This window comes from Miscanthus floridulus, chromosome 8 (genome assembly GCF_019320115.1).
Source record: "Miscanthus floridulus cultivar M001 chromosome 8, ASM1932011v1, whole genome shotgun sequence".
NCBI classification, from domain to species: Eukaryota; Viridiplantae; Streptophyta; class Magnoliopsida; order Poales; family Poaceae; genus Miscanthus; species Miscanthus floridulus.
In genome coordinates, this window is record NC_089587.1 from 204059481 (window position 1) to 204347838 (window position 288358).

The 288358-nt window shown below is 44.3% G+C and overlaps 13 protein-coding genes, 1 long non-coding RNA gene, 1 other non-coding gene and 2 pseudogenes across 24 annotated transcripts; 10 read left to right on the forward strand and 7 right to left on the reverse strand.

Annotated features, from left to right (window-relative positions):
* The first annotated feature begins 34689 nt into the window (after positions 1-34689).
* Positions 34690-48350, forward strand: LOC136477965 (histone-lysine N-methyltransferase SUVR5-like). 4 transcript variants are annotated; one of them, XM_066476263.1, is made up of 13 exons: positions 34862-35001; positions 36065-36354; positions 36442-36999; positions 37766-38068; positions 38140-38250; positions 40005-40115; positions 41970-44717; positions 44870-45031; positions 46655-46771; positions 46867-46970; positions 47358-47498; positions 47593-47680; positions 47755-48350. In XM_066476263.1, exons 2-13 carry the CDS (start codon positions 36184-36186, stop codon positions 47860-47862), a joined length of 4722 nt encoding a protein of 1573 aa, XP_066332360.1. In that variant the 5' UTR covers positions 34862-35001; positions 36065-36183; the 3' UTR covers positions 47863-48350. The 4 variants fall into 4 exon arrangements, with proteins under 4 accessions (XP_066332361.1, XP_066332362.1, XP_066332360.1 ...); XM_066476264.1 differs by lacking the exon at positions 36065-36354 and having other exon boundaries at positions 34690-35001; positions 36559-36999; positions 47755-48348; XM_066476262.1 differs by having other exon boundaries at positions 36065-36999.
* Positions 48351-51644: 3294 nt separating this feature from the next.
* LOC136474646 (histone H2B.5-like) lies at positions 51645-52388 on the forward strand. The gene has a single exon (XM_066472212.1). It carries the CDS (start codon positions 51738-51740, stop codon positions 52200-52202), a length of 465 nt encoding a protein of 154 aa, XP_066328309.1. The 5' UTR covers positions 51645-51737; the 3' UTR covers positions 52203-52388.
* Positions 52389-60292: 7904 nt separating this feature from the next.
* On the forward strand, positions 60293-60855 carry LOC136474647 (uncharacterized). Its single transcript, XR_010762983.1, has 2 exons — positions 60293-60341; positions 60597-60855. It is a non-coding gene; the product is annotated as an uncharacterized lncRNA (long non-coding RNA).
* A 12575-nt stretch (positions 60856-73430) lies between these two features.
* Positions 73431-78969, forward strand: LOC136477968 (RNA exonuclease 4-like). 3 transcript variants are annotated; one of them, XM_066476269.1, is made up of 10 exons: positions 73431-73467; positions 73552-73635; positions 73817-73967; positions 74957-76675; positions 77086-77237; positions 77359-77489; positions 77659-77831; positions 78066-78275; positions 78421-78501; positions 78600-78969. In XM_066476269.1, the coding sequence occupies exons 4-10, from the start codon at positions 76641-76643 to the stop codon at positions 78826-78828; spliced, it is 1011 nt and encodes a 336-aa protein (XP_066332366.1). In that variant the 5' UTR covers positions 73431-73467; positions 73552-73635; positions 73817-73967; positions 74957-76640; the 3' UTR covers positions 78829-78969. The 3 variants fall into 3 exon arrangements, with proteins under 3 accessions (XP_066332366.1, XP_066332368.1, XP_066332367.1); XM_066476271.1 differs by lacking the exons at positions 73817-73967; positions 74957-76675; XM_066476270.1 differs by lacking the exons at positions 73431-73467; positions 73552-73635; positions 73817-73967 and having other exon boundaries at positions 77662-77831.
* A 94-nt stretch (positions 78970-79063) lies between these two features.
* Positions 79064-81574, reverse strand: LOC136477969 (uncharacterized). The gene is made up of 2 exons (XM_066476272.1): positions 80667-81574; positions 79064-79629 (listed from the first exon to the last, which is right to left on the reverse strand). The coding sequence occupies exons 1-2, from the start codon at positions 81286-81288 to the stop codon at positions 79241-79243; spliced, it is 1011 nt and encodes a 336-aa protein (XP_066332369.1). The 5' UTR covers positions 81289-81574; the 3' UTR covers positions 79064-79240.
* Positions 81575-82392: 818 nt separating this feature from the next.
* Positions 82393-84366, forward strand: LOC136477967 (formate dehydrogenase 2, mitochondrial-like). Its single transcript, XM_066476268.1, has 6 exons — positions 82393-82687; positions 82792-82963; positions 83069-83609; positions 83718-83842; positions 83962-84074; positions 84181-84366. The coding sequence occupies exons 1-6, from the start codon at positions 82595-82597 to the stop codon at positions 84292-84294; spliced, it is 1158 nt and encodes a 385-aa protein (XP_066332365.1). The 5' UTR covers positions 82393-82594; the 3' UTR covers positions 84295-84366.
* A 143-nt stretch (positions 84367-84509) lies between these two features.
* LOC136477966 (histidinol-phosphate aminotransferase, chloroplastic-like) lies at positions 84510-87934 on the reverse strand. The gene is made up of 9 exons (XM_066476267.1): positions 87254-87934; positions 87002-87085; positions 86587-86741; positions 86397-86494; positions 86137-86245; positions 85884-86041; positions 85429-85571; positions 85197-85337; positions 84510-84978 (listed from the first exon to the last, which is right to left on the reverse strand). The coding sequence occupies exons 1-9, from the start codon at positions 87917-87919 to the stop codon at positions 84844-84846; spliced, it is 1689 nt and encodes a 562-aa protein (XP_066332364.1). The 5' UTR covers positions 87920-87934; the 3' UTR covers positions 84510-84843.
* Positions 87935-88217: 283 nt separating this feature from the next.
* LOC136477970 (uncharacterized) lies at positions 88218-89052 on the reverse strand. Its single transcript, XM_066476273.1, has one exon. It carries the CDS (start codon positions 88979-88981, stop codon positions 88427-88429), a length of 555 nt encoding a protein of 184 aa, XP_066332370.1. The 5' UTR covers positions 88982-89052; the 3' UTR covers positions 88218-88426.
* A 1113-nt stretch (positions 89053-90165) lies between these two features.
* On the reverse strand, positions 90166-94143 carry LOC136474648 (ATP synthase subunit O, mitochondrial-like). The gene is made up of 6 exons (XM_066472213.1): positions 93930-94143; positions 93682-93735; positions 92872-93115; positions 91484-91596; positions 90630-90716; positions 90166-90553 (listed from the first exon to the last, which is right to left on the reverse strand). Exons 1-6 carry the CDS (start codon positions 94011-94013, stop codon positions 90434-90436), a joined length of 702 nt encoding a protein of 233 aa, XP_066328310.1. The 5' UTR covers positions 94014-94143; the 3' UTR covers positions 90166-90433.
* Positions 90906-91033, reverse strand: LOC136478818 (small nucleolar RNA snoR86). The gene has a single exon (XR_010764501.1). It is a non-coding gene; the product is annotated as a small nucleolar RNA snoR86 (small nucleolar RNA).
* A 1305-nt stretch (positions 94144-95448) lies between the features above and the next one.
* Positions 95449-96533, forward strand: LOC136474649 (uncharacterized). Its single transcript, XM_066472214.1, has one exon. It carries the CDS (start codon positions 95545-95547, stop codon positions 96007-96009), a length of 465 nt encoding a protein of 154 aa, XP_066328311.1. The 5' UTR covers positions 95449-95544; the 3' UTR covers positions 96010-96533.
* A 3136-nt stretch (positions 96534-99669) lies between these two features.
* LOC136474650 (protein MIZU-KUSSEI 1-like) lies at positions 99670-101279 on the forward strand. The gene is made up of 2 exons (XM_066472215.1): positions 99670-100638; positions 100781-101279. Exons 1-2 carry the CDS (start codon positions 100116-100118, stop codon positions 101098-101100), a joined length of 843 nt encoding a protein of 280 aa, XP_066328312.1. The 5' UTR covers positions 99670-100115; the 3' UTR covers positions 101101-101279.
* Positions 101280-108081: 6802 nt separating this feature from the next.
* On the reverse strand, positions 108082-119479 carry LOC136477971 (uncharacterized). Of its 2 annotated transcripts, none has more exons than XM_066476275.1 (15): positions 119221-119479; positions 118644-118793; positions 118099-118165; positions 117886-117993; positions 117587-117671; positions 117121-117175; positions 116489-116866; positions 115833-115892; positions 113116-113214; positions 112922-113032; positions 112459-112530; positions 112258-112374; positions 111024-111173; positions 109528-109628; positions 108082-108617 (listed from the first exon to the last, which is right to left on the reverse strand). In XM_066476275.1, the coding sequence occupies exons 1-15, from the start codon at positions 119341-119343 to the stop codon at positions 108290-108292; spliced, it is 2004 nt and encodes a 667-aa protein (XP_066332372.1). In that variant the 5' UTR covers positions 119344-119479; the 3' UTR covers positions 108082-108289. The 2 variants fall into 2 exon arrangements, with proteins under 2 accessions (XP_066332372.1, XP_066332371.1); XM_066476274.1 differs by having other exon boundaries at positions 118644-118802; positions 119221-119478.
* A 1535-nt stretch (positions 119480-121014) lies between these two features.
* On the reverse strand, positions 121015-127439 carry LOC136477973 (nuclear matrix constituent protein 1a-like). 4 transcript variants are annotated; one of them, XM_066476276.1, is made up of 9 exons: positions 127278-127439; positions 126778-126977; positions 125849-126058; positions 125133-125386; positions 124766-125036; positions 124576-124659; positions 122047-124157; positions 121748-121940; positions 121015-121551 (listed from the first exon to the last, which is right to left on the reverse strand). In XM_066476276.1, the coding sequence occupies exons 2-9, from the start codon at positions 126913-126915 to the stop codon at positions 121345-121347; spliced, it is 3468 nt and encodes a 1155-aa protein (XP_066332373.1). In that variant the 5' UTR covers positions 126916-126977; positions 127278-127439; the 3' UTR covers positions 121015-121344. The 4 variants fall into 4 exon arrangements, with proteins under 4 accessions (XP_066332373.1, XP_066332375.1, XP_066332374.1 ...); XM_066476278.1 differs by having other exon boundaries at positions 126778-126983; XM_066476277.1 differs by having other exon boundaries at positions 126778-127023.
* A 5334-nt stretch (positions 127440-132773) lies between these two features.
* On the forward strand, positions 132774-133774 carry LOC136470514 (uncharacterized). Its single transcript, XM_066468340.1, has 3 exons — positions 132774-132951; positions 133096-133254; positions 133332-133774. Exons 1-3 carry the CDS (start codon positions 132774-132776, stop codon positions 133772-133774), a joined length of 780 nt encoding a protein of 259 aa, XP_066324437.1.
* A 106433-nt stretch (positions 133775-240207) lies between these two features.
* On the forward strand, positions 240208-241702 carry LOC136474651 (putative transcription factor bHLH086; annotated as a pseudogene).
* A 32160-nt stretch (positions 241703-273862) lies between these two features.
* On the forward strand, positions 273863-282442 carry LOC136470515 (uncharacterized; annotated as a pseudogene).
* The last annotated feature ends 5916 nt before the right edge of the window (positions 282443-288358 follow it).

Sequence of the window (288358 nt, forward strand, 5' to 3'; positions counted from 1 at the left end):
CGGTCGTAGGATCGGACGGGCAGGGAAATTTCGGGCGACGTGGCTAGCCTGGCTGGCGGCCAAAGCTCGCCGGCTTAATGATAGTAAATGCGCTCTACCACTCCGGGTTCTAGACACCGAAATGCCATTTCTTCATGTGATCATGTCTGAATAAATAGGGTAAAGTATACTTTTCAACCTCCAACTCGCATTGAAGTTCGATTTTCAACCTTCAACTATACAACCGGATAATAGACACCCTCCAACTGTCAGAACTGAACAAATTTGGTCATTCCCTGGTTTCAAAAGCGGTTTTCTATTTTTCTAATAATAATAAAATCTGGTTCGATTCCTAGAAATTGTCTAATCAATTAATTTTAAATTATAAAATGAAGAAGGGATTAAAGAAAATAATAAACTAGTTCATGTTTTCTTCTAAAAATGTTATATATATGTTGATGCTATATTTAGAATTGTTTTAAATTTTGCACGAAATTAAATTGTTCGCTTTCTGTTCTTTTACACGACAGTTCCCTGCCTTTGTCTCAGCGCACACCGGGTGCCAAGCCTTGCTTTTGGCCGAAAACAACTCGAGAGGCAGACCGCGAGCACCAAGCCCTGTATTAATGTATATAGTAGCATTGCTATCCCTCGCTAGCATTTATTTTAGATGAAACTAGTACTTTTTAAAAAAAATGTTCTCTACTTGTTTATTGTTTTAGAATTGTTTATTTATGTTCCTATTGCTTTATTGCTCATTGTCATGTTTGTTATTATATTTAAAACAAGTAAGATCTAAACAATTTTAAAGAGGTAAATGCATCATAGGTCCTTGAACTTGTCTTAGGGTGCCACTTAGGTCCACAAACTCTCAAATCGTACTTCTGACACCCTAATATTGTTTAAGTATGCCACTTAGGTCCATAACTCATCAGAACAAGGTTTTGGCTGACATGGCGTGGACAACGTGGTGCAAGCGAACATGAGCCACGCGTGAGCTTGGTTTGGGGCGTGCAAATAAGTAGAGAGCCCCCCATTTCTTTTCTTATCCTTCATTTCCCCTCCTCTTACTTTTTCCTTCTCTGTTTGGCTCTCTGCCCGAACTCCAAGCCGCCTTGTCGATCTACTCCATGGCACCACCAGGGAGCACGTCGTGCTCCAATAGGCGTGCGGGCGGCCTTCCCCTCATCCTGTGCACCGAATGCGGCAGTTGAATGGTGGTGAGGCACGTTTCCATGCAGCCATGGAGTGGAGGGAAGGTATTCTACTGTTGCCCAGATCAAAAGGTGAGTTAGGGTTTGATGATTCAAATCTTTGGCACTTGAATTGTTGTGTCCTTGTTGCAATTGAGTTGGATTTGGTTATTTTGGTAGAGGGATGGCAGCGGGTGTCCATTTTTCTACTGGGAAGCAGACTACATCAAGCACATCTTAAAGATGTTGAAGGAAGGTGGCAATGGCACATGTGAAGCCTAGTCCAAAGGAGAATCAAACCTACGTCCCTATGCTGGCCTGATGGACAATGCAGTGGCCAACAAAGCTCAAAGAAATCAAGGGAAGGACCAAGACGTAGTTCGTTTGCTGAATGTGATATGTGTTCTCTGTGTGTATAGTGTTGGCACTTGTGTTAGTTGTGGTTGTTCAGTTGTGCAAATAAACTTAGTCACAACTGTGTAAGAGTACTCATTGTGTAATATGAACATCAGAAGCAAAGGAAACCATCCTTTTTATTTCAATTTTTCATCTATTTCATAGTTCACCTGATAGCAGTAATAGCATCCATGTGCACATACACTGTTTTGGTCAGTGATTCATGTGATGATCTAAACAAAAGACTATTGCCCACCATCTCAAACATTGTTTTGGGGCCATGATAAGCTTTACAAAATATTTTACAGCACAATCTAAAGCCTTACGCTGGTGCTGAATAAAAGCATAGGACTACACAAAAGCACAAAAGGACTTGTCATCTTCTACTGCTTGTCTGTAGACTTTGGAGATGAGGTCTTCTTCTTCTTAGGGTCTCCTCCCTTCTTCTGCTGACCTTTGGACTTGTCACCCTGCTTTGGCACTTCTCTTAGATGATATTGACCTCCCCAACTTTGATGCAGTTGTAGGTGACAGTGGTCTTATGGTTGGTAGGTTTGTTCCAATGAATGCGAGGCTGGCATGGGTTCCTATTGCCTCACCATGCTGCTGGTCTATGAAGACTAAGAAAACAAGTGTATGCAGTCATCTTCGATGATGGGCAGGCCAACCTCAGCAATTGGAAAAGACAGTTCAAGGAGGATCTTGACCATGTTTGTACAAAGGCCAAGCCAAGTAGATAGGTTGCGCTAATTAACCGGAATGATAATTTCACTTAGTTTTTTTGTTTCTTTTCTCCTTTGGGCATTATGGCCTTGTACTTTTTCTTCTTTTGTTGCTCTTATGTATAGAACTTTCTTTCTTTTAATTGAAATCCAAAAAAATATCAGGTAGGGGCTTTCCCTACTGAATAGATAAAAAAGTGTTTGTTAAATGTGATAATAGTAGTTGTTAAAGCATAGTGTCATACCTCTTCTTCTAGCTATGAAATCATAGTGTTTGTTAACTGTGATAGTAGTGGTGTGTTGGTTTCTAGAAAATGAATGGCAACCTACAAGCATAGACAGTTAGATGTGCAAGCACAGTGTAAAATTGGTGTATTATGAGTAAAATATTTGGTTAGTCCATACTACCTATGTAATCACTGGTTCTTCATCTAAGTTGTCATCCATTTGTTGTGTAGGGTCCTCTTCTTTTGGTTCTTCCATAGTTTTCCTCATAGGCTGCAGTTTGGGCCTTATTCCTAACTTCCTTAACTGACAGCCTGCTCTGTTGTGGCCTTGATCCCCATAGTAGCTACAAGTCATTTGCATTCCATGCTTTGACATTTTTGTTCCACTAGTTCCTTCTAATTCCACGGGTTCTTTCCTTCTATTCTTAGGAGGTCTGCCCACTTTCTTTTTGTACAGAGGAGGAAGCATAACAGGAAGTCCTTGGACCTTCTCCCAAATGGACTTGTCAGCACATGGATAGATCTTGGGACCATATGCAATCAGAAATCTTGCTGAAGTATAGTAGTCATGGACCATTATTTTAGTGGGTATCCTTTCATGCCTTAGGCAAGAAATGGCATGTGAACAAGGTATACCAGTGAGATCCCACCTTCTACAGTCATATTGTGTCGGTGCAGAAAGTGACCAACTAGTAAATATTTGTAGTTTTGTTATATGTTGTGATTGGAGGTGGCCTAGCACTCAATGACACAAGATTTATACTGGTTCAGGCAACATGCCCTACGTCTAGTCAGGGTCGGTCGGTGACTTTATTCCTGAGCCTAGGTGCTCGAAGTTTGCAGTGGGGTTACAAACGAGAAGGAGAAAGATGGGATGTACAAGAGGTCCGGTCAGCTCCGGTCGGAAGGGCCGAGAGTGATAGGAACTTCGCTATGAGCTAAGTGTTCAAGCGGGTGCTTGAGGTCTGAACCTAGCGGTTCTATGGTTGAGAGCTATTGATCTAAGGAACTCTGATCAACTAGAACCGGTCTTTTTTGTTGGAGGAAGCGCACCCCCTTTTATAGATGAAGGGGATGGCTTTACAAGTGAGAGGGTGAGAGTACGTATGCTGCCGAACCTTGTTGCCCATGCCTACCGAGCCTTGTTGCCCACACCGATGGGTACAGGATAGTGGTAGGCGCCTACAACACTGTTGCTATCACTATAGAATGTTAGATGCACATGGGAGGTCGTGCTACCTTTTTCAAGGATAGTGGACATCGGTACCTACAAATACTGTTTGATGCCTAGAGGCATGTGAGGAGTCTCGCTATGTTCACTCGGTATGGTAAATCCTGGCGCCCATACCGCTATCGATGCCTAGAGGCACATAGAGGGTCTTACCGTATGGGAGTTTTAGTGTCCCCTACAATACTATAGAGGGAGATGTCGGTGTCTACAATACTGTTTGTGTCAGGTGGCTATAGAGTACTGTTCCGTGCAGGGTATGATCCCTGGTATAGTGGTTTTGACTTGTGAGCCTTGCGTTGCCTTTCTCCGCACGTCTTCTAGTTCCTACCGAGCAGGTGTTCCCGGTCAGATGGCTCCAGTCAGCTCAGAGTGCGCTGATCAGAGAAGAGCAGTGAGCAGGGTTCCTACGAGCCCTAGTCGGAGGGACGTGGGGTCAGAGTTGGGAGTAGTGCTTTGGGCCAGGCCTTCTGATCGGAGAGGGCATCCGGAGGTGGCTGGAGGCCGAAGCGAGTGCTCCGATCGGAGTGGTGGGCCTAAGGGGTCGACGAGCGGGCACCACTCCTTTTGGTCTAGACCTTCTGGTCGGCGACTGGGCCATCCTTTCTGGCCTGTTGTATTTAGACTCTTGGGTTGAGCCTTGGCGCGGAAGCCAGTCCCTGAGGGACCCCAGGTTTATGAACCTGACAGAAGCCCCTGAGCCCCTGGGTGATTCAGGTTGAATCGTTCAGGGGATTTTTGTTTTGCCGACGGGTGTGCGCGAGTGCACCCACGGGTGTAGCCCCTGAGCCCCCGGGTGAAAGCTCTAGTTTGGTTTTGGTTAATTGATGAAACCCTAAGTGTTAACCTAGTCTATCACAGTGATTATGAGATAGGTAGCACTACTGCAAGTGATGAAGCAATGGCGAAGATCATGACGATGGTGATGACATGGTGATGATCAAATGCTTAAACTTGGAAAAGAAGAAAGAGAAAAACAAAAGGCTCAAGGCAAAGGTAAAATTGTAGGAGCCATTTTGTTTCGGTGATCAAGACACTTAGCGAGTGTGATCACATTTAGGATTGATAGCCGTACTATTAAGAGGGGTGAAACTCATATTGGAATACGGTTATCAAATTCCCACTAGATGCTCTAACTCATTGTATATGCATTTAGGATCTAGTGGAGTGCTAACACCCTTTAAAATGTTTGTGAAAATATGCTAACACATGTGCACAAGGTGATACACTTGGTGGTTGGCACATTTGAGCAAGGGTGAAGAAGATAGAGTTAAAAAGGAGTTAGTCGCGCTGGTTATAGAGTGACCGGACGCGTCCGGTATGATGACCGGACACGTCTGGTATTCAGTGACAAACTTAGTGACCGGACGCATCTGGTCGCCACACCAGACATGTTCGGTGTGAATCAACAAACGCAGTGCTCGGTAGTTCAGTTGATCAGACACTAGCAGCGTCCAGTCCGGTGTGATCGGACGTGTCCGATCGTCCGTGGGTGCTTACTGTACTCGATCAGAAGCTGAGGCTCAGCGTCCGGTCAGTTTTTAACTGACACATCCGATTGGCCCTAGAGGCTTACTAGACTTGACCGGACATAGCAGCTCAGCGTCCGGTCATTCATGTTTTTGCGTTCGATCATCGACAAAATGGGCAGCAACGGCTAGGCTAGTTTGAACTAGATACGTGGCAGTCTAGGAGCTACCAAACATGTCGGTATGCTGACCAGACGCGTCCGGTATTCATGGCCAGAGCATTCAGTGCTGCGTCTGGTGCATTCTGACTGGAGCGTCCGGTCGATGCGCAGTCAGCAAAATATTTGAGCCAACGGCTCTATTTCGTGGAGGCTTTTATTTAAGCCTCATGGCTGACTTAAGCTCACTCTCTTGCACATTTTCATTAACATAGCAACCTTGTGAGCTTAGCCAAAGCCCTCCCACTCATCTCCATCATTGATCCATCATCTTTGTGAGATTGGGAGAGAATCCAAGTGCATTGTGTAGACACAAAATGTGACACACTGTGCCTCACATACAGCAAGCCGGAAAGCATGGCTTCAATCGGGTTCCCGGATGCTTCGTGATCCGGAAGCGTGCCAGTCAGTTTGACCTAAAAACTAACAAGGGATAAAATAATTAAATGCCAAAACGGAACATGTCGGGTAAGACCGGACAGTTCCACATATAAGGCCCTGAAGCCACTTACAACGACATACAGCTATATAGAGCTGTCTGCCAACAAGTTTATAAACCATTCAGCTAATCGTAAGATGAATGCCCGTAAAGACCTGATTGTCGAATGCATGTGCATGGGAAGACATGTTTGAATAAGTGAAATTAATTATGAGTTAATGCACGACCAAGCTCAGCAATACAGCCGAGTTGGGTTCCATGAAGAAGGAACATGCAAATAAACATGATTAAACTAATCTAAAACCTGCATCTGCCGCACGACACCTGGTTTCGTTAAAGCTTAAACATAATTAACATACATGAACCCGCGACATGTGACAATCTAGATTAAAATCATTCAGCCATTATGGGCATGTTATCTATTTGCAAAGGTAATATGAAAAGCAATTGTTGTTAAAACACGAATAAAACCATAAGAGAGAGAGAGCCGAACAATATCAATCTAGATTGGGCAGAAGTGTGTTACAAATATATAAAATATTTAAAAACATGCAACACTAGATAACTTAATGAATCTATTTAGATTTGCCATATCTAATAGAGCCGATAACTATCTTGCTTTCACTAAGCATATTGAGCAAACGCCTGCCGCATGGTATCTACTCATAAACAAAGCATAAGCAAAGACTTCTTGGTTGTCAAGCAAAGATCCGCCGCACGACCATTGAAAACAAACAAGACTACTTGCATCACGTCTAAATCCACCGCATGATACTAAATATGATAACAAGGTTGTCGGAACTTACGGAGGTCGACGGATCGATGACTCCTCTCGAAGAACTCGACGACATGACAAAAGGACTCGAAAGTTGGCACGGGGCCGGTTGTATTGATTTGGTTGTGAACCCCTATTACAATGGTCGAGGGTCAATATTTATACCCTAGACAAAACACGAGTCCTAGAAGACTATGATTTACAAAGGAACTTTTAAACAAACTTGGAAACTTACGATTACTTGCCCTAAACTCTCAGAGTCCTTTATTATTACAACTTTCATCTTTTCGATCGGCTTCGCCTACCATCTTCTGTTTTCCCGAATGGAGTCACCGCCTTCTGGAGTAACCGACCGCACAAGTATTTAGCCGACTGCTTGTTTTGTTTGCCGAATACCCTTCTTCCCGCATGCGGGTCCACCTGTCATCCTCCAGAATCGACCAAAATCCAGTGTTAACACATGCCCCCTCAATTTCGGGATAAAAGTTGTTTTATTCTGAAATTGACCACAAGCTCCTTCTTCCTCCTAGGTCAGCACCGTTCAACACCGCCTCCGCTGCCCAAAAATTCAAGCTTTCAGCACAACCTCGGACCTACTTCAAATCTTCAATGGCGACCCAGGATGAAATCCCAGAGGTAAACTTTACTTATATTCGGCAATTTTCATTTGATCCTCCCGTTCCTCCTTTGGCTTATTCCTCTTTGATTTCAATCACCTTCTAAAGGAATACAAGAATCAGATTTTGATCCCCTACGCTGCCAACCTCGATTTCTATTTCCTCGGCCCAATGGGAAATCCTGATCCTGCTAAAATTATTGAGAAGGAAACCCAAAGAATCCCTTTTAAATCTAGGATCACCTCGCCAAACCGATGGCCAAACATGTTCAAGAATTGGCCATTTCCCCCAATCGCTGGATGGCGGAACTGGTACAGGAGAATGCTAGAGAAAAGCAGCAGCCACTGGGAAAGCCAAGACATCAGTCATTGTCTGGAATTATCCTTAGCAGAAACACCCAGAAACGACTCCCTTTTGATAGCAGCTTCCCATTTTTGGTCTGACACCATTAATGCCTTCATCTTTGGTCATGGTATGATGACCATCACTCTAGCCGACGTGTTCATGATGACTAGCTTGAACGTGTCACTACCAGTATACCCCTATAAGTACAAGAGCAAAAGCAACCAAAGAGCTGTCAGCTCTGGAGGTGGATGGGTCAAGCACATCTAGAACTACATGAATGCATCTGGCACCATCTCTGACAAAGAGTTAAAAGCCTTCATGAATATGTGGCTATGCATATTCATCTTCTGTGGAAAATCCAATGAACCAACCCTGAATCACATGGTGATGGTTGAAGACTTAGTTGCAGGCACTCAGATCCCACTAGGCAAATATCTCTTAGGGTCTGTTTATCATATGATGCATCAAGTTACTCTTCAGATGCGCCAAGGTGGAGAAATCTCTTGTGTGAATGGTCCCTGGTGGCTAATTCAAATGTGGCTCCAGCTATACATGCATCAGATAACCTCTGTGAGCCTTTTCAATCTGAGTTTTCCTTCGGTCAACTATGCTAAAGGTAGCACAGCAAAGGTTAAGGCTTGTCAGACTTATGGGGAAGCAGCATCATCTATCAGTATTGACATAGATATCGGTCATTTCTTCAAGCTATTTTTTAAAGGATTCGGTAATGTGCTCTGGTTCCCTTATAGAGAAAATGAAAATTTGACTCTACCCTACAAGTTTAGCTATGAAATTGGTTGTTCAGGTCAAGAATCTACGAATATCTTCAACTCCTTTATCAAACCTTGCACTCTGCCAGCCGAATTTCATCATGGGAGATTAGTGCAGTCCACCTATGAATTTTACTATCCAAATACGGTGGCTAGACAATTAGGATGTGGCCAGCTACCTCCAAGATTCCTCTTCTCAACAATCATAAAGTCAAGGGAAGTAATAACAGAAAGAATGGAAGCCAAGAAAATCTTTGAATTAGGATGGGAATTGCCAACATACGAACCATCTCCATTTGGGCTAATAGATGTTGCTCATCCCTTCTTTGTTTCTTGGTGGCAAGAATGGCATGCTCATATCTTCAATATATCAGTTCATTCTTTATGCAAAAACTTGCAACCCGATTTTGCTTCTGATAGTGAGGTAATTTCATTATGCTCATTATTTCTTGCTCTTGAATCCACTTCTTATTTTAACATCTGGTCATGCACAGGATCTTGAGTTTACTCTCCCAGCCAAAGCAATCCAGTACTACTCGGCTGGTCCTAAGCCTGCTCTGGGGTTTGATGCCCTAAAATTAAAGGAATTCATAAAAACTCTTGTGACTTTGGATTCAGTACCTTTAAAAGTACTCATGAGAGCTCCTGCTGCTTCAGCTGCTGCATCTTCAAGAGGAAAAGGCAAAAGGAAAACACCTAACTATTTTCTCCTACCTAAGAAACCAAGGACCAAGAAAGCCAAATTATCTCTTAAGGTATGAACCTTTTATTCTCTATCAGATTACCAACCTCACTTAGCAGTAAACCTGACCACCTCTACATTCATTACTTCCATTGCAGCCACAAGTCGAAATTTCCACACTAGGCAATACCTTAGCACCTGTAGAACCAACCCCTGAAGTTTCTACTGAAGATGAAGAAATCCATGATAGCGAAACTTCAGAGACTCATGAAACTAAAGGTTGAAAGGCTCATAAATCTGATGAGACTATAGGTAACATTGTTTAACCAATTCTCTTTTTCTCCTTTCTCTTTTTTTTTTCTTTTTAATAACATCTATCTCTTATGCTCATTATTATTTACTTTATTGAGAATAGATGAAATCTTAGATGAACTGGCAAGGGAGACTTCTCCTGATCAAGCTCCAAACTCGTCCCTTCTGAACCTTCAACCAAGTTCTCCAGCAAGCCGGGGTATAACCCATCCTGATGATCAATCAGCTCAGCAGGTAATGCCTTGTCTTACACTATATTTTAGCAAAATTACCCAATCAGCTAACACCTCCTTTCCTCTCTTTTCATTAGAAGAACATCACTAAACCGACCACCAGTTACTCCTTCTCCATTGAGGACTACATCATTGAGAAAGGTGAAGAGATCACTTCTCATCAAACCTTATCATTGGAAAATCAAGCTCGGCTAGAAGGGGTGATCATTCTGCTGAACATGGATACCATTAGTCTGGTTTAGGATGCAGACCAGATAAAAGACCTCCTTGAACTCATTGATCAAGATATCCCCTCTACTCTCAAGGCCCCCCTAGAATCTGCAGCCCATCTTGATGATCACTTTGCTATGGTGAGAAGGGCAACCAAGAACATATCTTCGAGGGCTGCTCTGCAGAAGGATAGATCTTTGAAAAAACTGGAGATTAAAGATCTTCACTCTCATATCTAGACTACAAGAAATTCCTTGACAACCTTGGAGCCTGAACTGAAAGCCATGGAGGATGAAAAAAGCATACTGGAAGCTCAACTAGCCGAACTGAATGCCAAAATTCAGTCTCATAGGGCCCATATAGCTAATTTGCCGAAGGACATAGAAGCAGCTTCACTAAAGATAACTTCGACCATCAAAGAAGACCAGTAAATCAAAACCAAGCTATCCAGCATTTAGAGTTCTGAAGATGAAGATCAAAAAGTGCTAGATAATGTTAGCCGAATCAGGACTGAAGCCATAGAGGCAATCAATCATCTTCTAAATAAGTAGACATTGGGTTTGTAATAAACTTAAGTGTGATACCCTCTTTCCCTTGATCAACCAACTTTATGTTTACTTATTTTTATTCATTCGACAAAAGCAATCGGCCATTTTCCCTTAAATTACTCGATTAGAATGTAGCCGATTGTCTCCATTCTTCCAATAGCCGAATGAATCCTAATTTAAATGTTGTGAGGGTATAGCCGAACAATGCTGGCTCCAACAAATCAGGGAGACAGTCGAGCGATGTCCGATTGAACCCATGCCTGGCCCAACCCAGTAGCGGTCCAGCTGAAAGGGAAAAACCCTACTCCACCGCTCGGCATTCTCGCCCCATGATTCCGTAGAATTCGCCATGACTCTTCGCTCTGGCTTATAAATAGACCATTCCGTTAGCCTTCATCGCTATCTTCGCTTTAGCGTTCTCACATCCGTCTCCTCCACTTCCTTCGTCCGATTCATTCCAGAAGAAAAACCCTAACCTCCACCAAAGCAAATGGCGAACAGTGGCGACCGTGGCAAGCGTCCTGCCGATGGGGAGGCTAAAGGAAGCAGAGCATCGCGTTGCCGGCGTCGTGGGTATGATTTGGCTTTTTGCCCCCTTGCAATTTTCTTGTTCATCTCTTAGTTTCGATTTTTCTTCCTCATTCATCAGGATAAGGGTCATCAGCTCTAGCCAATATCATCTCCTTCCTCCGGCAACAGCAGCTCAACCAGGAACTCCATCATCCGGCTCTTCCAGCTCTTCAAGCTCCTATCATTCCAATCCTTAGGGCTCAGCGGAACCAGCAGATGCACACCATCCGTACTCTCACGAGGAGGCGCTCAAGTTTCGCCAGGAGAGGGACGAAGCCCGGGAGGAGCTAGGCGACGTCTCCAAGAAATTCGGCATCGATCAAGCCAAATGGGAGGACTAGCGGAAGCAACTCTGCGACGCCATCACCGGTTTGATATCTTCATTTGGTTCTATCATTCTGGCTTCCCTTGCTTGCCGATCCATTTTTTTTCTTTTCTGCCCAGCTCTTTCTACGGAGAATGACCGTCTAAAGGTGGCGGCGAACAAGATTGCCGACAAGGTGAATGCCTAGGGGGAGACATCCGAGGCACGCCTTGATGCTGTGGACGGCCGTATTGATCAGGCTGTCATCCAAGGTGTGCACCTTGGCGCTTCTCTCGGGCTAGTGGCAATGACCTCCCAAACCAACGAGGACTACTCCTTCTAGCCAGTTGGCTTCGTTGGAGGACGCTCGGACGAGATCGACGACATCGATGAGCGTCTAGAGGCCTACGATGATCATGTCGCTGCCCTTGCCAAAATCACAAACCCCCAGTCCATCCTCAACAAGTTATTTGAGGAGTAGTTTGTATTAGGATGGACTTTTATGAATAATCTCGTCTTTTAGAAGAATACTTATTTCTTTGATTTTTTTCGGTAAAATTCTGCCTGCGACTGTCAGAAAAATGCTGAAAACAAACCAGTCTTGAATAAACATTCGTGTGCTAGAGGCAATGCAAACTCCATCGGCTATTTTGTGCTAAAGGCAATATGAACAATATCGGCTATTCTCAGTCTTATATCTTATTTTTAGGCTAAAGGCGATTTTCTCTTTATCGGCTTTTCTGATTTACATTCATGAACCAACTTCAACACTGGGGTAGTATTTCTTAAGAAATCTTCCATTGATAGCTCTGGTAAACTCCTCCCCAAATAGAGTCTTCAATATGTATGCATTGCCAGGTACACATTCTACTATTCGGAAAGGACCTTCCCAATTCGGAGACCATTTGCTGAACGCTCTATCCTTTGTTCCAACTGGCAATATAGTTTTCCAAACCAAATCTCCTTCTGCGAATTGCTTCAGCCTAACCCTTTTGTTATAATACTTGGCAACACGTATTTTATTTTTCTCAATATTTTCCAACGCCTTGAGACAAATCAAATGTAAATCTTCCAATTCATCCATCATCAGATCCTTATAATCTTCTTCTACCAATTCTTTCTGTAACACAACTCACCTTGAACCTGACCGTAATTCCTATAGTAATACAGCATGATGCCCATAAACCAGTTCATAGGGAGACATTCGAGTGGACCCATGACAAGCCATTCGGTAAGCCCACAATGCTTCATTAAGAACCAAGTGCCATCTCCTTGGTCTTTCATCAATCTTCTTCTGGATGATTTTAATCATAATTTTATTTGATGCTTCTGCCTGACCATTAGCTTGTGCATAATAAGGAGAATAATTATACAACTTAATCCCCATATTTTTGGCAAAATCACAGAATTCCGAAGAAGTAAACTGAGTTCCTTGATCAGTTATTATAGTTTGAGAAATCCTGAATCTGTGAATTATATGTTCCTTAACAAAACTAATCATATTTTCTGATGTTACTTTCTTCAAAGGGATAGCTTCAACCCATTTGGTGAAATAATCCATGGCCAAGAGTACAAATTTGTGTCCCTTACTAGAAGAAGGATTGATCTGACCAATTAAATCTATACCCCATCCTCTGAACGGCCAAGGTTTGATTATGGGATTCATAGCAGATGCTGGAACCTTTTGAATATTGCCGAATTTTTGACAATTGTGACACCCTTTGTAATATTCAAAACAATCCTCCAACATAGTCGGCCAAAAATAACCAGTTCTCCTAATTATCCACTTCATCCGATAACCTGACTGGTGTGCACCACATAATCCTTCGTGAACCTCATACATCACCTTCTTGGCCTCTTCTTGACTTAAACATTTTAGCAATACTCCATCGATGGACTTGTAATATAATTGATCATCAAGAAACACAAATTTGAGAGCTTTGTACCTAAGTTTTCCGGAAACTTTTTGAGATAGACCTTTCAGATAATTGGCAATTTCGTGTCTCCAATCACCATCTACTTGATCAATATTTAAAACACCTTCTTCTATAGCAAAAACTTCCCGACTCTCTCGATATCCAGAAGTAGCTTGAGCTAACTTATTTGCTTCTTCATTGCACTCTCTAGGGATATGATGCAAGGTTACTACCAGAAAATTCTTCAAAAGTTCTCTACACTCCTCATAATATTCTCTTAACACATTGTTCTTGCATTCATACTGACCATTTAATTGATTAATCACCAACTCAGAATCCCCAAAGATTTCAACAGCAGCGGCCTTCACTTCTATAAGAAGCCGAAGCCCTCTAAGCAACGCTTCATACTCTGCCTGATTATTAGTAACATGAAATTCAATAGGAACCGCATACTCAAAAGTTTTTCCTTGTGGGGAAATCAAGAGAATACTAGCACCACCACCTTTGTTACAAGATGATCCATCGAAGAACAAGGCCCAAGGCACAATGCTTATCACCTCAACAGAAAGATCCCGATGTTGGGTAATAAAATCGGCAATAATTTGACCCTTTACCGCCTTTGCCGATTCGTATCTTAAATTAAATTCTGACAATGCTAAAATCCATTTGCCAATTCTTCCATTCAAAATTGGCATCGATAGCATATGTTTGATTACATCAAAACTAGAAACTACCACGCATTCGGCATTCAACAAATAGTGTTGAGATTTGATACATGAGTAATACACACACAAGCAAAGTTTTTCTGTAGCCGAATACCTTGTTTCCGGGTCTAGCAGCTTTCGGCTAAGATAAGCTATGACTCTTTCTTTTCCTTCAAATTCTTGCATAAGGGCCGACCCTATCGTTAGGCTATCGACCGCCACATACAACTTAAAAGGCTTGTCAAGTTGTGGAGGTACCAGCACAGGTGGTGCCTTCATATATTGCTTGATCTCATCAAAAGCCTTTTGTTGTATGTCACTCCATACAAATTTTTGATCCTTCTTGAGCTTTAATAAAGGAGAAAAGGGTAAAACTCTCTCTGATAGATTGGATATGAATCTTCTTACAAAGTTGATTTTGCCTAACAATGATTGTAATTCTGTGAGATTAGTTGGTGGCACAACTTTGTCTATTGCTTCCATGCTCTTTTTCCCAACTTCAATTCCTCCTTTATGAACTAAAAATCCCAAAAACTCACCAGCCGAAACTCCAAAGGAACATTTGTTTGGATTCATCCTCAATCCATGCTTTCTTGTACACTCCAGAGTCTTTCTTAAATCGGCTAAATGTCTTTCATGATTTCTAGACTTGACTACTACATCATCGATGTAGATTTCTATAATCTTGCCGATAAGCTCGTGAAAAATATAGTTCATAGCTCTTTGATAAGTTGCACCGGCATTCTTTAACCCAAACATCATGACTATCCATTCAAACAAACCAATATGACCAGGACATCTGAAAGCTGTTTTTGAAATATCTTCCATTGCCATAAAAATTTGATTATAGCCAGCATTACCATCCATAAAACTAATGACTTCATAACCTGCTGCTGCATCTACTAGTAAATCGGCAACTGGCATTGGGTAACCATCTATGGGAGTTGCCTTATTAAGATTTCTGAAATCTATGCAAACTCTCATTTTTCTATTTTTCTTGTATACCGGTACTATATTTGAAATCCACTCTGCATACTTGCATGGCCGAATGAAGTTTACTTCTATTAATCTTTCAACCTCCTTCTTCACATCGGCCAATACCTCCTCTTTGTATATCTTCCGTGGAGGTTGTTTGTAAGGATGAAATCCAGGTTTAATGGGTAATCGATGCTCAACAATGGAACGATCCAATCCAGGCATTTCCGTGTAATCCCAAGCAAAATAATCTTTAAACTCTTTCAATAGATTTATCAACTTTGATTTATATTCTGGGTCTAAATTCGCACTAATATACATCGGCCTTGGCTTAGAACCATCACCAACATCAATTTCTTCCAACTTATCAGCCGACATAAAACCATGTCCCAACTTTCCTTTGTTGTCATCGACAGGATTTCCCATTAAAAATTACTATGAGAGCCGACTGCTTGGATCGGCTGTTGGCCCTCGCTGAAAACATTTACAAGACCTTCTTTCCACACTTTTCCGGAGAAACAATCAACGCCTTCATATTCCCAGTAGGTAGACTCTGTGGCAGCAACACTTACCAAATTATCAGCATGTACAATTTCAACATCATCTCCAATCCATTGAATGAGAATTTGATGCATGGTTGAAGGAATGCAGCAATTAGCATAGATCCAATCTCTGCCCAAGAGTAGACTATATGCCCCCTTGCCATCAATGACAAAAAAGGTAGTAATCAAAGTTTTTGACCCAATAGTCAGCTCGACATGGATAGCACCTCGGGTATCGGAAGGATTGCTAGCAAAGTCCCTAAGCACCATGTTAGTTTTCAACAATTCTTAATTAGCCATCCCAAGCTTTCTGAAGGTAGTATAAGGCATGATATTGATAGCAGCCCCTCCATCAATAAACATCTTGGTTAAAGGCTTGCCATTGACATATCCTTTTAAATAGAGTGGTCTCAAGTGATGATTCTTGATTGGTTTGTCAAAAATAGCCTGCTGCGTTAATACAAGCTAAGCCATCAAATCCTGACATTCACTTTCATCAAAATCAGAGTACACCTCTTCTTGGACATCTTGGCTTTCGGGAGCTATAAACTCTGATGGGAGGAAGAAAGCCAGTATCAGCCGAAGGACCACATCCATCAGGCTTCTTCTTAGGACGCCATATTTGCTTTGTCTCATTAACTTCCTGTTCCAACTCCCTATTCCTCAACCGTTGAACTCTTCTTTTCTGACTTTTCTTCAGGCCTGGAGGACACCACTGTTCTTTTTGCCATACGTATCTATAGGAATCAGCTTCTTCATCATGCACCCTATCATGTATCCAACCTTGACTTGCAAATCTTTTCCTTTGCTGATTCTCAAAATCATCTATTTTTAGGCACCGATCATCTTTAGGAACCTTCATTGCAAGTCTTTCATAGACGGGACGACGGTTGACTCGAGATTGCCTATATTCGGAGTACTGAGCACTACACTCTGGACAATTATTTCTTGCAGGCAACCTCAAGCCTTCATTCCAACAATGCCTAAAGAACGAACAACCCCAATGAGACTGCTCCTATTCTGTCATGTATTCTTCTTGCTCCCTTCGGTATACCTCTTCTTCATACCTCCGGCATTCTTCCATAAACCATTGCTTCTTATAGTATTCCTTCTCTTGCTCTCTCTACCACTTGTTTAGCAAAATACGTGATGTAACTCTGGGTTTGGAAGTTTGACCTTTCTCGGTTCGGCTATTTTGAAACCGAACTTGTTGCTGTAGCTCTCTACTAGTGATTTGCCGATCCGGGTCAACAGCACCACTTTCCTTTGCTCTATCAGAAGTCAACACCTTCACCTTGCCTTTACCTTTGAGATCACTGGCAGAGACCATATTCACAGAGAAAGAAATCATATTTTGTGGAAAAGGCTGATCATCAATTTTCATCTTGCCATCAAACTTCAAATGTCCCTCTTGGATAGCTTTCTGGATTCATATTCTAAACACTCGACAATCATTGATAGAGTGAGAATTAGTGTTATGAAAGCCACAATACTTTTTGTCTTTCACTCCTTCAGGACGTAGCATGGGATGTCCTTCTGGCAACTTGATGCGTCCTTCCTTCATCAATAATGCAAAAAGCCTGTCTGCCTTAGTAACATCAAAATCATAGGTTCCCTTTTGTTGTTTCAACCAACGTTGACTAACTTGAGTAGGCTCCTTTGCCCAATTCAACTCAGCTACAGCTATCTCATCTTCATCAATATACTTAGTCGCTTCATCCAGAAAACCTTGATACACCTCATTAGTGGCATTGTTCTTCTGAAAGCGGTTATCTCTCCTGAATCCTTGGGCCTGATTACTCATAGCTGCTAAATGCTGTGCAAGTTGGCCAAGATCATCAAACTCCATGCCGAACAACTTCTCCCTGATATTCGGCAGCATTCCTACTATAGCTATTCCAGGTAGTTGATCATCTAGTAAATTCAGAGAATAACACATATTCTTGGTCTCCCTAAACCTGCGAAGATATTCCAATGGTGTCTCATTTGTTCTCATCTTCAGATTCATGAGGTCGACCAACTTCTTCTCATTAGTACCCGTGTAGAAATATGAATGAAACTTCTGCTCTAGCTCTGCCCACGTACCAATGGAATGAGCTGGTAAAGACATGAACCACGTGAAAGCTGGTCCTGTAAGAGACAAAGGAAAATATCGAATCCTCCAAGCTTCATCTGAAGCAGCTTCTCCAAGCTGCATTAAGTACCGACTGACGTGCTCTATGGTACTAGTATCATCTTGACCAGAAAACTTGGTCAAATCTGTTGGAGGCTTCACCCTTGGAGGTAACGCAACTCTGTTGTACCACTCTGGATAAGGAGACTTGTATGAATAAGATTGATTTTTTGGCTTCAAGCCAAACTGATTCTGCATCATATCAGCCATCCTGTGCATCAAAACATCAATATCTGAATCCTGATTTCCTTGTACTTGCACTCCAGAAGGCAATCCTGAAACACTCCTATACCCTGGATTTGGTACAGCATTGATAGCATTGTAATCAGTAAATTCTTGAAACCCATCTCCATACATATTCTTCTGCAACCTGTTTGATGCTGGAGAAACTCTATAAACTAAAGGTGGCACTTCTCCTGTGGTACCAAATGTCACCTGGCCATAGGTGGGATGTGATTGCTTTTCAGTGTGGGTCAATCCACCTATATTTGAAGTTGACGCTATTTCTTTTCCAATAGGCTTCTCTTGATGCTTTGGAACATTGAAAAGTGTCGGTCCGCTGAGTGGGCCAACATTTTCTTCAAAGTATTTATCAATCATTGGACCAAAAGTACTGATCATGATTGCCCGAAAGGTATTCTGAAAAGCTGTGTGATGGTTTGTCATGGTTTCTCCCATGACTTTATAGACCAGGGCTGCCATCTTCTGAGCATCCTCCTCTTCAGTGTAATTAGTCTGATGCGGAAGAAGAACCCATGGCATTGACTGCTTTTGAAACACTTTATTGCTCTTGTTTTTGGAAAAAGACATCAAACACTTCTGTTGGTATTGCTCACATGCTTGTAGCACTAAATCCCTGTAATTATCTGGCAATTCTGTCATGCTTACATCCAGAACATGATCATTGTTGATCTCAGACGTCATCTTGAACTAACAGATCGTCCCACCGGGCATGCCAAAAAGTGTGTAGACACAAAATGTGACACACTATGCCTCACACACAGCAAGCCAAAAACCGTGGCTTCAATCGGGTTCCCGGATGCTTCGTGATCCGGAAGCGTGCCAGTCAGTTTGACCTGAAAACTAACAAGGGATAAAATAATTAAATGCCAAAATGGAACATGTCGGGTAAGACCGGACAGTTCCACATATACGGCCCTGAAGCCACTTACAACGACATACAGCTATAAAGAGCTGTCTGCCAACAAGTTTATAAACCATTCAGCTAATCGTAAGATGAATGCACGTAAAGACCTGATTGCCAAATGCATGTGCATAGGAAGACATGTTTGAACAAGTGAAATTAATTATGAGTTAATGCACGACCAAGCTCAGCAATACAGCCGAGTTGGGTTCCATGAAGAAGGAACATGCAAATAAACACGATTAAACTAATCTAAAACCTGCATCTGCCGCATGGCACCTGGTTTCGTTAAAGCTTAAACATAATTAACATACATGAACCCGCGACATGTGACAATCTAGATTAAAATCATTCAGCCATTATGGGCATGTTATCTATTTGCAAAGGTAATATGAAAAGCAATTGTTGTTAAAACACGAATAAAACCATAAGAGAGAGAGAGCCGAACAATATCAATCTAGATTGGGCAGAAGTGTGTTACAAATATATAAAATATTTAAAAACATGCAACACTAGATAACTTAATGAATCTATTTAGATTTGCCATATCTAATAGAGCCGATAACTATCTTGCTTTCACTAAGCATATTGAGCAAACGCCTGCCGCATGGTATCTACTCATAAACAAAGCATAAGCAAAGACTTCTTGGTTGTCAAGCAAAGATCCGCCGCACGACCATTGAAAACAAACAAGACTACTTGCATCACGTCTAAATCCACCGCATGATACTAAACATGATAACAAGGTTGTCGGAACTTACGGAGGTCGACGGATCGATGACTCCTCTCGAAGAACTCGACGACATGACAAAAGGACTCGAAAGTTGGCACGGGGCCGGTTGTATTGATTTGGTTGTGAACCCCTATTACAATGGTCGAGGGTCAATATTTATACCCTAGACAAAACACGAGTCCTAGAAGACTACGATTTACAAAGAAACTTTTAAACAAACTTGGAAACTTACGATTCCTTGCCCTAAACTCTCAGAGTCCTTTATTATTACAACTTTTATCTTTTCGATCGGCTTCGCCTACCATCTTCTATTTTCCCGAATGGAGTCACCGCCTTCTGGAGTAACCGACCGCACAAGCATTTAGCCGACCGCTTGTTTTGTTTGTCGAATACCCTTCTTCCCGCATGCGGGCCCACCTGTCATCCTCCAGAATCGACCAAAATCCAGTGTTAACACATTGCCTGAGTGATTGCATCTAGAGGCACTTGGTATTCGTGTTGCGTTGCAGATTTCGCTTGTTACTCTTGGTGGTTGCCACCACCTAGACGGCTCGGTGCAGCGGTGGAGGATCGGCATGAGTTGGTGATTGTTCGTGGCCATCTCCGGAGATTGTGAGGGGAGTTGTATCTTCCCTGGCGGAGTGACGAAAGGTAACTCTAGTAAATTGCTCATGTCATTAAGTTACCTCACTTGTGGGTAGGTTCTTGTGGTGTCCAATCATGTGGACGAGGTTTGTGAAACACCTCTTAGCCACCGAACCACCAAGTGTTGGTTGACACAACGGGGACTAGCGTGTTGGCAAGCATGTGAACCTCAGGAGAAAAATTGGTTGTCTCTTGCCATTTGATATTCTCCCAGTGATTGGTTTCATATTCATCTTGTGATTGGTTCATTCCTCTACACGACGGTATAACCATCCTACTCACTCAATTACATTCTTGCAAATTAGTTGTAGCAAGCTCTTTAGTGTAATTAGATTTGAGAGCTTGCTTTGGTATTTAAGTTTGCTTAGTGGAGCTCTTTAGAGTAGAAAGATTGAGAGCTCTTAGTGAGTAGTATCATAGCAAATTGTGTGTCTAGCTATCATTGCAACTAGAATTATTGGATAGGTGGCTTACAACCCTTGTAGAGCTAGAGCAAGTTTGTATTTTGCTATTTGTCATACTAATCAAATTGCTCTAGTTGATTTGTAGTTTTTAAATAGGCTATTCACCCCCCCTCTAGCCATATTAGGACCTTTCACCGGGCGGTTCAGGTAGAACCGTCTGGGAGGATTTCTGTTTTGTCGGTGGGTGCACGCGAGCGCACCCGCAGGTGTAGCCCCCGAGCACCCGGGCGGTTTGGGCAAAACCACCTGGGGGTGTTGTTCTGGTGGGCATGTGTGTGTGTTTTTAGTCTGAGATAGAATTTTGTCGCCCGAGGCATCGTTGTGCAGCTGAGGCAGTTTTTTAGTTTGTTTTGAGAGATTGGGTGAGAGGGAGCTTGTGGATCTCGGCGTCGGTGCGCGCCGTGGGATCGAGCGAAGGAGTTAGTCAAGGGTTTTGGACAAGACAGAGCTCACTGATCCTAGCATCAATGCGCACTTTGGGATTGGGTGAGGCAGTTAGTTTTGGATGAGACAGAGCTCACTGATCCTGGTATCGATGCGCGCCGTGGGATCGGGTGAGGCAGTTAGTTTTGGACGTAACAGAGCTCACTGATCCTAGCATTGATGCGTGCCATGGGATCGGGTGAGGGAGTTAGTTTGGACAAACCCTAGCGTCGGTGCATGCTGTGGTTTCTAAATAGTTAGTTTAGGGGTCGGACAAGACCGATATCGTGGGTCCTGGCATCGGTGCGCGCCGTGGGACCGAGCGGGTCAGAGTCATGGATCCTGGCCTCGACACAGCCTGGGTGGCAAAGGTAGTTAGTTTTCATGTGAGTTCGAAGTCACAGTCCCTGGATTTTTGGAGCGCAGTCGGAAATGAAGCCGTTACGTGAGTTTGGAGTCGCAATCCCTAGATTTTTTGGAGCGCAGTCAGAAGTGAAGCCGTTACACGAGTTTGGTGTCACGGTCCCTAGATTTTTGGAGCGTAGTTGAAAGTGAAGCTGTTACGCGAGTTCAAAGTCGTGGTCCCTGGATTTTTGGAGCGCAGACTAAGCGTAGTTAGTTAGTTAGTTAGTTAAAGATCGAACGAGGTGGTGCTCGTGGATCCTAGTGTCGGTGCGTGCCGTGGGACCGGGCGAGTCGGAGTCATGGATCTAGCGAATTCGAGGTCGCTTCCTTGGCGTTTGTCTTGAGCCCCTAAGCCCTATTGGGCCTTCGTGGGTGTCGATGTGAGTTGTGTGCATTAGCCCATCCGGTTCCTCACAATCAAAGTGGCTGAGTTTCGTCGCTTGTCTCGATCGCTCGGGCTCAAAGACTAGCTCGGTGAGTTCGCTAATGGGTGTGATTGAGTGGAATCCAGGTCCGTTGTTCACGATGGGGTCGGCATAGCCCTCTTGTGACATTGCACTACTCATTTACCTACAACTCGGCAGATGCCTAGGTCATTCTAAAGATCGACCCGGGTGGCCTAATGGCCTCCCCTCGATGGAGATTCTATGGGCCTGGTGAGAGGTTTAGGATCGAACAAGAAGGTTGAGATAACCCGGTCTACCGGACCGAGCGAGGGCCGCACGGTGCTCATCTACGGTTTTCTCCCCTGACTCTGTTGGTTACTCGTGTCAAATGAGGCAACCGCCACTTCATGACACAACACGGAGCGTTCTGATGCATTTTGCTGCATGTGCGATGCTTAGTTCCCGAGCCCACGGGCGGTTTAGGGCTTGAATCGTCCGGGAGGCACGGGCGTATGGAATGAGATGCGCGTATGGATGTATGAAATGATTTATAAGGAAATAGAGGGGTTCGATATTGCTCACCTGATGGCTTAAGTGATGGGGTTCGGAGAGCTTCAGTCAGAAATGTCCGACCGGGACCTACGCTCGTCAATCGTGGGTGAGCCCTTGTGTGAATAGTTTTTGTATTTAATGAACACATGCGCACCTTGATGACCTGAGTGATGGGGTTCAGGGAGCTTCAGTCGAAAATGTCTGACCAGGACCTATGCTCATCATTCGTGATGGAGTCAGCATGGCCTATGTAGGGCACCCCTTTGCTTCCTTACCTGTCTCTTGGTGTCTATCCTGAGTGATTCGATCGACTCAGGGGGGTCAGATGGTTTCTCGACGGAGATTTCATTTTTGGTCTCCCCAGGTCTGTCCTAGGGAAGTGGGGAGCCACCCACGTGCAGTGGTGCTTCAGTTCCTATGCCCATCATGTGGTATTGGTTGATCATGTGGTAGTGGTGGGCCATGGCCAGGCCACATCCCTTCTGATCAGGAGCCGTTTTGTCAGGCAGAGCATGTCTCATCGGTTAGGGCACGTCTTATCTGCATTAAATGGAAAAGAGAGAAATTATCGCTCCATCGTTCCGGCTTCCCCGATCGATGCGTCCTTCCCTAATCGTTGTTCCCTTTTCCTTAAGTAGAAGAAGGGAGAGGGTTTTTTTTGTTCCGTTCTTTTGCCTATTCTTCATCTATCGCCGCCTTCTCTCTTCCTTTTTTGCCATGAGCATTCCTGAGAGCCGTGGAGGTTTCTAGGGAAGAAAGGGGAGAGAGCGAGGGAGAAGAGAGTAACTCACCGAAATGTTGGACTGGAGGTCGTCCACCATGAGGACGTCAGTGCTGGAGGCTTTCGTCATGAAGGGGTTTCTGCTGCCGTAGGAGGTGGCGCACTGGAGGGTCCCGATGAGGTGGTTTCTTTCCTTACCTTTCATGAGTGCGGATTAGGATACCCCGCGCACTGGTTCCTATACGGGCTCCTCAACGAGTGGGGTCTGGAGCTATAGCACCTCAATCCAATGGGGGTGCTGCACATTGCTAGTTTCATCATCGTCTGCGAGGCTTTCCTTGGGATGGAGCCACACGTGGATCTCTTCCGGCTTTTCTTCTCAAGGAGAGCTATGACGGCAGGGAATTCAGCCGAGACCGCATCGGTGGGGGGTTTGCCCTACAGAGGAAGCTAAGCATGGGAGGTTTGTATCCCGCATACACCCCATGTGACTCCAACTAGGGATGGCATGGGGAGTGGTTTTACATCCAGAATCCGGCGGAGGCACCGTTTCCGACGTTTACCGATGGGAGGCCAATGAAGTAGAAAAGTTGGTCATGAGGTTGCGCTCGCACAGAGAGGCACAAGGTGGAGGTAATCGAGGAGGAGCTGTAGAAGCTTGTAAGGCTCGGCCTTGACGGGGTGTAGGTGTTCTACACCCTCTTCCGCCGCTGGGTTCCGCCATTGGCAGAGAGGATGCGGCTGATGTGGAGGTACGGTGGCCGGTTGGACTTGGACCATGCGTCGTCGGAGGACCTGCTAGACAACGAGGTTTGGAGTCACCTTGGCCAGGTGCTACAGCTGAGGCCCAAGGATACGGTTGTGGGGAAACCCATACCGTTTAATGCCTCGATCGTGTCCAACCTGGTATGATGCCTTATTTTGTTCGTCTTTCTTCCTCTGCTTTTCTTATTTCTTGATCCTAGGCCATCCATTCCATAGAGGCTTGAAAGGTATAAGTCTTGGTTGCACCTTCCTAAGAGACCAGAGGGCAGGGCCCGATTGGCCACCTAGAAGGAGGCAGCGGACGCCCAGAAGAAGAAGAGAACCAGGGAGGTTCAGCAGAAGCAGGAGAAGAAGAAGGAGGTCGCCCGGCGCGTGAGGGCTAGGGAACATAGGAGCGATGTTGAGTTAGAACTCGCATCAGATGATCCTACGGACTTGGATGACATGGTCTTCTCCGATGAGGAGGAGAGACAGGGGGTTGCTGTGACCTCGGCAGAGCGTCGTGAACCTACGGTGACGTCCATTGGTGAGGAGCAGGAGGCCACGCGGCATGTGGAGGTTCCTGCATCGAGGAAGCATGCAGCAAGTGCGGATATCATCAGTGAATGAGTGGCGAAGCAGACGTGGTCACGGCACCCCTTGGTGGCGTCGCCGGTTCCATCGTCGCCTGTGGCGGACATGGCTGAGCGAGCCGGGCGGTCTGAGGAGTGAACTGACATTTGTGCACCAATGGGACCAATGCCAATGCCTGGCTCATAGTCGGAGGAGGCCCTGCCTACTGTGGGTGCGGTCAAGCAATCCGGGCGGTTTGAGGAGCAAACTAGCGTCTGGACAATGCGTGACTTGCAATTGGAGGATGCTTCGCCCACTGCTCCGATCGAGGAGTCTCGAGCCAGAAGTCGTAGTGACCCGCAGGCCGGGCAGGAGCTGGTCGAGATGACTCTGCCTTCGTTTGAAGTGAGGGGACATGGGTCACTGCCTGAGAGTGGTCCTCATGCTGCGAGCCCATCGACATCGGGCTCTGCTTTCAAAGTCATGCCGCTCACCTCCCGGTATGTTTTTTCTTTCTGTTGTTTTTTGATATTCTGTTGGTTGAGCTTTTTTAGAGGGTGACTTACTCGCACTTTCTGTTAGCGGGCGGGGGTTGCCGAGGTTGAGCGTTGCTCTAACCCCCATGTAGGAGATTTGGAGGCCCACCCTACAACATGTCGCGGTGAGCGAAGGGGGTAGCAGGGTGGCGGCGACAAAGCCTTCCCCCCGGGGGTGGTGCCTCCTGGGTCAGCTATTGATAAGGCGACAACGACAGCGTCGGTGTTGGCGATGATCCCGATGCCGATGGGAGGGGTTGCGTCGGAGGTAACTCTCATGGCCCCTCCTCCACCGGTCATGGTGGAAGAGACGAGGAAGGGCGAGCTCCCTATCTCGCTAGGTGGAGGGCTGCACAGCTTATCCTTGTCGTCGAAGCCGAAGGCACCGGAGGGAAGTGCGACCGGGATGGAGTTGGGATGCCTAGCGGTGTTCCACATGAATGAGGTGGTGGACATCCCATCTAACAATGAGGTGGATGTCACGGTAGAGCCATCGGTGTCGCCGCAGGAGCTGGCGGTGTCACCGCGAGGGCTGGTGGTGTCGCCGCGGGAGCAGGCGGTGGTCCAGTTGGAAGCTAGGCCCTCTGGCGATTCGCCGAAGGGTGACCAAGAGTGGCCCTACCCTGAGGACCCATCGAAGGTGCGGTTCATCCTCTAGGATTCCTGGGAGCGTTAGCTTTGGGACATTTTTAGGGGGTAAGGGCATGCCGTGGTGTTCGAGCTCACCAAGCTATCCGCGAAGCTTGAAAGCACCCGGAAGCAGGCTCAGTTCGCTCGGTAGTTGGTTGAGGGTGACCTGCAACTCGCCACGAAGGTGAGTTTCTGGTACTTGTCCTTGCCATTTGAATCTTTCATCGGTTGTTTTTAGCATGCTTGTTTTTCATAGGATATAAGGAAGATGTCGTCCCGCAAGTCTTACTTCCTCCAGGCGGAATACGCCTGGATGGCTGAGCTCAAGCGTCGGGTAGAGTCTGCTCACCGTGAGTCCTAGGACCAGGTGACTGAGGCGGCCACAGCACGGGTGGAGGGGCAGCGTGTAGCGGAGCGGGCGACTGCCACCGAGCGAGGGCTTGAGGCGACGAAAGGCCACAAGGTGGAGACTAAGGTGGGGTTGTGGGCATACCTGGCGAGCACCGAGGCGGCACTTCAAGAGGCCTTGGCGGCCCTTGAGCCGGAGCAGAGTGCTTTGGCATCGGAGCGGGTCGCCCTAGAGTCGGCAAGGAAGGCCCTAGAGGCAGAGCAGAGGGCTCGGTCAGAGGTGGACTAGGAGGTGCTCGCGCTTCGAAGCCGGGTGATGGAGACGGAGGAGGCGAACACTCGGCTGTGCGCATGGGTGGCTCAACAGGCGGAGGAATTCTCCGCCCTTGAGAACTCCCGTGTTGGTATGTACCTCTTTTTTTTGTTTGTCGTTGTGTTGGTTTTCTCAGCCTATTTCTGAGCTTGTCGTCCTTCTTCTAGTGCTGGATGAAATGGTGAAGATGCTGGAGCAGGACCTAGAGATGACCAAGGTGACTATCGGCTGGAATCTGGAGGAGCTGGCCAAAGCCCGTGAAGAGCGGCGTGCTCTCGAGGGGGACCTTGACCAGATCCGCAGCGTTGCCCAGCTCATCGTCTTGGAAGTCTTCGGGTCGATGCCAAGTACTAGCACGCCCGCAGTCTAGCTGGCAGAGGTCCTAGACGCGGTCAAGGACCATGTTAGGAGCGGGCTATTTTACGGGGCATCGAGGGTGCTGACCTCGGTGGCGACGCACCACCTGAATCTAGACTTTGCCACTATCTACAATGGGTATGCTGAAGGCCTAAGCATGGAGGACATCCAGTCGATCGGGGAGAGCTTGCTGCCACACGTGCGGTCGGTATCGAAGCAAGTCTCTGCCTAGTGGGTGATGGATATTCGCCGTGAAGACATGGCCCAAAGCATGCGTGGGGTGGACTCTTTCGAGCCTACGGATAGCACGGAGCCTAGTTCAGGGGGGGATGTTGCCTCGGCCTCGACCGAGCCAAATGTTGTGCCACCGGGGAGTGAGCGGCCCACGCCCCCGTCGGTCGCTGCGACAGCGGATGCCACCAGGCCGGTCCAATAGCTTGCAAAAGATAAGTAGTTTAGTGAAGATAGAAGTTTAAGTTTGTGGGGGAGCCCCATGTAAATATTACTGTGTGCTTAATGACTACCGTTGGTTTTGTTTTCTATGATGGAATTGCTCCGTTCAGGGGAGCTTATTCCCTTTTGTTCCTTAGTTTTCCCTTAGCATAATTTTGTTTTTATTCTTTCTTTCTCGTACCTACCCGTTTGTCCCGTAAGTCGTGACCTTGGGAGCCCGGGGCATGGCCCATGAGGCTCGACTGCTCGTAACCATAGGAAAAGGCATGGTGCGATTGGTTGGAATGTTTTTAAAGCAAAACTAAGGAACGAACTATCTCGTTGGTTGGGTAGGAAGGAATTCCATCATATGTAAACAAAACCAGGAGGTAGTCATTAAGCATAATGATAGTAGTGTACCCTAGTGGAGCCCCCGAGCGCACCGGGCCGAAAAGTGTTCGGGTCGGGGTGCTTTTGTAGGAGCATATTCTAAGTAAATAATGGTAGGATTGAAGCTTTAGAAAAAACGACATAGTTGTTCCAGTAGTTTGGAAAGATGGGCGTCGTTGTCGTCCTTTAGTCGTCGGTCGTGCCGTCAGCAGATGCCATCGGGCTGGTTTAATAGCTTGCAGAATATAAGTAGTTCATAAACATAAAAAGTTTAAGTTCATGGGGGAGCCCCTGTGTAAAATGTTCATGTGTGTTTTAATGACTGCAATCAGTTTTTGTTTTTGTGATGGAGTTGCTCCGTTCGGGGGAGCTTGTTCCCTTTCGTTCCTTAGTTTTCCCTTAGCATAATTTTGTTTTTTATTTCATTCTTTCTCATACCTGCCCATTTGTCCCATAGGCTGCAACCTTGTGAGCCTGGGGCATGGCCTAAGAGGCTCGATCGCTCGCAACCATAGGAAAAGGCGGGGTGCGATCAGTCGAAATGTTTTAAAACAAAGCTACGTAAGGTAAATCAAAGGAACGAACTGCCCTTTTGTTTGGGTAGGAAGGAGTTTCTCCATATGAAAGTAAAAGAGTACTCAAAGTAAAAACAAAACAAAGGGGTAGTAGAGCCCCCTAGTGGAGCCCCCAAGTGCCTCGAGTCGAAAAGTGTTTGGGTTGGGGTGCTTTTATAGGAGCGTTCGCTAAGTAAACAAAGGTAAGACTGAAACTTAGGAAAGGAAAAAATGACATAGTTGTTCCAAGGTGCTCGGAGAGAGTGTCGTTGTTGTTGTCCTTCAGTTGGTAGGTGTCCAGTTGGATCACTTCATCCTTCACTCGTCTGGATCCTTGCCCATTGCCCCCCCTTCTTCGGTTGCTGCCACTTTGCCTTTTTCTTTCCTTGGCATGCCAGTCTACCTCAGCAGGCGCTTGAGGAGCTAGCAGTCCTTGTAGAGATGATTGATGGGATAGTCATGGTTGGTGCACGGGCTCTCCATGAGCTCATGAAAGTGGTCTAGAGGGTCTTGCTGGGGCTGAGTGCCCACGTGATCCGCCACGGCGACCAACGTAGAGTTGGCCGATCGGCGGTGATCCTTTCTATTCTTTTTCCCCTCTACATGGAGGGGCCCTCGTCTTAATCCTAGCGCTTGGCCTTACCTTTGCCGCAGCCTCCGTTGAAGCGTGGTGGGAACGACGCTTGGTGGAGGTGTTGGACAAAGGTCCATGGTCCCAGGCTATCAGGGCTAGGACTCCGGTAGACGCTACGCGTGTCTTGGTTTGGCTCGAGCTGCGCGTAGATAGGCGGTCGGCGCGGAGCATTGCTGGGTCAAGACGAGGTGCCAGTGCGGCCTCCTATGTCGCACTTGGCGATTGTAGCGGTGATCGGGTGGAGCGACCCATCTATCGCGTCCTCGTTCCCCTGGCGGAGAGCGAGGATGTGAGTCGGTGTCGCGATATGGAGCACTCCGCTTGTTTAATGGCAGCGGTCTCCACTAGTGCCTAGAGGTTCCGATGGATCGCCTGCTCATGAGGGTTGTTCGGCTCGGATAGGCCACATAGAAGCATTACCGCGACAGCGATGTTCTGGTTCGCCTGAGCAAAGTGTGGGGGATCATTCCCCCTATCCATGGTGTTGTGCTGGACCTGATGGGTGCGCCCCCAGGCGCCGCTCACCGGTCTATGCGCGCGGGGTGCAGTGTGGGGCGTGCTGGCGCAGTTGGTGGCTGATGCAGCCGCCGTTGTCGCAGTTCATCCCCATGCTCAAGTGTGAGCTCGGGGGTCTCCACGTGAGGGCCTAGAGGGGCGTGGGTCCAGAAGGACTCCGTTACCCCTAGCGGCTATTCCAAAGCATCCGCCATAGTGTACTCTCAGGATGGACGGTGTCTAGGCGCCACATCACCAATGCTGGAGCCATCACTCCCGACGTCGTCATCCATGATGTTGAGGAAATAGGTAGGAGCATAGCTCGCCATCCCCATGAACTCAGACATGAGAGGGTGCGGCGCCAGCATCTTTTAGAGTCCCCGGGCATATGCATCCATGGAAGACATGAGGCCGTAGGGGAACTGATCGTACGACAGTTGCGTTGGGGACAACGGGGTTCCGTCGGGTAATCGACGGAAGATAAAGAATAGTAAGTAAATAACAGTGTGTATATTACTCACAGCAGGGTTTGAGCAGAGAGTTTGCTTGAAAAGAAGCGCAGATGCCACATCGTCGAAGTCGCACGTCCCAGAGTCGATGGAGGACGTCCCTCCGATGGGTGCCGGGTCACGAGCCTTCTCATGGAGGTGTAGCACACCGAGCCGGTCAGCGATGAAGTTTAGGCTTCTGAAGAGGAAGGCCTGGGATGGCTCGAAGATGGGTGAAACCCGCATTCCAGTGGGCGAGAGTGCGGGAAACTCCAATGAGCCGAAGCAAATCGTATCGCCCGAGCCTGCCACGGCGAGGGTGGTGGAAAAGTGGGCCATCCGATGACCAAAAAGTGTTGAACGTATAGCGTCCTCTCCACGGACAGCGCCAACTGTCGGTGCAGAAAGTGACCAACTAGTAAATATTTGTAGTTTTACTGTACGTTGTGATCGGAGGTGGCCTAGCACTCAATGACATAGGATTTATACTGGTTTAGGCAACGTGCCCTATGTCCAGTCGGGGTCGGTCGGTGACTTTATTCCTAAGCTCGGGTGCTCGAAGTTTGCAGTGGGGTTACAAACGAGATGGAGAAAGGTGGGATGTACAAGAGGTCCGGTCGGCTCTGGTCAGAAGGGCCGAGAGTGACAGGAACTTCGCTATAAGCTAAGTGTTCATGCGGGTGCTTGAGGTCCGAACCTGATGATTCTATGGTTGAGAGCTATTGATCTAAGGAACTCTGATCAACTGAAATCGGTCTTTTTTGTTGGAGGAAGCGCACCCCCTTTTATAGATGAAGGGGATGGCTTTACAAGTGAGAGGGTGAGAGTACGTATGCTATCGAGCCTTATTGCCCACATCGGTGGGTACAAGATAGTGGTAGGTGCCTACAACACTATTGTTGTCACTGTAGAATGTCAGATGCACACGTGAGGTCATGCTACCTTTTTTAGGGATGGTGGACGTCGGTACCTATAAATACTATTTGATGACTAGAGGCATGTGAGGAGTCTCGCTATGTTCACCCGGTATGGTAAATCCTGGCGCCCATACCGGTCTATCGATGCCTAGAGGCACGTAGAGGGTCTTACCGTATGGGAGTTTTAGTGGCCCCTACAATACTATAGAGGGAGATGTCAGTGCCTACAATACTGTTTATGTCAGGTGGCTGCAGAGTACTGTTTTTGTACAGGGTATGGTCCCTGGTACAGTGGTTTTGACTTGTGAGCCTTGCCTTGCCTTTCTCCGCACGTCTTCTAGTTCCTACCAAGCAGGCGTCCTCGGTCGGATGGCTGAGTGCGTCGGTCGAAGAAGAGCGGTGAGCAAGGTTCCTACAAGCCCCGGTTGGAGGGACGCGGTGTTAGAGTCGGAAGTAGCGCTTTGGGCCAGGCCTTCTGATCGGAGAGGGCATCCAGAGGCCGAAGCGAGTGCTCTGATTGGAGTGGTGGGCAAGGGGTCAACGAGCGGGCACCGCTCCTTTTGGTCCAGACCTTTTGGTCGGCGACTGGGCCGTCCTTCCAGCTTGTTGTATTTAGACTCTTGGGCCAAGCCTTGGCATGGAAGCCGATCCCCGAGGGACCCCAGGTTTATGAACCCGACACATTATTTCAACCCAATGTTAACTACTAACTAATACCCCCTATCCCACACCTAAAATATACCATGTCCGGAAGGTGCTGCAAAATAAGTGTTATCAAACTCTAAATTCTTCTAAACTTTGTTCCTAATCTTCGGGCAGATTGGTCCCTGCCACACTTGTCCAACCTCTTTCTCCTTGTTGTAGTACCTACTCATCAGTTGGCTCTTGATGTGCTCCAACATACTGAGAATTGGCATTTCTCTAGCATCTAAGATATAGTTGTTGAAAACCTCACAGCTATTGTTCAAAAGTATGTCACACTTGCTGTAAGTGCTAAAAAATGCCCTCACCCAAGTGTTTGGAGCCATTCTTTCTAGCCACTCATATGCCTTCTGGTTTAGTGCCCTCATTTTTTCCATGTTTCTATTCCATTGATCCATACTGGTTGACCTAGCACATTTCCAAAGTTATATCTCTAGGTTCTCACCTTTGAAGTGCTGCTAGAAGGTGTTGAACAATGTCTAACACAGAATCTATGCTCAGCTTTAGGGGAAACTTTGCTGCATGCTGGAATGAGGCTCTGCACACAGTGAAAATGAATTAGGTCTAGAACATCAGGTAAATAACAATAAGATTTACTATAACAACAATGAATCATCAAGTTCTCACCTTTTGTTTATCTGTCATAAGTGTCCATGGATATGTGTTTTCAATGCCAAGGTCTGCCTTTAAAGTTTCTAAGAACCATTTCCAAGTTGCTAGTGACTCAACTTCAACAATTGCTAGAGCTATTGGATAAATACAATCATTAGGATCAATACCTACAGTTGTCAACATTATCCCCCCATATTTAGTTTTCAAGTGACATCCATCCAAACATATTAAAGGTCTGCAACCCTCAAGGAAGCCCCTCTTGCAAGCATCAAGTGACATATAAAATGAGGTAAAAAGATTACCATTAAGGTTTAGATACAATGTGCTGTCTGGATTGGTCCTTCTTAGCTCTTGAGTATAGTCCCACAACAGCTTATATTGCTCTGCTTCATCACCCATTACCCTTTTCATTGCTATTCTTCTAGCTCTCGCAAGCTTTGTCCTAGCTGGTGTCAGATTTCATTTTTTGCACTATTATAGCAAAATTCCCTAGTGTTATCTTCTTATCAGCTCTAAAAGATTCCAAGTACTTATCAGCAAGCCAATTAGATGTGCACCTCTTTAATACCCATTTCTTGTGGCAGTTGTGCTCACCACAAAAAATCTTTATCATCATTCCATGAGCCCTCCTATCATCTAAAGCATACAAATTCTAAAGACATCCTTTCTCATATATGGCTCACAACCTCTTCTTCTCATTCCTTGGCATCTTAATATCCACCCTGTGCTTCATAATATATTCTGTAATAGTCTTCCTTAGTAACTCTACAGACTCAAAGATCATTCCTACTTTGAACACTAGATTAACCAAGTCTTCATGCTTGAATGACTTAAAATTGAGTGTGACATTATTTTCATCATCAGAGTTTGGAACCATTAACTCTTCATCATCAGTTGAGAAATCCTCATCACCTCTGCCCACCATAACTTAAGCTCTCTTTCCCTTGGGTACCTTCTTTCCATTGGCAACTCCTTGATCAACCACTTGGTCATCAACATTATCCATGAATAGATCATCATCTTCATTAGCCAGATCATAATCACTATCTTCAAAATCCAAGTCATCTTCACTAGAACTATACTACACATCATCTTCATAAGTTGCACCCACATCATCAGGAATATTGTTCATGTTCCTGTTCTGCACTCCCACTCTATAGAGGCTCATAACCTTGGGCAGTGAACTTATTGGGTTTGCCACAATGTCATCCCAATCCAAACCAGCTAGAGAGTCATCATAATCAGCATGCAGAACAAATGTCCTCACTCTACCTACCAGAGAGGCCATCACCAAGGTATCTGAGCCACTAAAAATCAACCTAATGCCATCTAAAATGTCTTTCCTAGGTAAAAGCCAGTACATCTTTGAATTTGGGTTCTTCGGGTAGTGAAGCATGAACAACAACTCATTAAACCACACTGTAGACCAAGTGCCTACCTCACAATGATCAAAGCAGTGAACTTGCCCACCAACATAGGCCCGATTAACTCCTGTTCCAGTAAAAAAACCTCCATGATGCATCTCAACCGTGAACTCACCACTATGAGCTCCTAAAATTGGAAAGGTTGCTAACAAATTAGGTCAATCCCAAACCCTAGACGAACCAAAATCATAAAAGATGATAAATATTTGCCATTCCGATTCACAGCATCATCTAACTCATTCAATGCGAAGACTAAGATTACAACGAAATGAGCTCAAGGGGATTCAGTCACCATACACAGGTCGTCCTTGCCCTTTCGGCCACAACACCGCCACCATCGTGTAGATTCACCGCGACTACCGTGGAAATCCGCACACCACCGGGCTTCGGCGTCACTCCTCCGTCGTGTTGGCCTCCTAACTCGCCGGCGATTGCCTCCACTACTAGCCGCCCCACGCGCTCCCCGTGAGTTCGTGTGACCGTGACGGCGGACTCGAAGAGGTGAAGTACTGGGAAGAGGATAAGAAAAGAACCGGGGCCCTTTGCTTATTTGCAGGCCCCAAACCAGGCTCACGCGTGGCTCACGTGCGCTTGCGCCATGCTGTCCACGCCACGTCGGCCAAAACCTTGTTCCGATGAGTTATGGACCTTAGTGGCATATTTAAACAATATTAGGGTGCCAGAAGTACGATTTAAGAGTTTGTAGACCTAAGTGGCATCCCAAGACAAGTTCAAAGGCCTACGATGCATTTACCTCAATTTTAAATATAGCATCAACTTATATATAACATTATTAGAAGAAAATATGAACTAGTTTTATATTTTTATAATTTAAAATAAAATAATTACGAACTTGTACGGATCGACCCAGATTATTATTATTATTAGAAGAAGAAATAGAAAACTGTTTTTGAAATCGGTCGATGGTCAAATTTGTCTGGTTTTAACAGTTAGAAGGTGTATGTTACCCAATTTTATAGTTGAAGGTTGAAAATCGAACTTCAATGCGAGTCGAAGATTTAAAAATGTATTTTACCCGAATAAATATGCGGAAATGATGCGCTAGTCCTCGGCGCGGGGTTCGCTGCGCTAGTCTGTCCGGGGCAGGCCTGTGGACGTACAGGACTCGTGCCCGTGGAAGTGGAACCGGCCGGCGCACGGGAAACTGGGGCACATGGCCCGATGGTCGTGCGCGTGCGTACGCCGTACAGTGGGAAAGGAAAGACCGAAAGAAGCCCGCCGCGGCGGAGGGGCGCCGAGTGCCGGGCTGCGATATGCCGAAGTCAGGTACCGCGCGGGTGGACCACGCAGAAAGATTTGTATGGGCCGCGCCGTCGGCCATTCTAATTTGGGCTTCGTTGCATATAATTGTTGGATTTCTGCGGGGCCTCTTTGCTAGACCGGGCCGGATAGCCGTTTTGTAGGCCCATATCGGCCCAAGCGGTTAATCCCGACGAGGTGAAATCAGTTGGCGAGTTTTCTAATTTTTTCCCCTTCTCTGTTTTCCTTCACACCGGGGCGAATCGCGGACGCTGCCCACCTCCCCCATCTCCCCTCGCCCTCCCCAGCACGTGCACGTCGCAAACCCTTCGTCGCCACCACCGCCTCCCGCCTCCCGCCGGCCGCCGCGGTTCCCAGCCTCGCGTGGCCGTCACGAGCCACCGCTGGCGTCTCTCGTCCGGTCCTCTGAGTCTCGGCTACCTGCTCCTCCGCCGAATCCTCGGGGCCCTGCTGTCGCCACCGCCGAATCCTGCTGCACTCGCCGCAGCCGGGGGAACGCGGCCTGCTGCGGGAGCTGGCGCCGCCTCCTTCGCGGTGCATCGTCACGGAGGGTATTTTTCCGTTTCTTCTCCGTCTCCGTAAGGATCGGTCATGGTCATGCTCGGCTCCTTTGGGATTTAGACCGTTGAGCATTCTGCCGAATCTAGGGTCCCAATCCATAACCAAAATCGCCTCATGGATCCTAATCCATGGGCGCGTCGAACGAACATCTACGGGGACTGACACAATTTTACTGCACATTGAAACATGCCGTTAGGGTTTTATGGCACATGTATTTAATGGCCCTGTTACCCGTACGAAAATGCCACTACATTTTGTGCAGTTTTGCATGCTTACCGTATACCATGCCCTCTTGAAATTTTGCTGTAGCTAGACCAGGAAAAAAAAGAGAGAGAGCCGCACTGTGATTTCATGCATGTAATTCAAATGGACTTTAATTGCATGGTACTACAAGTCAAAATGTGGCATGTTCGTTAATTTACTTGTGTCAGATTCAAATGAATCCAGTATATCTATGCTCCTGCTGGGAGTTCGTTACTAGTCTGTGTATTTGCGTGACAGTGCTGTCACATATGACCAGCTATTTATTTTGTGATGCCAACTGTTGAATACACTACTTTCTCTGTTTCCTTTTTACGCTTGAACCAAACCTTTCACTCTACATCATGCTTCAAAAGTCGGCTGCGTAGCTGCCTGGGCGCTAGGCCCCACCTCTTTCGCCTAGCTTCCTCGTAACCAGCCTTGGTGAATATTTGGCTTGCCTAATCACCTAGGTAGCAACTGCTGTTTGCCTAGCGTAGCACTTTCTAGAACACCATGTTTTCATGTATTTTTTTTTTAAATAGCATGGGAGAAGAAGATAATACTCTCCTGTGTATTATGAGAAAAAAAGAACAAAATAATACTGCCTTTTTTTTGCATCGGTAGTGCTGTCACTTCACATGTTTGTTAAATAGAAAAATCATCGTAAGTATAATATATTATTTTCTGTTTCAAATGCAACTCTGTTAGATTTTCGTGAGGTTTTTATTTTTTTCTTTTTCCTCCATAATATGTTTTCTTCCGAAGCGCTGCATATACTCTAAACAACAGTTTTCTATTTTTTCTATGTAGAACTAAGTCTACAGTCTTTATGGGCTTCATGCTAGTAGAGGATAATTCCTGCGCTGCTTTTGGAAGTCTTGCTTTTTTCCTCATAATAGTGGATTGGTAGACCAGATCCTGGCAAAGCAATGCTGATGGATCCTCCTGTTATGCAAGTGGATTGCAAGTTGAAAAATGATGTGGATAAAACATCATCAATCGCCTATGATAGGAAGTTGACCATCTCACATGATGATTATGGGTGGGCAGGCTCTGATGTCCACCCAAAAGATGATTCAATAGTATGTAACCCTGTCGAGGTTAGCGATGCTTGTCAAACAGGCATAGATGAGGTATTAGATGCTGCTTCCGAAAATTCACCTCTTAACTTGGGTGATTTACCTCAGGGGACAGAACTAAGAAAGAAGAATAGCGACAGTTCTTGCTCTGATGTAAAACTTCAGTTGAATTCAAGTGCTGGAAATAATAATGGCTTGCAAACTGATGACAACTTTAATAAACAGAATTTTGGTAAGAAGGATATGCATCATCCTCAGGAAGAGATACATCCTTCTCCCAATACAGTGTCATTACCAAGTTCATGCAGAATCAATGGAGATGCCACACCTTCTGAAGAGGAGAAAATAGCAGAGGATCATGTCAAAGTGGATGGAAATGTAGATGCTGTAAGTAAGGAAGTCGGAACTGACTTGGTAGGATGCCATGCACGGCAGAAAGAATTGCAGTGCACGCTCCAAGATCTATCAGAAATAGCCTGCCGTATTGATTTAGTACGTAATAAATCTTCTCCACAAGAAGAGAAGAAGAAGCCTGTTTCCCCTTTAAATGATATGGGCCATAATGTTGATAACAATAGTTGTAATGGTGATACCAATTATAAAGGGGAGGAGTTCAATATGGGGAATGCTGGAGATGAGGATCACGCTGTAGCACTTTGGGTGAAGGTACACTTTTCTTTATTTAAATTCGTTTTGGGGTTACATGAGGAAGTACATGTCATGTTTCAGGTTCCAGAAACTGTGCATTTAATAGATACACCATGTATTACTTGGGGGGGGGGGGGGGGGGGGGGCAACTCATAGCTCTGTTATGATTTTCTAATTGTAGTCTTAGTTGCAGCTTTATTCCAGTTAAACAATGGTATGCTTGAGTTGTCCATGTAAAGTCTTGTCTTCTTTATTAGTCCTAATCCTAAAAAAAGGTAACTTGAGATCGAAGGTCGAAGCCTTAACTAAAATGATTAGATGGGATTTCTTTTCATATACGGTCTCAGAATGAATACCTTCCCATGTTCTATTAAACATTTTTGTTTCATGACTCAGATGGAATTTTGTGGTGTAAATTATGCTGGATTTCCCCCTAAAAGTGGTACCCTTGCTTTCTTCTGTTTATTCAGCTAAATATTGTGTATTTAAGCAAAGAAGGGGTATCTTGGGACCCAAATAACTATTTTCTGTACACTGAGCTTTAGGTACCACGATAATATGTTCTCCTTTTGTGCATAATGAAGATAATATATTTGGTACATTGGTGATTCTAGCATAATTTACTATTGCAAAAAATGAAAAGGAGAAATTTTGTTCACTGAGCTACCTACAAGATCACTAGTACTCCTATTATAGTTCATCTACCTTCTTTTTATAGAGAAGTTTTTGTTTTTTTCTAATACCCCCTCTGTGAACATGCTTTATCCTTTTCATGTGAAAACAGTGGAGAGGAAAATGGCAAACTGGGATTCGATGCTGTAGAGTAGATTGTCCTTTACCTACTCTAAGGGCAAAACCAACACATGACAGGAAGACCTATATTGTCGTTTTCTTCCCACGAACAAAAACTTATTCTTGGGTAGACATGCTACTTGTTCTTCCAATAGAGGAATGTCCTTTGCCACTTGTGAATGGAACTCATCGTAAATGGAGAAAGCTGGTGAAGGATTTGAACATTCCTCGACGGTTCAACATGCAGAATCTTGCCGTTTTTGTGATAAATTTAATTGATGAGCTTCATATTGAGGTTGGTTATGTTATTACAAGTTTTCTTACGCCTTTGGCTTCAGTTGTTGACACAATTTATATGTTTATTAGGCTGTAGTTGATAATGCTCGGAAGGCTACAACATGGAAAGAATTTGCCCTGGAAGCGTCTTGCTGTAGAGATTACACTGATCTTGGGAAGATGCTCCTCAAATTTCAAAATGTAAATCCGAGAACCTTGTTTCATGTGGATATTTCGTGGAGCGTCGCGTCGTGTCAACTTTTCTTAAGCAAGTAGAATGTCCGTTTTGCTACTTTGCAGTGCTTACCGTTGATGTTTTTTTACGTCTTTTTTCCATTTTATGGAAATACTTTCCATGTGACTATCTGACTGTGGTCTATCTCTTTGTGACCTTTACATGCCTTCATGTTCTCTATCTTCAATGGCAGTAAATTATGTAGTCTATTTATGTCCATAGTTTTACTATACATCATTTTTCCTTTATCTGTTGCTGGATGTACCATAGTCATTGTTCTGCACATTTTATCTAGGATGTGTCACAGACTTCTGTTAAGACGATCATCCTAGCATGAAATAGAGCCTGCAAATAATAATTAGCATTGTCATCAATAGTGAATTTATCATGTTGCGGTTTTTCAAAAGTTCATCAAAAAGTTGTTTATGTAGTAAATATAAAGTTAAGTAAGGCTGCTGATTCACTTCCAAATTCGTCATAAATGTCAAGAATCAAAATAGACAAGCGGTCAATCTAGCACTGTTCATCATGTGCTGGCCGTGACACTTGTATTTTTTGAATCTCAACATCAAAGATGAATTTAGGGTCGAACTTTTGCAAGTCTATTTAACTTTGTGTTTACCACATGCATAATTTTTTGATGTTTCTTTTGAAACATTGCAACATGTTGGCTCAGTGGGCGTACCCAATGCAGAGAGCTCCCGCTCTGTGCGGGGTCTGAGGAAGGGTGTAAGTGGCAAGCCTTACCCTCGCCTGTGCAATGCGAGGAGACCGCGACTCGAACCTGGGACCTTCCGGTCACGGGCGGTAAGACTCTACCGCTTGCACCAGGCCCGCCCTTCACATGTTGGCTCAGTGGCTCTACATTTTTGCTATAGGGGATGCCTGATGCCAAACCCCATGACACCAGTTACAACAATGCCTTAGCAAGCTAGGTAGACTAGACATGAGACCCAACAAGATACTAATTAACAAAAAAAAAAACTAATTTAGTACTAGTAGTATCCATTAGCTATGGCAATTTGCAGATAAAAAACGAAAAAGGGAGAAAAACATTGATATCTTCCTTACATCTTGTACTTATCATAATTTATCCTTGGGAGTCTTAACTCCATAAAAACGCCTAGAGGTTTAGATTAAAGATTGGTAGAATATGAAGCTGTATTAGGACAATTTTGTTCTTTTTTTCCATACATTTTTTTGGGTGGGGGGTGCAGGCTCGACCAATGTCTAGGAGGTACTAGCCGTTATTGCTGATAAATAGAAATAATCACCCCCCCCCCCCCCCCCCCCCCCCCCCCCCAAAACACACACACACACACACACACACACAGGAAAAAAGGACTCGAGTTTGGGTGGTGGGGGTGTACACCCACACCTAAGGCTCAGTTCTTAACACTTTAAGAAATCACCATCCACTTCAAAGTCTTTGTTTGCAAAATTATATCATGTACGCTCGATGATACTTATCATGATATGTTTATTTAATCCAGCTATACAAAATGACAACTCATGTAAGAATACCTTCTCATTTTATTGATCAGTATGTGGTATCTCAAGCTGGACTAGATCTTCACTAGGGCTTTCTGAGTTTCCATAGATCTGTGTCATTGGTGGTCTTACAAATATTTGAACAATGTCCGGTTCTTTATTATCTAACATGTCAATTATTTCCTTGTATGTTTCCCAGCATTGTTTCATCTTAATCGTTTGATTTCAGATGATTCTTCCTGACTACATAAGCTGTGAATGGCTACAAAATTCTTTTGAGATGTGGAACCAAAAGTGTATGAATGCACATGATGCTGAGACTATTGAAATGCTTTGTGAGGTACTACAATTTTTATTCTCCTTCCTCTGCACTATGTTGTTTGGAAGGTCGTGATTTACGCGGTGTTCTGCTCGAAGTCTAACATTGTCATGTCTAAGCTTAGGGACTACAACCACACTTTCTTAGGTAGGTACGTGGATTGTTACAAAATGTTGAATGTCATAATATCACCTGCCATGTGTCAGACTCATTTCTAAACCACTCATTGCAACAACTTTGGTTTGCTACCCTTTCATAACCTCCTAATTGACGCTTCCGATTCATTTCTTTTACTAACTTTCCTCATTTGTGTCTGCCATTTTATTGGCAAATTTATCTATGTTTATAGCAAAGTGGGCAATGAATTGTAGAGTTTCTTAGATTTAGGGGGCCGCAAGATGGGTGGGCGGCCCGTGGACTGACCCCTTTATTTTTGCTTTCAAGGGGACATAATACGACCCGGAGAACCAGTGGGGCCCATTATCCTCACCCACCATCTGTTGCGGACCAATCCTTTCACAAGACTTAAATCCTCCCTCTCTTCTCTTTCTCGCCGCCGCCTCTCATTCTTTCTTCTCAAGCACATCCAGATCTGGCAGACTGGCCACGGCGGCGCGTAGAGAAGGTGCCGAGGTCGTAGGGGGCTAGCAGCACAAGCAGAGGTGAGGTGCAGAAAATTTTGTTTGGGGCGCTGCTGGCGTTGTGGTCTGGATCTATCTGCAGCCATAGTGCGTGGAAACCACCAAAGCGGCTCTGCATCTGTTTCCTGGCTTCTTTTTCAGTTCTGTTGCATAGGTGAGGGGAACAAAGAAGTCACGATTCTCTTTGTGAATAGAACAGATGCGGCGTTGGATCGGTTTTATGCCTCTTCATGTGGAGTTGCCCAGCGTTTGTTTCTTGGATTAGTTTCTATTTGACAGCTAGTTGATTCATGCATTTTCCACAATTACTTGCCTAATCTTCTCTTGCTTAGTTAAATTCTTTTCTCCTGGTAGAGATCTTTCCTCTTTGGTCAATGTTTATGACTCATCAATGGGTCACCACCCACAAGGCCTATCTGATTCCATGAAAAGTAGGTTCTGGCCATGCGGGGCAAATGCAGGGGCAGATCTACCCTGCCCAGTTGCATCTACTTAGCTTGATGGTTACCTCTGTTTCAATCATCGCTAATAGTTTATTGGATAATAATATCTTGTTTCTCTATGTTTTTTGTTTGTACATTCCGACTTTACTTCATTTTGTGCTTAGAAATACCCACTTGGTGGTTAAGAATTCAGGTTCTCTTTACTTACCTCATTATTCAATTTGATATTGATGGTTGTGTTAATAATCATTTGAATTTCTTACAGTAGACTATAAAAGAGTTTTTGCATTGCATTGTTCTACATTCAGTTGAAACAGTGCTTAGATAACTAATATGTTCTCCTATGTGCTTATATATAATATATGTGCTATGTTTAAGGTGAAAGTATGGAGAGCTAGGCAACTTAGTTTTCTTTGTGTTAGTTTTTATTCTTCAGCCAACTATTTGTTTTAAAACATCACAGTTTGTCACTCATTGTAGTTTTTTTAATCACAAGTATAAATTATCTTTCCGTGCTTGATTGTAACAAGTAGATCACCATTTCTCGACTGACAAATTGTTTAAATTATACTCTTCATTGTCATTAAGTAAACGATGCAATTGGTTTATGTAATTTGATTTTATTGAAGCGACTAGATTTACTCAATGTTTCTTTACTGCTGAATCTTGATAGCACTATTTCCAGAGTTCTGGTGTCTAATATTGATTATTCTCCTATTACATTTATATACTTATTTTTCTTATTCCGAGTAAAGTGTAGCCAACTTTCTATTTCTTCTCTTCTTTAACAGGAACTTCGACAGTCCATTCTTGGGAACAAGCTTAAGGAATTGCGGAATGCATCAGTGCAGCCTGAATTAGTCCCTGAGTGGAAGACATGGAAACAAGAATTGATGAAACAGTACTTTTCATTGCATCCTGCTGGTAATGTTGGCAACTTCGAGAAAACCAATTGTTACGATGATCCAGCTTTAGATCAACAAGGTAGTAGAAAGCGTCCAAAGCTTGAGGTCCGAAGAGGGGAGATACAAATTTCACACACGGGTGAAGCTGACTACAGGACTCCAACCGAAGACCCAAACCAAAATAACCTTCCTAGTAACTCTGTCATGCATGAAAATGTAGGGGCATTAGGAGCAACAAATCAAAATAATGCTGTCACATTACCTGGAAGTTCTGGCACCAACGAGAACACAATATCCAGTAGTGCCAATGCAGCTTTACAGAATGCTAGACTTGATTTAGATTCATTCAAGAGTTCTCGGCAGTGTTCTGCGTACATTGAAGCAAAGGGAAGGCAGTGTGGTAGGTGGGCAAATGATGGTGATATTTACTGTTGCGTGCATCAAAGTATGCATTTTCTTGACCATTCTTCAAGGGAGGACAAGGCACTTACCATTGAAGCTCCATTGTGCTGTGGTATGACTAATATGGGTAGAAAATGCAAGCATCGAGCTCAGCATGGTTCTACTTTTTGTAAAAAGCACCACCTACAGACAAACTTGGATGCAATGCATCCAGAAAAATTGTTGGATCCATCTGATGTACTCCATATGGGCGAAGAACCTCCGAATAAGTGGGTGGAAGAAATTTCTAAGTCGCAAGCAATGTATAGCATAGACTTGGAAAAAGACAATAATGTCCAGGCTGCTGTACAAGTGAAATTGATGACAACTGTGGCTATAGAGAACTCTGGTGAAAAAGGTGCAATGGAGAAAACTGATGTGTGTGCGGCGTCAACTTCCATGACAAATACTGATGATACTTCTCTTTGTATTGGAATTCACTCTCATGAAAGTATTGTTGAATGCCAGGATTATGCCAAGCGACATACTCTTTATTGTGAGAAGCACCTTCCAAAGTTCCTTAAACGTGCCAGGAATGGGAAGAGTCGACTCGTTTCTAAAGATGTCTTTGTCAATCTACTGAAGGGCTGCACATCAAGAAAAGATAAGATATGTCTACACCAGGCATGTGAATTTCTTTATTGGTTCTTGAGGAACAACCTTTCGCATCAACGCACCGGTCTTGCTAGTGAACATATGCCCCAGATACTGGCTGAAGTGTCCAAAAATCCAGATGTTGGAGAGTTTTTGTTAAAGTTGATATCTACTGAGAGAGAGAAACTAGCAAATATCTGGGGCTTTGATACAAATAGATCTAAGCAAATATATTCTGAAAACAAAGAAGGATCTGTAGTGTTGCAGGAAGAGGGAACTAATCTTTCATCTGGTCCGAAGTGCAAAATTTGTGCTCACCAGTTCTCTGATGATCAAGCTCTTGGATTACATTGGACAACTGCCCACAAAAAGGAAGCCCGGTGGCTGTTTAGAGGTTATTCTTGTGCTGCATGCATGGAATCATTTACCAACAAAAAAGTCCTTGAAAGGCATGTGCAGGATGTACATGGGGCTCAATACCTCCAGTATTCAATTCTCATTCGATGTATGTTATGTAACAGCAATTTTTTGACCACAGATCTGCTATACCCTCACATTATTTCCGACCATGCCCAACAAATCAGGCTTCTTGATGTCCCTCAGCGACCAAATGGTCAATCTGCTCAACAAACAGAAGGGACAAGTGGTCTGCCCCTTTATGATAGCCACAACGTTGAGGATGACGATGGCTCACAGAAGTTCATCTGCAGATTATGTGGGTTCAAATTTGATCTTCTGCCAGATCTTGGCCGCCACCATAAAGTCGCTCATGTGGACTCAGGTGCTGTTGGCCACATTCCACTGGGCCGTGGGAAGTATCAGCTTAACCGTGGCCGGCACTACTATTCTGCTTTCAAGAAAAGTTTACGGCCGACAAGTACATTAAAGAAGAGGAGTAACTCTGGAATCGATAAAAAGTTTCAGAGCTCTGGCCTAACATCTCAAGTAGTTGAACCTGAAACATCCAGCCTTGGTAAGTTACAGGATTTCCAATGCTCAGATGTTGCACAAACTTTATTTTCCAAGATTCAAAAGACAAGACCCCATCCAAGCAACATTGATATTTTATCGGTTGCCCGCTCTGTATGCTGTAAGACAAGTCTTCTTGCTGCATTGGAAGTTAAATACAGATCTTTGCCTGAGAACATATTTGTGAAAGCCGCAAAGCTTTGCAGTGACAATGGCATCCAAATTGATTGGCATCAAGAGGAATTCATATGCCCTAAAGGTTGCAAGTCTAGATATAATTCAAATGCTCTGCTTCCTATGCAACTCACGGTAGTTGATTTTCCTGATTTTCCTGAACCTCCTTCAGTTGATCCTCTTAATGATGATGAAATGTGGGGAATGGAAGAATACCATTATGTTCTTGATTCAAAGCACTTTGGATGGAAGCCTAAAAATGAGAGAGTTGTTCTTTGTGAAGACATAAGCTTTGGCAGGGAGAAAGTTCCAATTGTCTGTGTCATTGACGCGGATGCAAAAGATTCTTTAGGTATGAAGCCTGAAGAACTTTTGCCACATGGCAGTTCTGTGCCTTGGCAAGGTTTCCACTATATCACAAAGCGTTTGATGGATTCATCTCTTATTGATTCAGAGGTACTCTTTTCTTGTTTTCAATTATTGATATATATGAATATATATTTGTGTAATAAGTGGGTCTATATTTTCCTTGGACTTCATTGACATATCTCATGTCACCTTTGTTCATCTTCAGAAAAAATATTTTCTAACAAGTTATGTTTCTACAGAACTCTTTGCCTGGGTGTGCATGTTCCCATCCTGAATGTTCTCCTGAGAACTGTGGTCACGTGAGTCTGTTTGATGGTGTCTACGGTAGCCTGGTGGATATCAATGGAACACCAATGCATGGCAGATTTGCATATGCTAAAGATAGTAAAATTATTTTACAGGTAATACTTATCAGCATTGGTACATCATCTGTTTGTTATTTTTTCATTGCCATATGAAAAAAGTTGCACCAAACAACTGTTCTTAGTCCTTAGTTCATTCTTGTTCTGTGCTTATAATACACCAATAGGATGGCCAAATTTTGTTTTACGTAAAGACTGATGTTAAAACTGTTGTGTTTCATCTAAGGCTTGGGGTCTAAACCAATGTTTTCAAGGCGGTAAGGCGAGGCGAGGCGACTGACTACCACCTTACGCTTAAGCGACTAAAGCGTGAGGCGAGGCGACGCCTTAAGAAATTAATTAAAAAATGAAAACAGCAGCTTAGAGCAGTAGATGAAGAAAAAAGGAAAGGAAAAAAAGAAAAAGAAAGGAGCCGAGTAAGAAGTGGGCTCGCCCAGCCCACTAGGCACACCATGTGCTCCTTCCCCTCCTGGCGTGTGGCTTCATCGAAGTCCCTATCCCGAGTTCCCGACCCCCATCAGCGCCGCCGCTCCCCACTGCTATTCCGCCTCCACACGACGGCACGACCGCACGAGTGGCTGCTCTGCTTCCCTCTGCCCCTCTCCCGATGCCCTGCTCTGCTTCCCTCTCCTCCTGATGCGCTGCTCTGCTCTTCCCTCCGCCCCTCTGCTTCCCCTTCCTCTCTCTCCTCTGCTTCCCCTTCCTCTCTGGTCAGTGCTCTCAGATCGACAGCTGTCGCCGTCTCCCCTTCAAGATCTCCCGCGTGCTCCTCTCTCTGCGCTGTATTTCTCCGCGCGTCTCTCTCTGCGCGCGTGCCAATTTCTCCTGCACGCCAGCTCTCTCTGCGCACTCCTGTTTGCCGCCCAGAATTAGACCCGTGTATGGTGCCCGGCACGCACGATTTGGCGCGAATCGGACGCCAAAGCAACGATTTCTGAACGTCACGGTCGTAAGGCGGACGCTATACGAATCTAAGGCGAGTCGTCTGTTGTGGCGTCCCGCGTGTAGCACCTTTTGGCGATTAAGCGACGACAAAGCGACGCCTTGAAAACATTGGTCTGAACATGTGGACTTAGGTCCGCACATGTGGTACTAGATTTGTTTTAATCTATATCTATATACTCTTATAAAGCTAAATCTCACTAGATGTTTTATCTCTTCATGCAAGGTGTCCATATCATTCCCCACTAAGTGTCCCACTAATTTGCAATCCTTTCATGCAAGCTATCCACGTCATCCCTTATTAATTACCAAAAATATCCACATCATGTCTATTATGTGCAATACTTTTAATCTTTAATCTATTGACGTAAAGTCATCTACATATGCTATTTGTTTCATCACCTGTTCTTCTACAATGTGATCAAATATTCTATTGGTTTTTCTTCTATTAGCTTACCGTTTTTTTACCCGATCCGATACAATAAAATAACATGCAAGTCAAATCCATATATATACACACAGTATACAGAATACCATATAGTAATGCTATATATAAAACAGATTTATTTTTAAGAAAATCTCGCGGCAATGCTGTTAAGCTATATGTTTTAGTCCTTATTCGTAATTCTCATAACTCGGGATCCACGTTGTATTATTTTCTTCATTGTTCTATAATCTATATTATTTGGCTTATATACCTTTGTCCTTTCTGATTGGTAGGAAGGGTATCCAATATATGAGTGCAATTCGTGTTGTACTTGTGACTCATCCTGCCAGAATAAAGTATTGCAGAAAGGGCTGCTTGTTAAGTTGGAACTCTTCAGAACTGAGAATAAGGTGAAGTATTCCCCATGATGGATTTCTGAACTCCTGTATGTAATCTGCTCCTTAGTGTTCCTTGCAATTTATTTTAATGTTGTCAAATTTTGTAGGGTTGGGCTATTAGAGCTGCTGAACCTATTCCACAGGGTACCTTTGTCTGCGAGTATATTGGTGAAGTTGTGAAGGCCGACAAGACCATGAAAAATGCAGAAAGGTTTGGCATTCTTTCATATGCTTTCTTTGAATCTGAACTTGAAAAGACATATTGGAAGTTCTCAGTTGTGTAGAAAATGAACTTCACCAAACTTGTCCACATTATCTTGTTTATGCATAGTTAAATGCTAAACTTTTCATCCAACAACTAGTTCATTTCGCATTTTTGGAGATTTGCAGTTAACCATTGAATGCAATAGCTAAGTGGATTTGTGTTATTGATATGTGTTTTGGATGGCTTCCTTTTCTTGTACTGATGGGATGCATCTCATTGAATTCTCATCCCATATAGTTCAGGCCTGTAAAAAGCACTGTCAATTCTTTTGGATTTATGTTGTTGTAATAATTATTCATTATTCTAAACTGATTATTTTTTTATATATTTCAGTGTGTCATCAAAGGGTGGGTGCAGTTACTTGTTTGACGTTGCTTCTCAGATTGATAGGGAAAGAGTTCGGACTGTAGGGGCTATTGAATACTTGATTGATGCCACAAGGTCTGGAAATGTTTCCCGCTATATTAATCACAGGTAATTCCATTTTATCATGTTTTAGGGAAATCCATCACTGGAGCAAGTTGATTCTGGAAACAGTATTCATTTGTGCTTATTGCTTTGATAACAGTTGTTCCCCGAATCTCAGTATCCGATTGGTTTTGGTAGAGAGCAAAGATTGCCAGTTTGCTCACATTGGCTTGTTTGCTAATCAAGACGTAAGATTCTTTTTAACATTTTCCATTGTAACTTATATCGACTTGCTTTTAATTATTGATATGCTATTCTTCAGATTGCCGTAGGAGAAGAACTCGCCTATGATTACCGACAAAAGCTTGTAGCAGGCGATGGCTGCCCCTGCCATTGTGGAGCTACCAATTGCCGAGGCCGTGTCTATTGATTTTGCAGGAGGACACTAAGTAACTGTTCAACGCTTGGTTGCAGAACTCCGGAGATTTCAACAGTTGTGTAGGCTGCTGAGCGATTTAGCATTGCAATTTTCCTAGAGCTTGAGTGCAGGGCTAGGATCTCATTCTTCAAGCTACAAATAGGGATTGTGATATAGGACTCACAGGCAAGCATTAGGGAACAACATAGTGTCAATTTTAGTCATGGTACCATCATGCTTAACTGATTATTTTGTTAGACGCAGCCAGAAATGAAAGTGATTCAGGCTGCTTTGTTCGTAGGCGAGAATTCTCTGTAAAATTCCTTCATTCATATTTTATTGCTCATGGGCACATCATCGACGTGAAGTAATAAACTGGTTCTCTCATGTTTCCGTTTGTTCATTTTGGGCAGTGGCCTATTATGTAGATAATAATTTTAGTTGTATTAATTGCGTGATGGCTGTCAGAATCATTGAAAATATAGTCTTATTTCTCTAATTGCGCGATTATGAATTTTATCAGAATCAATAAAGAAGTTTGTCTGGCTCTAGGGATGAGATGTTTGGAAACATCAAAACTGCACTTCGTTTAATTAGACCGCTATCTATGAAGCTGAGAGCTAGCATATGATCCTCATCTGGTGTGACACATGCTAACGCATCAAATTATCACACAAGAACGGAAGCAATCCATAGCCAACATTTTATCAGAATATAGAAAATATGTTGGTAAAATATGGGGAGCATTAGTCCTGGGTATGCGCAACAGCTAGAAGAACCTGTCGTGGAACTTCGCATATACTCGGTCTCTTTTGAAGTGTCATATAGATTTTTGTGTATTTCAAATACTCTTAAGTTTGACTAAAATTATAGAAAATAACAGTAACATTTGTATCTCCAAATAAGTGTATTACAAAAATATACTCAATACTTAATAATTAATCTAATGATACTTAATGTGCACTATAAATATTAGTAATCTCTTGTACATATTTGGTTAAAATTGAGTATGTTTGACTTCTCGACACGTGACAACGACACTTAAAAAGGGATGGAGGAAGTACTCATCAGCTATGAGCTGTTGCAACAATAATCATGTATGCAACCGCCTATGGTGGTTTACTAACTCATGTTCAGCCCAATACTCCTCTCCTATGCGAGGGCCATCGTTGGCTCTGGGTGCATGGAGCTCCATGGATCCTGTGGGAGAAACAACTTCGATAAATATATTCATCGAGATAGTGATGGATAGATACATTCACCGAGACAATTTAGGTTGTGTCCTATAAAAATGGTTGCCTCATCATTGCTTGAACTGAAGTTGTCGCACCTACCTTAGATAACCGTCATATGTGAGGAATTTGAACCGAGACAGGGGATCAGAAGATGGGTAGATGATCGGTATTGGCACTTGGTAGGCATCTAGCATTTCTACTGATGAGTTGAGCATCGGTGGGTAAAATAGGAGAGGTAGGGATGTTCATTTGAATGAGAGTCATTATAGGATAATATAGAGGGATAGAATGCACTAACTATTGGGAGGTGCTTAATGTTGCATAACATTAAAGGGCACATTAATTTCTGGGAGGTGAAACACAAACCTTAGATGCTTAGTGGAATGAAACACAAACCTTGTATTCTGGTGAAAGGAAGTTCAAATGCTTCAGTTGTTGTACTTGTACTTAAGCAATGTAACGTACTCGCTAGGGTAGAGGATGATGGATGGCTATGACCATGATAGGTGCTTAAGATTGGACAATTGCAACAAAAGCGATGACATGGCGTAACGTGGTTATAGAAAAATACGAATAAATTATCCTTAGTGGGTTCCATCTATATAGGTTGTATATAGAATCAATTAAAACATAAGTGATTTCAGATTTTCCCTGATATGCATCTTCAGACAAAAGCCAAAGATCAGCACACATCGCTTTACATAACATTATCATCGTCACAAAGATAAGTGATAGGAAGTTGTTACAAAATTTATGAGTCCTTGAGATATTTCAAGTTCTCATGGTAGAACTACAAATATCTAAAATTAACATGAGAGCTATTCATAGCAATTCACTTTGCCATCCAAAAAATTATTTTCAAACTATATGACATAATTAATTTTTTCGCACGGAAATTGTAAGCACGTATGTGTGCCTTGAAAACTCTCAGGTAGTGTTTTGATTGGCAAACTGATAATGCCAACGGGAACATAAATGGATTATTGGGGGGGGGGGGGGGGGGGTCGTTGATGGGAACACTTACAAGACTTAGTTTGGTTGGACAAAGTAATGTCACACGAGATTGAGAGTTTGAGTATATTTAGGTAACACCTCGAGGTGAGCAACATTGGCGTTGTACAGGCCCGTATTGGTTCCCTTCATTGTCGATTACATCCGAGCTCAACCAAACATCAAGTAACGTGAAGTGATCGTGTTGTTAATCATTGCAGGGGAAAAGCACTGAACAAAATAACATCTTAGTGTTCCTGCTTCTTGTTTCAAGCCCAATTATGGATTTACCCTCCTTTGAACTAAATGTGGTGTTTGCCCCTTTATATTTCATTAAGATGACTTAAAAATATCAACTTAGCTATAAAAAAAAAACTAGTTTGCCACACGGAATTGCAATTGACTGCTTTTGTAAGTACTTTGTGATTTTGCCCCCCTATTGTGACATTAGCATTTTAAAAGATACCAAAACAATTTTGACAATAAAACTTGACAACAATTGGATGCATTTCAAATTTGGTCAAACTTTGACAAACACTATTTTAAAGTATGAAAGTGCATGGATAAAATTACAATCTCACCAATAATTCTTCTACCAATTCTCTAGATGTTCCCCTTTTTTAAACTCTGTTATTTGAACTCCAACTAGCACAATTGAAAATAAGGAAAGCAGTTGTTCGGGTTGTAAAAACAAGGACAAAATCACAAACTTAGAAAACTAACTGTGAGAGCGTGAACAGTGAATTTCAGCCCTGAACAGTGAATTCCGGCTGAAATTTCCACCGGCCGAACGCAGCCAACATGGGAAAGGACACCATTATCATGTCTCAAAAACTCTTACTATGAAGCTAAATTGAGATCTAGACCTCCTAGATCATTTATCTCGAAGTGATACTTGCATAGTTTACTTATCCCAATAGAATTTATTATTTCCAAGTCGCAAAAAAAAGAATTGATTATTTCTCCAGAATCAAATTACTAGTACGAAGTTGAGGCTATACTAGGTAACTATCATGTTGCTTTCAAATGTGAAACAAAATTTTCATTTTGCAAAAACATAGGCCATGAACTGAAACGTACTCTCTCCATATACCAAAACAAGTGTACATCTTGCTTCTTGAAGAATCATTTTTTAAATTTGACTAATAAATATATAAAAAATTGTATTAATATTTGTATCTCTAATAAGTTTATCATAAAATTATATTGCACTGTGAATCTAATGATATTCTACTACTCGAGTTGCGGGTTTTTTTGAAACTAAAACCCACAATAATTATCCACTTCAACGCCATCGCGGTGGTGCAGCAGCCGCAGAGGAACAGAGAAATTCTTGCTCACCTGACTATGACGTCACCCGCGTGCGCGACGAAAACCATTTCCCTCCGTCTCTTCCCGCCCACACTTTGGCCATGTCAGCGATCCGCCCCGAAACGCATCTCAGCCGTCCAAGCCAAGAAGCACCAACGCCTCGCGCGCCTCCACGCCAGCGATCCGCGGCATCAACCCTTCCACCAACCAGCGCGCACCACATTTCCGCTATAAGTAACCGCTCCCCACATCTCCCTTTCCTCCACCGCAAATCCTCCGCCGCTTGACAACACCATCATCGTTTTCCAATCGAGCAAACCCTCCTTCGCCTAGAGAATCCGAGCGGCATCGATGGCGCCCAAGGCGGAGAAGAAGCCGGCGGCGAAGAAGCCGGCGGAGGAGGAGCCCTCTGTGAAAGCGGCTCCGGCGGAGAAGGCCCCCGCGGGGAAGAAGCCCAAGGCGGAGAAGAGGCTCCCGGCGGGCAAGTCCGCCGGCAAGGAGGGCGGCGAGAAGAAGGGGAGGAAGAAGGGGAAGAAGAGCGTGGAGACCTACAAGATCTACATCTTCAAGGTCCTGAAGCAGGTGCACCCCGACATCGGCATCTCCTCCAAGGCCATGTCCATCATGAACTCCTTCATCAACGACATCTTCGAGAAGCTCGCCGCGGAGGCCGCCAAGCTCGCCCGCTACAACAAGAAGCCCACCGTCACCTCCCGCGAGATCCAGACCTCCGTCCGCCTCGTCCTCCCCGGGGAGCTCGCCAAGCACGCCGTCTCGGAGGGTACCAAGGCCGTCACCAAGTTCACCTCCTCTTAGATAGGCCGTCGCCAAGTGATGTGCTGCTTCTGCTGGTAGTAGTGGTTGGCTGGTGTGGTGTAGTTAAAGTGCTGCAGTTGCTTTTGCATGTATTATGAATTAGTCATGGCGGTAATGGAATGCTGTGGTTTATCTGAATGTTGATCAGTAATATTATTGCCTGCTTACCATAATATGTCAGTTAAGTAATGTCGCGCCGATTTGAGATGGTGTTGCAGATTTCTACAAGTGTTGGAATTTTGGAATTCAGTGTCCAGCTTCTGAAGTTGGTCGTGGAGAATGGGTTGATTTTTATTTTATTTCAAATGTTTATTCTTTCATTCAAACTCCAGGGCTTTGCAAGCTGAATTCGTTGTGCTCTAGTGCTCGCAAGTGTGTTTTCAGGTTTGGTATTTCTGGCATCTTAATATCCTACCTACCGGCCTATACAGTTGAAAATAGGCAGTTCAGTACTAGATTCGAAACTTTGGGAGAGGGAAGGTTTGGAGTTTGGTCAGTTGTCACGAAATATTTGGGCGGTGTAGCCGCGAATCTGCCGAAGCCAACTCTGTTTTGGCGCCTATCAATAAATTTCAGTAACTGAACAAAGCAGGCCGCAGAGATCCAAAGCAAGCAGAACCCAAATTCCAATTATAAGGCCGCAGAGCCCGCCAACGACTCTATAATGGGCACGATCCGGCCCAAATCCTGTCCAACCCTAGGAGATTCAGGACTAGTCCCAATTCCACTCAACCCTTATCAATTTGATTCAGCCCAATCTGATACGTTCTATAAATCCACACCATTTTCCACTAAAAAAAAGGCACACCATTTAATTCACCCTAATCCTTTTTTACCTCACAGGCTGATCCTACACCTACACTAGCAATCCAAGAGCCTTCACGGGCTAACACAATGTGTACGATCCATGGGCTATTGAATCGCACGTACAGGCTTGCCAGTAGTTCAACAAGTGAGCTAATGCATAGACAGATCATAGGTAAGATTAGATGATAATAACGTGTAAACAAAGAAAATTATAAATGACATACACCGAGTTTCTCCATCAGTTACAATTTGTCCATGCAAATTGGCTTAATTTCTAGGTGTTTGATACCCTTTAGCCCTGTCACATCACATGTTTGATATCAATTAGAAATATTAAACATAGGCTAATTATAAAAAACTAATTCCACATACAGAGGCTAATTCGCGAGATGAATTTATTAAGCCTAATTAGTCTATGATTTGACAACATGGTGCTACAATAAATATGTGCTAATTATGAATTACTCACGAATTAGACCAGGGCTTCTGCAATTAGTTTTATAATTAACACATGTTTATTCTTCCTAATTGGCATCAAACATTCGATGTGACGTAGCTAAAGTTTAATCCACTGATCCAAACACAGCTCGGAAAATAAGAAATAATCGCATGCAAATGCACGTACTGCCTACAATTTCTCAGTACAACGTTTTCGTATGGAACTAGTCATCGAAGGACTACTAGTTGTCTTCCGAGCACTTTTATCCTTATCTGGTTAGCCAGCAAAACTAAAAATTGAAAATCTTGTTTCAAAATCTAAAATTCAAAACCATGAACAAATTAAGCAAAGTCGTACTGTATATGCCTGCAGATGAGATGAGACATGTCAATCTCCTAGGAGAGAGATAAACTAGACTGAACTGTGAATCCACCCAAAAAAAAAAAGAAAAAGTCTACTTAACCCCCCATCTATCAACCATAGTCTACTTCATCCCAAACTATAAAACTATCTATTTTACCCCCTGAACTTTTCAAAACCGTCTGTTTTACGCCCCGGACGGTTTTCGACGATGGTTTGCTACAGCAATGGTGGTTTGCTACGCTCCCTGTGGTTTCACCTTTTTCTTTTTTTATTTATTTTTGCTGAATCTTTGAAAAATCATAGTAAATCATAGAAAAATCATAAAATAGAAAATCCAATTTTATTTGACTCCACATGAGTAGATCTACATAGTTAACATATAATGTGGTATGCTTTAGTACAAATGTTTTGCTGTACCTTTAGATTAATTGGAAAATCTAATTTTATCTGTAATTAATTAGAATTTATCTATAACTAAGTTATACATGGTCCAATGAGTACGAAATTTTTACTATAGTTCAAGCATATAATAATTAGTCTACCATAAAAATTTCACCATAATTGGGCCACAGAAGCTGTAGCTATGAATTGTTCCAATTAATTACAGATAAAATTGGATTTTTCAATTAATCTAAAACTACAACAAAAATTTTGTACTAAAGCATATCATATTATATGTTCATTGTGTAGATCTACTCATGTGGAGTCCAACAAAATTAGATTTTCCATTTTATAATTTTTCTGTGATTTACTATGATTTTTTAAAGATTCACCAGAAATAAATAAAAAAGAAAAAGACAAAACTACCATCACTATAGCAAAACCACCGTTACTGTAGCAAAACCACCGTCGAAAACCGTCAGGGGAGTAAAATAGACAGTTTTAAAAAGTTCAGGGGATAAAATAGACGGTTTTATAGTTTGGGGTGTGAAGTAGACCATGATTAATAGTTGGGGGTTAAGTAGACTTTTTCAAAAAAAAAAAAAAAAAAAGATGTGGACAACTGCGAAGTTTTTGCAGCTAGTTATAAGTAGCGACTTCAAGGTGGAGGCGTGCTTACCGCGGCCTGAAGCGGCAGGCCACCGGGCGCGCGGGGTGGCCAAGCGCCAACAACAGGTACGCGTGGACGGACATCCGCCGGTTTTAGGCTAACGCGCAAGGCACGACCAACGCCGAAGCGCGGGCGTCCTTGGGTTCCTTTCGTCCCAGACCGTGGCCCGTGGGGGCTGACGGCTGGCCGGCTGGGTGGTTAGCGGCCTCAGGCTGCGGTTCTCCTTCCACCCCACCGGCTCGCGCTTCCGTTCTGTTGTAAACCAAAGACAAAGATGGTGGCCAAATCCATGTGGAGAGAAGGGACAAAAGTTCCAAATCCATGTGGAGAGAAGGGACAAAAGTTCTAAATCCATGTGAGAGAAGGGACAAAGTTAGAGCATTTGGTGCTGATGTTTTACGCAGCCTCCTTTCACTATGAATAGGAGGTCACTTTCACCATTGTAAGATCATTACAAGAAGAAAAAGTGAAATACAGAAAGAAAGCTCCCCCTTCCTCCCAAATCTGTCTCTCTTGTGTTTGTGTGCAAATCAAATAACGTGATTTCTAACACGTTCCATGCGCCACATGTCGTTCTGGTCCGTGGGCAACGGGCAGCTGCTATAGCTTTTGCCCGTGAACGTGCGTGCGTCGTCCGGCCCAGGAAAACCTGACCTTCGGTCGTCGTCAGTTGGTCACTGCACCGGCCACCGCGCGTTTACTTTGCCTTTTGTTTTCTTGGATATCCATGCATATGCTACACGGGCAGGTTTTTAGCTAGCGCCGGACACAAACGGTGCACCACCCAAGCATCTCATGGGACAGGACATGACAGGAGATGAAGAAAAGTGGCCGGCTCCGATGCCCATTGACTACCTTTTTCACATGCTTGGAGTCCATGCGGTTAGCTAGCGACCCACCAATCACTACGGGAGAGATAAAATTCCCCGAGTGTCGTTGGCTTCTCCGAGTACTAAAAATCGGGCACTCAGAAAAGATAATCTTCCCCGAATGTTGCACTCGGGAAAGAATTGCACTCGGGGAAGAGAGGCTTTTCCCGAGTGCCACAGAGATCCTGGCACTCGGTAAAGATCAGCACTCGGCAAAGGCCCTCTTCCCCGAGTGCAACACTCGGGGAAGATCGGCACTCGGCAAAGAAACTTGTTACTTGACGGTTCACCCCGCCCACGCCGTTAAAACTTAAAAAAACAAAAATTCTTCCCTGAGTGCCAGGGAAGGCACTCGGGGAAGAGGCCCTTTCCCGAGTGTCAGAACAGGACACTCGGGGAAGAGGCTGCCTTCCCCGAGTGCCCTGTCCTGGCACTCGGGAAAGGGCCTCTTCCCCGAGTGCCAGGGAAGGCACTCGGGGAAGAATTTTTGTTTTTTTTTGTTTTTTTTACCTCATTTTTTTGTGAGGCCTTCCCACATTATTTGAAACTGTCTGTTCAAATTTGGGACAATTTTGACTTTTTTTGTTATATTTCGTTAGTTTTTTTTCGTTTCGTTGAATTTTTTTTGCATACTTCGAATTTGAACTGCAGGTGCATGAAATAATAGAATTTGGTGATTCAAAAAATTATATTAATGATATTTGGTGTATGTTGATGCCTTATTCAGGAACTCGCATGAAATGTCGAGCATCTTGTTGACGTAACATGACGAACAACTTGCGGGAAAAGTGTATTTAAATTATATAAAATCCGAACGAAGTCCGAAAATCGTGAAACTTGTCTGGGCGTCGTGTTATCGCATGTAGAGGCTATGATAAAAAATTGAGAAGGTTTCGACGAAGTTGCGACGTCGGATGCTTAAAACCCATACATCTCCGCATGCCTCTACAAGTGATCACATGCGGAGATGTCTGGGTTTTAGGCATCCAACGTCGCAACTTGCTCGAAACCTTCTCGATTTTTTCTCATAGCCTCTACATGCGATAACACGACGCCCAGACAAGTTTCGTGATTTTCGGACTTCGTTCGGATTTTATATAATTTAAAAACACTTTTCTCGCAAGTTGTTCGTCATGTTACGTCAACAAGATGCTCGACATTTCATGCGAGTTCCTGGATAAGGCCTCAACATACACCAAATATCATTAATATAATTTTTTAAATCACCAAATTCTATTATTTCATGCACCTGCAGTTCAAATTTAAAGTATGCAAAAAAAAATTCAACGAAACGAAAAAAACTAACGAAATATAACAAAAAAAATCAAAATTGTCCCAAATTTAAATAGGGAGTTTTAAATAATATGGGAAGGCCTCACAAAAAAATTATGCACAAAAAACAAAAAAAAAACAAAAATTCTTCCCCGAGTGCCTTTCCTGCCACTCGGGGAAGATGCCCTTTCCCGAGTGCCAGGACAGGGCACTCGGGGAAGACTTAAAAAAAAAGCCCAGCAGGCCCCTTATCTAAACCTAACCGGCAATTCCCACAGAGGTTAGGGTTTGCGCCGACAGAGGACGCCGACGGCGCGTGAAGGACACCGCGCAGGGGAGCCGCGGTGAGGGTTGCCGCCCCATCTTCCTCTCGCCTCCGTCTCCGGCACTGGCCACGGCGGCTAGGGTTTCCCTGCCCGCCCCGTCCGACATTCGCGCTCCGCTGGTTTCGTCCCCACCACCGGCGATCCCTCATCACCGAACTCTCTACGCCCGCTGTGGCGAGCTCCCCGGCGGCGCCCCAGCCCGCTCGCGCGCTCGGGCTGTCATCCCCACCACCGGCGTCTTCTCTCCTTCATCGATGGTCTACGCGCTCCGGCTGCCGGCCCTTCTCTCCTTCCTCGACGATTTGTCCCGCAGCCGGTCCACCACCACCCACCGGCTATACTCTCCTTCCTCCTCCAAAGGTACCACCCCCACCCTCCTCTCCCTCTTTCTCTGATTCAGAGCACATGATGCATTCATGATACGTATCAATACTGAAGATGAGTCGGCGCTTCTGATGAACTAGTAATAAGCTATTTCCTAATTCTTCAGTCTGTTGTTTGTCTGGATTTATTTCTCATGTTCTATGACTGCAGAAATAAATGATATGCCCTCTTGTGTTTCAATGAAAAATGATCGACCTGCATATCTGAATTTTTCTGCTAGTTTACATGACTAATTGGAATACATTAGGGAATACACAAGTTCCCGAAATTTTGTAAGAGAGGTTAATGGCTAGCTACCAATATCTGATTAGCATTAGTTATATTCTAAAACCTTTTTTCGATAAAAGGAAGTTCTTATTAACTTTTCAAGACATCACATTCAGATGATACAGAGTTTTTAAAAAAGAACTAGACAAAGCCATACACGCTCTAGTAACTATCGATACAAAAGCTAGATCGCCACCCATACACCCTAAGGGTTGATTTTTCTTCCTGTAAATTAAAGGGAAAGCAAATTAAAGGCTCATCAATGGATCATTATATATTTTAGAAAATTCAGTGTGTGATCAACGTATGTTGTTTTACTCTTTATATAGAATTAGAGCTGTGTTTTAACCTGGACTGTAGTCTAACTAACCTTTCGAGTAGTAGACATAGTTCACATGAGCTGTGTTTTATATAGGATTGGAGCTGTTGCTTTACTTTTTATATAGAGTTGGAGCTATCCAGTCTGCCATCAAGAATATTACTGTCTGCCATCCATTATGACTTGGCTACATAGCTAAACTGACTATTTTCTGAATGTGAACTGCATCAATAACTGACATGTTATCCTACTAATGTAAACTACGTCTGCCTTATTGCTTGGTTCCGTCAGAGGTTTATGCTGATACTAATGCAAGTGCTAGCTAAAACTAGGAAAATAACTGTGTCATTTTCATTTGGATAATAACTATTGCATCCCATACCTTATTTGCAGTATGCTTGGTTACCTCACTTTATATTGTTTTAAGACAAGAACTGGATATCTGCTAATTTGTTTTGGCGAAACTACAACTGGATATCTGCTTGGTTACCTATGTTGCATATATTCTGCCTAATGCCAATGATGATGTTTTTTAAAACTGAGCTCATGTCTTTTGCCAATGATAACAGTTTTTGTATAATGAGGCATAATTATTGCTGTTTATATGGCAGGTTTACTGCTGTTTATATGCCACACTCCTCTCTACTACTACTACTCTACTCTCCACTCCTATTCTCTCCAACTCTCCTGTACTCCTATTTCGAATTGATCACATTTTTTAAACTGTGCGCCTCCTCTATACTACTACTACTACTACTCTACTCTGAACCTGAGGCATAAGGCATATGCAATGATGTTTCATTTTGATGCTACTCTGAACATGAGGCATAAGGCATCTGCAATGATATTTTATTTTGATGCTACTCTGAACCTGAGGCATAAGGCATGTGCAATGATGTTTTTTACCTGCCTGTGATGATGTTTTTTACATACTGTGCAGTGATGGTTGCTGCTGCTGGCCTGAATTGTTCTGATCATTTTATCTGAATTGAGCACATTTTCCAAATTAAGCGCATTAACCGAAGAATTGAGCACATTTTTTTGGATTGAGCTTAACTGGTGATTCTGAAATGGCACTTGATTCTGAAATGACACATTTTGTCTAGTTTACTACTCTTACTACTGTGGGGTTGCTTAACTGGGAATGTTGCCTACTGTGGGGTTGCTTAACTGGGAATGTTGCCTGTGATGATGTTTTTTACATACTGAGCACCTGCCTGTTGCCTGTGACGATGTTTTTTAACATACTGAGTACCTGCCTTATGCCAATGATGAGAGTTTTTATATACTGAGCACCTGCCTTATGCCAATGATGAGGGTTTTTATGTACTATTCCTATCTGCTCCTATCATATCCCACCTCTACTACTACTACCTACTACTACTCTACTTTACTCTACTACTACTACTCTAGCTAACCTTTGGAGTAGTAGACATAGTTCATATGAGCTGTGTTTTATATAAAATTGGAGCTGTTGCTTTACTTTTTATATAGAATTGGAGCTATCCAGTCTGCCATCAAGAATATTACTGTCTGCCATCCATTATAACTTGGCTACATAGCTAACCTGACTATTTTCTGAATGTGAACTGCATCAATAACATTTGTTTTGAATTGTCTCATATGTCACTCTTTTTGTTGCCTGTACTACTATACTACTCTATACTCTCTACACTCTACTGCACCTCTCTTCTCTCTACTCTACTACTCTTCTCTCTACTGCACCTCTCTACTCTCTACTCTCCTACTCTCTCTACTGCTTTTTTTTTGCCAACTCTCCCCTCTCCTCTCTGTTTTTTGCCGATGATGAAATTGTCTAAGTCCATTCATTATATGGAAATATGAGCTGATGATCAAAAACTTGTGAGGAACTTGGCACCACTACCAGTCGTCCCCACATTATCTTCTCTCTTCTCTGCTATGATGCCTTTATGCTCTAAGTTTATGATCAAATGATGATTGACATGTTTCTAAGGCCTCTACTAGTTCTACTACTACTACTTGCACCACCACCACCACCACATCGTCGAGAGTCTACTCCGGTGAGTATGAGTACGGATGTTTTACTTTCTTTGCTCATGCTTAGTGTCAAACCTAGTGATGGCCTTCGTGCCGAATTTGTTGATGTGTCGGCCTTCGTGCCGAAATGTGGTTGTCGGCCTTCGTGCCGACGTTTTTCTTGCAGGTTTTGGAAACCTCCCCGTGTAGGGGAGGTGCTGCCGAAATTTTCAACTTTTCTTTAAACTCCTTACATTTTTATCTTGTCACTCACGTGCAATCTCCTCTCTTTTTTGCAGCATCAATCGGGGGCGGCGTCGAACCATGTCGAAGGGTCGCCGGCATCGCACGTCGGGCCATCCCCACCTGGACCGTCGCCGGGATCGCACGCTGGGGCGTCCCACCCCTCACAGTCGCCGTGAGCCGCCTTCGGAGTCGTTTTTATGTATTGAACTTGTGAACTTGGAATAGTGTGTACTTTTGAACGTGTGGTTTGTAATATATTGTGGATTTCGGACAAATTTGGTCGTTTGTGATATATAAATATGGTTTGTGACATATTGGTGTTGATTTGTGGTTTGTGATATATATATATGCTTTGTTGTTTACATGAAAAAGCAAAAAACAAAAAAAAAGAATTTTAGAGGTGGCTTCCCCGAGTGCCTGTGCTGTGGCACTCGGGAAAGAGGGATTTAAAAAAAAAACAAATTTCTTCCCCGAGTGCCTGAGCTGTGGCACTCGGGGAAGAGTATTTAAAAAAAAATTCAAAAATCTTTCCCGAGTGTTGCACTCGGGGAAGAAAATCAAAAAAAAAAACGACGGCGGCCGACGGCCAACGGCGTCAAGTCTTCCCCGAGTGCCAACACGGCACTCGACAAAGCCTTCCCCGAGTGCACGATTTTTGACACTCGGGGAAGACAACTTTCCCGTGAGAGGATTAGCCGGAGGCTTTTCCCCGAGTGTTGCACTCGGGGAAGACTTCCCCGAGTGCAATTGGGCCTTCCCCGAGTGCAACTGGCATTCGGGGAAGCCAGCAGTTCCTGTAGTGAATGGCTGTTACACACTGCTATCAGCTCTAAAGGAATATACTTACAAAATTCAATAAAGTTATTGGTGCCACAAGAGCGCATTTTATATAGGACAAACATATACTCGTGTCCATTTTGCTATCCTAAACTGACGAAGACATTATTCTTTCGGCTACATACGTGCACAAGACTTACCTTCTGTTGAAGTTACACACGGGTAATATCTACAGGGTGCCACCACAAATTAAAAGTTTGGATTTTGATTAGATTGTTTTTATAGTTCCACGCTGGCCACTGATGACCTCACCCGACCTCACCATCCACCAACCACCCCGTCTCCTCCAACTTGTCCTCTGAAAAAAAAAAATCAATGGATATGCAGCCTGATCGTTGGACTGTGGCTTGTCGTAAACGATCGTAAATTTTCAGTCGAAATAATATTGTTCTTTCACACAAACCAGTTAGCAGTATTTCTTCACGAACCAGCAACGATACGAATCAGCCAACCGAACATTTGATGGTATCCATGCTGACTCGGTGTATATATACTACCGCTGGATTTGTGACAGCTGTATGTGCGTTTGGGAGACTCCGTCCGTTGAGTCATGACGTGGTCCTAGACATCGGAGCCTCGGCGCTTCACACGCAGACGTAGGATCTGGCAGGCTATCCACGTGTCCCCATCTAATGTGTCCCCCATCTAATGACAGTATGCACCAAGTCTAGGTGGATACTGTATCCACATATTTTTTTCCCCTGCAAACATCTTTGGCGAGGCTCTCCATCCTAACCCTCTCCGCCACCTGTCCACCATGCATCGCTTCACGGTGACACCCTTGCCTCATGCTGGTCCCTGGGCGTTCGGTTTTAACCGACTGTTCGGTTCGGTTTCTTCGGTTTTCTAAAATTTCGGTTTTCAGAAAATAACCTCTGATCGGTTTGCTAAAATTCTAAAAACCGATCAATTTCGGTTCGGTTTTTTAGTTTGGTTTTTTTGGTTAAAACCGAATAAATCGATGCAAGAAAACATCAGGCAGGATTTAGAACTGACAGCATAGCACAGTACAAACTTGCACAGCACAGTATATTATTTGAAGACTCAAGATTGTTACAAACTTAACAATTCAATGCTCAAATCAAATATTACAAATTTGCAGTTCATTCTTGATAATAAACCACAGTACTCCATCAGTTTTGATAAACAACAGGAAAAAAAACAGGGTTCGCTTTGATTTCTCGGTACTTCGGTTCGGTATGGCATAGAAACCGAAGCCGAAGCCGAACACCGAACTTCACAGAACTGGAAACCGAAACCGAACCGAAAAACCGAACTACCGACTATTCGGTTCGGTTTCGGTTCGGTTCGGTTCGGTGTTCGGTTTTCAGTGAAAAAAAGCCCAGGGTGAATGGCTGGTCCGGTTTGTCTTCTAAAGAATCTAAGTTCGGTGAGTTCAATCTCTAACCCTAACAACACTTATCCTCGTAGTCTAGCAGTCGCCAACCTCGATTGTTGTTCATGTTTGGCTGCACCACGCTGCCCAATGCCCTCCCCTACTTGCCGCGGATGCAGATACATGCGTGGTTGTAAAATCCCACTGGCAACAAATACATGGTTGCCCGTTCGTTTCGCCGTTGTTGGAAACCATGTGTTGGTGTCGCCAACACACTCCTATATTGGTGCTCAAAGATAGTGTAACAAATTCAAAGACTCTTTGATAGAGCTTTACTCCATACTTCTCTGATTGAGTGATTTTAGTGTGGGAGCAGGATAGAGAGTAGGTGTGAAGTGATTCTAGGAATTGAATCGGAACGGCGAGGTGCAGGTTTTTTAGCTCGTAGCACACCCGTGGCAAACCTCCTAAGTAGTCCCAGGGGCAAAGATACATATAAATGACAAGGTGCAAATGCATCCTCTCAAAAATTTAGGAACATTGATTATGTTTAAAATTCCACTATGTGTGGGTTCTCCTTGACACATGTCTATGCATCCACAAGGCAATCATACCATTTTCTAATTTGCTCTAGCTTCTCTAGAGAATAGTGCAATTCTAGCCTAGATTATTTACCAGGTCATCAGATTCGCCAAATCTATTTTTTGATTCGGCCAAATTTGTAAAAGTACCTTTTGCCCTTTGGGGACCGGCAGGATAAGCAAAGCATCACTCTGAAAAGGTGAAGGGAGATGCCGGATGAATCACATTCACCCGAGCTTTGCATATCTTCTAGCTCTTGAGCTTGAGTATGAATCTCCACTTTACAAGGAATCACCTCAAAGCTGGCCGATATATGCAAAAACATGCACATGGACTAGCGGCTAGCCGCTGGTGTCATCACGCCAGGATGCACGCAGCAGATTTCATTAGTCACCTGCTTAGAATTGGAACATTTAATGAACTTAGAAAGTATAGCGAGCGAGTTCATGATACAGTACTCACTCCCTTACAAACTGTAAGTCGTTTTGACTTTTTATGCATATAGTTTTACTATATCTAGATATATAGTAAAAATCATGAATCTAGAAAAGTCAAAACAACTTATAATTTAGAATGGAGGAAATATTATTTTGTAGTGAGCATCTACAACCGTTTGATAAATCTATTCTCGATCTTGTTTCTTATATGACAGAAAAAAATCCTACTCCAATAACTTGTTACCCGCAGACGCACTTTTAGTGTGGTGGTATGTGCTTGTTTTGTTTGTCCAACCGGTCGGAGTTTGACATGTGGTATCACATCTATTCAAGTGAGAGCCTCTTCCTCCAACGACTTTAAAAAAGACTCCCTGTTCTAACTCCCAATTAAAAAATAGGGGTATCCACGTGCAAAGATACGTGGATGGACGATATATCCATGTTGGTGTTGTTTTTCCTTTTTACGGTGCTCCATGTCGCCCCAAATTGAATTGCCACTGTTTGGAGGTTTGTCGGAATTAGATATGAGAATACTAGAAGAGCATGCAATTGAGATTATTATTTGGCAGTTTTGGGTGTGAGTTATGTTGATGGGATGTCTGACCATGGCTCGACCATCGCTGCCTGGGAGTTTTGTCGGAATTGCGGCGCTATTTTCCAGATATGAGAAAACTAAGAGATAGAACAACAATAAAAAATTTGTTTTGAAGGTTTTGGATGCTAGTTAAGATGCCAAGGATGGTAGGCCACGGCAACGAGTTGCGGTGGTTTGGTATGTACGAAGATGATGACGTATATGTTTTTTAGGAACCAATAAAAAATGAATAAATTGTTGTATTTTTTTACTCAGCTTTTTAAAAGGTTCCAAAACTAAATCTTTAGGACTCAATTTTTTTTAGATACTAGAAGATACCCCGCGCGTTGTTGCGGCTATTACAAAGAATTTGGAATGAAAATGAGTAGAGATGATGTATGTGGATAACTTGCAATTAAAAAAAACTCGGGTTGCGGGGGTAGACACCCCCGAGTTATTTTAGCTTAAGGTAGAGGACATCTCACCCAGCCCGAGAAAACCCTCGAACCCCATGTTCTGCCCGCACACAGGGGCCCGTTACCCGGTGAGAGGGCCGGTCCATTTTACATATGCTTTGGGAACGCGGGATAGGTGAGGGTTTTTTTTTTCCACACCGCCGATCAGAAATTCGCCTAACCCAGGATTCAAACTCTGGTCACGGGGGACGCCACCCGGAGGCTTGACCATTTGGTCTAGCAACCAGGTTGAAAGTTAGTGGAATGACAAAACTATTAGTCAGAGATGATGCAGATAATTAGTGGGGTATGATGTGGATGGCTTGCATGTTGAGATAGACTTATAGCGCCGTAGGATTTTCTTGAAAATAAATCTGTTATATACATAGCATTATTAATATATACGAATTTGACTTGCATGTTATTTTATTATATACAACTTGCTCTTTACATTGCTAGATCATACTTGTGTAGAACTTGTTGCTAGTCTCGCTAGTTGAGTAGTGTTGCAATTAGTTGAGTAGCTAGTTGTATCTAGTCTCATAGATTGCCCACTAGTTGTAGAAGTACTGACTTAGTTTGATTGATTGCCATAGAGATAATAGCAAACTAAAATCGGTAGGTGGTTTGCCTTTTCAAGTAGAGCTAGAGCAAAATCACTTTATTGTTGTGTTGTCATCTAATCATTTGCTCTAGTGATTTTGTAGATTATTAATTAGTCTATTAACCCACTCTAGCTATTTAGAACATTTCAATTGGCTAATTTTTTCAAACTTTAATTATTTTTATAGAAAAATACGTCAACACCATCTCTAATTATGGCATCAAATTAGTTTAATTAAATCTACCGTGAAATAGGTCAGTGTATTTAATTGATATATTGTAGATTAGTATATTTTTCTAACTTAGTCAAAAGTATGATGCATATGATTTATGACATATATTTGAAAAGGGTGAAGTCTATTTTTTCGCCATTGAACTATTACGTGAGTTTGGTACTGGCCATTAAACTTAAAAACCAGGAATCTTTGACAATACTGTTTATATTTGGCACTTCGGTTGTTTTGATGGATGGTTTTGGTGAGATTGTTTCAAAATTTCAAAATTTCAAAATTTGAGAACATCAAATAGAATTTGGGATCATAACTGTTTCAAATTGAAAATTTATCAACTATAAAGCTTTATATCTCATCGAGATCTACAACTTTGGTCTAGGAACATTTATCCATGCGAGTTTAATTCGTTTGAACAATTCAAAAATTTTGAATTTCAAATATAAAAACTTAAAACAAAATTTTGTGATAGTAAATAATTTTAAATGAACAGGTTGTCAACTAGAAAGTTGTTGATCTCATAGAGATCTACAACATTAGACTTGGTCATTTCTCCATACATGTTCATTTGAATAATTCAAAAAATTTAAATTTCAAAATATAAGAACTTGAAATAGAATTTTGAGACCGTAAACGATTCCAAATGAAAAATTGTCACCTAAAAAGTTGTACCTTTTGTTGGTGTCATTTCTCCATCCGAGTTGTAAATAATTCAAAAAATTTAAATTTAAAATATGAGAAGTTCAAACAAAATTTCAGGACTATAAATAATTTCAAATAAAAAAGTTGTCAACTACAAAGTTGTAGATCTCATCGATTTTGGTCATTTGTCCATCTGAATTCGTTTGAATAATCTAAAAAATTGAAAAATGATGGCACGCGGGCCTCACTACCGCTTGTGGTCCGTGTCACCAAACCCACTCGTCAAAACTGTCGAATAGTCAAATATGAACGGTATTAACATATAAATGTTAAGCCTATGTATGGATTCAAATGAACCCGCTCACATCCGTTGTGCTTCATATTTTTCAAATGTTCAATTTTTCTCCAACAATTTTCCCCAACTGCAAGCACACAAAAGAAGAAGAATGAAATCAGAAGGCACCTTTTCATTTGTCGAATCTCAAATAATTGTACTGACCAGTTTACTAAAAAGCTTATATCCACTAATAAATGTGAGGATAGGAGGGATCCTTGACGCATTCCACTCCTGTCGATTGACTTCACCTCCCTATATTCTGTTCAAATAGTCCAATAGTCTTTGATGATAAAGCCAACAAGCTTAGAGACGATGATGATTGCTTTATTGTTTTAATAAAGGAGGCTTTGTTAAGCAAGTGATGAGGAAATCACTCCTTTAGATGCACCCGCTATCCTCCAATCCTTATGCAAGGTCCAATGATCCAAGCTTGAATATGACAACTAAATCTACATGTGAGCTTGTTCATAAGCGATCCTTTTCGCAATTTTGAGAATAGATTGCTACCTAATGATGTTATCTTGCTTAAGAACATTGGAGAGGGTTATGGAATACTTGGAGAGAGCTGTGAAGGCGAAGAAGACCAGCAAGGATGTTCAAGCCAAGCCGGAGGCTCGGTCCAACTAGAGTTCGAGTCTGCCTCGGCCTTAAGGACCAGCCTATTGTAAAACAGACGCCCAGGACGCATCCAGACTTTATTTTCGATGACCCACATATGCATGGAAATCTAATTTCATAAGCCAACCAATAGTTTTGGTTTCATGTCCAAATTCCACTGTACCCAACGGGAATCGTCAAAATAAGTCAGCATTCAGAATTTATCAGGGTGCTGCATTATCGTCTATTGGTCCGTTGAGTCGTGTATCGTCTTAGAGCACATGGGGGTGCAAACCCTTGGACCTTATGTTGAGTCGTCACACCACATGTTAGGGGTTGTGTTTCACTTTAGATTAATCTGTCATCAAACAATCACCGTTATCGGTTTTGAAACCCCACTTTCATGATCTTAATCATACATATGTAGTTGTCACTTTCATTGAGCTGCACACTTTTGAGTTCTTGCTTGTGTTCTTCGTTTTGCAGACAGAGATTAGCCTTCTTAGTGAGGTCAACTCGGATTAGTGACACGATTGATAACTAGAGGAGTTGTGATGCTAATAAGGTTGCAAGGTTCGGGTCTTTTGATCTGAAGTTAGATCGGTGTGTTGCTTTCCACCAAAACATGAGTTACCTTGAACAAAAGATTGGGGACCCAGTCCCCATCAACAAGTGCATGCAAACCACATTAAAGCATGCAAATATTAGCTCCAGGACCATGTATGAAAGGTCCTAATATGGCTAGAGGGGGTGAATAACCTATTTAAAAATCTATAAACCAACTAGAGCAATTTGATCAGTATAATAAATAGCGAAATACAAACTTGCTCTAGCTCTACAAGGGTTGTAAGCCACCTATCCAATAATTCTAGTTGCTATGATCACTAAACACACAATTTGCTATGTCACTACTCACTAAGAGCTCTTACACTTGCTACACTAAAGAGCTCCACTAGATAAACTTAAACTACAAAGCAAGCTCTCAATTCTAGCTACACTAAAGAGCTTGCTACAACTAGTTTGTAAGAATATAAATGAGTGAGTAGGGTGATTATACTGCCATATAGAGGAGTGAACCAATCACAAGATGAATACTAAATCAATCACCGGGAGAATACCAAAGGGTAAGAGACAACCATTTTTTCTCCCAAGGTTCACGTGCTTGCCAACATGCTAGTCCTCATTGTGTCGACCAACACTTGGTGGTTTGGTGGATAAGAGGTGTTGCACGAACCTCATCCACACAATTGGACACCACAAGAACCTATCTACAAGTGAGGTAACTCAATGACACGAGCAATCCACTAGAGTTAACTTTCGGCGCTCCGCCGGGAAGGCACAAGACCCCTTACAATCACCACGATCGGAGCCAGAGATAATCACCAACCTCCGCTCGACGATCCTTGCTGCTTCAAGCCGTCTAGATGGCGGCAGCCACCAAGAGAAACAAGTGAATCCCACAGCGAAACACGAATACTAAGTGCCTCTAGATGCAATCACTCAAGCAATGCACTTGGATTCTCTCCCAATCTCACAAAGATGATGGATCAATGATGGAGATGAGTGGGAGGGTTTTGGCTAAGCTCACAAGGTTGCTATGTCAATGCAAATGGCCAAAAGAGTGAGCTTGAGCCAGTCATGGGGCTTAAATAGAAGCCCCCATGAAATAGAGTCATTGGCTCCTCAGTCCACTGAAAAACGGGGCGACCAGACACGCTGGTCAGATCGACCGAACGCTGGACCCCAGTGTCCGGTCGCGTGATGCATGCCACATGGCCCCTACTTCAAACGCTGATCACCCGATCTCAACGGTCATCAGTACATTTAAGTTGTGACCGGACGCGTTGCTTCGAAGTGACCGGACGCAGGACCTCAGTGTCCGGTCGTTTCCAGTAAGCATCCAGAGACAATTTTTCATGATCGAACGTGTCCGGTCACCCTTGACCGGACTCACCCAGTGTCCGGTCAGTCACCCTCTTCACTATGTGCTACCACGTTAGTAGGATCGGGCGCACCCCATCAGCGTCCGGTCATTAAGTGACCCAGCGTCCGGTCGAAGACCGACGCCAGCTTCTTCACTACTTCCACTAACCGGACGTAGGACCCCAGCATTCGGTCACTGCGTGACCAGCGTCCGGTGCACTCTGTGAAATCCTGTCTTTTATGTACAGGGCGCCGATGGCACCATCGGACTGTCCGCACTCTACAGGCGGACACTCCGCCGGTGGAGTTTCGAACCCTTGCTCCCAAGTGCTAAACATAATGTATATCACCTTCGTGCATGTGTGTTAGCATATTTTCATAAACATTTTCAAGGGTGTTAGTACTCCACTAGATCCTAAATACATATGCAATGAGTTAGAGCATCTAGTGGCACTTTAATAACCGTATTTCGATACGAGTTTAACCTCTCTTAATAGTATGACTATCGAGCCTAAATGTGATCACACTCACTAAGTGTCTTGATCACCGAAACAAAAGGCTCCTAGCACTTATACCTTTGCCTTGAGCCTTTTGTTTTTCTTTCTCCTTTTCCAAGTCCAAGCACTTGATCATCACCATCATCATGTCATGATCTTCATTTGCTTCATCACTTGGAATAGTGCTACCTATCTCATAATCACTTTGATAAACTAGGTTAGCACTTAGGGTTTCATCAATTAACCAAAATCAAACTAGAGCTTTCAATGTATATTATTGAATCTTATGCATTAGCGCCACAAATAATCCAACTATAAGTAACTGGAGATATCTACGGAGACTCCACTAAAACCTCACAATACGTGATAAAGAAACATTCTATTAATAAAGAAAATTACCATCAAATTAGATACTCCTATCACCGTCAACAATAATAAGCATTATATTTATTATGTTTACTGAATAAGTATTCACTTATGTCATTATGAAACATAATCTAAATAAGCCTTTCTAAGCATATGTCTAAATTACCCATCCTATTGTTATCATAGATTAATATAAACAACTTCTTAAATCTGCATCTAATTATAACTTCTGTCATTATTTTCAAATAACTATACCCCCTCAAAACTACATCTAGTTACCGACATTTGATAGCATTGAAATGTTTAAATAACCATGTATTACAACTATGTGTATGTGAAAGGATCTAGATGACTAGAGGAGGGATGAATAGTCTACAAAATTTATCTACAAAACACAAACATGAACGGATAAGTGCATAGACACAAGATTTGTCTCCGAGGTTCGTTTGCTTGCCGGCAACCTACGTCCTTGTTGTGGCGAGTCCCCAAATAATGATTCACGGTCTAACTAGTGTTACAAGTTAGACCCACAACTTGGGTGCCGCAAGAATAATAGTGGTGCACTCCAACTAGTCACACGCATTCCACTAGATTTGCTCTTGGCGATCTCCCACGGGGACAAGCACAATAGCCCCTTACAATTGCTTGATTGGAGCCAGCAACAATCACCAATAGCCGCTCAATGATCCCACCAACTCTAGGCCAGCTAGCTAGGTGATGGCAATCACCAGGAGTAATAAGAGCTCCACCAGCTGCCACGCCCAACTAGTGCCACAAGAAGCAAGAACGATGATGCAAATGCACTAGAGGCTCTCTTATCTCACCCAAAAGTGAAATCAATGGATGCAAGTGAGTGAAGTATGTCTCAACTCTCAAAGGGTGTAGACAAGTGCTAGGGGTGCTTAGAGAGTGGCTAAGACCGGTCACAAGGTCTATATATAGACCCCCTCAAAGTTCCATCTGTTACCCTCTTGAGCTGCTGGCTGCGGGGGCACTAGACGTACCTAGTGGCCACCAGACACCTGCACCGAACACGCCTAACGGTCAAATTCCAACGGCTAAGACACTAGATATTGCACAGAAGCGGGTCCGATACCCTGGTCTGGTGCTTACCGAATAGGTCCAGTGAGTGCTAGCCCTAAGTGTCCCTGAAAATAGCCTCTCCGTTCAAATGATGGTGCATTGGTCCGGTTCCTCACCGGACACGTCTAGTGAGGACTTTGAACTTCATGTGCATGGATAGACCGCGCCGAACCTGTCCGGTCTGTGCTGGTCCAGTGTACACAGGTAAGCAAGGTGCTCGCTGAGAAAAACCATTGTTCAGCGCACAAGCCAAATAGTCCGGTGGGCAGGTCCGGTACCTGCTAGGCGGCAGCACCGGTAGCACCAACTCTACTCTTCACAGGCGTGCAAACTCTCAAGTGTTTTGCCAAACAAGTAAGTCTAGAGTTAGTATTTTTTTCAAAGTGTTTTCACAAACATTTTCGCTTGCTCTCCGTCATGTCACTTAGGCCTAAATGCAAATGCATGTAGATCAACACCTAGCTAGTGGCACTAGATGACCAAGATTGCTAATTAGAACTCCCCTCTAAAAGGATCTAAGGATGGCTAGATGGGAGCAAATAACCTAATTAAATTTTCTACAAGCTCAAAACACTAGGCAAAAGGTTAGTACAAAAGGTGATCCTAAAAGCCACTACTTTGCTTAGCCTATACAATACAAAGCAAGCCACCTACATAATTCTAATTGCAAGAACAATTAATTAAGCACTCAAACAAGCAAGCAACTAGAACTACCACCTAGCAACTAGTAAGCTACTAAAGGAAACAACAACTACACTACTTACTAGAGCTAATCTAGGCTACCAAGCAACAATACAAGCACAAGATATGAAATGTAAATGCAAGTGATTAGAGATCGAACCACCGAGGGCAAGTGACACAAAGAATTTTTTCCCCGAGCTTCGGTTGCTTGCTGGCAACCTACGTTCCCATTGAGGTGGATCCTTAGATCACCACTTAACTTAGAAGATGGTAGATCACCAAGGACCTCTCCAAACCTCCATTGATTTCACTAGAGTTACTCTTTGTGATTCTCCCGCGGGGATGAGCGCAAAGCCCCTCACAATAGCCAATGACCAGAGGACAACAATATTCACCAAGATGTTCTCAATAGTCCTGCACGAGCACCAAGCTGGCTAGTTGACAGCAATCACCAAGAGTAACAAGAAATCCTGAGTCACAAAGATAATCTAGTGCCACTCAAATGTAATGCACTAGAGTTCATTGGTCTTTGAACCAGATATGGTTACACCTTATATAGCAGGATTGAAGGAGCAGGGGCTAATTAGAAATAAAGAAACAAGTATAGATAGCCACCGAAACACTGCAAGCGATGACAGATGTGGTAGGCGCAGGTAGAGACAAGCAAAAGATACCCCATCATATTTAGATTTCCAAAATGTTCGTTAATCATCGAAAAGGGGCATCATGGAACCGATAAACTCCCACAGATGCAAGAACCGTTCTCCATCAGAATGAGTGACGGGAAAGGTGGCGCGTTTGAGCCAGGGGCAAAGCCCAGTTAAGCCCACCGGGTGCCTTGGCACCCAGGCCGAAAACAAAAATACATTGTTACTATCAACATTTCACCCCTTGTGCACCCCTCTGGCCCAAAACGAGGCACCTCCCACCAAGCCAGTCTAGCCAGCAAGCAGCACGTTGGAGAAATTGAGGCCCAGCTGAGTGCTGACCAAGCCCACCTCGCACTCGTAGGCTCCTTCCAGGAGAAGGCACGGAGGCTCCCAGGAGGCCGCGACTTTTCGCTAGCGCGAAGCTGCGTATGCCTGCGAGTCTGCATTTTTTCGCCTGAACGCCGATGGCGATGGCAACGTGGTGTGCGCGAGCCGGTGAGCGGCGACGCTGACATCCCTTCCCCTTCCATCTCTGCGGCTCTACGCAGGGAGTAGCCATGTAGCCGAGCAGAGCACCGGACAGCGCAACTAGCAGGCGGCGCCTGGCGGAAGAACCTGCCAGCGACCCTCAGTCCCTCACGGCCTCACCCCTCTCCGGCTCTCTCTCTTCTGGTCCAAAATAAAAGGCAAGGCATCACATCGGATTCATAGTGTTCAAATTGAAATTGCAGCCTACATGTTTAATGGTTTAGGGTTAGTATTAGCTGGGGTTTCTCTCTTTTTATATGCACATTTATAATAGTACGGATCTGCAATTTGATTATGCTTGCAAATGTAATTTTCTTGTTTCAAATATTGGAGACTAGCCGAGAGGTTTATTCCGGAATGATTTGATGAGTTTTGAAGTTTCATGACCATCAGTCTGTTCGTTTGGCTGTGGCTTGTCGTAAACGATCGTAAATTTTCAGCCGGAACAGTATTTTTCTCTCACACAAACCAGCCAGCAGTACTTCTTCACGAACCAGCAACGATACGAACCAGCCAACCGAACAGGCTGCATGGAAGGAAAAGGGTGTAAATATGATCTCTGGCAGGTAATGCAACACATCTACTTTTAATAGATAATTGTACAGTCTGTTTGCTAATATAATTGACCTATCTATTATCTTTCCTTTTAGGCTAGTGGGATCTTGATCCTGGTCTCCTGGACTGGATGTCATATTTTGCTAAAGTGCTCAATGTGGTCTTCTTTTTGTTAAATGGTGAGTATTATTATCATTTACCTCTGCCTTATGTTTCGACCAAAATCTCATCGTTATTGCTAGAAGTCAAATTTTAATGTTAAAATATGATGGTTGCACATTAGATATGCTATTTTCTTTGAACACCATATGAGTCACTATAGTTATGATTAAGTGGGGCACCTCCATCAATTTGCTCTAGGCCACTGATTGGAGCAGCAAAAGGAAGCACGCAGCGATGGGGCCTACCGCCTATCAATGCAAAGTGGCAGCAGCAGCGGCGCGATTGACGAATTGGAGAATGGAGATAGCATCTGAGGCTTCCTTTGGGAGCAAGGGAAGGCATGCCCAGGGTAGGACTGCCCCCGGCAGGGATTTTGGTGGACCAACCAATCCCTGCTATTTTTCTCCCCTGTTCCCTGTTGCTCTTTGGTTTCCCTCCCCTGTCCCGATCCTTCCTGCTGCGGATGTGCTGAGAGAAAAGAGCCATAGCAGCGGAGGTGCTCGCTCGGCCACACGACGCGAGATGCTGAGTCGCGGGCGCAACGCTTGCTCGCACGGCGAGACAGGGGAGCGACGCCCGGACATCCAAGGTCAAACGTCCGGGGTTGGGGCAGCGCCAGCTCCTCGCGTGCGCTTCCAAACGTTGGGGCTGAATCTCCCGTACCTGAATTCCGCGTGGGGGGTACGCCTAGGAAAAAGGCCTGATGCAGCGTGGCCGGCACCGGTCGCGATCGCCACGAACAGGGCCGTGCCGCTCGAGCCCGATCGGCCAGACGCCGGGCGTGCAGGGAATCCGGCGCCTTCTAGCGTCGCCGTCGCCCGGCTTCCTTTGACTAGGCTCCGGCTCCGGCTCGGCTAACAGTTTGCCCTCGGGCCTCGGCGCTCCATTCGACCAGAGATTGAGCACCATGCATATCTTTAGTCATCCCGGCCGGGAGATGCAGGTCGCCGTCGGCCACCCGCCTTTCCACGGCCGTCTTTTTGACCGGGAATCTTCTTTCTCGCCCATGACCGTCGTCCCAGCTGAGAAGCGATCGAACACTCTAGCGTAGGAGAATGCCTGTCCTTCTCACCCCTGTGCTTTCTCGGCGCTGTTGAGCAAGCCAGCGGGTACCACTTGGCATTTTTGAGCTTTCATCATAAGCAAGCGGATAAACAAGGTAGCTATATATGCACCTTTCCGGCCTTTGTTTTAGAAGGCACAGGTACTGTCACGGCGCCATTCATCAATTAAGATAGTGGGACGGCTTTTGCATCTTCAGCGTAGCTATATATTTATACATTCATGTGTGTATAAAAGGATTATTAAGGTAGAGGAATGACTATTTATGAACACAAGTTTGGATAGGAATCTTGGAAAAAGAGCATGGGAATCTTGAAGGTCTTGGGTTCAATTAATTTCTCGTGGCCAGGCACAACTAGAATTTTAGACTTCGCCTAATGAGGTGGGCTTCTCCTAATGTTTTAGCATTCAAAATTTAGCATATTTTTTTCCTACTAAATGCCTCCTAGTGAGATTCTCATGTGCAATGACTAGTGGTAGTGTTTTATTACTACTTAAAAACACTATGAGAAGTCCATCATTTTGGTAGTGAGGGTTGGAGATTTTATCGATCTACAAGGTTGAGTGCTTCTACCTCAGTTAATAATAATGCCCTAAGGAGAGCATATTAATTATCCCCGGCGGGTCAAGTTTTTTCTCCAAAGAAATTCAGGAGGAAACTAGACATAAATCAACCTAGCTCATTTCGTTTCCTTTGTCTCTTAGCATTTAGCTTATTTTTTCTATGTATGCTACTCCCTATGTTCCAAATTATAAAACATTTTGACTATTTTTAAGATACACAAATTTTGCTATGCACTTAGATATACACTATGCCTAGAAATATAAGAATAATGCATCTAAAAAATCAAAATGCCTTATGTTTTGGAACTGAGAGTATATCCCAATGTTTCTTCTTAACCTTTCCTGCGTTCAATTACTATAGTATTTAAAAAAAATACTACATCATATGTTTTCCCTACTCCTACATTTAGATAATCTAAGTTCTGGATTACCTAGGACCCCAGTATTCCAGTCATGTTTTTTCATATTCCGACCTTTTTTTTTGTAATAATGTGTTCCAAAGGTGGTCCGGCAAATAATGCGGTACTTCTTTTATCATAAATACTACACACTTTGATCATAAATAATGTGGTACTCCTTTGATCATGAATACATGGTCAAACTTTTCGTACTTTACCCGCCAATGGTCATGGTATCTAGTTTGGAAACATAAAAAGTACTCCCTCATTTTAAATTGTAAGTCATTTTTACTTTTCTAGATACATATATAGTTTTAAATTTACTATATACATAACATATATCTAGGTACATATAGAAAAGCTATATATAAAAAAAAACTAAAACAATTTACAAATTGGAACAGATAGAGTATACATGTAAATTTTGTATTCTTCCTTTTGTTTTAATAAATACATGTTATCACACGACGCTAAAAAAAATGTGTACTCCGTTCGTCCTGGAAAGACTGTTGTTTTAGAAATAAATCTAGACAAATGCTTCTCCAGATTCGTTTCTAAAACAACGGTCTTTTTAGGACGAAGGGAATAAATTTGCCTTGAAAGATAGTGCTCCACATGTTGGGAAGAGCAATCTCGTTTGATAACATCCTAGAACTTTTGATAGTGCAAATTGCTGCTGCTTAATAGGCAGTAGTTAGGCATAAGACAGGTGTATTTCTCTCTCGAACCATCGTCGCCCTATGAATGAAAGACTGAAAGTGACAACCTTAGGAGTACTAGGTACTTAGAATGATCAGAAAAGGGAGTTGCCGGTACTTAGCTTACGATAACTGCAACTTTAGAATGGCAAGGCTGATCCCTCGTGAAGGCTTTATCTCTCGGCATTGCCTATAAATAGCCTCCTGGCGTCGCCCATCCTCTCGCCAGCCTCGAGATCGATCTAGGCCTCTCAGGGACGTTGATCCCCCAAGTCCCGAATTGTAGGAATCTGAGGGCTGATGGACAGCAGGAGGGAGTCCTCGGAGACCTTGAGGTAAGATGATAAGAGATACTATTCTTTCAGCTTTCATTGATATGCGTACTACTGCAAATGGCCGTGCACTCAGACTGATTAAGTGCATGCATGGCATACTGCACCTGTCCCTTGTGGGCATATATATGCAATATATTTAAACAGTGCCCAAGATATCATCAAGTCAGTTCACTAATCTATGCAAGGCTTGAAACATGCATGTCCATTTCTTTGTAACCATATGATCCTGTCAGACTGCCGTTGCGAGAGCTGCTAGCTGTTCATGCATGAAACTGCTCGTGCAAGGATCAGCTTTGCCTCCTGCATTCGATCCTGTATATGTTCCTGAAGGCTAGAATCCATACATCATGATCACAAACATATATATGAATGCCCGCCTCATGCAAAGTCATGTCCCCCATGATCATCAGGAACAAATGCGCAGCCTGCTTCAGGCAGTACAACAGGATGGAGCACCTGGTGGAGCACATGAAGGTCTCGTACCACTCGGTGCACGAGCCCAAGTGCGGCGTCTGCGGGAAGCACTGCCGCTCCTTCGAGTCGCTCAGGGAGCATCTCATCGGTATGCAGAAATTAAGCTTTTGCCGAGAAGAAAAGACGGCAGCTTACATGCAGACCAACAAGCACGGTTTCAATTCTGACGACGCTTCTTCTTCTTCTTCTTCTTCTCCATCTTCCTTCAGGGCCGTTGCCGAAGGTGGAGTGCGCGCGGGTCTTCAGCGTCCGCGGCTGCAGCATCTGCCTCAACATTTTTGACAGCAACGCCACCGTCAGATACCACCGTGCGGCCTGCCAATACTCTCGTGCTGCTCCGGTAATGATATCGATCGATCTGTTGGTCTCTACCCTATTCATTATTCATATGCCGTATACTCAGTTCCACTTCAGAGCTCATCAGCATAGGTTTCGCTTTGTCTGTGGCTTTGGGCTTTGGTTGATACTATAGATTCTAATTTTTGTTCCACCGTCCTATGTGGTCCCAGCAGATGCCCAGGGGTGGCATAACCGGTCGTGCGGTTGCCCTGGCTTGCAAAATGGTAGGGGGAGGGAGTGACGGCTCAATGGACCTTTGTGCAAGGGTGTGCCTCATTGGAGAAGATGAGCACATCATCTTCCAGACCTATGTCAAACCTACACTTCCTGTCACCAACTACAGGTAATCCTACTTCTCATGCAGTTGCCATGCATCATGTTACTAGTCTACTAGCAACTCTAGTCGATGGTTGAGGAGAAATTGTGAGACCAGCAAAACCAGAATGAAAGAGTCGGCAATCTTTCAGGGAGTACCACTATATATGTGCTTGAAAGTTGAAGTTGGACAGCGAAGATATTTGTATGGACTACTTTCGTAACGACACGAACTGATGGCTATATGCAACATGTTTTTCAGGTATGAAGTAACTGGGATAAGGCCAGAGTACTTGAGGGATGCAATGCCGCTTAAGGTTGCGCAGAGGAGAATCCAGGAAATCCTGTGCAACGGGGAGCCACTGTGGAAGTTACGCCCAAGGAGCTATGGGAGGGCAAAGATCCTTGTTGGTCATGGCCTGGACCATGACCTTGAGCGCCTAGGGTTGGAGTACCCGGCATTCATGATTAGGTGAGGAGCAGGGAGGAAAAAATTCACTGTATTTTTTTTTTCTTCCTAACATCTATAGGTCTTGCTTGTTGAGCTATGTATGGTTCAGGAATCAGTTACCACAGTTATTTTGCCCTTTTTGACAGAAATTGTTATGCATATGCAGGGATACTGCGAAATACCCACCACTAATGAAGACTAGCAAGCTGAGTAACTCCCTGAAGTACCTTACACAAGCATACCTTGGGTATGTCACTTCTTGGATGATCTATACAATCATAATCAGCCTACTATTATTTAATATCTGGGTAATAATGATTCTAAGGAGATTGTATCCTCTTGTAGGTATGATATCCATACTGGCATTCAGGACCCCTACGAGGACTGTGTTGCAGCAATGAGGCTGTACATCAGGATGAGATCACAAGCTCACCCAAGAGATTACAACTCCGGCTCAGGCGAGGCCCAGAACAACTATCCAGCCTGGAGGCAGAGAGAGTTCGAGAGGATGAGCCCAGAAGAACTCCTGGCACTTTCAGCATCAGACTACTATTGCTGGTGCCTGGATTACTAAACTGATAGTCTATAAAGAAAATAAGGCAGGCCAACATTGTTGGTTCATTCATATTCCGTCTATGATAATAAATCTTTAGATGTACAAGTAGCTTGCGGCTTGACTATATATTGGGGTTAATTATGATGTATAAACAAATGATTCTATATATATGTAATGATGCTTTCATATAAAGATTGCTGTTTTAGATCTGGATAACAAGTATTATTATGATTTATGATGCATATGGAAAGAGGGTTTCCCGCTTGCTTTTTATAAATTCTAAAATGAGAAAAGCAGCAGCACATCTTGATTTATGTACATAAAACGAATGGATGATTGTACATTTTGTGCAGCTTGTCAGACTATCTCAGTGCTATACAAGTATATCTACATTAGCCTCAGTGCATCACACGTATGTAAACCGGGCGATTCAAGTTTCTGAACTGTTGAAGAAAAGTCTTACACTGGAGTCGTTGGATTTCCGGTACTGCTTAGTTTCTGTGGGTGGATTCTTAGGTTTAGGCTCGGGTGTTTTTTCCTGCTTGCCATTCTTTTTCTTGTCCTTGGACTGGCTCCTATTTAGCTTGATGAACTCAAGACACTGTCGAATGATTGTCAGCACCGTGAAATGAGTCTCAAAGTCGTTCTTGATGACAGGGGGGTGGTGGAGGTTGGGCCCATTGTTGCTCCAGGTGTAGTTCTCAATGAAGTAGACACAATCAGTTCTAGCCCTGAACGAAACCTCCCGTAGAAGCTCTTCGGCCTGCCTAATGGATCTCATGGCCTTCTTAAAAGTCAATACGATGATCAAATTAAGCCCTGTTAATAGATGTTAGTAACAATCAAATTAAGCCTTATTATAGTAATTAAAAGCACACAGTTTAGGTTTTATGTGAAAATCACAAACAGAAATGGTCACATTGGAAGGTTTGCCAGCCAGGCTGGAGATGATCTAGCCTGGTGTCTCCGACCAGACCATTGCATTGGCAAGGAAGCAATGCGGCTCTGGGAAGAGAGGACGAACAAAAGATGGGGTGACCCAGCGTGTGACGTCTTGAAGATCTACAGACTACAGGACAGCCTGGGAGGAGTGCATGTGCATAAACGAGCCTCTTTCACTATGTTTTCTACATGCACAAGGTCCTCTTTTTATGTTATGGCCTAGAAGTGCTCCAAAATGTTGTGATGCCTGAACACGATGTAAATTGTATGCTGTGATGCTATGCTAATGGACAGGGGGGCATGGTCAAAAGATGTTTTAACTGAAAAATCTCATCTATGAGAGATCTTTACTTTCTCTTTTGCAAATGCAGATCAATTTTCTATTGGTGTGGAAGAAATTAAACAAACAAAACGGCTCACGATACTTGCAAATTTCACTATAGGTTGATTTTTTTAATCGATAATCAAAAGGACACTTACACAAAAAAAATTAACAGCCTACCTACACAAGGAATTCTAAATCGATACACAGATGTATGATTGCAGTAATTGTTACTCTCTCCACTCCAAAATATAGGTTGTTTTATTTTTGTCTTTAGCTTTGATCAAATGTATAGCAAAAATATATTAGCGTATATAATATACCAAAAAATGCACTATCAAGAAATATTCCATGCTGAATTTAGTTAAACTAATTTGGAATTATAGATATTTGGGTATTTTTCCATAAACTTGGTCAAAATTAAAAAAGTTAACTCTATCACAAAAACTAAAACAACCTAACGGATGGAATGCTAAATCCAAGGTTCCAACGTCGATTGTGTTGCTTGGATTGGGCCTTTCTAGTAGACGGCCCAGTATAAATAAATAGTGCGACACGCAAAGCCCACAAGAAGTTCTGGAAGCTGACTGACCTTTGTTTCGGACGGCGGCAGAAATCTCCGGGAGGCGCTTGATGGCGGCGTTCCGCTCCTTGGTGGGCGCATCGCAGCGCAGAATGAACACAACGCACTCAGGGTCCCCGCCGCTGATGGCGGCGTCGATGTCCTCCCTCGTCAGCCTAACCGCCTCGGGGAGCGGCGGCGCGTCCAGCAGCTCCACCACGTCGCCCTCCCGCGCCCCCGCGCCGTCGCCGTCGGCCCCGGCCACCACGGCCTTGACCCTCCGGCGCCTCCTGTGCCCGTCGGTCCCGCCGCCGGGCGGCGACGCCTCCGCGCGCAGCAGCAGCGGGCCCTCCTCGGCCGCCAGCGCCCGGCACGCCGTGTTGACCAGCGAGCTCTTGCCGTGGGCACGGAACCCCGTGATCAGCACGGACGGCGGCGGCGGGGAGGCGTCCTCCTTGGCGCCTTCGCCGTCGCTCCCGTCGCCGCCGTCCTCGTCGTCGGCGACGAGTGCCCCGAGCGCCTCGCGGATCTCCCGGCGGAGGGAGGCCACGGCGTCCTCCCTGCGGAGGCGCGCCGCGACAATGAGCGCCAGCGCCCCGGCAGCCGCCGCCGCGGCTATCTTGAGGAGGAGGGGCAACCGCGGCACGCGCATCAGGACGGAGCTAGCGCTGCCGGGGACGGGGACGGGTCTTTCGGCGGTAGGGAGATTTCGCGAGGGGCTAGGAAGATCGATGATGGATCATTCATCGATACTGTCATTGCTGTTGGCATGAAGCGAGACGGCAACTGTTTTGGGGGAGATTTGCCTTGCAAGAGGGTCGGCGAGAATAAAGTTTGCCTTCTGGATGAAGCGCCATGCCGAGCAAGGATGGAATATGATGACCACAGGGACACGGAGGCCGCGTGTAGCGTTTTCGGTTTTCGCCTCACGAAATGGATCGAATTCTTTTTTGCCTGTTTTAGGCTACTAGCTTGTGATCGAAAATAGCAACTCTAGAGTCTGCCCCCGTTCTTTTTAACCATAAGCATTAGACTTGTGGGATGGAAAGACTGTATAACGTACAGTAGGAGTATAGTTTACTCCTACCACTGAGCAGTTTGTGTCTATGGCGTAAAGTTTATCGGTTCAAAGTTTCTGCTGGGTTGTTTAGTCGTTCTTAAAATTTATGTCACATACTAATAAAAAGCATTAAATATAAATTAATTATAAAACCAATTACATAGATGAAGATTAATTTTCGAGACGAATTTTTTAAGCCTAATTAATATATCATTAGCATATGTTTACTGTAGCACCACGGTGTTAAATCATAGCCTAATTAGGTTTAAAAGATTCGTCTCGTAAATTAGTCGCAAGTTGTGCAATTAGTTTCATAATTAATCTATATTTAATACTCCATACATATGTCGAAACATTCGATGTAACAGGAATTTTAACCATGCTCTGAAACCTCTGCTATTATCCCCAGAGGCAAAATTTCACGAACCTTTCGAGCTTTTTTCCAGAAATCGTGAGCCTTCGAAAAATACTGAAGTGACATAAAGCTGGTAAACGAAATACTAATCCCCGGCCGCGCCGCCGAGCTCAGACAAGCCATCGAGCACGCGGCTCCACAGAACACAGACGTGACGCCAGCACGAGAGGTGAGAACGACCTCCCGTGCACTGTACCCACTCTAGGTTGGACACGGTTCACCTTCCCCGCTCCCACCCGCCAAGCGCTCTTCGCGCAGCCTCACTCGACTGTTCCCGCCCAGATGCACCTGCGGGCTGCCGCGCCGTGCGCCCGCGTGCGTGGTTAAGAAGGTTCGCCACGTCTCCTGTGCTATAAAATTGCAGCCGCGTCAAAGCTTTGCTCCACACGCACTCGCTCGCAGCAGTATCAGTGCAACACCGATCCAGAGCACACCAGCTGAGCTCGAGCTCTAGTCGTCTTAGCACCGGCTCCGGTGTCATCCATGGCCATGAGGAGGGCGGCGCAGCAGGCGGCGCGGTTCGCCATGCTGGGGCCGCACGTCCCTCACATTGCGCCCGCTGCGAGGAGCCTTCAGGTACGCCACGTTTGCTACTCCATTTTATTATCTGTAACATCTGAGTCAGGATGTCTAGCCACTTATTACCCGTGTGTCGTTCTGTTTGTTTCGTGTACCGCTAGGCGTCCGCCGGCAGCAAGAAGATCGTGGGCGTGTTCTACAAGGGCGGCGAGTACGCCGACCGGAACCCCAACTTCGTCGGCTGCGCCGAGCACGCCCTCGGCATCCGCGGCTGGCTCGAGTCGCAGGGCCACCAGTACATCGTCATCGACGACAAGGACGGCCCCAACTGCGGTAAGCGTGTTGTGCACTTGTGCTCGTGCACACACGTCACCACTGAGTAGCACTAGTGCTGACCCGCTGTCGCGCTGACAACGTTGCGTACATTGGCGCCTGCAGAGCTGGAGAAGCACATCGCGGACGCGCACGTGCTCATCACCACGCCGTTCCACCCGGCGTACGTGACGGCGGACCGCATCGCGCGCGCCAAGAACCTGGAGCTGCTCCTCACGGCGGGGATCGGCTCCGACCACGTCGACCTGCCGGCGGCCGCGGCCGCGGGGCTCACCGTCGCCGAGGTCACCGGCAGCAACACGGTGTCGGTGGCGGAGGACCAGCTCATGCGCGTCCTTGTCCTCATGCGCAACTTCCTGCCGGGCCACCACCAGGCCATCCGCGGAGAGTGGGACGTGGCCGGCGTCGCGCACCGGGCGTACGACCTGGAGGGGAAGACGGTGGGCACCGTCGGCGCCGGCCGGATCGGGCGCCTGCTGCTGCAGCGCCTCAGGCCGTTCAACTGCAGACTGCTCTACCACGACAGGCTCCGGATCGACCCGGCGCTGGAGGCGGAGACCGGCGCCCAGTTCGAGGCGGAGCTCGACGCCATGCTGCCCAAGTGCGACGTTGTCGTGCTCAACATGCCGCTCACCGAGAAAACTAGGTGAGACAGACCTAGTATAACCGAAAAATCAAACGCGCACGCGGCGTCATTAGCACTACTGCCATCTGCCTGGTTCTCATTAACCGGCCGCTCGCTGCCTTTGAGCAGAGGCATGTTCGACAAAGAGAGGATCGCGAGGATGAAGAAAGGCGTGATCATCGTGAACAACGCTCGAGGCGCGATCATGGACACGCGGGCGGTGGCGGACGCTTGCGCCACCGGGCACATCGCTGGTATGTACTGGCTGCCGTGTCCTGCTCATTTTCAGCTGGTTATCATTGTGGCAAGATATAGAAAAACGCTATGCTCGCCAGACTGATACGTCTGAAACTGTTGTATGTGTGACGATCAGGATACGGCGGCGATGTGTGGCACCCTCAGCCTGCGCCCAAGGACCACCCGTGGCGCTACATGCCCAACAACGCCATGACCCCTCACATCTCCGGCACCACCATTGATGGCCAGGTCAGTAGACAGTAGTACATACAGTTCTTAGTAGAGCAGAGTTGAGGAATACTATGACGTAGTAGATGTAATAATAAGCATGTTTCTGGCATGATTTTTGGTACAGCTGAGGTATGCGGCCGGGGTCAAGGACATGCTGGAGAGGTACTTCAAGGGTCAGGATTTCCCAGTGCAGAATTACATCGTCAAGGAAGGCAAGCTCGCGGGCCAGTACCAGTGAGCATACATGAAGACGCAGCTGCGGTGCGAAGCCTGCTCCTGCCTCAGCCTCCTCTGCCTCAACATGTTAATCACCATAAATAAAGTCACGACGTTTACACATTGTCGTCATGGCGGTTATGGGTGAAAAGTTGTTCCATTTTCCAACTTTCCTTCCTTTATTTGTTTGAGCTTGCAATGTCTAATAACCTTTGATACAAGAACTCAAGACAACAGTATTGCTATGTTGGCCTTTATTTATACCTACACAATTTTTAGTTCTCATCAACAGCCAAACAAGCAACTCAACATCAGAAACCACCCACCAGAAATTCAACTGCTGAACTTGTTCTGAGCACGATAATCTTGCAAATAGCTGTTATGTTGCTGAATCAAAAAAACCCAGACTTCAACTTGTTAAACTAAAGGATAGTGAAACCACTTGACCCTTGTCTGTTTGGGCTTGACAGTCGTTGGAACGGTGCAATCTCCTCTTATAGACTGCATCCAACCTGATGGATACATATCCAAGTACCCCAATGTTTACATTAATGTGATGGTGTGCAAAAGCTCACAATTGAAGCCCATTCAGGCCTTTCATTAATGCATCAGTGTGCTCAGGTTTCCCAACTGAGATACGGATATACCCTTTCAGTTCCTTCTTGTCATAGTGGCGGATCATCACTCCCATCTTTGCAAGGTCTTCCTGAAATTTTTGTCAATAAAACACGTGAGTAATATTGTAAATTGCATACTCTTGCAAACATTCCTGCAATTTTATTCCAGAAAATGCAAACAGAGATATTCATTTTTGCAGAAAACCAAGTTCCGATATTTTCTGACCTTAAATCAAAATAAAAGTGACTATGATGTCTCAAAAGATTAAGATGGAAAAGTAGGTATGCAATAACAAAGAAAACAAACCTTTATTTTCTTTGCATCCTTTCCTGATGTGACCTCGCAGAGAATGAAGTTAGAATGACTGGGAAACGGTTTCAGGAATGGTATTCCTTTGAGAAGATTAAACAACCTCTCCCTCTCTTGAACCAGTAAATTTTTCACATTCTTCCGTTGTCCAAGGTTCAACAAATGCACGTTAAGTTAGCCAAAGTCGAACTGTGGAAAGAATTATTACAGTGATTTGCAAAAGTGATACCTCCAAATAGGTTGGATTCTGCAATGCTGCACATGCTGAAACTTCTGCGGCCACAGAAACATTATACGGCTGCTTGGCCCGCCACAAATACTCAATAATGCTCAGAGGAAATGCACCATAACCCACACGAAGACCAGCTAAACCTGCATTGTTAATAACTTTTAAGCTTAACCTTTCAGTTCGTAATTTTTTAGCAAATGTGTCTTTTAGCAAGTGACTTTAGCAACAGATGATTGGCATATAGCAGCTTACATGAGCTAACAAAAAATTACAATCAACGATTGGATTAACAGTTTCCTTATCATAGTCTAAAACCAACCAGAGGATTACAAGGCAGTGTCATGAGGAAATCGTAACATTAAATTCGAGATCTCCAAATACTAGTGAAGTTGTTAGTTTGTTTGGAATACATTTACACTTGCATGTTAACTATATAGGACATAAAAATCACAAACCTGCTCGTTTGCTAAATGTTCGGAGAACAATCAAATTATCATGCTTCTTAACCCATGCCATCTTTGACTTTAGGCTTGAAAACTCAATATAAGCTTCATCCAGCACTACAAGTATCGGAAGATCCAGTATCTTTAAAAGATCATCATCGTTGATTACACTGAACAAATAGAATCAAAGTAATTCAGTAAAATATGGTAATCTGGACAGCAGGCAATAGAATAATAGTTCCTCCACTTATGAACAAAAATATACCTGCCATCTGGATTGTTTGGGGATGTCAGAAATACGCATTTTGGATTTTCCTGTTCAACAACTTCGACAATACGATCAACGTCTAGGGAAAAATCAGGCAGTCTTGGAACTACATTATAGAATGGTGAATGAAATATCATGATGGGAATATGCATATAGGTGAAGAGAAAAAAAATTTAATAGATGAACTAAAATTAACCAAAGAATCATTGAAGGTTCAAGAAATATAAGCAAAAATCAAGAAAGGACTATCTACCCACCCTTGATAACAAGTGCAGCATTGACTGAAGCATCGAACTCATACATTGTGAATGTTGGAGGGCAATCAACAATTTTGTCACCTGGTTCGAGCACACATCTGCAATTGCACCATTTATGAAATAGACGATAACTCAGCCTTTGGATGAAGATATCAGCAAAAAGTAAAATATAAACGAGCTAGATGCTAACCTCATAATTAAATCAATTAGTTCATCTGCGCCACATCCAGCAAGTATGTACTCAGATTCAAGTCCAGAATCTTCAGCAAGGGCAGCACGCAAGTGACGGCTTTCAGGATCAGGGTACACATAGGGGAACTTGAGACTACCTAATGCTGTAGAGACCTGTAGAGGGAAAGGTGTGCTTAATCTAAATACAGCGAAGAGAAGGTATTATTTGTTTACATGAATCAGCACTTAACTGCTCGATTATAGAAATACCAGCATGGCTAAGTGAACTACTATTTGAATAAAATTTATGAATCCTTCTTAGAATTTGTTCATGTTCCACTTGTCTAACTTCTGATTCTTACGAATGTACTGTTTCGAGTACTGGATTACAGGTTAGGAGTAAACCAATCTTTATATTGAAGACTAGAGCTCACCTCCGGGGGTGGACCATATGGATTCTCATTTGCATCCAACTTGATTATGTCCTCAGGTCTACGCCCAAGCCGAGCAGATAACACCTGTTACGAGGTCCGTTTTCAGCGAATGTAAGAGCAGAGCACAGTATCGCCAGAGAAATTTGCCGCGGGGCATTTTCGCGAGCACCTCGAGAGCATAACAAAAGGCGGCGTGCCTCTTCCAAAATACAGGGGAATCTTAGAAGCGGGTCTCGTATGATCGTATCGTACCTCGAAAGGAAGGATGGGCTGATACGGGGCGAGGGTCCTGAGGTGGCGCCGGATGAAGGAGTCACCGGTCGGCCGCCGCTTCGCCTCGGCCGCCGCCGTGGGCTCTTCCACCGGGGCCGCCGACGCCATGGTCCGCAGAAATACCCTGCCCGCTGGGCGCCGCCTCTCGCCAGCAAAGTGGGACGCGGTCGGCGACGGGTTTCGGATGCGGAACCGGATGGAACAATCCATCAACGAAGCGGCGCCGCCGAGCCGGCAGCTGCGGACGCAGCGCGGCAGCCGCTGGGGGCGCGGCGGTGGACCTGGAGTGGCGCGACGCAGCGTTGGGCGGCGCGGCGCTGGGTCGAGCGTCGCGGCTGCGCGCCGTTGGGTCCTGGGGTCGGGCGCTGGCGGCGGCGGCGCTTGGGGTCGACAGTGTTGGTATCGGGTATCGCAGAGGGCCGGCCAAGTGTGACCGAGGAGAATCGTTGGTTTGGTCTGTGCGGCTGACACGCTTTGGGATTCGTGCCCTGACGCATCTGGCGTTTCTCCGTGCCTGAGGGCTGAGGCTCGAGTCCCAGGCCGTTTCATCGTGTTCTGCTTCGCCATAGGGCCACCGGGCGCGTGCGCGGCGGACGCGCAGCGCCAGCGCAGCCGCACAGGTGCATCGCGTTCCACTTCCACCATGACGGCACGCCACTGCCGTGTGCTCATCATGGTCTTCTTCACTTGTTGCTGCTTGCTTGGGAGGAACGCATGCGATCGCTTCTTCCGGTCAACCTCTCGCTTTCGTGTCCAGGTCGTGCGATTATCGTGTCAGTTGCGACTTGGTGTGTGTTCTCGCGGCAGGGCTGGGGAAACCGATTAGACGAGTTTGTTGTTTTCCAACGGAGCTCGTATGCTTGCTGGTCTTTGTGGAGCTCGGTGGTCCATCGCGTGACGTGATACAATCATCAGGAATACAGTTACCGGTCATCGCCTCTGCTTTGATATCTGAAAATTTTCAATGAACTTTATATGCTGTGATGTAGGATTGCTCATTCTGCCCTGAACATACCATTATTTCTGGCATGCTGATATGTACATGCATTTGACTGATCGAGTACAGTTTATGCCGACCAGCGGATCTCTAAATGGAATCCTTCTAAATCCCTCGTATTTACACCTACCGTTGCGTGAATCGGAAAAAATAGCCTATTCACGTACGCGCTCTAACGCCACAGGCAACCTGAAGCTTCCATCCATCCGATCATCACCTTCAGGAGCCGACCCCTCCTGCTCCCGCCGGCCCCAAAAGCTCCCGAACCAGAAGAGCCCTTCTTGCTCAATGATCGCCTCCCACACGCTGTCGCCGTCGTCGTCGCCGCCGACAGTGAAGCACCTCTCTTTCCAATCGCCGGCGCCCTCCTCTCCGATCCCAAACGCGGCTTCAAAGCCGTCGTCCAGGTCCAGGAGGTCGGCCAGCTTCAACCCGGACCCGGCTGACGACGCCGGCCTTCTCCTGTGCCATTGCCTCAGGATGATCCTCTTGGTCTTCACGACCACCTTCCTGGGCAGCCTGACGAAGAGGAAGACGGTGACCTGCAGCACCAGGCACGGGCAGCAGCAGCACACCACCAGGCAGTCCATGGCCACCAGGCCGGTCTCGCCCACGCACGACGACATTGCTGGACGCGCGTAGACAGAACACAGAAGCAACAGCGATGGTGAGGGAGCAAGAAGAGACGGCGAGGACATAGATAACTGCATTGGTTGCTTGGAAGAGTGAGCCGGAGGTTAAGGTTGCTTGAGCAGCAGAGTAGTGGCTTAGGGGATCGATTTTGTTGATTCTTTCAAGCCAACTCACCCTGAACCGTCGCAAGGGGCTACGTGTCTCTTGTTCTCAAGCTTGGCCTACGCATTACAGGGAAAAAAGCAAGGGCAAAGCACACCTATCCTGTGGCCACAGCACATGCTGTGTACGGGGTATCTGCATTTTTTTGGCGCGTTTTTTCTCGGGACACAACAACGAAAACATAAACATCAAGAAACAGAGGTGGCTTGGATGATGATTGTCGATTGCTGTGTTTAGTGAACAACAACTTGTCTCTCTTGATGGCACCCAGAAATGAAGTGGAGCGTAACATTTCCTTGGAACCTGAATAACAATTCGACGAGACCACCGTCAGAGGCACATGAAAATGTCGTTGGCTTACTTGTTAAACTCCCTTCGTCGTTATAGTTATACCTCCTTCTCGAAATATAAGGGATCAAGTTTATCCAAAGTCAAATTATGTTGAATTTGATCATGCTAATAGAGAAGAATAATTATGACTACGTCAAGAGGTTATTATATATATATATATATATATATATATTATATAGATATATATATATATTATTAATATATATATATATATATATATATATATATAATGTATTAATGATGTCCAAGAGATAAATTATGAAAATATATTTCATAATATATACACGCGCTATTCTACACCCTAGGTGTAGAACAAGCTGTTATACTGAACAAAATTCAGTATTATTCGGTAGTCGTGTTTCAGTATTTCAAGGTACTACCCAGTATTTTTTTTTATCAGTTTTGGCTTGTGGTGTAGAATAGGTATAGAATAGCGCTGCCGTATATATTAATAATACTAATTTAATGCCATAAATATTATTCTTCTTTTCTATATACTTAGCTAACTCATCATAGTTTCATGACAAATCTAGTCTACATTCCTTATATATGGCTGTAAAGAATTTGAAAGGTGTAATCAACAACAAAAAAAACATCAAAACTTGCTATTCAGAGAGTCCATCCCGAACTAGAGAAAGACAACCACGCATGATCTGACCCAGTGCAATCCATTGCTATGGACACGCGATTACACAAAAAGGGAAGGTTGTTTTATTTTGAAACCGATGAATAGACGTAAGCCCATGAATACAAGAAAAATGATGTATTGCGTCAGGAGTTCACACGTTCCAATGAGCTCAAAAACTTTCCATGGCATGCATCCTGTGCATGCTTCTTTAAGTAAAGAAGAAATGAACATAAATTGTTCAGTAGGCATCTAGCCCACAAGACAATAAAAACAGTGCCCTTCACTTGTTAGAGGAAACATTTTATTCAAAGGCCAGATCAAAGTTGCAGACAGGAAACCTTCAACAGCACAGCCTCTGCATTCTGATGATGTTTTATCCAAAAGGCTGTTAGAATTCAAGGGGTTGCCTCAAGAACGCCTCCATTTGCTTCGCCCTAGTCCTGATAGACATATCAAACACCTTCTGCCCGAATTCAATCACTAATCCTCCCATGATGCTGTAGTCAATCTGCAACAGATAAAGCACAGTTGAGGAGCATCCCTTCAGATATTACTTTCGAGAAGCTCGTGGATCAAGTAGTTACCTTCTGTTCCACCAAAATAGTTTTGTTCTTCCCAAGGATATCCTGCAAGGTATCCTTGAGTTCTTTCTCCTCCTTCTCGGGAAGTGGCTAATAGCAGAGGAAACATGGGTCAGCAAAAAATAGAAGTGCTGTTACATACTCAAGGAACAATAAATGAAGCTGTGTATCGACAATCTGGGCTAGCAAGCTTCCTAAAATTCTGAGATGATTTGTACTCGGTTTGTAGAGCAGTAGAAGTAATGTTATCAGAATTTGCTTTGAGATTGTGTGATAAGAGATGTAGCAGCTTGTTCGAGGCCGACATAAAACAAAAACAACTTTGAGCGGCACGGAGAACTGCAGGGTCGAGCTTGATTTTGCCAACCTTCAATGCAAAGATCGCCACTTATATGGCCCCCTTGCTCTGCAAATTGGCTTCCTATACTCGAAAAACCAACATATCCAAACCCAATAAACCAAAATGTGTCCACATTAACCGCGATCTTTCCCAGCTAAGAAAGAAACAAATCAAGAAAACAAAACAACTAGAAAGGACCAGAGTGCAGTATTTGATGGCCACAAATGCTGTACCAAAATATGTAAGGTATGCTTCCAAAACAATTATGCATGTCAAATGCTGATATTGCTTGCTCAAGACAACTCAGAAATGTGCACTATAGCACCTCCCACTAGCAGTCATGAATAGTACATATACTTTATGAAATTTGTGATAAATTTGACACAATGCCCGGCAATTCTCCATATGTAATCTGGAGGCACTACATTTTTTTATTAACATGTGAGGAGACTGAGCTGTTCGACAGATACTGTTTTCATGGTAGCAAGAGGGAATAAGGGATCGAAAATCAACTTACAATAACTGTCCTGACCACAACCTTCACCTCCCCCTTGTGTGCCATAGTCAAATCAACAAATCTCTCCGCAATGCGCTCAATATATTTCAGCCTGCCATTGTCCGCCAGGACAGCTTCATAAACCAACACATAGTTAGGCACTGACAAGATACACGACTAATGTCACAAATTATAAGCATTTACCAATCATGCCAAGTACCAAAATTCAAAGACAACAACTTTTTGTGAGAAATCTTCAATTAACGGGTTTGGTAACAACATATAATTGATTCTACAACCGCCTTTATTAACAACGCTATTAAATAGGCTAGTCGACCCTAGTTGCCATGGTACCGACCAGGTGACTAGCCGCGGTTAGTCGATGACTAGGTTGATTAGTCGACCCTAGTTGGTCCTAGCCGTCTGCTGTATGTACCAGAACTTATAAGGTATATATAGCATTACTATATAGTATAAATCAAGCATCAAAACTAGAGAGGTATGACCTAGTTCATTGCTACCTGCTACTAGAAACAGAGCATCAAACTTCAAGGCAAGACAAGCTGCACAGAGGAGTGACCCAGCGATCACTAGCCTTCAAAGGAGGAGCTCATCATCGTGCTCCCTTGAACCTGGATTGATGGAGGTGTGACCCAGCGGTACTTGACCTGGCTGAGGTGGAAGAGAGCTGGTGGCTACCTTTGTGTGCCGCATGAGCTTCCCCCCGCACACCGGTGGCTGAGGCAGGGACGGGAGGCGGCAGCAGCAGTGGAAGGGAGGAGGGGAAGACCAGTGGCGGCAGGGATGTTTGCGCCCTTGTGCCAATGGCCGGCAGTGGGTGCACGAGCTCCTGGCGACTGGGGATGCTTCTCACGGATCAGGGGTAAGGGAATAAGAATAGAGAAGGTACAGGAGAGAAACCATATTGGGCTTGGGCCAAAACACAGCTAGCACAGTAAGCTGATATAGCCCAGTGTCTAGTCGCCCAACCCAGCTAATCAGCCGAATAATATTGATTAATCATTGACTAACAGGCTGACCTGGTTTCTGGTCGCTCTAATCGAGCCAGAGTACCTAATCGAATCAAAGGGACTAACTAGGACAATTAATCGAGATTAATCGGACAACTTGATAACAATAATATAAATATACTGCTGTACATGGCTAATTATTATGCAGATCATGGCTACCAAAAAAAAATTCTCTGTGTTAATATGAAGAAAATTATTGGGACGAGCATAAGTAAATGTGTGAATACGTTCTACACAGTTCATCAGTAAGACATGTACACAACAAGAGCACCTTATCAGACTCTTTTCCTGGAGTGTATCAAAGTGATTAACTTGTTACACGAAACTGTACCTTATAACTTAATTAGGCACACCAAAATGAGTAGGCAGGGCACATACCCAAGAAATTCTTTGTAACATCCGAAAACCCAGTGTCAGCAAATATTTCGGTTACAGCCTTCACCCTTGTCCCTTTTGGAACTGACAGGTCCTTTATGAATTGAGAGAACAACGGGCTCTTCTTGGATGCCTCTACAACAGTTTTAATCTCAGACTCAATTTTGTCCAATGAGTTAGCTCTAGCTGCTGTGAGGAACAGTGCACTGGCATAGTTGCCTGTGCCACCATACAGAGCTTCTGGAACCTAAAGACATAAATGGGACAGACAATAAGATTACCAGTGACATGCACAGAGAAATGAAGCACATCTTGAGCTTCCAAGAACGAACTAACTTAAAGGAGAATCTTTCATCCAGCAATCGGCATAAAACTACACAGATATATTACGGAAAACCAAGAAATGTAAACCAAACAACACAAAGCATCTTGTTGTACTAAAGTTTCTGTACCAAACAATACAGCTAAGCTTAACATGAAGAAACTTTGTTGGGTCAAAGCAGCAAAAAAGTAAATTGCATCCAGTAATACACCGTTTGTGTATTGACTTAAATCAGTGATTGATGTGGGCAACATAATGTTCACTATAACATCCAAATGGCATCCAACCCTATTACAGCGTAGGTTTCCTAAGAATAGGAAATAGTTAGGATATAATAGAGAAATAATTGCATAACCTATGTGTTGCTAATAATACATATGCATTGACAAGAGTAGCCTATCACCAGTTCACCACTCCCGGGCGTATAATAAAACAGCATTCGTATCCCATTTTACAACTACACATTCGCTCATCACGGAGAATGCAAGTACCTTGATGTCCTTCCCGGTGGGCTTGGCCGGCTGCGACGCGAAGCCCCTCGAGACCTGCATCAGAACGAACAAGTCAGTCCCAAATACAAATGGGCATAAAAACCACAAGGACGACTTAAAAATTCCCCTGCAAAAGACCCTAAAACTTCCGGAGATCTATCCCAGATCGGATACAGGGCGCGGAAGGCCAGTCGAAATCGACAGAAATGGATCTGTTTCAACCACAAGGGGGGCAAGGAAGCAAGGACCTGGGCGACGGCCGCGGATTCGGAGGATGCGAGGTGGGCGCGGAGGAGGGGGAGACCGGATCTGAGGTGCCGCGCCGCCGCCATCCCTGTTCGCTGGCTCGTTCCGCGGCGGCAGAGACCGAAACCCTTGGATGCGGGTGGATGGAGATCGGGGACGAGGCGGCTGGTGAGATGGTCTTGCGGAGTGCGAGGAAAAAGAGGGAGGCCACGCTATGCCCGAGAGGCGTCGGGGGCTTAGGGCAGCAAGGGGCAACCACAAGTCCACAACCCTCTGGAGCGGCCCAGCGAGGCAGCGAGCCGTTTCTTGACCGCTTTCTCCTGGGCTGTATTTCAACCACTTGGGCCTTAACAGCTAGGTATTTGGGACTCTTTTGGCTCCCTTTTTTTTCAAAAAAAAAGGGAGAGGAGAAAATAGTGGTTCGGATTTGAGTCAATTCAGTACATTTCTTCATGGTCCAACAAGATCAGCCCCTTGTTCAAAAAAATAGAAACAGATCAGCCCATATTTGATGAAGCTTTATTGTTAAGCTATTTGCAGACTTCTGCAATTTAACTATGGTTCCGTATTCCCCGTTTTTAGATAACAGAATAAAAATTCTACTTCATCCGTCCTAAACTGTAAGACGTTTTGGCATTTCTAGATTTATAGCTTTTACTAGCATATATCTAAGTGCATAGCAAAAACTATGAATCTAGAAAAGCTAAAACGTCTTATAATTTGGAACGGAAGAATTCATGGAAGTAACTTGAATCCAACTTATTACTACAAAAGAGGCATGATTGTCCTTTTTCCAGAGGAGCTAAAGGTAAAGTGTGCTAAATATAGTTACTGATGTTACCTTGATGGAAACAAACACAAGTCAACAAGCCACTTTGTGTCAGGTAGTTTCTGTTAATCACTTCGTGTCAGGTAGTTTCTGTTAATGTTTTCCTTCAATTCTAAATCTCTCAGATGACAGAGATGAACTGGAGATTAGTGAACTAGCTTATTTGTTGTATATTCCTCAACTGTTTCTTTCCATCTTTCTTGTATTTGTGCATCAATTGTTATAAACGTGATAGTATATAATTTGATACTCCCTCCTTTCCTAAATAATTCTATTCCTAGAGTTGTAAGTCAAGCTTTTATATGATCGAATTTATAGAAAAAGTACACATTTAGCACATTATGTTTATGGTATGGAGTATCTAACGATACTAATTTGGTGTTGTAAATCTTAACACTATTTTCTATAAATTTGATTAATGTAAAAAGGTTTGATTTAAAACAGTTCTAAAAGTTGATTTATTGACAGACTACTAAAACATCTCCGGACGATTCTTTACCACTTTTTCTTTACAATTGCAGTGTCCTCAGAGTATTCAGACGCGTTCCTGTATAGCATGGGCGATGATCAAGTATACCTACCAAGTACACCAACCGTCTCACCAATTGCCCTTTCCATGTTGATCTCCACTGCCGTGATCCACACAAAAGCAGACCTCGCAGGCTTTCTCCTGAACTTTACCGCGCCTGCCCTCTAATCCTTTGACACATCGCTGGGTCACAAAGCAGCTCGCCGCCTTTGCCGAACCCTCGCGCTGCCTTCGCCTGATCGCCTCCCAGTCCCATCCCATGCCTTTGCCGAACCTCAAGCACTCAGCTGCTTGCCTGCTCACCAGTCAGGCAGTCACTACCCACCCACCACTGTTACATCGTGTTGCTCTGAATGCGAGGATGGCGGCGAGCACCACCACGCCCACGATGCCGGCGACGGTCACGCCTCTGCCGGGCTACGGCTACCAGGGCTCTGCCGCGGGCGCGGGCGCGGGCGCCGAGCCTCTGCACAGCTCCTCGGGGTCCATCGGCACCTTCTTCGGGGTGCTCGTGGCGGTCCTGGTGCTCACCTTGCTGTCCTGCGTCTTCGGCCGGGTGTGCGCGGCCCAGGCCGACGGGCCCGACGAGCGGTACGACTGCACGAGGCTGGCCCGGCGGTGGTGCGGCTGGCGGGTGCCTCGCCGGGCCGCTGTGAAGCAGGATGCGAAGGCGCCGCCCGTGCTGGAAGTGCCCGCCGCATTGCCACCGCCCGAGGAGCCGTAAAGAAGCTCCCGGCGCCGAGGTTCATGGTCTTTGACTTCATTCTCTTCCGAGTTACGATTATTAGTAGGATTGTCTAATGAAATAGGAGAAAGAATCCATCATAAGTCACTAAAATGTCGTTTGATCATCTGTTCTTCGTATCACCTATCATCATGATGAGTACTATATTTCTAGCCTCCCAATTGTTCTGTACTCGGATCAACTAGTGCATGATATGCATAAACCACGTCCAATCCATTGATCCTCAATAGATTTAACTGAAGAGAATAGCAGCTGTTACATTCATGATGAATAGCAGTTTGACAGTTTCAGTGTAGTACAAATGACACCTTTCAGTCAACAGCTCTGAAATCATAGATCAGACTGAACCCTGAAGCTGCAAACTGAGGCGACGATCCGAGTCCTGATCTGAAGAATGAACCCTGATCTGAACTGTGATGATAGTTCTTTGCTGTTTTTGTATTATAGATAGATTGAACCCCGCCCTGAAGCTGCAAGCTAAGGTGACGGTCCAAGTGCTGATCTGAAGAGCACCACTTACAAAAGTGCGATGAATCGATGATAGATTTGCTGTTCTTTGCTGCTTTCGTACTAGATTTGCAGGCCAATCGTGCCGCGGAGTTAGGTACGTATGGCATAGTTTGGTGACGACAATTAAAGAACACAATCCTACCCTGCCCCCCACATGGCCGCCAGACTTGTCCGTGGCCTACAGGCTATCACCAACAACCATTCTCCCGTCAGGATCATGCACGATGCCATATTTGCCAAATTGTCAGGCCGGTCTGTTGCGTTCTTTCACGGTTGCTTCGGCATGTACGCAAGCCTTCGCAAATGGGGCCGAGATCAATTAGAAATACTAGGTTGAGAGGGTAGTTGACAGTGACCGAACAACAACTAAAGCACTGGCTGAGCCCGATGATTCTACCTCTGATCGAGTGATATACTGTATTTTAACTTTGACTAAGTTTGCAGACAAATATGTTAAAGCATTTACAAAACTAAATAAATATATTCATATCAATATATATTTCAAAATTGATTTAGTGGAAAATTTTAACGTTCTAGTATTAATCTATTCTTCTATAAATTTGGTCAACAAATACCTACAACTTATAACGTGGGGAGTCCAAACTTACAATGGTACTTGAGACAATCTTGGCGAGGACCAAGTTGGATGTCCGTAGGAATGACAACGGTCTACTAAGATGCAAATGGAGTAAATATCCACCCACGACGAATTGTCTAACCGGAGCAATTCATATTGGCACTCATATTCGTCGGTAACATTTTTCACATGTAACTGCGAGTATCTACACACACGAGTTGAATTGTGCCTAGAATGCCTAGGCGAGCAATGGCGGTGGTTGGCATCACAACCCTTCCTAAAGTTGCCGCGTAGGAGATCTCACACCGAACACGAAAGGCAGGTGGAGGGCCAAGTGACGATGGGTGTAGCTTGTCGGTAACCATGGCTGCCGATGGTCGAGATAAGTTGGGTGATGTGCCAAGTCCAAGGGACTTGAGGGTCTTCCCCAGAGGCACTCCCGCACTTTCTTTGCGAGATAAGTTGGTAACTAAATTTAGACATGATTTTTTTGGGCTCCACAATGTCATAGAGTAAAAGGTACAATAAGTTTTACTTAGACATGATAAAGTGTGGCTCCATAACACCTAGCCAGTGGCGGATCCCAGGGGGGGGGGGGGGGGGGCTAGGGGGGCAGCAGCCCCCCCTGTGGGAATGATTTTCCTTTATATTTACTGTAGCAAAACGTGATTTCAACGTTAATCTTCGACATTTATTCTAAATCTCTATTGATTAGCCCCCCTGAGGTGCTCATCTTGGCTCCGCTAATGCACCTAGCCACACTTGGTGCATTATGCCAATTATTTATTATTTATGAGAACCCAATAGCCTCTAGTTTATAAGTCTCGTATCTTAAACTTTGTATGATCTAAGTGCATGGCTCTCTTTTCTTAGCTAAAGAAAACCTATTATACGTACAACAAGAAAAATAAACAACCATCCGGTACAAGTTAAAACTTGCACCTGGCAACCAAGCAAACACATTCGGCGGGCGCGCTGCGTGCAACCGGGGGAGGGCTGCGATTCTGGGCACGGACAAGCCCAGCAGCACGCCTGCCATCCCGGGCGTAGGCCAGGGCCAGGAAATCAAGACAATTCAATACGCGGCCTCCCGCGAGGGCAACTGTGCGGCCTGGCCCATACCCGGCTTACCCGGCCTGGGCGGACGTCGTGTAGCATAGCCGCCGCCCCGCCGGGGCGTGGCGGAGTGGCGGGAAGCGGTGCGCGCGCGTCCGCGTCCGTCTGTGCGACTGTGCCTCTGTGGGCGGCTGGGCGCCTCCGCCTCGGCTCCAGCCTCCAGGTCTTTTCATCATATAATCAAATCATCTAATCGTCTCGGCACGTTCAACGCGTCAACGCAGGCAGCCCACAGTTCCTGCGATCACAAAGCAGGTTCATTTAGCCGTGGCTTGTCGTAAATGATCGTAAATTTTCAGCCGGAATAATATTTTCCTCTCACATAAACCAATCCACAATACCTCTTCACAAACCAGCAACGATACGAACCCGCCAACCGAAGGGGCTGACAGTTCACGTCTCGCGGTGCGCCGGAGCCGCAGCGGCTGTACCAGTACCCAAACTTGATGCTGCTAGGCTGCTACCAGTAGTATTCTTGTGTGATTCATGGTTGAAACCTGATAAATATCATCACGACACGACAGGCCGGCATAGGAATAGGAGAGGCAGGCCCGTGGAGACACAGCCTGCCATGACGACACAATCTCTACCTCTACCTGCGCCGCGCATGAGTTGACAGCTGAGTTGACGCGGATTATGTGAGCCGGCGACACGGCACTGACACGGATGGAGTGGCAGAGCAGAGCGCGGTAGCAGTCCGTGAGCAGAGCACCTGCACGAGGGCATGAGTTCACAAAGCCGCCAGTGGTAGCCGCTTTTACGTTGCGCGAAGGCGAAACCTTGATCTGGCAGGCGATCGCACGCCATAAACCCGGCGCCGCTAAAGCGGGTGCGTGCCCATCATTTATGTTCGCTACTCGCCCCGCGTTCGGGGACCGCCGCGGCGCTGCCTCCCTCATCTGGTGAGGTGATCACAGCTTTGATGGTTACTTTGAGCTCGTTCCTCCTGCTCGTGGTTCGCCGAAGCCGCTGGGATATTTTAGTTAGGGAGAAAAAACCTCTGACATTGTCAACAACCTGTGATCCAACAAGTGATGAGGTGATAGATTTCAGACGTTGATGGATGAGTCTCGCTGCCTGCTGGTGGAGCCACTACAACCTGGGCTAAGATTAACCTTCGAATGACCGAATCCCATACATCTCATTCTGATTTGTTCGCGCGTTAGCTTTAGCTAGCTCTCGGTGACACGACCTCAGGCTGTCAGGCAGTACCAAGTACCAACCAACAGTAGCGCTGAGTTCGATGCCGCCACTGGCACTCCAGTAGTCCAGTGGAGTGGTACAAACGTCACCTGTGCCGACGTCAACCATGACCCAGACACAGCGACACGGCCCGTGCGGGCAGCGGCCGTGCCCCATGCCTTCTCCCACCTGCCGCCGCCGCACGTATACCCGCGCGCCGCGAGGCCCGCGACGCGCCCGCTTCACTCTTCACATCCACCCAGCCACACACGCCCGTGCGGCCGTGCGATCGCCCGGTCGGTGCGCCGTGCGCCCCTGCCCTCGCGCATCCGCGCACGTCCGTCCCTCTCGACCGTGCGGACCAGCGCATTTACGCAGACGCCGGCCGATCGCCGGGCGTCCCCAGCGGACCAGCGCCCGCCCCGCCGCTTTGCCAAAAGCGCTCGAGTCGCGCCGCGCATGCACCAGCGCCACCCTGCTGCCTGCCAACCTCTTAAAAGCGTCTCGGCACTTCGGCTCCGCGTCCGCCACTAGAAGGCAACCCATCATCAAATACTGTCGCCGCGCTCGCGCGCTCGCCTGCCCTCGGAACCTCCCATTATTGCCATCACGCGCCGCGCGCACGCCCACACGCAAAGGGAGGTCGCTGATCGAGCGAGCTCGAGAGCTAGCGAGCTTATCCATCCATCCCAATCCCATCATGGCGAGAGCCTTCCGCGCGGCCTCCCCGCTGCCCCTGCCAAGCTCGAGGAGCGCCGCCGCGGTGACGAACGGCGGAGGGAGAGGGAACTTCCCGTGGCTAACGAAGAAGAGCTCGAGCAAGCCGCCGGCGCCGAGCGGGGGCGGACAAGAGAGCAAGGGTGACGAGCCCGAGGGGGCGGGGGCTAACGCCGCCGCCGCCGCAGCCGGGTCCATCGAGCAGTCTCCGTCCCCGTCATCGTCGTCGTCGAGGAAGCGCGCGGACGCGCTGGCGCGGCTGCGGGCGGCGTTCCTGGCGGCGATCACGCACAGGCGCCGGCGCCGGCAGCTGGGGTCGTGCGTGACGGGCACCATCTTCGGCCGGCGGAGCGGGCGCGTGCACGTCGCGCTGCAGACAGACCCGCGCTCCGCGCCCGTGGTGCTGTTGGAGATGGCCGCCTACTCCACCAGCGCGCTCGTCAGGGAGATGTCCTCGGGCCTCGTGCGCCTCGCGCTCGAGTGCGAGAAGACGCCGCTCGCCGCCGGTACGTAGCACACTGTGTCACGCCGACTGACGTGACACGTAAACATAAAACATTCACGGCGCCAAATGATTTGACTCCACTTCTGCTTCTGCACCGGGAAGGGTTTATCATTGACACGCCGAAAAAAATGGGATACATGCAGGGGACAAGCGGCGGGGGTTGCTGGAGGAGCCAACGTGGCGCGCGTACTGCAACGGTCGCAAGTGCGGGTTCGCGGTGCGCCGGGAGTGCGGCGCGGACGAGTGGAGGGTGCTCGGCGCGGTCGAGCCGGTGTCCGTGGGCGCCGGCGTGCTCCCGGACGACGTCGCCGGCGCCGGCGCTGGAGCAGCGGAGGGCGACCTGATGTACATGCGGGCAAGGTTCGAGCGCGTGGTGGGCTCCAGGGACTCGGAGGCGTTCTACATGATGAACACCGACGGCAGCGGCGGCCCCGAGCTCAGCATCTACCTTCTACGAGTCTGACCCGGCGGGCCGGGTGGTGGACATCGCTGGAGAAGGCTTTCAGCTTGCAATTGCATTCCATCTTTGTATGTAGTGTACGCATGCATGCATAGTCTGGTTGGGCTTTTGTGTAGTTGTGTTTCATGTAATTTGGAGAACGGGAGGGCTTGGCAAAGGTCTATGTACAATATTATTGATCACTTACATGGTTAAGGTTAATTACTGTAGGTGATTGATTGGTCTCTGGCGTGCGCTGGTGTGGTGCTAGCAAACTCTCCAGTTTGCGAAATCCTTCTCTTCTTTTTAGCGATCGTGCCGAAGCACGTTTTTCATTAAGCAGAAAGAAGTTTTATTACCATCCTTATGGCCACGGTAATCCAAGGTTATCGAAGCCAGAAGCTACACAAGCAAAGCAGAACACGCGAGTGTGATTACGCAATCATGAATTTTGCGACAAAGAAGAGCTACTCTGGGATCAAGTCGCCGCCATCAGGGTCCTTAGGTGCTTGTAGCCAGCCAAGCACCATGCGTGTATCTCCTCCTGAATGACCACCTGCAGCTCTACCGGCGATGTAGTATCCCTGCCGAAAGTCCTCGCGTTTCTCTCCTTCCAAATCAACCATCCGATGAGAAAGAAGAGGGAGTCAAAACCACGGCGAGCGGCCTTAGGGACCAGTTTTCTGCAACGCAGCCACCACTGCATAACCGGCTCCTCCTGTACGACAATAACTTCCTAAAGATGAAGCTTCCTGAGCCAATGATCCCAAATTCTCGGCTGAAGCAACAGCCAAGCAAGATGTGTTCCATCGTCTCAATTCCTTGATCGCAGATAATGCAAGTGGCGGAGTATTGCAATCCATGCCGAAACCTCCGCTCAGCCGTCCATCGTCCATGCATGACCAACCAGAAGAAGAAACGCACCCTCGGTGGGGCAGAGGTCTTCCAAATCTGTTTGGCGCCGAGCGGCATCGATGAGCCCAAGAACATCGCACCATAAGCCGATGCGGCTGTGTAGGCACGATCTGCCGTGAGCGACCAGCAGAAAGTGTGTGGCATGTCAGATAGATGTACGTTCTCAAGCAAGTCACAAAGGTGGTCGAACTCCAGAAGCACCTGCATCGTCAAAGGTCCAGTGATATGACGTACCCAGTTGTGGTTGTTGAGCGCCTCTGCCACAGTTGCTCTCCGCTTCCGGGCGCGCACAGATGCAAAGATCGTCGGCGCAATGTCCTTGATGGTCGAACCATTCAACCATTTGTCAGTCCAGAACAGGGTCGACTCCCCGTTTCCCAGGGACAACACAGTAGTTTCTTGAAACACAGCCCGCACTGCATGTTCTGATGATGTGTGGCGGCAGCGACCATTCGCCCTAGCCTGCCACTCCCAGCGAACCCTCAAGGCGATGCCGGTACGCCGTAAGTCGGAGACGCCCAGGCCACCTAAGTCCTTCAGGCGGCAGACAATCTCCCAAGCGACCTTGCACTTGCCTCCGCCAACGGTATCTGAGGCACACCAAAGGAAAGCTCGACGAAGCTTGTCAATCGAATCGAGCGCCCACGGGGATAGGCAGAGGGCAATCGACATGTGCACCGGGATGGCCGACATGGTCGCCTTTACCAACGCCGTCCGACCTGCGATATTGAGCAGCTTCCCTTTCCATGTGGGTATACGGGCAGCCACCTTGTCGATGAGCGGCTGCTCGTCCGATCTCCTGAGCTTGCGGATCGATAGTGGCACTCCCAAGTAGTGGTAGGGGAAACCCTCTATCCGACATGACAGGATGTCCCGCACTCTTGCGACGTCAGCCTCGCTACAATGCAGTGGGCATGCAACACTCTTGCCGAGGTTTGAGAAGAGGCCGGATGCCAATCCAAAGTAGATAGCGTCGCCTTCACCAATTGCAGATCACGTGCATTGGGAGCAACGAAGAGCACGAGGTCGTCGGCGTATAGACTGACCCGTGCACCGTCGATGCAGTGCAACGGTGATGGGAGGTGCTGCCCTTCGACCCAGCGCAGGAAGCGATTGAGTACTTCCATGACAAGGACAAATAGCATCGGAGAGAGAGGATCACCCTGTCGGAGACCACGCACATGGCAGATTCTCCTCCCCGGCCGGCCGTTGAGGAGGATAAAATGGCTTGGAAAACTGGATATCTTTTCTCTCTCTTTTTTGTTTGAAAGAATCGTAGAATAATAGCAGTGACTCCGCTGTATGATAAGATGCTAACGAGAACGTGATGGTGCAGTGTAGGCTCTTGATGCGTTAATTGTTCAACAGGAATCATACTGTCAAAAATACTGTATGCCATAAGTGTGATGCGACTGGTTCCTTAAATTTTGTTGTATCTGTTGCTCCAAACAAGAGAGATTTATGGAATCTGGTACCGTAGTACTGTTACATACGTCTACAAGTTGCACAGGCTGAGTCCGATTTAACTCCTTATCAAATCTTATACTATATCGCTATAAAGATAAGAAACTCTGAACTTTCACTGTATCTCCCTTTTTCTGTCCATTTGTTTTCTTTTTTTGACTAAAGCTAATCATTACTCTTTAGTATTGCTCCAATACTATAATACTACTACAAAAACCGGAGTGGATATGTCCGTTCCTATTGCCCTGGTGTGGGCACAGCCAGCAGTACAGAATTCTTGTTTGTAGGATCTCTGAAGAACAAGTCGATATATCCTTTCTGAGATTTATTTTTGATGTACGAAACCGGAGGCATGGCACCATTAATTAGTGGATTCCTATTCCTGAATCATGAGCGGTAGGCAAAGCATATTCCATTCCTTTGTCATTGTTAATTTACACTACAGTAGTCATTTATCATCATCAGACTTCACTAACTAGAACCAATTATGATCAAAACGGCTTAATCTGGCTCGAGAGAAATTACACAATGATACCTGCAAATAATTTGGCAGGTAGCAGAGCACTGTACCAGCTGAACTGCATTTCTTATTTTGCGCGAAAAGCTGAATTGCAATATTTTATACAGCTATTCAAGTCCATGTCCTCTTGGTTGGTCTATTTTAATTGAAAGACAAAAGGACTATATGGGGCCATAGCTAGGCATAACTGAAAGGGTCCTTTACATTTTACAAATCCCAAGTAATTCCTCCACTTATTCCTCATCATTAGGGCTTAACAATGGAAGCTCCCTTTTGCTCTCCCTTTTCATCCGTGCCGTTGCCGGGTGGCCGGGTGGGCGAGAAAAGCATGGGCCAGGTGAGGCGGTGGGTGGGCCAGGGCGAGTGCGTGGCGATGGCATGGCCCAACGAATGGAATGTCCATGAGGAAGCTGTGCCCAGGTTTGTTGGGCCACGGAGAGACCAGTTGGATCTTTAAACTCGCTAGCCCCACTACTACGCCTGGAAAGAGGAAAGCTTTTAAAGCCCAAGCGACTATTGCGTTTACTTAAACCAGGCGCCAACGGCCGAGATATTCCCGCGCACGCATCATTGCGTCGCAGCGCGTAAAGCTGCCCGCTTGCACGCCTGCTTCGCCGCCTGCGTGGGCCCCGCCTGTCATATCTTGTTGCGCCGAGATGGAGTGCATGGGGGCGCTGATGAGCAGAGCTGGGGGTTGATGGGTGAGCCGATGGACGAGCGACGGCGACGGTGACCGCACGCATGCGCGGCTGTCGGATTCAGAAACGGGGGAGATTCAGATTCAGTTATGGGGTACAGTTCAAGTTTAAACTAAACACTCAAAGGCTCCGATGTGCACAAGTCACTATGTCAGCAAGTGGCTACTAATTCAAAACGGGCCGAATGCTCGCATAGTCGCATAGGCTTAGTCAAATTGGGAAGGATGAGAAGTGTGAAACGGATCACGGCTGTATTAGAGGCGTTGAGATGTGTATAAAAGTTTATGCTGCTGCATCAGAGATCACAGCATATTGTCATGGCCGACAGGCTTCAAATCAGGGTAGGCCTGGCGTCGCGGCCTACTCCAGACCCAGAGACAAGTGCTAGCAGTAGCCACTAAATAATCACACGACCATCAAGGCACAGGTACTTCCTTTTCACAAGTGGAATTCTGCACATGCAGCAACATTATACCTCGCCGTCCAATCCTTTGACCTCACATTCCACAGGGAGACAAAAAAGAAGCGGTAATATTCCGTTTTTATTCCCACTCGGTTTCATGGCCTCTGTCTGTCGTCACAATTCACTTTCCGGCATTCCGCTCTGGAGTAGGAGTAATGCTACTCTAATCTCTCCCGTAATACTCCTCGAGTTGGACCTGCCCTTGTGCAATTCGTAAAGAACTCAACGGAGTGTCCAGTGGTACATGCCTACATGGTATATCCAATCATCAGATGCTCTGCAAGGATATCAGTACTGATTGAATTTTTTTAGCAACTCTGCTATTCAGAAAAAGGTCTGGCGGTTCAGAGTTTCAGACAATGGCCGGCAGGCGGCAGAAGAGAGAAGAGGCATGAATGATTACTTGATTAGCATCGGTACCTTTTGGTGCAAGTTGTATCGACAAGTACGTATGGCACTGTCAGTATTCAGAAAAGGTAGTGTAGAATTCAGCTGCTCTTCCTACAGGCTTGTGCACGAGTGTGTGCGCAACTCAGTCCTTGGATTAAGGACCGCCTTGGAATGTGCAGCATCGTCACTCTCTCCCTCTTCTTATCCATAGTTTCGAATGATACAGTGTGTATATATAATCAACCAAAGCATATTCGTCTTTCGTGGTGGAAGCTCACAAGCGAAGCCACTAATTCGCCGTATGTACAGGTAGATTACTCATTACTTGTAGTGTCATCTTTTGAACATCATTGTGGATTCATTGCAGGTTTGCAACATGTCTGTCACTATCATCGCTCTCTGAACGAACTCTACACCTCAGCACATCTGACGACGACGACGACGACGGAAGGTCGACCATAGCCATTGCTTACTGGAGAACGACGCGGCGACGACAATGACGCGCAAGTCGAAAACTCGAAATGGAGCGTGAATAAGAGACTACCATGGATGGAGTAGATCCTGGCTGCGCACCCACGTTTCCCATGGCGACCAACCTCACAAGAGAGCCATGTGTATGGAGGCATGGAGCGTGAACAAGGGATATGGTCGCCTGGTTTCCTCCTCATTTACCAATAACCACGACAACAGAAGGAGCAGAGAGAATGGTTCGTGGGTCTCAAGGACCTAATCTTGTCTTCGCGTTGTGCTTGATTGCTTCTTTGATGTCGGGGTTCATGGATGGACCGATGGACAGCTACCGTGTAGTCACCTGGACAGACCAACAGATCTGACTCCAGCTTTGCTCCTGAAAGGCAGAAACCATGCGCGGCATTTGGCTCGTGGCGTGGTGGGCCTCGTATTGTCGTTTGCAAGTTTCGTGGTAAATTCCGTCCGCACCACCTGTGCAATCTTTCCGAGTTACTCTTCTTTTTCTTTTTCTTTTTCTTTTTCTTTTTCGATTGAGGACTTTTGGGGCAAAAGCGTCAGGTTTGAGGGAGGCCGGATTTGCTTAGTGCAACTTCAACATCCTGTCACAGTGTCACTCATCTAAGAATGAGTAAAATACTCTAGCGGCCCTAAACTTGTACATTAGTGTCATCTCCACCCTTAACTCTCAAATTTTTATATTTAAGTCCTGATGGTGGTGTCCTAACTCTCAAAGTTTGATATTTGAGTTTCCAAATTTAAATGACAATGTCATCTAGGCCCAGAACTTGCACGTCAATACACAATTAGCATGCAGCGTCAGTGCCATTTATGTGTTAAGGTGCAAGTTCAAGGACCCAAATGATATCGCTGTATAAGTTTGGGGACCCAAATATTTAAATTCAAGAGTTGAGAATCAAAGTGACACCGTCATATACAGGTTTAGGGACCCAAGTATCAAAATTCTAGAGTTAGAGACGTAAATGATACCGTCATGCAAGTTTAATGACCGCTTGTACTGCTTTAAAAAATATAATCCAGACGCTCTGGTCTTCAAGGTACTCAAAAGAAGTTTAATAATAAGCTCTTGAAACCCTTATCACAACGAGCAAATGAGCACGCAAAATTGTTTTGTTTCCCAAAAGGTACGCGCATCATCATTGCAAATCTGTTTTTCAAGCCGCATTTCGGGACCAAATTATTTTGCCGAGACGCTGGTGCAGGAAGCATCCAAGCTCACGTCACAAACAAAACTAGCAGGCTTTCCGCACAAACCACTTCCAGTTTAACCGTTCTCATCACGAAGACTGAATAAGGCATCAGAACAAAATGAAGAAATAAACTTATACCCAGGTCTCATTACTTGCAGGGTTTCAGAGGAGATATAGTGATAAATACAAACTATAATACCATCTTAACTTTATTTAGAAGAGCCTGAAGTACAGGTAACAAAGTACTCCCTCCATCTACAAAAGAATACAATTCTCGCTTTTCAAATAGTCAAACAATTTAAACTTTGACTGAATTTATATAAAAATATACTAACATTTTGTACAAAATAAGTACTGTTACATTAGTTATAGAATATATTTTCAAAAAAATTATTTGGAAACATAAATGCCAATACTTAATCAAATTGAGCTAATTTGATCGGCATAGATTTCATAATTACATTCTTTTGTGGACGGGAAGAGTATTAGAATAAACTCCCTTTAGCAATTAAGAACCTGTTTGGTTTCTATCACGGCTCCTAAAATTTCTATCACATCGAATGTTTAGACACATGCATAGAATATTAAATATAGACTAATTACAAAACTAATTACATAACTTACGACTAATTTGCGAGACGAATCTTACAGTAAACATGTGCCAATGACAGATTAATTAAGCTTAAAAAATCGTCTCGCAAATTAGCCTTCATCTATGTAATTGGTTTTGTAATTAATCTATATTTAATACTCTTTATTAGTATGTAAATATTTGATGTGACATGAATTTTAGGAGCGACTAAAGAACCAAACACCCCCTAAGTTGTAACACAGGAACTGGCCAAACAAGTGTTGGGTGGCAGAACAGATGTTAGCTGAGGTAAAACCTGGGGTTCCATACAGAATCCATATCTATTAAGTGAAAGTAATCGAGGGAGTATATACACACACAACTCTAGTTTTCATGATTCTTCCATTGGTATAACCTTACAACGGATCACATTTATGACATCGACGAAAGCACTACAGGATAAAAACTTGTGATGCTTCTGTGCAATTATTTTCTAGGGTCGCTGCTGATATCTCACAAGACCTCGTCTTCTTGCACATACAGGCCACCATCGGTCTCAATGGGCATTGAAGGTGGGGTTCCAGGTGGAATGCAGGAAGCCCCGTTTTCTCCTGCAATAGTACACAATGCCTCCCCGTCCTGGATAGCCCGGTCAAGATTGATCTGACCACTGAGCTCATTGATGAACTTAAGGAGGGTATCAAAATCCATCTGCTCCCCAATTATCCGCTGACGATATTTTTTCAAGATTGCTACGCACAAGTACAAGTGGAAATGTTCTGACAAATAATGGGTCCACAGAACTTCCCACAAAAGCATGATCTGGTCGAAACTGAACTCCCTGCGATCCATAAGAAATTGATCCATCTCAGAGTTAAAAAATGAGACCTGATGCCTGACTGGTAAGACACATTTTCTTCAATTTACATAATTGGTCAACTGCTCGTGGCTAGATAAAATAGATCTGCTGCTTAGTTAAAATAAGCCCTTCCAACCACTCCACCCCCACCCAAAAAAAAAAGAAAAAAAGAAAAAGAAAAGACCTGCCATGTGGTTAGATCATGTCTGAACTCACCTAATTTTAGCTATGCACCGGCAAAACCTAGGTGTTTTTTTTCCCCCACGAATCAAGCAGGTAATACAAATTTACTAACATCATGATTGATGATCCATGGCCAGGCAAATGATTCCTCCCCTATAGCAAACAGTGATTAGAGAGATTGCCGATGAAGCACAGCTGTGCATTACAGGCATAGCAAAAGGGCTAGGAAGTCTGACAAGTTTGAGCAGAGTATATTTTGGTCTTTGAAATAAACTGCATTTGGTTCCTTTAACTGGCTGATATTTTTTTTACTTATTCTCACAAAGACATGCAGCTCTCCAGTAAAAAAAGCATAGGAAAATTAGTCTGGAACACTACTGGTCCGTGAATTTGGTTGTAGAAAATTGATAAAATAAAAGGGAAATTAGTCTGAAGGTAGGTACTACAGTGACAGAAAAAAGATGACCTTAGGGGTGGGGTGGGGGGGTGGGGTGGGGGGGGGGGGGGGGGTAAGACAGGCTCCGGGCATTTTGTTAAGATCTTCTCACGCAGATTAAGAAAACCCCCGAATCCCTGCCCCACCCATACGTAGCACAGTGACAGAAACAGGAAACATTTCAACTAAGCTATGGTTCAAGGATGGAATACAAACTGGTGTCACATGCATATGCAAAACACTCGCAACTTAAAAAGAGAAAGAAAATATTACCTTTTGAACTGTATAAGAACCCAGCGGAAACAGAAGAAGTAATTCAAGCAGTCATTCTGCCTAAAATAGTTATGCAATGGAGGATCAAGAAGCTCCACAAGCTGAGGCACAAAACAAAAAAAATTAGCCCACTAAGCTGATAGGCGTTAATCAAAGTAACAATGGTATGATAAATACTGAAGTGTCAAACCATTGAAATTTCGAATGCAAGAGCATGCGAAAGGTTCCAGATCTTAATGACTTGGCATTTTAAAATAAATTTTGTAACAAGCTGTACAATGATATTTCCATGATATGAAGGCTCAATTCCAGAGAAGGAACAGATGAATGCACGTAATGACATAAGAACAGTATAGACATAATCCAGGAACTAGCACGTTTGCACTCGTAAGTCAGCTAAGCAAAATTCTGTTGAGATGATAATGCGACACAGGCAGTCAGCTAGGCCTTATGGGCTAAGATCAGCATTAAGAGAGGCTCATTAGGGTTAGGATTAGAGAGGCGTCAAGTAAGCCTCTCTATATAAGGAGATAAGATTAACCACCCCTCCTACAGGTTGCACGTGGATTCATGGTGAAGCGTCAGGCGCGGGCAGCGCATCATGTGAGACTCTGGCTGATCAAGCACCGCGCTGCAGCAGCTGCTGGTTCGTAGCTTACATGGTGTTTCCATGAACTTGTTTGTCTGCATCGTTGTCCCCGATGCTTCCGCTATGGCCATGGAAACAAGCGTTTGTGCAATGGAATCTACAAGCTCGTGTTCTCCCTGAGGAGTGGTGGTTGCTGCATGCGAGTTGTCCCCACTAATAGATTTGTGCATACATGGTCAAGTTCAGCGGATAGGACAGCTACAATCTCATCACTTGGATCTGCATGAAGGCGTGGAGTACATCCCCATCTCGGAGTCCATCTGCACGCCACTATGTGCGTGGAGGAACATGTGATCTCCTGTGCGGTACTACTACTGAAGGGCAATGACCGTGATATCATGGTTGGTTTGCTTCCATGGGATCCAGGGGGACCATCATACCACGTTGGCCCACAAGCCACAACTACAAATCTTGGACTGGATGTGCTAGTCCCGGCCACCTGATAGTCAGGAAGCCCAGATGGCATAGCATCAGCGGTCTGAGAGGCCCATTAGGGTTAGGATCAGAGATAAGATTAGCCAGCTTGCTTAGGCATCAAGTAAGCCTCTCTATATAAGGACATGAGATGTATCAATCAAAGGCAAGCAATAATTATCAGGAGAGATCCTCATCTTCCTCCAGGCCTTGAGATTGGGCGCTGCCATACTCGGTGTGCCCAATCTCAAATGTGCAGTTTGGCATCCATTCAGTCACACACCCTCAACCCCCCACGTTCTGCACGTCTCCCTAATCCAGGATGTGACAAACTTTTGAATCTGTCACGCAACATCAGAGAATGGAAAAGGAGCAACATGATGCTGCTTACTAGCTGCTCACTCAGCACTTGGCAGATGAATATGTTATATACCTTGGATAATGCAAGTAGTTGAGCATGCATGCCATTCTGGTCACGATTAAAATTGGCGCCTAGACGTTCCATCAGGGAAGCAAAGCACCAAAATGATTCGGACTCATCCTCCATGACATAAAGTATGGGAGCCAGAAAGTCACTCATTCCCTGGAATACACCAACATTGTAGTATAGTAAAAGGAAGACAACAGCCAAAAAATAACATGGACTCCAAATTTCAAGTTGAGCATTTGAACCACAAACGATAAGCTCTGTATATCATGTAAATTATGAGAAAATTACATCAACATTTACTGGGTTCATATAAAAGAACAAACAAAAATTTATCGACAAAGCTATTGAAGAAGTCAGTAACTCAGTATAACAGAAATAAGGTAAATGCCCTGGAAAATTCCTTCTTGTTAGTACGCCTGACAGTAAACAAATTAGCAGCAGCAGTGGTATATTTAAAAGCGGAAGTACCTAAACAATGAACAAATCTGAAGGGTTTTAAATATTGTGTGTACATGTATGATCTCATTGTCTAAAAAGAGCGTGAGAATTCAGCATCTATTGCATGGTATGAGTGTGTCGTAAGGGCTCTCCCCCTCCCCCCACCCCTTCTAAATATAATGATACACAGCTCTACTGCATGTTTGAGAAAAAAAGAAGCATTAATAATCTATTCAAGCATCAGCCCTATGATGTGACTTAGCATAACTAGTACTCCCTCCATTCTCTTTTATAAGGCGCACACGCATACCAAGATTCAAACTTTAAAAAAAAGGGAGAGCTCCCGCTCTGTGCGGGGTCTGGGGAAGGGTGTCAGTGACAAGCCTTACCCTCGTCTGTGCAATGCAAGGAGACCGCGACTCGAACCCGGGACCTTCCGGTCACAGGCGGTAAGACTCTACCGCTTGCACCAGGCCTGCCCTTCACCGAGATTCAAACTTTAATGACCAATAATTTAGCTAACATTTTTTAATTATCATTATAATACAAACTTGATACAGTTAGATTTGTAACCAAATGCACTATCCGATTATCATAAGTTTATACGTATAAACAATATAATATAAAATAAATAAATGGTCAAAGTGTAATTTGGGAGACTGTGTCATGTCAAACTGTGCCTTGTAAAAGAGAATTGAGGGAGTAGAAGCCAACAGACACAGTGTACTTTGTGTTCCCACAGAAATGACAGGAAGCTTAAATCATTTTACATGGATGTTGTGCAAGACAAAAAACTTACTTGGCAATAACCAAGATCGAAATTGTAGAAGGAATATGTTAACAGAATATCACGTAGAACTACAACATTCTGATTGTCATCTCCTTCGTAATAGGGAATGGACCTATCTGTTCTCACCTTGATAGAGAAAATATCAAAGCATCAGTTAAGATACAACAGTGTAGTGCAGAATGGCAAATAGAAAAGAGAAATTATTTATACCACATCTTTGTCAATTAGGCCTTTTCTTTCCCTAAACTTGGTGAATCTTTTAGCTTGGGTGGCTGAGATACTCTGCAGAATGGTATCAAGGAAAATCATGCATATACTTGAGTAAATGAAGTGTAAAGTATGTCCCAAAATGTGAAAGCATTGTTCCAACATAGAGGAGCTAAAGAAAATGCATCGAACAGATCCCTATCTGCTGCCCAAAAACGACAGCGTTTCATTCTGAAAACTGAAGCTCTACTCCATAGACATGATATACCCAGAAACCCCCTACTTGATGATCGAAGGACCTAAACAAGGAGGGAACTGATGCCCAGGCTCCCGAAAGTTTCAGATTCTTAAAATACGTCCAGAGTTAACACCAAACCATGTGGCAAATACTAAATAATGTAATGCCAACATACTGTGGAAGGGAACATGTAATACCAGCATGGGTCACTTGTGAACACTGACTAACCTTCCACTGAGATTTTACGGCTTCATATTCTGCTCGTTTCATGGCAGCAAGGTATTCCCTCTCAGCATAGGTTGAATCATATTCATGATACCCCAACAAGAATTTCCAGACCTATATGTCCAATATCAGAATATATTTATAGAAAAACAGGTCTCGCTAGTTACAAACTGTCAGATCAAGTGTTAAGTACAGACCTCTTTTCTCAAAGCATGATCAACTCCCCCATAGAAAACCTTTTTCCTCAGTGCCTTTGAATCCATGACTCTACCTTCAGGATCTAAGAAAGCTGCCCACTGTCCAAAGATTTTTCAGGCAAACATCAGAAGATTTCAAAGAGGAAAACTGATACTGACAAAAGAGATATTGCTAGATGGTTTAAAAAAGTTTAAAACGGGACAAGTCATATGGGCTGAATACTACAGACAAGCTTTAGGTCCATGTATATATACCTTCAAAAAAAAATTGTGTTATTCATATCAACTTAATCCAAGAATTTAGGTCTTCTGCCAGTAAAAGCATGTTTTGAAAATTACTGGGCAATAGTTCCGTTAGAATATCACTGTCCTAAAGGTTTACTTGGAATGCAAGCCATAAGTTAAAAATAAAAATTGTATACCCCTAGAGTCTTGAGCCAGAGGTGCACCGGGGGACATGCTTATCAAGTTTGCCTGAAACTTAGTTGTCCTAATGATAATTGTACTTTATGCTAAAACATATACCAGAAACCTCATCTTGGACTCATCTCAATGTACAATCACAACTCACAATTTATGCATTACATGGACTCAGTTATGGAGACAGACTAGTGTTTGAACAAGTGATGGAGACACGGATGACTTCCCGATTAGGATAGGACTACATCAAGGGTCAGCTTTGAGCCCTTATCTGTTTGCCTTAGTGATGGATGAGGTCACAAGGGACATACAAGGGGACATCCCTTGGTGTATGCTTTTCGCGGACGATGTAGTGCTAGTTGATGAAAACCGGACAAGAGTGAATCAGAAACTGGAGTTATGGCGGAGGACTTTGGAGTCCAAAGGTTTTAGACTCATTAGAACTAAAACTGAGTATATGAGATGTGACTTCGGCACTACTACTCGGGAGGAGGGAGAGATTAGTTTGGAAGGGCAAGTGGTGCCTAGGAAGGATACATTTTGATATTTAGGATCAATGCTACAGAGAGACGGGGATATTGAAGAAGATGTTAGCCATAGAACCAAAGCAGGGTGGATGAAGTGGCGCCAAGCATCTGGTGTCCTATGTGACAAAAGGATACCACAGAAGCTAAAAGGCAAGTTTTATAGGACAACGATTAGACCTGCTATGTTGTATGGTGCAGAATGTTGGCCTACGAAAAGACGACATGTTCAACAGATAAGTGTCGCGGAAATGCGTATGTTGCGTTGGATTTGCGGTCATACACGAAGGGATCGAGTTCGGAACGATGATATACGTGATAGATTAGGGGTAGCACCAATTGAAGAAAAGCTTGTCCAACACCGGTTGAAATGGTTTGGACATGTCCAACGGAGACCTCCAGAGGCACCGGTGCGTAGTGGAATCCTAAGCCAGGATAGTAACGTGAAGAGAGGCAGAGGAAGACCGAAGTTGACTTGGGTAGAGGCAGTAAAAAGAGAATTAAAAGGATGGAATATACCCAAAGATTTAGCCTTAGATAGGAGTGCTTGGAAAACAGCTATTCACGTGCCTGAACCTTGATTGCTTCTGCTGGGTTTCAACTCTAGCCTACCCCAACTTGTTTGGGACTTAAAGGCTTTGTTGTTGTTGTTGTTGTTCTTGATGATGGACTCAGTTATGGATCTAGAAGTAAACTAATAATTCATATTGCTATGGTCACAGAATAACTATGGATTTTTTTTTTTATTTTTTAATACATTTTTTTTATGGAAATTCAGAAAATATACCATGGATACACGGAATTACAAAAATAATATGACGTTGGCCGTTGGTAAAGCGAAACTGAAATCTCGTTCAACCATTGAACGAAATTAGATAGTGATCGCACTACCATAAAACAAGATCTAGGTATACAACAGAAAACCGACATGTTCACAGAACTTGTTTTACCAGGGAACAACTTTGGAACTTCATAGTGCCGGAGTACGATTTAAAGAAATCGTTTGGTCGGAAAAAGAATTCTAACGGAGGGTCGTGCAGGACCACACCTCGGGCACGTCACTTTCCTCTCCACGTTGGACCTCGGCCAGGCGGCGGCATAGTAAGCTGCGGCTGCTGGAGAGCGGCAGGATCGCTGTGCGGGTGCTGATGGGGGCGGGTGTTGGTGCAGCGTGGCCGTGCATCCTGCATTGTGGCCGGCGCGACGCAGCGCTGCCAACGGGCTGCTGGAAAGGTCTGGCACCTGAGGAGGCAGGGGGTTGGTGGGGGCGGTTGGCGTTGAGGGCAGGTGTTGCGGATGGCACGGCGGTGCACCTGTCAGACTGACAAAAAGGACTGGTGCCAGGGGAGGCAGGGCAGTGGCTACCCTGGCAATGAAGATTTTTTTTTTCAAATTTGGCCAGCGTTTCCTGGAATTCATTTCATGGACAGCCGATTTTCAAAAAACATTTGTTGGACAGCCAATTTCTAAACTCTTTCTCCCAGAAAACGTCTATTTTTTTTATAAAATCATGTTTTTGTTTTCCCACTAGGCGATTTTAGTGAAACTCGTTTTCCAAGGGGCGACATCATGTTATTTCTGTAACTTCATTGAAACAGGGTATATTTTTGTAATTCCCATTAAAAAAGTATTAAAAATGAAAATTTTGAATTACTACAGCATGGACTTCTAATGTCATGAATGAATTCAATTTAAAGAAACATATATAAATAAAGAAATATAAATATGTTGAAATGAAGAACGCGAAGATATCAGAAATCAAGGAGTTATTACCTCTTTGACACTTAACGGGTGATCTCTTTGTTTTCCCCATACCAGAGGTAATGGATCTGACTGCCAAAAGAGTGGATAAGCTGATGTTACACATTGATGAATATGCATTTTGCAATCATGAAAGGCTAATCAGTTAAAGCTTTCAGCGGGCATCAAAGGTCAGAAGACAAAACCAAGTGAGTAATGGTTTTCATTTAAAAGTTTTTTGTGAACTCATAGTTTGCAACTAAACTGTGAGCAAATGTTCTATAAATAATTTATAGATGTTAAAAACTTGACCCCTGGAAATATTTCCAGTTTTCCACAGTAGCATTAATATGCAGAAGGTGAGAACTACCCCCTATTTGGCTAGGTGACAACTATCCCCAGTTAGCCAATATACCTCAGGTAAATTATCTAATTTACTGATGTTACAAGCCTACAGATGACTTGGGTGATCAGAGGTTTAGTTTCCAGATCAAACTATGGTGGTCTTGAACTAGAAATATCAGATGGTCCGTTGATCCTGACTGGCAATGTAATTGTGCCAAATTGTGGATCAAATACACAAATGCACAACAGATTTGAAGATTTGGTACTGATTTAGTATGCAGTAAATAATGCCTTCCAGTCATAATTTAATGATACTACACCACATAAAATGCAAGATGCATTACCTCGATTGTTGCCGAGGGTGTAGAAGCCTTTTCTGGTGTTATATACTGATTTTTATGTTTATCAGTTGCTTTATTGTCCAAAATGTATTCATGTTGTTGCCGTCCATAAGCATGAGCACCACTATTGTCTCGAAAGAGGCTTGATGTAGTATCTCGTGCAAATTTAGTAACCAATGAGAATTTCTCCAAGACTTGAATTGAAAGATCACGACCTGGGTCATTTGATTTGTGCTTTTGCTTTGAGCTATACTGAGACATGCTCGAAGTTGCCCCATGTCTGGACTCATCATTTGACCCAGCAAAACTGAGTGAATTTTGTCTTGACATGGCATTTGCTACAGAGGCTACTCCTGGAAGCTCCAAGGACGACAAGCTTTTCTGCAATGTGACCAAGTAAGGTGAATCAGTCTTCAAACTGGGAAACATTTGCGTCAGGAAAGAGAATTTTTCAGAGAACAGACTAAGTTACTTCACATTGAAGGTCAAACTTAACCAAGAAAAGATTTCCCACTGTACAAAATTTGGCAGGTATACTTACAAACTCTTCCAGTTGATAAGAATTCAGTTCAATGATGAGTTGAGACTTGAGAGTGGTTTATTTGGCTAGAAAGAACTAGAATACGATAACACACCTGAAGGGGATCTTGAAAGTCGTTGACGAGAAAAACATTAGGATCGTCATCCGACCTTGAAACAGAAGAGAAAACATTTGAATCATACATTCAGGGGGGAATGCATAAGGAAATTAGGTCTGCAATCAGGATTTTGGTCACTATAGTTGAAAAGTTCCAATGTTTCAAACTTAATTACCTTTCAATTGAATGAGTTGATGCTAGAAACTCATAATTAAACAAACTCTATACATAGGTTGCTAATTCGACAATTGTAGTTATCTCCTTCAGTGTAGATTCACGTGGTATAATTTATTTGCCTTATTATATGGATGATTCATGCATACAAAGAACACTCAGCCACTTTAGTGGAAGTAACATTATTTTTCCATATGGAGAAATCAAAATGATAGTTTATGGGCAATATAAATGAAACAATGGACCACTATTAATATGTATTTAGAACCATTAAAACAGAAAAGAAAACCTGATAATGAAGACGTGCTGCTTCAGCGTTGCAAACAATTCACGAATTCCACCGTTGTAGAAATAGAATGGAGGAAAAGCCAGGCCTGCAAAAGTTAGTAGGTAAAAATAAATGAACATGATCCCTTTCTCTCTAATTTTCTGTCAGCATGTGCATAAAATGATTTTTTTATCTAGACAGAAGAAGCAGAAATGCTATTATGTGTCGACAGGGTAGAGCAGAACCAATTGGCAGTAGCAATTTAATCATGTGGGGTTTCAAACTAACGATATGAAGAACAAACGACTAGCACATCTCACCTGATGAGAGAACAATTATTATGTAGTCCAATCCAAATGTTGGGGTGTACCTACGGATGAAGCGTACATCACTTAAAGGCAAGGCCTTGATAGTGTACAGATTTCTATCTGCGTAGGATCACGAAGTTTAGAGAGTAAGGCATAATCTTGTCCTTATTGCCAAATGCCAGATGATTAATGATAGTAACAAACAAACAAACTGTGCTGGCATACATTTTTCTATTTCCACACCGACTGAACTGGTTGACAAAGAGTCGGCTCCTTCGTTTGGCTCCCAACTCTGTCATAAATATTGATCAAAACAACAACAAAGGACGAAAATAAAAAGGGAGCAACAAAGGAATCGCATGAATCATTGCTAAATCTATATCCATATAGCAATTAAGCAATAAGGCCCTGTGGGTTCTCAAAATGTAAACTGTGCCAGTGAAATATCACATATATAGCTGAAACTATATGAGAAACATGAGATAGAAATAGAAGCATGTGACTAGTTACTAGCACAGACAATAATGACCAAAATACAATGGTTCATTTAGCAATGTTATTCACCATACTAAGAAACTCAAAAGGCCTGACATCAGGATATGGAGACTAACATGTCTGCTACCATATGAACCCCACTTGAGTATTTGCTAGTGCTGTCATTATGTTCTTAGCAAAATGTTCGATTTCCTCAGTGAATATGTAGATATAAAAATCAACCACGTATGTATGTGAACGCTAATTGCTCAGGGAGATGAGCTGGAATGACTCACCAGGAACAATGATCCCTGCTGCAGAAACAGGCGCAGCTTCCCGCTGATACGACCGGAGCCATACTGCGATGGGTGGATAGTCACACGCTCCTTCTCATATACCACATCCACCCTCGCCGTCTCCTCTGAGCCTCTGTCCGCCGGATCAGTCTGCATCGCCTTCCAACACCAAACAGGTATCAGTTCGGTCTAGAGGGAGAACACAGGTAGCCTATACCTCGCCACAACACACATCCCAATGAAACCAACAAAATTCCAGAGGCTATATTAAGTGCAAGTAGTAGTACTATCCACTACAATCCAATTTCATACAGAGAGAGGGCAACTGCAGCTGTGATTAGTATCAAACAAGAGTACTCCACGCACCCCCCAACGTAAGAGTAAAGCAATCCAAGTCCACCCCACCCCCAACGGGAACCAATGACCTAACCGATGAATCCGCTCGTGCCGCCCCTAAATCGCGCGGGGGAGCAAGCTGAGATACGATGAAACCGCTCGTGCCGCCACTAAATCGCGCAGGGGAGCAAGCTGAGATAAACGGCGGTAGCATCGAGTTAATCACGGGTGGCGGCAGTACCGTGCGGTCGGAAGCGGCGGCGGCGGCGGCGGCGGCGGCGTAGTCGGAGTCGTCGGAGAGATCGTAGAGGTCCGGCGAGCGTGGGGACCCTGCCTCCGCTGCTGCTACGTCTCCTCCACGCATCGCCACCCGGAGAGGTGCGATCTCGGGTTTTTGCTCAATCCCAACCAACTCTTCTTACTGCCGAAGCCTGGAATAGTATTTTGGGGGCTGATATGGCGTGTCCGAGAACATCGTGTTGGTGTTTTTTTTTTTTTTTTGAGTGCGAACACCGTGTTGTTGGCGTGTTGCCTTTGATGTGTTTGATGAGTGTTAATAATGAGTAATTTTATCCCCGTGTTCCAGCACACTTTGGCCGTGAAACCGAATGCGGATATATTTTCACGAAGTGCGTAATTTTTTTTTTGCGAATAACACAGTGCGTAGTTTTACAAGCAAAGATATTGTGTACTAAAATACAATGGTATTCGCCACTGTTACATGAACAAAAAGTAAAAGCGACTTATAATTTAAAATAGAGAGTAGTATAATATAACAACAATACTGTATAAGTTAGTCACAGGGATAATATACTTTGCAAAGTGATATTAACTTATGCAGCATAGATCCTGTTCGCTTGGTTTATAAGCCGTACTTTTTAAATCAACGAATAATATTTTTTCTCTCACAACAAATTAACCAACATCCATGGTTTATTAGCCAAGCGAACAGGTTAATGATAAGGAATGTTATTTGTTATTATATTTGTGTTGGATTGGATATTCAGATACTCCTTATTCCGCATGTGATCTCAAGCCACATAAATGAATTTTTGAAATAAAATATATCGATATCATGATTTAGGATTGAGATGGTATCGCCTCAGGCGGCCCATGCCTTACAGACGAAGGAAAACAGATCAGCATGGCCTGCATGGGTATTCCTTAGCCGTGTCCGTGTAAAGCCTGAAAGGCCCCAGAAAGGACTCGATCGTCGACGTTCTACCACTCTCACATCGTTTGCTTCGTTGAAAAAACAAATTAAAACATGGTTCCAACTGATTATTGTAAGAGAAAAATACTGTTTTAATTAAAAAAATAAATTCAAAAATACGAATTACAAGCTAACAGTGCCTCTACCAGGGAGGTCCGATCAGAAACCAGCTCCAGAGTAGTACACGCAGGACCCAACTCCCAAGTCCTCGGATACCAAAGACTTTCAAGTTCCTATATGGCAGGAGCATGTGGCTTGCTTCGTGCCGACCAGCGTTCCAGCTCCGGACTCGCGCTCGTCTCTGAGATTAATAATTCCAGTTGCCTCTTGCGTAATGTGCCATAATGGAAGTGACGTGTCCGTCATACTCAGAGTCTAGTGATCTTCGAGTATCTCTTAACTGCGTTCGTTATTTAAGTATAGTTATAGATTTGTTCATATACTATGTGTGTGAGATATGCGTATGTGTGGTGGTGTGTGTCTGTATCCGAACAAATTCTACAGTTGTACTTAATACGAGGGTAAAAAAAAAGTACAGCACGCTACACTTTCTCCTTACTACTTTCATCCAAAAAAAAATGCAATTCTTCTTTTTTAAAGGAGTCAAACAATTTTAATAAGTTTAACTAGATATAAAAGTATGGTACTATATTCTAAAAAATACTTGATTTACGATGGAAGGAGTTCCAGGGTACCGCACCACACTACCCACCAATGTAGTTAAAGCCTCTGCAACTGGCAGAAACTCTTGTGGCATTCTAATTTATATTGTATAGTTGCAATAAGCGAACAAACATTTAGACCATCATCAGAGCACTAAAATATTTCCCCGGACGACAAAATTCACTACACTGGTAAGGTCAACGAAGTAACTAACCCGAACCGGGGTAAAAGGAACAACAATTACAAACCAAGCTACTGGTGTTACAGGGCATATCATCATCACCATTGTACATCTCACCAGCTACTTCTGTGAATGCCATCAAGCTGTCTACTACAAGTATATTTCAATTACACGGGAGAGAAGCACAATCAAGTGGGAAATCTAGTACATAATCACCAAAAGCACACGCCCTCCAGTTCCAAGAATGGGGTATCATGAATCAAAAGCACAAAAGCTAGAAATAACCTATTCAGCGGCATCTTCAGCCGTCATGTAGTGAAGAATGACCATAGTTTCTTGCTGATTGATTGGTTTCGCCTCTCTGAATCATCATCGTTCTCATCTTCCTGTTCTGCTCCAAGTTCACTTCCAGAAGGTGTCATCGGCGCATCAGGCAGTGCACCTTGGCCATCCACAATATCACCATCTTCCTCACCAGCACCCTCTACAGGGGCATGGGCATCACCAACTTCAGCCTAAAACAAAAAGATAAGGTTACAGTTAGATCTGGGCTCTGGTCCCCATATGTGCTATACGCCTATATATCACATGGCGCAAAATGACCAATATATCCAAATACTGAAAAACAATTCAAAGATTGCCTGAAGGCATGTGTAGCTACAGCATTGGCAGTACATGTGGGCAGTACAGAGCACAGCAGCAAAGGGTAACCTGGGAAAACTCGTGCAACTCGGATGCGCCATAGTCTGCAGATTCAGAGGCCTTCTTGCTCTCAGGGGCAGGTTCCTCGTCAACCTTTGAGGTTCCTTCTGTGTCATCAGCAGTAGCTTCTACTGTATGTTTATTTCCTGCCTTCGCAGATTTCTTTTTGTCAGCTTGGGCTGTTGCGGCGGCAGCATTTGCACTTTGGAACAATGCAACGCAAAAGTATTAGTTTGATACACAATCAGGAAACAAAAACCGAAGCACCACATAGATATGATGAATTAGGGACCAATAACGATACTTACACTCTACTGTGTCTCAGATTGTAACGTCTTTCTCCTGGGGCCTCTGTCACTGCCCCAGTAGCTTGCCGCCTCTTGCGACGCTGCCCTCCAAGTGAAACACTTTCCGAATGTGCTTCGCTGCCTTCTTCATCTTGTTCACTTATTGTAGCTCCAGCAAACCGCCGCTTTCGTGTAGCACCCATCATGACTTTATCTCCCTGACCATCATTCTTCTCCTCAAACGTCTCACCAAGTATCGTTTTAGCATCTTCAACTACAGCACGAACGGACCGTGTCCTTTTCACACCACCTTTCCCTCTGCCTCTCCGGTTTTGTTGGCACCGACCTTGCTTTGATGTTTCAGGCTGTACACCTGCTTCAGCAGGTGCTGCAGAATCCTTGCCATTTTGATCAACAGAGGCAATAGTTGCTTCAACTGCCATGTCGTTAGTTCCATCAAAGGACTGAGTGCCAAGAATATCTATACTGTTATCTGCTACACCAACAGAAGACTCCATCTGAGCATCATCAGCTATGTCATGCCTTTCAGAGTCTTCGTTCTCCCTGGTTCCACCATCAGAAGGGAGCTCATCCTCTGCATCAAAAGAATCATGGGCTATCTCATAGATAGGAGTTGGCTCATAATCTCCATCGCTCTGTGTTGCTTCCTCAAGTCTTGCGCCAAAAGGTATATTCTTTTCTGCTGGTTGCTCTGATGACTGCTCACCTTTTTTTCTAGGGGAGATCTTGAAAAGCGTTGAGCACTTCCGTAACAAAGAAAAAGGACCACCTGAATTAACAAGGGTTCCTGTATCTAGACCTGATGTATCAGTGGTCAAGGCACGATCATCTCCCTCAACAGCCAAACTGGGATGTTCAATTTCAGCACTGTCTTTAAGAAGAAGAGAATCTGATACCTCAAAAATAGAAATCCCACAGTTCTTGCATGCCTTGTACTTTTCAGATAGATCGATAAGGTGTTTCCTGTCCCTGTTATATTTTTCTCGGCGTTCCTTCAAACTCTTGCTCAGTGAATGCAGACTCTCAATATCCCTTCTAATATCTGCCTTGTCAGTCTCCAGTTTCTTTCTTTCCTCTAGCAGTAATGATCTTTCCATCTGCAGCTCCCTTCTCTCCACTAATATCTTCTGAATCTTGGACTCGTTCAACTCAATAGCATGTCGGAGCTTATTTTCCACAAAATCCATTTTCTTATTTAACTCATTTTCCTTTTCTTCCAGTTCCTTCTCTTTACTTGCTTGTTTTTGCTCCATCTCCATCTCCAATTCATGCTGTTTCAGCTGCAATTTACGTTGCAGATCAGCGCGTTCTCCCTTCAGAAACTCATCATTTTCCATTTGCTTGTGCTTTATATCATCAGTCAAAGCCTTTTCCTTACGCTCAAGACTCTCCAGCTGGTCCTTGTATTTTTCATCCATTTCGAGCTTCACATCATTTAACCTTTTTTCTTCATTGTCACGCCACCGTTCTAAATTCATCCTCTCAATTTTCAGCTTTTTGTCCTCCTCTACTAGGAGGGCTCTTTTTTCGTCTAGCTGTTCCCACTCTTCTTCAAATTTCTGCCGTTGCTTCCTCAAATCCTCCATCTCCTCAGATAGGGAGTTGCTTCGCATTCTGTATTCCTCAATCTCCTTCTTAAGTTTTGCCGTCAGCAAGCTATGCTCCTGCCTCTCTTGCTCTGTGAGTTTCAGATTATTCTGCTCTTCTGATATTCTTTCCTTTTCAGCTTCTAATGCTGATTTGATCCTTTCCAGCTCCAATTTGTATGTCTCCAATTGCTCTGTTTCATGATTCAGTTGCTGCTTTTCTTCCAGTAATCTTTTCTCATCATTTTTCAATGATTCATCCCACCTCTTCAGAGCCTTGGATTTGGCATCAAGATCATTCTGCAAACTTTCCATTGATTTCTTCTTATCATTCAATGCCTGCTCACTTTTAGAAAGTTTAGCCTCCAAAGATTTAACATATTTCTCTCTTTTCAATAAATCCGCTTCATTTTGTGTCATCTTTTGATCAAAACATTTCCTTTCCCTCTCTAGTTCTAATTCGAAATCCCGTCTTCTGGATTCAAGCTCCACCTGATGATCCTCAAGAAGCTTCTGGAGCCCCTCCTGGAACACAAGGGAGAGAGCTAGATCAGTCCACTGAAGGGGAAGAAAAGGTAAAGAAATAGTAGTCCACCCAAAACATTCTGATGATTGGTGCAGATTGATTCATAGAAGACACTGCATGCGATAAGAAAAGAAACAGCATATAGTGAAAACTATTTGAGAAGTACAGTGGCAAGCGCTAAAGCGACCTTAAGAACAAAGGCAACCCAGTTGAGTTTAACTTCACTGGTTGGCAAAACAAAACATTAGGCAATTCAAGAATCATAAACTACAAGGTGCCTACAAGTGATTACACCATATACAGGAAATCATAAATTCATAAGGTACAACGAGCAAACCAGACCAAGAGCAGTGGACTGTTTCATCGAGGGTATTAACTGGAAGTAGCAAAATGAGGAAGACAGTCTGTTGCACTTACCTTTTCCCTAGTAGTGACCTTTGCCTCTCTCTCAACCAACTTTTTTTCCCGCTCTTCCAAGGCACTGCGCTTTGAGTCAGCATCCTGCAAAACAAATCAGAATTGAGCAAACCAAATGTCTTGAACTGTTAAAAATCAACACACGAAAATCAGAAAAACAGAGAAAATAAGATGCTAATCAATTAATTACCTTTTCCTGTGAATGCAATTCATTTAGTCTTTTGTTAATATCATTCTCTTTGACTTTCAGAGTAACTTTAGCGGCCTCCACTGTTTTTCTTGCCTCCTCCAGTTCGTCCTGTTTTATCTTGAAAAGTTGGTCATTCTTATTTGCTCTCTCCTCTCGCTCATTTATAGATCTCTGCAAGTCATTAAGTCTATTCTGACTTTCCTTGAGCTTTTTCTCCCACTCCTGCAGTGATTCCTCCTGCTCCTTGAGTTGCTTTTCTCGGGCCTTCCGCCTAAACGTATTAGAACGATTAAACAAACATAACAAGTTAACCACATGCCAAGCACAACAGAGCATAGATTTGCAAGACATAGCAAAACTGGCGTACTCTGTCTCAAAATACAGCTTCTCCTTCTCCAACCTACGTTGACGAGCTTCAGCCTCTTCTAAATCCCGATCAGCTTGAGACTTCTTGCGGTTTGCCTCTGAAAGTTTGGCATCTGCAGCATGAAGTTTTCCCTCGATCTCCAAGGATTTCTCCTCCAACCTAGCCTCAAGAGACTGAGCATCTGTTATCTTTTTCTCAGATGTAAATTTAACCTCAACTATCTCTGCTCGTATATCACGCAAGGCCTTTTCAAGCTGCAGCATTCAACAAAACAATAAGGAGAGCAGAAAGCTACAAGGAAATATTTAGGATATCATCAAAAGTTTATGTTTACGAAAGGAATATAACAGCTAGAGTGGAAAGGCAAGCGCTATACATCCATTTACAGCAATACAACCATTGAGCATATAAATAATTAAGCATAATGTTGTACCAGGGACAGAATTATGTTTAATATATTTTAAAAAAAAACTACAATATGGGTAAATTGATGCCTAACAATTTCTTATCATTGTGGCTATTAAAGGTCACCTTTACAATTATCATGTCATGGAACATGACCAGAATTGGCCGTTCCAAAAACCTTTCAATTGTCACAGAAGGTTATAGATATACTTCGCTTCGCTCTTTTTCACTAAAGGCTTCTCTTCAAATCAGATTAATGATCATGGAGCTGTAAGAACAAGAAAAAAGATCTGTGAGATAAACCAACTCACATCAGCCACACATTGCTTCTCAACACCCAGTGCTTTCCGAATGTTCTCCTCCCGCCTTTCGTATTCTGATATAGCATTAAGATGTGCGGCTTGTTCCCTCTTCAATATCTCCTCTTTCTGCGTCAGCACTTGACTGATTTCTTCAAATTTTGCTGCCCATTCTTTCTTTTCAATCAAAAGAAGCCCCATATTGTACTGATATTCATGCAACTGCAGATATGCAGATGAATACACAATTAAATAACTATTATGATAATGAACGGAAGCCAGAAAAACTGGAGCTCTAAAGTGCCCTGATAGCAAATAACCTTTCACAAGAAAAACAAGAAATTGGATGCAAAATCAAAATTGTACCAAATGAGAAGCAACGAGACACTTGAATAGGTGTTGGCGTGCCTTCATTGAAATAGTATAATTTGCTACAGTTCACTTTATACAACAGAGAATCTAATCATTGAATATATAAATTGCGCACAAAGGTAAAATTTCTACAACAGAGGTATAAAATTTCAAATTATTGAATACCAACATGGCAAAAAGATTTTAGGGATATCAAAATACCATCAGAGCCCAGGAGTGATGCTTTATTTGTGCCTTCAGTGGGCCATTTAAAATATGGCTTATTTCTTAAGAGGTTACCAGTCTAGGCAATGCTGCAATAATTTCATGTAAGCACCAAACTCAACTTTAAAAAAGCACCTCGTTCAGCAGTGAAAGTTGGATGTCTACAAATTAAATTGTTTTTTCATCTTTTTTACAGATTGACTACATGATATAGAAACAGGCGATAAAATAGCAGGACCTACTTGAGAGTCCCAGTTCCAAAACAATCAGTAATCAGTAACAAAAAGGAGCAGAGAAATTTAGTACTAAATCAGATTCACACAGAAGATGAATGACTGGGGAAAAAGGTAATGATTGAGCAAAACCTCCTGCTGGAGCTCGGCGATCCTTCCTTTCCCCTTTCCAAGGGGCGCCGACGCAGCAGGAGCGCCACCACCGCTCCGCTGGTTGGTCGCAGTCGGCGTCGACCAGCCGGTCCATCCTTTGCCCTGCGGAGTAAACATCACGCCTTCCTGCTCCCAATTCCTTCGCAGATCATCCAGGAACCAAAAGCTACTCTCCCTCCCTACAACTCCAGAAGCCAAGAGAACACGCGGGTTACCAAAACCGAGCTGCATCCACCAAAACCCTAGTTACCAAGAAACCCACGAAAGGAAACCCTAATTATCAAGAAAATCCAACAAAACCACACCCAAAGCAACAAGAAACTATGGCATTACCAAGAACCAGGAAGCGGCCCTACTGAGGACTTCCAAGTCGGAATTTTTGAACCCCCAGGACAGAAACCCTCGTAATCCCAAGAACCACAAGAACCCAAGAACCAAGCTAATGGAAAACTGAACGGATCTGTGGGGAGAGCGCTCACCGGTAGGTGCCCGCCCGCTACCGGCGGCCGGACGCGGCGCAGAGGCGAGGGGGGCGAGCGCGCGGGATGTACGGGACCCGGCGCTCGGGTTGGGCTTCGAGTTTTGGGGGTGTCCGGTTGGTGGCTGGTGCGTCGTGCGGCCAGATTTGGGAAAGGGGGCGGCAGCAGGGGACAGAAGAGGTGTGTGCTTTGCTGAGGGGTAGACTTGTAAATTCGTGGCGGCTGGGCAAAACGCGGTGCTCGCGAGGGAGCGTGCGGTGCGGCAAATGACCACGATACCCCCTCAGACTTTGGGTTTTCGATGACGTGATCATTTGAATACGACTTGGGGAACTCTCATTGGAGTATTATTTGAGGATTAACGAGGACGTCGATGTGAGTGGATGCAACTACCTGTCAGCCTGACACCGAGATGTGAGGGCACGTTTAGATGCAAAATTTTTTTGATTTTGGCTACTATAGCATATTCGTTTGTATTTGGTGTCTAATTATGGACTAATTAGGTTTGAAAGTTTCGTCTCGCGATTTCTCACATAACTGTACAATTAGTTTTTTTTTCCGTCTACATTTAGTACTCCATGTATGTGCCGCAAGATTCGATGTGATGGATACTGCACAAAATTTTTTGGGAACTAAACAGGCCCTGAATGAAGTTTAGAAAGCGTGGTTCGGTACTTCCGCCGTCTAAAACTGTCACGTTGGGTGTGATTGAGGAATACGTGGGTTATATACGTTCAAATTGTATCCCATAAAAAAATAGAACTGCTCGTAGAGCATGACACGGTGTCATGTTTTAGAATTTTAACTTTAACTAATTATTGATAAAAAAATATTAAAATTTATGATATCAAATAAATACCATTACATTAATTATGAAATGTATTATAACCCTTGGGTTCGGACTCCATCTCGCCCAAGGTCGCGAGCTCCTTCTCGTCCGACCCCTTGGGTTCGGGCTCCATCTCGTCCAAGGCTGCGGGCTCCTTCTCACCGACCTCTTGGGTTCGCGCTCCGTCTCACTCGACCTCGAGGCCGCGGGGGTCTCACCCAAGGCCACGGGCTCTGTCTCGCCCGACTCCTTAGGTTTGGGCTCCGTCTCGCCCGACATCGAGGCCATAGGGGTCTCGCCTAAGGCCACGAGCTCCGTCTCGTCCACCCCCTAGGTTCGGCTCCGTCTTGCTCGAGACCTGGTCGGAACCCCAACTAGAAGGCCTGGGCGTGGTGGGATCGCAATCTGACTCCAACCCTGTTCTTCCGATCGAGGATATGCCAGACCTTTACTCGTCTCTCTTTCTCGATCGACACGGTCGGGGATGACTGGGAACGACCGACCAGGGACGCTCGCTCGGTGTGGGCCTAGGGAGTAGGTGGAGCAGATAAGGTAAGGCGCTCAAGTCAACTGCAATGCCGAGGGTTGTCCCTGTAATACCGTGTGCACCTGCTGGACGGTGCCACCAGGTTGTAACACCCTAGGGTTAAGCTTGCATTTAGCCTTGGCATTGCATGAGCATGAGCATCTCAATTATTATCTCTATGTTGGCTTACATTGCATGTGCTGTCACTAAATTGCCTTGCATTTGATAGGGTTTACATGTAACCAATGTATGAAATGATTATGGAACCCTAAGAGTACCTTTAACATGTTTAGAATATCACAAGGAACAACTTTGGTATTCATGACTAAGGCTAGTTTGGCCTCTAAGTCATAGCTATAGTGTTGTCGGTGTTTCGGATCGGGGGTCCTTAACCAACTAGTAAATTTGTACTGCGTGTTCCCGATCTCGGATGGTGATGCAAAGAGACACAAGGCTTATACTGGTTCAGGCAATCGGTGCCCTACGTCCAGTCTGAGAGGTCGATCTTATATTCCTTGCACCGAAGTGCTAGTAGTAGGGGGTTACAAGCTAGATGAGAGAGGGAGCTAGTCCCAGGTCTTGGCGTGGAGCGGTGCAGGCTGCTTGAGATGTTGCTCTCAGGCAGCAGGGAAGCGCGCGTGTTATAGAGTATTGCTTGTGCGCGCGCATGTTCGTCCCCTAGAAACGGCTCAGGTCCTTTTTTATAGTTAAAAGGGGGGACAAGGGTAGTACGTGTGCTAACTACACGGCGTCGTGTGAACGGAGGCGGCGTGTCCGAGCCCTATAGCCTGTTCCTGTGGCGGCATGGTCATCGGAGTGGTCCGTCCTTGAAGTACTGGGGTAACGTGCTGGTCACATCCGACCCTGTGCGTCATGGGAGCTCCAGGGCTACCTCGAAGCGGGCGTGGCGGTCGACGTGCGGGTCACTGTAGGTTGACTGCGCGTGAAGCCAAGGCTTGATTGGCGCCTAGGCTGAACCATCGTGGGGGGATCTCGGCAGACGTGAATCTCGAGATAGCCGAGGCCCCGACATAGAGTGCCGAGGCTCGGAGGGAGCGGTTGATCTTGTACGCTGATTCTGAGGCGATGATGACCCAGACTAGACTTTCCATGCCACGTTGTCTTCGGGGCGGGGGTTACGGGGCACAGTGTAGTGCAGGCGCTGATTGTGGGCACAACGCTACAACACAGTGGCCGGTAATCCCCGCCGCACCTTATCCTAGCCAGTATGGCGTTGATGCGACTCCTTGTCTCGTCGGCCACTCCGTGGTGTCGAGCCGTCGTCCGGCTGAGATTGCGGGAGTGGTTGACGCATTAATGGGACGTGACGCGTTGTTGGGAAGACTGGTCGAGGCAGGAGCGACGGGTTACTGCCAAGCTAGCCTCGAGCGATATGGTGAATCGTTGTACGCACGGGGCCTCGGGCGAGACGGAGATTAGGCTCCTTGTCAAGGCCTCCCGCAAGAGGCCTCGTGCGAGGCGGAGATTCGTCAGGGCGTCGAGACCTCCTGTGCGAGGCCAAAGGTGAGGCAGAGAGCCGGTGGGCTCGGACAGGGCCAGTGGTTAACCCACGGCTTATCTTCTGGCTTTGTTGTTGATGGGGTTTAAGTGACTCTTTTGGTGTACGCTCGGGGTACCCCATTTTATGGTCCCCAACAGTAGCCCTCGAGCCTTAGGGGGAGTGCGAGCACTCTCCCCGAGGGTTTGTTGAGACTCGGCTTGCAGCCACTCCTGTAGGGATCGTGTTTTGTTTTTTGAGGTTTCGGTGGGTGCGCATGAGCGCACCCGCCGGGTGTAGCCCCCGAGGCCCTGGAGGAGTGGATTCACTCCTTTAGGGGCTTTTTCGTATTGAGTGAGAAGTTTTTATCATATTTGCCGAGCCCATAAGTGCGAGTTCGGGTCGCGGGGTTTCGGCAAGGTCGCAGGAAGAGCCCTCGAGCCTCTGCATGGAGCAAGAGGTTGATCAGTGGTTCCCTTGACTTTTTGTGTGACCCTCACGCTTCCTTTTCGCTCGGAAGGAGGGGGGATATGCCAGGCTACCCTCGGTGGGCACGAGCGGTGACATCTCCGGTGAGCTATTATTGGGTAAGTCCGAGTGGAGGCCCGTGCCTCGTTCGCTAGGGGTCGGCTAGTGGTCTAGAGACGCACTCTAAGAGTACCAGAGGGTTTCTTTAGTGGGTGTCGAGGCCATTCGCTGGGCCCTAATGGCTCGGTGCCTCCCTATGGTGGGATCCCATTCGGAGACCTCCCTACCGGTCTTGGACATGACTTAGGATGTCCCGAGCGATCGTTTGCTCGGGCCTTGGCCATACGTGGGCTTGTCCATAGTCGTCCCTGACTCTGTTGCCCTGGGGCGGCTGTCGAAACCTTAGGGGGGCCAGCCTTTGAACCCCTAGACCATAACGGGCTCGATGCCCTTTATCATGTTTGTAACGAAACTTCTGGCGCGGGCTTAGGTCGCTTGTCTTTGTCTTGGGTGCAGGAGGAGCCCCCGAGCCTCCGCACGGAGCGAGAGGGCGGTCAGGGGTCTCCCTGACTTTTTTGTTCGACCCTCACACATCCTTTTTCATTCAGGACAGAGGGGTTGTTTGTCAAGCCCATTCAGGTGTGCAGCCTAGGTCGCTAGGGTCTTGGCAAGGTTGCAAGAAGAGCCCCTAGCCTCTGCACAGAGTGAGAGTGTCATCGGGAGTTCCTCTGGCTTTTTGTACGCCCCTCACGCAGTGAGAGGTTTGTTTGCCGAGCCCCCCTCAGGTGCGAGCCTAGGTCGCGGGGTCTCGGCATATCTGCAGGAAGAGCTCCCTAGCCTCTACATAGAGTGAGAGGGCCGTCAGGAGTTCCCCTGACTTTTTGAATCGACCCTCACGCGTCCTTTTCGTTCGGAAGGAGGGGTTGTTTTGCCGAGCCCCCTCGTACACGAGCCTGGGTCGCTAGGTCTCGGCAAGATTGCAGGAGGAGCCCCCTAGCCTCTGCATAGAGCAAGAGGGCCATCAGGGGTTCCCCTGGCTTTTCGTATGACCCTCGCGCTTCCTTTTCATTTGGAAGGAGGGCTGGAATATGCCAAGCTACCCTCGATGGGCACGAGCGGTGGCATTTCCGGTGAGCTGTTATCGAGTGAGTCCGAGTGGAGGCCCGTGACCCATTCGCTAGGGGTCGGCTAGTGGTCCATAGACGCACTCCAAGAGTACCAGAGGGTTTCTCTAGTGGGTGCCGAGGCCATTCGCTGGGCCCCGGTGGCTCGGTGCCTCCCTACGGTGGGATCCCATTCGGAGACCTCTCTACCGGTCTCGGACACGACTTAGGGGCATCCCAAGTGTTTCGCTTGCTTAGGCCTCGGCCCCGTGTGGGCTCGCCCGCGGTCGTCCCTGACTCTATTGCCCTGGGGTGGCTGTCAAAACCCTTAGGGGCCTAGCCTCTGAACCCCTAGACCATAATAGGCTCAGCGCCCAGTTCCTTCATCTAAAAGGAATAGGGTGGGGGGGATGTCTCCCCCATCGGCTCGACAACGGCTAGCGCACCTTTTGATGCAATTTTCTAGGGAGACGGAACGACGCCTGCTACTGCAGCGGTCGGGCGCGACATGGTGTACTTCCTGGGCGTAGGAGATGGCCAACGCCGAGGTGGCCGGTGCCGTGGAACAGCCGGTTCTGACCCTGGGCGAGGGAAGCTCGGCCCTCGCGCGGGTACGACCCGAGCCCCACGGGTGGGATCACCCACGTGTCCTATGGCAGAGCCGAGAGGACCCTAAGTTGGAGCCTCTGTTTACCCTCGAGGACGTGGCCGAGGGTGGGTGCTGGGACACGTTCGAGCAGTTCCGCCAGCTGGCGGAGCGGTCATTATGGACAACACTGTCCGTGGTGGCCGATGATCTGCCCGGAGTCGCCTAGGTTCGTGCTTTCTTTTCTCATGCGGTGGTCTTTTTCTGAGTTTTCTTTGTAGGGATTGACCCCTATTCTATTTTCCCCAGGAGCTCGAGACCCGGTCCCTTGGGAAGTCGGTCTTTCTCCGGTGGGAGAGGGACGTCTGGGACTAGCTTCATTGGCAGAAGGGCCTTCTTGCCGGCGCTAATGAGCTCCTGTCAGCACGAAGTGCAGAGGTGGAGGACCTCCACCTTTGTTGTGCTGATGCGAAGGTCGAGGCGGCCATGGCCCAGGAGCAGGTCGCCCCTCTGGCGGCGCGGGTCAAGGAGTTGGAGGAGGAGCTCACCTGCATGACCGGTGATCGGGATGCCTTCAGGTCTCGAGCCGAAGAAGCCACGGCCTCAGGCAAGGCTCTTGCTGGGCAGTTAGGAGCGGAGCAGAGTGCGCACCAGCTGACGAAAGGCGCTTTGGATGAGGCCCTTACAGTGGTTGAGGCCTCTCGGACCGAGGCTGTGGTCTAGAGGGGAAAGGCTGAGGGTGAGTCCTATTCCTCTCGTTTTATTCGCTTTTCTTGTATTCGCCCCCTCATTCTCTGGTGTGATGCAGAGCTAGGGAGAGAGGCTTCCAGGGTGGCTGAGGCCACTCGGGTCGAGGCCCAGCGCCTGAAGGAGAAAGCCGAGGCTTCCCCGACCGAGGCCCTGCGCTGGAAGGAGAAAGCCGAGGCCTCTCGGGTCGAGGCCCGACGCTGGGAGCAGAAGGCCAAGGGTGAGTCCCGTAGGCTTCTGTCCCTATTTGGCTTATTTTCCTTTGCGCTCAACCCCATTCCGTTTCTCGTGGCGCAGAGTCGGAGGCGGAGGTTACCCGGGCAGCTGAGGCTTCTGTCGCGGTGCAGGCGGTGCTCGAGACCAAGATCGAGGAGCACAAGGCGCTGAAGAGTGCCGCCCGTACCGCCTGCGAGGCCTTGGAGGTCGAGGGGGTTCAATCAGGCAGCTCCCTTGGGAGCTGTCTGATTGCATTGAGCGGTCAAGTGCGCGAGCGGCTCCGAGGAGCGCTGTATACGGGCGTCAAGCGCGTGTTGGCCGTCATTGCCTCGCACTACATAGGCGTTGACCTCCAAGCCATCAGCGATGGCTACATCCTACCCGATGATGACGAGGAGGACAGCGAGGTGGTTGCGAAGCTGATGGAGGCGGCGGAGGGCTCCGATACGGCGTTGGCCAAGCTGTTCGAAGAGGAGGTGGTCGCTCCTCCGCCGTCTGCCAATTCTGGAGGCCCTAAGCCTTGACCTGGGCCTAAGAGGCCATGTAAATAGAATAGGAATTAACTTTGTATCGTAATGCTTGTGGCCGTCGAGGCCTTTCTTTTAAAGTACTCGTGTTTCTTAATCGTTTGTCTTATATTTCTGAGCCTCTTCCCTCTTGTTGTTTCTGATCAGATTTCTTTTCAAAAAACTTCCTTGGAGCCTAAGCCGTCCCCTGGGCGAAAGGTGGTGAGGGAGCGCCATAGCCCGGAGGCTTAGGCCATCTCACGACTCTACCGGCCTTCTGGCCCTGAGACGGGCTTTCGATCCTTGGGGTTTTCGCAACCGATTCGTCAGAGCTTGCTAGAGGGTTTGGCGTAGGATTTTTTTTGAAAACGACTAAAAAATGGTGCGTGGGACTTAGGGGGGAATCCCCCATCTAGCCCCCAAGGGAGGCTCGATTCTACGGAGGCAGAGCCGAGTCTCCCTTATAGTGTTATTGTATTGCCGAGACCCACGATGGGCTCGGGGGGTTTCTCGAAAAATTAGAACAACTAAAGAACGCTTCTCAATTGTATTCCAAGAAACAATATATACAATGCTTGGAAATTTAAGGGTAAAAGCGACGTAGCTGTTCTATGTTCTAAGCGTTGGTGAAGATTTCGCCCCTCTCATTGGCTAGCTTGTAGGTCCCGGGCTTCAGCACTTGGGCGACGATGTACGGCCCTTCCCATGGTGGGGTCAGCTTGTGGCGGCCCTTGTTGGTCTGTGTCATCCTCAACACCAGGTCGCCTACCTTCAAGTCTTGACTTCGAATGCGTCGGGCCTGATAGTGCCGTAGGGCTTGCTGGTATTTGGCCGAGTGCAGCAGCGCGATGTCTCGGGCTTCCTCTAGTTGGTCGAGGGCGTCCTCGCAGGTGGTGCGGTTGCTTTGCTCGTTGTAGGCCCGTAGCCTTGGGGAACCATATTCCAAGTCCGTGGGGAGGATGGCCTCAGCTCCATAGACCAGGAAGAAAGGCGTGAACCCCGTGGCTTGGCTTGGAGTGTTCCTCAGGCTCCAGATGACCGATGGGAGTTCGGTGAGCCATTTCTTGCCAAACTTCTTCAACCGGTTGTAAATTCTTGGCTTGAGGCCTTATAGGATCATGTCGTTGGCATGTTCTACTTGGCCGTTGGTCCTTGGGTGTCCTACAGCCGACCAGGCCACACGGATGTGGTGGTCATCGCAGAATGTCAAGAATTTGTTGCCGGTGAACTGTGTCCCATTGTCGGTGATGATGGTGTTAGGGACCCCAAACCTGTGGATAATGTCAGTAAAGAATAGCACTACTTGCTCGGATTTGATTTGATTGATCGGACGAGCCTCGATCCATTTGGAGAATTTATCGATTGCTACCAGTAGATGGGTGTAGCCCCTAGGGGCCTTTTGCAGAGGCCTGACCATGTCGAGCCCCCATACAGCAAACGACCATGTAATGGGAATGGTTTGCAGGGCTTGGGCTGGGAGATGTGTCTGCCGCGCATAGTACTGGCATCCCTCGTAGGAACGTACTAACTTGGTGGCGTTGGCAACTGCTGTCGGCCAGTAGAACCCTTGGCAGAAGGCATTTTCGATGAGCGTTCGAGGCGCCACATGGTGCCCGTAGGCCCCTACGTGCAAGTCCCAAAGTAGGGCTTAACCTGCCTCGGTAGTGATGCATCGTTGGAGGACACCGGAGGGACTTCGCTTGTATAATTCACCATTGTAGAGGACGTAAGTTTTGGCTTGTCGCACAAGTCGTCGGGCTTCGGTCCTGTCGCTAGGAAGCTCTCCCAGAGCAAGCCAATCAAGGAACGGGATTTGCCAATCCATATCCTGGTCGGTCTGGGGAGGCCCGGTGTTGACTTCCATGACCTTGGGCTCAGTCGAAAGAGTCTCGGCAGTGGAGGGGGCATCGAGCCCCGTGGTGGTTTCGGCCGGTGGGCCCTCTTCCGCTATCGAGGCGTAATCAATGGAAGGCTTGTGGAGGTCCCTGGCAAAGACATTCGGGGGGATTGGAGCCCGTGTCGAGGCCATCTTTGCCAGTTCGTCTGTGGCCTCGTTGTATTTCTGCCCGATGTGGTTGAGCTCGAGACCATCGAACTTGTCTTCCAGGCGACGTACCAACTTGCAGTACGCCTCCATTTTGGGGTCGAGGCAGTTTGACTCCTTCATGACCCGATTGACGACGAGCTGCGAGTCGCCCCGGATGTCGAGACACCATACTCCAAGTTTGATGGTGATCTGCAAGCCATTGATGAGGGCCTCATACTCGGCTACGTTGTTGGAGGCAGTAAAATGGAGCCGAACCATGTAGCGCATGTGTACTCCGAGGGGCGAGATGAAGAGCAGACCCGCGCCTGCCCCAGTCTTCATTAGGGACCCGTCAAAGTACACGGTCCAGCACTCCATCTGAATTTGAGCTGGTGGCAGCTGGGTGTCGATCCACTCTGCTACAAAATCAGCCAAGACCTGAGACTTTATTGCTTTTCAAGGCGCAAAGGTCAGGGCTTCCCCCATGAGCTCGATGGCCCACTTGGCTATCCTACCCAAAGCCTCCCGGTTATGGATTATCCCTCCCAAGGGAAAAGATGACACCACGGTCACTGGGTGAGACTCGAAGTAGTGACGTAGCTTGCGCCGGGCCAAGACTATGGCATAGATCAACTTCTAGATGTGGGGGTATCGTGTTTTGGTCTCGGAGAGCACTTCGCTGATGAAGTAGACAGGTTGTTGGATGGGTAGGGCATGCCCCTCTTCCTGCCTCTCTACTACTACGGCAGCGCTGACCACTTGGGTCGTTGCGGCGACATAGAGTAAGAGGGCCTCGTCCCTGGCCAGCGGTACCAGGACGGGAGGATTGGTGAGCAGTGCTTTGAGCTTGGCAATGGCTTCTTCGGCCTCGGGGGTCCAAGAAAAGCATTTGGATTTTCTCAAGAGGCGGTACAGAGGCAAGCCTTTTTCACTGAGGCACGAGATGAAGCGGCTTAGGGCCACAAGGCATCCCATGACCCTCTGCACTCCCTTGAGGTCTCGGACTGGTCCCATGCTGGTCACGCCCGAGACCTTCTCTGGGTTGGCCTCGATGCCGCGTTCTAAGACTATGAATCCCAAGAGCATGCCTTGGGGGACTCCGAACACACACTTCTCGGGATTGAGCTTGATGCCCTTCCCTCTAAGGCATTTGAAGGCTATCTTCAGGTTGTTGACGAGATCCTTGGCCTTTCTGGACTTGACCACGATGTCGTCCACATAGGCCTCGACTATTTGCCCAATGTGGTCGCCAATGACCTGGGTCATGCACCGCTAGTACGTGGCCCCTACGTTTCTAAGGCCGAAAGGCATAGTCACGTAGCAGTACATGCCGAATGGGGTGATGAAAGAAGTCACGAGCTGGTCAGACTCTTTCATCTTGAATTGATGGTAGCTAGAATACGCATCAAGGAAAGATAGGGTCTCGCACCCCGCAGTGGAGTCAACGATTTGATCAATTCGAGGTAATGGGAAGGGGACTTTTGGATAGGCTTTATTCAAACTGGTGTAGTCTACACACATCCTCCATTTCCCATTTTTCTTCTTGACTAACACGGGGTTAGCCAACCACTCTGGATGGGACACTTCCTTGATGAACTCGGCCGCCAAGAGTTTCTGCACCTCCTCGCCGATGGCCCTGCGCTTTTCCTCGTCGAATCGGCGTAGGCGTTGCTTCACTGGTCTAGAGCCAGCCCGGATGTCCAAGGCATGCTCGGTGACCTCCCTCGGTATGCCCGGCATGTCCGAGGGACTTCATGTGAACATGTTGGCATTCGCACGGAGGAAGTCGACGAGCATGGCCTCCTATTGGATGTCAAGGGTGGCGCTGATCCTCAGCGCCCGGTCGTCGGGGCAGGCGGGGTCAACCGGGATGAGCTTGATGGCCTCCACGGGCTCGAATGTCCCCGCACGATGCTTGGAGTCAGGCGCCTTGCCACCGAGTCGGTCGAGGTTAGCGATGAGGGTCTCGGCCTCCACGAGAGCCTCGGCGTACTCGATGCACTCGACGTCGCAGTTGTATGCATGTTCGTACGTGGACTCAATCGTGATGACGCCATTGGGACCCGGCATCTTGAGCTTAAGGTAGGTGTAGTTGGGGACTGCCATGAACATGGCGTAGCACGGCCGCCCCAGGATGGCATGGTAGGTTCCCCTAAATCCGACCACCTCAAAGGTAAGGACCTCCTTGCGGTAGTTAGAGGGGGTGCCGAAGCAAACAGGAAGGTCGATGCGTCCGAGGGGTCACGTGTGTTTCCCTGGCATGATGCCATGGAAAGGTGCGGCGTCGCCCCGGAGCCTCGACCGGTCGATCTCCAGGAGCTCCAGGGTGCTGGTGTAGAGGATGTTGAGGCCGCTGCCTCCGTCCATCAACACCTTTGTGAGGCGGGTGTTGCCCACGATCGGGTCGATGACGAGTGGGTACTGCCCGAGATTCGGGACATGGTTGGGGTGGTCCTCTCGATCAAAGGTGATCGCCTCCTGAGACCAGTCAAGGTATCGGGGAGTGGCCACCTTGACCGAGAAGACCTCTCGGCATTCCCTCTTTTGCTGGCGCGCCGTAAGGCACGTCGAGGGTCCGCCAAAGATCATGAAGGCATTATGTACCTTGGGGAACCCGTCGTCCTTGTCATCATCCCAGTCGCCGGTGCCTTTCTGCTTAGCGTCGTCGTCGAGGAGCCTGAGCCTAGCGTAGTAACGCCGCAGCATGGAGCAATCCTCGAGGGCGTGCTTTACCGAGCCCTGGTGGTAAGGGAAGGGTTTCTTAAGCATGTCGTCGAAGGGCCTAGGGCCCCTGGGGCCTCGGGGATTCTTGCGCTCTACGGCCGCGACCAGATCGGCCTCGAGGATGGCCTGCTTCCCCTGGCAACCCTTTTTCTTTCTTTTGGGGAGGTGGGGAACCGAGGCCTCGGGGGCCTCGTCCCTCCGCTTCCCCTTGGCGTCATTCTCGGGGAAGATGGCCCCAATAGCCTCTTCGCCCGAGGCAAAGTTGGTGGTGACATCGAGGAGCGCGGTGGCCGAGCACGGCACATTCTGGCCCAACTCTCAGATCAAGTCTCGGCAGGTGGTGCCGGAGAGGAAAGACTGGACGATTTTTGAGTCGCCGATGCTAGGCAACTCGGTGCACTGTTTAGAGAAGCACTAGATAAAGTCTTGGAGAGACTTGTCCGGTTTCTGGCGACAGCTCTTAAGGTCCTAGGAGTTTCTAGGGTGCACGTATGTGCCCTAGAAATTCCCGATGAAGATCCTAACCAAGTCATGCCAGTCGTGGATCTGTGAGGGAGGAAGGTGCTCGAGCCAGGCTCACGCCGAGTCTGACAAGAGCAAGGGGAGGTTGTGGATGATGAGCAGGTCATCGCTCGCACCACCTAGCTAACAAGCCAGACGGTAATCGGCAAGCTAGAGTTCGGGATTGGTCTCACCGCTATACTTCGTGAGGTTGGCTGGTTGTTGAAACCGGGCCGAGAAATGAGCAGCACGGATGGCTCTGCTGAAGACCTAAGGGCCAGGCAGTTCAGGAGAAGGACTGCGGTCTTCCTCACTGTCATAATGGCCACCTCGGTGTGGATGGTAGCCTCGGGCGGGTCCCTCATTATCGTGGCACCGTCACCTGCTGACCACCTCATGGTCTCCCTACACCTCACGTTGGTTGCCGAGGCGGTCGAGCTGCAAGGGGACCCCGTGGGCTGTTAGCGCTCGAGTGGGCTCGGGACGTATTAGGGCCTCCCTATTCTGCCAAGGCGGTGCCATGGGTAGGTCCGAGGTGCTCCCATGCCACCAAGAGGCAAAACTCTCGGGTTGCTGCATCGCAGTGGTTTCGAGGAGATCCCGGAGTTTGCTGCGGACTCGTCGCCCCTTCATCATCATTGATGCGGTGGTGCACGTCGCGGGCCCTCTGTCGGGCTCCTCCGCCCTCGCCACGTCCTCGCTGCTCCTGCTCGAGAGTGTCTCGAAGCTGCTGTAGGAGGAGTCGGTCTTGTTCGACTTTGGCCTGGAGCTCATGGAGCTGTTCTAGGTCTGGGCGTTGAGGTCATGTGGGGGCGAGGCTCTCATTCTGCGCTGCCGACAGGACAACGCGCGGAGGTGTGGTGGTGCCTGCACCCGGGTGAAGCGAGGAATGGCTCCCTGCCCCCTCGTCCTCTTCGCCCGTCCGTGGCATCCTAAGCCCGATGTGGAAGCACTCGCGAGTGGGGTCGTAAGTACCCTCGTCGTCGGGGTTAGAGTAGCCGAAGCAGTAGTCGCTCGCGGCCAAGAAGTGGCGCATGGTTTCACAGTCACGGTGGTCGGAGAAATCTGCTCCGGCCCATGCCTCGTCCTCCTCCGAGGAGTCAGCGTGGGTGTGGGTCGACACGGTGGTGTCGAAGTCAAGGGCGAAACACTAGCGGCGTCCTGAGGGATCTGCATGAGCGGAAGCATAGGTGTAAGCGTAGGAGGTGGCGACATTTCTCAACCCAAAGGGGTATGGGGTGGTGCCATTGCCAGACCCTACTTCGCCGGAGTTGGCTCCTCAAGAGTGGTGGAGCGGAGCTTGACGACGGGGCATCGCCGCACATCGCTGGCGTTTCTCCTTTGTCCAAGCTTAGGCTAGACAAGTCCCTGGCTAGGGACCCTATGCCAATAGCTGGGTGCGGGATACCGGTGGAGCACGGCACGCCGTCCTGAGCTTGTGCGATGTCGTGCTGGTCCTGCCCGTGTCGTGCTTGGCGAGCACAACGAGTGCAGCCGCCCAGGCGCCGTCTGCGCTTAGGCTGCCGGTGCATGGTGTCGTCATCGGTCGGTGGGGCTCGGGGGGTGAGGAGCACCATGTTGTACTCATGCCCCAGAGACATAAACTCTAGGCTCCCAAACCCGATCACCATGCCGAGACACAGTGGTCATACGGGGTCTGCCATCCAGGGCTTGTAGGGATGACAGAACTGACACGTAGAGGCCCCTACCTAGCGCGCCAACTATCAGTGTTTTGGACCGGGGGGTCCTTAACCAACTAGTAAATTTGTACTGTGTGTTCCCGATCTGGGATGGTGATGCAAAGAGACACAAGGCTTATACTGGTTCAGGCAATCGGTGCCCTGTGTCCAATCTGAGAGGTCGATCTTGTATTCCTTGCACCAAAGTGCTAGTAGTAGGGGGTTACAAGCTGGGTGAGAGAGGGAGCTAGTCCTAGGTCTCGGCATGGAGCGGTGCGGGCTGCTTGAGACGTTACTCTCAGGCAGCAGGGAAGCGCGCGTGTTATAGAGTATTGCTTGTGCGCGCGCATGTTCGTCCCCTAGAAACGGCCTAGGTCCTTTCCTTTTGTAGTTAAAAGGGGGACAAGGGTAGTACGTGTGCTAACTACATGGTGTCATGCGAACGGAGGTGGTGTGTCCGAGCCCTGTAGCCTGTTCCTGTGGCGGCGTGGTCATCGGAGTGGTCTATCCTTGAAGTACTGGGGCAACGTGCTGGTCACATCCGACCCTATGCGTCATGGGAGCTCTAGGGCTACCTCGAAGCGGGTGTGGTGGTCGGCGTGTGGGTCACTATAGGTTGACTGCACGCAAAACCAAGGCTCGGTTGGCACCTAGGCCGAACCATCATGGGGGGGGTCTCGGCAGATGTGAATCTCGAGATAGCCGAGGCCCCAACGTAGAGTGCCAGGCTCGGAGGGAGCGGTTGATCTTGTACGCTGATTCTGAGGCGATGATGACCCGGACTAGACTTCCCATGCCGCGTTGTCTTCAGGGCAGGGGTTATGGGGCACAGTGTAGTGCAGGCGCTGATCGTGGGCACTGCGCCAGAACACTGTGGCCGGTAATCGCCGCCACACCTTGTCCTAGCCGGTATGACGTTGATGTGACTCCTTGTCCCGTTGGCCACTCCATGGTGTCGAGCCATCGTCCGACTGAGATTGCGGGAGTGGTTGACGCATTAATGGGACGTGACGCGTTGTTGGAAAGACTGGTCGAGGCGGGAGTGACGGGTTACTACCAAGCCAGCCTCGAGCGATACGGTGAATCGCTGTACGCACGGGGCCTCAGGCGAGATAGAGATTGGGCTCCTTATCGAGGCATCCTGCGAGAGGCCTCGCGCGAGGCAGAGATTCGTCAGGGTGTCAAGACCTCCCGTGCGAGGCTAAAGGCGAGGTGGAGAGCCGGTGGGCTCGGACGGGGCCAGTGGTTAACCCACAGCTTACCTTCTAGCTTTGTTGTTGATAGGGTTTAAGTGACTCTTTTGGTGTACGCTCGGGGTACCCCGTTTTATGGTCCCCGATAAGTGTAAATCATCATTTGCAAGTTGTATGTTTTACTGGAGTTGAACATCACTTTAGAAACTTTGCATGGCTGTGTACCCTAAAACAAAGTTGTAGAAACTCAAGTAGTGTAACAACTTTTATTTTTGAGTCATGAGCTAATTCAGTGCCTAACTTGGTCATTTAGAGCTCACAAGAATCAACATTTCACTGTTTTGTAACTTAGAAATTTGTCTAAGTCAAATTTGTTTTTTCAGTTCGACGTGCCTGACTTGGTGATGTTGTAACTTGCTAACCATTATGAATTAGACCTAGATCAGTCAAGCAAAGTTGGAGCTGGTATGTAGCTCTACAATTTTTGTTTTAGCGTCCTGCACTAATTCGCCGTGGTTTAGGAGATTGGAAGGGCTTAATTGGCGTTGTTAGTCGCTCGATCGGTGCTCTGATGGCTTCAGTCATGTGCCATGGGTGGCCAACCAGGGCAGCACCTAGCCGCCGCATGGCCATCCGCTTGCCGGCGTCGGGCCCTCATCGCAGCGGGCTGGCGTGCAGCTTAAGGAGAAGCCACACTGCTCGTTTCACTCACACTGCTCGCATTCTCTCCCTCTCTGTTGCTCTCTCTCGTGCTCGCCGCGGAAGCACCGAGCACCGTCGAGCCACTAGCGCTGCTCCACTGTCGCTTAGAGCTCGTGCCACTACACCATTACCAGTCTCCATCTAGTCAGTAACTACTGCCATCTTCCTCTCTACCTCCTTGACAAAGTAGCAGGGCCAGACAAGCTACTATGAGGGCGAAATCATCGCTCTTGTCCTCGCCTGGAACCTCGGCTTCCATGGTCGCCTTCACGACGAGCTCGCCGCTGCTCGGCTCACTTGCACCCTCCTCCTTCTTCTTCATGTTAGAGCTTGGTTAGGATGTGTCCTTGCTTGTGGCATGACGTTATGGTGAATAGTTGTCTCACCAGCATAGAACACGACGACCAGTGATGCCGCGCTCTCACCGCCACGCCACCATGCACGTGAATAGACCTCGTCGGCGTGTCCCACCTAGCCTAGGTAGCCTCGGTAGACTCGCTTGGTCACCGTGGAGCTTGTGCTCTTCGTGTCAGGCCTTGCTGTGTCCTAGTAGCGATCGACATACCACCACACAGCGCTGTCAGTGCCACCATGGCCAGCGACGAGGTAGCTCTGGTGCGTTCATGCTGCCACCACCGATACCAGTTGACGCGGGTTAGTGAGTAGAACACGTAGGTGGGTTGGTTTCACCGGAGAGTATGCAGTCAGGCGAGATAGCGTCGGTCGACCATCGTGCTCTATTTTTTGTTCACTGACATGTGGGGTCCGCTGACCCATGGGTCCCCTATGTCAGCGAAGTACAGTTTAGGGTTTTGCTATCTATTTTCTAGATTTTTGTACTAACTTTGGAAAATCATATCTAGAGCTCGAAATGTCCAATTTTGGTGAATCAAATTTTGTTGGATTCCTTATGAAGTGTAGTATTTTATAAAAATATGAGATACACTGTTTCTGGTACTTTTCTAGGTGAATAAAATATAGCTAAATAAGTGCTTTTTGAATGTTTACAATCTTGTAAAATGTGTAACTTAAGCAAGGAATGTGATAAAATTATGATTCCAATTTTGCTAGTCTTGTGTTGATATGCTCTAGCTAGGAAAAATAATAAACTTATAGTAAACTTGATTGAAATAGGGTATTTCTATTTATCTATTAATAAATGATGTTTTCTAAGGAAAATTATAGGGATCAAAATAAGTAAAATATTACCATGCATTAGAATTTGGGTTTCTCTGCACCTGCTGACCCATCTGCGGATTAAAATCCCATGTGCCTTGATACCCTGGATTTGGAATCATGTGAAGGGTGTTATAATATGTGCCATAATGATACCCCTGTGGAATCTCTATCTGCTGGGTCCTTTGCTGGTTTGCCGCTTTAAGTCTCTAGGTTATAGACACTAGGATCTATATCTCTATGGATCATTTGAATTGATGATGCTATTTTTTGGGCCGACGATGGTATATGACCTGATGTGCCAAAATTAATTATCTAGTTTTGACCTTGCCCTACTGGCTGTTGCACATGCTGCACTGACGATCCAGGATTATACTGTATCTGATTCATAGTAGCACCTTAAGCTTGCTCAGATGAACTCTAAACTGTCTGGACATCATCATTATCAGGCTAGTGTTGCTTCTTGATGGCTAGTGCCAGCTTGATTAGTCCCTTGAGTCGACAGATATAGGAATGTTGTAATAAGCCGGTCCTAACCTGATCAACTAGAAACCCATAAAATACCTCCTTTATGGTGTTGTGGAATGTGTTCAAGAAAATTTCATTATGGTTCGATATGGCATCATGAACAGATTTATTTATAGCTTCTAGTGAAGAAATGCATGTCTTCAGTCTCATCTACATCTATCTGCCCATGCAACTAGAACTCTTCTATAGGCTTTGCTAATGACATCTTTATCTTTATTAGGTAGGTCTTCATAAGGTACCATAAGGATGTCGTTGTTGTTGTTAGCTGCCATGATGATTGTGGGGTCCCACCAGGGCATGCCAGAACATATGTCGACACAAAAATTGATCCTGTGTCGAGGCACACGAGCAAGCTGGAAGGGTCTGCTTAATGGAACTAGAGATCCACCTGGCTTCAACGTAGGGATTATCGATCCTACGCACTCCTCCCGAAGATGTGCCAGTCAATTTGACCCTGTAATTGACAATGAGAGAAAGCTAATTAGTAATTTAAGGTAGAACATGCCGGTGTTGCCAGACAGTCCCGAATGTGCGGCTCTAAGAGCTGATGTGGAAGGAGATCGACTAAATAGCTGAATTCCAGCATACTCATAAGAATAAATCAGTTAAAGCTCATGGAGTTGTGAAGAAAAATCAGTTATCATTTAGGATGGATATAGTTATTTAGACAAATATTAGTCAATGGTAGTAGGATGTCAACACTAATTAGTTTATGCTAAGCCAATGACTGCAAGGAACTGAATCCCCTTTTTATATGAAAATTTAGCCCATCATTATTTAACTATTTAATAGAGATAAATCAAATAAACATATTAGATCTCATCTATCGCTATAACTAGTGGGGCATGAGGCAGAATCATGTAGGCCATAATACAATAATAAAATCATGGGGCTAACATATCTTTCAACCAATCCTTACTTCAACGGTCTCGTGACGTGAACTACATATGTGAAAACACTCGATATCAGCTAAAATAGCCGATTCAGGCATAGTGCACAATTAAGGTCATGCCCTATCAGGAACAAATCTACCAAATAATGATCCTCACTCCACGGTGCTAATAGTGGGGGTGTGAGGCAGAATCACACAGGCCGTGATAACGGGCCATGGAATGATTTTTGTTAGCCGATAGATCTATTCAAGACCAGACATGCCTTAACCGCACACTATGAATGATCAAGATGGACATAAAATAGTCGATAAAACATAACTCATCATTTAGGGTGCGGATTAAATCAGTTTAGATTAATAAACGATGGGTTAAATAGGATATAAGACTGATCTAGATCAATCCCAATCGAGCAAAGTGATATTGCTATAATTAAATAAATAATGAAAGCAATAAGCAATATCGGTAACTTAATGAATCTATCCAAAGGACGCCACCCTTAGATAAAGCAGATAACTTGACCTTAATCTAGTTCGAGCAGTGGTGGTCAACTGGATCGATGCAGCCGTACTTGAACTAGACAAGTGTCGATAACTAGCTTATACCAGAGTTCCAGTGGAGGTCGACCGGATTGATGCAGCTGTACGAATAGTAGTATAAGCCATGATGGTACTTACAAACAAGCCGGAGGTCGGTCGGACCGATGCAGCCCTGCTCGCTGAAGAACTCGCCGAGATGATAAGGACATGACACCCAATGCATATGATCATGTTTGGCACTATGGTATGGAGGGGTAGGAGGCCAGCAAGGATGTCCAAGTCAAGAAGGAGGTCCGAGGCTAATTCGGTTTGAGTCCCCGAGGTGGAGGCCCAAAGCAACTCAAGTTTGAGTCTGCCTCGACCTCCAGGATCAGTCTGCCTTAAACTGGTCACACAAGACGCATCCGGACTCCGTTTTCAACGATCCACATATGGTTGGAAAGCTAATTTGATAAGGAAGCCAATCCAAGTGGTTTCATGTCAAAAGACCATCAGAATAAACAGAAATCATCGAAACAAGTCAGCATCCAGAATCTACCAGGGTACTGCGACACCGTCTTTTGGTCCGTTGGACCGTGTATCGTGTTTGGGCCCATTAGGGGCGCATCTACGGGGTGATGCCCTAAGACTCTATAAATACTATCCGTCGCTCTCCTTAGGGTTTGGGGATTTTGTTTAGTTCTTGATTTCCTCATGAAACAGACGTTGTTTTGCTGCAACTATCGCCCCCAAGGCCGCTTGCTGTGAACCAGGACCCCAATTCTTGATCTTGTTCGCCTGTGGTGATTAGTCCTTTCGAATAAAGACTTGAACTCCTTCTTGTTATCATAAGCCTCATATTTATTTGCAATTTTAGATTGCGTTCATCTCGTTCTTGCTTGTGTTCTTGATTCGCTTGCAGGAAAGCCTTCTCGGTGAGATCAATCGCGTTCGCGTGATTGATAACCAACAGAGCAGTGGTGTAACGGTTGCGGGGGTCCGAATCAGTCTTGGTTTGAAGCCTAGATCATGAATGTCGAGTCTCCACCAATCGACGCTATCATACCTTTCGAAAGATCGGGCCTAGTCTACATCAAGTGATATCAGAGACCTTGTTACCCGTTAGGTATAACTTTGTTTCCCCCTTTAGATTGTTACTATTTTTGCATTACCTATAGTCCACAAAAAGCAAAAAAAATACACCGCCATATATTTCTTGTCCTATAGCCTCATTGTGTCATGTAATTTTATCTCTGTTTTGTGTTGTTGAGTTTGTGCCCTAGGTCAAGTTCTGGTTGCTGGTTTTAGTCGTTTTTTAGTCTAATTTGTATTTTTCCCTTTATTTTTCATCATAATCCATGAATACCTTCAAGTCTTGTTGTGATTCCTTTGTATTCATCAAACCCTAGTCCACGCCATCTTATTTGTTACACTTGTCTTCACTATTTTCATCAAATCCTTACTGCCGTGACTAATTTTGCGCGAATTGTTCTCGTTTTGTCCTCTAATTCGGAGTGCGTTTGTAAAACTGGTCTAGTTTTTGCATACAAACTCAGATTTTGATGTTCCATATATCAAAATCAATTAGAAAAAATTTTTGGATCCGTCCATCCCTGCTCTATTAGGGTCAGACATTTTTATTTTGGTCAAAAAGTGGTCACAAGATCCTCTTTTTGTGGTCACAAGGTTTTTGTCGATTTTGAGCATGTCTTCTAGAAATTCCACAGGTCATGTCTTTCACTTGTTTAAGCTTATTTTTTCTGTGGTTACTTCTTTTGTGCTCTTAAGTGAAGAAAAAAATATCAAAAAAATAAAAAGAAAAAAAATCAAAGAATCCCAAAAAAACAACGATAGCTCAAAATAGAGAAAGAAAGAGAGGGACAAAAGTGGAACAATATCTAGAGGAGCACATAGAGAGCGCCATTTGAGTTGTGTTTGCATGTGCTGATTTCTACCTTATTCCTAATCATATTCTTGCTGTTCACATCACTTGATACATCTAGTACTTGGAACATGAGTAGACCAGCAACTAAGACAAGTACTTGGGATATTTATTTAGCTTTGCTATTCGGTTGTGAATTTTGCTATTCCTTGCTACTATATTGTACTTGTCCAAGCTCCACTGTCATCTAACCAAGTACAGGTTCACCTTGCAACTGTTACACTCAAGCTACAATGGTATCACAGTCACCGACCGATTGCACCGCCTATTGCTTTGGTAAGAACACTTGTAAAACCGTAGTAAGATGATTGAGAGTTGAGTGCCTTGTTTTTCCTTGTCCACAACCTAAGTAATTGGTAGGGATAATACTTTTGTGTTATCTTTTGCTGTCTTCTAACAATGATAGGTTTTTCGTATCCGCCGACTTATGATGGTATAGGTGCTAATGAGTGAATGGAGTGGGAAATTACCATCGATAACATATTTGCTACTTGCTTTATGTGTCCAAGGAGGAAGGTAAAAAATGCAGTTAGTGTTTTGCGACATTCTGCTTTATCTTGGTGGGAGTCTTTAGATCCTTCTGATAAGCCTCAAACTTGGAATGATATAAAACTTCTTATGCGAGAAACCTTTGTTAATCCACCTCCTGTTTTGACTTCATATGATGAGGTGTACCATTTAGAGGAAGAGTCTGTTGTTATTCCTCTTGCTATGACTAACCTTCTGTAGGATAATGTACATAAGCGAGAGGATGACATGGAAGAAAATAAGGAGCTCACAACCTCATGCAAATTCAGAACCATCACTTCACAATGCACCTATTACTCCTGCTGAAAACATAGGTAATACCCATGGTGCTACACTCATAGAAGGTGAGAATTATTTTAATGTACTAAATTCTTCCACACACCATGCTATCATAGAGCAATTGTTAGTGGAATCCTCTCTTGATTTATCTTTGTCCCATAATAATTTGCTTGATATTCCTTGTGATAAAGATGAATTGGTTGATGATGCTTCAGTTTTACATGTTTTGGAACCAACCATTTGCACTGAAAATAAACATATTATTCATATTGCTACTAAAACTGATGAGTTCAAACTGTTGTGTTCTTTACATACTTTGGGTTACATTGAATTTGATATTTTGTGTAACCTAGATTGTTTGGAGGAGAGCCTATTTAAATATGTTGATTTGCCTTGGTTTTCTAAGCATATATATCATGTTATTGGTAAATATAATAACAAGGGACAATATATGATACATCGTGTATACATTCGCAGTAATGTGAATTCTCCTTTTATTATACAAGATTATGATCATTTAGAGGTCAGCCATAATAATACAAATATTTTCTCATGTTCCTCAAAGAAACAAGTTCACTTTCAAGAAAGGGAGCATTATTGGTTGCTACCTATGTTTGCTAGATCATCTATTCCTGCATTGTCTTTGGTTAGTTCTAATCTTTTGTAGGATAGTGTTGACATACATCGTGTATATTCGGATCATAGAGTCTACATGCTTGCTGAAATTTTTATGTGAGATGCCATGCTACAAACTTGGAAACATGGTCATGTTCCTTCTCACAATTATTTCAGTTTCCTTTGTTTTCGCAACCCCGTTCTCCTTTATATTGTGCAGGATCAGTTTCAAGCATAATCGACGCCGAGGACGACTTTTCATCAAGAAGGGGAGGATGATGTGGACATGACACCCATGCATATGACCATGTTTGGCACATGGTATGGAGGGGTAGGAGGCCAGCAAGGGTGTCCAAGTCAAGAAGGAGGTCCGAGGCTAATTCGGTTCGAGTCCCCGAAGTGGAGGCCCAAAGCAACTCAAGTTCGAGTCTGTCTCGGCCTCCTAGGACCTAGTTTGCCTTAAACTAGTCACCCAGGATGCATCCGGACTCTGTTTTCGACGATCAACATATGGTTGGAAAGATAATTTGATAAGGAAACCAATCCAAGTAGTTTCACATCAAAAGACCTTCGGAATCAATAGAAATTGTCAAAACAAGTCAGCATACAGAATCTGCCAGGGTGCTACGACACCGTCTTTTGGTCCCTTGGACCATGTATCATGTTTGGGCCCATTAGGGGCGTGTCCAGGGGGTGACACCCAAGACTCTATAAATACCAGCCGTCGCTCCCCTTAGGGTTTAGGGGTTTTGTTTAGTTCTTGATTTCCTCATGAAACAGACAGTCATTTTGCTGCAACTATCGCCGTCAAGTCCGCTTGCTGTGAACCAGGGCCCCAGTTCTTGATCTTGTTCGCCTGTGGCGATTAGTCCTTTCGAATAAAGACTTGAACTCATTCTTATTATCATAAGCCTCATATTTATTTGCAACTTTAGATTGCGTTCATCTCAGTTCTTGCTTGTGTTCTCGATTCGCTTGCAGGAAAGGCTTCTTCAGCGAGGTCAATCGCGTTTCGCATGGTTGATAACCAATAGAGCAGTGGTGTAATAGGTTGCGGGGGTCCGAAATCAGTCTTGGTTTGAAGCCTAGATCATGAACGTCGAGTCTCCACCAATCGACGCTATCACACCTTTCGAAAGATCGGGCCTAGTCTACATCACCTAAGATCTACTCTACTCCTACTCCTAAGGGGTGACCAGAGCCGAAAAAGTAAGTAACTTGTATTTGATTGATTGCGTGTCTATTACAATAGCCGGGGCCCAATATTTATACCCAGAGCCTAAACATGAATCATATTCAAGTATGACTCGGTACAATCTTTGGTATAGAAAAAACATTCCTATTTTAAAATAATTTGGACCCTAATCTTTCCCTTTTTGTAGAGTCCAATATGTAGTTTTCTGACGCCGGCTGCAGCTCATCATCGTTATCTGCTAACATCATTCGAAGGGAGCCAATCCTAGAGTCGTATCTAGATCAACTGATATCGATCCTTATACAATCAATTCCTTGATTGACACGATTTTGGAAGCCTTCGAATTCTCACATTATTCTCTCAAATTTTGGTGTAAATAATACTAAAGTATATATATATATGTCTCATATATATGTGGAGGTATTTAATTATGGGTTAGCTTTGATACGACTGTGTATGCATATTTATATGTATATAGAGGACATATTTACTTTTGGGTAGCTTTGATACGGAAGTATATATACATGGATATATACATGGAAGTATTTAGATTACAACCTAGAGCCTAGATTTACATTCTGCATTTATAATTGTGGGGTTGGGCTAAAATGAAATTCTTGTGTTGGTGCACTAACAGCGAAATGTGTAGCCCAACTAGCTACGCTATATATGAGAGAACATATATATGCCACCGTGTATGTTGTTAGAAATATTTTTTTCCTAAGTTTGTAAGGACGTACGAAACGTGCATGTATCATGATAAATCATTATTCAATATTTGCATTGTCCCTCCCCTTATAAATCTCTTACTCGGTTATGTAACTCTTATCTATTATGACTTTGTCTCACAAGAGTTACACATGTTGTTGATACAGATGGCAGGACCGGCTGGAAGTGAGAGTTTCCTGTTGATGTTTAGAACTCCTACCCTACTTTGGAGAGTTTTGCACTATGCAGGGTATTACGAACCACCCCTCTATTACTGGAATGAAAAGGACAACCATGGTATGAAGTATGGCTGACCATACCAGCTCATACCTAAGCACCCTTCTGGCAGGAATGGAAGGTAGAATCTGAAGGAAGAACTCCTTAGGAGGCTGCCCAAGTAGTAGCCTTCGAGGTACTAAGTCAGATTTGTCAGTAGCACGGGGATGAGCTTACTAGCAGTGCCGCTGGTACTTTTCCTTGGGTGGATCCATCCACAACCGTATGGGCATAGCGCAATAGCAATGCATTGATCTGAGATCAGGATGAGCAGTGAAAGCTCTAGTTTGGTTTTGGTGAATTGATGAAACCCTAAGTGCTAACCTAGTTTATCAAGTGATCATGAGATAGGTAGCACATTCCAAGTGGTGAAGCAAATGAAGATCATGACATGATGATGGTGATGCCATGGTGATGATCAAGTGCTTGAACTTGAAAAGAAGAAAGAGAAAAACAAAAGGCTCAAGGCAAAGGTATAAATGGTAGGAGCTATTTTATTTTGGTGATCAAGACACTTAGAGAGTGTGATCACATTTAGGTTTGATAGCCATACTATCAAGAGGGGTGAAACTCGTATCGAAATGCGGTTATCAAAGTGCCACTAGATGCTCTAACTCATTGCATATGCATTTAGGATCTAGTGGAATGCTAACACCCTTGAAAATATTTGTGAAAATATACTAACACATGTGCACAAGGTGATACACTTGGTGGTTGACACATTTAAGCAAGGGTGAAGAAGTTAGAGGTAAATAGGAGTTAGTCTCGCTGGTCACAAGGTGACTGGACGCTGGTCTCAGAGGGACCAGCGCGTCCGGTCAGTTGTGGCAGCGTGGACGCTGGCATTGGTCAACTAACCGGATGCTAGGTCACTCAGCGACCAGACGCTAGAAGGCTGTGTCATGTCATGTTGTCGAACAGCATAGAAGAAAGTCACCGTGTGACCGGATGCTCGCTGTGTCCGGTCAAGCATGACCAGATGCGTCTGGTCGAAGAAATTCGTTTCTGGAACCTTACTGGAAACGACCGAATGCTAGAGGCTCAGCGTCCGGTCACTTATGCTGCAGCGTCCGGTCGACTGTTGACCGTTGAGATTGGGTGAATAGTATTCAAAGAGAGGGGACACAGTGGCGTGTATCAAGTGACTGGACACTGAGTGCCAGCGTCCGGTCAATATGACCAAAGCATCTGGTCACCCCGTGTTGTGCCCAGTGAAGGGGTACAACGACTCTATTTCGTGGGGGCTTCTATTTAAGCCCCATAGCCGGCTCAAGCTCTCTCTTGGCCATTTGTATTGACATAGCAACCTTGTGAGCTTAGCTAAAGCCCTCCCACTCATCTCCATCATTGATTCATCATTTTGTGAGATTGGAAGAGAATCCAAGTGCATTGCTTGAGTGTTTGCATCTGGAGGCACTTGGTGTTCATGTTTCGCTATGGGATTCGCTTGTTACTCTTAGGTGGTTGCTGCCACCTAGATGGCTTGGAGCAGTAAGGATCATCGAGCGTAGAGTGGTGATTATCTCCGGCTCCGATCATGGTGATTGTGAGGGGTTCTTGACCTTTCCCCGACTGAAGAGCCAAAAGGTACTCTAGTGGATTGCTTGTGGCTTGTATGATCCTCATCTTGTGTTGGTTGTGCGGCACCCTATTGAGGGTTTGGCGTGTGTCAATACGGGACCCATGGGATACCCCACAAGGATGGGAGAAGATCTAGTCTAACTAGGACTTCTTGCCCTATAAACTTAGTAGTAGTATTATTCGGTAATCCTACTAGGAACCTCATTGTAAACCGACTAGGACTCTAGCCTCCTGACTATATAAAGGAGGGCAGTTCCTGAAGAGGGTTAGAGACAACACTTTATAATCAATCCAACGCAAAGGCTAACGTCGACTGGACGTAGGGCTATTACTCGATCACGGTCGAGGGTCTGAACCAGGATAAATCGACTATATCTTGTGTTTACCAGTCGAGTTTTGCGTAAGCCAAAGCCTGAACAAACTGCCCTAGGTATCCCCGTGGCAGGCTATCGGTGGTGAAACATCGACCGCTGGCGCGCTAGGTAGGGGCTTTCGGCTGAAACTACATCCGAGAGCTCGACTGGACCTCGACAACATGATCTTCTCGACGGGATCAACCTTCATCTTCGGTTCATGGATCTGTGAGGCAGATGATGATGGCAAGCTCCAAAGCCATCTCCTTGAAGATTCGGATCACCATGAAGACTTTTCTATTGCAGGCGACTACGATGGATCAACTCGCCGGAAGATTTGTGCAGCTCATGATGTCCGATCCAACTCAGATTTTGTGGCTTTGCGCATCCAACTCAAACTCAAGCTCCACATCTGAGATGGAGTCCTACCCAAGTTCTTTCGAGAGGCCAAGTTCTTTTCCGGCAGGGTTCTAGAACATGGTTTTGGCCTATCAAGAATACAACTCAGAGTACACTCAGAATCCTTTTAAGAAGTCAAGTCATTTTTCGTTTGAACTCCACAAAATGGCAAAATCTTATCAGACACGGCCCAAAGGATCCCTCGATCCGGTGCTTAGAATGCCATTGAAAGGAGCTCAAGAAGGCATGGTATTAACTATAACATCTGAAAACTGCATCGTCCACTGGCCAGGTTCTATTCCTAAGGATAGCGGAACCCGACTAGTCGGCACGACGACAACAGCAATTCTACCCTACCAAGAAGAAGACTCGATCTGCGATCTTGAAGCCTCTACTAAAGTTGTCGGTGACTTCGACAGTATGGAAACCAACGCCGATAACAGAAGAATTCACGCACGAGAAGTATTCATGGTTCACCATCCTCGATCACCATTGGTCCCCCAGAAGCACCCAACATCAAGTCATCAGATGAATCTGAATCCAACATATCACCCTTTATCTAGGGGCACGATGGTGAGACCGAGAATCAGAAGCAAGCCAGAGAAAGAAGAAACAAATTGAAACAAGGACGCCAACACCGTGCTAGGCAGTGCAAGGAAGCTTAGATTAAATATGAGTCAGGTCTGGTCGAGTACAACAGAAGAAAATCAGAACAAGAAGTCAAAGAAAGACGCGCAGCGAATACACCCTACAATAGGATCCGAGAAGCACTAGAAGAACTCGGGGCGACCTCACTTCCTGGTGAAAAACAGGAACAGCTCCAGGACCTTCTCTGGTCAATAGCCCTAGGATACATGATGGAGAGACCCACTCAAGACTACCTGCTAGGTCAATGTCTCATAGATAGGAAGATCAAAATCAAAGAAAGTCTGCTTTTGAGAGACTCGGACCAAGTGGAAGTCATAACAGAGAAAGTAGAAGGGACCATAGTCAAAACTACCGAGTCGAACAACCAAGAAAGACCAAAAGCAAAGTATCAATTCAGACAGCCCCACAGAACTGCTCTCACTAAGACAATAGTTGGCTAGAAGGAGGTGCTGAATCAGAATACACAGAAGCCGGAACGCACGATAGATTCCCCTGTTTTGTGAACAGACTTGCTTCAATACGGCTACCTCACAAGTTCAAACCATCCAACCACTCAAAATATGATGGCAAGACTGAACCAAGGCAGTGGCTCAGGATTTACTCGCAGTCAATTGAACTAGCCGAAGGAGACGACGATATCAAGACCTTATTTTCCCCCATGGCACTAGAAACCATGCCCTCCAATGGTTTGACAAATTAAATCCAGGGTCAATCAGAAATTGGGAGGACTTGCAAAGAGTTTTCTGTAGAAATTTTGTGGGTATCATTACGCACCCCATCACCCACGTAGAATAAAAAGGACCCAAGCAGAAAGGAGGTGAAACTCTCAGAAATTACTATCGACGATTTGGTGAACTACGTGCTCAAGTACATGACATCACCGAATGAGAAGTAATCGAGGCTTTCTCTCACGGAATTATGGCTAGGTGGCAATTTCAGGACTTCTGCAAAGAAAACCCAAGAAACAATGAAGAATTCAGACACACAGTAGAAAAGATGATTACTGTAGAGGAGAAGACACGAGAAAGGTTCCTAGATAGAAACAACCAAGACAACCCAAAAAAGCGAAATCATCGAAACATCAAACATCAAGAAAGAAAATGTGGACCAGACAACACTGTAGCGGTGGCTGATAAATCGAGGAAGATTTCCAAACCCAGAGGGTATGACAACATTGAAAACATGCATTGCATCTTGCATCCTAAAGGAAATCACACCACCAAAATTGCTACACCTTCAACGAGCGATATACAAGAAAAGATAATAAGGTAAACACTAAAGAAGACAATCAGAAAAAAGATGAAGATAACCATGAAGACAAAGGATTCCAAAAATCCAGGGGACAGTAGCAGTGATCTTCACTGGGGCCTTAGATTCCAGAAGCAAATATCAAGAAAAGCTAGCTCTATGAACTATCATGGCAGCAGAGCCGGCTACTCTAAGATATCGCAATTGGTCATAGTATCCAATCCAGTTTTCAAGAGAAGACCAATGGACTAGCGTAGGAAACGTAGGCCACTACCCACTGGTTCTAGATCCAACTATCGCCGGTATGACTGTCACAAAAGTACTAATCGATGGGGGAGCCGAACTCAACATCATTTTTTTAGAAACGCTAAGGAAGATGGGACTACAACTCGCTAGAATGATTACACCAACGAGCACCCCTTTTTATGGGATAGTACCCAGCAAGGCAGCCATGCCACTTGGACAAATCACTCTACCGATTACTTTTGGAACTCCTTCAAACTACCGAATAGAATTCATTAAGTTTGAAGTTGCAGACTTCGATTTATCATATCACGCGATCCTCGGACGCCCAGCATTAGCAAAATTCATGGCGATACCGTATTACCCATACCTATTGCTTAAGATGCCTAGTGCCTAACGAAGTCCTTTCCCTTCGAAGTGATTTGAAGCGCGCTTTTGACTGTGATGTTCAGGTAATTCAAATTGCAGCAAAAGCACAAACCGCCAATGGTAGAAAAGAAATAGCCACTATTGCCATAGAAATGAGCCCAGAAGAACTAGAGATACCAGCTAAAAAGCCCAGCGTCCTCTCACCACCAAAAGAAGCTGACGTCAAGCAAATCGACCTGGGCATCGGGGATCCCTCCAAGATGGCAACCATCAGCGCCCACCTCGGCAAAATAGGAACTCGTGCTCACCAGCTTTCTTTGGGACAACAAAGATATTTTCGCTTGGAAGCCGGCCGACATGCTAGGTGTCCCAAGAGAGTTGGCTGAGCATAGAATTGATATCAATGAAGGCTCCAAGCCTGTGAAGCAACTGGCTATGATGATTCTCATCCGACAAAAAGGCAACAATTAAAAAAGAAATCACAAAGTTAATGGCAGCCGGATTCATCAGAGAAATCCTTCATCCAGATTGGCTAGCAAATCTAGTTCTAGTACAAAAAAGAATACTGGATAAGTGGCACATGTGCGTCGACTACACAGATCTCAATAAACACTACCCGAAAGATCCGTTTGGGCTACCACACATTGATCAAATAGTTGATTCAACAGTAGGATCTGCCCTATTATCCTTTCTTGATTGCTATTCAGGATATCACCAGATCGCATTAAAGGAACAAGACCAGAGCAAGACATCTTTCATCACTCTGTTCGGTGCCTATTGCTACAAGACCATGTCGTTTGGACTCAAGAACGCTGGTGCCACATACCAAAGAGCTATCCAAACGTGCCTTGGTGATCAGATCAGGTGAAAACATAGAGGCATACGTGGATGACGTAGTAGTTAAAACAAAGAACCCGGACACACTAATTAAGACTTAAAGCAAACCTTCGAAAACCTAAAAAGGTGGAGGTGGAAATTGAACCCAAATAAGTGTGTTTTCGGAGTTCCTTCAAGACAACTACCCGGATTCTTGGTCAGTCATCGTGAAATCGAAGCCAATGCCAAGCAAATTCAAGCCATAACAGAAATAGGCCCTCCTCAAAGCGTCAAGGATGTACAAAATCTAACAGGCTGCATGGCGGCCCTCAATCGTTTCATATCAAGACTCGGTGAAAAAGGGTTACCTTTCTTTAAACTACTAAAGAAGACAGATAAGTTCGAGTGGACAGAAGAAGCCAACGAAGCTTTCAAAAGACTTAAGGCATACCTCACCTCCTCGCCCGTTCTCACACCTCCAAAGAAAAACGAAGACATGATGCTATATATTGCGGCAACTTCTACTGTGATCAGCACAACAATAGTCGTAGAAAGAGAAGAAGAAGGGCGTGTATATAAAGTATAATGCCATGTATACTACATAAGCGAAGTACTATCAGAATCAAAAATCCGATACCCGCATGTGCAAAAACTACTCTACGCCCTCCTGATCACTTCACGCAAGCTTCGCCACTATTTTGAAAGCCACAAGATTACCGTGGTGATAGATTTCTCACTCGGAGACATCCTACACAATAGAGACACAACAGGGCGCATATCTAAGTGGGTAGTTGAACTTGGTGCTCTTAATATCGATTTCACCCCATAGAAGGCAATCAAATCTCAAGCCCTTGCCGATTTTGTTGCCTGAGTGGACTAGAAATTCAACAACCTATGTCAAATACCATCCTTGACCATTAGGAAGATGTACTTTGATGGATCACTCAAGCTAGGCTGAAGCCAGTGTAGGCGTTCTCTTCATCTCTCCAGACAGAAAGCAACTCAAGTATGTCCTTCAATATTATGGCAAGCTACAAACAATGAAGCAGAATACTGAAGCCCTCATCCACGGACTCTGAGTGGCAATTACCCTTGGAATCAAGCGATTACTTGTATATGGTGATTCGGCGGTAGTCGTCAACCAAGTCAACAAAGATTGGGACTGCACCAAAGAAAACATGGGCGCCTACTATGCTAAAATATGAAAACTCGAAAAACATTTTCAAGGATTGGAAATTCTACATGTCCTGCGTGACTCTAATATTACGGTAGACGTCCTCGCCAACTCGGGTCTGACAGGGTGAAGGTACCACCCGATGTATTCATAGAAGAGTTATCATCTCCCTCTATCAAACAACCTGGTGAGATAACCCCTGAACTCCCAGCTAAAGGCACCCAGATTTTGGTAATCACCACCTCATAGACCCAGGTTTTTATCAATTACATCAAAGGGAATAAGTTGCCAATGGATAAAGCGGAGGCTACCTGAGTTGTTCGCTAGAAGCAAGAACTACATCCTAGTAGGGGACAAGCTGTATAGAAGAGCCAGCATCATCAGGAGTACTCCTAAAATGTGTCTCGTTTGAAAAAGGCAAAGAGATCTTAGAAGAAATACACTCAGGTTGCTGTGGAAATCATGCCGCTTCAAGAACACTAGTCGGCAAAGCATTCCGAACCGGATTCTACTAGCCAACTGCTTTGAAAATGTAGAAGAACTCATCAGAAAATACAAAGGTTGCCAAATGTTCGCAAGACAAGCTCATGTACCAGCTCACAATCTGATCTACATCCCTCCTGCTTGGCCTTTCTCCTGCTGGGGATTGGATCAAGTAGGACCTCTCAAGAAAGCAAAGGGCGGTTTCGAGTACATCTTTGTAGCAATTGACAAGTTCACCAAGTGGATTGAATACAAACCACTTGCAAAATACAGCACAACCAAAGCAGTCGAGTTTATCCAAGACATTATGCACCGCTTCGACATGCCCAATCAAATCATCACAGATTTAGGTTCTCCCTTTATAGCTACATATTTGCAAAGTTGGGCATGGGATTGTGGTTTCGGCATAGATTACGCATCAGTCGCACATCCAGAAGCCAACAGATAGGTAGAAAGGGCTAATGGACTCATACTAGCCAGATTAAAACCAAGATTGTACGAAGAACTAGTGGACTATGGATCCAAATAGACTGAAGAATTACCCAAAGTAGTATGTGGGCTACGGACTCAAATAAGCAGAGCCACCGGAATACTCACCTTTCTTCCTAGTTTATGGATCAGAAGCAGTAATACCTGTACCGACTTGATCTGGACTGTCACCAAGGATAGAACAATATGATGAAGGAGAAGCAGAACACACCCATAGATTAGAACTCGATAGTACGGAAGAAGTCAGAGTAAATGCTACCATTCAATTAGCCAGATACCTCCAAGATTTAAGATGCCACTACAATAAGAATACCCAACCTCGATCACTCCAAATCGGAGATCTAGTACTAAGAAGAATACAAAAAACTGACAGATGCCATAAACTACTCAGTCCATGGGAATGTCCTTTTATTGTCATAAAAGTCACCGGACCAGGCACATACAAGTTGATAACTGAAGATGGAAAAGAAGTCAACAATACATGGCACATCAGCCAACTAAGAAGATTCTATGCATGAAAACAACACAAGGAGGAACATATATACAAGCCACAAGAGATCAACGTTCATGATCAATAAAGATAGTGTTCCTCGACAACATATGTCTTATTATGGCTTTTCCCCAGTTGTTTTCACTAAGCATGTAAACGTTCATGATCAATAAAGATGGTGTTCCTCGACAAACAGATGTCTTATTACGACTTTTCCTAAGTTGTTTTCACTAAACACACCGGCTGAGAGCAAAAAAAGCTAAAAAGATGCTTGAGCCCGCCGATGAGGGTAGCTAATAAGCTAACACCCGATCCAAAAAGCAAAATGACTGAAATTATGCCTAAGCATACCGACTGAGAACAAAAATGCTGAAAAGATGCTTGAGCCCGCCGATGATGGGTAGCTAATAAGCTAACACCCTGATCCAAAAAGCAAAATGGTTGAAATTATACCTGAGCATACCGACTGAGAGCAAAAAAGCTAAAAAGATGCTTGAGCCCACCGATGAGGGTAGCTAATAAGCTAATACCCGATCCAAAAAGCAAAATGGCTAAAATTACGCCTGAGCATACCGGCTGAGAGCAAAAAATCTGAAAAGATGCTTGAGCCCGCCGATGAGGGTAGCTAATAAGCTAACACCCGATCCAAAAAGCAAAATGGCTGAAATTATGCCTGAGCATATCGGCTGAGAGCAAAAGAGCTGAAAAGATACTTGAGCCCGCCGATGAGGGTAGCTAATAAGCTAACACCTGAACTGATCCTAAGATGTTTTTACAACCAGGTAAAGAGCCAGATGCTGGCCACATCTCGAGTTAAGCAAAAAGCTAAAAAGAAGAAGCTGAAGATGCTTGAGATCGTTGGTCCTAAGTCTTTTAACTATTAACAAGAATAAAAAGTTTGTAAAGACAAAGATCTACTTACCCCTGAGTTGTTTACACGACAGCCAGACAAGCACTCGACAAATCAAGAAAGTTTGTCAAGACAACGATCTACATATACCGAGTTATTTACATGGCACTAGACGAAAGCCAGACAAGCACTCGACAAATCAAGAAAGTTTGTCAAGACAACTGATCTACAAATACCGAGTTGTTTACACTGGCAGTAGACGAAAGCCAGACAAGTACTCGACAAATCAAGAAAGTTTGTTAAGACAACGATCTAAAAATACCGAGTTGTTTACACGGCGTGGACGAAAGCATGACAAGCACTTGACAAAATCAAAGACATCCAGGCAAAGAAGACATCAACAAAAAATAAAGGATCTTCATTAAAAAAGAAGTATAATATCCTATTACAGAGGCTGGAGTACAAATGTCAAATACATCAAGCATTATCATCAGGAGAAGAAATATCAATATTAAGATTATCTACAATCCTCCTAGACAAATCTTCAACCTCAGGCTCCATCTTTTCAATGGCATCTAGATATTCTTGACTCTCGGCTTCCTCTGCAATCTTGGACAAAGGCATCTCTGGAGCAAGAACCCAGACCTGGGCAAGAACATTTCTGGTACATAGTTGGGCGCACCTCTTCATGAACTCCTAGAAACGGGTCAGAACTTGGGGAATAAACTGAGCCCAAGATTGACCATCATCCGATGGAGTCCGGAGAAGATCGGCTACTGACCGAAATGATTTCCACAAAGCATTCCAGTTCTCAGTAGCCGTCGCCAACTTACCAGTCAAGACTTCAATAGTTTTTTGGACCTGCATAAGATCCCTATCAGCTCCACGTCTAATCAACTTGGCAAGCATGAGTTCTTCTTCAGCACGAGTAATTACCTCTTCAGCCCTGTTGTGACTATTGTGAGCAAGTGTCTTCATTTCCTCAATACCCTCCAAGAGCTTCTACTTTTCAACTCGGAGAGCTAGACCAGGCACCAAAAACAAGTCAGCAGAAAGGGAAATTTGAATACAAGAGGAAACAAAAAGAACCTGCAATACCATTGCACTAATTCTTCATGGCCTCCACATTCTTCAAGGCCTCCTGGACAGTTGCATCCCTCTGCTTTTTCGCCTCAACCACCCAGGCACGGAGAGCCTGTTCCTCCCCTTGGTGCGTTTGATGCTCGGTCCTCCATCTCAGCCCGATAGAGGTCAAGCTCTGTTTTTAGGGCACTAACCTCAGAAGACAACTTTTTCTTGGTTTTAGACGAGAAAAAGAAGCTGGTATGATCCCGAGAAAAATACTGAGCAAAAAGAGAGAGAGAGAAAAACAAGACATAAGAATAGAAGAAAGACGAACATCCAAAGAAAGAACTTTAGAAAAAACCTACCTAGAGTTTTTCACCAAAAGAAGTCGCGAAGGTTCCCCAGGCAGCTGGTCAGCTCTGACAACCGATGAGTGGCATCGAATTGTTGCACCACATCATCATCCAAACGCTGAACACCACTAGGAAGAGGAGCAGAGGGAGAAGCCAATCGAGACAAAGAAGACAAGACCAGGGTCGTACCCTAGGAAGCCCCGGCTACCTCCTCAGATGGCTCCACCACCACAGCCATGGTCACCTCTAGAGCCAGCAAATCAGCAGCTATAGGATCACTAGAGAACCCTGTCCCCCTCATAGCCTCCTCGCCGACCGCACATTCTGAGTCCTGAGACTCAGAACGCAGGGGCGCACCAAAGGACTGACAAGAAGTCGACTAAGGGTTAAGGGAAGGCGAGGGCCTGCAAGAGGATAAGGAAAATCGACGATAAGAATATGAATCAGAGAAGAGGAAAACATAAGCAAAGAAACATAACCAGGATTCACTCACTTAGCAATCTTCTTCTTCATAAAACCCCCAAGACCAACAGAAGACCTTAGAGGGGGAACTATAGCAGCAAAAATATCACCACCACCTTGCAACAGGAGTGGCATGGTCAGTACCGGAGCTCCAGAAGAACTCGAGGTCGATGACCGCTTACTATACGAGAACAAAGTCAAAGTCAAAACAAAAAGAAGTGTTCAACAGCAGAAAAACAAGAAAACAACTCACCGACGCATAACAAGGGCCGCATCATCATCCTTATCTTCCTCACTCTCAAACATGGCAACCACAACACCATCTAAAAAAGAAGAAAAGTACTCGGTTAGAGGCAAAAGCAAACAACAAAAAGACAAAACATATTAATATGCTCACCTAGGAGCACGCTACCTATAACTTGAGTACCTAGAGGAGTATTCGATTGGTGAGACTTCTTGGTGGCAGACAAACTAGAAGAAGAATAATCCGCTCGCCCCCTTTTTCTGACACTACGAGGAGCTCGAGGAACTGGATGAGGAACATACTCTACATATGTGTCAAGAACTATGAAAGAAACACCAGGAAACATCATGGTGGTTTGAAACTTACTGGTTAAAGATGCCCCAGCAAGATTCTCCCTAAGCTCCACAACGGCAGGACAGTCATCAAGGGGGATCGGATCAATGAAGTTACGCCCCAATTCCTATAAAAGAGTAAAATAATCAGACGAGAAATATTAAGCGAAAAGTGGAGACAGCAAAGGAAATATGAAAAGTACCAGCATAAGAAAAAACAACTCATAGCAGGAGGCGGGTTGTTAGCACAATACTTAGGGATAGTATGCGGAACGACGCTTACTCCCTTCAACATCTTTTGAAGGCACTCGAGCACCTCCTCACCAGTCAACTCAAGGGCAAGGACCATACGAGAAGGGTCCTCGGCTCCAGAGTATTCAAAACCATAGTTCTCTCGCTCCTTCAGAGGTTGAACACGGTGGCGAAGAAAACTAGAAACGATACCAAAGCTGGTCAAGCCTTGCTATTTCAGAGCACATATCCTCTCAAGAAATGGCTTGATCGCCTAGAGCTCATCCACCATCAGGGGATTCTTTTCCCATCAGTCATTAACCACGGGACCAGAACCAGAATAAACAGCAAGAGGAGGAATCATATTGGTGGCATAAAACCAGTCGGCACGCCAATCCCTCACAGAATCAACCAAGTCATAATCAAAGAATCTACTCTTACGACCCTGACAAAACTGAATCCCATAGCCACCAAGAACATGGGTGTCATCGCTACGGGGTTGGGGCTTCAGACAGAAGAAGTAACGAAAGAGAGAAAGAGAAGGAGGAATTCCAAGAAAAGTTTTACAAAGATGAACAAAAATAGAAAGATGAAGGACAACATTGGGAGTAAGATGGTTCAAGCTAATCCCAAAATAATTGAGAAAGCGATGAAGAAAAGCAGAGGCAGGAAGGCAAAGTCCAGCACGGATAAAGGAGACAAAAAAAACAATCTCACCAGAGCCTTGAGTTGGGACCCGATGCTGGCCTAGAGCTCTCCACTTAGCAATTTCCTTGTCCTGGATCAGGCAATCACTGACAAGCTTGTGCAACTGATCCTCAGTCTAGTCGAAGCTGGCCAGACCTTCTGAGCAGCCCTCATGGCCATGAATTTTTGATTTTCAATCACAGAAAGTGATGCCTCCTCATCTACAAAGGTTGCCTAGGACTTGCTCACTGATTTCTTCCTACCCATATACTAGCGAAAGCAATAAGGCACTAAGAAACGATGATAGTTAGGCGGTGGCGCTCAGATGACAGCGACAATGGCGACGATGGAGTGAGGACTAGGGTTTCAAGGCAAAAGCAGGGCAACAAAGAAAAAGAAGAAAGAAGGCCTTTAAATAGATTTTTACAGCAATAAAAATACAGCCCACTAGGCCCATTTAAACACGGCATGAGAACGCAACGGTTCATTTCCCAACACAACTGATAAAGCTAAAATGATGGATGGCACACTTCTACACAAAGGTACAGTTCAACGGACAGATTTCAGACTTATCCATCCAGCACCAAGGCAGAGTTAACATATTGCTACAAAAAGAACTCATCAACCATGAAGCAACTAAGGGTTACCTCACAAGGAACACAAGAACTCGGTTCTTATAGAAAGAACTCAGGAATCTCGCAAACAACCAGGACATCAGCAGAAAAAAGAATGACAACACAGAAGACAAGATTCTTTCCATTATAAATGACTTCAAACATTACAAGATTACATATCTTACAAGACCCAATGAACTTGGCACTACGACGAGCAAGATAGCAAAAAGGAACCCGAACACAACTAGGCTCTGGAACGACTACGTGTTCCAAATTACTACTCGGTAGAACAAACCGCACTCGGCTACACTGTTTTCTTCAAAGGATAGACGCAGTACATCTGAGGCAGAAGTCAGCAGCATAGTGGGACAGCATGGAACAGGGAAGCCCAGCAGGCATCTGTCTACTCAAGTCCGATGAGACACCGGATCAGGCATTGATATGCACCGGACAATCGTAGGACAGGCAAGGGGGATCTTCCCAAAACTGTTGGATGAAGGAACGTATCCCGCATCACAAGACTTCCTCCAACTACCGCCACATACCTCTTGGTACAATGCCGCTGTGAGATTAGTCTACCTTTAATCTCTATCATAAGACTCCCTCTAGCTACGGCAAGATATACAAGAACTACAAGATACGCCCGGGGGCTGCTCTACTTCAGAAACTATCATATTCATGACTATAGAGATTTCAGACCACGCAATAAAATGCTCGATGAATCAAAAAACACACCAGGAGGCTATTTATAGACCAAAGAAGCGGCGCACATGGATCAAAAGCACCAACGGAACAAACCTAACAAAGGACACAGTGAAAAGATAGAATTCAATGAAAGGGGACTTAGGCGTGAAGGAACAGTACTCAAGGACAAGCATATTCGAAAGGATATACCAACATTGTACAACTCGTGAACAAACAGCATTTACACTCAACCACCACCATACAACTATATCTGATAATAGCAGACTACCAGAGAATATGCCAGGACCCTACATCTGAGTTCTTTCTGAATAAAAGAACCTAGATATATGCTCGAGGGCTGCAACAGGAGAAGTTTTTAGTTCTTTGAACAACTCAGGTTTAAGACCCTCCAACTCTTTGTTCCAAATAGCAAGAGGCCCGGGGGCAACACTCAGTGAGTGTATTTTTTTCAAAAAAAAACGCACATCACTCAGAAGACTTCTTCAAGACAGCAGTTTTCAAACAATATATGATTCAAGACCCTCTAACTTTTTGTTCCAAATAGCAAGAGGCTCAGGGGCTACACTTAGTGAGTGCACTTTTTTCTTCGAAAAAGCGCACGTCACCAAGAAGACTTCTTCAAGACAAACCAATTCAAGGACTCACGACAAAAAGAACCCATACCAAGCAATATCTGAGTTCTTTTTGATAAAAAACCCGGGTATATGCTCGGGAGCCCTTCAACAAAGAATCAAAACAATTTCAAGGTAAGACCCTCCAGCTCCTTGTTCCAAATAGCAAGAGGCTCGGGGGCTACACCCAGACAGATGTACTTTTTCTTCAAAAAAGCACATACCACTTGAAGATCCCAAGAAGCGCTACATGGTTTCACTCAAGAAAGTACTCGGATGACGCTTGTTCCTGCTCAGCAAAACCTAAAGGAACAAGATGAGGCTTCTAGAGATCAACCATGAAGTGCTTGGGGGCTTGTCGATACGGGACCCACAGGATACCCCACAAGGAAGGGAGAAGATCTAGTCTAACTAGGACTTCTTTCTCTGTAAACTTAGTAGTAGTATTATTCTATAATCCTACTAGAAACCTCATTGTAAACCAACTAGAACTCTGGCCTCCTGACTATATAAAGGAGGGCGGAGTTCCTAAAAAGAGTTAGAGACAACACTTATAATCAATCCAACGCAAAGGCTAACGCCGACTGGACATAGGGCTATTACTCGATCACGGTCGAGGGTCTGAACCAGGATAAATCGACTGTCTCTTACGTTTACCGTCGAGTTCTACGTACGTCGAAGCCCGAACAAACTGCCCTGGGTATCCCCGTAGCAGGCTATCAGTGGTGAAACATCGACAACATGTGATGCCAATTAGCTCGTGAACCTCCAAGTGAGTGAATCGCCACAACGAGGACTAGCTTGCCGGCAAGCAAGTGAACCTCGGTAAAAAAACATTGTGTTCATCATTTGATTCTAAGGTGATTGGTCTTCATTGTTATTCATTCTTGTGATTGATTGGCTCCTTCCTCGACACGGTGGTATAACCTTCTTGCTCACTCTCATTACATTACCGCAAACTATTTGTCAAGCTCTTTAGTGTAGCTAGTTGTGAGAGCTTATTAGTTTGGTTAGTGTGGCTCTTTAGTTAGCTTTTGAGAGCGCACTAACTTAGTGTAGTGTCATAGCTATTATGTGGATAGAAACTATATAAACTAGAATTATGGTAGGTGGCTTGCTATTTTAGTAGGCTAGCGCAACACTTGCTTCGCCTCATAATTGTCTAACCAGTTTGTTAAGTGTTGTTGTAGAAATTTTTAATAGGCTATTCACCCCCCTCTAGCCATTAGGACCTTTCAAGTGGTATCGGAGCCAAGGTCGCCGTGATTTGAGGCTTAACAACCTTCCGTGTAAAAATGACTCAAATCAACAACACCAAGAAGCCACTCCAATTTGATGGTACAAATTATCCATATTAGAAATCAAAGATGACCACACATATCAAGTCAATCAATAGAAGAGTGTGGAAGGTGGTAGAAACTAAAATTGAGATTGAGGATCTAGAGAATCCCACCACGGCTGAAGAAGTGCATTTCTAAAACAATGACATTGCTCTAAGTGCCATTCATGATGCAATTGATGAGAGAATATTTAAGCAAATCAAGAATATTGAGATGGCTCATGAGGCTTAGAAGAAGTTGGAGGAATCATTTGAGGGCACTCAATCCATAAAAGGTGCAAAGGCATACATTCTCAAAGAGAAGTTTGCAAGCTTCAAGATAAAGGAGAATAAGAGCGTGCCAGAGATGTTCCATAGGCTTCAAGTACTTATCAATAATCTCAAAGCACTTGGAGAAGAGATGAAGGACAAGGACTTTTCCCACAAGTTCTTGAGATGTTTGCCTTCAAGATTTGACACATTGGTCACTATTCTAGTGGGGAGTGGTTTGGACGCCATGACACCAAACCAAGTGTTGGAAGATATAATGACCGATGATACATATAGAGATGATGATGAGAAGGAAGAAAAGAAGGAGAAGAAAGATGAGAAGAAGGATGAGAAGAAGAAGAGCGTGGCATTCAAGGCCACATCATCCAAGGGCAAGGCAAAACAAGATACATCAAGTGAAGATGATGGCTCATGGGATGATGGTGATGATGAGAAGATGGCCCTCTTTGTAAAGAAATTTGGCAAGTTCATGATGAAGAAGGGCTACCGTGCTAGAAGAAAGAAGTCTTCATCCAAGAATAAAGAAGAGTCAAGAAGGTGCTTCAAGTGTGGAATCAAAGATTATCTTGTTGCTCAATGTCCATACAACAGCCACAATAATGATGACAACAAGAAGAACAAGAAGAATGACAAGAAAGAAAAGAAAGAGAAGAAGGACAAGATGACCTTCAAGAAGAAGAAGAGTGGTTCATATGTGGTCACTTGAGATAGTGATGCTTCCTCAAGTGATGATGATGATAGTGATGATGATAAGACCACCAAGAAGAAGGCACTTGCAAGCATTGCTATCAATGAGAAGCCTTCTCTCTTTGACACTCTATCATGCTTCATGGCTAATGCCACTAAGGTACAAAATTGTGATGATGGAAGTGATAATGAAAATGATAGTGATAGTGATGATGATGAACCTACTAAAATTGAATTATATGACATGCTAGAAGATGCTAAAGAACACTTTGACATTAAGAGAAGGGAATGCAAGAGCTTGAATAAGTAGGTAAAAGCCCTTAAGCAAGCTCTTAGGTGAGCTCAAGGCAACTCATGAGAGGCTAGAGGAAGCCCATGAGAAGCTTAGCAAGACTCACAGAAAGCTTGAAAAAGCTCATTCCTCTTTGCTTGATGAGCAAAATAAAAAGAAGCATGTTAAAACTTGCAATATAGGCTTAACTTGTGATATAATTGATAAATCATTATCTATGCCTATCATTGTTGCTCCTGCTAACCCTTCTTGTAGTACTTCTACTTCCACCTCATCTAGTAGTGATGGTTTCACTTGTGATGTCTCACTAATGGTTGAGAATGAGACCCTCGAGAAGGAGGTCAATAAGCTCACTCACACCTTGGCTAAGGCCTATGGTGGTGAGGACCGCTTGCTTATGTGCTTGGATAGCCAAAGAGCTTCTCTCTACAAAGAGGGATTGGGCTATACCCCCTAAGAAAGGCAAGGCGGCTTTTGCTCCTCACAAGACTAGTTTTGTGAAGAACAATGATCGGTTTTGCACTAGTTGCAAGCAAGTTGGTCATATAGAGCATGAATGCAAGAACAAAAGCAAAAATGCTAATGTATCCTCAATTAAGATTAATTCTTTCTATATGCTTACTAAGGGTACAAATGGTGTGAAGGCTAAGTTCATTGGTAAATTATGGATGGGCTAAAAAATAAAAGCAATTTGGGTACCAAAGAGCTTAGTAACTAACCTTTAAGGACCCAGGTAAGTTTGGGTACCTAAAAAGAATTGATCTTCTTTTGTAGGTCAATTACAAAGCCAAAGGAAGGCATTGGGTTCTTGATAGTGGGTGCACTCAACACATGACCGGTGATGCAAGAATGTTCAACTCAATCAACACCAATAACAATGATGGTTATGATAGTATTACATTTGGTGATAATGGCAAAGATAAGGTCAAAGGGCTTAGTAAGATTACAATATCCAATGACATGAGCATATCTAATGTATTGCTAGTAGAGAGCTTGAACTTCAATTTGCTATTCGTGGCTCAATTATGTGATCTTGGATTCAAATGCATATTTGGGGTAGATGATGTAGAGATCATAAGTGTAGATGGCTCTAACTTGATCTTCAAAGGTTTAGATATGAGAATCTATATTTGGTTGATTTTCAATGATAGTGAAGCTAAATTATCTACATGCTTATTCACTAAGTCTAGCATAGATTGGTTATGGCATAGAAGGCTTGGTCATGTTGGAATGAAACAATTAAATAGATTGGTTAAGCATGACTTGGTTAGAGGCTTGAAAGATGTTGTGTTTGAGAAGGATAAGCTTTGTAGCTCTTGTCAAGCCAGAAAACAAGTTGAAAACACTCATCCTAAGAAAAGCATGATGAGCACTAGTAAAGCATTTGAGTTATTGCACATGGACTTGTTTGGGCCAACACAATACACTAGCATTGGTGGTAACAAATATGACTTTGTGATAGTGGATGATTACACTAGATACACATGGGTATTCTTTCTAGTGGATAAAAGTGATGTGTTTGCAACATTTAAATCATTTGTCAAGGGCATTCATAATGAGTTTGAAACAAACATCAAGAGAGTTAGAAGTGATAATGGTAGTGAGTTCAAGAACACTAGAATTGATGAGTTGTGTGATAAATTTGGAATTAGACATCAATTCTTGGCCAAGTACACTCCATAATCAAATGGCCTTGTTGAGAGGAAGAATAGAACACATATTGATATGGTAAGGTCTATGCTTAGTGAGTACAATATGAGTCAATTTTTTGGACCAAAGCTATCAACACGGCTTGCTATTGTAGCAACCGCCTCTATTGTCATCCATTGAAAGAGAAGACACCATAGGAGCTCTTGAATGGTAGAAAGTTCAACATTGTATATTTTCAAGTCTTTGGTTGCAAATGCTATATCTTAAAGAAAGGCACTAGATTGGACAAGTTTGACAAGAAATGTGATAAAAGATTCCTACTTGGTTATTCCACTACAAGCAAAGCATATAGAGTTTGGAATTTGGATAGTGGTACTCTTGAGAAAGTTCATGATGTTGAATTTGATGAAACTAAGGGTTCACAAGTAGAGAATGAGAACTTAGAAGATGTTAGAGGCATTCAACTTTCAAATGCCATGAAGAATATGGATATTGGTGAATTGAGGCCTAGGCAAGTGAATGATGATGAAGATGATCAAGTGCAAGTGCTCTCTAACTCAAATGTGCAAGATGATACAAATCAAGCTAGCACAAGTGGATCTCATGACAATGAACAAGATCAAGTGGCTAGTACATCATCTCAACCCAATGATCAAGCAAGTGCAAGCAATAAAGTTTCAATCCTCCAATCAACCAATATTGCATGGAATCATCTATTAGACACTATCATTGATGATATTTCAAGAGGCGTGCAAACTAGATCAAGATTGGATTCATTTTATGAGCATTTTTCATTTGTGTCATCCATTGAACCAAAGAAGATAGATGAAGCATTGAAGGATGTTGATTGGGTGAATGCTATGCATGAAGAGTTAAATAACTTCACAAGAAATCAAGTATGAGAATTAGTAGAGAGACCAAAGGGATACAATGTGATTGGAACCAAATTGGTCTTTAGAAACAAACAAGATCAAGATGGGATAGTTGTAAGAAACAAAGCAAGATTGGTAGCACAAGGCTATACATAAGTTGAAGGTCTTGACTTTGGAGAAACATATGCCCCGGTTGCTAGATTGGAAGCAATAAGAATCTTGCTAGCCTATGCTTGCGCCCACAATATCAAGCTCTATCAAATGGATATTAAGAGTGCATTTCTCAATGGTTACATTAATGAAGAAGTATATGTTGAGCAACCTCTCGGTTTTGAAGATGACAAGAAGCCCAACCATGTGTACAAATTGAAAAAGGCATTGTATGGCTTGAAGCAAGCACCTAGAGCATGGTATGAGAGATTGAGGGACTTCCTACTCTCTAAAGGGTTCATGATGGGTAAAGTTGACATCACTCTTTTCATCAAGAAGATTGGTAAAGACTTGTTTGTGTTGCAAATCTATATTGATGACATCATATTTGGATCAACTAATCAAGACTTTTGTGATGAGTTTAGAAAGATGATGGCTAATGAGTTTGAGATGTCTATGATTGGAGAGTTGAGTTACTTCCTTGGTCTTCAAATCAAGCAATTGAAGAATGGTACATTTGTGAGTCAAGGCAAGTATATCAAGGACATGATCAAGAAGTTTGGACATGAGTGATAGCAAGACCATTAACACACCAATGGGAACCAATGGCAACTTGGATAGTGATACAAGTGAAAATATAGTGGATCAAAAAATGTATCAGTCTATGATTGGAAGCCTACTCTATGTGACCGCATCAAGGCCGAATGTCATGTTTAGTGCATGCATGTGTGCAAGATTTCAAGCCTCATCAATAGAAAGTCATTTGAAGGCTACAAAGAGAATATTAAGGTACTTGAAGCATACACCAAATATTGGTTTGTGGTATCCCAAAGGAGCAAAGTTTGAGCTAGTTGGTTACTCCGACTCAGATTATGCTGGGATGCAAGGTTGAAAGAAAGAGCACATCGGGCACATATCAATTGTTGGGAAGATCACTTGTCTCATGATCATCAAAGAAGCAAAATAGTAGTTGTATTATCAACCACCGAAGCCGAATACATATCCGCTGGTAGTTGTTGTGCATAAATACTTTGGATGAAGACCACTTTGAGTGACTTTGGAATCAAGTTCAAGAAAGTGCCATTGCTATGTAACAATGAGAGTGCAATCAAGTTGACCAATAATTTGGTTCAACATGTAAGAACAAAGCATATTGATGTCCACCACCATTTCATAAGAGATCACAAACAAAAAGGGGACATTTGCATTGAGAGTGTAGGCACCGAAGATCAACTTGCCGATATATTCACCAAGCCATCTAGATGGCTTGGAGCAGCGAGGATCAGTCAAGCGGAGAGTGGTGATTGTCTCTGGCTCCGATCGTGGTGATTGTAAGGGGTTCTTAACCTTTCCCCGGTGGAGAGCCAAAAGGTACTCTAGTGGATTGCTCATGGCTTGTGTGATCCTCATCTTATGTTGGTTGTGCGGCACCCTATTGAGGGTTTGGCGTGTGATGCCAATTAGCTCAGTGAACCTCTAAGTGAGTGAATCGCCACAACGAGGACTAGCTTGCCGGCAAGCAAGTGAACCTCGGTAAAAAATCATTGTGTTCATTATTTGATTCTGAGGTGATTGGTCTTCATTGTTATTCATTCTTGTGATTGATTAGCTCATTCCTTGATACGGCGGTATAACCTTCTTGCTCACTCTCATTACATTACCACAAACTAGCTGTCAAGCTCTTTAGTGTAGCTAGTTGTGAGAGCTTGTTAGTTTGGTTAGTGTGGCTCTTTAGTTAGCTTTTAAGAGCATACTAACTTAGTGTAGTGTCATAGCTATTATGTGGATAGAAACTATATAAACTAGAATTATGGTAGGTGGCTTGCTATTTTAGTAGGCTAGCGCAACACTTGCTTCGCCTCATAATTGTCTAACCGGTTTGTTAAGTGTTGTTGTAGAAATTTTTAATAGGCTATTCACCCTCCTCTAGCCATTAGGACCTTTCAAGCGGGCAGACAGTTCTAGTCACGCTATGAGTACCATGTTTGCCGTAATGAAGATGTTCTACACTCGTTAGGACACCAGGGACTTCTGGCAAGAGTCCTATACCACTTGCATGGATAAGCTCATGAGAGTCAAAGCTGCACAGCGTAAGCTAAAGAAGCCTATGCGCAAGCACAAAAAGGCAGCAAGTGAGGCTCGATGGGAAACTGATCAAGCATATGTAGCTTTGGGAAATCTCCACACCCAAATGGAGCAAGTTGATCAACAGAGAGCTGCCGCCCAAGAGGCAAGAGTAGATGATCAAGTAATGTTAGCAGGACTATGGGAGCAACTGGAGGCCACCCACGCCGAGACGTTCACAGCTATGCGCCAGCGGATCCTAGCAAACAACTGTGTAGCTATGGCAGAAGCAGAGAGATGAGAAATAGAGAGACGGCGGTGGGGTACGACCGATGGCTCAAGCGTGTGTGCGCCTTGGCTGGATATGGTTGGCGCGACTATGGAGACCCACATCCAGGCGCTAGCAGACAAGCACGCACGTTCATGACCGACGTGGCCCGCGCACCGCAGTGCCATCAATGGCATGGTGACGACAAGCACGGCCACGTGCGCGCGACATCCAACCGGGCCAGAGGTGCAGCGCAAGGATGATATGACGATAGCCATAGCAGTTGCGTCGTGACGCACGGTGGGTTGGTACCGCTGCAGCGCGTGGGATAGGGGCAGCACCGCATGACCGCGTGAGCAACAGCAGCGGCCCCACACCGCAGCGCCCCTGATGGACCAGAATGGCCGGTAAGGCTGGCTGAGCACGGACAGTGTGCAGGCGTGCTCAGGACGCACCGACGCGACGACGTCGTGCCCCTGAGGCGCGATGACCGCGCCCACTGGGGGAAATAGGCTTAGGACGTGCTATGCATGATTTTTAAAGCTCCCACCACGACTAAACCGCTGCTACAAAACCTAAACGGTCTTAGCTACACTCAAGATGGTATATGAGACTATCAAATAGAGCTATAAACATTACACCCCCCTTAACCCAATCTCTCAAAATAATTTGCTAAACATAGCAATGTCTAGCTGTTGATAGACTTGAAAATTTTTCTAAATTTTTGAGCAGAACTTGATTTCAATTTGCAATTTCTAGGCTAGTAGAAATATTAGTTAGTAATATCATTTTTCAACAGCAAATATTTCACTGTCATCTACAAAGTTTAATATTTTAAACTTTATTTAAGGGTTACATGTGTGTTCTATAGTGTTTTTGTTGAATAAAAATTGGTTTACAACCATACTTGTTAACTGTATGAGTTATGGAGTAACTTTTTGTTTAACACTTTTATTGCTCGTTTTAATTGCAATGTTTCATCTATGCACTCCATCACATGCACTAACATATAAATATGATGCTCATAACGTGTCTTCGTAAATGATTTAGGGTGTAACACCGAGGGTGTTACACATAGAATCTCACGTAGGGCCCACAGAGCAAGTCGAAGCTAGGAGAAGCAGCTATTTTTAGGTCCCGTTTGGGACAACTTCTTCAACACCTTTACGAGCTGGTCGAAGTTGTTTCAGTACCAAATGGATATTTTTTATACGTGAAACTCCTTAAAACGTTCTCTCATAATAGATACTTCCTCCGTTCCTTAATATAAGCCATATAGTTTTTAGCACCAATATTAATGCACGGCTTGGAGAAGGATGTGAGACCGAGAAAAAAAGGAAAATCAGGCCATCTTCTCTCTCCCAATCAGATTGCTTTCTAAATCTAAAGGATTGGCTGAGGCATGTGCTATGTACGGTAGGAAATATTTCTAAACCAATCGGCGTGGGAGCTGATACGTACCTATATTTTAGAATTTTCTTTAGAAATCTATATGGCTTATATTAAGGAACTGAGGGAGTATTTTGGAAGCATGTTTGTAGGGATTGCAATCTTGGATATTCATTTAAACAGTAACACTCGTAATAGTCCTAGCAGGTGTGACCTTATTATTTACCACTTTTTAGACATATAGTCATGCTAAATCATTTCCATTCATTCATCACACACACATACAGCCTGTTCGGTTGGCTGGTTCGTATCGTTGCTGATTCGTGAAGAAGAACTGCTGGTTGATTTGTGTGAGAAAAAAATACTATTCTGACTAGAAATTTATGATCATTTATGACAAGCCACAGTTAAACAAATAGACTGATTGTAGGCCACTAATACACTTTATCTCAGATGACAACGTGACATGCATTTGAATATTTCCTCACTCTACTCTATATATGGACCTATCACAAAACCAACGGTTTGGCTGCTGATGAAAGTGACCTCTAGTCCTTCGCGGTTGCGCCAATCCAAGCCCCAACTGCCCCAAATAAAAAGAAATCCAGATGACGACGTACGGCCTATTCGTTTGAACTTATTAATCGATTTATCAGCTAGAATTTATATTATTATTTTTACAATAAATTAGTTAAAATTAACTTATCAGCCGACTTTAATACCAGTCGAGCATGCCCTTAGTTTCACGATTGAAAAAAGATGTAGACAAATACAGAGGCTCTCCGTAATCAAGCAAGTCTGTCGTGGCACGACGACACGACATGCTTTGCATGACTTGTGCCAGGGTGTGGAGACTGTAGACCCCATTATTCCATCCTACACAGAAACCTTATTGGCCAGCACGATACCTTAGCATGCTGGCCGGATATCAGAATATATATGAATAATATTGGCCATATGGCCGTGAGACGGCTCTTGTTAGCCAGGACAAGCAACATGACCAAAAATAAAAATAAAAATAGAAGACACCTTTGGCAGCTGCGTTTCGTGCTTTCGGCCTTTGAGCGTGCTCGCAAGTCACCGTCTCACCCATCAGGTTGTTTTCTTTAGCCAGACACAGGTCAAGCTTTTGTTCCGCGGGAAGCTGCAAGCATATACCCTGTTCATTTGACTGATAAGTCATGACTAAAAGTATTGTTGACTAATTTATTGTGGGAGAAAAATACTATTTATTGACTGAGAAAATACGGCTTATAAACTAAGCGAACGGAAGAATAGCCAGTGCACTAAGGTCCTGTTTGGCCGGGCTCCGGCTCCTACACTGTAGCCGGGTGTCGGCCGCCCAACGGCCGACAGGTGTCTACAGGAGCCGGAGCCGCGGAGCCAGAAAACCGAGCTTGTTCGGCTTCGGTTGTGTCAGTGAGAAAGAAAAGGAGAAAGAGAGAAAAACAGCTCTGGTGAATAATAATCGGGTGTCAGCCATCTAGCGACCGACAGCGAGAGCCGAAACCGTCAGTGCCCGGCCAAACCGTACCTAACAAGTGAGCGGTTTCCACGATCGCGGGGGCGCCACGCCGAGCGCGCGCTTCCCTCACACAGCCCCCACCCCCACGTCCCGCGCTCCATCTCCCGGGGCAGTGCCCAGGGGCAGAACCGTCAGAGGCCCGCCAGCAGAACCCCCAACGCGGCGGCGGCGGTGCGTCCAGCGTCGTGGTCGTGGGTTGTGGGGCCTAGCCCGGCCCCGGGTGGGTTTCGAATATTCGCTGCGTTGCGTGACGCCGCGGCGGTACGGTACTAAATGCACCCGTCTCCCCCAGCCGCCCGCTCGCTGAGATGTGGACCACCGGAAGGAAGGTCGGCACTCGGCAGGCGTGTCTGCCTTATCGGCTCGTCTCGTCGCAACGGTTAGTTAAAGGTGACATGTGCGTGGCGAGGCGCCAGGGTGTTGGCCGCCTGAACTGTGCCTACGAGACTGGAATACGTACAGACTACAGACTGTACCTAGCTCCGGTATCTTCTTCTTAATCATAGTACACGGTACCTCCTGTCCTGTGGCTGTGTCTTTTGGGCGACAGAACATTATTCGCCCTGTTCGTTTAGGCTTGTTTGGCTTATAAGCTATGACTAAAAGTATCATTGGCTGGTTTGATGTAAGAGAAAAATAATATGCTTACTAAGGGTACAAATAGTGTGAAGGCTAAGTTCATTGGTAAACCATGGATGGGCTCAAAAATAAAAGCAATTTGGATACCAAAGAGCTTAGTAACTAACCTTTAAGGATCCATGTAAGTTTAGGTACCTAAAAAGAATTGATCTTCTTTTGTAGGTCAATTACAAAGCCGAAGGAATGCATTGGGTTCTTGATAGTGGGTGCACTCAACACATGACCGGTGATGCAAGAATGTTAAACTCAATCAACACCAATGGCAATGATGGTTATGATAGTATTACATTTGGTGGTAATGGCAAAGATAAGGTCAAAGGGCTCGGTAAGATTGCAATATCCAATGACATGAGCATATATTAATGTATTGCTAGTAGAGAGCTTGAACTTCAATTTGCTATTCGTGGCTCAATTATGTGATCTTGGATTCAAATGCATATTTGGGGTAGATGATGTAGAGATCATAAGTGTAGATGGCTCTAACTTGATCTTCAAAGGTTTAGATATGAGAATCTATATTTGGTTGATTTTCAATGCCAGTGAAGCTAAATTATCTACATATTTATTCACTAAGTCTAGTATGGGTTGGTTATGGCATAGAAGGCTTGGTCATGTTGGAATGAAATAATTAAATAGATTGGTTAAACATGACTTGGTTAGAGGCTTGAAAGATGTTGTGTTTGAGAAGGATAAGCTTTGTAGCTCTTGTCAAGCCGGAAAATAAGTTGAAAACACCCATCCTAAGAAAAGCATGATGATCACTAGTAAAGCATTTGAGTTATTGCATATGGACTTGTTTGGGCCAACACAATATACTAGCATTGGTGGTAACAAATATGGCTTTGTGATAGTGGATGATTACACTAGATACACATGGGTATTCTTTCTAGTGGATAAAAGTGATGTGTTTGCAATATTCAAATCATTTGTCAAGGACATTCATAATGAGTTTGAAACAACTATCAAGAGAGTTAGAAGTGACAATGATAGTGAGTTCAAGAACACTAGAAAAATAATATTCATTAACTGATAAGTCATGGTTTATAAGTCAAATACGACCAAGCGTATGCAAACTGTTTTTGGAAGCAAAATGACAGCTGCTACTATGGGAGTACTAGTACAGTTGTACCAGTATGTACAAATAAATAGGCTCGGAAAGAACCAGGAGTCAGAATCAAACCAGACAAAAAGAGCCCTTTTTCTTCTCTTTTTAATCCTTCATTTTCATCTCATTCCCTTCAGGGCTTCCTGCTTTCTCAAGACTTTTTTTTGTTATTAAATGAAGCATCAGGTATCTTGTAGTACTATCTGTCTCCTTATTATTTTCTTAAGGAAATGGCTCTACTGGCTTTTTAGTTGGAAAAAGGCACCTGAAACAAAAACGAACTCGGACTAGGAAAAGGGAAAACTGAAGCTTGTTTAGTTGTTCGACTGGATAGAGTACTTTTCCCCCCCAACGCAACAACAGGCAGCTTGCAGAAGCTTTTGTCGCTCTTAATCTAGGTGTAAAGCAGAGTATCCTCCTGTCCTCTCGTGAAGATCTCACGATAGCAAATTAATAACATTTCCAGAAAAAGCCGAAGAAAAAGGATCTTTTTTAGACCTGTACGACAGCACGAACATCTAGTGCAACGAGCTGTCTGTGAAGACTTGTTGCTTTCAGAGGTGAGCGTGCGTCCTACAGGCTACAGTACCTAAGATGATGTCACGGAGACTCATGTTCTTGTTATAATCTTTCTTTCTTTTTTCTTGACACATTATTTCTTTGGTGGAGTGGAGGTTCTCTCTTTTTTTTTTGAGTGATTGCGGACTATGCATCGCGAATATTCTTTTTTTTTAGTGATTATGATATTCAGAAGTTTCTTTTCTTGATGCACAGCAAAAGGGCACCAAGGAGCCAAGGAGGGAGCCATTCAGCCATTGGGCCCTTTGCTTTTCATTCACGCACAAGGCCAGGATTTGAAGAAGGAACCTAGACCATGGAGGAGGCCCAGTTTGTCTCAAAACAATCGGACATACCGGCCCAGACAAACGCCTGACGAGGAGGACATGGGCCATGGGATCATGGGCTAATACAATGGCCTAGTATGGCCAGGATAGGTCAAAAGGAGAGCAGGAGCATTCTGCTAAAAAAAGGAGAGCAGGAGCATTCTGAGAAAAAGGGACGCAAAGAGTGTATCATCCGAGGCGTTTTACTTTGTTTATTTGGTCCTTTGCATCACCAAAAGTTCACTCTCTATTGATGCTCTTCTTTTCTTCATGGTTCTTCTTTTGTTTGGTCATTACTTGCGGACAGCCGAGGTATTTTACGAATAAAGGCCACGTTATTAAGTACAGGAATATTAACCTAAGCAGCTTCTGCAGTTCTGCTCCACAGTCAGATAGAGCTACTGAAGGAGATATGTTATATATATAGGAGTATCTGCTCTTTTCTTCCTGCAGTCAAGGCGCTGATCAAGCTCCAGCACACAGCATACAGTAGATGGCAATTGCCTTCTGGGCCTTTGGGCACACCAAATTATTGATCCTTTTCTTTTTCTTGGAATTTGCCCCAGAAGGGCCGGGAAAAGGCGTTCATGATCCAGATTACTTGTAATGAACTCATGTTAATTAGGACGTGGAGTTACTAATCTGAAGGCTTATTGCTAAAAAGTCGCTTAACTGCAGGTTACGCTACAAATTGCAGTATCTTCTGCCTGCGGTTTCAAGTGCTCACGTAATGGTTGCTGTGATTCTGAATGTGTTGTATACTTATTGAAGATGGATTGAGGGAACCTACACCTTGAGCGAATTTTTACTTGGATCCACACGACCGTCGACCACACCGTTGCAGTTAGCTGTCTACAGAAGTACAGAGGGTGGTGTATTTTCTGACGAAATTGCGGTCACCTGTTCCTTGTGCGGCATAGTGAACTGCCAGAACTGCCTATATTTTCTAATGATCTTATATGTTTTGTCTCTCTGTGACGCCTTTTTCCTCTGCTTTATAAAGCTCACGGTGATCAATACAAATGTAGCTCCCTGCTAATACAGCACGACGCACACCGTTTGGGCCGTCCGTTGTTCTCCAGGTTTTGGATTTGGGCCGTCCGATGCGCGGGTGTCGGGACGAACTCACTTGCTGACGCCGCCGCCGCCGCCGGAGAAGAAGAAGAAGGAGGCTGTGACATTAGGCGGCTTCAAGGTTTCGAGGATTTCCATGTTCTCTGGGATTAAGAAGGAAGCTTCTAGGGAGGATGCGGGACCAACAGTAGTGGTGGTCGAGACCGCGGCGAGGGCGCCGCCGGGTGGTGGGAGAGGCCGGCTAGGCGGTGCTGGTAGCGGGGGCGTCCATCGGAGAAGAAGGGGAGGAGCTTGGGATTAGCGTGGTGGCGGTGGCGGAGGAGGCGCCGCGCCGCCGGAGCCTTGGAAGTGATGGACATGGAGGCGGGGGCACTCGTGCCAGATCTGGAGGAGAACCTTGGGAAGCCTGGCGGCGGTGGCGGAGGCGGCAGCACATCGCCGGAGCCTGGGAGGTGGGGGAGTCAGGGGCACTCGCACCAGATTTGGTGGAGAAGCTTGGCATTAGCGTGGCGGCGGTGGATGGCGGTGGCGGAGGCGGCGGGGTTGAGCAAACAGATCCATTTTACCATCTTTCATCTTCCAGTTCTTACTATGGTGTTAGATTGTAGACAAGTCGTACCGGAGTACCCGATGATTCGCGAATCAATGTGCCCAGCTGGCTACCTCGAAACACATGCCCTACTTGTACCCCAGGCACAAGAGGACCAACCATCACTCTCCTGTCAAGGGGTCTAGGTCCCCGTTCAAACTTGGACTCCAAGCCTCCACACCTAAGTCCCGGACTCAGTGTGGTGCTTAGACCTCCACCATCCCCGCCTCCAACCAGTCGGTTCGGAAAGAGCCGGAACCCACGACAAGAGAGCAACGAGCTTTCATTGCTCCCATAAACAAGCATGTGCTCAGGATAATAAGTCTGTGATCTGACTATAATCCAATGCAACGACCGGTCCTTAACCGACACAGATAGAGAAAACAGTGTAACCAAGCTATGCCCCGTTGGCCGCGGGACATAACCCCTTGCACCCACCAATACCTGTACCATATCCCTGCATGGTCTCATTTTCTTTCACCATTTTATCATGAGGGGTAATCACCTATTGTGAGTAACGGTAGGTTACTCATGCTGTCGATAGACTAAGCATAGCAGCTACTCGACCTATCTAGTATGACTCATATGTAGGTTATCTATGCATGTAGTTTTTATAAAATACCTGTAACATAAATGCACATCACATATATATATCCAATGATTATTCAAAATAAGGGTTATGCACCGGGGCTTGCCTTGGGCTGTAACACCCTAAAAATGACATTCTTTTAAAATAGCTAAATATGATTTATTTATGCAAATGTGTGAGCATTAAAAGATAGGGAAATAACAAATTTTGTGGAATTAAAATTTAAAAATAAGGTTAGAAACTTTGTGATGCATACATGTTGCTACATATTTATTTTTGTGATGAATGGTTTTGATTCAAATTCCAAATGAATTCAAAATCTAATTGAAAATGAAATTTGGAAAATCGTTGGAAAAAGGAAAAGAATTCTTTTTTTTTCTTCTCCCCCTCCTTCCTTGTTTTCGGCCTGCTGGCCCCTCTCCCTTTTCCCCGCTCGGCCCAGCAGCCGCGCCAGCCCAGCAGCCACGCCAGCCCAGCAGCCGCGTCGCGCCAGGCAACCGCCCACGCCCCCCGTGCCCTGCCGCTGACGCCCGGGCCCCGCTTGTCGGCGCCGTCTTCATCCCCGCGCGCCTCGGAACCGCCCGCGTCCGGCCTAGCCGCAACTGCCGCCCACGATCGGCATCGTGGGAGCGCCCCCCTCGCGCCATTGCCTCTACAAAAGGAAGCCGAGGCTGTCCCCGCACCCGCTGCTACTAATCCTCGCTCCCTCTCGCGTCGCCGTGCCCGAGAGAACCGCCGCCCCGAGGTCTCCGAGCTCCGCCGTCCGCCTCCGCGCGAACCACCATCATCGAGCCGCCTCCGCTCCGATTTTTCGCCGTGGTGAGCATCGCCGTACTCTCCCCTCTCCTCCCATGCTTTTTGTTTCTCGTTTCTTGGCTTCTCGAGCCCTGGCCGCGAGCTCCGCGAGCCGTGGTCGCCGGCCATGGCGGCTACAGCTCTAGCCGCCATTCCCGGCCGCCGTAACGGCATGGCCGCGACCCCCCTTCTTCCCCCGCGCTCACCGGTGCCCTCGGATGTCCGTTTGGTGAACCCTAGCCCCTAACTGCGCACGGCCGAGTCCTTCACGCCGCCGGCCATGGCGCCGCCTGGGGCACTGTTCCGGCCAGCCCCCCCCCCTTGTTCTCCCTCCTCGGTTTATTCTCAACCGCCCATCGCGAGATCAACGGCCAGGATTAGAAGTTACCCCTTCGCGTGGCTGTTTTGCAAAAGAGTCCCTAGACTTTTCTAAGTCCTAACCCGCAGTCCAAAGCGTATTTCCCCGAATGCGCAATCTCGATTGGAAAGCGTAAACTCCACGGCTTAAGTCAAAAATACGTTTTCAGTATTTACAGAAATGCCATTTGAACTGTTTCGCTTATAAAATTGTCGTTTTAGCTCCGAATTGATCCATTCAAATCGCGTTAGCTTCGTAATTTCATAAGCTACATGTTGGAACTACTGTTAGTCAAGTTTGGAACTTTTTAATTTCATGATTAGATTTAATTAAATATATGGCTATAGGAAAACCCGTTTAAATCATAACTTTCGTATTTTAGCTCCGTTTTTCGTGAACTTCGCGTTGACGTGATCGTAGCGAGACGTAGATTAGTTTTACAAACATTTTATCTTGATTTCAATACTGTTGGTGTACTATTCTAATGATAGGAATGTTTGCTTTGCATGAATGCTTTTGGAATGTTGTATGTTGCTGTGTTAGTCGTGTTCAGACGGTGAGGAAAACGTTGGAGACCAAGAACTCTTCGACGACCAGCAGGACCAGCACGAGTTTGTGAACCAAGGCAAGTATAGCATGGGCCTTCCTTGATGTCCTATTTCACTTTAATCAATTACTCATTTGCATGTGTCTAATTTTGATACCCGTAAGGACATCCTAGTGATTGTTTATCCTGTTCCTTGTCTCCTATGGGTTAAATGCATATGGGTAGATTGCTAGTGCTCTGACTGAACTTGATATACATGTTGATGAATGATACTATAGAACAAAGTGAGTAACATGATTTATAACAACTATTCCATAGGGTGAAAGTGCAAATGACCTTTGTTCATGTTGCTCCCAGCCCTCCATAAGGACTTATCTGTCGGCAAAAGCTGAGACTAACAGTGCAACCGGGAGAGTCATATGGCTCTGACTTTAGCTCAGTAATAGGATCTTTTCTAGCTAGTTAGAGGTTATCTTTTTGGCGCAAATGGGGCTTGCCACATTGGGTATAGGGCTGCCTCTGTTCCTATGAGTATAGCCGCGATGGATATGTGCCATAGGAAAGGGGGGTTCCTACATCTGCCTGCCAAGGAAACCTAGCGGCCCTAACTTGTTAGGGAAACCTATGAAATGGCTTCATAGTGTACCCTGCCCGCTCACCTTGGTAGTGACATGGGAGTAATTAACCCGGGCATATAGGGATCACGACTCGTGGTGAATGTGCACCACCTCTGCAGAGGGTAACAAACTGTTATAATAGCCGTGCTCACGGTCACGAGCGGCCTGGAAAACTCATAGAATAACTGGTTACTTGTTGATGATCATTTAAAGTTGTTCAATGATGATATATGGTACACTTGACCCCCGATATATGTTCTTATGGGAATTAAATGGGAGCTTAAGCATAACTTGATAATACTTGAGAATAAAGCTTGACCTATTAAAAATGCTAACTGCAGTAAACCAGAGTCTATCCTTTTTGAGCTTCATAACCCCATGTTAGCTTGCTAAGTACGGAATGTACTTACACTTGTTTATTTTCTTACTTGGATAAAAATCCCGGATGGGTAACAGATGACAACGGGTATGAGGATTTCTCGGAGGATTATTAGGCTTGTGGTCAACCAGTTGACCTTCTCTGTGATGACGCCCACGAGAGTTTTATTATCTTTTTATTTTTCCGCTGTGATGTATAAGACTAAGTTTTATTATAACTCTGATGTATGAGACACCGTGATGATACTTTATGTAATTTGTCAGCTTATGTGTGTGATTGATTCCTGGGCACACACGAGTTTTGTGCATTCAATTTTATCCTTAAAATTGGGTGTGACAAATTGGTATCAGAGCCGTGTTGACTGTAGGACGCAAGCCTAGTTAGAAAAAGGTCGTTTTAGTATCTTTGCTCCTCTGGTTTCTTGCTTACTGACTTATTCTTGTTATTTTACTAAAACATTTATGCCTTTCATACCTTAATCTATTATTTAAAATTGTTTATTCTAATTCTATCTCACTTTAAATCTATAGATGTCTCATAATCCGAAGACTGCTCGACTCAGCACCGCCGGCTATCGTGCCATGTTCACCCCGCGTGCCCCACCGGCGGAGAGGGAGATTGTGATCATCTCCGACAACGAGGAGATGGCTACACCGACGCCTACACCTGCTCCTACACCAGTCGCCGTGCCCGTCTATCCTGTGGTAGCTACACCTGAGGAGTCGACGGCTACTTCCCCTACACCTGCACCATCCCCAGCTGCCCCCGTGGAGGACGAGGAGATTGGCTGGAAGTGCAAGTACTACTTCAAGCCAGCTCTAGAGACAGCTTACTACCACACTCTCCTCACCCACGTGTTGGACGACTACTTCCCTGACTTGCACGCCTCCATTAGCTACCACTGCGCTGAGTACCAGCACCCAATGGAGGCTACCTTCTGGAAGGTAGAGCTGGTGGTCACCGCTTGGAACGATATCAAGAATGGACATGAGGTAGAGACTGTCCACTATGCCCCTGCCAGGAGAGCCCATGCTTTGGATGGCATGGAGGATGCAGCACAGAATGCCTACATCCACTACCATGGTCGTCGCTTCGAGGCCATGAGGGAGGATCGCTTCAGGTTCCTTCCTCGAAATGATCATGAGGGTGTTTGGCAGGTTTTGGCTCCACCAGAGAATGACCCAACTCTGGAGGCAACGGTGCAGCATGTCCACGCTATGCAGGGAGTGGATGATGAAGTCAAAGGAGAACTGCGTGCATCTCAAAGGGCGCAGAGACGTCTTCAGAAACAAGTGGATGAACTTCGAGCACAACTTGGACAGCCTTCCATCTACAAGAAGAAGCGTCAGTCCTTCACCATGATTGACACCGCTCCATAGGTGTTAGGTGCCTTGATCTAGATTACCACGTCGTTAGTTCGTGTTCTTATTTAGTCTTGTTGGTCTTGTGAACTTGGTTGATTAGATGTTTAATTTGTGAACTTGGTTGATTTGGTATTTTGCTTGATTGCTGGAAGCTTGTGGACATGTCCACAACTTCCTTAGATTGGAACTTTAAGTTTTGAATGAAATCTTAATGCAGATGTTTCGTCTTAGCTTATCTCTGCTGTGCTGATTTCTGGAGCAGCCTGTGTTCTTTATCTGGTATCTCGAAATCTGGGATGATAAAAATTTTGAAATTTTTGTGGAGATAACTAGACCTCTGTATCTTTCGAGTGTCTCCAGAATCACATCAATAGCTGTTCAGGTTTGGGAGATCTAGCTGTCACAAGTTGATGTTCCTGCGCTGTCTAGAACTCAGAACAGTTTTGGTTTAGCTCTACTTTTGACTATGTGTGAGTCCGAATCTGTAAAAGTGGTCTAAATGAAAGTTGTAGCTCATATCCTAAGCTTTCTAATGAATCTTGGTGCACCTCTGTTGGATCTCTGAAACTCGAGTTATAATAGTTTTACTAAACTGCTGAATTTGAATCTTGTCCAGAAAATTCTCAGCATTGTTTCTTATCTTTTGTAAGCTCTCTATCACTGGAAAAATCTCTAAATTTTGCGCATTTGTTGGAAAACAGATGGCCGCAAGAGGAGGAAGAGGCAGAGGCCGTGGTCGTGGGCGTGATGCTCTTGTAAATCCACCACCGCCACCTATGACCATGGAATAGATATTGGAAATGCAAGCGCAGCTGATGCAAGCTATGATGCAGCGCTTGGACAATGAACCTGCAAGAGGGCCACCGCCTGTTCAGGTCAGAGATAAGCGTGGAGAGTTTATGAAAGGTCATCCACCGGTGTTCACCCATGCCTTAGACCCTATGGAGGCCGATGATTGGCTGCGTGCTGTGGAGAAACAACTAAATATAGCACAATGCAACGACCTTGAGAAGGTGTTGTACGGTTCTGGGCAACTCCAAGGAGCTGCCCAGGATTGGTGGGAATCATTCCAGTTTGGACGTCCCAACAATGCTCCTGCCATCACTTGGCAGGAATTTAAGGATAGTTTCTGGTCATACCATATTCCTGATGGACTAGTGGAACTGAAGCATGAAGAATTCAGATCTCTCAAGCAAGGATCAATGACTGTGGCGGAATATCGGGACAAGTTCGCCCAACTATCACGCTATGCTCCTAATGATGTAGCGGATGACAAGGATAAGCAACGCTGTTTCCTCAAGGGACTCTATGATGGACTGTAGCTCCAGCTGTTGTCTAATACTTATCCTAACTTCTAGTCTTTAGTGAATCGCGTAATCGTGATTGATGATAAGCGCAAGGAGATGGAAGCTAAGAAGAGAAGGCTCCAAGGGCAAGCTTCTAGAAGCAACACTCGCCCACGTGCTTATCCCCAGCAAGGTTTCTAGCAGAGAAATCAAGGACCAACTCACCAGGGAAACCGTGGTCAGTATCCTCAGCGGAACCAGTTCCAGCAACGCCCTCAGTATCAGCAATAGTTTGGAAATCAGCGTCCCCCGCAACAGACTAGCAATCCTGCAACACGCCAGGGAGTGCCTAACAATGCTCCTGTGAAGAGTGGTGCACCCAACAATCCCAATGCCTGTTACCGATGTGGAGAAGTAGGTCACTATGCTCATCAGTGTCCTAAGAAGCAAAACCAACAAGCACCTCAGAACCAGGCCAACAATCAAAAGTTCAACGCCCGACCACCTCTCATAGCGAAGGTGAACTATGTGTCATCTGATGCAGCTCAGGAGACGCCTGAGGTCATGCTGGGTACATTCAGCGTCAACTCTATTTCTGCTACCATACTTTTTGATTCTGGTGCTTCGCATTCTTTTATCTCCCAAGCTTTTGTTAGAATGCATAGCATACCCTTGTGTGCCATGAAAAATCCTATACTAGTGAATTCCCCGGGAGGTAGTATGCCCGCTTCTTATTGGAGCCCCTCAACTAGCATTTCCTTAAGGGGGGGTAGACTTCAAGGTGAAGCCTATTGTGTTGAGAACAGCGGGAATTGATCTTATCCTGGGAATGGATTGGATGAAACAACACCGGGCAGTGATTCAGTGTCAGGAGAAATCTATGGTTGTGATATCACTCAATGGGGATAGAATCTGTGTAGAAGTGGTAGTGCAAGCTCAGCCTATAGCCACAGTGAATCAGCTAGATGGTGAAGTCAATGAACAAGATCGTGTCATGGAGGAGTTCTCGGATGTCTTCCCCGAAGACTTGCCAGGTATGCCACCTGACCGAGACATTGAATTCATTATCGAATTATTACCTGGAACTGCACCAATAGCTAAACATCCATATAGAATAGGAGTTAATGAATTAGAAGAGCTTAAGAAACAACTAAAAGAGTTGCAAGAAAAAGGTTTCATACGCCCCAGTTCTTCCCCATGGGGGGCACCTGTGATCTTTGTGGATAAGAAGGATGGTAGTCAACGGATGTGTGTGGATTACCGCTCACTTAATGAGGTTACCATCAAGAATAAATACCCTTTGCCTAGGATTAATGATTTGTTTGATCAATTGAGAGAAGCCCATGTGTTCTCCAAGATTGATCTCCGATCTAGGTATCATCAGCTTAAGATTCGGAACTCAGACATACCCAAGACAACATTTACTACACGGTATGGATTATATGAGTACACCGTTATGTCTTTTGGATTGACCAATGCACCTACATACTTCATGTATCTGATGAATAAGGTGTTCATGGAGTTTCTGGATAAATTTGTGGTAGTATTCATAGATGACATACTAATATTCTCCAAGACTGAAGAAGAACATGCGGAACACATAAGGTTGGTCTTGCAAAAGCTTAGAGAACATAAGTTGTATGCTAAGCGAAGCAAGTGTGAGTTTTGGTTAAAGGAAGTCTCTTTTCTGGGTCATGTTGTCTCCAATGGTGGAATAGCAGTGGATCTAAGCAAAGTGCAAGATGTACTGAATTGGAAACCACCAACTACTGTAAGTGAGATTCGTAGCTTTTTGGGATTAACTGGTTATTACCGAAGGTTCATTGAAGGCTTTTCCAAGCTAGCCAAGCCCATGACAGCTCTGTTGGAAAAGAATGCTAAGTATGTATGGTCGGATAAATGCCAGGCAAACTTTGAAGAGTTAAAGAAGAGATTGACTATAGCTCTAGTATTAATCTTGCCCGATTTAAGCACGAACTTCTCTATATATTGTGATGCATCCCATTTGGGTCTCGGATGTGTGCTTATGCAAGAAGGAAGAGTGGTTGCATATGCATCTAGACAACTAAGGAAGCATGAGTTGAATTATCCTACTCATGACTTGGAATTGGCAGCTGTGGTTCATGCTTTAAAGATCTAGAGACATTATCTGATTGGACATAAGAGTGATATCTATACTGATTATAAGAGTTTGAAGTATATCTTTACCCAATCAGATCTGAATCTAAGACAACGTCGTTGGTTGGAATTGATCAAAGACTATGATTTGGAAGTGCATTATCACCCGGGAAAGGCAAACGTCGTAGCTGATGCACTTAGCAGAAAGAGCTATGCCAATGGAATTTAGATAACATCTATGTCAGTAGAGTTGTGTGCTAAAATGGAGTATCTCAACTTGAGTCTGGTCACTAATGCAATGGAATTGGTGATAGAGCCTACTTTGGAAAAAGAGATACGCAAAGGTCAATTGGAGGATGAAAAACTTAAAGAGATAGCAGAGAATGTAGTGCTTGGAAAGGCACCCGGATTCAGAATGGATGAGAATGGTACTCTTTGGTTCGGGAAAAGGATATGTGTACCTGAAGCGAAAGCTATCCGTGATGCAATTCTGCAAGAGGCCCATGAGTCTGCTTATTCTATACATCCCGGAAGTACCAAGATGTACTTAGATCTCAAGGAGAAGTATTGGTGGTATGGTTTGAAGAGAGATGTGGCAGAATATGTGGCTTTGTGTGACACTTGTCAAAGAGTGAAAGCTGAGCATCAAAGACCTGCAGGGTTACTACAACCAATGAAGATCCCTGAATGGAAATGGGAAGAAGTTGGTATGGACTTTATCGTAGGATTACCCCGCACTCAAAGAGGTTATGACTCTATATGGGTAATAGTGGATCGACTCACCAAGGTTGCTCACTTTTTACCAGTCAAGACTACCAATAATGGTGCAAGATTAGCAGAGTTGTACATGGAAAGAATAGTGTGCTTACATGGTGTTCCCAAGAAAATTGTGTCTGATAGAGGCACCCAATTTACATCGCAATTCTGGCATAAAGTGCATAGATCCTTGGGGACAAAGTTGAATTTTAGTTCTGCGTACCACCCACAAACCGATGGACAGACTGAAAGGATCAACCAGATTTTGGAAGATATGTTGAGAGCTTGTGCACTTCAGTATGGTGATAGTTGGGATAAGAGTCTGTCTTACGCAGAGTTCTCGTACAACAATAGTTATCAGAAGAGCCTCAAGATGGCACCTTTTGAGGCGTTGTATGGACGTAAGTGTAGAACGCCTTTGTTCTGGAATCAGACTAGAGAAACTCAAGTGTTTGGTCCCGATGTCCTTAGAGACACGGAAGAACAAGTGAGAATGATTAGAGACAATTTGAGAGTAGCTCAGTCCCGACAGAAGAGTTACGCTGATACCCGCAGAAGAGAGCTGACTTTCAAGATTGGTGATTATGTGTACTTGAAAGTGTCACCAATGAGAAGTGTGAGAAGATTCAATATGAAGGGAAAATTAGCACCAAGATATATAGGACCTTTTAAGATCCTAGAGAGACATGGAGAGGTAGCTTATCAGTTGGAACTGCCTGAGAGCTTGTCCGGTGTGCACGACGTATTCCATGTTTCCCAATTGAAAAAGTGTCTGAGGGTACCAGAAGAACAAATTCCTTTGGAAGAACTTGCTATCAAGGAAGATCTTACTTATGAAGAGTATCCGATAAAGATCTTGAAAACTGCTGAAAGAGTTATGAGAAGCCGAACAGTAAAGATGTGCAAGGTGCAGTGGAATCGTTATATAGAGGATGAGGCTACTTGGGAAAGAGAAGGGGATCTGAGAAAGACTTATCCCCAACTGTTTGAGTAAGCAATCACCCAAATCTCGAGGACGAGATTCATCTTAAGGGGGGTAGAATTATAACACCCTAAAAATGACATTCTTTTAAAATAGCTAAATATGATTTATTTATGCAAATGTGTGAGCATTAAAAGATAGGGAAATAACAAATTTTGTGGAATTAAAATTTAAAAGTAAGGTTAGAAACTTTGTGATGCATACATGCTGCTACATATTTATTTTTGTGATGAATGGTTTTGATTCAAATTCCAAATGAATTCAAAATCTAATTGAAAATGAAATTTGGAAAATCGTTGGAAAAAGGAAAAGAATTCTTTTTTTTTCTTCTCCCCCTCCTTCCTTGTTTTCGGCCCGCTGGCCCCCCTCCCTTTTCCCCGCTCGGCCCAGCAGCCGCGCCAGCCCAGCAGCCACGCCAGCCCAGCAGCCGTGTCGCGCCAAGCAACTGCCCACGCCCCCCCCGTGCCCTGCCGCTGACGCCTGGGCCCCGCTTGTTGGCGCCGTCTTCATCCCCATGTGCCTCGGAACCGCCCGCGTCCAGCCTGGCCGCAACTGCCGCCCACGATCGGCGTCATGGGAGCACCCCCCCTCGCGCCCTTGCCTCTATAAAAGGAAGCCGAGGCCGTCCCCGCACCCGCTGCTGCTGATCCTCGCTCCCTCTCGCGTCGTCATGCCCGAGAGAACCACCGCCCCGAGGTCTCCGAGCTTCGCCGTCCGCTTCCGCGCGAACCACCGTCACCGAGCCGCCTCCGCTCCGATTTTTCGCCGTGGTGAGCATCGCTGTACTCTCCCCTCTCCTCCCATGCTTTTTGTTTCTCGTTTCTTGGCTTCTCGAGCCCTGGTCGCGAGCTCCACGAGCCGTGGTCGCCGGCCATGGCGGCTACCGCTCTAGCCGCCGTTCCCAGCCGCTGTAACGGCATGGCCGCGACCCCCCTTCTCCCCCTGCGCTCACCGGTGCCCTCGGATGTCCGTTTGGTGAACCCTAGCCCCTAACCGTACACGGCCAAGTCCTTCACGCCGCCGGCCATGGCGCCTGGCCGCCTAGGGCACTGTTCCGGCCAGCCCCCCCCCTTGTTCTCCCTCCTCGGTTTATTCTCAACCGCCCATCGCGAAATCAACGGCCAGGATTAGAAGTAACCCCTTCGCGTGGCTATTTTGCAAGAGTCCCTGGACTTTTCTAAGTCCTAACCTGCAGTACAAAGCGTATTTCCCTGAATGCGCAATCTCGATTGGAAAGCGTAAACTCCACGGCTTAAGTCAAAAATACGTTTTTAGTATTTACAGAAATGCCATTTGAATTGTTTCGCTTATAAAATTGTCGTTTTAGCTCTGAATTGATCCATTCAAATTGCGTTAGCTTCGTAATTTCATAAGCTACATGTTGGAACTACTGTTAGTCAAGTTTGGAACTTTTTAATTTCATGATTAGATTTAATTAAATATATGGCTATAGGAAAACCCGTTTAAATCATAACTTTCGCATTTTAGCTCCGTTTTTCGTGAACTTCGCATTGACGTGATCGTAGCGAGACGTAGATTAGTTTTACAAACATTTTATCTTGATTTCAATACTGTTGGTGTACTGTTCTAATGATAGGAATGTTTGCTTTGCATGAATGCTTTTGGAATGTTGTATGTTGCTGTGTTGGTCGTGTTCAGACGGTGAGGAAAACGTTGGAGACCAAGAACTCTTCGACGACCAGCAGGACCAGCACAAGTTTGTGAACCAAGGCAAGTATAGCATGGGCCTTCCTTGATGTCCTATTTCACTTTAATCAATTACTCATTTGCATGTGTCTAATTTTGATACCCGTAAGGACATCCTAGTGATTGTTTATCCTGTTCCTTGTCTCCTATGGGTTAAATGCATATGGGTAGATTGCTAGTGCTCTGACTGAACTTGATATACATGTTGATGAATGATACTATGGAACAAAGTGAGTAACATGATTTATAACAACTGTTCCATAGGGTGAAAGTGCAAATGACCTTTGTTCATGTTGCTCCCAGCCCTCCATAAGGACTTATCTGTCGGCAAAAGCTAGGACTGACAATGCAACCAGGAGAGTCATATGGCTCTAACTTTAGCTCAGTAATAGGATCTTTTCTAGCTAGTTAGAGGTTACCTTTTTGGTGCAAATGGGGCTTGCCACGTTGGGTATAGGGCTGCCTCTGTTCCTATGAGTATAGCCACGATGGATATGTGCCATAGGAAAGGGGGGGTTCCTATATCTGCATGCCAAGGAAACCTAGTGGCCCTAACTTGTTAGGGAAACCTATGAAATGGCTTTATAGTGTACCCTACCCGCTCACCTTGGTAGTGACATGGGAGTAATTAACCTGAGGATATGGGGATCATGACTCGCGGTGAATGTGCACCACCTCTGCAGAGGGTAACAAACTGTTATAACAGCCGTGCTCATGGTCATGAGCGGCCTGGAAAACTCATAGAATAACTGGTTACTTGTTGATGATCATTTAAAGTTGTTCAATGATGATATATGGTACACTTGACCCCGATATATGTTCTTATGGGAATTAAATGGGAGCTTAAGCATAACTTGATAATACTTGAGAATAAAAGCTTGACCTATTAAAAATGCTAACTGCAGTAAACCAAAGTCTATCCTTTTTGAGCTTCATAACCCCATGTTAGCTTGCTAAGTACGGAATGTACTTACACTTGTTTATTTTCTTTACTTGGATAAAAATCCCGGATGGGTAACAGATGACAACGGGTATGAGGATTTCCCGGAGGCTTATTAGGCTTGTGGTCAACCAGTTGACCTTCCCTGTGATGACGCCCACGAGAGTTTTAATATCTTTTTATTTTTCCGCTGTGATGTATAAGACTAAGTTTTATTATAACTCTGATGTATGAGACACCATGATAATACTTTATGTAATTTGCCAGCTTGTGTGTGTGATTGATTCCTGGGCACACACGAGTTTTGTGCATTCAATTTTATCCTTAAAATTAGGTGTGACATGGGCAGGCACGGTGTCAGCTCAGTCAGTCTATGGCGGCTCTAGGACCTCCTCCTACACGAGGACCTTCTCCTCATACTCTTCAATCACCTCTTCGTACTCCTACTCACCCTCGGTCACAAACTCCACCAACTCGCTTTCTACATGCATGCAATGATGATGCAACGCTCAATATTAAGGCAACAACAGTTCTTAAAATAAGAACACATCTACTAAGCCACTAAGCTAGCTCTAATGACTAAGATACCAAGCTAATTATCATTCCCATCAAACTAGCAGGGTTTCACCTACAAGTGCTACTTAGCAACTAAAATATATTCTTACTCTTATTAATGATTTCCTATATACTACAACAAGGAGTACTTAGCTATCATATTTCTCAACCGATTCTAAGGCTACAAAAATTACAGTAAACACATAATAATACAATGAATCTACTATAAAAATTTTATGGTTAAAGCTATTACCAATTTGCCACAAAAATTCCTACAAATACTAACCTAAATAATACTAAACACTCATAAATGATTTAATAGCCGCTGGTATCAATAAATACATATATGAACTAAATACACTAACAGATAGATGACAATTTTAGGAACCTAACAAAATTAGTTTCATAATTTTTGGACACCTATGTGAATTGATATTAATTTTCAAAGTTTAGCTCAGAAATTAAAATATAAAGCTATTTCTCAATCCTTAAGAAAAAGGAAAAACGAATTCCACCCACGGCCCACCACCGCGCGGCCCTTGCGGACGCGGCCCAACACGAGGCAGCCCACAACCGAGAGGCCCACGTGCGCGACACATATGCAAAAATGCCCCTAAAGTCTGGGCAAACTAACCCGCAGTCCATGTCACTATTCCTAGAGATAGCAACTATGCAACGAAACCCTCGAAAACTCCCTCCTTTACAACGGCATGGTCCTCGGCCACCCACATGTGCGCTGCGCGTAGCAGCGATGGCATTGGATGGCCATGCCGGCCAACTGGGACCTACGCTGGTTCCACTAACAGGCCGACCCCCATCTACAACTCTAGCACCTACACTAGCCTAGGTTACAGGAGCGGCGGAGCTCACGAAAGTGATGACCATGACGCACGGCGATGCGCGATAGTGGCGCGACCATGCCGACCACCCTAAGCCACCGCGGGGTGAACTAGCTAGCGCTATAGCATCACTATCTTACCCTGGTTGCGGCTGTGGTGATGGTTTGGCCAGAGGTTCCCCGAACAGGGCTAGCCACGTGCGGGTGATGGGATGCGGCGGCGCTCTGAGACGGCGCAACCACTTCAGTGGCTACGGTGAGGTGATAGAGGCACTATACCACAACACCGCATCACCGTCAGACATTTGACGCTAAAAATTATATTTATCGATGGATGATCTGACGCTAAAGAGCACTCATAGATGATCTGTCGCTAATTCCTCATTTAACGACTCATTGTCTATCGCTATAGGTAATCATATTTAACGTTGAACTGTCTATCGCTAAAAAGAGGTGTACCGTCAATCTGTTTGTCGCAAAAAAGAAGTGGCCCCCACCTAGCTCGCACACTCGGCTTACATTGAGCTTGCACACCCGCTTACATAGAGAATGATCGTTGTGATGCTATCTTAGGAAAAATACCTTTCACACTCTAAAACTTTTTTAACAAGCAATATCCTACATATGCGTTGTTTAGGAGGAGTTTCAAAAATTTTGGAACTTGTTTGGTATTTTCTATCGTTTAAATGAATTTCTACGTGCTTACCGAATCTAATTCCAAATTGAACTGGGCGTACTTCCAATAGGATTAAAACAAAATTCTGAAAATTATATTTATGCTCATACATTTCACTCTATCCCATATCCTAGAGTTGTTGGGGAAAATATTTGTTTGCTAGGAATAATTCATCCTTTTGTTTGTAAATTACCATAAAATAACTATAGTAATTCTATGTTTTGTCAAAAAATTCTATAATTTTGCATATTAACATGATTTTGTTACATAATCTTTATATAAAAAACTTAAATGATTTTAACAAAGTGGCAGTATACATGTTCACAAATTGATACAACTAACACACTTATATATCAACATATGAAAGATATGTTTAGTTGTGAACAATGTATACTATAATTTTATTGAATGGGAAAATGATCAAAACAAAAGTTGTAGATCTTGATGAGTTCTAAATCTTTGTTATTAACAAATTTTTTATTTGAAATTATTTACTATTACAAAATTTAGTTGAAAGCTCTTATATTTTGAAATTCAAATTTTGAATTGTTCAAATAAAGTTGGATGAAGAAATGACCAAAATAAGAGTTGTAGATCTCGATGAGTTCTACAACTTTGTTGTTGACAATTTTTTCATTTGAAATTTACTATTACAAAATTCTATTGAAAAGCTCTTATATTTTGAAATTCAAAATTTTGAATTGTTTCGAACAATGTCGGAGGGAGAAATAGCCAGAATAAGAGTTGTACATCTAGATGAGTCTTTTCTTACATATATTTCTTTCTAATTTTTGGACATTGTTAGATTGGACGTGTGGCTTAAGTTGTATTATTTTCATACTACAAATAAAAGGAAAATGAAATATTTATTTATATTAATTCATCTGTATTACATACAACCCATTACTATACAGACCATCGGCCCATCGAAAACCCTAGATTATATAACCCATTCCTCTCTCTCCCTAACTTTCCTCTCCCTCCCTCAGCCGCACAACTCTCTCTCTCTCTCTCTCTCTCTCGTGAGCGTGCGTGGATCGAGCGCGGGGGCGCGGCACCTCCGACGGCGCACAAGGGCGTGGCACCTCAGGCTACGGCACGGCGACGCGGGGTCCCTCCGACGGCAGCGCGGGTCTTAGAGCCCGGATGGACGCGGTCGTCCGCGGTAAGTCAGCTGCTACTGCCATCCCATCTGCTGCTGTAGGCTACTCGCTGTTGTTGCCCTGTTGGTGCGCTTGGGTTGCTGGGTTAGCGGCTGGTGTTTGAAGGTGCTCCTGTTAATCTGTTACAGCCACGCTTAGCAGTGAGTTGGACCTCTTAATTTACAGTAGTTCTCAGTCAATCGATTAGAGAGTTTTGCTTAGCAGTGAGGCCCTCCTGTAGGCGGGTTGCCTTAGCGCTCAAATTTACAGAGAGGGAGATAGTAAGCTGGCAGAATTCGAGCTGTGGTCTGATTTTTTTTTCTTTTTTCATCAGTTAATGGATCACACTGTATAGCTCTACATATCCTAGTCATTACCATCTTTTCCACATCCGAAGTTGATTCACTTTGATCTGTTCAAAGAACAGAAATAAATAAATAAAATTATAGGCTGCAGCAACGACTTTCACATAAATTATTAAATACATGTTTGAGCCACTTTCGGCTTAAAATTCTTTCTAGCAGTTTTTGAGAGTGAACATGGTTATTTAGGTGGAGGTGAACAAGCGAGCATATAACCCAATCTTCAACTCGACGCGCTGCCATTGGTGATAGTTTCTGAAGCATATACATAAGCATTATTCATGAATAATTTTTCTGGAGTTGCATGTCACCAGCTGCCAATATTTAATTGCATATGCTTCTGTACCAATGCTTGTTAATGGATTATTCTTGTGGTAGCTCTACTGCTGATTTTTTCTAGCCTCAGATTCAATGATTATTTTGAATCTGTAGCTATTCAAAAGATTTAGTGATTAAATGGGCAACATATAGAAGCAAATGTTAGTATATTATTCCATTATTTAGCAGTTCGCACTATATATTATTCTCATTTTTCAAGCGGGGAGGCGAGAACATCTTCTGGCCTTCTGCTAGTAGCTCTGAGATGTCTCCTAGTGGCAGCTGGCGTTGGAAAGGATCCCTGTGTCGCTTACTATTCCTCCCTGCTTGTTAATGATCATAACAAAGCTGGTTCATTAACGATAGAACAAGGTGCAGACCAGCTACATCAAGGCCGTCTTGGCTGCACCCAACAAATTTAAGCATTCCAGGTACACACTCAATACTAGTTAGTATTGATGATTGTCTTACTGCAGCCTCTGTTACATATTCTCTGGTTTACTCTGCATCACAATTGGTTGTTAATATGATGTCATGTACTGTTTGAGCATTGTGCTTGATTATCGACTAGTCTGTAGTGCAGGGCAGCACCAAAAGCACACTTTCATTTATATACTCTTCTGACTTTATTTGAGAATCCATGTTGTTCAGACTAGTAGTGAAGAACTGAAAGTTCTGAGTCTTCCCTTTATATTTCATAGAAACTCAGTGATATCTGCTTAGTCATTTGCATCCTTTGATCTGGTTACTTTTTTTGGGACGTGATCGCATCCTTGGAAGGTGATGCTTTTGGTAGACAGAGGAACTAGATTATCTCTTTAGTCTTTACATGTCTTAAGGTGCACATACATTTCATTATTAGCTCTGTACCACCATTGTACCCTGCTTATAGACTACAAATGGTAGCACAATACTCTTGCATTTCAGGACCACCCATTTATATGATAGCTCTAGAATCCATAGGTTTGAAAATTTTAATCTGGTTATGGCATGTAACTAAAAATTTAACAATAGGTGTTTGTCTTTCCCATGTTTTTTGATAAATTTAGAATCTTCATGCAAAGACTGCTTGGCAATTAAGGGGTGTCTAGATAATGCCTATGTCTATCTGTTTCTTAGTTGTGGTGGTGGCTTCGTTGGGGATGGCTAGATTTGGCAGTGGCAACTGTAGGAGGCGTGGATCTGGTTGGGAGGCACTGGTGTTGTATGAGAGCAATTTTTCTTTCTTAATACATGTATTAGGTGCTGATCTATGATGCATGACCAATGTTCCTAATTAAACATATTTGTGATAAATGAAAGTTTGCAAGATGGCATCTGGACCTCTCAAGGGCACTGCAGGTATGTCTCTAAAATTTACATTCAAACTGTGGACAAACCTAGCGATAGCTGTAGCAGAGTAGTACAATGGTTCCAAAGTCCATCCAGTAACCAATAATGTGAGCAACACATGCAGTTCTACAACTAGAGTTTTGTTTATCTAAATAAGAGCAGAGCTGCTCTGCCCTTTTTCTCTTAGCTAAAATTACTGCTAAGCACAAACCAGATCTATAAGCACAAACATAAAACATAATGCTGAAATCTGACCTAAATTTGTAACCAAGTATACATTTTTAAAAGTTCTATGACTGCACTGCTAGCTACATAAAGGATCAAATGACTAAAAGTTGATGTGATAATTTACTGTTGAAAGTTAAACTTGACTGAAAGTTAAATGGGTTATAGACATTTGTCGCACTTAGGCGCTAATTGTTTCCCTCTTTACCCCAAGAAAAGTATGTCTGGTCGAGTGCTTAGATGGCTTGACAATGATTGTCTATACTTGACTAATTATAAGACTCATATATACTGTACATCAGTTTTACATAACTTATCTACATTTGCTGATTACATGGTTATATTTTTCAGAAAGTGCTAGGCACTAGCCTTTTGGCTTGAGTTTCTGGAAAATGATTCGCCAAATAACTTGATGGATGTGCTCTAGTTTTGGCAAGTCATTTCTTTTGGTTTTTGAGTTCCTAGAAATGATGGTGTGCACAAACCTTAGGATTGTGAAACATAAAGTACTAGTATTGCTTGCTGAGATATCCATTCATGTAATTCTTTTAGTGCTTGACTTTGCTGGATGTGATATACACAAAAATATGGTGTACAAGACAAATTGGATATTATATGTATTAACCTCCATGTGACATGTGACAATATATTAAGCTTGAATATTGGTTTCATATGTGTTAAAAATTGTATTTATTTTTTTGTATGTTTATATTGTCCTGTTAAACAGTCTGTCGCTATAAACACATACATTATTGGATGATCTGTCGGTATATGCTTGGTAGCAGAGCATCTATCGCTAAAAAACAGCAATGGACTATCTGTCGCTATAAATATTCAAGGCAATGGACTATCTGTCGCTAAAAGTACTGTCTATTGCTAAAGATTTTAGCGACGGGACTTACAACGTCTGCATAAGTCTGTCACTATAACTTTTTAGCGTCAGATTGTCTGTCGCTGTAGCCGCTTTTAGCGTCAGACCGTCCATCGCTAATCTTAGTGTTGTGGTGTAGTGAGGTGCAAGTGAGGTGCGCAGGGTGAAGTGGAGGTGGAGGCGGAGTTCGTGGTGTAGATGGATTAACAAGGGGTGGAGCGATGGGTGGCTGCCCTCGGCCATGGCCAGTCCCGGCCTTAATGGCATGGCGGAGGGGAACTCCAAATTGGAGCACGTCGTGATGCAAATCAAAGCAGTGAGGTGGCGGTTGAGACATTGGCGACCAGGCGCACCCACGAGTGCGAAGAATTGAATGGATGTGACCCCTCCATGCCAGATTGATGGCGCGGCTCGGTTGGGAGCTAGAGGCGGAGTTGTAGCGCGATAGTGAGGTGGGGTAGCTACGCACCAGGGCTGTCGGCCACAGCGGCCGGCTGGGCATAGCTACACGCGTAGGCACATGGGTGGCTGACGTGGCTCCAGGACATGGTGACCGTGCCTACGCGAGGAAACTGACCGAGGACGTGCCATGCACGCTTTTTAAAGCATCCAAAACAACTAATCGATTGGTCAAACACCCAAACAATCTTCACCATACTTTAGAGGGTACATTAGGCTACTAAAACAGGCCATGACACTACTCTACTTCTTAACTAATTTTTTCTACAAAAATTGAAGAACAAAGCAATGTCTACCCTTTCCAAAGTTCAAGAAATTTTCTAAGTTTTAATTGGATTTCTATTTCTAGTTGCATTTTCAAGCTATTGAAATTTGTACTTAACCCAATTATTTCTCTACACCAAGTATTTCACCGTCAACTACAATCCTCAGACTTCCAACTTTATTTAAGTATCACATACATGTTCTATAGCATTTTTGCTTAATAAAAATTGGTTTTAAACCTTAAGTGATATAACATGACTATTGAATTAACTTTCATTTCGTATTTCCGTTGATCGTTTTGGGTTACAGAAATTGATCTACACTCTTTATTACATGCATTAACACATAAATATGATGCTCATGACATGTTTTAGTAAATAATTTATAGGATAACACTAAGGGTGTTACACTTCCCATCGCTGGCTGCGCCCCTCACTAGATCGGATTAGGTTTGTTGGTGGGTATGGCGGCTCATGGTGAACCTTGTACTGAGAGCCATCGGCCTCCACCTCTCTTTATAGCGCAATGCGACGGGGGCCAACTAACCATGTAGGGTTGGACGCCCCTGATCAGGGCGCGAGGTCAAGGCCCAACTCGGCCATTAGGCCGAGCTGGAGAGATCAACACTAACAATCTCCCCCTTGATCTCATCTTATTACTTAAACTTAACTTACTTTATCTTTTTCCTATTCCATCACAGATCAGTGCATAGAGCGTGCCTCATTATCACGGTCAGTGCTATTAGATTAACAACTACAATGCACCTCTCTGTTTTGAAATAGATTCTTAACTAGGCTCTTATTATCTAGGAATCATAGGCTTTCCCTTAAACCTATGTCGGCTAAGTGTTCTCTGAACACGTTAGGTGGTAAGCCTTTTGTAAGCGGATCCACGAGCATCTTTTCTGTACTTATGTGCTCAAGACTAATTATATGATCCCGGACTTTGTTTTCACAACATAATACTTTATGTCAATGTGTTTGGCAGCATCACTTGACTTATTGTTGTGAGCATAACATACTGCTGAATTATTATTGCAGTATAACTTGAGTGGCTTATGTATGTTGTCTACCACTTTCAACCCAAGCATGAACTTCTTCAGCCAATTCACCTGCCCTGTGGCCTCATAACATGCTACAAACTCGACATACATCGTAGACAATGTAGTGACAATTTGCTTGGAGCTTTTCTATGATATAGCTCCTCCCGTGAGAGTAAATATATCCTGATGTGGACTTTCTATCATCTCACGCATAATCTGAATCTGAATACCCCTCTATGTGTAGGGAATCAGATCTTCTATATGTTAGCATGAGGTCTTTTGTGCCTTGCAAGTAACGCAAAACTTTCTTTACTAGTCTCTAGTGTTCTATTCCTGGATTACTCTGATATCTACCAAGTAACCCGGTAACAAACGCTAAGTCAGGGCGTTTACACACAAGCATATTGTAAACTTTCGACAGCTGAAGCATATGGAACCGCTTTCATTTGATCGATCTCATATTGGTTCCTAGGATATTGGAATTCTCCAAATCTATCACCCTTGACTATGGGAGCAGGTGAAGGCTTATAATTTTGCATAATGTATTTCTTTAGAACATTTTCTAAGTATGCTTTTTGTGATAATCCTAAAACCCTATTTCTTTTATCTCGGTGAATCTCTATTCCTAGAATGAACGAAGCTTCACCGAGATCCTTCATATCAAAATTCAAGGACAAGAACTTCTTTGTTTCTAGTAGTAGATTAACATCACTAATAGCGAGTAAGATGTCATCCACATACAAGATTGGGAAAATGTATTTTCTATTCTTGAACTTTGCATAAACGTAATTGTCCTCTACATTTTCTTAAAACCCAAACTTCCTTATTGTACTATCAAACTTTAAATACCACTGTCTTGATGCTTGTTTTAATCCATAGATGGATTTCTTCAGGCGGCATCCCATACGTTCTTTTCCTTCCACAACAAAACCTTTTGGTTGTGCCATGTAAATATTTTCCTCCAAATCCCTGTTTAGGAATGCCATCTTTACATCCATCTGATGTAATTCTAAATCGTAATGTGCTACAACCGCCATTATAATTCTAAAATAATCCTTACATAAGACTGGAGAAAATGTCTCATTGTAATCTATGCCTTCTTTTTGCGTGAAGCCTTTCACCATAAGTCACGCTTTAAATCTTTCTACATTCCCTTTGGAGTTATATTTAGTTTTGTAGACCCATTTACAGCCTACTGTCTTGGCTCCTTTAGGAATTGTTTCTAAGTCCCAAACACATTGGTATTCATTGATCTTATTTCATCTTGCATGGCTTCAAGCCACCTTGATGAGCGAGCGCTTCTCATGGCTTCTTCAAATGAGGTGGGATCACCCTCCATTTGAGATTCTTCACATTCATAGACTTCGTAGTCATCAGGATTGACTGATTTCCTAACTCTTTGAGACATTCTAGGGGCCTCGTTAGTTGATGCTTGTTCAATATGAGGCTACTGTTGCTCTTCCTCATGTGTGACAACAGGTTCTACAAGATTAAGAAGGATAGGTTCCTCATGTTCATTCATTGTCGCCATGGGAGAACTAACAACACAGTGCTGTTACTACAGTGTCTTGCATTGTTGGTGCAGCAACAACATGTAGCATGAAGAATGGCTCCTGAACCATCGGAGTAGGCACATGTATCCGCTTCTCCTCTAGGTTAATTTCTCACACTACCATGCTCTCCCTGACCATATCATCCCCCAAGAACATAACGTGTCTTATTTCTACAAACTTTGTATGTTTGTCAGGATAATAGAAGCGATAACCTTTTGACTTTTCTAGATAGCCAATGAAATGAAAACTGACTGTCTTGGAGTCTAGCTTCCCTATGTTTGGGTTAAAGACTTTAGCCTTAGCTGAACAGCCCCTGTTGACAAAAGATGCTCAGCAGTCCACTGAGGGGTATCCCACGATGGTAGATTTGTCGTAGAGGTGAGCAAGATCAGGAGCGAGATGGTAATACAAGCACCAAGACACAAGATTTAGACAGGTCCGGCCATCAGTATGACGTAATACCTACATCCTGTGTTCTAATGTATTGCATTGAGATGTATGAATCGTGTCCACTAGGGAACTCCTGCCTCTCCTTATATACTTTGGAGGGGTAGGGTTACAAGGAAAGTAGCATATTTAGTACTATACAATATCTTGCGGTGCACGTCGAGCAGCGCTGTGCACGCCTTGATCTTATGGGCTGGGCCACCTCTGATGGTGCAGCCCATGTCTTGTCTTGTGGATACCAGGGGCCATACCCCCACAGCTAGTCCCCGAGCCTGACAGTAGGCGACGTAGTCATGTGGTTGCCAGAGTCAAAAAGTAGAAGACTAGCCGAGCAGGTAGCCAGTCCCCAGGCATAGCCTCTAGATGAGAACAAGCACATTCATCGTAAGGTGAAGTGTGCCCACTTAGTCCTCGAGCCTGCTGAAAGATGAAGAATGAATCTTATAGCAGGGTCAAAGAAAAAGAAGTCTAAAAGCTTGCCAACGTCGTCTGACATGCGCATATCAAGAACCCAGACGTGCTGCCCAAGATCAGCACCCTAATCCAAACACACAAAGCAACTTGATAGCACACCGATGAGATGTAACAAGATCCGAACACCAAAGGAGCACCGAGGAGTCCCCGACGTTGCTGACGATATTCGAGCACCGAGGAGCGAGGAGTCCCCGACATCGTTGGTGATGTCCGAGCATCGAGGAGCGAGGTGTCCCCGGTGTTGCTGGTGATGACTGAGCACCGAGGAGCGAGGAGTCCCCGGCGTCGCTGGCGATGATCGAGCACCGAGGAGCGAGGAGTCCTCGACGTCGCTGGCGATGTTTGAGCACCGAGGAGCGAGGAGTCCCCGATGTTGCTGGCGATATCCGAGCACCGAGGAGCGAGGAGTCCCCGATGTTGCTGGTGATGTTCGAGCACCGAGGAGCGAGGAGTCCTCGGCGTCGTTGGCGATGACCGAGCACCGAGGAGCGAGGAGTCCCTGGTGTCGCTGGTGATGTCCGAGCACCGAGGAGTGAGGAGTCCCCAGCGTCGCTGGGCGATGATCGAGCACTGAGGAGCGAGGAGTCCCCGGCGTCACTGGTGATGATCGAGCACCGAGGAGCGAGGAGTCCCCGACATCGCTGGTGATGTCCGAGCATCGAGGAGCGAGGAGTCCTCGGTGTCGCTAGCGATGTTCGAGCACCGAGGAGCGAGGAGTCCCTAGCGTCGCTGGCGATATCCAAGCATCGAGGAGCGAGGAGTCCCCGATGTCACTTGGCGATGTTCGAGCACCGAGGAGCGAGGAGTCCCCGATGTCGCTGGCGATGACCGAGCACCAAGGAGCGAGGAGTCCCTGGCGTTGCTGGCGATGTCCGAGCACCGAGGAGTGAGGAGTCCCTGGCGTTGCTGGCGATGACCGAGCACCGAGGAGCGAGGAGTCCTCGGCATCGCTGGCGATGACCGAGCACTGAGGAGGAGGAGTCCCCAGCATTGCTGGCGATGACTAAGCACCGAGGAGTCCCCAGCGTTGCTGGTGAGGTCCGAGCACCGAGGAGTCTTCAGCGCAGCTGGCGACATCCGAGCAGCGAGGAGTTCCTAGCGTAGCTGGCGACGTCCGACCACCGAGGAGTCCTCGGCGCAGCTGGCGATATCTGAGCAGCGAGGAGTTCCCAACGTCGCTGGCGATGACCGAGCATCGAGGAGCGAGGAGTCCCCGGCATTGCGGGCGATGTCCTGAGCACCGAGGAGCGAGGAGTCCCTGGCGTTACTGGCGATGTCCGAGCATCGAGGAGCGAGGAGTCCCTAGTGTAGCTGGTGAGGTTCGAGCACCGAGGAGTCCCCGGCGTAGCTAGCGACGTCCGTGCAGTGAAGTGTGCCCACTTAGTCCTTGAGCACGAAGAATCCAAGCACCGAGGAGTAACCGGCGTAGCTGGCGATGAAGCACGAGCGATGAACAGTCTGGTCAACTAGTCGGCGGCGAAGTGAGCATTGAGTAGAAGTGACCGGTGAACTGTCCGATCAGCTGGTTAGCGACGAAGTCCATGAACCTATCGGTCTGACTAGTTGATCGATGGAGAAGTCCAAGGACCAGGTGGTCCGATCACTTGGACGATGATCCTGCAATACAAACATGTAGAACGGGTAGTACATGATGTAAAAATATATGAACTCCGGAGAAAAAAATAGCGTATGTAGCTTGGCGATCAGTTGGATCGAAGATGTATTTAATATAAACTGTCCGAATAGTTAGTGTGTAGCTGAGTCTCTAGCCCTAGCTAGCCTGTTAACCGTAATGCGGAGCGTGGAGCTCATGCACATGTAGGAGGAACAAGCATCGCTAAGGAGCCGCTGCCGACCACCCTAACGCAGAGGGTAGACGCTCATGCACGTTGTAGGGAGGAGCCGGAGACAGGGCCGTCTCTAGAGGCGTTCGAGCATCAATAGGACTGTTCGGGGGTTCGAAAAATCGTTTGGAGAGCAAACATAGAAAAAACAACTCGGAGAAACATCATGGGGATATACGGAGATTGGAGAATATTTAGAAGAATATTAAAACATGACTTAGCATTAGACATAAAGTTTGGTCGGTGACGTATGGCGTTATCTGGTTGGCGTTGACGGCGAGCACCTGGCGGGGGTGAGTTTTGGTGAAGACGACCTCAGAGGTGGTTCCGAGATCAGATCTACACTATCACGGGGGTTGGTGTAGCCAGCGATGAATCGTCGTCGTGGACTGACATGGATCTCCACGAGATTGTTGATGAGAACGCGTTGTTGATTTGAGGTCCATCTGGCTCGCCATGGATCAAGCGCACACCCCTACCTGGCGCACCAACTGTCGATAAAAGATGCTCGATAGTCCACCGAGGGGTATCCCATGATGGTAGATTTGTCGTAGAGGTGAGCGAGATCAGGAGCGAGATGGTAATACAAGCACCAAGACACAAGATTTAGATAGGTCGGCCGTCAGTATGACGTAATACCTACATCCTGTGTTCTGATATATTGCATTGAGATGTATGGATCGTGTCCACTAGGGGACCCTTGCCTCTCCTTATATACTCTGGAGGGGTAGGGTTACAAGTAAAGTAGCATATTTGGTACTATACAATATCTTGCGGTGCACGCTGAGCAGCGCCGTGCACGCCTTGATCTTGTGGGCTGGGCCACCTCTGATGGTGCGGCCCATGTCTTGTCTTGTGGATACCGGGGCAGACCATACCCCCTAGCCGCACACATGTAATAGTTAAGGAGAGTTCCTTTCCTGTCCACACTCATATGGTGTTTGGGCACCGACTTGGTTTGACACTTGATTAAGAATATGAAATGGCGGGTTTTTAATGCCTCCATTTACATAAATTTATTGTTTAGAGTGAGAGACTTATCATACTCTTACCATATTCATTAGGTAGGGTTGCGTCGTTCATTCAGCTACTCTATTCTGCTGAGGCTCTCACCCGTGTAGAGTACTGGCAAGTTTACTTGTTGATGATCATTTAAAGTTGTTCAATGATGATATATGGTACACTTGACCCCGATATATGTTCTTATGGGAATTAAATGGGAGCTTAAGCATAACTTGATAATACTTGAGAATAAAAGCTTGACCTATTAAAAATGCTAACTGCAGTAAACCAGAGTCTATCCTTTTTGAGCTTCATAACCCCATGTTAGCTTGCTAAGTACGGAATGTACTTACACTTGTTTATTTTCTTACTTGGATAAAAATCCCGGATGGGTAACAGATGACAACGGGTATGAGGATTTCTCGGAGGATTATTAGGCTTGTGGTCAACCAGTTGACCTTCTCTGTGATGACGCCCACGAGAGTTTTATTATCTTTTTATTTTTCCGCTGTGATGTATAAGACTAAGTTTTATTATAACTCTGATGTATGAGACACCGTGATGATACTTTATGTAATTTGTCAGCTTATGTGTGTGATTGATTCCTGGGCACACACGAGTTTTGTGCATTCAATTTTATCCTTAAAATTGGGTGTGACAAATTGGTATCAGAGCCGTGTTGACTGTAGGACGCAAGCCTAGTTAGAAAAAGGTCGTTTTAGTATCTTTGCTCCTCTGGTTTCTTGCTTACTGACTTATTCTTGTTATTTTACTAAAACATTTATGCCTTTCATACCTTAATCTATTATTTAAAATTGTTTATTCTAATTCTATCTCACTTTAAATCTATAGATGTCTCATAATCCGAAGACTGCTCGACTCAGCACCGCCGGCTATCGTGCCATGTTCACCCCGCGTGCCCCACCGGCGGAGAGGGAGATTGTGATCATCTCCGACAACGAGGAGATGGCTACACCGACGCCTACACCTGCTCCTACACCAGTCGCCGTGCCCGTCTATCCTGTGGTAGCTACACCTGAGGAGTCGACGGCTACTTCCCCTACACCTGCACCATCCCCAGCTGCCCCCGTGGAGGACGAGGAGATTGGCTGGAAGTGCAAGTACTACTTCAAGCCAGCTCTAGAGACAGCTTACTACCACACTCTCCTCACCCACGTGTTGGACGACTACTTCCCTGACTTGCACGCCTCCATTAGCTACCACTGCGCTGAGTACCAGCACCCAATGGAGGCTACCTTCTGGAAGGTAGAGCTGGTGGTCACCGCTTGGAACGATATCAAGAATGGACATGAGGTAGAGACTGTCCACTATGCCCCTGCCAGGAGAGCCCATGCTTTGGATGGCATGGAGGATGCAGCACAGAATGCCTACATCCACTACCATGGTCGTCGCTTCGAGGCCATGAGGGAGGATCGCTTCAGGTTCCTTCCTCGAAATGATCATGAGGGTGTTTGGCAGGTTTTGGCTCCACCAGAGAATGACCCAACTCTGGAGGCAACGGTGCAGCATGTCCACGCTATGCAGGGAGTGGATGATGAAGTCAAAGGAGAACTGCGTGCATCTCAAAGGGCGCAGAGACGTCTTCAGAAACAAGTGGATGAACTTCGAGCACAACTTGGACAGCCTTCCATCTACAAGAAGAAGCGTCAGTCCTTCACCATGATTGACACCGCTCCATAGGTGTTAGGTGCCTTGATCTAGATTACCACGTCGTTAGTTCGTGTTCTTATTTAGTCTTGTTGGTCTTGTGAACTTGGTTGATTAGATGTTTAATTTGTGAACTTGGTTGATTTGGTATTTTGCTTGATTGCTGGAAGCTTGTGGACATGTCCACAACTTCCTTAGATTGGAACTTTAAGTTTTGAATGAAATCTTAATGCAGATGTTTCGTCTTAGCTTATCTCTGCTGTGCTGATTTCTGGAGCAGCCTGTGTTCTTTATCTGGTATCTCGAAATCTGGGATGATAAAAATTTTGAAATTTTTGTGGAGATAACTAGACCTCTGTATCTTTCGAGTGTCTCCAGAATCACATCAATAGCTGTTCAGGTTTGGGAGATCTAGCTGTCACAAGTTGATGTTCCTGCGCTGTCTAGAACTCAGAACAGTTTTGGTTTAGCTCTACTTTTGACTATGTGTGAGTCCGAATCTGTAAAAGTGGTCTAAATGAAAGTTGTAGCTCATATCCTAAGCTTTCTAATGAATCTTGGTGCACCTCTGTTGGATCTCTGAAACTCGAGTTATAATAGTTTTACTAAACTGCTGAATTTGAATCTTGTCCAGAAAATTCTCAGCATTGTTTCTTATCTTTTGTAAGCTCTCTATCACTGGAAAAATCTCTAAATTTTGCGCATTTGTTGGAAAACAGATGGCCGCAAGAGGAGGAAGAGGCAGAGGCCGTGGTCGTGGGCGTGATGCTCTTGTAAATCCACCACCGCCACCTATGACCATGGAATAGATATTGGAAATGCAAGCGCAGCTGATGCAAGCTATGATGCAGCGCTTGGACAATGAACCTGCAAGAGGGCCACCGCCTGTTCAGGTCAGAGATAAGCGTGGAGAGTTTATGAAAGGTCATCCACCGGTGTTCACCCATGCCTTAGACCCTATGGAGGCCGATGATTGGCTGCGTGCTGTGGAGAAACAACTAAATATAGCACAATGCAACGACCTTGAGAAGGTGTTGTACGGTTCTGGGCAACTCCAAGGAGCTGCCCAGGATTGGTGGGAATCATTCCAGTTTGGACGTCCCAACAATGCTCCTGCCATCACTTGGCAGGAATTTAAGGATAGTTTCTGGTCATACCATATTCCTGATGGACTAGTGGAACTGAAGCATGAAGAATTCAGATCTCTCAAGCAAGGATCAATGACTGTGGCGGAATATCGGGACAAGTTCGCCCAACTATCACGCTATGCTCCTAATGATGTAGCGGATGACAAGGATAAGCAACGCTGTTTCCTCAAGGGACTCTATGATGGACTGTAGCTCCAGCTGTTGTCTAATACTTATCCTAACTTCTAGTCTTTAGTGAATCGCGTAATCGTGATTGATGATAAGCGCAAGGAGATGGAAGCTAAGAAGAGAAGGCTCCAAGGGCAAGCTTCTAGAAGCAACACTCGCCCACGTGCTTATCCCCAGCAAGGTTTCTAGCAGAGAAATCAAGGACCAACTCACCAGGGAAACCGTGGTCAGTATCCTCAGCGGAACCAGTTCCAGCAACGCCCTCAGTATCAGCAATAGTTTGGAAATCAGCGTCCCCCGCAACAGACTAGCAATCCTGCAACACGCCAGGGAGTGCCTAACAATGCTCCTGTGAAGAGTGGTGCACCCAACAATCCCAATGCCTGTTACCGATGTGGAGAAGTAGGTCACTATGCTCATCAGTGTCCTAAGAAGCAAAACCAACAAGCACCTCAGAACCAGGCCAACAATCAAAAGTTCAACGCCCGACCACCTCTCATAGCGAAGGTGAACTATGTGTCATCTGATGCAGCTCAGGAGACGCCTGAGGTCATGCTGGGTACATTCAGCGTCAACTCTATTTCTGCTACCATACTTTTTGATTCTGGTGCTTCGCATTCTTTTATCTCCCAAGCTTTTGTTAGAATGCATAGCATACCCTTGTGTGCCATGAAAAATCCTATACTAGTGAATTCCCCGGGAGGTAGTATGCCCGCTTCTTATTGGAGCCCCTCAACTAGCATTTCCTTAAGGGGGGGTAGACTTCAAGGTGAAGCCTATTGTGTTGAGAACAGCGGGAATTGATCTTATCCTGGGAATGGATTGGATGAAACAACACCGGGCAGTGATTCAGTGTCAGGAGAAATCTATGGTTGTGATATCACTCAATGGGGATAGAATCTGTGTAGAAGTGGTAGTGCAAGCTCAGCCTATAGCCACAGTGAATCAGCTAGATGGTGAAGTCAATGAACAAGATCGTGTCATGGAGGAGTTCTCGGATGTCTTCCCCGAAGACTTGCCAGGTATGCCACCTGACCGAGACATTGAATTCATTATCGAATTATTACCTGGAACTGCACCAATAGCTAAACATCCATATAGAATAGGAGTTAATGAATTAGAAGAGCTTAAGAAACAACTAAAAGAGTTGCAAGAAAAAGGTTTCATACGCCCCAGTTCTTCCCCATGGGGGGCACCTGTGATCTTTGTGGATAAGAAGGATGGTAGTCAACGGATGTGTGTGGATTACCGCTCACTTAATGAGGTTACCATCAAGAATAAATACCCTTTGCCTAGGATTAATGATTTGTTTGATCAATTGAGAGAAGCCCATGTGTTCTCCAAGATTGATCTCCGATCTAGGTATCATCAGCTTAAGATTCGGAACTCAGACATACCCAAGACAACATTTACTACACGGTATGGATTATATGAGTACACCGTTATGTCTTTTGGATTGACCAATGCACCTACATACTTCATGTATCTGATGAATAAGGTGTTCATGGAGTTTCTGGATAAATTTGTGGTAGTATTCATAGATGACATACTAATATTCTCCAAGACTGAAGAAGAACATGCGGAACACATAAGGTTGGTCTTGCAAAAGCTTAGAGAACATAAGTTGTATGCTAAGCGAAGCAAGTGTGAGTTTTGGTTAAAGGAAGTCTCTTTTCTGGGTCATGTTGTCTCCAATGGTGGAATAGCAGTGGATCTAAGCAAAGTGCAAGATGTACTGAATTGGAAACCACCAACTACTGTAAGTGAGATTCGTAGCTTTTTGGGATTAACTGGTTATTACCGAAGGTTCATTGAAGGCTTTTCCAAGCTAGCCAAGCCCATGACAGCTCTGTTGGAAAAGAATGCTAAGTATGTATGGTCGGATAAATGCCAGGCAAACTTTGAAGAGTTAAAGAAGAGATTGACTATAGCTCTAGTATTAATCTTGCCCGATTTAAGCACGAACTTCTCTATATATTGTGATGCATCCCATTTGGGTCTCGGATGTGTGCTTATGCAAGAAGGAAGAGTGGTTGCATATGCATCTAGACAACTAAGGAAGCATGAGTTGAATTATCCTACTCATGACTTGGAATTGGCAGCTGTGGTTCATGCTTTAAAGATCTAGAGACATTATCTGATTGGACATAAGAGTGATATCTATACTGATTATAAGAGTTTGAAGTATATCTTTACCCAATCAGATCTGAATCTAAGACAACGTCGTTGGTTGGAATTGATCAAAGACTATGATTTGGAAGTGCATTATCACCCGGGAAAGGCAAACGTCGTAGCTGATGCACTTAGCAGAAAGAGCTATGCCAATGGAATTTAGATAACATCTATGTCAGTAGAGTTGTGTGCTAAAATGGAGTATCTCAACTTGAGTCTGGTCACTAATGCAATGGAATTGGTGATAGAGCCTACTTTGGAAAAAGAGATACGCAAAGGTCAATTGGAGGATGAAAAACTTAAAGAGATAGCAGAGAATGTAGTGCTTGGAAAGGCACCCGGATTCAGAATGGATGAGAATGGTACTCTTTGGTTCGGGAAAAGGATATGTGTACCTGAAGCGAAAGCTATCCGTGATGCAATTCTGCAAGAGGCCCATGAGTCTGCTTATTCTATACATCCCGGAAGTACCAAGATGTACTTAGATCTCAAGGAGAAGTATTGGTGGTATGGTTTGAAGAGAGATGTGGCAGAATATGTGGCTTTGTGTGACACTTGTCAAAGAGTGAAAGCTGAGCATCAAAGACCTGCAGGGTTACTACAACCAATGAAGATCCCTGAATGGAAATGGGAAGAAGTTGGTATGGACTTTATCGTAGGATTACCCCGCACTCAAAGAGGTTATGACTCTATATGGGTAATAGTGGATCGACTCACCAAGGTTGCTCACTTTTTACCAGTCAAGACTACCAATAATGGTGCAAGATTAGCAGAGTTGTACATGGAAAGAATAGTGTGCTTACATGGTGTTCCCAAGAAAATTGTGTCTGATAGAGGCACCCAATTTACATCGCAATTCTGGCATAAAGTGCATAGATCCTTGGGGACAAAGTTGAATTTTAGTTCTGCGTACCACCCACAAACCGATGGACAGACTGAAAGGATCAACCAGATTTTGGAAGATATGTTGAGAGCTTGTGCACTTCAGTATGGTGATAGTTGGGATAAGAGTCTGTCTTACGCAGAGTTCTCGTACAACAATAGTTATCAGAAGAGCCTCAAGATGGCACCTTTTGAGGCGTTGTATGGACGTAAGTGTAGAACGCCTTTGTTCTGGAATCAGACTAGAGAAACTCAAGTGTTTGGTCCCGATGTCCTTAGAGACACGGAAGAACAAGTGAGAATGATTAGAGACAATTTGAGAGTAGCTCAGTCCCGACAGAAGAGTTACGCTGATACCCGCAGAAGAGAGCTGACTTTCAAGATTGGTGATTATGTGTACTTGAAAGTGTCACCAATGAGAAGTGTGAGAAGATTCAATATGAAGGGAAAATTAGCACCAAGATATATAGGACCTTTTAAGATCCTAGAGAGACATGGAGAGGTAGCTTATCAGTTGGAACTGCCTGAGAGCTTGTCCGGTGTGCACGACGTATTCCATGTTTCCCAATTGAAAAAGTGTCTGAGGGTACCAGAAGAACAAATTCCTTTGGAAGAACTTGCTATCAAGGAAGATCTTACTTATGAAGAGTATCCGATAAAGATCTTGAAAACTGCTGAAAGAGTTATGAGAAGCCGAACAGTAAAGATGTGCAAGGTGCAGTGGAATCGTTATATAGAGGATGAGGCTACTTGGGAAAGAGAAGGGGATCTGAGAAAGACTTATCCCCAACTGTTTGAGTAAGCAATCACCCAAATCTCGAGGACGAGATTCATCTTAAGGGGGGTAGAATTATAACACCCTAAAAATGACATTCTTTTAAAATAGCTAAATATGATTTATTTATGCAAATGTGTGAGCATTAAAAGATAGGGAAATAACAAATTTTGTGGAATTAAAATTTAAAAGTAAGGTTAGAAACTTTGTGATGCATACATGCTGCTACATATTTATTTTTGTGATGAATGGTTTTGATTCAAATTCCAAATGAATTCAAAATCTAATTGAAAATGAAATTTGGAAAATCGTTGGAAAAAGGAAAAGAATTCTTTTTTTTTCTTCTCCCCCTCCTTCCTTGTTTTCGGCCCGCTGGCCCCCCTCCCTTTTCCCCGCTCGGCCCAGCAGCCGCGCCAGCCCAGCAGCCACGCCAGCCCAGCAGCCGTGTCGCGCCAAGCAACTGCCCACGCCCCCCCGTGCCCTGCCGCTGACGCCTGGGCCCCGCTTGTTGGCGCCGTCTTCATCCCCATGTGCCTCGGAACCGCCCGCGTCCAGCCTGGCCGCAACTGCCGCCCACGATCGGCGTCATGGGAGCACCCCCCCTCGCGCCCTTGCCTCTATAAAAGGAAGCCGAGGCCGTCCCCGCACCCGCTGCTGCTGATCCTCGCTCCCTCTCGCGTCGTCATGCCCGAGAGAACCACCGCCCCGAGGTCTCCGAGCTTCGCCGTCCGCTTCCGCGCGAACCACCGTCACCGAGCCGCCTCCGCTCCGATTTTTCGCCGTGGTGAGCATCGCTGTACTCTCCCCTCTCCTCCCATGCTTTTTGTTTCTCGTTTCTTGGCTTCTCGAGCCCTGGTCGCGAGCTCCACGAGCCGTGGTCGCCGGCCATGGCGGCTACCGCTCTAGCCGCCGTTCCCAGCCGCTGTAACGGCATGGCCGCGACCCCCCTTCTCCCCCTGCGCTCACCGGTGCCCTCGGATGTCCGTTTGGTGAACCCTAGCCCCTAACCGTACACGGCCAAGTCCTTCACGCCGCCGGCCATGGCGCCTGGCCGCCTAGGGCACTGTTCCGGCCAGCCCCCCCCCTTGTTCTCCCTCCTCGGTTTATTCTCAACCGCCCATCGCGAAATCAACGGCCAGGATTAGAAGTAACCCCTTCGCGTGGCTATTTTGCAAGAGTCCCTGGACTTTTCTAAGTCCTAACCTGCAGTACAAAGCGTATTTCCCTGAATGCGCAATCTCGATTGGAAAGCGTAAACTCCACGGCTTAAGTCAAAAATACGTTTTTAGTATTTACAGAAATGCCATTTGAATTGTTTCGCTTATAAAATTGTCGTTTTAGCTCTGAATTGATCCATTCAAATTGCGTTAGCTTCGTAATTTCATAAGCTACATGTTGGAACTACTGTTAGTCAAGTTTGGAACTTTTTAATTTCATGATTAGATTTAATTAAATATATGGCTATAGGAAAACCCGTTTAAATCATAACTTTCGCATTTTAGCTCCGTTTTTCGTGAACTTCGCATTGACGTGATCGTAGCGAGACGTAGATTAGTTTTACAAACATTTTATCTTGATTTCAATACTGTTGGTGTACTGTTCTAATGATAGGAATGTTTGCTTTGCATGAATGCTTTTGGAATGTTGTATGTTGCTGTGTTGGTCGTGTTCAGACGGTGAGGAAAACGTTGGAGACCAAGAACTCTTCGACGACCAGCAGGACCAGCACAAGTTTGTGAACCAAGGCAAGTATAGCATGGGCCTTCCTTGATGTCCTATTTCACTTTAATCAATTACTCATTTGCATGTGTCTAATTTTGATACCCGTAAGGACATCCTAGTGATTGTTTATCCTGTTCCTTGTCTCCTATGGGTTAAATGCATATGGGTAGATTGCTAGTGCTCTGACTGAACTTGATATACATGTTGATGAATGATACTATGGAACAAAGTGAGTAACATGATTTATAACAACTGTTCCATAGGGTGAAAGTGCAAATGACCTTTGTTCATGTTGCTCCCAGCCCTCCATAAGGACTTATCTGTCGGCAAAAGCTAGGACTGACAATGCAACCAGGAGAGTCATATGGCTCTAACTTTAGCTCAGTAATAGGATCTTTTCTAGCTAGTTAGAGGTTACCTTTTTGGTGCAAATGGGGCTTGCCACGTTGGGTATAGGGCTGCCTCTGTTCCTATGAGTATAGCCACGATGGATATGTGCCATAGGAAAGGGGGGGTTCCTATATCTGCATGCCAAGGAAACCTAGTGGCCCTAACTTGTTAGGGAAACCTATGAAATGGCTTTATAGTGTACCCTACCCGCTCACCTTGGTAGTGACATGGGAGTAATTAACCTGAGGATATGGGGATCATGACTCGCGGTGAATGTGCACCACCTCTGCAGAGGGTAACAAACTGTTATAACAGCCGTGCTCATGGTCATGAGCGGCCTGGAAAACTCATAGAATAACTGGTTACTTGTTGATGATCATTTAAAGTTGTTCAATGATGATATATGGTACACTTGACCCCGATATATGTTCTTATGGGAATTAAATGGGAGCTTAAGCATAACTTGATAATACTTGAGAATAAAAGCTTGACCTATTAAAAATGCTAACTGCAGTAAACCAAAGTCTATCCTTTTTGAGCTTCATAACCCCATGTTAGCTTGCTAAGTACGGAATGTACTTACACTTGTTTATTTTCTTTACTTGGATAAAAATCCCGGATGGGTAACAGATGACAACGGGTATGAGGATTTCCCGGAGGCTTATTAGGCTTGTGGTCAACCAGTTGACCTTCCCTGTGATGACGCCCACGAGAGTTTTAATATCTTTTTATTTTTCCGCTGTGATGTATAAGACTAAGTTTTATTATAACTCTGATGTATGAGACACCATGATAATACTTTATGTAATTTGCCAGCTTGTGTGTGTGATTGATTCCTGGGCACACACGAGTTTTGTGCATTCAATTTTATCCTTAAAATTAGGTGTGACATGGGCAGGCACGGTGTCAGCTCAGTCAGTCTATGGCGGCTCTAGGACCTCCTCCTACACGAGGACCTTCTCCTCATACTCTTCAATCACCTCTTCGTACTCCTACTCACCCTCGGTCACAAACTCCACCAACTCGCTTTCTACATGCATGCAATGATGATGCAACGCTCAATATTAAGGCAACAACAGTTCTTAAAATAAGAACACATCTACTAAGCCACTAAGCTAGCTCTAATGACTAAGATACCAAGCTAATTATCATTCCCATCAAACTAGCAGGGTTTCACCTACAAGTGCTACTTAGCAACTAAAATATATTCTTACTCTTATTAATGATTTCCTATATACTACAACAAGGAGTACTTAGCTATCATATTTCTCAACCGATTCTAAGGCTACAAAAATTACAGTAAACACATAATAATACAATGAATCTACTATAAAAATTTTATGGTTAAAGCTATTACCAATTTGCCACAAAAATTCCTACAAATACTAACCTAAATAATACTAAACACTCATAAATGATTTAATAGCCGCTGGTATCAATAAATACATATATGAACTAAATACACTAACAGATAGATGACAATTTTAGGAACCTAACAAAATTAGTTTCATAATTTTTGGACACCTATGTGAATTGATATTAATTTTCAAAGTTTAGCTCAGAAATTAAAATATAAAGCTATTTCTCAATCCTTAAGAAAAAGGAAAAACGAATTCCACCCACGGCCCACCACCGCGCGGCCCTTGCGGACGCGGCCCAACACGAGGCAGCCCACAACCGAGAGGCCCACGTGCGCGACACATATGCAAAAATGCCCCTAAAGTCTGGGCAAACTAACCCGCAGTCCATGTCACTATTCCTAGAGATAGCAACTATGCAACGAAACCCTCGAAAACTCCCTCCTTTACAACGGCATGGTCCTCGGCCACCCACATGTGCGCTGCGCGTAGCAGCGATGGCATTGGATGGCCATGCCGGCCAACTGGGACCTACGCTGGTTCCACTAACAGGCCGACCCCCATCTACAACTCTAGCACCTACACTAGCCTAGGTTACAGGAGCGGCGGAGCTCACGAAAGTGATGACCATGACGCACGGCGATGCGCGATAGTGGCGCGACCATGCCGACCACCCTAAGCCACCGCGGGGTGAACTAGCTAGCGCTATAGCATCACTATCTTACCCTGGTTGCGGCTGTGGTGATGGTTTGGCCAGAGGTTCCCCGAACAGGGCTAGCCACGTGCGGGTGATGGGATGCGGCGGCGCTCTGAGACGGCGCAACCACTTCAGTGGCTACGGTGAGGTGATAGAGGCACTATACCACAACACCGCATCACCGTCAGACATTTGACGCTAAAAATTATATTTATCGATGGATGATCTGACGCTAAAGAGCACTCATAGATGATCTGTCGCTAATTCCTCATTTAACGACTCATTGTCTATCGCTATAGGTAATCATATTTAACGTTGAACTGTCTATCGCTAAAAAGAGGTGTACCGTCAATCTGTTTGTCGCAAAAAAGAAGTGGCCCCCACCTAGCTCGCACACTCGGCTTACATTGAGCTTGCACACCCGCTTACATAGAGAATGATCGTTGTGATGCTATCTTAGGAAAAATACCTTTCACACTCTAAAACTTTTTTAACAAGCAATATCCTACATATGCGTTGTTTAGGAGGAGTTTCAAAAATTTTGGAACTTGTTTGGTATTTTCTATCGTTTAAATGAATTTCTACGTGCTTACCGAATCTAATTCCAAATTGAACTGGGCGTACTTCCAATAGGATTAAAACAAAATTCTGAAAATTATATTTATGCTCATACATTTCACTCTATCCCATATCCTAGAGTTGTTGGGGAAAATATTTGTTTGCTAGGAATAATTCATCCTTTTGTTTGTAAATTACCATAAAATAACTATAGTAATTCTATGTTTTGTCAAAAAATTCTATAATTTTGCATATTAACATGATTTTGTTACATAATCTTTATATAAAAAACTTAAATGATTTTAACAAAGTGGCAGTATACATGTTCACAAATTGATACAACTAACACACTTATATATCAACATATGAAAGATATGTTTAGTTGTGAACAATGTATACTATAATTTTATTGAATGGGAAAATGATCAAAACAAAAGTTGTAGATCTTGATGAGTTCTAAATCTTTGTTATTAACAAATTTTTTATTTGAAATTATTTACTATTACAAAATTTAGTTGAAAGCTCTTATATTTTGAAATTCAAATTTTGAATTGTTCAAATAAAGTTGGATGAAGAAATGACCAAAATAAGAGTTGTAGATCTCGATGAGTTCTACAACTTTGTTGTTGACAATTTTTTCATTTGAAATTTACTATTACAAAATTCTATTGAAAAGCTCTTATATTTTGAAATTCAAAATTTTGAATTGTTTCGAACAATGTCGGAGGGAGAAATAGCCAGAATAAGAGTTGTACATCTAGATGAGTCTTTTCTTACATATATTTCTTTCTAATTTTTGGACATTGTTAGATTGGACGTGTGGCTTAAGTTGTATTATTTTCATACTACAAATAAAAGGAAAATGAAATATTTATTTATATTAATTCATCTGTATTACATACAACCCATTACTATACAGACCATCGGCCCATCGAAAACCCTAGATTATATAACCCATTCCTCTCTCTCCCTAACTTTCCTCTCCCTCCCTCAGCCGCACAACTCTCTCTCTCTCTCTCTCTCTCTCGTGAGCGTGCGTGGATCGAGCGCGGGGGCGCGGCACCTCCGACGGCGCACAAGGGCGTGGCACCTCAGGCTACGGCACGGCGACGCGGGGTCCCTCCGACGGCAGCGCGGGTCTTAGAGCCCGGATGGACGCGGTCGTCCGCGGTAAGTCAGCTGCTACTGCCATCCCATCTGCTGCTGTAGGCTACTCGCTGTTGTTGCCCTGTTGGTGCGCTTGGGTTGCTGGGTTAGCGGCTGGTGTTTGAAGGTGCTCCTGTTAATCTGTTACAGCCACGCTTAGCAGTGAGTTGGACCTCTTAATTTACAGTAGTTCTCAGTCAATCGATTAGAGAGTTTTGCTTAGCAGTGAGGCCCTCCTGTAGGCGGGTTGCCTTAGCGCTCAAATTTACAGAGAGGGAGATAGTAAGCTGGCAGAATTCGAGCTGTGGTCTGATTTTTTTTTCTTTTTTCATCAGTTAATGGATCACACTGTATAGCTCTACATATCCTAGTCATTACCATCTTTTCCACATCCGAAGTTGATTCACTTTGATCTGTTCAAAGAACAGAAATAAATAAATAAAATTATAGGCTGCAGCAACGACTTTCACATAAATTATTAAATACATGTTTGAGCCACTTTCGGCTTAAAATTCTTTCTAGCAGTTTTTGAGAGTGAACATGGTTATTTAGGTGGAGGTGAACAAGCGAGCATATAACCCAATCTTCAACTCGACGCGCTGCCATTGGTGATAGTTTCTGAAGCATATACATAAGCATTATTCATGAATAATTTTTCTGGAGTTGCATGTCACCAGCTGCCAATATTTAATTGCATATGCTTCTGTACCAATGCTTGTTAATGGATTATTCTTGTGGTAGCTCTACTGCTGATTTTTTCTAGCCTCAGATTCAATGATTATTTTGAATCTGTAGCTATTCAAAAGATTTAGTGATTAAATGGGCAACATATAGAAGCAAATGTTAGTATATTATTCCATTATTTAGCAGTTCGCACTATATATTATTCTCATTTTTCAAGCGGGGAGGCGAGAACATCTTCTGGCCTTCTGCTAGTAGCTCTGAGATGTCTCCTAGTGGCAGCTGGCGTTGGAAAGGATCCCTGTGTCGCTTACTATTCCTCCCTGCTTGTTAATGATCATAACAAAGCTGGTTCATTAACGATAGAACAAGGTGCAGACCAGCTACATCAAGGCCGTCTTGGCTGCACCCAACAAATTTAAGCATTCCAGGTACACACTCAATACTAGTTAGTATTGATGATTGTCTTACTGCAGCCTCTGTTACATATTCTCTGGTTTACTCTGCATCACAATTGGTTGTTAATATGATGTCATGTACTGTTTGAGCATTGTGCTTGATTATCGACTAGTCTGTAGTGCAGGGCAGCACCAAAAGCACACTTTCATTTATATACTCTTCTGACTTTATTTGAGAATCCATGTTGTTCAGACTAGTAGTGAAGAACTGAAAGTTCTGAGTCTTCCCTTTATATTTCATAGAAACTCAGTGATATCTGCTTAGTCATTTGCATCCTTTGATCTGGTTACTTTTTTTGGGACGTGATCGCATCCTTGGAAGGTGATGCTTTTGGTAGACAGAGGAACTAGATTATCTCTTTAGTCTTTACATGTCTTAAGGTGCACATACATTTCATTATTAGCTCTGTACCACCATTGTACCCTGCTTATAGACTACAAATGGTAGCACAATACTCTTGCATTTCAGGACCACCCATTTATATGATAGCTCTAGAATCCATAGGTTTGAAAATTTTAATCTGGTTATGGCATGTAACTAAAAATTTAACAATAGGTGTTTGTCTTTCCCATGTTTTTTGATAAATTTAGAATCTTCATGCAAAGACTGCTTGGCAATTAAGGGGTGTCTAGATAATGCCTATGTCTATCTGTTTCTTAGTTGTGGTGGTGGCTTCGTTGGGGATGGCTAGATTTGGCAGTGGCAACTGTAGGAGGCGTGGATCTGGTTGGGAGGCACTGGTGTTGTATGAGAGCAATTTTTCTTTCTTAATACATGTATTAGGTGCTGATCTATGATGCATGACCAATGTTCCTAATTAAACATATTTGTGATAAATGAAAGTTTGCAAGATGGCATCTGGACCTCTCAAGGGCACTGCAGGTATGTCTCTAAAATTTACATTCAAACTGTGGACAAACCTAGCGATAGCTGTAGCAGAGTAGTACAATGGTTCCAAAGTCCATCCAGTAACCAATAATGTGAGCAACACATGCAGTTCTACAACTAGAGTTTTGTTTATCTAAATAAGAGCAGAGCTGCTCTGCCCTTTTTCTCTTAGCTAAAATTACTGCTAAGCACAAACCAGATCTATAAGCACAAACATAAAACATAATGCTGAAATCTGACCTAAATTTGTAACCAAGTATACATTTTTAAAAGTTCTATGACTGCACTGCTAGCTACATAAAGGATCAAATGACTAAAAGTTGATGTGATAATTTACTGTTGAAAGTTAAACTTGACTGAAAGTTAAATGGGTTATAGACATTTGTCGCACTTAGGCGCTAATTGTTTCCCTCTTTACCCCAAGAAAAGTATGTCTGGTCGAGTGCTTAGATGGCTTGACAATGATTGTCTATACTTGACTAATTATAAGACTCATATATACTGTACATCAGTTTTACATAACTTATCTACATTTGCTGATTACATGGTTATATTTTTCAGAAAGTGCTAGGCACTAGCCTTTTGGCTTGAGTTTCTGGAAAATGATTCGCCAAATAACTTGATGGATGTGCTCTAGTTTTGGCAAGTCATTTCTTTTGGTTTTTGAGTTCCTAGAAATGATGGTGTGCACAAACCTTAGGATTGTGAAACATAAAGTACTAGTATTGCTTGCTGAGATATCCATTCATGTAATTCTTTTAGTGCTTGACTTTGCTGGATGTGATATACACAAAAATATGGTGTACAAGACAAATTGGATATTATATGTATTAACCTCCATGTGACATGTGACAATATATTAAGCTTGAATATTGGTTTCATATGTGTTAAAAATTGTATTTATTTTTTTGTATGTTTATATTGTCCTGTTAAACAGTCTGTCGCTATAAACACATACATTATTGGATGATCTGTCGGTATATGCTTGGTAGCAGAGCATCTATCGCTAAAAAACAGCAATGGACTATCTGTCGCTATAAATATTCAAGGCAATGGACTATCTGTCGCTAAAAGTACTGTCTATTGCTAAAGATTTTAGCGACGGGACTTACAACGTCTGCATAAGTCTGTCACTATAACTTTTTAGCGTCAGATTGTCTGTCGCTGTAGCCGCTTTTAGCGTCAGACCGTCCATCGCTAATCTTAGTGTTGTGGTGTAGTGAGGTGCAAGTGAGGTGCGCAGGGTGAAGTGGAGGTGGAGGCGGAGTTCGTGGTGTAGATGGATTAACAAGGGGTGGAGCGATGGGTGGCTGCCCTCGGCCATGGCCAGTCCCGGCCTTAATGGCATGGCGGAGGGGAACTCCAAATTGGAGCACGTCGTGATGCAAATCAAAGCAGTGAGGTGGCGGTTGAGACATTGGCGACCAGGCGCACCCACGAGTGCGAAGAATTGAATGGATGTGACCCCTCCATGCCAGATTGATGGCGCGGCTCGGTTGGGAGCTAGAGGCGGAGTTGTAGCGCGATAGTGAGGTGGGGTAGCTACGCACCAGGGCTGTCGGCCACAGCGGCCGGCTGGGCATAGCTACACGCGTAGGCACATGGGTGGCTGACGTGGCTCCAGGACATGGTGACCGTGCCTACGCGAGGAAACTGACCGAGGACGTGCCATGCACGCTTTTTAAAGCATCCAAAACAACTAATCGATTGGTCAAACACCCAAACAATCTTCACCATACTTTAGAGGGTACATTAGGCTACTAAAACAGGCCATGACACTACTCTACTTCTTAACTAATTTTTTCTACAAAAATTGAAGAACAAAGCAATGTCTACCCTTTCCAAAGTTCAAGAAATTTTCTAAGTTTTAATTGGATTTCTATTTCTAGTTGCATTTTCAAGCTATTGAAATTTGTACTTAACCCAATTATTTCTCTACACCAAGTATTTCACCGTCAACTACAATCCTCAGACTTCCAACTTTATTTAAGTATCACATACATGTTCTATAGCATTTTTGCTTAATAAAAATTGGTTTTAAACCTTAAGTGATATAACATGACTATTGAATTAACTTTCATTTCGTATTTCCGTTGATCGTTTTGGGTTACAGAAATTGATCTACACTCTTTATTACATGCATTAACACATAAATATGATGCTCATGACATGTTTTAGTAAATAATTTATAGGATAACACTAAGGGTGTTACACTTCCCATCGCTGGCTGCGCCCCTCACTAGATCGGATTAGGTTTGTTGGTGGGTATGGCGGCTCATGGTGAACCTTGTACTGAGAGCCATCGGCCTCCACCTCTCTTTATAGCGCAATGCGACGGGGGCCAACTAACCATGTAGGGTTGGACGCCCCTGATCAGGGCGCGAGGTCAAGGCCCAACTCGGCCATTAGGCCGAGCTGGAGAGATCAACACTAACAATCTCCCCCTTGATCTCATCTTATTACTTAAACTTAACTTACTTTATCTTTTTCCTATTCCATCACAGATCAGTGCATAGAGCGTGCCTCATTATCACGGTCAGTGCTATTAGATTAACAACTACAATGCACCTCTCTGTTTTGAAATAGATTCTTAACTAGGCTCTTATTATCTAGGAATCATAGGCTTTCCCTTAAACCTATGTCGGCTAAGTGTTCTCTGAACACGTTAGGTGGTAAGCCTTTTGTAAGCGGATCCACGAGCATCTTTTCTGTACTTATGTGCTCAAGACTAATTATATGATCCCGGACTTTGTTTTTCACAACATAATACTTTATGTCAATGTGTTTGGCAGCATCACTTGACTTATTGTTGTGAGCATAACATACTGCTGAATTATTATTGCAGTATAACTTGAGTGGCTTATGTATGTTGTCTACCACTTTCAACCCAAGCATGAACTTCTTCAGCCAATTCACCTGCCCTGTGGCCTCATAACATGCTACAAACTCGACATACATCGTAGACAATGTAGTGACAATTTGCTTGGAGCTTTTCTATGATATAGCTCCTCCCGTGAGAGTAAATATATCCTGATGTGGACTTTCTATCATCTCACGCATAATCTGAATCTGAATACCCCTCTATGTGTAGGGAATCAGATCTTCTATATGTTAGCATGAGGTCTTTTGTGCCTTGCAAGTAACGCAAAACTTTCTTTACTAGTCTCTAGTGTTCTATTCCTGGATTACTCTGATATCTACCAAGTAACCCGGTAACAAACGCTAAGTCAGGGCGTTTACACACAAGCATATTGTAAACTTTCGACAGCTGAAGCATATGGAACCGCTTTCATTTGATCGATCTCATATTGGTTCCTAGGATATTGGAATTCTCCAAATCTATCACCCTTGACTATGGGAGCAGGTGAAGGCTTATAATTTTGCATAATGTATTTCTTTAGAACATTTTCTAAGTATGCTTTTTGTGATAATCCTAAAACCCTATTTCTTTTATCTCGGTGAATCTCTATTCCTAGAATGAACGAAGCTTCACCGAGATCCTTCATATCAAAATTCAAGGACAAGAACTTCTTTGTTTCTAGTAGTAGATTAACATCACTAATAGCGAGTAAGATGTCATCCACATACAAGATTGGGAAAATGTATTTTCTATTCTTGAACTTTGCATAAACGTAATTGTCCTCTACATTTTCTTAAAACCCAAACTTCCTTATTGTACTATCAAACTTTAAATACCACTGTCTTGATGCTTGTTTTAATCCATAGATGGATTTCTTCAGGCGGCATCCCATACGTTCTTTTCCTTCCACAACAAAACCTTTTGGTTGTGCCATGTAAATATTTTCCTCCAAATCCCTGTTTAGGAATGCCATCTTTACATCCATCTGATGTAATTCTAAATCGTAATGTGCTACAACCGCCATTATAATTCTAAAATAATCCTTACATAAGACTGGAGAAAATGTCTCATTGTAATCTATGCCTTCTTTTTGCGTGAAGCCTTTCACCATAAGTCACGCTTTAAATCTTTCTACATTCCCTTTGGAGTTATATTTAGTTTTGTAGACCCATTTACAGCCTACTGTCTTGGCTCCTTTAGGAATTGTTTCTAAGTCCCAAACACATTGGTATTCATTGATCTTATTTCATCTTGCATGGCTTCAAGCCACCTTGATGAGCGAGCGCTTCTCATGGCTTCTTCAAATGAGGTGGGATCACCCTCCATTTGAGATTCTTCACATTCATAGACTTCGTAGTCATCAGGATTGACTGATTTCCTAACTCTTTGAGACATTCTAGGGGCCTCGTTAGTTGATGCTTGTTCAATATGAGGCTACTGTTGCTCTTCCTCATGTGTGACAACAGGTTCTACAAGATTAAGAAGGATAGGTTCCTCATGTTCATTCATTGTCGCCATGGGAGAACTAACAACACATGCTGTTACTACAGTGTCTTGCATTGTTGGTGCAGCAACAACAGGTAGCATGAAGAATGGCTCCTGAACCATCGGAGTAGGCACATGTATCCGCTTCTCCTCTAGGTTAATTTCTCACACTACCATGCTCTCCCTGACCATATCATCCCCCAAGAACATAACGTGTCTTATTTCTACAAACTTTGTATGTTTGTCAGGATAATAGAAGCGATAACCTTTTGACTTTTCTAGATAGCCAATGAAATGAAAACTGACTGTCTTGGAGTCTAGCTTCCCTATGTTTTGGTTAAAGACTTTAGCCTTAGCTGAACAGCCCCTGTTGACAAAAGATGCTCAGCAGTCCACTGAGGGGTATCCCACGATGGTAGATTTGTCGTAGAGGTGAGCAAGATCAGGAGCGAGATGGTAATACAAGCACCAAGACACAAGATTTAGACAGGTCCGGCCATCAGTATGACGTAATACCTACATCCTGTGTTCTAATGTATTGCATTGAGATGTATGAATCGTGTCCACTAGGGAACTCCTGCCTCTCCTTATATACTTTGGAGGGGTAGGGTTACAAGGAAAGTAGCATATTTAGTACTATACAATATCTTGCGGTGCACGTCGAGCAGCGCTGTGCACGCCTTGATCTTATGGGCTGGGCCACCTCTGATGGTGCAGCCCATGTCTTGTCTTGTGGATACCAGGGGCCATACCCCCACAGCTAGTCCCCGAGCCTGACAGTAGGCGACGTAGTCATGTGGTGCCAGAGTCAAAAAGTAGAAGACTAGCCGAGCAGGTAGCCAGTCCCCAGGCATAGCCTCTAGATGAGAACAAGCACATTCATCGTAAGGTGAAGTGTGCCCACTTAGTCCTCGAGCCTGCTGAAAGATGAAGAATGAATCTTATAGCAGGGTCAAAGAAAAAGAAGTCTAAAAGCTTGCCAACGTCGTCTGACATGCGCATATCAAGAACCCAGACGTGCTGCCCAAGATCAGCACCCTAATCCAAACACACAAAGCAACTTGATAGCACACCGATGAGATGTAACAAGATCCGAACACCAAAGGAGCACCGAGGAGTCCCCGACGTTGCTGACGATATTCGAGCACCGAGGAGCGAGGAGTCCCCGACATCGTTGGTGATGTCCGAGCATCGAGGAGCGAGGTGTCCCCGGTGTTGCTGGTGATGACTGAGCACCGAGGAGCGAGGAGTCCCCGGCGTCGCTGGCGATGATCGAGCACCGAGGAGCGAGGAGTCCTCGACGTCGCTGGCGATGTTTGAGCACCGAGGAGCGAGGAGTCCCCGATGTTGCTGGCGATATCCGAGCACCGAGGAGCGAGGAGTCCCCGATGTTGCTGGTGATGTTCGAGCACCGAGGAGCGAGGAGTCCTCGGCGTCGTTGGCGATGACCGAGCACCGAGGAGCGAGGAGTCCCTGGTGTCGCTGGTGATGTCCGAGCACCGAGGAGTGAGGAGTCCCCAGCGTCGCTGGCGATGATCGAGCACTGAGGAGCGAGGAGTCCCCGGCGTCACTGGTGATGATCGAGCACCGAGGAGCGAGGAGTCCCCGACATCGCTGGTGATGTCCGAGCATCGAGGAGCGAGGAGTCCTCGGTGTCGCTAGCGATGTTCGAGCACCGAGGAGCGAGGAGTCCCTAGCGTCGCTGGCGATATCCAAGCATCGAGGAGCGAGGAGTCCCCGATGTCACTGGCGATGTTCGAGCACCGAGGAGCGAGGAGTCCCCGATGTCGCTGGCGATGACCGAGCACCAAGGAGCGAGGAGTCCCTGGCGTTGCTGGCGATGTCCGAGCACCGAGGAGTGAGGAGTCCCTGGCGTTGCTGGCGATGACCGAGCACCGAGGAGCGAGGAGTCCTCGGCATCGCTGGCGATGACCGAGCACTGAGGAGTGAGGAGTCCCCAGCATTGCTGGCGATGACTAAGCACCGAGGAGTCCCCAGCGTTGCTGGTGAGGTCCGAGCACCGAGGAGTCTTCAGCGCAGCTGGCGACATCCGAGCAGCGAGGAGTTCCTAGCGTAGCTGGCGACGTCCGACCACCGAGGAGTCCTCGGCGCAGCTGGCGATATCTGAGCAGCGAGGAGTTCCCAACGTCGCTGGCGATGACCGAGCATCGAGGAGCGAGGAGTCCCCGGCATTGCGGGCGATGTCTGAGCACCGAGGAGCGAGGAGTCCCTGGCGTTACTGGCGATGTCCGAGCATCGAGGAGCGAGGAGTCCCTAGTGTAGCTGGTGAGGTTCGAGCACCGAGGAGTCCCCGGCGTAGCTAGCGACGTCCGTGCAGTGAAGTGTGCCCACTTAGTCCTTGAGCACGAAGAATCCAAGCACCGAGGAGTAACCGGCGTAGCTGGCGATGAAGCACGAGCGATGAACAGTCTGGTCAACTAGTCGGCGGCGAAGTGAGCATTGAGTAGAAGTGACCGGTGAACTGTCCGATCAGCTGGTTAGCGACGAAGTCCATGAACCTATCGGTCTGACTAGTTGATCGATGGAGAAGTCCAAGGACCAGGTGGTCCGATCACTTGGACGATGATCCTGCAATACAAACATGTAGAACGGGTAGTACATGATGTAAAAATATATGAACTCCGGAGAAAAAAAATAGCGTATGTAGCTTGGCGATCAGTTGGATCGAAGATGTATTTAATATAAACTGTCCGAATAGTTAGTGTGTAGCTGAGTCTCTAGCCCTAGCTAGCCTGTTAACCGTAATGCGGAGCGTGGAGCTCATGCACATGTAGGAGGAACAAGCATCGCTAAGGAGCCGCTGCCGACCACCCATAACGCAGAGGGTAGACGCTCATGCACGTGTAGGGAGGAGCCGGAGACAGGGCCGTCTCTAGAGGCGTTCGAGCATCAATAGGACTGTTCGGGGGTTCGAAAAATCGTTTGGAGAGCAAACATAGAAAAAACAACTCGGAGAAACATCATGGGGATATACGGAGATTGGAGAATATTTAGAAGAATATTAAAACATGACTTAGCATTAGACATAAAGTTTGGTCGGTGACGTATGGCGTTATCTGGTTGGCGTTGACGGCGAGCACCTGGCGGGGGGTGAGTTGTTGGTGAAGACGACCTCAGAGGTGGTTCCGAGATCAGATCTACTATCACGGGGGTTGGTGTAGCCAGCGATGAATCGTCGTCGTGGACTGACATGGATCTCCACGAGATTGTTGATGAGAACGCGTTGTTGATTTGAGGTCCATCTGGCTCGCCATGGATCAAGCGCACACCCCTACCTGGCGCACCAACTGTCGATAAAAGATGCTCGATAGTCCACCGAGGGGTATCCCATGATGGTAGATTTGTCGTAGAGGTGAGCGAGATCAGGAGCGAGATGGTAATACAAGCACCAAGACACAAGATTTAGATAGGTTCGGCCGTCAGTATGACGTAATACCTACATCCTGTGTTCTGATATATTGCATTGAGATGTATGGATCGTGTCCACTAGGGGACCCTTGCCTCTCCTTATATACTCTGGAGGGGTAGGGTTACAAGTAAAGTAGCATATTTGGTACTATACAATATCTTGCGGTGCACGCTGAGCAGCGCCGTGCACGCCTTGATCTTGTGGGCTGGGCCACCTCTGATGGTGCGGCCCATGTCTTGTCTTGTGGATACCGGGGGCCATACCCCCATAGCCGCACACATGTAAATAGTTAAGTGAGAGTTCCTTTCCTGTCCACAACTCATATGGTGTTTTGGGCACCGACTTGTTTGACACTTGATTAAGAATATGAATGGCGGTTTTTAATGCCTCCATTCATAAATTTATTGTTAGAGTAGAGTAACTTATCATACTTCTTACCATATTCATTAAGGTATGGTTGCGTCTTTCAGCTACTCTATTCTGCTGAGGCTCACCCGGTGTAGAGTACTGGGCAAGTATGCTATTTTCCTGTAAGAACCTTGCAAAAGGTCTAGGAACTTGGCCATATGGGGTGTGTCGACCGTAGTACTCCCCCCACGGTCGAATCTTACTATCTTAATCTTTAAATTGTTCTTATTTTCTACTTCAGCCTTAAATATCTTAAATCTATCCAATGTTTCTGATCTTTCCTTAATTGGATAAATATAGCCATAACGAGAATAATCATCTATGAATGTTATAAATGAATTATAACCATCCACACTCTTCACAGGAAAAAGACCACAGATGTCTGTGTGAATTATTTCTAAAATTCCTACGCTTTGTTTGTCATCTTTCTTTATTTTCTTAAGATACTTTTCTTTTATGCAATCAATGCATTGTTCTAAATCTAAAAATTCTAATGGCGGAAGAATTGATTTCTTAATCAATCGCTCTATTCTTCCCCTCAAAATATGGCCTAAACGACAGTGCCATAATTTCGATGATACATCATAAACTCTCTTTCACTTATTTCTTGCATTCTCATTCTCAGTGCTCACAACATTCACATTCTTAGAAAGTTGTCTTGTCGGAAGGCAAGACCAACACACTTATTATTAAACACAATTTGACATTTGCCATTACCAAAATAGCAATAATATCCATCATCGTCTAGACATGAAACACTTATCAAATTTCTACACAAAGAGGGTACATAAAGGACATCTGAAAGCTGAAGTACAAAACCATCATCTAATTTAAAGAGAGATCTCCAATGGCTTCAACTTCAGCTTCAACTCCATTTGTCACTTTAATTCTTCTTTCTCCTCTTTACTAGGTCCTCCTCGTATAGAATCATTGTAATGAATTTGCAACATGAATAGTTGCACCTAAGTCAATCCACCAAGTATATTTTGAATAACTTAAATACAATGACTCATCTATGAATGTAATAGTGTCCTCACCTCTCTTCAAAAGGCTCTTTAGGAAATTGGGATGGTCCTTCTGGTAATGTCCATGCTTCTTGCACGATTTGCATTGATCCTTGTCAACTTGGATATTGTTGTTCTTCTAATGGTGATCATTCTGAGGGGCTTTCCCTTTAGGTTTGGCATTCTTGTTAAAATTCTTCTTTTTATAGTCCTTCACATGGTTTGCAGAGTCACCATGTGAGCTTTTAAGCCTCTCCTCTTCTTGCACACACATGGCAATGAGCTTCTCAATGTCCCATTTATCGGGCTGCATATTGTAATTAACAATAAAAGTTTCATACTCTTTAGGCAAAGAAGTAAAAATCAAATGAATCAGGAACTCATATTTGAGCCCCAAATCTATTGGCTTGAGCTTGGATGTCGTGTTGCTCATCTTTAATATGTGCTCTCTTATCCCTCCACCAGAGTATTTCTCATTGAATAATTTCTTAATCAGGGTGCTTGCATAAGCCTTTGAAGAGCCAGTAAACTGACTCTCCACTTTCTTGAGATACTTGGTGGTGGTGTCTCAATCTAGGATTGATCCCCTTATTGCATCTGAAATGGTGGACTTAGGCACCATCAAGCACTTGTGGTTCGAAATGTCCCACTTCTTATGATCAAGATCGTATTTCATTCTCACTTCTGCATGATCTCGCTGCCGAGCAGTGAAATCAGCATCAGTTTCCTTCTCTACCCTCGCTGGATCCACTGGCTCTGTAGGACTTGGAGAGGTAAGTACTAGGTCATTCTCGGACAGTGCAAGTGCCAACTCATACTTCTCTCGCCATACGCGATAGTTGCCCCTTTCAAGTGGCGGAATGTGTGAGATAAATGCCATAGGGTTGAGTCCTGAAAACATCATCAGAGAAAGTGAGAAAACATGGCATAATAATTGCATGTTGTAATTTAACGTTGGTCAAAATTAAAACATACAATATGTTTCTACATTAATTCTACATCACCATTGGGCAAAAATAGAACTAATGCATGAAAAAACTCATGAATAAAAAAAGTATAATATTGCTATTATCAATATTGGTAAGAAAAATAACAATATCATAATTTTCTGAATACTATAACTGCTCTTTAAAATTAAATCCTCCCGTTGGTTCGAATTTAATTAGAAGATAATAAACATCAACTTTGCAGTGGAAACATGAAAAAATAATCTTAAAATAATATTATCAGAAGCATTTCATTAGTACTTATCTATTCTCTGAATAAATTTTCCCGTTGGTTCAAATTTGAGCAAAGATTGAAACATCTAAACTTAATAAAATTCTTCAAAATTGCTTCTAAAAATTATAAAACTTAAAATAAAACATAAAACTTAGATCTACTGTGCGTTTGGCCCAGCTCGAGAAAGGGCCCGCGGCCCAGTCGCTCGCGTGCGCCGTGCTCGGCCCGCAGCCTAGCCGCTAAAAATGGCCTGACCAGCCCCGCGCACGCCACTCCCCGTGCCCAGGCCGCAACCTGGGCCTGGGCTAGGAAACCTCTTCACCGCCTTGGCCAAAAGCTGCCCGATCAACGTCGATCGTCGGATCTGATCCGATGGTTGTCCGCACGTCTCAACGTAACAAAAACCCGCCGTTGCCGACCCTCCCCTAGCCCTAGCTTCATTCTCCTCCTCCCCTTTCTCTCTTAGCGCCGCACCCGTGTGAAAGAACGACGGCGGTGGCGCGACGACAGTCCGTGACGGCCAGAGAAAGAGTCGGTGCCGCTGTGGGCCCTCTCGTCGGCGCGCGGGCTCCCCAGAGGGAGAGCGCGCCGCCGTCGAGCGGCCCCATGTCGGCGCCCTGAACCTGCACCCGCACGTCGGCGTCTCGGCAATGAGCGGCAGCTCGGGCCTCACCTTCCCGCACGACGACGGTGGCCCGCACGCCTACGAGGAGTCATCAAGCGGTGGCTCGAGGGCAAGTAAGCCCCCTGTCTACTTCTCATCTCGGGTTAGGGTTAGGGTTTCGATCCAAATCGAAATTCGTTTATCTCCTTCTACTTTCTACCCTGATCTAGATCTACACACTATGTAAGGCTCAACCGATACCAATGATAGACATTGTGGATCACCTAGACATAGATCTAGCGGGAACCACCTTACATACGGGATAAAAACTTCCTAGCACATGATCTAGAGAGAGGGGGGGGGGGGGGAGAGCAGAGAGAGGAAGGGAGGTGAAATGCCACCGACCATCCAGGGGCTTGGAGGAAGAACTTGACGTAGCCATGGCGAAAGTGATGCGGTCCGGGTCGGTGGTGTCGTGGTGACGGTGCTGAGGTCAGTCGCAGTGCAGTGGTGGTGCAGAGGCGGCGGTGAAGACGGCAGTGGAGCTTCCTGTCGCTGGCTGCGCCTCTCACTAGATCGGATTGAGTTTGTCGGTGGGTGTGGCGGCTCACGGTGAACCTCGTACTGAGAGCCGCCGGCCTCCACCTCTCTTTATAGCGTAGTACAACGGGGCCCACCAACCATGTAGGGTTGGGCGCCCTCGATCAGGGCGTGAGGTCAAGGCCCAACTCGGCCGTTGGACCGAGCTGGAGAGATCAACCTCATGACACTGATGCGGAGATGTGATGCCGATGAGATAGCTTGTTTCGCCGCATCGCAAATGATCAAATAAACTCATAATATTACTACTATATTGGTTGACCGGTTACACCGCTATAGATTACGCTATTAGCTTCATAAATTCTGCATCAATTAATCAAGGTGCGAAGTACGTAGCCCCGTTAGCTAACTACTCGAATTAGCTGATCGATTCTACAAAGCGTTGGCGAATTTTTATCAGATGATTCAATTGAGCCAGCATTCATGAGTGTGCACAGCATGACTACTGCTACTTTAATAATGATGTTAATTGTGAACTAGCTCCGTCCACTGGGAGCTGAATTTGGGAACATTACTGCAGGGTGCAGAGCATCACAATACGCAATGTGCTGTGTAATTTCGCCTTGGTTCTCCTCTCGGATTCCTGCTATTCGGTGACCCTCGTTACCAGCAGTAGGTTTGTAATTTGTTAACTCTATTTTCTCTTAATGAAAAATGTGCTATGGCATGGTCGCGAAAAAAATAGCAGCTACCAACTTGCTAGATTCGACACAGGCAATTCTCCATTGTGGTGTCCAAGCGCGGCAAACATTTCGCAAAACTTTTCAATTCTCCACCTACGTGGCCTTGAATAAAACCTACATAAATGATTATATCTTTTGTTTATCAAACACAATGCCATTCCGATTTAGCCATAAAGACCAGCGTAGACCACAAACTCCCACCAAAATTTAGTGTTTTATGGTCAAGCTACGTATGATACTGTAATTCAATTCTACTGTACATCCACAGATGCTATGGATTTGTAATGCAGCAACTAACAAGTTATTACGCAAACCTGATTATTTAGTAAGCCAACATTTCACAAATCCTTGAAGTAAAAACTAACACTTCAGCCCATGAACCTACTATCAAAAGCCCAGTCTGTCAGCCACAAGAAGGGCCCAAATTAACACGACTATAGTATTAGGATGAATTAGGTATGCTAATTAGCCGGCAAGGCCATTTCTGTTCATAGACCACACAGTATATGTAAAACTAGCATATACTAGCAGCAAGAAACGAAGATATGCCCCACTAATGATTTGCCTCAAGGTTTGACATTTTGGGCATTGAATTATATGCTTCAGATCCAGACAAACCAACTCTACATCTATGAGTCATGTACAGATAGGGTAAGTCAAGAACTTTCTATAATAAAATAATATGTTCTACTAATGCTCCTCATCTCCCATTTTTGCCATAGACCTTCAAAATACATATCATTTTGATAAACCTGAGAAGCTAAGCAAGGAGCTAGCATCCTTACTGTACCATAGTTTAGTTACTCTTCACGAACTTAGGAGTACTAGTTCTTCGCAAAATACTTTCTCCATTCCAAACCAGAAGAGTTTTTCTTGTTGGAGGTGTCCTTTTCTACCTCTCCTCCTTTCTGTGCTGGATTTTGCATGTGAAAACCTTCCCTCGTCATCTCATCGGTCTAGCTTGTCAACGCTCTTGCGTCGTTTTCTTCTTGAAGGCTTTACTAGGATATCCAGTTTCCGCCGGTGATCTCTTGTCGTCTGCCATGGCGCTTCTCCAAGGGTGTTGGTGCTTGGTGCTTTGCTAGTTTTTTTTTCTTAGCTGGAGTTGTTCCTAGTTGCCCTAGTGGTTAGCTAGTCGTCGGTTTAGTCGAGTTGATAGTTAGGTCGTTTTCGACCAAGTTGGCTTAAGGTTTAGCATGTAGTCGAGTGGCGCACTCTCTTAGTTGGTGGTTTTTGGGCCGGTTTTCACTCAAAGAACTGGACCGACACTTGTATTTTTATTTTCTTCGTCTAATATAAATCATAGCCAAGCTTTTGCCATCCCTTTCGAAAAAAGAGGTTTTGACTTTACTGCAGCAAACTTGCATTGCTACAGTGTGCTGACCGGTAAGTGGAACAACTGACAGTTACCGACGGTGTAGTGGATCGTTCACGCGTGCGGGCGTTGTCCTAGGCTCAGCCTCAAATGTCAGCGATGCACGTGTGCATCCCTGAGGCAGGCATATGCCGCATGCCGCACGCTCCATGAATAACATAGCGAGCTGCACGCTTAGTTTTATGTCTGCTGCTGGTCGGTTCATTTCTCCCTGATTCTTCCCAGCTGGTCATTGCTGCATCCGCCATTGTTGCAGTGGAATCCTAGAGATGGATCGATGGACGAGGGTGGAGGGAGCACTTGCACTTGCGCGTGCATGCAGGACAGGACAGGCCAGGAATAAGATCACGTCAACTCCCAAGTTGGCCAGGAAGGTAAACCAAGTTGCCTTCATTAATGAACTCCACATGACTGGATTAATTGATCGAGCAGCCTTGGCTGGCACGGGCGCCATTAATGCCGTAATCTTGCCGCATTAATTGCCTATCCTCCCACATATGAATCAGTAAAAAACTCTAGATTTAGCAGTAACAGCGTTTTCACTGGTATAATAGCAGACTTAACCAACTGGAGTGACTAAGCAAAAGAATCAGTACTCAGTAGTTGCACTTGCCCGAACTATACACACAGTCCTCAACCAGCTACGGTTAAGTAGCTTATGTTTTGTTTTTATCTTGTACTCCTCCGTTTCAAAATAAGTGTGTACTCGTTTATTGAGAAGTTGAACTTTTAAAATTTGATTAGATATATACAATAAATATTAATATTTATGTCGTGTAATAAATATCATTAGATTGATCTTGAAATATATACCGTACTTTCATAATAAACTTATTTGGAGATAAAAATATTGATACTATTTTCTATGAACCTAGTTAAACTTTAAAAAATTGTCTACTCGAGAAAGGAGATGTGTTTATTTTAAGACGAAGGGAGTAATTTGATGAATTATACTACTTATCAGCTCATACTGCAGGACATTATGTTTTGTATCTCGTAACTTGATGAATTATACTACTTATTATTAGTTCATACATGCATTACATACTTGATTGTTTTTCATCCTTTTTCAGAGATTCCAAAGTAGTTTCTAGGTTATGAATTTGGGAGAACCTCTACCAAATAGTAAATTATAAAAAGTGGTTCTATGTTGATTCTATAAAGTAATTCTCTAAAATTAACTAGTTAGTGTTTAGGGGCTGAACTAGCTTCTCTGGATTTACTTCCAGCATAAAATCAATTCTTATCCTAGAGGATCACACTCAACCATAGAATCACTTATCTTAGGAAAATCACTTCGCACAAACAATCAAGACAGGAGGAGCTCTACAAATAGACCCTTAGGGATCGACTATGGTTAATGGTAGCAGTATATCTATATCCATCAGTGTGTGTGTGTGTGTGGAGGGGCGTGTCGTGTTGTCCACTACAAAATCATGTGGTGGCTCATGTTTGATGCCAGTATATACCAGCCTCCAATGTGGCATCGTCGCGCCCCCACTACTACCCCCCAAAAGATATTCACCATAGTATAACACTTAAGTTGATGTAAAATGATAAACTCACAATTTGAAAAATATGTAATTGTTAAAGGTCTACCAATTGATGTAGGTGGTTCCTCCTTTGGTTTGATTAAACAGAATGATCCTCCATCTAGGCTTATACATAACCTCATGTTTCAATCATTATATATGGGTGAGGATAGTTTCGTATATATGATAAGATGCCATGAAGCAGTGCCGGATCCAGGTACAAGCTGTGGTGCCACTTGGCCCCACAAATTTTTTCCCCAAATGTACATTTTGCCCTTTCGTAAAATTTATAATTATATATATACTAATTGTGCTAATTGATTTAAAATCAACAAGCTTAGCCCCATTTGGTTTTGAATCCTGAATCCACCACTGCCATGAAGAGTAGATGAAGACAAAAGTAAAACAAACAAAGATCAGATAGTCTGATGCTTGAAGAAATATCCTGAGAGGAGTATTGCACGGTAGAGTGCAATAATAGCAAAGGAAGACAACGAGAATGCACTAGAGTATGAGTCCATAGAAGGACCAAATTTATCAATACAAGGCCATTATCACGTTGTCAGAGTGAATAGTACAATATTAGGCCTTCGATGAGAGGGTATGAGGAGGTGTTTCGCTATATAACCACCCTTGTAATCCCTGGTAGAAACCTATTTGGAGGATGATGTAGTTGATCCTTGTGTGTCTCACCGGTTATGTTGTTGAGCCTCTTTGTGTGGAGCAGTGATGGAAACTTGTTTGGACGAGGAGGATACCATTCTTTTCTAGAGAAGTTCTGTAGTGAAGACTATGTCAAGTTATTTGGATGGTAGGTTGACATGAGACTTGCCTTTGTGTGGCAAGTTGCTTATCTAGCTTGGTGGGAGACTTCATGGCGAACTCATTATCTTGATTGGGGAGAAGATTGGTGACCATACACATACCTTTTTGTGAAGCTCCAAGATGGACTAGGGTTGGTGTGTTTGCCCGCTGGTACTACAAGATAGATGATACATCTATGTGCCAAGAGCTTATGCATCTCTTGTTCTTCACCTCACTTCGTATTTACACTTCTCCAATGTGTGCCTTTATCTTTCATGAAGTAGCTTTAGTTATTTTCTTAGAGCTTGATAGGCTAGTTGATAGGATGTGCTCTAGGTTGCAAAATTTGCTTTGTGCATGGATAAAAATGATACAAAAGCCTAGTTGCACATCTAAATAACACGGTTTAGGTTTACCTTGAAGTCAAGTTTTAGATCGAAGTAAAGTTTTAGTGGGAACCTAGGTTAGTTTTAAGTCATCACACCACCCTCTCCACTCTTGGGTCACACAGGCATCTAGTCTCCTTTCACTTTAGTATCCATTCACTTGATAACTATGTAGATGACAAAGAGCAGTTACAATGATTTTGTAGGAAAGAGCATGGGTTTCCTTCACCTGACTACTACTATTTGAAATTCAAAGTACTAAAACACAACGAGGATGTGAATTTAATGATATGAATTTCTCACGTCACATGCATTTGTCATGGCTGGTGACGTGAATTTTGTTGCATAGTGTGATTTCAGTATACTATGATGATTCCTATTTAATTCTTGCTCTCTTTTGTAGGACTGTTGGTGGAACAACAAGATACTTCCCATTTTATGTTAAGCAAAGTTATATGCTTTGTCATGATGTGACTTGGGTACACAATGGTTAGTATAGAATTGGCAAGGGTTTATGAAGGCAATATCAAGCTTTTTCATGCATGAGTAATTTCTCTATTTATGGAATTCCATTAGATTTGCCCTTCGTTGCTGTAGGTAGTGTCTTTATGCATGCAATTATTCATATGGAAACTATATGTGTATTTGGGATTGTTGATGTCAACCATGAAGACTAGCTGACTTAGGAATGAACTATTTCATAGTCTTATGACTTGTGTATATGCTCGCAAACATGGATATTTGAATAAGTATGTAATGTGAAAACTATATATGTGTGATTATAGATGCTAATGTGAATTGTAATATATATGTTTATATGTCGATGTGTATGCAATGCTGTTGTATTTTGTTGTTTGTGGGGAAGATGATGACGTGCGAATCCTAGCTTTGCTCTAGGGTTATGTTAAGTCACTAGTGACGGTGTCATGTAAATTGTCACTTATGACTTCTTTAGTGATTTGTCATGTATCTTCCTATGCAATATGTGACACACTTCAATGATAGGTGACCATTGAGGTCCATCACTAAAGTGTGCCATTAGTGATGGGTCGACACTCGCCATTTTGGACTTGACATTGATATAGGCGCATATGACTGATGGACATGGTACTAGTTAGTATTGACAGTAATCTCCTATCTCTATTCGACTCTTTTCCATGTAGGAGTAACATAAAAGCACCAGTAATTGCACTTGCCCCGACTAGACATGCTACCCACCACCTTTAAGCAACAGTTTCATACGTTGGATGCATAAACATAGACATGTGTCATAAATCCATGGTGGGTGTTCATGGTTTTTTGATAAGGACCGTCCCCATACAATTTTCCCTACTCAAGCTTCACTGCTTCAGTTACTGTATACTCGTATGGCATGATTGAGGGTCCGTTTGGCTTGCCAGAATCGTTCCAATTCCACTGCAAAACACAAGAATATGTGCCAAACGAAGATACGCCGTAGCATTTTCATCCAAAAATCAGGAGAAACAGTTCCCCTTTTTACACTACGCATGTGAAACGGTCTACTAGCAGTTTCGTTTGATTCTATTTCTTGTCTTTGCTTTGCACTAGCAATCGAAATTTTTCACTTATTCCTTTTAAGTGCAACAAATTGAAATAATTTGTATTCAAGTTTATCTTTATCCATAAAACATATGTTTTTTGGAACATAACTTTTATTTATATGATTTATATAAAATATTGATTTCTTTAGGAATTATAATTTATCCCTTCATATATGTGCCAGGAAGTTTCTTTTGAAGGGTCTACTCTCCGAAAATGCTCCGTCCCTTGTTCGTTTGTCGTTGAGGATTCATTGCTCGTTTTGTGGTTATTAGTCACGTAGCCAGCATAATTTCTAGAATAGGCCTGCGGGCGGGAGAGCTTTGTATGTTCAATCTGCTCGCAGCACCCTCTCCTTCGGCGAACTTGCGATCGCAGTCTATAACTGAATGCTCAACTGAGGTCATGTACAACAACCTTAATTTACCACACAAGCCTGGGCTGGGCCTACCCCATACCTAACGGGCAAATGGTTTTATAAAATGATTATGATTAATCATAGAAACATATCTTGGGAGAATCTAAATTAGAAATGTTTACGCACCCTCTATATGAGTACTACTGAAGTCGGATGTAAGAGAGGTTTGAAACGATGTCATGTGCGAATTAAACCAACACTTTTTTTAACGCCAAACCAAAACAGAGTCAGATGGGGATCGATCATATTCGCTTAACTTTACTGTGAATCAGTGCGTGCGCTTGCCCTATAGCAAGCCATGATCGAGGAGATTGATCGAGCTCACACTCAACACGTCGACGTGCATGCACGCCTGTATAGCTACTCTTGACTCGCATTAAGGGAGCTTCTAGTTGCTCTCAGATCAGAGAAGGGGAAGGGAACACTATCAACGGCATTTAATGACACGCATGGATGCTGCATTAATTGTACTTAAAAATAGAGCAGTGGAGCATCGTGTTTCTAATCTTACAGACAAGCTAAGAACAGGCAGCTGAAGAACAGCAGGGAATTGCCCCCGGCGTCGGCCAGGAATTAACAGTATCCGAAGCACATTGTCCCGCTACTTTAATCCCGAGTTAGGCACTTAACAGTATCCCTAATCTGATCTGCACACCTCGACCGCCTAACTAACTTCCTCGCGCATTTAATGCAGCTGTGCAAATCCTGCTTGGCCCCATGTGCACTGCGTCACCATTCGCGTACATAAGCCACACACCATGGCGCCAACCAAACACACACTCCTCCAGAACGAACGCACGAGCCGTCTGTTCTCTGTTGGCGCGCAGGGGAGTACACAGCTCGTAGTGCAGAGTAGCCACTTTCTTCGTCTCCAACTAAGTAACTAGCTAGCAGAGGTCATCGATCGTGATCGATCGATCATGGCGTTGGTGAGGGAGCACGGTGGGTACGGTGGCTTCGACAGCGCCGAGGCGGCGGCCTTCGACGCGCTCGGCTACGGCTACGGCCACGGCGCGCTGCTGGGCTTTGACGCGTCGGCGGCGCTGTTCGGGGAAGGGGCATCCGCTTATGTGTCGGACGGCGGGGACGCCTGGACGGGCGCCGGGGCGTCGACCGTTCTGGCGTTCAACCGCGCCACAGGCAGCAGCGGCGGCGGCTGTGGTTGAGGACGAGGAGGAGGAGAGCGACGCGTGGATCGACGCCATAGACCAGAGCTACGGCGCTCGCGCCGCCGCGGTGCCAGAGGCGCGCCACGCGCTGACGGCCTCCGTGGGTTTTGACGCCTCCACAGGGTGCTTCACCCTGACGGAGAGGGCGTCGTCGTCCGGCGGAGCGGGGCGCCAGTTCGGGCTGCTGTTCCCGAGCGCGTCGTCGGGCGGGGGCGGCACGCCCGAGCGCACGACGGCGCCGGTGCGCGCCCCGCAGAAACGGACCTACGTGGTACGTGCCGCGCCAACACAATTCGCTCTGGAGTCTGGACTGGACATGTCGACTCACCCAGAATTTGTAACGACTGCGTGCAGAGTGCGGAGCCGCAGGCCGTGAGCCCCAAGAAGCACTGCAGGCGCGGGCAGGAAGGCGAGCAAGGCCAAGTCGGCGTCCACAACCCCAACCAAGGACCCCCAGGGCCTCGCGGCCAAGGTAAGTTTTGTTTGGTGTCCATCGAGGCGCTTCAATTCTTTGCATTCTGTTCCGGTGATCTGAGACCGTTCTTGCTGCAGAATCGGCGCGAGCGGATCAGCGAGCGGCTGCGGACGCTGCAGGAGCTGGTGCCCAACGGCACCAAGGTCGACCTGGTCACCATGCTCGAGAAGGCCATCAGCTACGTCAAGTTCCTCCAGTTGCAAGTCAAGGTACCACATCCACATCCACATTCACATGCATGCATACTGTATGAGCAATTTAGATGGCGCATTAACTAGTACTACTTGAATTGATTGACCAATTGCAGGTTCTTGCAACAGACGAATTCTGGCCGGCGCAGGGAGGGAAGGCGCCGGAGATCTCCCAAGTGAGGGAGGCGCTCGACGCCATCTTGTCGTCGGCGTCGCAGAGGGGGCAGCTGAATTAGCTACAAGAGAACACATAGCTCTGGATCAAACGCATAATGACTCGAAAGAATTTTCTGGAATAACGAACCACCTCGTTCGAAGATAAATAAGGAGGCAAATCAATATATTAGTGCTACTATACTAGCTTCGATCTTCTCTTCCCAACTGATCATTAGCATTACACTACCTATTTTTAGGGGAAACATACTAGCATGAACTTCATGTGTACAAGAGGCGCTTAACATTCAGTGAATCATACCTCTGTGTTCTCACCCTTCCTTTATGTCGTTATACAATGCCAACATGTGCCATAGTTTTTGTGCCAAATCTGTCCGGAAATTTGTATCACATTTCTTCCTGTTGATACCAGAAAATGTGCCACCATCGAGATTGAGCAATGCTAATAAGTTCCTGGCATCAAAGGTATGGAAAATAAGGCCTAACACTCGAATACAATTGCTATAACCTCATAACAAATAGTCACTAAGGCTTTAGACCGTTTGGCGGTGATTCTGCAGTTTCTCTTGAGAATCAGAAACGTTTCTGGTTGCCAAACGGGGTTATGGTTTCCTTTCTTGGTTCAAAATGTAAATGGCCAAGGCCTATTTGTCATTGCGGGAAAGTTGTTTCACCAAAATCAGTATTACAAAACAACATGAAAGTCGTTTGAAGACGAGCTTTGTCAATGGCCTCGGGTTTCTCATGATGTTAGAGCATTCACTTGATCACTTCAGACCTCAAAGTGAGAGAGACAATGATACAAAAGCAATCCAACCTTGAATGCACTGCAATTCTAGAAAATAGCGGTCCAAACAAATTAAGAATGAAATGCTATAGCATGGAAGTCAATGACAGCAAGTAAGAGCCAGTCACATGGAGTAAGAAATGAAATTCTCCCCCACATACCGAAAATGCTCCAGGGCCAACTTAACAACAACAGTCAGATTGAGTCGCAAATGTTACTAGAAAGGTGGTAGATAACTAGCTTCATAACTATGGCAACATTTTTTTTCCACACCGGTAAAACTGGTTTTCATTACGATGTAATAAAATTACAATGTTCAGATAGTAACATTAAGAATGTAGCGCGAAACTAAACGAACGAACCACCCTGATACTGCTCACCCAGGGAACAACCATCAGGGGGAGAAACCCAGCACCTATGAGACGCGCATTCCATGCTAACGAGAACAGAAGACAAAAAAAAGAGGGTTCCAGTACATGGCCCTCGTCCTTAGCAGCGTGTAGGCTGAAATAGCTGAAAACACCTAAGTCTTTCCACACCGAAAGCTAAACTTGACAAGCATACGACACGATCCGCCTTTCCTCTTGCGCTTGAGATTTCATGTCTTTCTGATGAAAGAGCAGAACAATCGCCTTGATGGTCTCCACGCCCTAAAGAACCTGCTTCTCCAGCTTTGCCTTTTGTAGCCCTGCATGCCCAAAATGTAATAAAAGAACACATCACACAAAGAATTTCAGTAGGAAACTTAATCCTCTTGTCAAAACAGACTGAATTCCTAGTCTTTCAAATAGCCCAACATACAACAGCAAGGCCCATAGCATAGACTGGGCTACAATTAGGTAAATTGATTCTAATCCACTCCAAGTATTGATCAAACGAGCTAGGTCAACAATTTGCCCCTAATGCATAAGCAATTAAAACTCCAAACATACTTAGCAGTAGTACATCCAAAAAATAGGTGATTCACACTCTCCTATTCTGTGCAAAAAGCACAAGCACCATTGCCTTTCCATTGTCTCCTTAGTAGATTATCCTTTATCAAGATGGCTTCCTGAAGGGTAAGCCACATGAAAATATTCATCTTCAAAGGTAGCTTAGCTTTCTTGATATGCTTAAAATTCATCCCAACTTCATTTCTACATAAATGTTTGTATATTGATTTGACTGAGAATAAACCCGATTTCTCCCAATCCCATTTTGCCTTATCCTGATTGTCATTAGTGCTACATCTGAATAAAATAACTTGCATTGTCCTCAGTTGGATTTGTAACTCTTAATGCAGCCATCTTTTGAAAGTGAGGCGCTAATTATTTCTCATTCTCATTGTATGAACAGAACAATCCTGTTCATTACTAATCTAAAAAAGATCAGGGAATTTGTCTTTGAGAGACACTTGTCCACACCATTTATCCAACCAAAAGCTTGTTTACATACCATTCCCAATTCCCATACTTCTTCCCATGTATATGTGCTTGACTTTCAAAAGATCATTCCACACAGGGGAATTTTTATTACTTCTCTTAATTAAGTTGGGTTATGGCCACCAGATTTCATATACTTCTTCTTGACATTGTCTTGTCAAATTCCATTCCCAGGTTCCACCTTCCACCACCATTTACAGAGAAGGCTAATGTTCATTCTTCTTAGTTTTTTGATCCCTAACCCCCCTTCTGCTTAGGTTCGGTGATATTTGTCCACTTGATCAGATAGTACTTTCTCCTTAACCTCCCTCTCCACCAGAAAAATCTCTTTCGAGCAATGTCCATTTTCTTGATAGTCTGTAAGGGGCATCAAATACATGGACATAGCATACACACAACCTTAATTAAGCGAGTTAAACGAGTAGCTTCCTAAACATTTATGTTGTAACGGTGTAACCCTAAACCATAATGTGCGTTGTATCATGATTATGGAGCAGGCGCTACATGACCAGAATGTTCTCACGCTTATGGAGAACAATCTTTTCTATTATTACCCAACACAAAATAGTAAGAGAATTATGTAGGCACCTTAAGTTCCAACAAACATGTAAAATGATATTATGCTCTATAGAAAATAACCCCTACCATACTTAAGTATCGGTATATATATTTACTGTAGTAAACCAGACAAGGAACAACACCATGCCACCATACCTCCTAGTCATCAAAATCGAGTAAATGAATACCTATATACATCATCAAACAGATCGGTAGCCCACACAAAATTTGCTCCCTCTCTTGCCTTCTCCCAGCTTGGATGTGTAGTTCTTCCATGACAATTTCTGCACTTAAAGTATACTCTCTCCCTTGCAAAATGTAGTGCATGTCGGGATTTCAATAAATCAACATTGTAAACTTGGACCATCAGTTAGTCAAAATATATGTATATTTAGTGCGTAAAGGGTGCATTAGCAGTTTCATCACATATTCTTTAGTAGGATACTTGTTTTCTAAAATCCTAATAAACCTCATAAAAATAAATGGAGTGAGTACCACACAAGGGGTTGGAGCCACCAGATTCCCTTGCACCGATAGCTTACATTCTGGCATGGCGACACCAGAACCATGTATTACCACAACATGTGTAACACAACAATCTTCATCTTTTGGTCCTTGTGGAATACACTCATTAGCTGATGGTGGGTGGTATATTTCTCCACTTGGTAGAAAGCGGAAGCACTTCCCAATTAGGACAACCGCCAAAAGAGGAATCCCATGGCCAATCAATCTTGTTATAGTTTCGATATCAGCACTATCAACTCTAAACCTACAAAAAAGAATTGGAAGCCCAATCCATTGTCGCTACAAATTTCTGGTCAAATTTTTAATAACTTTATAAAGAGAGATGGGGCATATAGTTACTTCTCTGTTTCTTCTTTTACAAGGCTATAAGAAAAGGATGACTCTTTTACAGAAGCGATAAAAGTAGTTGCCTAGATCATCAATTTAGTTACAACTCATTTTGTCCAATTTCGTTACAATGCATTTATCTCAAATACCAATTGGATATTAAAACTTGAATACCTATCAAGCTTTTAATTTTCAGTGATCACTTTGGAACATGAAGGCTTTCCTCCTAACCACTTTAGCAAAGCTCAATTAAACATCGTGAGCGAGGAATACATCACACCATGCATAACAACAACTTTTAGCATGATCTCAGTATGTTGATGTTCTGAACCTAAACCACAACTTAAGTAAGGTGACAGATCCAAATGTTTGCACTCATATGCACAACTTTTTATATGATATGCATGATTTGGTGTTTCATATAATGTTTCTTAGTTGGTCATTTAACATGCATTTGTGTTTTTTTTTGGCCATGCACAGTTAGAAAGTTTATGTTTTGGAGAGGGTTGCATGCTGAAGATGAAATATTTGCATTTTGGATTGATTTTTAATGTGAAACTTATGTGTGGAAACACTTTTGATTTGTAATAAGTTCAACTAATGTCTGTTCCTTGAAGAGGACTAAAGCTTGGAACCTTCATTTTGTTATTAGAAAAAAGTAGAGGTTTGTAGAGGTTGTCCTCGACTGAAGTCTTGGATGGTTGGTTTCTGAACTAATGAGAGAGTGGAATAGTGAAGTGGTTATCTTCAATATGGAATGCTTTGCCCTCTTTATTCATGTGGGACACTATTTATAGTGCATAGGTTACAACAGCTAGACCAAAACACCCCCACTCTAAAGCTAGATCCTAAGCATATTCCTATTAGGGTAGGAGCATTTCAGTCCTTTCAACTTTTATCAAGTCAGATTTGACTTAGTAGAGGTCGATCATTTTGTGTCACCACTATGTCCCTTTGCGACCAGCCTTGCTTTGCAACTGAGTCTTCACACCTTTGCGCAAATTGAGGATGACTTCCTTGGACCCTTCGGCTCCTTGGTTGAGACCATGCCCTTTGGCACCCCAAAGATGCCTTTGTTGGACCCTTTAGTTCCCTGTCTGCGACCACGACCTTCGGCTTCCTGATGATGGCCTCGCATGTTGCCAGCGCACGAATGACCCCCCTGCAAAATGATGTTTCCCATGCATGTCAAGGGTTAAGAAATGAACATGCGAAATGGCGAGGAGGGGTTCCCCAATGAAAACTATCACAAATGGTTTTTTAATAAACTAGCAGAAAATAATGTTGCAAAAATATATTGAATTTATTAATTAAGGATTACAAATATTCCTGTGTCCAATATTCAGGAGTGAATGACTATAGTCAAACAATACAGACCCAGGTTCTTAGACTAAATTCCACTTAAGAAGATTATGTAGTAGTAATTATGGGTGAAAGTGCATCTAGCCCTTTAGTGGGTTTTGGATGATTGAATGACAACATGATTAAAGGTCTAACCCATTTTCTAAGTGTGGACATGTAATAGGTTATCTCACAGGTACTTAATGAAAGCCAAAATGATGTGTTGTTGTATAAACAATCTAGTTCAAGCACAGGACAACAATGCAAATGTAATTCATACAAAGGCTTATTTATTGTGGGATTTTCATATACTATGTGAAAGCAAGCTCATAAGAATTAATTAATGAGACATGAGGGATTGCATATAGAATGGTCTCATATTTGAAGCTTGCTAAATTGAAATGAAAAAGATAACAATACAAATGAATGGATGATTCAACACAAGATGTGACTTGATGGCTTACGATGGTGAAGATAGCAAGGAAAGGCTTCGAGGTACTAAGCAAGGGTGAAGGGCAAGCAACGGCTTGGCGGCCGAAGAACCTAGCTAGGGTTAAGAAGAAAATACTTGCATTTAGTTGATGTACTTATCAAGCTATGATGGTCATGCTAATGTGGAGGATCAAATCACTGTTGGAGTATTTGATGGAAGTGACTTGATACATTTGAGATTATTTAAATTTGATGAATGGAATCAAGTCACGTGCTCAAGATGGCTATGCTCAAGTGAAAAGATCAATATAAACATGTTGGCACCCTCACTTGATGAAGATTGGAATACATGGCTTCGGTTGAAAGAGATCAACTCAAAAGGTTTAAATTCATTATACTTTTAAATTTGAGTTAATAGGAATGTCGTACTATTAAGAGGGATGCATCATGTTGCTAGATAATGTTTCATAAGTGCTCAAGCCAACCCATGTGAGTTTTGAGTGTTTGAGAGACAAAAGAGCTAACCTGTGTTTTGCTGGTCTGGCAATACCGGACGTGTTCGGTATATGCCCAGCCACGATAAAATTCTTGTTGTTCTCGGGTTGGTTCGTCGGGAGTTCCGACGTGAGTCGGAAGTTCTGACGGTCGGGAGTTTCGGCAATGGTCGGGAGTTCTGACGTCTCGCGCTTAACTGACTTAGATGGTTCACTGTCCTAGTCATACCGGGCGTGTTCGGTATTCCGGTATGGATGACCAGAGGCCAACGTCTAGTTTTCAAATGCCTTGAGGTTGGGAGTTTCGACGGTCGGAAGTTCCGACATGCGTCGGGAGTTCCAACACCTCACAAACTTCAACTCAGTTACTTAGTTTTCAAATATGCCGAGGGTCGGGAGTTCTGACGTGAGTCGGGAGTTCCGATGGTCGGAAGTTTCGGCATTCATCGGGAGTTCCGACGCCTCATATTGTCACTGTAACTTAGTTACCGTTGGGGCAGTGTAAATCATACTGGACGTGTCCGGTATGGCAACGGCTATAAAAAGGCTAGTTTTTCCAAGGGGGCTATAAATACCCCCAAGCCTCCACCTTTGGAGGCTGCTGATTCTGCTAATACATATACATGTTTTTGAGCCTTGCCAACTCTCCCAAACTCTCTCTTAGTGAGTGTGTGATCCAAATTGCCAAATCAATTAGTGGGTTGAGAGAAATTCAAAAAAAGAGCAATCCAACCACTTGAGCACTTGTGCATATTGTCTATTTCATGATTTGCATTTGTTACTCTTGGACTCTTCGGTCCTAGAGGGTTAGGCGTCGCTAGAGAGCACCCGAGAGATTGTGGTGTGCCTCGAAAAGTTTGTAACGGTCGATTCTGCCACCTCGGAATCAACTAGTGGAAGGAGGAAAAGGAGTTGGAAAAGACTCCGGCTAGAGTGAACTTCATGGTACCCTCTAGGGCTGACCTTCGCTGGGTCGCCCGCAGCCCCCTCAATGGAGAGTAGGACTCGAACGAGTCTGAACTTCGGTAAAACAAATATTGTGTCTCAATTCGCATTTCATTTGATATTTGTATTGCTCTAGCTCTTGTGCAAGTTCTCTGTGTATATTGTCATCTCTAGTAGGTACCTGTAGTTTGGCTTAAAGATAGAAATCGAAAGGAGCAAGTTTGGGGCTGCTCTACAGAAATCATGTATACCGAACACGTCCTGTATTTCGTACTTGTGCTGAAAATATTTATTCTCTGTTCTAACTTTATGTTGTAGGGTTGTAGCTTCTAGATATATTCTTTATACCTTGCTTACTCTGTGGTTAACTTGTGAGGGGTGGTATTACTCTTAATTTGGAGTTTCTATTTTGGAAACTCCCTTTTCTAATTGTTTCCGTATTTAAAGGTGTTAATTTTCATAGACGCCTATTCACCCCCCCTCTAGGCGGCATCCTAGGTCCTTTCAATTGGTATTAGAGCGAGGTTCTCACCTAAAGCTTCACCGCCGTGAGAAAAGGACGTCGACGCCTATCGAGTTGGAGCCGGTGCCTCTCCAAAATGATGGTTCAAACTTTCTACCTTGGTCAGTTCATGTACTCAATGCTTTTAGGGATATTAGTCCTCTTGTTGAGCATATTGTGGATGCAAGCATACCTCTTCCTATAGTTGATTGGAGCAACTACAAAAATTTATCAAAAGAGGAAGAAATATGTGTGCAACTCAATGCTCAAGCTATTAATGTCATTTTGAGTACATTAAGTGTAGAGGTTCAAGATGAGGCAATCTTCAATGGACAACCACCTCTAGAGAGTGCTCATCTCATTTGGACTAGGCTTTTTGATTTATATGGAAAATCCAAATGTGATGATGCACTTGAGATTGAGTCAATGGAAAGTATGTCCATTGTGTCTTCATACAGCGAAGAAGCCTCACAAGACCTCAAGAGCGCCGAGCTAGAGCAAGAAGTGCAAGCAACGCACGACATGCTGTCTACCTGCACATACCAGACGTGTCCGGTATGCCTACCGGACGTGTCCGATATGGCCGTGGTAGAAGGACAACAGGCTGTCTGTGATGATGAGGCTCTAGCCCAGTGGTGACCAAGTGATGAGTCAACCTCAGTATCTCATGATACTCATCACTTGTGTCTCATGGCCAAGAAAAGCAAGAAGAAGAGTAACAAGAAAGATCAAGAAAAGGAGAAAGCACAAGTGGATGATCAAGATAAGAGTGATGTTGAAGTTGAAGACAACTACAACCTTGATCATCTCAACCGCAAGGACAAGTTCATCATCATGAAGATAGTTGAAAAGAATGATGAGCTTGAAGAAGAGATTAAGAAGCAAGAGCAATCACTTCAAAAGCAAGAATTGTTTCTCATCTCTAAGATAGAAGAACTAAAGGCTCTAAGTGAAAGGTATGAAAAATTGTCAATTGAGCATGCTTTAGTTACTAACTCCTCTTCTAGTGTTTCACAACTAGAGAAGGAAAACTTTGAGCTCAAGGCAAGGCTAGATGAACTATCAAGCAAGTATAATGTGCTACAAGCAAACTATGTTCATCTAAAGTGCTCTCATGATGAAGTAGTAGAATCAAGCATCATGCTTGAGGTGGCTCATGAGGTTGTGATCACATCGGTAAAATTTTTCTCAACCACTCGCACATTCACTCACTAGTACACCATCTCAATGAAATATTTCTTGTACTAATGAATGTGCTCCTCAAGCAAGCCAATCTTCGATTGAGCTAAATCTCATAGAAAACATAGAGCTCAAAGAAGAGGTGGAAAGATTGAAGAAAGATGTGATTCGGTTGAAGGGTAAGGAGAAAGCACAACCTTCTCAAGATAACCATGATAACATGGTGAAGAAGCTTAAGAAGGGTTCAAACCTTGCTTCCTCCAAAACCCAACAAAAGAATCACATCTCAAGCAAGGCCAACACAACCAAGAGCAAGAAACATGGAAAAAGGTTATGCTATGGTTGTGGATTATATGGACATGAGTGGGCCATGTGTCCACATAAAAGTTGGACCGACAAGTGTGAAGTGGCCGAACAAAAGGCCTCAAACAAGTTGGCCAACCAAAAGAAAAGTGATGGACAAAGGACTTGTCTCATGAGCAATAAATTAGGGCATCCTACCAAGAAATGCCCAATGTACAAAGAGGCAAGAAAGGAAGCCCAAGTTGCAACAAGAAGATGCTATGGATGCAATGAGATGGGCCACAAGGTTGATAGATGTCCATACAAGCAAAGCAAGCATAGAGCAAACAAAGGTCGCATATGCTATGCTTGTAGAAGAAAGGGGCATTTAAGCTATGAATGCCCAAATGGTAACACACCTAAGCCGAACACATTTGTTTATAATGATATGCTTAGGAAGACCACAAATAGAGTTAGCACTAGCAAGGTGATATGTTCACCACAAACTTGTGCTAAAGCCATTTGGGTGCCTAAGCACTTGTTGACTAACTCAAAAGGACCCAACAAGAGTTGGGTACCAAAGTGTGCTTAGGTTAATGATGTAGGTACTTGGTGATGAGATGAAGGCTTCGGGGTGGTTGAGCAAGTAAATTGAAAATATTCACTCAATCTATCAATCAATTCTCATCATAATCTCATATATGGTTGACACAAAGATAATTTAATGAATATATCATTTACTTCATCTTCAGCATTGGTAACAAGTACTTAAACTGTTATAGGATAGCCACTTTGTTTGTTTTGTGCTCAATGACTCACAAATAGGCATTTTTGTGAAAAATTGAAAGTGGCTAATTAGTTTTACTTGATAATTATCATGTTTGCCATATGATGCTTTTAATAGCTCTCTAGTAGAGTAATTCATTTGTTGAGATGCAGGTATACAATAAATAATAGAGCTAAACGAAGAATCATAAACAACGAATTAATTGGTTCTGTCCTGCACCTATCGGACGTGTCCGGTATTACTATCGGATGTGTCTGGTATGGCCAGGGACAGAAAGAAAGTGTCTCTATTTTGCGTATTCCGGACATGTCCGGTATACCTACCGAACGTGTCCAGTATTGCAGGAACCAGAACACTAATTGGATTGCAACTGAGTCTTTGATCCATATATTTTCACATATCCTTAACTTACTCAGAAGTTTGTGGTTTATCAAAACTAAGTGGATTGTGAGCATCTCTTAAACTCAAATTTAAATATGGCAAATTATTTGGTTGTGGTTCAAAATATAAAATTGACTCCCAAATTCTTAATAGAATAAAGTGCTAGTTAAAAGTCATTCAAATTACTTAAAGCACTTATTTAGGGGGAGCTCAGTTTCTATTTTGCACCTTGTGGACTAACAAATTTATCTAGCATTCTTTGTAGTCCTTTGGATGAAGAATTGATTTTGTATCTAGCACGATTATTTGGCAATTAAGGTCAACATAAAAATTATCATGCTATGTATCTTCTTAGTGGTATTCTTGTGGGCTCAAGGCAGAGGTATGTATTTACATACATGCATTGTAAGTGCATCTAAGGCCCTTTATATGTTAGAATGTGTATTTGTGTGACATAGGAGAGATGTTTTTTCAAAACCCATAACTAGCATGTGTAGGTGGTGTGAATTTGAAAAACTATTTGAATCTTGGTCTTTGTGACCTAGCCTTGTCATGTGATAGTTATAGCTCTCCTTGATTGTTTGATTGGCTAATTACACATGACATGGCTTTCTTAAGTCCACAATCTACTATGTCTCTCAATATCTCTCTCATGAGTAATCAAGATCTATATATGCCAAATATTTAGAAAAGAGAAGTGATACTCATGGCATTTGGATAAGAAAAGTATTTACACCTTGTTTGGATCAAGGACATACATGTTTTTTGGATCAAGAAATGATAGAGAAGGGGATTGGAATTAAGTGAATGAAATTTGGAAAAAGAACAGCCAGCCCGCAAATACCGGACGTGCCCGATATGAGCGGGGTTATAAAACGGCCGGTACCCCTTCGGCCAAGTTAGTTTTTCCTCCTCCCAGCCAACCCAGCCACCTCTTCTTGACCTTCATTGGTGATTTTGAGTTTCCACTGTGAAAAGGAAGAGAGGGAGATTGGATCGGAGGAGATTTGCATCAAGATTGAAGGCTCCGAGACTTGGATTTCCAATCGCATCTTCATTCACTCTCTCAAGGTACCCTAATCCTAGACCTCATCCGATCTAAGTGGTTAGGGCATGATTTTGAAATCCCTTCAGTAGAGATGCTACATTACCTGTCTAGAAGCAATGCCCAGAGTTTGGATTGGATTGGTTGAAGATTGAGCCAAGGACCCTAGTTAGGGTTGCTGTCCGCTCATACCGGACGTGTCTGGTATGGGACAGCAGAGTAGATTTTGCTCCCTTGTTTCAATCTTCTCAGTGGTTGATTCTTAGGACTAAGTTTAATTGTCTATTGTGTTTTGTGAACGTTTTTGACCTAGTTTGGTTGAGGTGATTACAAAGCATAAGATAATTATTCTTATTTCTATATTTCAACTAAAATAAGCTATCATTTGGGCATGTATCTAAAATTCCTTGCATATATTTGGATATAGGACAATAGCTATGAGTGGAAGATAGGAGCCTAGGTCCAAGCATAGGCATGATCCATCTTTGGAGAAATACAAAAAGGCAAGACAGGAAATGCATCCCAGATATAGTCAGCAGTAGCAGGGCAGTAGCAGGGGACTCTCTAGGGCTACTAGGGGTGCTCCACGGTACAAAGAGGGAGACAACAGTTCTTTCTCTAACACAGATACAGAGGAGTATAGAGTGGAGCCCAGTACCAGAAAGAGGAAGAGCACTAATAGAGGTTTAGATGGTGGTAGCTCAGATCATGAGCAAGAGATTGAGGAGGAGCAGGCAGTACCTCTAGCTCAGCATCAGCCAGGTCAGGGTATGCACTATGGTTTACTTGAGCCACATCCATCTAGTGTACCCTCATATGTTTCCAGAGTTGACTATTAAGAAAAAGGGATGACTAGAAGAGCCAGAGATGAGAGGAGAATTGATCCAAGGGGCTTGTCTGGGATTCACTTTGATCATCGATTTCAGACAACCTTTCATATGGACTTCTACACCAGTGTGATCCTCACTAGGAACCTAGTGATTGCTTGGTCTCAGTGGATTGACTGGCAGTACGTCAGAGATTTGCAGAAGGCCTCCATTGATCACGCTATTGCCATTTGTGAGCATACAGGGGTCTATGAGATTATGGAGTTCTAGCATGACTAGAACACAGAGGTGGTAGCTCAGTTCTACGCCACCCTGTATGTTGAGGAGGATGAGACACGTATGCACTGGATGCTTGAGGGCCAGTGGTACAATGTTGATTATGATGCTTTTACAGCTCTACTTGGCTTCTTAGATGATGATCTTTAGAAAGATAGGATCCACACAGAGTAGGTGTTGCCTCTAGAGCAGCTTGCATACATGTACCAGGGGGTGAGAGAGGAGAAGTGGGGAAGGTTCTAGGTCTTCACCCTACTTACAGATACCTGGACAGGATGTTCAGGAAGACCATTGATTGCAAGGGTGGAGATAAGGGAAACATTGCAGATTATTCTAGGAACCTGCTCCATAGGATGGCACCTGATGCACGACCCTTCAGTGTCTTTGACTTCATATGGTGTGAGATCAGGAGCGTTGGCGAAAGGCCCCTCAAGGGCTGTGGTTTTGCTCCATACATCATGCACATGATTAAGTAGGTCACAGGGCATACCTTTGATTATGACAAGGTACATAAGGCCCTAAAGATTGTTGCAGACTTGCCTGAGGTTGGGTTACCTCCTGTAGGACCAGGAGGAGCAGCAGCAGCACTAGAGGTAGATGCACCAATAGGTGGTGCAGCAGTAGGACGAGCTTCCCCTCTATCACATGCTCCTTCACGTTCTTCTTCACGATGCCGCATTCCTCCTTCTCCTATTCACAAGATGTTCAGTGCTATCTTTGGGATGTGTAAGGACATATGGACCTATCAGCATAAGGAGAGGGAGGCTAGGAGGAAGGATACTCAGACTTTGAAGCAGATTGCTTCTAGACTTGAGCTTGATCCTCCTAGGTCTCCACTATCAGATGAGGCAGCTAGTGAGCCTGAGACTAAGGAGCAGCAGCAGGGCAAGTATGAAATAGAGTTTGCTAAGTTCCTTCAGCGACAGTAGCAGTAGCAGCAAGCACCAGAGCACCCTAGCACTTTACCACTACAGGCTTGGGTGCCTACTCACTCTCAGCCACGTCCCAGTGCTGCAAACGAGTATGCTTTTGACTGATGGAGTGACCTCATGGGTAGTTTCTATGACCCATCTGGTGTGGGTGGTTCTTGTCTAGCCAGTGCTACATGCTCAGATGATGAGGATGCTAGTAGAGATGAAGATGATGATGAGTGATCATAGCTTTCAGATATAGCCTGTAGCCCCTTTGTCCTTAGTATGTCATTGTTGGACCCTTGTGGTGATAGATGACAAAGGGGGAGAGAGACTGATTAAAGCTTTAGGATATTTGTTTCATTTGCTTATCTTTGTACCTGAAGATATGTACTGCAGGCTATAGTTTTTTTAGCTTCATTGATGTATCTTGAGTTCGAGATAGATTGTATCATGTGAGAGATGAGACTTACTTACTTATGCTTTATCTATGTATCTCTTGAGATACGATCTTTATTTACATATTAGTGGTTTGTGGACTTGAGAAAATATGTATTGAGTGCTATGTGTGACATACATGTGTTTTATTTATTTTCATAAGGACTATGCATGCTAGAATGAAAATATTTGATGTGATGCCTTTATATTTATTCTTGTGTCATATATCTTGTCATATGCATCATGGTTTTACCTTGTCACACACACATGCACCCCACGGATGCAATGATTTTGGGGGAGTCTCCTATATGTTTTAGTATGTGCAATTGACATTTGAGGTCATTTTGTGAATTCTAATCATAAGCACATATTAAGGGGGAGCCTCTCATAAATCATTGAACCCAAAAGCTTAAATGTTTATATTTTTTTGTAAGCTTTAATCAAGTTGTCATCAATCACCAAAAAGGGGGAGATTGAAAGTGCATCTAGCCCTTTAGTGGGCTTTGGATGATTGAATGACAACGTGATTAAAGGTCTAACCCATTTTCTAAGTGTGGACAGGTAATAGGTTATCTCACATGTACTTAATGAAAGCCAAAATGATGTGTTGTTGTATAAACAATCTAGTTTAAGCACAAGACAACAATGCAAATGTAATTCATACAAAGGCTTATTTATTGTGGGATTTCCATATACTATGTGAAAGCAAGCTCGTAAGAATTAATTAATGAGACATGAGGGATTACATATGGAATGGTCTCATATTTGAAGCTTGCAAAATTGAAATGAAAAATATAACAATACAAATGAATGAATGATTCAACACAAGATGTGACTTGATGGCTTGAGATGGTGAAGATAGCAAGGAAAGGCTTCGAGGTACTAAGCAAGGGTGAAGGGCAAGCGACGGCTTGGCGGCCGAAGAACCTAGCTAGGGTGAAGAAGGAAGTACTTGCATTTAGTTGAGGTACTAATCAAGCTATGATGGTCATGTTAATGTGGAGGATCAAATCACTATTGGAGTATTTGATGGAAGTGACTTGATACATTTGGGATTATTCAAATTTGATGAATGTTATCAAGTCACGTGCTCAAGATGGCTATGCTCAAGTGAAAAGATCAATATCAACATGTTGGCACCCTCACTTGATGAAGATTGGAATACACGGCTTCGGTTGAAAGAGATCAACTCAAAAGATTTAAATTCATTATACTTTTAAATTTGAGTTAATAGGAATGCCGTACTATTAAGAGGGATGCATCATGTTGATAGATAATGTTTCATAAGTACTTAAGCCAACCCATGTGAGTTTTGAGTGTTTGAGAGAAAAAAGAGCTAACCTATGTTTTGCTGGTCTGGCAAGTATTGATACCGGACATGTTCGGTATATGCCTAGCCACATACTGGACGTGTTCGGTATATGCCCAGCCATGATAAAATTCTTGTTGTTCTCGGGTTGGTTCGTCGGGAGTTTCGACATGAGTCAGAAGTTCCGATGGTCGGGAGTTCTGACAATGGTCAGGAGTTCCAACGTCTCGCGCTTAACTGACTTAGATGGTTCACTGTCCTGGTCATGGATGACTAGAGGCCAACGACTAGTTTTCAAATGCCTTGAGGGTCGGGAGTTCCGACGGTCGGAAGTTTTGGCATGAGTCGAGAGTTCCGACGGTCGGAAGTTCTGACATGCGTTGGGTTTTCTATGTATATTGTCATCTCTAGTAGGTACCTACAGTTTGGCTTGAAGATAGAAATCGAAAGGAGCAAGTTTGGGGCTGCTGTATAGAAATTGTGTATACCGGACACGTCCGACATTTCGTACTTGTGCTAAAAATATTTATTCTCTGTTCTAACTTTGTGTTGCAGGGTTATAGCTTCTAGATATATTCTTTATACCTTGCTTACTCTGTGGTTAACTTATGAGGGGTGATATTACTCTTAATTTGGAGTTTCCATTTTAGAAACTCCCTTTTCTAATTGTTTCCGCATTTAAAGGTGTTAATTTTTAGAAACGCCTATTCACCCCCTCTTGGTGGCATCCTAGGTCCTTTCAATGGGGGTGTTTAGAAGCTTTTGGAATGGCAAAACTTTTGCCCCTAATCTTTTGTTGCAAAACTTTTGCCATTCAGACTTTTGGCATTTGGTGTTTAGATGCATGGCAAAACTTTAGCCATGCGGACATAGCACGCGTCCCAAGATATTTTTTGCCCAGTTTTGGGCCTCTTAGGTCCCAAATGCCAAAAGTTTTGCAGCCCAAGTTTTGTTGTTTTTGCTTATGGTGTTTAGATCCAGTTTGCTAAAAGATGGGATAAAACAACAAAAGTTTTGACCAAAATGCGGAACCTATGTGTAGTTTTCAAATGCATAATAACTATGCTGTGCAAATTAAACCAGCACAAATCGGATGGGAGATCGATAGATCATATTCATATATATGGTTCTGAATAATTTGACTGTGAATCAATGCACACACATCTTATGCCCTAGCAAGTCATTATCGAGGAGATTGAAGTCATTGTCGACACGTCGAAGTGCATCCGCGCTTCGCAACTCTTGACTCACATATTAGGGCTGCTAGTAGCTCTCACCTCTCAGATCCGACTCCGAGAGAAAGGGTGGGCGGAGGGGAATTCTAGACTGTCAAGTGTCAACGACATTAATGGCACGCATGGATGCTGCATTTTTTTTGATGAAATGGATGTTGCATTAATCACACTGTGTGCATATGCTAAAAAAGCAAGGGGGCATTGAGTTTGTGATCCTACAGACAAGCAAGGAAAACAACAGGCAGCTCAAGAACGACAGGGAATTGCCTCTGACGTTTGATTTGCCAGCATCAAGGCCAGGAATTAACAGCATCCAAAGCACATTGTCCATCATCGAAGCTAGGGGATTAACAATCAAAGCATAATGCCGCGCTTTTTTAATCCCTATAAGTACGTCATCACCTGGATCCTTAGGAACTACAACTACCACTGGGCTTGCATTATTATTTTTAGAAAAGCTATATTTTGCGTGTGTGATTCTTTGCTTTGGCTCACATGAATTTTGTGGCCGTCGGATCTGGCTCTGGCGCGATCTCTGCCCTTCTTCATCCCCCACGTCGGCCATTTATGTTTTGCTCTCTGCCCGGTCTGGCCCACTTGTTAGCTCATTTTTTGGGAAATGTACGTCTTTACTGTTTTGAACTTTTCATTTCCTTTCCCCCTGCCCTTTCGTCTCGCCCACATCGCTGGCAGTGGCGGAGGCGAACTCGAGGCGGAGCGGCCTCTCGGTCGAGATTCACCATCGTTGGTGACTTCTTCCTCCATTTCTCGATCAGATGTCGTAGATCCTTTGGCTCTCGAGTTGATTTGGTATGTGTTTTCTTCATTTTATCCCTTGGCGCAGTAGGTGGTAGAGTTTTGGGCGCCGATGGAGGCGTACCCGAGTCGGAACGGTATTTTCGTCGTCGAATCGCCGTTGTTGGTGAGTTCTTCATTTCTCTATCAGAAGTTGTAGATCTTGTGGATCTTGTCTTTTGATTTGCTCTGTGTTTTCTTCTCTTATCCCTTTGGTGCAGCAGGGCGGCAGTGTGTGGTCGCTTCATGGAACTTCGATTTATTGTCATTGGTGAGTTTCTCCCCTTATGTTTTTGTAGATCTACTCGTTCTAGTTCATGATTTTTTGATTATGGATTCCGTTTGTTTTGATTTGGCTTAAGCGAAGCGGAGTTCGAGGTCGAGTTCGAGTTCTAGGTTGAGTCATACTCGGAGTCACAGGTTGAAGCTGAGCCGTTCTTTGCAGTTGGTGTTGTTACCCTGATTTGAAGGACTTGTTGGATTTATGGTGAGTTGGACTCGTAGTCTTTTCTCCTACGTTGTTTTAGTTTGTCTTTGTTGAGTTGTGCATTATGTTGATAATTAGCAGTTCTAGATCTAGTTTGCTAGTTTTTTTCTTCTTCATACGGAGTTTGTTTTGGTTAGGGTTTCATTATGTTTGTTAGTTATAAAATTGATTGAATTGGATTGTTTGTGTGTCGGAATTGAGTCATGGTTGTTCTTAGTATTAATTGGATGTACGCTGTGGATTCTGAATTTGTATTGTAATTTTACTCCTTCTTGTGTTTTGTTGCTCTTTTATTACTCTAATGTGGGCTTTTTTTATGAGCTTTATAACCAGTTTTATTACTCATTTTATTCTGTTTGATGAGCTTTTAGTTTAGTTTGTTATTCAATGGTTTGTACAAGGTCTAATAATGCCTTATAATTAGATTGCTGGTGCTTTGGTTTTTGTTCATTTGATGCAATAACTTGTAGCTTTTCAAGTGAAGAAGAAAATTGATTATTAGAGGTTCCGTTTGTCTGCATTAATACTATAGCTGCAACAGCTATTGGTGCTTGAGTTCTTTTCTTTTTTCAAAGTTCTTTTATGTAATTGTTTACATGCTATTTCAAATTTACATTCTATTTCAATTTTATTTAGAAAACTGATTATATTTGTTTGCTTGCGGTTAGGTGGTTTAGATGATTTTTATAGTTGGTCTATTTTGGTTTTAGAATGGATCGTTTAATTCTGTGGTTACTGTATACTTCAATTTCACTTATTGTTGTTCATTATGTGTAATTGATATGCAATTTTGTTGTAACTACTTCTAAGTCTAATAGGTCTCTTGTCAATTTTTATGTTTGGTGATGTCTTTTATTTGTTTAGACTTTTAGTTGTATTTATGTTTTTTTGTTATTTTTTGTTCATTCTTGCATGTGGTCAGTCCATTTTGTCGTTGCTTTCTTATGTCTGTAATTAGCTCTGTAGTCTGCATTTGTTCATATATAGTCTTTTCAGTTTCATTTGTGGATGTGTTTCTGATTGTTTATCAGAATTTGACTATATTTTTTTTGTTTAGGCAAATCCTTTTGAATTAGACACTCATATAAAGTGTACACAAATACATACTATATTGGGAATGCTACCTATTAATACTTGTATTTCTTTTTTCATGAGTTTTTTTGAACTCATTATTTTTTTCATTAGATTGAGTTGTTTTGTTTTGTTTTCGGCAGTCCCTAGAACCTCGACCAGCGTATCCTGTTGTCGGTGCAGAAAGTGACCAACACGTAAATATTTATAGTTTTACCGTACGTTGTGATCGGATGTGGCCTAGCACTCAATGACACATGGTTTATACTGGTTCAGGCAACGTACCCTACGTCCAGTTTGAGTCGGTCGGTGACTTTTTTCCTGAGCCCAGGTGCTTGAAGTTTGCAGTGGGGTTACAAACAAGAAGGAGAAAGATGGGGGGTACAAGAGGTCCGGTTGGACTCTGGTCTGAGGAACCGAGAGTGATGGGAGCTCCGCTATGTGCTAAGTGTTCGAGCGTGTGCTTGTGGTTTGAACCTAGCGGTTCTGTTATTGTGTACTAGTGAACTAATCGATCTATTTGTTGGGAGAGAGCGCATCCCCTTTTATAGATAAAGGGGATGACCTTTACAAGTGAGAGGGAGAGAATATGTATGCTACTAAGTCTTGTTGCCCACGCCGGCGGGTACAAGATGATGATAGGCGCCCACAATACTATTTAATGTTAGATGCACGTGGGAGGTTGCTTCGTCTTCTTCTGGTATGACAGACATCGGTGCCTATCGTACTATTGATGCCCAGAGGTATGTAGGGGGTTTTACCATATTCACCTGGTACGGTAAATGCTGGCCCCCATAATACTGTTGATGCCTAGAGACATGTGGGGGAGCCTTACCATGTTTATCTGGTATGGGTATTGATGGCGCCCATAATACTATAGGGAAAATGTCGGTGTCTACAACACTGCTTGAGTTCTGTTATGCCAGGAAGGTCACAGGGTACTGTCCTGTAGGTTTACAGGGTACGGTCCTTGGTATTGCGGTTGACTTGAGTGCCCTGCCTTACTTTCTCTATCTGTTTTCTGGTCCTTACCGAGCGGGCATCCCCGGTCGATTGGTCCTAGTCAGCTCTGATTGCGCCAGTCGAAGAAGAGCTATAAGCAGGGGTTTGGCGCATCCCCGATTGGAGACACGGGTCGAAGTCGGAAAGTGGTGTTTGGCTAGGCCCTCTGGTCGGAGAGGTCGTCCGGAGGTGGGCCGGTGTCGGAAGCGAGCGTTGTTCCTCCTTTGCGAGGCCTTTCGATCAAAGAGGCGGGCCGGAGTCAGAAGCAGGCGCCGTTCCTCCTTGGCCAGGCCTTCCAGTCGAAGATTGGATTGTCCTTCTGGCCTATCGTTTAGGTGTTTGGGCTAGCGCAAGAGTTGTGCGTCGTTCTCAATGTTTATGTACTGGGCCGAGCCTTTGTTGTGAAGCCGGTCCATAAGGGACCCTGGGTTTATGAAACCGACAGGAGCCCCCGAGCCCTCGGGCGATTCAGGTAGAATCGTCTGGGGGATTTTTGTCTTGATGGCGGGTGCACTCCGCTGAGCCCCCGAGCGATTTGGGTAGAATCGTCTAGGGGAGTTTTCGTGTTGCCCATGGGGGAAGTTCCGTTTTGTCAGCGGGTGCGCACGAGCGCACCCGCGCGTGTAGCCCCTGAGCCCCTGGGTGATTCGGGCTGAATCGCTTGGGGGGTTTTTTGTCAGCGGGTGTGTGTGCGTGCATTTTAGTTGAGACAGAGTTGTCAATCAAGGAGTAGTGCATAGCCGAGGTAGTTGTTTTTAGGGATCGGGCGAGACGAAGCTCATGGATCCTGGCGTTGGACGCAGCCGAGGGATCAAAACGGACTCGTGGATCTAGGCGTCAGGCACGCCGAGGCATTTGGGCGAGTCGGAGTCATGGACCCAGGTGTAGCTGAGGTGTTTTTGGGTGTCTTGAGCCCCTAACCCCCGTTGGGTTTGGTAGGGGTCGGTTTGAGTTTTGTGCGTTACCCCGTCCTTAGTTTCTCATAACTAGAGGGGCTGAGCTAACGTCGCTTGCCTCGATGGCTCGGGCTCGAGTGATGCGCTCAGTGAGCTCGCTAACGGGTATGATCGAGTGAAATATGGGTCTGTCATTCATGATGGGGTCGGCATAGCCTTCATGTGACATTCCACTGCTCCTTAACCTTCAACCTGGTAGATGCTTAGGTCATTCCGAAGACCGACCCGGGTGGCCCGCTGGCCTCCCCTTGATGGAGATTCTATGGGTTTGGCGAGGTTTAGGATCGAACGAGAAGGTTGAGATGACCCTGTCTGCTTTGGGGCAGACCAGGCGAGGGCCACTCAGGGCTCATCTGCGTTTTATCCCCTGGCTCTATTTGATGCGAGGCGGCCTCAAGCCCTTCGTGGGCCGGCCTTTGAACCCTGGTCGGTCATTGCTTATGTTGAATGAGGCAACTACCGCTTCCTAATGCAACACGGAGCGTTGTGATGCATTTAACCACATATGTGATGCCTTAGCCCCCGAGCCCTAGGCGATTTGGGTAGAATCGTCTGGGGGCGTGGGTGTATGGAATGAATGCATGTATGGATGTATGAATGATTATAAAGAAAGAGTGTGGGTTGGTAATGTTACCTTGATGACTTGAGTGATGGGGTTTGAAGAGCTCCAATCGAAAATGTCCGATCGGGATCTATGCTCGTCGTTTGTGACAGAGTCAGCATAGCCCACATGGGGCATCCCTTTGCTCCTTACCTGTCTCTTGGTGTTTTCCTAAGTTGTTCGATTGACTTAGGAAGCCCAATGGTCTCTCTTGGGCGAAGACCCCATTGTTTAGGCCTTTCTAAGTTCTGCCTAGGAAGGCGGAGGGTCGCCTGCACATGGTGGTGCTTTGTTTCTCGTGCCCGGTCATGTGGTAGTGGTGGGCCATACCTAGGCCACATCCCATCTAACCAGGAGCCGTTCCGTCGGGTAGGGTGCATCCCATCAGTCAGGGCGTGTCTTGTCATTTCCCATCCGCATTGAATGGGAGAAGGGAGAGGGTTTCTCGCCCTAGTCCTTTCGCCTTTCCTCAACTACTCCGCCTTTTCTTTAAATAGGGGAAGGGAGAAGGAAAAGAGAACTCATAGACCTGTTCATGATTCTGGAGCATGATGTCAAGTTGGAGGTCCCCAAATGTAGATGAGATGGTGCTGGCTGCCTTCACTAAGAAGGGGCTGGTTCCGCCGAAGGGGGTGGCGCACTAGAGGGTGTCGTACGTTGTCGGCTTTGTCACCGTCTGCGAGGCTTTCATTGGGATGGAGCCATACGTGGACTCCTTTCGGCGAGTCTTCTCTAGGTGAGCCTTGTTGGAGAGGAAGATGCTCGGGACTGCCTCGGTGGGAGGTTTCGCCCTTGCAGCTGCTCAGGTTGGCCAGTTCATAATGTTTGATGAGATATCTTCTAGCCATGACGGCCATACCTCTGCAGGCAGCGTCCCTACCTAGGAGCTACCTTGACTACATGAGAAGGTCAGGAGCTCCATGCTCTTCTACTGAGCATCTATGGGTGCAACGCCCTTGAGGTACCCATTGCGTTCACCAAAGTCGAGGGAGCAGAACCAAGTGGGGCCCTTGCGGCGGTGGTTATGTCTAGCGGCATGTGCCGTGGCCTCTCCTTTGGCATCAGCTGATGCCACCAAGCGGCCATAGTAGTATTTGAAGTAGAAGTAGTCAGTAAATGTAATCGTTAAGTTTTCGGGGGAGCCCTCGTGTGAACAGTTTTGTATCAATGAATACATCAGTTCTGTTTTTGTGATAGAATCACTATCCATTTCTTGTTTTTTATCCTAGCATAGCTTTGTTTTTATCCTTTCTTTTTCGCACCTACCCATTCGTTCTATAGGCTGCAGCTTTTAAGAACCTGGGCATGGTCTATGGGGCTCAGCTGCTCGTAACCATCGGTCATGGCGGGGTGCGTTCGGTTGGGAGTAAGAACAAAGTCACGTAGGGTAATCAAAGGAATGGAATGCGCTTTCGTTTGGGGACAAAGTTTTTACCATGTGATAGTAAAAAAGAGAGGTAGTATTTAGTATTGTACCCTTATGGAGCCCCTGAGTGACCCGGGCTGAATGTGTTTGGGCTGGGGTGCTTTATAGGAGCAAGTGTTGAATAAAAGCGGTAAGACTAAATTTAGGGGAAAACAACGTAGCTGTTCAATGTTCCAAGTGTTGGTGAGAACATTGCCGTTGTCATCCTTCAGTCGGTAGGCGCCTGGTCGGATCACTTCGGTCACCGTATAGGGTCCTTCCCATGGTGGAGAGAGTTTGTGTTTTTCCTTCGTTGATTGGGTCCTCTGGAGCATGAGACCACCGACTTCGAGGATCCTCCCCATGATCTTCCTTTCATGGTACCTGCGGAGAGTTTGCTGGTAGCGAGCGAAGTGGATGATGGTCATCTCATGGGCCTCCTCGAGTAGGTCAACTATGTCTTGCTAAGCCTCCATGGCTCGGTCGCAGTCAAAAGCCTTCACTCTTGGGGCGCCGTGGTCGAGTTTGGAGGGCAGCACTGCTTTAGCTTCGTCGGCCAGGAAGAAGGGTGTGAACCCTGTGGATCGGTTCAGGGTCGTTCTCAGGCTCTAGAGGATCGCTGGGACCTCTGCAACCCATCGCCCGGTGTACTTGTTGAGTCGATCGAAGATGTGTGGCTTAAGTCCTTGGAGGACCATGCCATTGGCACGCTCGACCTGACCGTTAGTACGTGGGTGTCCGACCGAGGCCCAGTTAATCCTGATGCCGTATCCATCTCTGAAGTCTAGGAACTTCTTCCTGGTGAAGTTTGTCTCGTGGTCAGTGATGATGCAGTTAGGAACACCAAACCGGTAGATGATGTCGAGGAAGAATTTGACCGCCTCTTCTGAGCGGATGTTGGTGATGGTCTTGGCCTCTATCCACTTGGTGAACTTGTCGACTGCTACGAGTAGGTGGGTGAAGCCGCCTAGGCCCTTTTTGAGGGGCCCTACCATGTCAAGGCCCCAGACCATGAATGGCCAGGTGATAGGGATGGTTTGAAGCTCCTATGCCTGTAAATGAGTTTGCTGGGCATAGAATTGGCATCCCTCACACCTACGGATGACCTCCTCTACATCTCATAGTGCAGTGGGCCAGTAAAAACCTTGGCGAAAGGCTTTTTTGACCAGCAACCTCGGGGCCACATGATGTCCGTAGATTTCGACATGGACCTCGAGAAGGAGCTGCTTCCCCTGGTTGGTGGGGATGCACTTCATGAGCACCCCCGATGGACTCTGTTTGTAGAGTTCATCACCGAGCGCAATGAAGGTCTTGGCACATCGAGCGATCCATCGGGCTTCAGTCCTTTTAGGTAGGAGAACCTCCTTGAGGAGGTAGGCGAGTAGCGGCGCTTGCCAGTCGGTTTGATTGAGTGCCAATACGGCGATGTCAATGGGTGACATCATCATAGAGGCACTGGGGTCGGAGCCCTCGAGCGCTATCTTGGCATTGGGGTTGAAGCCCCTTGGCACTGGCTTGGTGTTGGGGTGTGTCTAGATCAGACCTTCTAGAACGCTAGCGGATGACTCATGGAGATCGTTGATGAAGATCCCGCTTGGAGACAAATCCCGCTTGGCAGCCAATTTTGTGAGAAAATCGGCGGCATCATTGTCCTTTCGGGGGACATGATGCAGCTCGATCTCCTAGAATTTGTCCTCAAGCTTGCGCACCTCTTGGCAATATGCCACCATGAGGGGGCTTTTGCAGGACTCCTTCATGACCTGGTCAATGACCAACTCTAAGTCACCATGGACGTAGAGTCACGTAGCACCGAGCTCAATGGCGATGTGCAGCCCATTGATGAGGGCCTCGTATTCCGTGGTGTTGTTTGAGGCCAAGAAATGGAGGCGGATGGCGTAGCGGAGCCTACTCCTATCCAGGAAGATCAGAACCACTCTAGCCCCCGAGCCAGGCGCCATTACAGACCTGATTGTTTAGGTGTTTGGGTCGGCCCAAGAGTTGCGCATCGTTCGCAACGTTTGTCCATGAGGGACCCCAGGTTTATGAACCCGACACCTGTAGTTCGAGTTTAGATGGAAGAATTGCGTTATACATGGCACAGGAGAGGCCCATATGTGGACAGCCACATGTGGTTGAGTCAATTCTGCTCCCCACCTCCACTCCCATCCTGATCCCCACCCACCCCCCATGAAGTAAATCTTGGTTTCACAGAGGTGTTGCTATCCAAGGATGACATTTGTGCCATCTGTCTCAAGACGTTAGCTGATAGAAATTAGGAGGACACCACAGCTAGCTCAGGGGATGCCACGCCGATGCTTCGTGCAATGTCTTGCTCGCATGTCTTTCATCAGCATTGCATTTTTGAGTGGCTTAGTCGCAATACCTCCTGTCCTCTTTGTCGTCGCGAGCTTCGTAGTCCAAATGATGATGATGATGTGGATGAGTAGGATTAGTTTTGAATATAATTTTTTTTTATTTTTTAATGAATACCAACCATGGTTGTGTTGTAATCATATATGTCGAACACTGAAATATAAGTATGGTTTGGATATGTATATCGAAGATGTTTGATTTTTAGTTAAGTTCTTTTGTCTCTCTCTCTCTGTATTTTGTAGCTTTGTTATCAGCAAAATGCTATGCTTGGTCTGATCATCTACAGGTTCAGATATTATCTTTGATTATGGTAACATTGCATTTTATTTTGATCAAGCTAAAAGAATGAAGTTAGTTTATAGCTTAGCGTCCTAAAAATCCTATCAGTAAGAGGTTCAGAGCACCAGCAGTAAAGTTCAGCAGTATGTCTTTTGAGTGCGTGCTCTGTTTTTTGCTCATACTAGAGTCCACATGATATAATTTGTCTTGTTTTTTATTTCTAGGATTTAAGTTTTAGGTGTCTGATGCAACTTTTATGTCAATGTCTTTTTTAGGATTATTTATGTTTAGTTGCTCAAGTAATTTTTGTTGTAGTCATTGTCAGATTTATTTGTATTACCTTTTAGGTGATAGTTGTAGTAAGTGTTAGCTTTGTTTGTTTTCTCCAGTCTCTCATGACCTTTTGTTAGTGGTTGGACCTGTTTTGAGTTCTGATCTATCCATGTTGTTTTTAAGATTGATTATTTTAAAAAAAAATTCAGTTCTTATTGTGTTCTTATATTATGAGTCCATCTTAGATGGCTAGGAAAAGGAAGGCTACCTTTGTGGACCTTGCAAGTAGCGATTGTTCTGATGGTCATGATGATGATGAGTTATCTTTGCCTCTTGATTCTTCTGATCCTGATGAAAATGATGACTTGTTGATTCAGATGTAAGTATTTTTTTCTATCCTTTGAATTGGTTGCATTTGTTCCATTTCATTGATATTTGTTTTTCTTGGATTCATTTTCTCTTGGTCATCAATCTTTCAATGAAGCTTTATACAAGGAGTATATGAAAGAAGTAAGGCTTTGTGTGTTTGATTGTTTGTTTTTGTTATATTACACACCTGCTCCTCTTATCCCAACTGTTATCCTATTTTGTTTTTTTATTTGTTTAGTGTTCTAGGCTAAAGTCTTTGAAGAAGTTGTTGATGTCTTTGAGTCATAATGTATGTATTGTTCTTGACTTTCTTTTTCTATTTGAATTTTTCCTATCATCTTTTTTATTTTTTTATTTTATTACTATGTTTACTATTTTAGGTCAAAAAGAATAAGTCTGATGGTAGACCTAAAGTTGGTTTCTCAAGATTTTTTGTCACAACGTTCTTGAAAGTGCAATCAAGCCCTAATTGTGGTTATGGTGATAATGACCACGCAATTAGAGAACTAATAAAATTTATCGAGAATACAAGCAGGGAATCTATATTTGAGGATGTCACACGAAACAGAGGAGCCCCCAATTACAAATGTTGATGGCTTCAAACTCAAAGGAGGTTTAAATTCTTTTATATTTTGAATTTGAGTATAAGAAAAGCCGTACTATAAAGGGGGACACAATGCTTAAGCTAACATGTGCTACCAAGTGCTTAATCTTACACATACATCCTTAGTTACTCAGCCAAGACAATTAACACTTCACTCTTACCCTTGCTATCTTGCCTGGTGTGCCAGTGCCGCACCTGGAGAGAGGCACTGCCACAGTGCGACACTGCCGCACTTGAGCCACGGCACTACCGCGACTTAAGTGACCATTGGGGCTAGGGAGTACTTATACCTTTCCCCTTCCTCCCCAACATCTCTCTTCTCTCTCCCACTCATCCAGCTTGTCCAAGAACAAAAGAGTGCCCTTCTCTCTCTCCTCCATTGGGGACCTTGAGCTCTCAATCATTCTCCCTTGATTTCCCCATCAATCCTTGAGAGAAAAAGGTCTCAAACTCAATTAGAGAGCAGATCCTTTGATTCCCCAACTCAAAAGAGCACTTGGTTCATGTTTTGGCCGGCGGTTGTGTTTATTACTCTTGGAGCTTTGCTCCTAGCTGGCTAGAGCATCGCTTATGGAGCTTGCCAACTTGTGTGGCAGCCCTGGGAGGTTTGTAACCACCTCTTGAAGCTAGTAAACTCACCCCTCATCTCAAGAGTTGAGTATCTTGATTGAGAATGAGGAAGGGTTGCAAAGCCCTAAGCCTTAGTGGCTAACCTCAACAACATGGATGTAGGCAAGCCTTGGTGGCAAGCTGAACCATGGGTTAAATTATCATGTCACCTTATGCTTGATTTACATCATTTGCATTTCATATTGTTGTTGAGGTGATCTCTAGGGTTTGTGGTCGATCTACTTGTGTGTTGTGTTCCTACCACTTTTAGCTCTTGATCTGTGAATCTCATACATGTAGGAAGCTAAGAAATTTCTCCGATTCAAGTTTACATTCATTGATTTTGAACTGTGACTTGAAGTTGTCTACAGATGCGGTAGTGCCGCTGTCCAGCAGTGCTGCGAGGTTAGAGCGGCAGTGCCTCAGGTTGAATTTGATGAAAGTTTGAGTGTTTGTTTTGATAGGCCTATTCACCCCCCTCTAGGCTAACCAAAGATCCTACATGTGGTATCACAGCAGGTTACCTCATGTGCGCTTCACCACGTGAGGTATGTAGCATGGAGGAGGAACTAGTGGCGTGAAGCCGGTGGATGTCAATACCGATAGCAGTGAGTTGAGCGCATCAATAGCAAGCAACACCACGCTACCACATCTTGAGGCTACCGATGCCGAAAGAGCTCTTAATGACAATGAGAGAAGAAGGAAGGAGGCAAGAAAGCTCAAAAGGGAAGCAAGAGAGAGGAAGAAGGATCAACAATGGTTAGAATACAAGAAGCAAAGAAAAGAAGAAAGAAAGCTTATAAGAGAAGAAAGAAGAAGAAGAAGAGAAGCTAGGAAGAAGAAGAAGAAGAGAAGGCAACAAATGCATCGTCAAGTGACATACCAAGTAGTTTCAAAGATGGAGATGATGATGAGTCCTACCAAGTGTCGAAGGGGGACAAGAAGGAGAAGAGAGGAAAGGGCAAAGCCAATAACAACAAATATGCCACCGTATCCTTTAACTACTCTTCTATACCTATGACTAACCATGATCGGAGGTCTTTCATCAATGTGCCCACGGGCAAGCTACCCCATTTCAATGGGACTAACTTTGCCAAGTGGAAGCACTTGATGAGAGCCTATCTTATAGGTCTTCACCCTGACATTTGGGAGATTGTTTGCAATGGATTTGAGCCACCGGTTGATCCCAAGAACCCAACACTAGAAGAAATAAGAATTATTCACCTCTTAGTGCTTTGGATGGTGATGAGTACAATAGAGTGATTGGGGTTGATATTGCCAAACAAATATGGGACACTTTGCACCTAGCACATGAAGGGGTTGACAAAGTGAGAAAGGCAAGAATTGATTTTTTGATGTCAAAGCTCAACCGGTTTGTAATCTTGGATGGAGAAGGCCCACAAGAGATGTTTGATAGGTTGATGACAATGATGGGCAAGATTAGATGCTATGGTTGGGATGAGCTAGATGATCATAAAGTTGTCAAGATTATGTTGGAGGCTTATTCACCTAGAAATGAGACCGTAGCGACTGTAATTAGAGACAAGAAGAAGTTTGAGTACTTCACACCAAATGATGTACTTGGGAGGATCTTGACTTTTGACATGCAAAGAGAAGAAGCAAATGAGAGGAAGAAGCTTGGTGAATTGCAAGCAAAGCTAGAAGGCATCAAGATCAAGGATGTAGCTCTCAAGGCCAACAAATCAAGTAAGCAAGGCTCTACAAGCAAGTCCAAGATCAACAAGCAAGCCCAAAGCAATCAAGCAAGTCCAAGAAAGAGGAGAAACCACATCATCTTCAAGTGAAAGTGAAAATGATGATGATCAATATGATAAGGTTGATGATGTTGCTCTTTTTATGAAGAGGTTTCACAAGGGGCTAAAGAAGCAAGGCTACAAGGTTGTGAAGAGAAACTTTCCAAAACAAAAAAAGAGAACATGGTACAATTGTGGTAGCACCGATCACTTCATTGTCAAGTGTCCATATGAGATCAAGGACAACAAATACAAGAAGGACAAGAAAGAGGAGAAGGCCGACCTAAGAAAGAGCAAGAAGTACATGGGAGAGGCTCATATTGGGCATGAATGGGACTCAACTAGAGAGAGCACAAGTGAGGAGGATGAGAAGGTTGCAACCGTTGCTATTCACAAGTCATCCCCTACACCAAGGCTCTTCAATAACATATCCAATGATGACTACTACTCCCCTCACATTTGTCTCATGGCAAAGCGTGAGAAGGTAAAATCCAAATTGAAGGCCAAATCTCCTCCACCTCCTAGTGATATCTCTAGTAGTGATATTAGTGATAGCTCTAGTGATGATAAATCTAGTGATGAAGAAATAAACATGATAACTAAAAATTTGGATGGAAAGACCAAATTATTCATCACTAAGCTAATAGAGGATTGAGAGTGTGTCCAAGCCGAGCTAGAATCTAGAGAAGAGACTCTTATCCAATAGGAGGTTCTCTACATTGCTAGCAAAGAAGCTCTTGCATTAGAGAGAAGTCAGGTGGAATCCTTGCGCAAGGCTTTGGCCAAAGAGTAAGAGGACCATGCTATTACAAAGAAAGCAAATAAAGATCTCAAGAAAAAGTATTGTGACTTGGATGAAAAGCACAAAGAACTTGAGATGCAATATGGCATTCTTTGGGATAGCAACTCACATCTCCCTAAGGCAAAGGAAACCTCTGCTCCCTCCACTAGTCAAGGTTGTGGAAAATGTTTTAATCTTGATTTGAATGCCTATTCCACTAACCTTGCAAACATAAAGGCTATGAGAAAGGAGATTGCTAGACTCAATGAAATCATTAGAAAAGGGTGGATGGGTGAGACCTAATCTAATGACAAGAAGAATGATGAATCAAAAGGGCCACAATTCAAGCAAGGAAGGCATCCCTCAATCAAGCATGGACTTGGACACACAAAAGGAGCCAAGACAAATGAAAGAAGAATAGTGAATGGCTATGAGTGTGTGCAGTTTGAGAGGATGGACAAAATTGGTACAGCTCAACCTGCACAGACTATGGCAGTGTAGCGTCCCCAAGCGGTAGTGCCATGGTGAAGGGCAGCAGTGTCGCGCGCCTACAAAAATGGGAAGGCTACCAATTCTGTTTGTGATCAAACTAAGCCCAAGAAGGTGTTCCAGTAGAAATAGGGTTTTTAGAAGCCGAAGGAATCAATGTGGGGCAACAAGAACAAGTATGCATATCAACCAAAGACCTATGCACCTCGACAAAGCTTGACATCATGCTTTGTTTTGAAGAACAATAGCAGTGGAAAAGTTGTTGCCAAATATGTTGGAAAGGAAACCAACATATATAGGAATACTTCTATTTGGGTTCCTAAGTTTCTTGTGACTAACATGCAAGGCCCCAAGTCAAATTGGGGACCTAAACCTAGCAACTAAACTTGTTTTGTAGGCATACTCCTCCGGTGGATCAAGTTGGGTTCTTGATAGCGGGTGTACAAATCACATAACTAGAGAAAGGAGTATGTTCTCATCATATTCCCCGATGACGCACTCAAATGAAAATATTGTCTTTGGTGACAATTCAAAGGGAGATGTGATTGGTCTCGGTTCCTCTATTATGTTTACGGGTTGATTAAAGAACAAGCTTTACTTAGTTGATTTCAACAAAAGTAAAGATAAGCTTGAGACTTGTTTAGTGGCAAAATCTAGCATGTGTTGGCTTTGGCATCGCCAACTTGCTCATGTTGGGATGAGGAACTTGGCCAAACTTCTAAAAGATGAACACATCCTTGGACTAACAAATGTTCACTTTAAGAAAGATAGGATTTGTAGCGCTTGTTAAGCCAGAAAGCAAGTTGGCGTACCTCACCCACCAAAGAGCATCATGACCACCAAGCAACCATTGGAGCTAATACATATGGATCTCTTTGGATTGGTCACCTACCTATGTATCGGGGGTAACAAATATGGTCTTGTTATTGTTGATGACTATTCCCATTTTACTTGGGTATTTTTCTTGCATGACAAGTGCCAAGTTCAAGAGAAGGTGAAGATATTTGTTATAAGAGCTCAAAAGGAGTTTGGTCTTCCCATCAAGAAAGTGAGAAGTGATAATGAGACCGAATTTAAGAATACTCTAGTTGAGGAATTTCTTGATGAAGAGGGCATCAAGCATGAGTTTTCAACTGCATACATCCCTCAATAAAATGGTGTAATAGAGAGGAAGAATCGAACACTCATTGACATGGCAAGGATAATGCTATATGAGTATAAGACGCCGGACATCTTTTGGCGCAAGGCCATCAACACCGCTTGCCATGCCATCAACCGCCTTTACCTACATAAGAAGTTGAAGAAAACTTCATATGAGCTTCTAACTAGTAACAAGCCTAAGGTGTCTTACTTTAGAGTGTTTGGGTGCAAGTGTTTCATACTTAACAAGAAACCCAAAACCTCTAAGTTTGCACCTAAAGTTGATGAAGGTGTTCTTCTTGGTTATAAATCAAATGAGCATGCCTACCATGTCTTCAAAAAACTTCTAGGAGAGTTGAGATTGTGGCATACGTGACATTTGACGAATCTAATGGCTCTCAAGTGGAGCAAGTTGATTCAAGTGTTGTAGGAAAGGAGGATCCACCATGTAAAGCAATCAAGCAATTGGCTATTGGTGATATTAGACCATAAGAAAATGAAGTCACTGAAGTGGAGGTTCCTCAAGTTGCTACTGCACTATTTCCATTGACGTACCTAATGCTAAACAGCAGTAGACACCTGCTGCAACACCTACACATAGCAGTGCCGCACTTGAGAGTGGCAGTGCCGCACCTACAAAGTCAGTAGCAGCTGATTCGACTCACTTTATCTATTTCACTCAACTCCCAATGCTAAGATTCATGATTACTAGGGTTTCTCTCAATCATATCTAGATGAATCGATGACATAGACATGTTTATGCTTGCTGAGATTATATAGTGGGCTGGAAGTTAAAATATAAAGTAAGTTCAGTAGACAAGAAGATGCAAAATACAGTCTTGGTGAAATAGCTGGTGTGGTAGTGCCACACGTCTAGGGGCAGTACCACATTAGCTGCTTCCCTCGCTTGCATGTTGACTCTTCTTGACTACTTAACTTGCTTTATAGGGTAACTTCTACTCTCCATTTGTACAGTTTCTCATTTTGGTCTATGTTTTTGCGTAGATAGCCTCCGGAGGTGAAGATGGCCTCATGACGACCAAATGCCTTATCGTGGTCATGGTAGAACCATAGGGGGCATCAGCAGTGTAGTAGGTAGAGGGGATGCTAGAGACAGGGGAGGAGGGATCAGTTGATCTAGGAGGAGGAGAACTTGGAGAGGGCTAGCCGCACCATTCCTCTAGGTGCTTGCCCAGATACTCCACCTCACCTTGAGGAGTTTGATAGTGGTTACATCAGTGAGCATTCTAAGGAAGTGGTCATGAGGCATCCCATTGACACACTTGCTCATCCCGTGCTCAACTATGTGGGAAAGCTAGAGATGGTGGAAGAAGCATGTGAGAATAATCCTTATGAGTAGCCAAAGGATTTGGGGGTGGACTACGGGTTTTGGAATGAGTTTCATTCCAACTTTTATGCCTTAGTGATTTTCAACTCCAAAAAGTCAAAGATTGTCAAGATGCAGTATGTTGACTGGGAGGAGATGAAGGTGAAGAATGAGCCTGAGTTCAACAAAGTGATCAAGTCTTGTGAGCTATTTGGCCTCACTGACATCATGAGCTTTAGGTATAATTGGAATGAATAAGTGCTAGCCTAGTTTCATGCCACCTTCTTCTATGATATTTACACTGATGAGATACACTGGATGACTGAGGGACAACACTATAGGATTGACTTTGTGACTTTTAGCCGGATCCTTGGTTTTGGAGAGAAGGAGCGGGGCTTCACTTATATACATGATGAGGCTAGAGCTGAGATCCATGACATTGCCTATATGTGGATTGATAGGAGAGGTGCAGATGGCAAGGTTAGTGGCTTGAAGAGCTATTACTACATTCTAAACAATTTAATCAGGCACAGAATAAATCCCAAAGATGGAGCAGCTTTAGATCTTAATGGCTATGCGAGGAATGTGCTTGCTAGGTTTGCCCCGGGAGGTGATAGGTTCAATGTCCTTTGCTTCATGTGGTGTGAGCTGAGGAATGCCATGGAGGATGGGAGAAAGGGGATGCCCTATGCCCCCTATCTCATGTTCATGATTGAGAGGGTCACCAGTTACAGGTTTGATAAAGATGGTCTCCACACTGTCTATAAGATTGAGAAGACCCAAGCCTCAGGTGCTAGCAGGGTAGTGAGACGCTCTCCATCAGTTGAGGACGTGCCTGAGTCCTCTCGCTCTAGACCTCACAAGGATAGGAAGATGGAGAAGTTTGGTAGATGGATTAAGGCCATTTTCACCACTTGCACCTATGCAGCGAGGACCGGTTGGAAAACCATGAAGCCAACTGAGAGGCTAGAGAGCGTGCAGGGCTGCCACCTCTTTCTCTAGTACAGTCACCACCGAGGTTTGACAACCTCCCTACTCAACTCCCAATGCTAAGATTCATGATTGCTAGGGTTTCTCTCAATCATATCTAGATGAATCGATGACATAGACATGTTTATGCTTGCTGAGATTATATAGTGGGCTAGAAGTTAAAATATAAAGTAAGTTCAGTAGACAAGAAGATGCAAAATGCAGTCTTGGTGAAATAGCTGGTGTGGCAGTGCCACACGTCTGGGGGCAGTACCACATCAGCTGCTTCCCTCGCTTGCATGTTGACTCTTCTTGACTACTTAACTTGCTTTATAGGGTAACTTCTACTCTCCATTTGTACAGTTTCTCATTTTGGTCTATGTTTTTGCGTAGATAGCCTCCGAAGGTGAAGATGGCCTCATGACGACCAAATGCCTTATCGTGGTCATGGTAGAACCATAGGGGGCATCAGCAGTGTAGTAGGTAGAGGGGATGCTAGAGACAGGGGAGGAGGGATCAGTTGATCTAGGAGGAGGAGAACTTGGAGAGGGCTAGCCGCACCATTCCTCTAGGTGCTTGCCCAGATACTCCACCTCACCTTGAGGAGTTTGATAGTGGTTACATCAGTGAGCATTCTAAGGAAGTGGTCATGAGGCGTCCCATTGACACACTTGCTCATCCCGTGCTCAACTATGCGGGAAAGCTAGAGATGGTGGAAGAAGCATGTGAGAATAATCCTTATGAGTAGCCAAAGGATTTGGGGGTGGACTACGGGTTTTGGAATGAGTTTCATTCCAACTTTTATGCCTTAGTGATTTTCAACTCCAAAAAGTCAAAGATTGTCAAGATGCAGTATGTTGACTGGGAGGAGATGAAGGTGAAGAATGAGCCTGAGTTCAACAAAGTGATCAAGGCTTGTGAGCTGTTTGGCCTCACTGACATCATGAGCTTTAGGTATAATTGGAATGAATAAGTGCTAGCCTAGTTTCATGCCACCTTCTTCTATGATATTTACACTGATGAGATACACTGGATGACTGAGGGACAACACTATAGGATTGACTTTGTGACTTTTAGCCGGATCCTTGGTTTTGGAGAGAAGGAGCGGGGCTTCACTTATATACATGATGAGTGAGGTAGAGCTAGATGAGATCCATGACATTGCCTATATGTGGATTGATAGGAGAGGTGCAGATGGCAAGGTTAGTGGCTTGAAGAGCTATTACTACATTCTAAACAATTTAATTAGGCACAGAATAAATCCCAAAGATGGAGCAGCTTCAGATCTTAATGGCTATGCGAGGAATGTGCTTGCTAGGTTTGCCCCTGAGGTGATAGGTTCAATGTCCTTTGCTTCATGTGGTGTGAGCTGAGGAATGCCATGGAGGATGGGAGAAAGGGGATGCCCTATGCCCCCTATCTCATGTTCATGATTAAGAGGGTCACCTAGTTACAGGTTTGATAAAGATGGTCTCCACACTTGTCTATAAGATTGAGAAGACCCAAGCCTTCAGGTGCTAGCAGGGTAGTGAGACGCTCTTCCATTCAGTTGAGGACAGTGCCTGAGTCCTCTCGCTCTAGGACCTTGCAAAGGACTAGGAAGATGGAGAAGTTTGGGAGATGGATTAAGGCCATTTTCACCACTTGCACCTATGCCAAGACCATAGGAGGACCGGTTGAAAACCATGAAGCCAACCTGAGAGGCTAGAGAGCAGTGCAGGGTTGCCACCATCTTTCTCTAGCTACAGTCCACCACCGAAGTTTGACAACCTCCCTAGCCTCTCCTAACATAGATTTAGATGGATGAGGAGGAGGAGGATAGGGAGCAGGAATCAGACCTAGAGCTTAACCCCTCACACTGAGGTTGAGGCTCCACCTTGCATTCCATGAGGAGAAGCACCAGGCATGAGTGTCACCACACTTCGAACCACCCATCGCCAAGGGAGGGAACGTGGTGTCCTCTTCCTCCAATGATGACGACAATGATGGTGGTGGTGAGGAGGAATGTTGTAGGTGCTAGTGGAGCTACTGGTGGGGATGATGTCGATTGGGACACCATCCAAGAAGATGAGGAGTGAGTATTGGTCTTTCTTCTTTCTTCTCTTTTTGGCGCTTTATGCCAAATGGGGAGAAATTAGAGAGGGGTCAACAACTTTTTCGATGCCATGGAGAGGAGATAGCTGCAGCTAGAGCTTCATGTTCTTATCCGTTTAGAGTAGACTTTGTTAGGTTGAGAGTTTGAGAGATGATTCAAAACTCTATTTATGTAATAATGCTACCTAAGTACTTTATATGTGTGGGATATGGACATGAATCAATCTATGCTGTAGCTAGTGATAAAATTGTGCTAGAATGTATATCTTTATTTATGTTACATGCTATGTGGTGCCTGCTCTTATCTGTGTTGTTATAGCAAGTGCGGCAGTGCCGCACCTAGGAGCAGCAATACCGCACCCAGCTGTTATAGCAAAACTTGTTGTGCATGAACTATCATTTCACATCACGTCTACATAACTGACATAGTATGCAGCACCCCATAGGATCATAGATGTAGGGGGAGCCCCATCACTTTCACTAAAATGTGAATCTTGGCTTCTTATGCCAATTTGAGAATTCAATTCTCTATTCACACATTTAGGGGGAGGCTCTACACCCATGGCTTGGAAATCTCAGTATTCATTTCATATCTTTTGTAAGCTCTAATTGGGTTGTCATCAATCACCAAAAATGGAGAGATTGAAAGTGTAATCAAGCCCTAATTGTGGGTTTTGGTGATAATGATCACGCAATTAGAGAACTAATGAGATTTATCAAGATGACAAGCAGGGAATCTATATTCAAGGATGTTACACGAAATGGAGGAGCCCCTCAATTACAAATGTTGATGGCTTCAAACTCAAAGGAGGTTTAAATTTTTTTATATTTGAATTTGAGTATAAGAAAAGCTTACTATAAAGGAGGACATAATGCTTAAGCTAACATGTGCTACCAAGTGCTCAATCTTACACATACTGCTCAGTTACTTAGCCAAGATAGCCAACACTTTACTCTTACTCTTACTATCTTGCCTGGTGCGACAGTGCCATACCTAGAGAGAGGCACTGCCGTAGTATGGCACTGCCACAACTTAAGTGACCGTTGGGGCTAGGGGGTACTTATACCTTTCCCCTTCCTCCCTAACGTCTCTCTTCTCTCTCCCACTCATTTAGCTCATCCAAGAACAGAAGAGTGCCCTTCTCTCTCTCCTCCATTGGTGACCTTGAGCTCCCAAGCATTCTCCCTTGATTTCCCCATCAATCCTTGAGAGAAAAAGGTCCCAAACTCAATTAGAGAGCAGATCCTTTGATTCCCCAACTCAAAAGAGCACTTGGTTATGTTTTAGCCGGCGGTTGTGTTTATTACTCTTGGAGCTTTGCTCCTAGCTGGCTAGAGCGTCGCCTGTAGAGCTTGCCAACTTGTGTGGCAGCCCCGAGAGGTTTGTAACCACCTCTTGAAGCTAGTAAACTCACCCCTTATCTCAAGAGTTGAGTCTCTTGACTTGAGAACAAGGAAGGGTTGCAAAGCCCTAAGCCTTAGTGGCTAACCTCAACACATGGACGTAGGCAAGCCTTGGTGGTGAGCTGAACCGTGGGTTAAATCATCATGTCACCTTATGCCTGATTTACATTATTTGCATTTCATATTGTTGTTGAGGTGATTTCTAGAGTTTGTGGTCGATCTACTTGCATGTTGTGTTCCTACCACTTCTAGCTCTTGATTTGTGAATCTCATACCCGTAGGAAGCTAAGAAATTTCTTTGATTCAAGTTTACATTCACTGATTTTGAACTATGACTCAAAGTTGTCTGTAGGTGCGGCAGTGCCGCTGTTCTGGCTCGGTAGTGCCGCTGTTCGATAGTGCCGCGAGGTTAGAGCGGTAGTACCGCAAGTTGAATTTGATGAAAGTTTAAGTGTTTGTTTTGATAGGCCTATTCATCCCTCTCTAGGCTAACCAGAGATCCTATAGTTCTCTAATGTGATAAATTCTCTTTCTGAAGACCATAAAGATGTGATTTGGAAGTATGGATTTGGTTGTCTTCTCTTGTTTGATAACTGTTCTATGCCTAGAAATTTTGTTCATTGGGTTGCTCGCCTTGTGAACTATAACTCTAGTGATATAGTTGTTCATGGCAAGATTATTTCTCTCGCTAAGGAGGTTGTTCACTTGGTTCTTGACCTTCCATTTGGTGGATCTCCTTTTCCTACTGATTATACTACTGGCAAGCTTTGTTTGCTGTCAAGATTTGGGAAGGATAATGTTCCTCCAATCAGTTTCTTTTCTAAGGCACTTGTTTCTAAGAAAGAAATGTCTGATGATGATATGTTTGTTTGCTTCATTGTCGCTGCGATGAATACTTTCATTTGTCCCAATTCTTTTGTGGTTGTTTGTCACAAATTTTTGGCATGTTTTCAAGACCCTGATAAGATTTGATCTTATGACTAGTGTGGATATTTCCTATCTTGGTTGCTTGAGTATATCAAGTTATTCAATCAGTTGAAGAGTTGCAAATCTACTCAGCAAACCACTCTTGGTGGTTGTTTGTACTTCCTTGCTGTAAGTTTTTTTTTCCTTTGTTCTTACTTTTTTTATTTATGTTCATGTATGTTTTATTTTTATTTATATTGTCATTAGGTTCTATATCTTGATCATGTCAATTTTGGATCTCATCAAGTCGCTTCCACTATTCCTCGAATATTTGTATGGAAAAAGATATGATTAAGCAGTATGCAAGTCTTGACAAGAGACAAGAAGGTTGTTTTGGGTACCATCCTATTATGGATTATTCAAGGACCTACTATGCTAAGGTAATTTTTCCCTTATCCTTTCTGTATTATTTGTTTTTGCATAATTTTCCCATTTTTAAGTAGTTTGTTGCTTGCCTGTTTCTTTTTTTACTAAGCTAGGATATGTCAGTATGATTGCTTATATCTATTACAAATTGCATCTTTGTTAGTTTCTTGTTTGATTTATTTTAGTCAGATTCTTTTCTCTTAGAAATTATTGAATGTGATTTTTAGTTTCTATGATTATTATACTAGGTTTACACTTTACTTGTACTGAAGTTATGGTGATTATTATGGTGTAACTCCTAGTTTTGATTAGTGTAAATTAAGATTATATCCCTATTTTAAATATGTTTTTGTACATGTTCTTTTTATATGCATCCTTTCAAACTTTATGTATTAAATGTTTTGTATTTTTTCTATTATTTTTCCTTTAGGATATGAGCTTGCTTCCTCAAATCCTCCACCAGACTATTGATGATGAATTTTTAGCAAGCTTGATTCTTATGCTCGCTGCAAGCTCCCTATAGAATTGAAGGATGCTATTCACAAGCTTATTGAGAAGCATTGCTTGAATTGTGGTGTTTCTGTCAACTTTGACGTTAATTTGATTACTAATTTGTCTGATGAAATGAGATTGACCTTTATCAAACTTTGGAAGCATGTGTATTCTGTTAGTGAGATGTCTTAGGTTTTAGTTTTGGAAGTTATCAGGCTGTTATCTGATTCTGTTGAAAAAGATGTGCTCTTTGGTTCCCCTGTTGGTGAGCTTGATGCTTCTCCTATTATTCCTGAAGCTGATCTTAGGGGCTCTGGTGTTAATTCTAATGGTAGGTTATTTTTTTGTTTTGTTTTTTCCATTGTTATTTTTATTACTTGTAGTTTCTCCTTTCATAGGAAAGTATGATCCAGATCTTGAAGTTCTTCATCCTTCTCAATATAAACTTCACCAAAACTTGAATGATGTATGTGATTGTAGCTAATATCTTTTTTCTATTTGTTTTTTACTCATGTAATTTACTTTTTTTATTTTCTTCTCATCTTTTTTGCAGCTTTCTAATGGTAATGTTGTTGATGGTGTGTCTAAGCTGAAGAAGAATTGTTAGTTTGTTTTGTTCTCTATTCATTTTCTTTCCTGTTTCAAGAAATTTTTATTTTTTGATACCTTATATACATTTTTTCTTTTTATAGGTTATACCGATGTTGGTCCTAGCTCTCCTAAGCTCGTGTCCAGTTCTAGGAATCCTCTTGGTGATATTTCTAATTCAAAGTCTTTGAGGAAAGGTTGTCTGAAGAAATCAGTTTCTATTGGTCTTCCTAATTCTACAGATCTCGAAAACAAGTATGCCCCTGATTCTATATCCCCTTCTCCTATGCCTGGGTATTCAAGATATTTTTCTCAGAAGGTTAGATCTTTTTTTCTTTTTGGATGTTTCGTTTGTTATTATTCTTTGCTTATTTACTTTTTATACTTCTTTTTTTATTATGATTTTTTTATGTTTTTAGAGTGCTGGTTCAGTGAAGAAGTGTGGCATGCCAAATTCTAGTGTAAGTTTTTTATTTGATTTTGTTTTTTTTTAAATGATGTTTTTGTATTTGTAATTTTCTATGATTTCTTTTCCTTTTTTAGGCTCAATTGATTATGCAGACCCTAGATTTTAGTCAGTGCTCTCCTTCCCCTCATCAAGCAGAACGTCATTTGAATCCTCATAGTTCTGGTGGTTCTTTACCTTCTGCATCAAAGGCTCTAGTTAAGGTATTATTGTTTCAAATTGTTGTTATTTTTCTAGATTCTTTGCTTTCTAGTCAGTACTGTTGTAGTTATCTATTCATTCTTCTTTTTTCTTATATAGGTTTCTCTAGAAGTTTTAGTTATTGGTGCTAGATCTTTCCCCACATCCGTTGGAGAAATGACTAAGAAGACTAATAACATATACAATTCCTAATTGGATTTGGGTGGGTGCAGTAGGAGTACTCCTAGTCAACATTTGAGCCATTCAACTCATGAGTCTTTGCCTAGTTATGCTCCTTAAAGCCATTCATTTGTACAGAAGTTTCAAGTTGTATCTACAGGTGGAAAGGTTTGTGAATCCTAGCCCTCTGTTTCGCGGTGATTATGAGACATTCAAATCTAAGTTCTATGAAGTCAATAAGTTTGAAGTAGAAAACTACAAGATTTTGTGTAAGTTGGCTTCTTCTGAGTTTCAGAGGTTAGTTCTATTTCCATTGATTGTATTTTTCTTATTTTGATGTGTTTTATAGCTTTTTTTAAATTTGTTTTGCATTATGCAGAGAAGATGTAGTGTCTTTGTCTGGTGTTCGCTGTACTTTTTGGTCTCTTGGTGAATCTTTAAAACCTGGAGGTTTTGTTAATACTTTTGTTGTATCTTGTTTCTGCTATAGCTTGATTTCGAAGCCAAATGGTCATCCAGATTTCTGAGAAAGGCATTATTTCTTCTTAAACATTGGTGTAAGTTTTTCTTCTCTCTTTTTTAAATAAAATTTGATGATGTTTTTAATTTGTTTAACTAATGCTTTTTATTTTGCATTATTATTAGGATAATCTGTTATTGGATTATGATGAAGCTGACCAATAGTTGTTGCAGTGATCTTTTAGAAGGTCTGCTAAGGCTAGACCATTGCATCAATCTAACTTGGTATTATCATTTTTTTGTTTTTGTTTTTCTTCTATTTATATTTCTTTATGTGTATTTAATTTTGTTCATATGTTTTCAGCTTTTCTTCCCTATATTGCATGAGAAGCATTGGTTTGTTTCAGTGCATATTATGTGGAGTTTACATTCTAGTCTTTTGACGGTTATAGTTGGTTGTTTTGTTGTCACTGCTATGTTTCATTTCTATAAACATAGATTTTTTTTGCTTCTTCATTTTAATTGTTCTTTATTTTATGCAGTTCTGATTCTAGAATTTATGCTATGATGTTCCTTGAGCACTGGACATCTCCCAGGGTCCGTTTAGGCAATATGTTTAGTCATGAAGATATTCCATCCATCAGAGTTAAGATTGCAAATGAGCTATTTTTTCATCACAAGAACACTGACATAAAACATCGTGTGTATGATTTCAAACTTCAGGTTTGTTTTGAAATTTTCATTTTTTAATCTTGTTGTTTCTATGTCGATATTCTGATTCACATTCCCCACCTCTATTGATAGGAGTAGAGTCTTCTGGTGCTGTAGTATATGATTCAAGGAGTTTGCACTCTGAATGGTTCCTTTTTTCAATTTCTTTGTCTTTTTTGGGCAGTTGCATCTGCCTTAGGAAATCTCAATACAGACTAAGTTCAATATGATGTTTTATCCATGTCTAAACTTGTCCATCTCAATACATGATAATAGAGGTTACATGATAATAGCTCTTTTGAAATATAAATATGTCCTATTCTATGAACTCATTTGTGCTGATAATCACTTTTTTATCTTGGTCTTCTGCCTTCATCTGCATTGTCTTCTCTTGCCTTCTTCTGCTTCTTCTTGCTCTTTGTAGTTGGGCCTGCATATAAAAAAATTGGTAATAAGTTTGCTTAATTTTTTATGATTTGCTTATTTATTTTAGAAAAGAATCTTAGTTGTGATCTCTTACTTGAGTTTGCTGCCTTCTTCTTCTTTTTAGCTTTTGTTGCAACTATCTTTTCTCTTATTTCTTTTACTATTGTTTTTAGTCTTTTGGTTTCTTTGGTCGTCCCTTTCGCTTTATCCTTTCTAGATCTTGTAGTTGTACACTTTCTTCAGTAATCGTTGATGATGTTGCTTGTACGCCATCATTGTGTTGTTCTTCGTCATTTATGGAATCGTCATCTTCTTCTAGTGCCTTTGTAATTAGGTCCATCTCTTTATCAATCCTGTCAAATTCTTCATCCAAGTAACTCATCATTTCTTCACTCTTTGATCCTTTAGATGTAAGCACTATTGCTTTCCTACACAAGACATTAAATCTTAGCAATTCATTGGTTGCAGGTGTGTCATCTGTTTGTCTCATCAAGATTTTGGATTCCTTCTTCCTCCATCTGTCAATAAAGTACTTTTCAGGTATCTCATCTATTTCTTCTTCAACTACGACTTTTAGTATGTGGCTGCATAGTATTCCATCCTTGCTAAATTTTGCACAAATGCAAGTGAATTCCTCTTTCCCTTTAGTAAGATATGTTAGGACTACATATTTTCTATGTTGTTTGTACCTGCTGAACACTATTTGATTTGTGCCATACTTAGAAACATTTTCCATCTTCTATCTCTTTGTATTTTAGCTTCTCTATCATTTTGAGCTGGTACTAAAACTTTAGGAATATGTTCCTGTTATAACATTCAACTGCCTGTAACTCTATCTTGTATCCAGTCTGTAGTTCTTTAGGTCTCTTTTGTTTGCTCTGATTATCTTCAGTACTCTCCATTATCCTGATTCTGTCAATTATTCTTTGGTATTCTTTCATGAATCTCAGTATGCTATATGTAGGTCCAACGTTGTCCTTGATCCTAGCATTCGTCTGCTCACTTCGTCCAGTGGTTTGAAGAAATGGATAGAAGTTTTCTTTGAAATATACTGGTATGAACCTGTTCCTGGTTTCCCACATTTTCTTGAAGTACTTATTCCCTTCTAGCTTGTAATATGCAATCATTTTCTGCCATAGATGTTCGAATTCTTCTTCTATCAATGAGTTGTTCACTATGTCTTCAAATGTCTCTGGCAAGCCTTTGTTTACTGCAACGCACTTCCCATTTTTGTTGTAGCATTTAGATTTTATATGAAAGAAACAATTCCTATGAATTGTTTGTGGCATTATTGCTTCTATGGCTCCTCTCATAGCTTGGTCTTAGTCTGTAATTATGGTCTTTGGATGTTTTCCTCCCATAGATTCTAGGAATGTCTCAAATAGCCATTTGAATATGTCTGTAGTTTCATCAGAGATGAATGCACATCCAAATATAAGAGTATGTCCATGCCCTGATATTCGAACTATAGGTGCAAATGGAAGGTTATATTTGTTTGTCATATAGGTTGTATCAAAACTTAGGCAATCCTCGTACTCTACATAACATTTGAGTGATATGCCTTCTCTCCAGTAGATGTTCTTCACTTTGTTCTCTTCATCTACATGAAATTTGTTGAAGAATGTTTGATCTTCTGTTGCCCTCTTCATAAATTACTACATGACTTTGTTCATGTCATTTCCTTTGAGTTCCCTATTTATCTTTGTTCTCTCATTCTGCACGTGCTTTGTTTTATATGGTAGGGCTATTACATTGCCTCTGAGATATGAGAGTATTGTAATCATCTTTCTAGTTGGTATGTTATTTCCATTCAATGTCCTTATCATTGCCTTCTCCATGTCTGTCATATATTTCCTACCGTTGAATAGTTGATTCCTATTGTCTCGACTGAGCTCATGATTGTGATCTAAGTCTAGCCTTACTACTTTCCATTTTCCATTTTCTTCTTTCACTTCCATAAGCACTGGGCAGCTTGATTTCACTTGGATATTAGTTTTCCTCTTTGGTCCTTTGCCCTTTGCTTCATGTGTCATCATATCATGTTCCTCTTCTTCAGGTGTCTTCTTCTTTCATTCTTTTCCATATCGATGGCATCTCATTTCCTGCTTGTATATCTCATTGTTCCTCTTTTTGCTTGTAGTTCTTGTTGTATGAGTAACAACTACCTCAAACCCTGCTATGAAGCCATATAAGCTGAAGAAATGGTGCGCATCATCTCTGGTGTCGAATTCCATGCCAATCTGTGGCGTGTACTTGCTGTCAGCTGCATTGTTTCCATCTACTGCTGCTTCCTATTCTTTCCTGAGGAATTCTTCAATTTCTTCTTCTGTAAGTTCCTGGCTTCTATTTCTCTCATCATATTCTTTCATGGTTTGGTCTGATTACTCAGCAAATGAACCATCTGATGGATTCCATATATCTGTAATCTCATTTTCAGAGGTAGTTGTCCCTGACACTACAGATGTGGTGTTCTCTATAGTCATATATCTGGAATCAACCAGCATTTTCAAGTTTGTAAGGTTAGTATTTATGTCTTTTTTTGTTCTAGTGTTGTTTTTCCTATGTAATGAGCATACATGTTGTACTTGCATTGAGTTGAATATGTTTGTTCCATTAATTTCATCTTCTTGAAAGGCTTTAGTTGATATGTAGTCCTGTTGCTCCTTTGTGGCAGAACTGCCTAAAATAACTCACTTTCGGATGTGCTTGTCTTCCATTAGACACTAAACACCCTAAGAGTGAGCTAATTTAAATAGTTCCATCGAGCACACCCCATGGGAGAACCCAAAAATCCACATTTTTCCATCAGGATCACAAATGAGAGAATAAAGCTTACAACATTCTTAAGTCATTTCTTACATCACTTTCCATGCAACATCAGAGTATAATATTTATTATTTATAACCGTGGAATATAACCAGGTTATCAGAGTTTTAGCAGAAACAAAATCATTTAATGACAAGTTAAACATTAACATGATGATCCATTATATACATCCTAACATGTTATAAGTTTTTCCATTGTAAAATATTTTGGGTGAGAGTTTCAAATAAACTCTATGTCTACAACGTTAAGGAAATCCTCGATGACCCCACCAGGAGGTTTCCACACACAAGTGTCACCTGCACATGTTCATGTCACCGACAACAGGGTAGAACAAACCCCGAGTACTCAATCGTACTCCGCAAGACTTACCCGTCAGGAGGAAAGAAAAGACTCCAAGGATATGCAAGGCTATCTAGCTTGTGGTTTTATTGCATCTGTAGGAAGCATTACTAAGTGTGCATCCTTATATTCAATTTCATTAGCAGTCATCATTAGTTCATTAACTAACCATTCTATGTAAGCACCTATGCTACTTTCAAGCAGGTGGTAAGCAATCAGAACCATTTTACCATCTTTCATATTCCAGTTCTTACTACGGTGCTAGATCATAGCCAAGTCATACCGTATTACATGGTGATTCATGAACCAATGTATCCCAGCTAGGTACCTCAAAACACACGCTCCGCTTGTACCCTAGGCAAAAGCAGGACCAACCACCACTCTCCTATCAAGGGGTCTAAGTCCTCATCCAAACTTGGACTCCAAGCCCCCACACCTAAGTCCCGGACTCAGTGTGGTGCTTAGACCTCCACCATCCCCGCCTCCAATCAGTCAGTCTAGAAAAAGCCAGAACCCACAACAAGAGAGTAACGAGCCTTCCCGCCCCATAAGTAAGTATGTGCTCAGGATAATAAGTCTGTGACCTGACTAGAATCCAATGCAACAGACGGTTCTCAATCGACATAGGCGGAACAAATGCAATCCGAGCCTCGCTCGAATGCCTAACCAAGTCTAGATCCAAAGTACCATTCCGCTCGGTCCCCAATTATCTTTTATATATATATTCCATGTGATAGTAATATAATAACAACAATAATATCTTTCCTATCTCTCGTGAGTGACAAGTAATCACTCGATTTCTACCGGATCCTATAGCATCACAATCTACACGATCCTGTCATACTAGTAAGACTCATAGGATAAGGATACATATATGCAAGTGGGTTTCATTCAACTCCTTAAACTTAATGCACAAGCATAAAATAAAGTCCAAATAATAGGGGTTATGCACCGGGGCTTGCCTGGGTAAGATACAGCCAAAAGTTAGCATTCCATCATGGTGACACGATCATCAAGGCACCATCTTTTCCGCTACTTCGGTCATCTCCACGATCCATCATTGTTCCTATTATGATATACGTGGATGCAATGAAGAGACGCGATTAATCAATGGTAACTGCAACTCTATAATATGATTACACTTCGCGAGCTAACGAGCTAGCTTAATGACTAACGTACTAGTCTACGTATCCATGTCGCCAAGTAAGGCTTGTTTCTAGAAAATGTTTTCGTTCTACAAACCCCCAATTATTTTTGACATTTGATTGATTAAATATATATTTTTGTACTAGGGCTCATTTAGTTACCTTAACAAACTAATTCCAACGAAGCTATAAAAATTACAGTGAGCACCTAATAATGTTAGGAATCTACTGTAAAAATTTTAGGGCCAGTACTACTACCATTCATCACAATAATTCCTACAAGTTCATGTTTTACCCATTTTAAGTGCTTCAAATTAATTAGTCTACTCTTGAAAATTCTATGAAACTAAGTGAACAAAATACATTAGCAGATAGGTCATGATTTTAGAAACCAAACAAAATTAGTTTCACAATTTTTGGACATCTACACAAATTTATCTTGAATTTACAAATTTACCTTTAGAAACTAAATTAGAAAACGCTTTAGAAAAAGAAAAGGGCCTATGGCCAACGATTCAGCCCAGCAGTCGAGCCTGGCCCAACGAGGGATGTGGGCGCGCACAGCAGGTTGGCCTAGCGGCCCAGCATGGAGCGCGACCCACACGTGAAGCGGCCCACGGTGGGGAGCCCACACTGGCACTTTAGCAAATGAGCCCTCGGATTTTTCCTGAACCATAACTAGGTCCTAATACTATTTCTTCCTTTCTCTAGTGAATTCACTTAACCCCTTGCATTTTACCAAATTTACCCACGCACACCCCCGGTCATCCCATGCATGGCGGCACGGCGAGTGGCGGCACTGGGCGTCCACGTCGGCCACCAGAGGCCTGCGCGGACCCACCTAGCGGGTCCATCGCCATCTATGGCTACCTGTGATACGATGGGCGGTGGTTAGGGACTTAGAGACGCACTGACACAAGCTGCAGCGGTGAGCGGCTATCCGCGGTGGCGGTGTGACTGTTCTGACGATCCTACACCCTCATGACAAGGTAGAGATGGTGGAGAAGCATCAATAGC

Coding starts and splice junctions, on each gene's coding strand:
- LOC136477965 (XM_066476262.1), top strand. CDS start 36,184: ATGCTGATGGATCCTCCTGTTATGCAAGTGGATTGCAAGTTGAAAAAT. Junction 37,000..37,765: donor CTGTAGCACTTTGGGTGAAG/GTACACTTTTCT, acceptor ATGTGAAAACAG/TGGAGAGGAAAATGGCAAAC. Junction 38,251..40,004: donor TGCTCCTCAAATTTCAAAAT/GTAAATCCGAGA, acceptor GTTTGATTTCAG/ATGATTCTTCCTGACTACAT.
- LOC136474646 (XM_066472212.1), top strand. CDS start 51,738: ATGGCGCCCAAGGCGGAGAAGAAGCCGGCGGCGAAGAAGCCGGCGGAG.
- LOC136477968 (XM_066476269.1), top strand. CDS start 76,641: ATGGACAGCAGGAGGGAGTCCTCGGAGACCTTGAG. Junction 76,676..77,085: donor GAGTCCTCGGAGACCTTGAG/GTAAGATGATAA, acceptor CATGATCATCAG/GAACAAATGCGCAGCCTGCT. Junction 77,832..78,065: donor CTTCCTGTCACCAACTACAG/GTAATCCTACTT, acceptor CATGTTTTTCAG/GTATGAAGTAACTGGGATAA.
- LOC136477969 (XM_066476272.1), bottom strand. CDS start 81,288: ATGCGCGTGCCGCGGTTGCCCCTCCTCCTCAAGATAGCCGCGGCGGCG. Junction 79,630..80,666: donor TGCCGCCGTCCGAAACAAAG/GTCAGTCAGCTT, acceptor ATCTATTAACAG/GGCTTAATTTGATCATCGTA.
- LOC136477967 (XM_066476268.1), top strand. CDS start 82,595: ATGGCCATGAGGAGGGCGGCGCAGCAGGCGGCGCGGTTCGCCATGCTG. Junction 82,964..83,068: donor CAAGGACGGCCCCAACTGCG/GTAAGCGTGTTG, acceptor TGGCGCCTGCAG/AGCTGGAGAAGCACATCGCG. Junction 83,610..83,717: donor CCGCTCACCGAGAAAACTAG/GTGAGACAGACC, acceptor GCCTTTGAGCAG/AGGCATGTTCGACAAAGAGA.
- LOC136477966 (XM_066476267.1), bottom strand. CDS start 87,919: ATGGTGGAAGTGGAACGCGATGCACCTGTGCGGCTGCGCTGGCGCTGC. Junction 86,495..86,586: donor CTAATTGATTTAATTATGAG/GTTAGCATCTAG, acceptor GTGCAATTGCAG/ATGTGTGCTCGAACCAGGTG. Junction 85,572..85,883: donor AACATTTAGCAAACGAGCAG/GTTTGTGATTTT, acceptor TTAACAATGCAG/GTTTAGCTGGTCTTCGTGTG.
- LOC136477970 (XM_066476273.1), bottom strand. CDS start 88,981: ATGCAGTTATCTATGTCCTCGCCGTCTCTTCTTGCTCCCTCACCATCG.
- LOC136474648 (XM_066472213.1), bottom strand. CDS start 94,013: ATGGCGGCGGCGCGGCACCTCAGATCCGGTCTCCCCCTCCTCCGCGCC. Junction 93,116..93,681: donor CCACCGGGAAGGACATCAAG/GTACTTGCATTC, acceptor TTATGTCTTTAG/GTTCCAGAAGCTCTGTATGG. Junction 91,597..92,871: donor TGTTACAAAGAATTTCTTGG/GTATGTGCCCTG, acceptor TGGTTTATGAAG/CTGTCCTGGCGGACAATGGC.
- LOC136474649 (XM_066472214.1), top strand. CDS start 95,545: ATGCCTTTGCCGAACCTCAAGCACTCAGCTGCTTGCCTGCTCACCAGT.
- LOC136474650 (XM_066472215.1), top strand. CDS start 100,116: ATGGCGAGAGCCTTCCGCGCGGCCTCCCCGCTGCCCCTGCCAAGCTCG. Junction 100,639..100,780: donor GAAGACGCCGCTCGCCGCCG/GTACGTAGCACA, acceptor GGATACATGCAG/GGGACAAGCGGCGGGGGTTG.
- LOC136477971 (XM_066476274.1), bottom strand. CDS start 119,343: ATGCGTGGAGGAGACGTAGCAGCAGCGGAGGCAGGGTCCCCACGCTCG. Junction 117,994..118,098: donor CGGTGTGGAAATAGAAAAAT/GTATGCCAGCAC, acceptor GATCCTACGCAG/ATAGAAATCTGTACACTATC. Junction 117,672..117,885: donor AATAATTGTTCTCTCATCAG/GTGAGATGTGCT, acceptor TAACTTTTGCAG/GCCTGGCTTTTCCTCCATTC.
- LOC136477973 (XM_066476276.1), bottom strand. CDS start 126,915: ATGTTTACTCCGCAGGGCAAAGGATGGACCGGCTGGTCGACGCCGACT. Junction 121,941..122,046: donor AATCTGAGACACAGTAGAGT/GTAAGTATCGTT, acceptor ATTGTTCCAAAG/TGCAAATGCTGCCGCCGCAA. Junction 121,552..121,747: donor AGTTGCACGAGTTTTCCCAG/GTTACCCTTTGC, acceptor TTTTTGTTTTAG/GCTGAAGTTGGTGATGCCCA.
- LOC136470514 (XM_066468340.1), top strand. CDS start 132,774: ATGGCCCAGGAGCAGGTCGCCCCTCTGGCGGCGCGGGTCAAGGAGTTG. Junction 132,952..133,095: donor TGCGCACCAGCTGACGAAAG/GCGCTTTGGATG, acceptor GGTGTGATGCAG/AGCTAGGGAGAGAGGCTTCC. Junction 133,255..133,331: donor CTGGGAGCAGAAGGCCAAGG/GTGAGTCCCGTA, acceptor CTCGTGGCGCAG/AGTCGGAGGCGGAGGTTACC.